Source organism: Ammospiza caudacuta, chromosome 19, assembly GCF_027887145.1.
Source record: "Ammospiza caudacuta isolate bAmmCau1 chromosome 19, bAmmCau1.pri, whole genome shotgun sequence".
Taxonomy (NCBI): Eukaryota; Metazoa; Chordata; class Aves; order Passeriformes; family Passerellidae; genus Ammospiza; species Ammospiza caudacuta.
This window is the reverse complement of record NC_080611.1, coordinates 7,453,317-7,741,674: the sequence shown is the minus strand read 5'-3', so window position 1 is coordinate 7,741,674 and position 288,358 is coordinate 7,453,317. Positions and strand designations below refer to the sequence as shown.

The 288,358-nt window shown below is 40.0% G+C and overlaps 2 protein-coding genes across 2 annotated transcripts; both read left to right on the top strand.

Moving 5' to 3' along the window:
• Nucleotides 1–120,134: 120,134 nt before the first annotated feature.
• CA10 (carbonic anhydrase 10) lies at nt 120,135–273,392 on the top strand. Its single transcript, XM_058817375.1, has 11 exons — nt 120,135–120,175; nt 120,259–120,315; nt 120,968–121,472; nt 154,740–154,814; nt 188,662–188,804; nt 247,821–248,006; nt 262,155–262,250; nt 263,832–263,904; nt 269,268–269,422; nt 271,641–271,815; nt 272,664–273,392. Exons 3-11 carry the CDS (start codon nt 121,412–121,414, stop codon nt 272,684–272,686), a joined length of 987 nt encoding a protein of 328 aa, XP_058673358.1. The 5' UTR covers nt 120,135–120,175; nt 120,259–120,315; nt 120,968–121,411; the 3' UTR covers nt 272,687–273,392.
• Nucleotides 273,393–284,497: 11,105 nt separating this feature from the next.
• LOC131566253 (RING finger protein 222-like) lies at nt 284,498–285,493 on the top strand. Its single transcript, XM_058817479.1, has 2 exons — nt 284,498–284,764; nt 285,113–285,493. The coding sequence occupies exons 1-2, from the start codon at nt 284,498–284,500 to the stop codon at nt 285,491–285,493; spliced, it is 648 nt and encodes a 215-aa protein (XP_058673462.1).
• Nucleotides 285,494–288,358: the final 2,865 nt, after the last annotated feature.

Below are 288,358 nucleotides of genomic sequence, written 5' to 3'. Positions count from 1 at the left end.
ATACCAGCTCTAAATTCCAGCCAGGACATGGGAAACACACAAAAAAATTCCATCTTTTCCAGGATGTCCTTCAGCATTCAAATCCCTATAGCCATAAATAGCATATATTAGCACTGGATAATTTCACAAAGACAAAGGTACATAACTTCCTAAGGGAAAAACACCAATTGGTGACATATAAATATTGCTTTGACCCTGGGGTCAAATTTCTGAGAAACTGCTGAATTACAGAAGAGTTTGACTACCTAACTCCCCTTGGTTTAAGGAAATAGATGCACTTAGGGACTGGAGCTGTAGAAAGTCAGGAAAACTGCCCCAGGCACGTTTTGCCATGGCTTTTACATCACTCCAGAATGGTTGCTGCTGTCAGAGCAAAGCCAGCTACTAAAAGCACTCTCAGCAAACTTTTCCCTGCCTCTGCAGGAATTAAGTACACTTACCTCACCAGTTTCCAAAGCCACATGAAGCAAACCAGATTATTTTGGGATGAGCATTCTTGCATTACAGCCGCTGCTGCTCAATGTAACCGCAACAAACAGGCTTTCTTTCATTCCCTAAAACCATTATCACAGCTGGGCTGCTGATTCATCACAGGCCTGGATGCAACATATTCCCAGCCCAGGTCCCTTGCAAGAAACGGTCTGTGACATGTGATAGGAAATGCTGCATTTACTGCTCATTTTTCTGAGCACTGTAGAGCTCCGCAGAGATGCTGGAGCGTGATGCAAAACCTGAAAGGTATTCTCTAATCAAAATTCCACAGTTCTCAGATGCACAGTACAAGGAGAACACATTAATTTAATTCACAGCAAAATGTAAGATTTATCAAAAGATACCAAGGCTTAAGAGAATCAGCCTGTTGTGCTAACACTAATTCATCTCCCCCACACTCAGTACACCACCAGCCATGCTAGAAATAAGTGATAGTTTTTCAGCAGTACTCTGCTTTCATTTAAAATACAGACTTTTTTATCATTATAACTGTCTAGAACCCAAAAGACACTGTCCATTATATAACTAAATACTCAATATTTATCTATACAAGAGGGATCATGCACTTTTCTTGACACGCTTTAGGACTGTAGTGGATTTTAGGACTTGAGTCCAACAGGCAATTTCAGTGCATCAAATACTTGAGGCTTTTGCCAGAGCAATGAACAGTGATCCATTGGTCTCATTACTGTCAAAAAAATCACGGAGAGCTTTGATGAACGGCTCAGTATAACAGAGAAGGGTTAAGGAATGACCAGCTCTTGAGTTGGGTACATAAAGGATGACAAAAGTTTAAGAAAAGAGAAAATCAATGATTTCTCTAACTGGCTAAGTTAACAGGGACAGATGCAGTGCTCTACCAACAGCAATATTTAGGCTATTGCAGAAACAGAATTTTAGTCCTGTTAAGTTCCCAAGCAAAGATTTATCACAGATCAGCAGAGATGCTGCACTTGGACAGCCCAGGGACTGAGGTAACCCACTTGACAGACCCTCAGCTTGTGAATGACTCTATCAAGTCATATCAGAGAGATGCAACATGTTAATAATTAGTTCTAGCATAAGGTATTAGAAACATTCTGACCTGTATTAATATTTTGCCTGAAGTGATTTGCAGCCTTTCTCTGTCATTCTATTTAATATACCCAAGGTCCAGATCCTGTTCTTGCTGCCAACACATCTCTAATCTGTTTGTGCCCTCCCTTCATCCCTTTACAGAGTTTATTTTAGAGTTTGCTCTGTAAAGGAGGAAACCTCACAGAGTCTCTTCATAATTCTTAATAGTAAATTTTTTATCCACCTTTTCATCCCACCAACTTGTCCCTGTTACTAAGAAAATTTTCCACATATTTAAAAAATGAGTTTGCAAGTTAAGAAATGAAAAAGCATTGTCACCAGGTAACCTAAAGGATGCAACAGAGACCAATTACCTACAAATATGTTAAGATTGTGGTTTAAAGTTTGTTTATTGACAAGAAAACATTGGGATTTGCAGCTGAGAACAGATACACGGATGGAGTGGTCTCACCACTTATAGCTCTCTGAAACTATGAGTGTGTCTCTTTTTCAGTATCAGAGTCAGAAGAACATGTTTGGTGTATATATATCCAGCACAACAGTGTTTCTAGAAGAAAGCAGGGCAATTACAGCCTTGAGCTGTTCTGCAATTTTGTATTTAAACTTATAAAATACACTCTTCCAGTTTAAGAATTCATCTCTAAATTGCCAATCAAATCACTCCAGGAAACAAGACTTTTCATTTCTCAAGCTTACAAGAAGTAATTTACCAAAGCCAAATAGAGTTAAAAGAATAATTTAGGGATGCTTTCTTGGAATTTTATTTCTTTAACTGTGTGCAAAATCCAGCAAAAAAAGGCCCTATTACACCATCATCCATTGAACCTCCTGAAAAAAATACTACAAAGATGTCTCTTGTTTAAACAGCACAATCAAAGCTGCAAAGCCAAGCACTGTAAGGTAAGGAGAAGTCAGAAGTAAGGTAACATAAGGAGCCATAACTCATCCTTCTCATGTGGCTGCTGTACACAGAATTCATTATTGTAGCAAACACCTCAGCACATTCTTATGCTGCATTTATGAGCCACTGTGCAACTCAATTAACCAGTCCTGGGCAGCACCTGAGACCTCTCCGACTGTGGGTCTTCATGTCACACTCAGATTTGGGTTCCATGTCACACTCTGAATTCAAGAACATCCTTTTATTTTTTTGTGATGGGGTCTTAACAGTTTTGGTACACCAGGTTGCAAAGTCACTCATATAGGGAGCGAAGGAAGTTGTTTAAAGCACCTTGTCCACCCTACTGCCAAAACCATGAAAAACATCCACATTTTACAATTCTAAACTAGGTTTACCACTTTCTCCTGCTGTGCTGTCCACATAAATAGCTTCCCTCAGCAGCCAGGCAAAGAAGACCCAACCTCTTCTGCCTCCATCTGTCTGCCCAGACATCTTCAGGTTTCCTATTCAGCTTTTAACCTGCCCTGCAGAGGCCTAGAGAAGAACACAACATGCAAGACACATGTCAATACCTCAGTTCTGCCGAGTTTTCCCAATTTGTGTTTGTCAGAAAGGCTTTGGCTGATGCATTTTTTCATCCTCACCAATGCCTTGTATGCACAAAAAACTTTTACCTAAAACTCATTCCTTTAAAATTCAGTTTCTCAACCTCTTTCTTTTGCCAGTCAGTAAGTGTGTCCTGACAGGTGATGACTAAACAAGTGAAAAGAAAAAGCAATAGAAAAAGCCAGTGTGGCCCATAGAAGCCACTTTCATAGTGGGAATTTACTAAAGAAACTTTTGTATACCCCTCTAAGACAGCTGACCAAGCACAGAGTGTGAAAAACTCTAGATCTTACTGCTTTACCTGGATTGGCATTGTTTGGTTTTGTAAGCCAAGATTTGATTACTTTACTATGCAAAACAGAAAAATATAAAAATAAACTAGTTAATTTAAAATTCTCGGCTAAAAACTATCAATTCCTCACATGAAATGTGATTTCATGAGACAATTTTGCCTACAAGTTTTTTTGTAGTATATTACAGACAGCCAGACCAGATCACTGCACTGGTTATTTAAGTGCTTCTCAAGTGCAAAAATGAAAGATATTTGACCCAGAGAGCTTTGACTCTTCTGTGCCACATTAGGCAGCCATGAGGTCAATATAAGCAGGCTGGAAAGTGAGCAGAGAGAAATAGTAAATTGTTGGTCAGCATGACACGAGGCCACAGTATCACAAAAGGTGACACACAGGTACGGAAGAGGCACCAGATGAACTGATGGGATGCAGGTTGAAGGTGCAAGATCCTCCACAAAAGATAGAGGTAAATGATGGAACCCTTCACCACAAGGCTGCAGATACAGAGAATTCATTTATTCGGATATAGAGCAAAGACCCAAACTGCAGTCTAGATACAGTGTCCAGAAACCATTCACCAACCATGAGGTGTGGGTTCATCACATCAAGTAAAGTCAGCAATTAGCTGGGGTTCACTTGTTATTGATCCTGGGATTCATAATCTCACTATCATTGTCTAATTGCTGTGGCTGCAAATTGCAAGATTAACCTGCCTGGTTGGCTTTGCAAGATTTGCCAATAGTGCTTTTCTAAGCAGAACCATTACTTTTCCTTGGAAACGGTGATATTAGAAAGCACTAAAAAATCAGATATTCATCGAGACACTTGCAAAGATAACTCACAGCATTCCAGAGCTTTCAGTCTCCCTTCCTATGCATCACTGTGTATTTCCAAGTTCAGGTCACAGATATAAGAGAAGTTTGACAAACTCTTGTTGTCACAAAAACCAGCAGCTTGACGGAGCATTCCTGGTAACAGTGATTTCTCCATAGCTGAACAGGCTCAAGAAAAATAGAGGGTCAACACATTATAAAGATTTATTTGTTGGAAACATTAGGTTTTTATTTAAACATCCTGACAGCCTTTCAAATGTTTACAGAGGTACAGTTTATAGGTTATAACACATGACATTACCAATGTATTCTACCCTTTGAAAGAACACTTCCTTATTTTTACAATTTAATATTCACTGCTGAGCTGTCCTTGCTTGTAAAGGCCTGCCAGGTTCAAATGTAGAATTATATGATCCAAGACATCCTGTCTCTGGTGAATAAAAATTTTACATTATTGAATTTGCCAGAAGATAATAATAAAGGTGCCTATTCTGCATTTGCAAGTTATTATCTCTTTTTCCCGATGTTGCACAAATTGCAGGATTTGCACACAGGCTGATTCTTCCTTAACCTGAAGAAAAGCTTGGTAATCTTCCTATTTATTATGCTAAACCGCGTGTGCCACAGCATTAGTTTATCTTTAAATGTTAAGCAGAACTAATCAACACACAGAGCTGGAAAATAAAAAAAGGGCTGCAAAGGGTTATGACTAGTTATAAAACTTCCAGACTGATTCTACTTCAGTGGAGTTACCATGGGCAGCTGAAGGCTCCAAAAATAACAATGGTCTCAATGAAAGCATTGAAGAAAAAAAAAAAAAAAAAAAAAAAAAAAAAAAAAAAAAAAAAAGAAGTGTTACATAATATGGATTGACATAGTGAAATGGAGAATTTCAGTTACATACAACTTCCAGCACTCTGGCAACGTCCTCTGAGAAGATTTTCTGCATATGTAAAAGAAATATTTTGGGTTCAGGAGAACATAACACTTCCTACTTTATCTTGGCATTTTCTGAGAGAACAGAGGCATCAGTCACATTATTTGCTTCCCTGTAAAGCATTTTGGAAACTCTGGCATTACCTAGGAGCAGATGGATGAGACCCAGGCTGTGCTGAGAGAGCCCTGGAACAGCACACTTTTCTGAGTCAGCAGGAACAGCACAACTTCAGCCTAGGGTCTGATATTTAAGTGTGCCAAACACCAGCCTCCTCCCTGTTAACCTTCATTAATCCCCCACCACTGGCTGACCAAAAGTTTGAAAGAAATGATGGGGAGTTTTCTGCAGTGTTTTCCTTTTGGTGATTTTTCCTCACAGCATTTTATAACAGCCCTTTTGTTTGTCTAAGAGAAAAATTAGATACATTTTTTGGTTTTAGTTGCAGCAGTCAACATTGGTGTGAGACAGTACATTTAGGAACTTTATAAAATGATACGAGGGTAAGAGATCTTGAGCTAAAGTACTTGGAAATGTTTTGATTGTGAAATAACTCTTCTAATAACCATAAACAGACTGGTAAAAAAACTTTCAGAACACTTCAAGAGTAAAAGTCATTAAAGACAGCTGAGGTACTCAATAAGATGTAGAAGGTTATTAACACATTGCTGCAGTTCATCTGAAGCCATCCTTAAGCCTTTAAATTCTTACTTATTATAGAGACTAAGTGTGACATAAATAATATATGTTTGGGGAAGTTTTAATTATGGTTGCCAATGGCTTCTCACACAAAAGCCCATTTAAGATGCCCATAAACATCCAGACGGTTTTTGGAACAATTCCAAGCACTCATTTTAGCACAGATAATGCCGTTTTGTTTGTAAAGATCATGGGTATTTTGGGGTTAGTATCATTCCCTATTGTAAAGACTCGGGGGATTTGGGGGTTTGTAGGTTTCCCCACCCAAACCCATGAATTCCCATGTTCTTCCCTATTACAATTGCATAGTTTGTTTTACCTAATCCATACTATTGTTAGCATTTATTGATAGATTTTTCTTGCCTTTGAAGACCCACAGTATCAACACAGAAGAGCTACCATGGAACAATACGGAGCCATGGTATAACAGACAATACACCAGAAAACATCTCATATATGACCAATGTTTTCAAGCAGGGGTTTGTCAGATCTCTACCTCTAAAATTGTGCTGAAATGTTATGAATAGTGAAGGCTGCACCTCCACAGCAGCTGTTTTTCTCCAGACAAGAGCTCAACAAGAGCATCCCGTTATGGAGTGTCATCCAGAGAGACCTGGACAAGCTCAGAAGTGTCAGATGAGAATCTCAGGAGATTTAATAAGACAAAGTGTAAAGCCCAGGCTGGACGGAGCTCTGACAAAATGGTTTAGTGAAAGGTGTCCCTACCTATGCCATAGAACCAGGTGATCTTTAAGGTTCCTTCCAAGCCAAGACACTCCACGTTCACCACTGCCCCCTCTATGGCACAGGTTACTCACCACAGCTCTAAGGATGTCACCCAGATTCTGTTCGAATCAATAGAACAGGGCCAAACATCCCACTTTTGGTTGTACAAACAAGGCAATTAACAAAAGTTAACTCAAAGCCAAAGTCTTTTGGGTCTCTGAAGCAGAGAAGAAAAAAAAAAGTACAGCAGTAAGCACACCAAATAAATAGAGAAGATCAAGAGCCACCTCTTTCTTCTCCTCCAGCAAGCTTAATTAGCATTGTAGTAGTGAAAAGCCACTGACTCCAAAGGAAAGCTCATCTTCAAGCAGCCCTAACTACTAAGTCTAAAAAGAAACACTATTTTCTCCTAAGAACTTCTTTGAAAATAAAAAAAAAATCCCTAAAACAATCTAGACATTATACTATTCAATACATATATGGAAGTATTTTCAGGAAAGAAGTGTAAGGGGCAGCACAACAGATAAATTTTTCCTAGGAATTACTGTAATTAATTCTGCAAATGGTAGATATTGGACTGAGTCAGAAGACTGAGACCCAGTCTTAGAACAGATCTTGGACATAAGTGGAAAACCAAGGATGCTAAAGACCAACGCCATCTGTAGCCATTTTACACCTGAAGAAAATGTTATGTATTAGTCAGCATTAAAGGAGCAAAGAAAATCCATTGCGGCAGTCAAACTTTCTTGCAAGTTTTCCATTCCTTCCTACGCTTGACTGGGAGTAAAAAGGAGCAAAGGACAGTGATACATCAGCCTGGCAACTCTCTCCATCCTCCTGGGGCCTGCCTGGCAGCCAGGGATCAATGCAGGGACAGCTGGATAAGGCTGTCCAAGCGAGAGCGAGGGTGATGGGGGGAATATCCAGGCAAGAATAGTGCCAGGGCCTGGAGCAGTCAGACAGACCAAATCAGAGTAGCTCTGGGGCTCCTCTGACATTCCAAGGAGCAAACACCAGGTGGTGTGAAGCAAAGTGAAAATTTTCCAGGATAGAAATCCATTTTAATTTAGGTGAAATGTACATTTTTGAGTTGAGTCTGTGGTTAGAAATCGTAGTTATTTAGCCAGGATGCAAGGCCTAAGCTCAGTGAAGTTACTTCAGCGAAGGACAAAGATAAAGGGAGGGAGACAGAAGATGATAGAGAGAGACAGGGACTGCTGGAAGGGCAAGTCAACCTGACCTCGGAATTCTTTCTGATAAAAAGGAACTGGTGGTCAAAGTCACATGAAACCCATAAAAATTAATATATATGAACCTATTGTGAAACTGTATGCATATGTATTTGAGAGACGGATAAAAAGAGACCTGAAGTTCTCAGAGGCAGGCATGCCTTTTTTGAGGAGAGCAATCTCCGCATGCGTCCAGCGCTGTAATAAACATATCAAACTTTTACAAAGTTGTGGGGTTTTCTTTTCTTCTCTGCAAAACAGGTGTTAGAATCAGCTGCTTGAAGAGAAGATTTTGTTAACTCCTACTTCAGATATCACACACATTATGAAATTACTTTTCTAACTTGTGACTTATGAAAGGAATTTCATGGTTTTAGGGTTGGGGTTTTTTATAGTTTGTTTTTCCTTTTTTTTATGCTGCCCATGTGTCCCCCAGAAAGATAGACCACATAATAGAATATGAAGACTATCCAGTTTGTCCTTACAACATTCCAACTACTTCTCCACTCTTTATCATTAAGCTTATCTCTGTGGAAGACCTTCTCAGACTTTCTACAGAAATACTTAGAAGAAAATCACCCGGGCTCTTCACAGAAGTAAAACTTCTCATAAATTAGGGAAAAAGAAACAGGCAATCCTCTGTGCTAAAAATAATGAAAACACATGTTGTGGGGGGTTGAGGGGGGAGGTTAGCAGGAGAAACTGCATTCCCATTTTCAGTGTTTACCATTTGAGCCCTTCTCTGTTGTATTGATTTTGTGTTGCAACAATTTAAAACAAATAGCCCAAAAGGCAATGGTTGCAAAATAATGGTCGCTTTGGAACAGGCTCACAGGATGGAACAGAATGCAAAGTTATTGACCAGTTCTCCACTGTGAGGTGATGCAGCTGCACTGACAGGAAAGGGGCCAAGGGCTCTTCAGATATCAACCACTGACTGGAAAACCACAGATCTTAGAAACTAAAAATACTAAGTAATGGAAACCCCATTTGTATATTGTATTCTCCAGGGTGTTCAGACATACATACATGCCTTAGATACATTTTAAAATTAGTTTTGTATCAAACCTACAAAATGTATCAAACAGCAATTCAGTTTGAGGTTTCCAGTTAATTTTTTTTCACACAGTAGAGCTGATGACATGTAAGTGTTGACTGACATACTGTGAGGTTTTGCTCCCATTTCAAGGAAAATAACCGAGATTGTAGGGATGTTGTGTAGGAATGTCCTGTTTCTCCATCAGTAGTCAAAATAATTTCCATTTGTTGTGCTGGTGTGATAAATGCAGGAACACCATGCTTATGGTCAGCCCTGGCAATGCTTGGCATCTCTGGACATGTCAGTGTTAACTCTCCTTCTGAGCTCTTTAAGTACTCAGCACATCTCTTCCTAATGCTGCTAATGTTAATTTCGTTAAGGTAAAAGTAATTATAGTTTTGCATGCTTTACTCTTTACCCTTATTCACAATTCTAACAGCTAATATGAGGTGCCAAACCACTACTAATTGAAAATTGATTTTAGATTCAATTAAATGGCAAGCCCAGAAGGTAAACGTACACGCACAGTCTCATCAGTCCCTGGCAAGCAAGCTGAATTTCACTGAAACAATCAGCACCTCCAACTGCAACAGTGGCACCTACAGATGATGTCTGCAGAACACACGTAACTAAAACTTCAGCTTTTAATTACCAAGGAACAAGAGACACAATTAGGTATGCTCAGGTATCACTTAACATTGTGACAGCAACAATTTGTGCTGGTCAATCACTGCTGGACCTAGGAGAGCAGCCCAAACTCACAGTGCCCTACTGCTGTTTGATTCTGCTTTATCTCCTTAGTCTGCCATAAGACTTAAGAAAGAAATGTCTTGACATTTATCTCAGTAGTTAAGTTTAAGCCTCATTCGCAGTACCAGGGTGTTTACTTTTGTCCCATCTCAACAGAAGACTTGTCTAAAAGTAGATGTCAAGGCAGTAAAATGTCTCTGGACAGTCTAAATTCCACATATGGAATTCAGAAATTAAAATATTTAAAGAGCTTTCCAGGTTGCTGATCATATTAGTGCACTTTACCTGTTTAAAAGTAAACAAACCTGGGGTTTTTTTCTGTTTGTTAGGTAGATTTTTGGGCTTTTCATGGGTTTGGGGTTTATTTGGGGGATTGTTTTTAGGAAAACAGCTTGCCAGTCACAACTTTCTTTTCCATGATGAGCCATTCCATAAAAGCACAATACAAAACTACCAATGAGGTGAAAAGTAAAAAAAAAAAAAAAACAACTGGATTCACTTCTGTAACCATAAAGAAGACTGTGGTAAGACAACTTTAGAAGGGACAAAAGCTAAGGCAAGTTTGAGACCAAAATCAATTGTGGCAAAAAAGATAATGAAAATTATTTAAACATACACAAAACCTTTAGGCACAGTTATTACCTATGTACAAAGGGGCTGCTGAGTTTCCACATCCAGCAACCTAGCCACCTCAATCCTGGGAGACAACAGACTGCCAGAGATGAATAATGTGAAATGGGAAATATTTCAGATGATAGGATTCATTCATCCTGCTCTCATCTGCTAATTGTGGTATTAAACTGGAGATAATCTGATGTTAACAACATTAAGATTTAGATACACCTGTAAAAACTAGCAAAGATGATACCATAAAAGTGAAGACTGGCGAATAGTGTGAGGAGTAAGAAAAAGCTATCGCTGGTATAGCAGAGGATGAAAATTGAAAGGAAGTGGGAGAGGAATGCATTTATTAATTTCGTTTTCTATATTCAGGTATTCAGATGAAAGTCACTGTTAATATCTGCATCTCACTGTTTTACTGCAGAATGAAAGACTGACAAGAGGACTTGGTCAAGACTGAAAAGGCAATTAAACCAATTGCAGAGCACACAGCATCGAGGTGGGGAGAATTCAGCAGAGCAATCAGTCCTACAACTCGAAAAGCAGCTGTGGTGCAGTTACTTTTGTCATCTCAGAAAGGTATGGGCAGAGCACCATCTTCAGAAGTTGACATTTCAAGAGTGCTGAACTCTTTTTCCCAGTTCCACTATGTCACACTTTCTGCAAAAGTAATTATATAAGAACATGCAGATGATTATAATTTCAGTGCACTCTATACAATAAAATAATCAGTTTCACAAGAATCACCACATTTCATTCCAAGTTAAATTACTTTGGATCCATGATTTGCTGTGCACAGAGGAGACTACACAAGGATGCTGATTCTCTTTCTTGCATGAAGCAAAGCCATTCAGATGTCTGCTTCTGAACAGGTCTGACAAGATGCAGTGCAGGATCTCTTCAAAGGCACTTGTCAGCAGGGACACAAGGAGATGTTGAAAACAGCAAAAAGCTGGAAGTAAGGAAAAGAAGCACAGGAGGAGAGGGATCATTGATTGATATAGGCTGGGATTAGGCAAGGCTGGCGGCTGAAGGTGTTAAAGCAGAGTGAAGAAGCCAGCACAGAGAAATCTCTGCACAGTAGCAAAAAAGAAGAGTATGTCAGCTGCAGAAAGCTCTCCACCATTTCCCTTGTCCCTTGTCTTCCCTGTCTGCTCCTCTCTGCAAACTAACAGGGAACTGGTGACAAATCTACTGTTATTGCAGAATTAATGGCCACCAAATAGAGAAAAACAAAAGAAGAAAATGAATTTTTAAAAGTGATCTTTCTGGTAAAGCTGAGCTGTGCAGCACTGCAGGTATGCAGTTCTTTCAGCTGGTCATTCAGGAGTTCCTGGAGACACATTAAACAGTGTGACCCAATTCTTTTCCTTCCTAGATCAGGGAGGAAATTTTAGCTGGGTTCCTTAAGGACACAAGGCTCTTGGGATCTCAGTCTTTGACAAAGCCCTCTGGACCTGGCCAGCCAGAATTGCCACTGCATTCCTAAAGCACAATAAAAAGAGCAGCTGGAGCTGGGTAAGGTGTGCTCTAAAAGCAAGAGGGGGTGTTCACCCACCCAGCAATTATCACTGAATGCCTGGTCCTATCTGGGTTTAGGGTGGTCTGAGTGCAGGAAACAGGGCAGAAGAGTCAAGAGCTCATCAGCTCTGTTCAAGGGTTTTCAGCTCTAGTCCTCAAGCAATGCCTTGGATTTACTGGAAAATTTTGTTAACACACATGCAACATATGCCAGTGCTCATTCCCATTGAAGACATCACTGAGAAGCTGAATGCTAAAATCAGAAGCAGAGGGTAAAATTAAAAGGCCTGTAATCCACATTTCCCACATTATTATTTGAGTTATGTAAAAATAGGCACCTGAAGGCACATCCTCCAGTCTTTCTGTTCTGAGATGGATGTGCAAGATGTAGGACTTTTTTGTGTCTTTTTTGCAATGCATCAGCAGATTCCTACAAGGAATAATCCACTACCAGTAGAAGACAAGCTTTGGTCAACCCGTGCCTATGAGAGGTTGCTTTAGGGGGAACACCACAGCTGCCAAAAAAAGAAATTTAGGGGGAACGCCACAGCTGCCAAAAGCATTCTTCTGTTTCGCATAAAGAGGACTTTGTATTTTTTAATTGGTAATTAGGTCTTTCACTGACCTCCTCTTTTGAATTGACATCCTTGTTCAGCTCCACCTTTGGATAAGTGTCCACATGCTCAGCTTCATAGAAGACTTTAAAGGCAAGCAGTCCCAAAACTGGCCATGAGCATATCAAAATGGAAAACACAGTTAACAGAGAAATGCTTTTAAAGGGGGAGGAGAAACAGGACAATTTAAATAAAGTAAGCAAAAAGAGTAGTACTTAAAATGCCCTTCTATACTAAAACTGTTTATTTTATCTGAAAACAAAGTAACATTTGCCAAATAACTCAAGTGCTTCAATGGATGCCTCTGATAATTGCCCTGTGGTCCCTGTGTGGCAGAGAAAGCTGTGTACACTGCGTAGGATGCCATTTTACAATCAGCTCATTTCTATAAAAATAGAACAAATTCCCAATTCGCAAGAAGGAAATGTACTATCAGAAATGTGGCTTAAAAGGATGGAACAGCTGATGCTATGAAATCTGTGTGAGCTAATGTGCTTATTTCCCAGAGCAGTGCTATTATAACCATGATGCAAAATCTAGTTCTAGACTATAACCTTTTTATGGAAATAATGTATTCAGATGTTACCTCAGCCCAGCTTGGTCCCATCCATTTCTGCCAGTAATTTAGGCATAAAGGGTATGTCAACATGGACTTACCTGCATCACCACTCATACAGAACTCCATTTTCAAATATTCCTAATCTTCCAAGGCAATTTTTCTCTAATGTCTGGGGAGGGTTTAACACTGATGATTTTCCCTGTACACGATTTACTCTTCTGGTATCAGGCAAACTGAGTGAAATGATGAAGAAAGGCAGTTCCACTGGAATGCATTTCTTGGATTCTCTTTTGCTTATGTTTTTCAAACCATCTAACACCTGAAACACTAAGTTAATTATGGTTCTAATACATTCTTTAAGAATTTTCAATTTAAAAATGTTTCAAGTTCAGACATCTAATTGAAATGCAAAAAAAATATAATTTCACTATTGACAGTATTATTTATGACACTCCCCTAGATTTTGGGACAAAGACTTTGCCTCCAGCTTCAGTCAGAGCCTTGCACATTACTTCTACTTTCCCTTTCATTTATACACAGACCCTGCCTGGCTTCTGTGAGGGATGTCCAAGTATGTAGAGCACGACTTCCCAAACATTATCCAAGAAGCTGGGGATGTAACTGGGGTCTCTAAAGTCCTGAGCTGTTGGCATAATAACAGCATTGCCCTTTTACAGGAAGCTACAGGTGCAGCTTCAGTGTCTCTGCACCTTCATTCCTGGGGAAGAGAAACAATAGGCAAAAGAAGGCAGAGACCAGGTAAAGAATGAGTACAAGAGGCAAGAAGCAGGCACAGGTGAGTTTTATGGGCCGTGGAAGTTGATGAGGTGGCTATGGACAGCACTGACATCTTTTATGTTAAATAAATGTGATTTAAACATAAAAATTAGTCCTCAACACTGGAGCACCACTCACCTTCAGTGGCTGAAAGAAATTGCTTTGAGCTGAGACTGCAAATCTTGTAATCCCTTAGCCGGACCGACCTTCCAGAGCAGCCTTTCCCTGCCTCTGCTGCCTCTTACCCTGGGCCATGAATCAAGCCAGGATTGTCAAAGTAAAGAGCTGTCACCCACACAAATCACTATTTCACCTGCCCAGGGTCTCCTGCTCTGGGGGTTAATTGCATTAAATAACGTTGCATAATAATATATAATATAATATAATATAATATAATATAATATAATATAATATAATATAATATAATATAATATAATATATAATAATATAATATATAATAATATAATATATAATAATATATTATTATATATAATAATATATTATTATATATATTGTATAATAACAATTTTTTAAAAAACCCAAATCAACAAAGCTTTCCCAAGGCATTTAAGGCACCTAAGTCTTGGCAATTCCAGTTTAAATTAATGGGAACTGTGCATCTTAATTCCTTTGAGAGCACTTTGAGAGTGTCAGAACAAATCAATGAAATCAAAATGCTCTTTCTGCGAAATGGAAATAATTTTCAAAGACCAAAGAAGGGAGAAGCTATTGATAGTATGTTCTGCATTTCTCATTCTTCATCTGTAGTTAGAACCTACCTTTCCCAGCAGCATGTCCCTTTCTTCAAAGAGGGGAAGTTTGTCACACTCACTAAAATTAGTGGATTGCATGAAACTACATAGAGAGAGCACATCAGTATGTGCATGAAAATAACTGCACAATCATCTAGGGTTCATTAGTGTGTTTTAGATGCTAAACTCCTGAGGGTGAAATACACTGACTCGACTTTGAGTGAATTGCACAGGGCTCTAATCATATCATATCAGCTGTGAGATGGCAAGGGAATCCCAGCAGCCACAACTCCTTTACTGTCCCAGAAATGCAAAATGTTACTCTGTTAAGGAAAGATCAGCCTGAGATGCAGCCTAGATTAATGATGCACATCTAATTAAAGAGTGCATGTACCCTGAATATGAGGCAAAATATATAATGCAGCAAGGAATAAGAAATCTCTACATTTCTAAAGGTAGGTAGTACTGTAAAGTGCCAAATATTAGTGCAGAGTAGCTTAATATAAATTAGACTAAGAGGGGTTTTTTTGCAGACAGTACTATTGAATTTAATTGTTACAGCTGACTTTTGTGGAGGGAAAGAAGCTGACATTAACTAATGAGAAGGCACCGATGTTCCACAAAAATGAGCTGTCTGGGGTAGAAGGGAGCAACTCAGGAAAACCTGTACTTAGGAAAAGGCTTGAGCCATCTCCTCAAGCAACATGCATTGATGTAAATTATTTCATTTTTTATGGCTCTGAAGTAAGAATTTCCCACCCAAATTCAGGGTGGGACCAAAGACCCCCAAATATTCTGCCCCCACCCCCTCCCACAGATGCAAAGGCAGAGGGAAAAACCTCTATGTTGCCAATTGTCCTTTGCACACAAGTAAACAGAACATTTAAAACCAGGAAATTTGCCCCATCAAACATCAGAGCCCTGAACAGTAACCAGGGATGTTACTGTGCTGGGGAAGAATTTATTAATCAAATATTGCATCAACCTTTGTTCTCAACATTACATCAATTCTAATTCAACAGCATCACCATGGTTACACTGTTATTACATTTTAGCCTTACAGGTTTCTTATCAAGATGCACCAAAAAACCTCAGTATTCATTCTATGTACATTCCAGACAAATAATCTGGCTATCATATCTATGCTATTAACATGAGGCCACAATCCCTATTCCTTAATTAACACAGACTCACAATAGCATCTTCTCTGTCAAAAGCAAGTTATTGTACGTCCTCCCTCCCAGAGTCCAATCCCCAATACAAAACAGCAAAGCTCCTAATTAGCCGCCCATCTTGGGGAGCTGCTTCCTTCAATTTGCATTCCTGTATTACTAAGAACACTTTTACCACTATCAGCAGGGCCATTAAAGTTATAAAAACATCCACAACAACACAGAGGAAAGAAAATTTATCAGAGCTTTGTCAAGAGGTAAAGCTGAAGAGCAGCTGTAAAAGTTTTGTAAAAAAAAACTAAAATAACTTTCAAATAACACTAATAAGAGTCTGTAATCCCAATTGAGGCTTCATAACAATACCCTAAATTATGCAATTTACCAAAGATGGAAAAACTCTCTGACAGACAAACCAGATTTTGGTGATTGATTCCATTTAATTGATTTTCTTAAGGTTTTATACAGAAATTCACAAAAATAGAGGGTTTAAAATTGTCAGCGTGACTAATACAGACCTTCGCCTTCAGGATAATTTGGTATCCCACCAGATCCCAGACTTTAACAACCCACTGCCTTCAGGATTCTTGTCTTTGCATTCCTGTTGCTCTTCACTTGATATTTCTCTGCAAGGCTTCATCGCCGTGTGACTGTGAATCAGAATGTTCATTATCTGATGAACATAAACATTGATTCAGCTTCTCTTGCTTCATTAAGCTGGTCTGGTTTGCTCCTGATTTATTCCATGCCTGCCTGAGACTTCACCTGCATCTCCTGGTCCCAGGCTTTTGGAAGTGTTGTGTCCCATGTGTGAGCTTTGCAGCTGGGACGTGTCCTCAACACCTGCTGTAACCTGTATTTAAACAGGACTAGAAACCACACGCCTACAAAGTAATCTGAGCAGAAGCTTAGAATTACAAGTGAAGTTCAAACAACACAGATTATGAGAAAAATGGTTTTTAAATAATTTTTAGAGATGAGGAAGGTTCTGTTTTTCAGCAAGAATGAGCCCTAACTTTGCATTTCTGATCCAGATGCATGTTTGCAATGAAAATTAGGAAAAATAGAAACATTAGAAGCATGACTGGAACAATATTTTTCTCCAGTCTAGGAATTAAAGATAGAGGCATTAGAATGATTACACTGAAGTAACTGGACATTAATATGTCCAAGCATTTACTACAATACAGCAATTTAATTTGCACTTAAGGAGGACTGCATTTTTTCTTCCCAAACAGGTGAGGATATCCCAGGATTATTCCCAGGATACCCCATCCCACGTCTGTGACTCAAATGCCCAATGATTACAACAATTACAATATGATTAAAAACTCATTATCAGAAATACCTGTATAGCAGACTGAAAATAAACAGTTCTAAAATAACTTTTCTCACAGCGTTCACTAGATGATGTTGCTGTTAAATTGGCTGACAGCCAAACAAATTACTTTTAATGAATATTTTCTTTTAGAAATGACAGCATTCTGCCTTTAAATTGCACCTGAATGGAGTATGATTTTCTGCAATATATTTCTTATTCAAAACAGAACTTGTATGTTCTGTCACTTGGGTAATTAAGCAACACTCAGAGTATTATTTCCTGCAGGTCTGCAAAAGGTAATTTTACATTCATTTAAGCAAATGTCCACACTTGAACTAACCTTTAGATTGCATTGGTGAACCAAATGAAGAGACAGGGTCATAGTATTTAGATGGGACTTGAAAGGGGAAAAGTCAGTGTCTTGTAATTTAAAAGAATAACAAAATTTAACTTGTTTTGTTCCCTGCAACTACACAAATGATCTTACCATCTCATACGTAATATGGGTTTTCAAAGTGAAATAATTCCTGCAATAAAAAGATCAGACTGCTTTAATTATTTTTACTTTGTACTGAAGTTAACATGATGGGAATTGTTTGAGCTGGCATACCCAAAGATTTATTAATTGAATAAGGCAGACAGCTCTGAGAGTGGTCAGGAAAGGCTTCCTGAAAATCTGCTGCTTGAATATAAGAATGAAATCAGTAAGAGAGAAGCAATGCTAAGAATGATGTTTATTGACTTATTCATGGTAGGCAGCGCTGATAAAAAGGACAGGACACAACCCTGACATGACAAGAGCAGGGCTCAGATTGGACTGTCTGTCCCCAGGGCTGCTGCTCTGGATTTGATGTGGCATAGCTGATAGCAGAACCAGGGCTTGAAATGGACAATTTTCCAGCAATAAGGAAAAGATTACAAGACAAACTGCTCTATAAAACAGCAGGGGGTAAAAGGCGGGGGGGGGGGGGGATAAAAATTGAAACAAGAGCAATAGAAGCTTTGCTGCTTTACAAATATCAGGGAAGTAAATGTTTCCAATAAAAAAGCTCAAGCTGAGGAGTGTTATTTATCAGGGAACATCTGTTTGGCTGCCCACTATCTGTGCTAGTATGGCCTGACACGCATACTTATGGAGGGGAACACAGCCTGCCTTGGGAGCACAGAGATGTGCTCTGAGGAAAGAGTGAATGTATCCCCATGTGTACTGTTAGAAATCCCGGATTTCTGCTGATATTTCTAATGCCAGGCTTCTTTCACCAATTCATCCCTGAACTTGATCCCAGAAAACTATTTCTAACTTTGTATGCTAGGTACCCTGGCAGCATTTCCTTCCAGGATTTAGTGCAACAGACTCCTCTGCCTTGGCCCTGCAGTCCCATTATCTTCAGTCCTGTGGAATTATTTATGTCAGTTTATAAATAATACTGTGTGCAACAGAATGATAACACTGTTACATCAATGAGGGTACAAAGTACCGGGCAGTACAGATCTATTCCAAGCCATCAGAACTGCTCTGTCTTCTATGGATGATCATTTCTTTTATGTGTCCTGATGGCAGGATCAGACTATTAACTTCTGCCATCTGTGTGCAGCTTGCTCCTCATCACAGAATTTTGACTACATATTGTAAACCTCCAACTCAGCAGGTGATACCTCTGTGGCTCTGCTGGCAAAGAGACTGAATGCTTTCCTCTATGCAGTGGGGTCAAACTGCATTAAAAACCCAAATATTGCCAGATGAATGACTTTCTTTTCTTAATCCAGAGCAAGGCAATATTTATATTTTTTCAGAGACAGTATGTAAAGGTAAATTAGGCTACTCCAGAGAGGAGGTAAAATTATTTTCATTGTCACTAAGTGCAGTTCAGCTGAGAGGGGTCTTTATGCAGCTTTCTGAGACAAATCCTTAGAACCATATATCCTTAGAACCATATATCCAAGCCTCAGGTAAATTCAAAGAATTTTTTTGTTTTGTTTCTTTTTGCAAAAATCCTTGTTAATCTGTCACTCTTTTATGGCGAAATTCCTAAATCTCTGAGGCCTTCTAAACCTGTAATCTCAGATTTACAAGCCTACTGAAGGAGTAACACAACAGTCACTACAACAGATAATATACTAACACCACTTTAAAGGGAGCAGAAAAAGTTCAAGTACAATTTCCAGCAAGTTTCAGGCAGAGCCATTTCTTGCTTCAGGTGCAATCTCTATCCTAATGCTTTTCTGCCTTTTAGCCCAAAATAACACATCCCACCACATGGACCTCTGCAAAGTTTCTTTAATGCTGAATCCTTCAGGGTGATAAATAGAGCCTCAAGTGCTGACTGAATTTAAAATCATCTGAATTGGCCGCTAAAGGACTGGAAGTAATGGGAAATCCCATTCCACAGGTCCCTAGCACAGCTAGGACACAAACTTCACCCCTCAGCTTGGTTTTGGCAGTCTGATCCACACACAGAAAGGTCTCAAGTCATGATCAGCACTCAAGAGGCAGAAGCAGACACGGATCCCAAGGAAAAGCCCTGTGTGATTCTGCCATCCAGAGCCATGCCAAGCAGGGCTGGCTGAACCCCCTGTCATCCTCCACCTCAGAAAGTTCAGAATGCATGAGGCTCAGCCAAAACCTGCTCTTTTGTCTCAGCTCCAATGACTGTACCAGCACAACCGATACTTTTGTTTTTGAAACAGTTTAAAAAATGAGAGTTCATTTCCAAAATTGACTTGCCACGGCGGCATGGCATTTGTAACTAGAGAGTATTTAGTCTCTCTCTTGAAGTCTCCCCTCACTTCCCGAATAGTTTTTATACTTCATATTTAATTATAATCAATGAATGCATTTTTTTAAAATTACCATTTCAAAGGCAAGTAATACTTCAGCAACTTAGATGAGGTGGAACCAATGGGATCATTTACAGACACAAAGGAATTAGAGTTTGGCCCAAAGTTAAAATTAGGCAAGGTTAATAAAACTCAGCTATGGCTTGGCCATCCATTCAGGGAGCTGAGACAATGCTTATGATGATTGAGAGCTCAGCACTGCAGGGCTCTCCCTGTTGAGGTACAGGGAGGTGAAAACATTTAGCACCTCAAACATATGCAGTCTATCAGCACTGAGCCCTGCAGACATCCCCCAGGGGCTAGGAGGGACCTCCTGGTTGTAGTGGTGCCTTAAGATTCTAGCCTTTATATTTTTCAAATCCTGAACTGCTTTAGTGCCCAACTCTAAACTCCATATAAAGTGTTAACTACTGTCGTCGCATTTTGGTCAATTACTTTGGGCCTGGAACTTAAAGACACCCTGCAGGCCCCAAAAAAGCATAAACAAAAGTGTATTGGGAGCGAACTGGGGGAATATGACTTCATCACCTGAAGATGTAATTGGAGAATTAACCCCTGATATGTAAATGGATCTCACTTATTTCTGTCTGAAAAACTTGTGACCACTGTCCATCTTGGGTGTAGCTGCTGGGAGATGTCTGACTGCCCAAAGTGTATCTGCTGAAGGCCTTTAAGAATTCTCCTATTCTCTTGACCTCGTCTAGCCTTCGTTCTAGGTAGCCACTCCAAGGCATTAGCAGGTGTAGCAGATTTCTCTTGGATGAGATTGAAATAATATTCAACCTCTTTTCCTCTCTCTCCCCGGGTCATGTCCCTACCTGAGAAAGATGCATATAAGCAGGGAAATCTACTGTCTGTTTTAACCATGGTCTAGTACAGGAACTCCTCTCACTTTAGCTATTATGCTGTGTTTGGAACAATCCCAGGGGAGTATTCAATTTTGTGAGTATTCAATACTGCTGGAGGAGTAGTCATCACTTCAACAGGTTGCATTCCGCTCTCCTTTGCCCTCTCTTAAGTGAAGTGAGCTTCCCAATCATTTAAATGATAATTAAAACCAGGTAGAGCAAGCAGGTTATTTCCCAAGAATTTCAGCTTAATTGTCAAATTAAGTAGCCTCCTCATTGTTGTGCATATTTATCAGGGTGTTAATGATTCATCTGAAGACAACAGGTTGAAATGGCTTCACTTCATTGCCTGATTCCTGGGGCTCTTGGCCTCAGCACCAGAATCAGCATGTGACATTTCAGTATCTTCCACATTATTCAGAGGTCATCTCTGTGCACTCAGATACCAGAAGATATTTCTAAAATCCCTGTATATTTTTGTAATTCTTTTTCTTCCACCACTTCCTGCTCGTTTGTTCCAGAACTATATGGAATTGCCAGAGTGTTTGTGGTTCAGCATATCTTCAGCCTGATCCTTGTTGACAACAATTCAACATCAGAAAATATTTGTTTCTCCTGACTTCTTCTTTTTCTACCCCCCCCCCCCCCCCCCCCGCTCCCCACTGAAAAATCTAAGGCAATAGGGGGAGAAAATTAAAAGAAAATCCTTCTGGCTTTCAATGCCTCTGAATTTTTGTGAAGCTTACAGCAAGAGCAGTGGCCCACCTGAGAAAATTAGATCAAATTCATCCATTTCCTTGATGAACAGCCAATAACTGGGAAGTCAAAGCCAGAGACTGTGCTGGCACTAAATCAGAACCGAAGGACACTACAGGACTTGGGTCACCCCATAAATCGGGAAAAAATCATTGTTTTCTCCACTTAGATTTCTATTTACATGGGAACCCAGTTTTACAAAGGAGCTGACCTTGTCTTCTATCAAGACAGAATGTCTGCCCTAGATCGAGAAATTCAAAGCAGAGATTAATCTTCTGGATTTTTGGGTATTATGTCAATTCAGCTAGAAGAAGGGTAAAAAGTTATTTCTTATATTCCTTCTTAAAGCAAACACTCTTAAATCATAAAATAAAATCCTAACAATGAATAGCCAGTCAATTTTCAGTCTTATAACTGAACTGATGAAAAAGACAAAGGAAGCTCTGCTTAGGAATCAATCAATAGGGTGAGCACAGCAGAGGAAGGGAGTGGAGCTTTGCTCTGCTTTGGGTTAGAGGACTTGTTATTTGGAGCTCTCTTTCTGATAAAGAGAGCTCCTTCTTACTTAGCAAGCTCAAATCCAAAGGCTGTTTTATTTCTGATCCCTTTAAAACCAGATGATCTAAAGTTTCCAAAATTTTTCATCATTTATAAATGTGTTATTTAAGGCACATTGACCCAGCCTTCAAAACTCCTGGAACAACCACTACAAAAATGATGTCGGTTTAGAAATTTACAAGCACAGGACCTCACCTCTATTTTCCTGAATTCCTGAAAGCTCCAAGCCAGACAACTCCCCATGTGATACAGATAGAATATGTGGTAGAAGGACTTCAGAGTAGTGAACATCCTTCCATTTGTCAGATTAAAGGCATTTCTACTGAGAGGATTTGCTAGATAAATTAATTCTGAACGATCACCTCTGGGGTTGGTTTTTAATGTTTTGTCATTTTCATAAGAATTATTTAGTCAGCAGCTATTTCCAGCCATGTTGAGACCCCGTCAAACTTTCTAAAAATTCACCTGGCTTCTTCATTTTATATAATGCTAGTCTAAAAAACTCTAAAATCCCCAGCATACAGAGGGGTGCACCTGCAGGGGTTTTGTTGTAAATAATGCTGCACCACCTCAATACTAAAATAATCAAATTTTCCAAATTCAGGAAAGCACTGCTCCACCTCCTTTTTCCCTGTTGTCATTTAGAAACAACAAGAGGGCTGAATGACAAATGTTACGAGTCTCTGGCCCAGACCTTGACAGCAGTTTCCAGGTATTTTTATCTTTAACCTCACCTTCTGGCAAAAGGTGAACACATTTGGACATTTATTCCACTGCTCTGATCCTGCTGCACCAACTGCCAAGCCTGCCTTGCATTTTTTGTCTATTCTGCACATCTACATACATCAACATAAAGAATCAGCTCACTGGGTATTTTTAGAAATATTTTTCACTCTCCCCTCAAAATTTCCTAAGATACCATAATATTTGTTCAACCAAACAAGCATCTAACCAGATAGGCTGAAATCTCCATGAATGTATATCAGTATGCAACTCTTCAGGTACATTTGAGATATTTTCATGCCAAGAATCTCCTGACCTACATCTTCCCCTTAAAATTCTGAGTCCCAGTCTAGTCCCCCAGTTGAAAGAAACCTTCAAGTATGACTGGGAAACAGATGCACTCAGCTAACTGGGAGAAGTAAAAAAAAATGACCCTTCTGAGATTCTTCCCCTGCAGAAATGGATATCAGCAAACAAATTACAGCAAACAGTGCTTTCCTGCTCATGGTGCCCATCCCAGTCAAGAATGACATAGAGCTTCCTCCATGGCACAAATACAGTAAGAGCAGACAGAAATTCTGGGGAGCCAGAACTGCTTCAGACACAGAGTTTGCATTTGTCAAGACATGGGGATATTCTATGCCTCATGCAAGTCTGGGATCTGCACCTTAAGTACATCAGAGACGTGACAATAGATTTGTGTTCAGTGCAAAGTCCTAAACCAGAGCATAACACAGGCAGAATTGAATAGTACTTCAGAGCATTGTCATGTAAACCACACTTCTGAAGGCAAAATAACACCAACAACTTCAGCTATAAGGGCCAGGGAAATCATAACCCAGACAATCTTAAGTATACCAGTCACCAAACCTCAAGTATTGAAATTAGACCTTTGGCCAAGAAATGGAATTCAGACACACAACTGGAAAAGCACAAGAGAAAAGGGGCAAAGAGGTGAGCTTGGATTAGATGACAATATGAAGGCCAGTATACAGAAAGAAAATTTTAATCTAAATAGCAAAATGCAATCTGTGTTTATGGCATATCTACACATCCTACAGAATGTGCTGTGCTAATGCTTATTATAAAAGTATACATAAAGACACTGTTGTCTGATAGGTAGACAGAGAAAACAGCCATAATATTCCAGCTTCTAATACAGTTATTCTGGGAGAAATCCTTCAACATGCAATTAACTCTGCTTACAATATACCAGAGACAAACAAAGGTAAATTGTAAAAAATCTAATTAAATTAGAGAACCACAAAGGACACATCCAGTGACCAATAAATAACACATAAAGCGCTGCTGGTGTAGGTTGATGAGTACTGTTATTTATCAAGAATTGAAGGAAATTCCTTGAATAAAGACAGAAGAGATGTAATACTCAGATTCATTGAGGGAGAAAGCAAGGGAGTAAAGGACACCTCATGGTACAGGTGCTGGCTCTGGTGAGGTCCAGAACTCTGAATTCAACAAGTTACCATAAATTAATTTCTCAGATTAATAGTAGGACTAAAAGTGCACTCTTTTCCTGACCATTACACCAGTCTCTAATGGATTCACTGCAGCCACCCCTACTGTGCCCACAGTTATGGAAATTCAAAGAATATATTTTTCTCCTGTTCCCCACATTATTTCTCATGCTGAGGAGGAGGTCCCAACAATTATGACAATGTGCCATGGTTTATCTTTTTTCCTTGACTGTTATGCTTGTAGGAAGTTCTAGAAGAGCTTGATGAGAAGGCACAAGAACAACACAAGTTTTATCACTTCACTACTCAGAGCTCTTACTGAGAATTCTCTGACTGAACCCTCCAGAATGAAAGGAGGCAACAGGAAACTTGTTACACAAGTCAGGGCTCAGCATTCTCAGCCCATAGGTCTTTTCAGTTTCATTTCTCTCAATAGACCAACACTGGTCCAAGCAAGAGAGTCAGTTCTAGGACACTGAGATTCTTTTAGTCACTTTAGTCAGATATATTTTCTTTTTGAACCTTAACAGCAAAAACTCTTATCCACATACTTAGCTGAATCAAGACAAGAAAAAAAATATCTGGTAATTGCAAGCAATTTCAACAGAAGTTTTAAAATTCAGTAAAAGCTCAGTCATTTCCCTCTGTGAATCCTATATGAATCTGAGCCCAGTGGTACATTCAAAGTGGAGGTGCAAAAGTTCTTCAGCTAGCAACTCAACGTGCACCTTGGGGACAAAAAGAGCAGCAAAAATCACCAGAAATGGGTGATTTGGAATAGTTCTACAACAAATACAATCACAGTGTGAGGTCATGTTTTCTGAACCTCTTGGTTAGTAGTGAGTAATTTTCTTACAGAAGAAGCAAATAATTTCCAGAGAGCTTTGTTCAAAACCTGCTTTTCTTTAGCAGCTAACTTGAGCCCAATCAGATAAGCAATTTCAAGTGGGATTTAATGTGACACTGCAGTTACTTCACTCAGTAAAATAAACAAAACTTGTGTACAGAAAACACACTGCATATACAAGGAGAATAAATAAAAGGAAGACCTGATTCAATAAGAATCTTTAGCAAAAAGCCATCAGGTTGGGCTGCTTCACATCTGGAACAGAGACTTGCAATAAAATACTCTGTAAAGAATTGGGATTTTCTAACACCACTTAACACCATCGGAAATGTAAAATACAACTTGTTTTGGGTTGAATATTCATCCACCCAAAACATTCTTCGCACTCAACAATCTGAAATTATGTCATTCATTCTGCCTGTTCTTGAGTTCCTCTTTCCAATCCAGCATTTTATCTTTTGAGTTCTCTGGAGCAGAACATTTTACACACATCTATATTTGTCACATGCTGAGCTCAAGAGGCCACCTGTTTGGTGTGTGGCATCCTCAAAATTACCCAGGAAGAATGTGGCTTGTGAGCCACCACACATATACCATATGGCATTCCCTAAATCATTCTGTCAGATATAGGAGAAATACTGTGTTTTGTAAAGTTATCTTTCTGTGAAATACTGTTTAGGAGTGTAAAATGTAATCAAAATTGCTTGTTTTCTTTTACATGGTTTCTTTTATTGGTATTTTTATTGTCTTCTTTCTACTCGAGGCAGCTTCTTCTTAAAAACCAACAAAAATAATCTATTTCATTTCATCTGCCATGGTGCAAAACACTCTCAATGGACAAAGAAGAACTCAAAAATTTTTGTGGCTTTAATGTGGGGAGTAGAATACTAATTCAAGTCTAAAATGTGATATTCTCTGGTGAAAGAGCACAGTCCAGTCAGCATTCCGTTCTTTTTCTCCATGTTTTAAGCTCAGCTTCCCAACACAAGTCTCCAATGTAGTGATTTAGCAGAGCTGTTCTCAATAAATGCTCTTGCACACCATTTAAATGTTTTAGAAATGTGACAGTCATCCCAACATGCTGGCCTTGAGAAGCCCCTTGCCTCAAGGGCTGTGAGAGCTCTGTGATCTGACTTGTACAAGGTTGGCAGGAATTTAGTAATTTTGAAGCTAACAGCAAATGCCATCATCCTTTCATTTATTTTATTACCCTGGATAATCTCTAGCTTCTATGGCGAAATTCACCTTAAGGGGCATCCATGCCCTGCAGTTTCAGTGGGATTCTGGTTTCTCCTCCACTCCCTCTCCTTTGGCTGCACTGCTACCCTGAGGACCAGCATTGCTGAGAAACTGAAGGACCTTTTCTCTCCTTGCCAGCATACAACCCCTCCAAGCCTTCACTACTGTTTTATTTCTCTCCATGCCAAGTTTTACCCTGTTCTTGCCACTAATCCCCTGCACAGTTCTGCATCACCAATATTGCATTCAGCAGCAGCCAACTCTCTGTTTTCTGCTCATTTTCCCTCTCCTCTCCATCAGCATTTCTCAGAGAGCATCCAGCATGTTTATACTCTTCCTCGGAATCCATTTCTTTTTATTAGCTTTCCCTTTTGACACTTAACTCCACAAGGTCTATTTCTAATCTCTTACTACACCTTAAAAGACATCAGAATTCAGGGAAGTCACTTCAGATTGGGTGCAATTCTCAAAGTCCAGGGGACAAACCCAGCTGGGCGGAAGGGGCTACCAGGAAAAGGCAATAATATTGTTTTGATCCTGAAGTACCATGATGAAACTGGACAGAGAACTTTTATTCTGCTAAATGGGAATTTTGCTGCCCTGTCCTGGCAGGATGCAAAGCAGCCAAAGAAGGAATTCTAGTTCAGCTGTGAAATGAGGTAATCCTGTTATCACAAACTGAAGTCTTCTGCTCTTGTGAGAATAATGAAAATCAGTGTGTCTGCACTATTATGCAAAGAGGGCTGCACAGAGACCATATTATTTCCATTTGTTTTCTTTAATTTCTGCTAGCACCATTTCAGAGAAGTGCTAAAGTCCTTTGAAGTCCATATATTGACTTAAGAGAATCTGTTTTCCTCATGCATTTGTTTTGGATGAGCTTTTTTAATTTGGTTATATCCATTTGTTTTCACATATTCACCTTGTTTTCAGGGACATTAGTAGCAAAATCCCCATGAAAACTGCAGTAAAGCTGAGAAATGCTTCAGGCACCCCTAAACAAAAGGAACCACAGTTCTCTAGTAGTAACAATGATATGAAACTTTAGGTTGAAGGATGTTATTTTCTTACCACCCACTCCCTCCTATCAAACAGTCCTGTTACCACTTTGCACAAAGATATTTACAGGGCACAAAGGGATTTTTTTTTCTGTTGTTTTGCTCTTGCCATCCAAAGGGTAAAGCAGCACCTGAACTTCAGGGAGGGAAAAGGTGCCACATCAGAGCTGGGACATTCCCATCACCGGAGAGGCACACATGGAAAAATTAACAGTGTAGAAAAAGAGTCAGTTCAGCAACAGCAACATGCAGGATTGAAAAACACACACACTTGAGGAATCAAACTGTGAAGTTTCTCACATTCATGACGGCTTTTTGAGTAAAATTTGCCTCTGGTATATTTTGAGTGGTCAAAACCCAGCTGTGCTCCTCACAAGAGGAGCTTCTCTCTCGCTATCATCTTGTCCTACCTTAAACCCTCTGGATGTGGAGGAGCACAAAGCCCTGGCTAAGCCTCATCGCAGCACATGTGAAATACTAATAAAGTACAGAGCTACCACAGCTGGGGAGGAATCAATACCAAGTTATTTTATTCTGAACAACAACTCCCAACTTGTAGTCTGGGAAACCATTTTGTTGCGTGCCCATCATCTTTTCAATTCTATCAGCCAACATTCGCTAATTTTTCAACACCGTTTATTTTTGGGACAAACATGTGATATTAACCAGCAATCTAGTTTCCAAGGAACCTTGGTGAAATTGAAACAAGAATTGCCTTCAAATTTCAGCTTGGAGTGTGCAGCTGATCTGCTGCTTCCCATCATCTCAACAACGGATTTGTGGCAGCTGAAGGTTGACGCACCTTGGCCTCTCACATAAGTCAGACGATTCTGTAATATGGCTCAGCTGTAAATTGCTGTACTAAGACAGAGTTTCTCACTGAGTAGATCAGACCTATCTCTTGTTGCTTCATAAAGAGAAATTAGCACTATCACACAAGAGCCTCTTCTCCAAATCACCTAAGTACAGCACAAGCACAAAGCGCCAACTAAAAACCTTCCTGAAAGTGGCAGATATATATATATATATATATATATATATATATATATATATCTCTCCTATATATATATATATATATATGTATATATATATACCCTATATAAACAAAGCCAGCTCTATTTTATTTTTTGTTATTAGAGATCCACATGCAGACTGTTATTTTCCTCTCTGAAATCTTTTCAACTGTGGTTCAACCTGTCATCTCAGGTGTGCAGCCTTAGTATAAATGGACAACTCTAGAAGGTGTCTTCAGGCATAGCCTTAAGCTATTGAAATAAAAACACCTTGCCTTGTGAGCAGCCCCTGGCACAAGGGTTAACGTGTGCAGAGAGCCCTCTGAAACTCCTCAGTCCCCCAGTTCCTAGTTTTACTTTAATTCCCTTTTTTCTCCCAGAAAATTTATCTGCCCCTATCTTGTGTTTCATGAATCCTCTGCTAGTGAGCAGCTGAAAGAATTGGAAGAGGAAAACTGTAGGGGCCCTGTTTCCTCTCACAATCTTCTCACAAGGTTTTTGTGGCGCACAGAGAGGAGCCCCCCTTGCCTGGGTGTTGTTATTCCGCTCCAGCCCAGTCTTACGCAAGGCACCAATCTCCCACGGCTGCTAGGAACAGGCAGGGGACCCAGGGCCATAACATCTGTTGTTGTTAAGGAATGTTGTTAAGGCCTCCAAGCAGCTCTAGGAAACCACTTAAGAAAAATACTATAAAACATCCCTCTCTGCTTCCCCCCACAAGACACTCTCTAGTTCACTTGTTTGTTACCTGTTTGAACCTAAGGGATTGCAAATATTTTCCTCACCCAGAACACAGCCATATACAATGTTATGGGCTCTGCCTTTCCCAAACTGTGTTTTGCACATTATGTAACAAAACAAAGCCCAAAATTTTGGTTGGAATAGCAAGACTCGTTCGGATCAGCCATTGACAAAACCAACAGATATTGGTGCCCTTGAAATTCCTCAGAAGGAATTTGCAAAACCCTACTGTCCATAATCATAAGCTTCTGGAAGTGCTTCACCCACGTTTTTCTGGGATTATGGTGCAAATCCCAGGCTCCCCTTGGCCTCCCACCAATATCTTGTCCCCTTTTAGGCCCTGTCGCCACTCAGAGCTCCTGCTCTGCTGCCCTCCAGAGCTCCCCTTAGGCAGCCCCAGCAATTGTTCCCTCTGTAATCAGGGCTTTGACTGGAAGCACTTTTGTTTCAAGGTCCCCTGCCTCTGGTCAGATTTCCCACCCCATCACAGACTGATTTCCATTTTGTGAGGAGCTGTCACCTGCCTCTTGAGCCTCTACCCTGCTCCATGGTAAAGGTGGCTCAGAGGCCACAGAGCACTGACCCTCTGGGCACAATCACCCCTGATGGATCTGGTTACGTAGAGGTTAAGGATAAAATGAATAAATTCTGCTGGGGTGCAATGAAGTTTCTGTTCAGGAAATTTCTCATCACAAATATATTGTGCCACACACCGACATGGTTCATCATTGTATCTTATCAGCACAATGGGCCACATAAAGAAGCAGTAGCATCTGCAGGACCATTTCCTCTTATTTCCTTTAAAACCTGCTGACCTCACTGGTTCCTCCATGTCTGGATCATCAGGGAGAACTTTTCACACAAGGTGTTCTGATTGCACATTAGATGAAAATCCATTTAGCACTGCATCCTCAGGCAGGCCAAGACCTGGTTATTGCAGGATGTTGTTGTCATGGTACCTTCCTCCCTGTGCTGGTACTTTTTCATCTTTCACACAGCCTTCTACCATAAATTTAAAAGCTTCCCTACTGATCCTTTCCCCATGTGTTTCCATGACAAAGGTTTATTTATCGACTCGAAGCAAGTTGAAGAAGGTGGAACAGGGAGTAAAGAGAGAATATGGAGGTAAATTATTTGAATTCTCTCTGAGAAAATAATCCCCTCATCCCTTGTCCATCATTAGCTTCCAAACTCATGTTAGCCTCAAACTGAACCTTGAAAATGTTAAAAACTCCTCCAGCAGCCTGTGGTCCGAACAGACACCATCTGGGGGAACTCCAGGAGCAAATGCTCTTCTTTCTATCCCATACAACTCTATCCCTTTGGGTTCATTTTCCAGGAAAAATTATTTCAGCACCTAGTGTTGGTGGTTTCATTCAAATATGAGCCTCAGAATCTGCTGGCAAACCACAGGCATCTGGCCTACCATCTAATTAATACTCCTTCTCTTTTTCCAGGGTGAAGTTTGATGCTAGACTGTCAAATGCTAATGCCTGGATTTCCCAGGAAGAGGATGAGAACAGTAATAGTTAATCCTCTGGAGAATGTGATGATCCTTGCAAAAGCAAGCAAACACAGAAGCCTGGAAATAAAAGCATTGCTGAAAGCTGATATCTGAATATACCCTGACATATGGCTGTGTGTTAAAATTAGGCAACACATTGTATCACCTTGAGAAAATTTTGATTAACCTTCCTCTAAGTGCTTTATATACTTTTCTAAGGGTTTTTTTGTTTTGTTTTGACTTGTTTTTATCAAATATATCAGGAATAAATACTGTTGCTACCAAGCAAGATCTAGATTATTCAAAAAAAGTTAGAAACACAATGCCATTTGTACGTATGTTCATTTCATATGAGCTAGCAGACTGTACAACAGATGCAATAACACAAGAGGATTCACCTAAAACAAGCTCAAGCACAAGGCATTGTCAGAGTCATGTATTTTCTTTCCATTAAAAAGATTAAGAAATAGGAGAGCAATAATTCCTGCAAACTATGTGTGAGTTTTAAGTAGAAAAAACATAAAGTCTTCCCAATCTTTTTCATTCAAATAATTGCAATGGTGAAATTTTGTAATTTTGGAAAAGAAAAAGTCTGTTGAAAATAGCAGTAATTACATCACAGGGCCATCTGCTAAATTTAGTTCTGAACTCATAAAAACAAGGCTTGTTGCATAAGGACAACTTTCTAATGCTCGTTATCTTCTCTTTCAGGAGAACACTTTTTTGTCAACACTTGTTAGGACACAGCCATCAGACACACAGCAAGCCAGTGCTCATTCTAAATGCTCAGTCTGGTATTGAAGACATGGTTGGAGTCCACAATGGCTGTGAAACATTAAAATGTGGTCACTAAAAATTCTACTGGAGTTTGTGGGACAAACCAAGTAATTTAGGACCTTGTGATACACATAAATTTTTGCAATCAATTGTCGTCGTTCATTATTCCTCCAAGAACTGCTCCAGAAATCAAGTGAAACACAGATAAAGCAGATTAATGGGTATTTCACACCTAACCACACTAAAGACATCTGCATGAAGCAGGTTGAAGAGCTTAAGAAAAAGTTCAGGTAAGAATGAGTTGCTTTCTGTATAACATCACATCCAGAACTGGACTTTGCAAGGCCACTTGTCCCCTCTGACAGTTTCCTCACTGCAGAAGTGTTTTTGCAAATACCTTGTATCAAAGCATGACACTTTTCCACTGACGGAATGCACATTTCTTCAACACCTGTCAGATTCCACAGAATTCCTACAAGTTGTGCGTACATGGAGGGGACAGCAACAAACTTTGCAGATGTACTGGAATGGACCAAAATACTCAGGACAAAAAAAACCCCAAATCCCAGATGCGCCATAAAATATTTACAGGTATGGCCACCAACGTGCGATTGTATGAGATGATGGCAAACTCAGTAATAATCAACAAACACAAAACTGAGACAATGGAGTATTTACAACTTGTGTCATCATTTGATGTTGTCTATCTGCTCCTTTGTCTTTTACTCCAGAAGACAATCCACAACTTTTCCATAGGTTCACATGACTGCTCCCACCAAACTGCAAATTGTTCTGATGGCTGATTATGATTATGATTATTATGATTTGATTGATGGGCTGTATTTGGCCCAAGCAGGTACCTCAGTTTGGTGGGAACATTCACCTGGAGCTCCCATCTCATCCTCTGAATGTCAGCCAGGTTTCTTGAGGATTAATTTTTGTCATCAGCTAATGTTTCTCCCCAGAAATGAAGGTCTGCTTTCAAAAAGCATGTGGTTTCTGAGGACATGCCCAGTTTCCAAAGTGTTTTAATGTGTAAAAACTGAATACAGGATCTATATTAATCTCATGGGCTGACACGGGCAGATGCTTGGTGATCCTCTGGCTAGCCCTTGTGAAAAATGCATGTATTTTATGATTGGCTTTTCACAAATATTAAAATGAATATTATATGTGTTGTGTTAGAAAGCAATGCTGTATTAATTTTCTTAAGTACTGTGTTAAATATAGTTTTAGGTTATAAAAATTGTTAAAATAGAAACTATGCTATGTAAGATGCTTTGTTTAAAAGAAAGGACTTGCAGCAAGATAGCAGCCACAGGACACCTAAATCTTTCAGAGAAAAAGAATTTATTGCCTTCTTATCGGAAGAAAAACTTCTTCCCTCCTCGAAGGCGCTATTAGGATTAGAGGGAAGAAGTTGACACTGACCAGACAGAATCCTGTGTTTGAATGAAATTTATGCATCATGTATGAAGTGTATGAATATGCAATGGGCTGTTGTTTTTAAGGGTTAATCCTTTGTTAACGGGTGTCCCTTTTCTGGGCTCGTGATGCCCAGAAAAAGGTACCTGGACATCCGTAACTCCTTGTTTCTATTGTCTCATATTGTCCTAATTCAATTTGTCCAAATTGTTATTACTCTAATTGTGTTACTATTCTTTTTAACTATTTTATTACTATTAAACTTTTAAAAATTTTAAAAACAAGTGATTGGCGTTTTCACAAAAACCATTGAGGAAACCAAACGGGGTACATGGAAGAAACCACTGTAAACTCACAATGAGAAGCACCTTAAGATTTCAACAGAAAAACAATCTACCACAATCAGTGTATTGAAATTAAATGTCAAGAATAACCAAGAAAACAATGTTAATGAAGAGTCTTAGCCCACAGCACCTACTGCCACTCCTATTGAACACAGAAGAACAAAACGATTAGTCTAAATGTTGATATTTAAGCAAAAAAGAACACTTTATGTGCATATTCATGAGCCATTAACATTGGCCTCATTTTTCTGCCCAATGAGTTCTGTGATAAATAGATAAACAACGTGGTTGAATGTGGCTGTAGAAAATAAAGATGTTCTGGGAGCTAGCCAGAACATCAATTGATTTTACATGCTTCATTTTTCGCTTTCATTGTTCAATTCTACCTCGGGTTATGAATTTTCAGAAGGAAGTATGAGTAATTCAGAGTAAATATACAATTGCTACTTGGGCTGGTGTATCATTGCTCTTAGGGTTCTTTTTCTAAAGGTTGATTAAATCAATAGAATTGTACACTTGAAAAACTCCACAATATACTCTTGTATTTTTCTTGGCCATTGAAAATCTTTCCATAATATTTCCTTCTTCTTTATTTTAAAATAAATATGGGGAATCTTTAATGATTATATGACTATGGCTGGATGTATGACACAAAAATTTATTCATAATTACGTTTTATCAATATAAGTGTAAATTAACTGCTTGTATTATTTAATACTACCATGACATGTATGTAAACATTTGTCAATTCAGTTTTCACATGTTAACATTTATAATTTAGCTCAGAAGTATAATAAATAATTTTATTAATTGTACCCATATTTTTAAAGCCATCCAGACATGCAGCAGAATCACGTTATACCAAAGAGCCTAATACACATGAAGAAAACCATTTCTGCTCTAATATTTCTCAACTGTACTTCAACCATGTGGTTCTTCACCAGCTTCTGCTTTTTCTCCTCCTTCCAACTAGGACATGTTATATCTTCTCTATGGAGTCTTTAGAGCAGGGACCCATTAATTACTGTGCTGTGCCTGTATTGAGTGTGCCCTGATGATGCTTGAGGCCAATGGATGCTGCTGAAATGTGCATAAAAATTACCAGGAAATGTTTAAAGCATGAAAAGTAATTGTCTTGTAGTCCACTGGTTCACAATATTTATATGTAATAGTATAATTAATATATCTTTTACCATTTCTCTTAAAATAAATTCTGAATCATCACACTCGTGTTGAGCTTTCCTTCTGTCTTAGAAGTGCTTGTGGATGTGGTTTGGATGTTTTACAGCTCAGACAGCCAAGGTTCCCAGCACCTGGTTGCAATTTGCAGTGGAAATGCTCCATTTTTTTTCCAGACAGTAAAGGGCAAGTAATTAAATCTCTCTGCATTACAGTTTGTCCCCTCTACGATACATTGTCTCTGGCCCTTGGTCTGTTTTGTTATTTAAATTTGTAAGACTGGGGACAATCTCTCGATCTGTGCCCTTTTCAATAACTGTCACAAGAACACCAATTTCAATGCTAGTCCCTGGCACTATCACAGAAAAAGACCCCCACCCCAATTTAAACTGATATAATGTTGCTGTCCCCCTCTTGCTATTTCCATTCCTCCCAAGCTGGTCTATCTTTGGTTTAAAAGTGATTTTGCTCAGTCAATGCCCTCTGAAATATCCCATTAAAGATAAATTGCCTTCTTGTGGTATTTACAGTATTCATCACATGCATCACCAGTAGGGCGTGAGTGAAATGAGTCCCAAGCCTTTCATCAATATTAATACTCAATATTAATCTAATGATGCATTGATGAGGGGAAAAAAAAGACATGAAAGTCTCAGCATAGTGCAAAATGTAAGCTCAAGTATTAAATTATTTGTAGTAATTACTACTGAAATTCACCTCCTAGTGCTGTGGGATACTTGTTGCAGTAGGCAGCTGTTGGAAGGTGGATTATTTTCTCATGTGTGCAGCCCATCCCTGAAACAGCCACAGGGCAGGACTGCAGGTACTGCTTGATCTTGGACTCCATGTTCTTGTCTTTAATGGGGTTTAAGGTAGACATTGCAAATGCAATTGAATGGTACTTGAGGTAGTAAGGTAGTACTGAAAAAAAAACACTTTAAAAGCAAAAAAAAAAAAAAAAAAAGTCTTTAAATAGTCCAATATTTACTGCGTGATGATTCTTTCCATTGGGAGATTGGTTTGGTAAAATTTATAACCAGCAGCAGCTCCTTTCTCAGCCTCCTGGAATCTTCCCTAATCCCTGCTGCCTATTAGGCTCCTGGTAGTCCCTGCTCTCACTCCCATTCTCCATCCATCTCCTTAACCATTCCTTTGGGCTCATTGAGAGCCTCCATGCAAGGGGTGAGGTCTGGGGGGCATCCCACTGGGCAGCTCAAACTGGAGCACGTCCACCTCTAAAATGTGGGCCGATTAGCAACAAATCAAGCAAAATTTCCCAGCTTGAGACTTAAAGCCACTAAACCCAGAGGTCAGAAAATCATTGTGCCCAGGTGATCACTCACTCTGCTGACTGATGTTAAACTGTCTGGTTTTTGCCTTCCCTGCAGTCTGTAAGCCCTTCCAGACAGGTATTTCTCTGTGCTTAGACTGCTGGGTAAATTGCATTGAGATTGAAGTCTGGCACTCCTAGGTGCTATCATAAAGTATTAATGTGCATGCTTCCCATTGACCATAATTTTTTAATGTTATTTAACAAGCGCTGGCTAGGGATGTTTGCCAATTTAAAGCCTGGCAGCAATGCTATTTAATGTTGTTTACTTAAAGTGGTACATGCAGTTTACTTTAAATGGTAGGCAGGTTTTGGCTTCTAAATCTTGTTTGAACATACCAATAACCAAATAGTGGTTGAGAGGATGCATTTCCAGGCAATGCAGGGGTTTTTTTCTGTACAATGTATATGGCAAAGGCTGTGTTCTCAGTGCTACAGGGCAGCCCACCAGCAAAGCTTCTGCCATCAGTTACTGGATCTCCAACACTGAAAGCACTTCCAGTCATGTATTCATGTGGCTTGAGTTTTGTGCTTTTCTCACTCAGTTTTGCACTGTATATTGGTGTGAAATTGAAACAAGGAGGATGAGACAGAAAGAGAATCCCATGCAGGGCAAAAGCAAGAGTGTCAAACTGTCTTTCAATCAAAAATATGATACCAATGAATTAGACAACGAAGAAAGGGATGGTGTCACTGAACAGTGATTTTAAAGAATTAACTGAATGTGTAAATCTGAAATATTGGTTGTCTGTCACCCATGTTACGCATTGTTCTTTCAGCCACTGATTCAAATGAACCTTGTAAATTGAAATGTGCATCCAGAATAGCGTGTTCACAAAAGCCTTTGAGAATTTCACAGTTTGGGCTATAATTACTTTTTTAGTGCAATTCCTGGATGCAGTGACTACCTCTGAAACAAGGACTGATTATCTACTGTTCCTCCTGGTTTTATTACAAGCTCATCGGGGAAGGCCTTATGCTATGCAGTATCAATGGAACCTGGACTAATAAATAAAAATGGGATGATTGATTAAAAGCCCAGAAGAGCCTAAGTACTCCAGATGATTCACTGTGCTGAAAATCTCATGCTTTGTAGACAAAAGAAGCAAAAGAAGAGCAGGAATAAAAAGGCACCTCATGGCAGGGAGGAAAAAGGACCCACACGCCAATGGCTTATTCACTAATCTCATCTTTATGTTAAATAACTTCTTTCTTACTCACTCTATTATTTTAAAATACCTCAGGCCAGAAACTTGCATCACATTTCTTCATCTTATTTGGTTCTAAACCACAATAAAATGCCAATGTATCAAGGTGAAGATGGGCTGGCTGAGTACAATGCTTGTAGAGAGGCGACAGGGTATTAATCTTTAGTAGCTTATCTGTAGCATTATCCAAAGCAGAGATCTGTTCATTTAGGAGTGATTCCCTTCACCTAACTGGAGCATCCTAGTTCCCATTATTCATCCAGTTTCTCTATGGAATTAATGGAGAGCACTGGCATAGGTGTTTTTCTCGGTGAGATTATTCATGCTTTGGAGGTGTGAATAATTCTTGTTTTACTAAAGAGGGAGCTTAAGCACTTTTTAAAGATAATTTATTTTTACATCATTAAAAGTAAAGAAGATTAATTTTACTACTAATGGTTGACTTCAGTGCAGAGCTATATTAGTCAAAAATAGGTTACAAAAACAGAACACAAGAGAAAGGCTTCAGTCAGCTCAGTCTCAATGGCAGGACAATTCCATTATTCTTCATGACAGCAAACCACTGCTTTTGCCCTAACATTGTGGTTCTGCCCTTTAAAAATGTTCAGAAGTCCACTTCTTGGCTGAGATTGTGAGACAGGCTGATCACCAAAAGCTGTCCTACACTGTAGAAAGATTTGTTCATACAATAAAAATGGAAATGTGAAGCTGCTTTATGGCTTTTTGAAACATAAAACTATTGGGAAAAGTGTTATAAACTCTGACCTGCACTCACAATTATAGTCGCCATCACTCCTTGGGAATGAGATCCGAAGTTATAAATGCATCCACTTCCATGAGATATTGGAAATTACTTCAAAGAATTCACTTTCAACTGGAAATTATGCACTAATTAAATAAAAGGTTAAAAATCATAAACAGGTCCCGGAGATAAGTCCACTTTGAGCAGACATTTGGGCATCTCTCTAATACTAATGCACAGAAAGAGTCAGGGGGTAGGGAAGTACCTTCAGCACCAATATATCAAATATTCCTGTACTCAAGTGCTGCTGTCAAGTCTCCTCCTAGTGAACCCAAGAAAAAGTCCAGTTGGCTGAAAAGATGGGAAAAGGAAAGAATCAATGTCAATATGAGCTGTAAAAAATAAAATTAAATAATTTAAAAGTCTAAACATCTCTATTTAATTTCATTACAGTAGACAGACTGCAATGGGATGATGTCCTCAATTAGACTTATTTTCATATAGAAAGAGAATCATTCATGTGCCTTGAATTTTACATGCATTAGGATACAATCTCCAAGTTTCCATGGAGAGTGCAAAGTGCTGTTTTTCAATTTCCCAGCTAATTTCACAAAAGAAACTTTTGAAAGTTGTAAAATATTTGAGCTGTGTTACCCTCACAGGTTTACATAAAATCCTTTAAAGTGCTAAAAAATAATTTTTCCAAGTGAAAGGTTTTATGAGAAAATTTCCTTTTACGATAGTTTTTTAAAAATACATATTAGGAAGGTACCACCTAGACATTCTATTAAATTATTTGATGTTATTTAAAATACACATAATGCTGTTTTCATTTGAATTCCACAGAAATTTTCTGCAAAAGCATAGTTGCAAGACAGGAAGGGAAAAAGAATAAAATTTCTGTCTCCTTACTTCTGGCTAAGGAGTCTCCAGCTGGAACAGGCAGCATTTGCAAATGGATCCGGGCTCATTTAATTTCTCCAAATTTTCACAATGTATTTAAATATTTCATTTTCACTTGTGCAACAAAGAAAAAGAACCCATAAAAAAAGATGATAGGCGAGAATTCTGTGCGAGTCTTTGAAGTAATACTGGCAATATAGTCCTGAGAAACTGAATTCCCATTTGCATAATTACATTGGCCAGAACTATCTCCCTGTCCACCTTGCTGGAGTTCAACTCCTCTGAAATGCTGTCTCCTTACCCAGGAGACACTGGTGGATTGCACAGGTGAGTTGAGAGACGAATTCAAAGTACAGCTGCCTGATTTAAAATTACACCTTAATGGGAAGTCTAATACAAGCTACACACTATGCAGCAGCAATATTTTAATATTTTGGGTAAATAGCACACAACTGCTGAGGGCATATTGAATTGCAACACTGCAAAATTGAGGTTAATAGAGTAAAGGCTTTTTTCCAAATCAAGTGGGCAGTAGTCAGAGGATGTGGTGAGAGAAGCTTGTTAAAAAGCTGACTTGGTTTCCACCTGGGTAAATACAAATCCCCTGTGCAATTGTTGCTCCTATATTTAGGAACTCACAAAACATGCAAAACTTACTCCTGGAAGTATGATTTCCATACAACTGCAGCAATGAGGGGCCTTGTGGCTGATTGCAGAGAGGGAAACTTCGACCAAGTGGGTCACTGTTAACCCATGCACCCCAAAATTTGTATTTAAAAAATGGTGCAATGGAATGACTGCCTGTCCAAACCTGCAGCTACAACTCAGCAACGATGAGGCTTGGAAGGCAAAGATGCCATGGGACAAGCTGCCTTCCCTTCTTGAGACACCAATACATTCATGCCTGCAGAGCAAAGAAAAGCCTTGGCTGTATCAGGATCAGCAGCTGGTGTCTAGCCAGCTAATTTTCAGTTTCCTTCAGTCAGTTATGCATAAAGCTTTCCTAATTGTTAGCCAACACAGAAAATAAAAAATTCCTCCTCCTCCTCCTCAAAAACATGTCTGGAGCTGGCTGAGCCCCTGGGGGATTTCCTGAAGGACCCAGAACACTGAACTTCCCCCAAGGCAGCAATGCTTGCAGCAGTGATCTGGAGCCCTCAGTAATTATGTTAGTGAGGAAATGTCATTACTGTGGAGGGAACATTAGACTTCAATACAAATAAGGGCTCCTGGAGAATGACACTGTGCTTTTAAGTGCAGGAAACAAACATGGAGTTTAATGGTGATAAACTCTGATAAAACAAAGCGAAGACACACCCCTCACAACAAAATATCAAACCCCCACCATGTATTTGCAATGAAATCATAAAGTGGCAGAAATCTATCAACTGTACCCTGCTTGGCCATAATCACAAGGTGACCCATATGTTTCCTGAATATCTTTTTAACAGTGAATGCATTTATCGAAGATAATTTTCTGTGAATAATAAAGGATGATGAACCACCTAAAGAAAAGTCGGACCATCTGTCTGCCTCCTTAGTCATTAACATTCACCTTCAGTGTATGCTTCGCTTGTTTTATAACTACTTGACTGACAGGAGAATTAGTTCATTCCCATGGTTTGGGTTTTTTTTTTCCTGTAGACTTCATTTTTTTTTCTGTCATCTATGCATACATTTGTTAAACAGAAGGTGGGGGTGGAATATGTGAAGTCTAAACTAATTTGAGAAACTCGCTCAGCTCCTGCTTGCAGATGTCATGGTGTTTGCATTTTACATATTCATTGAAATTATTCTCCTTTTCTGGGGTAATGAAAATGCATTTTTAGGCCGCCTTTAAGTCTCAGGTAACCCTGGAAGCTGTAATCATGCTCAGGTATTGCCTAGTGCTGATTCTCCTCCAAATGTCTTTATACACTGATGGATTTGTCAGGTTTCTGTGGTTTTGTATGTGAGGACAGTGGTCCTCGTGTCTGAGCTGACACATCTCACAGCTGGTTTTCATAAACCAAGAATGGACTCCATAGAGCTGTAAGATTGCACCAGGTGCTATCTGAGGTAATAAAATAGAGCAAAATTAAGGGAGTCAAGGATTTTGATCAGAGTTTGCAGGTTGTAATATGGAGACAGGTAAATTACCATGTATAAGGGATTCACTTTAAGAATTTACAATTTAAAAACTCCAAAACACAACAACAACAAAAAACCCCATTTCCACTAAACTTTTGAAATCAATTTTATGCCTCAATCCCTTTAAAACAACAACGTGGAATTTTATGGGACAATAAGGACTGAAAAAGAGGAATGGTAACTAGAAATGAGTTCTGAGTATCTAAGTGCTTTTAACATTTTTTAAAGATGTTCTGAACTAAAATATTTTCTTGATGTTCTAGCTGCTTATCTTTCATGTGTTTGCCCAATTCAAAACAAAGCAGGAAATACCGCAAAAAAGCAACGTAAAATAGATTTTTGATTAAAAGCGTAATGAAACTGGCATATAATTACAGGGTAGTTTGAAGTCTACTGAATTCAAGAGGAAATCTGAGAATTTACTCAACAATGGCACAGACAACATGTTTCTAAACTTCTTTCCAATGCATTCTCTTCTTCCATTTCCTGTAAATTTGGGTATTTTTTATATTTTATATTAAAGTGTTGTTTCTAAGCCCATTTTTAAGATAAAATATTGAAGAATTTTCCTTTTCCTCTACAAACGAGATTATTTATAGCTTAGAGTTAAGATTCAAATAGAAGGATGATTCAACAGGGGGTTCTGCTGTCTCACTGTCCATCCAAAACTTATTAGAAGTGTTTATATGGAAATCTAGAATTCCAATAATTAATTTCTTCTATTAGCTTTATTTATGCAAAATAAAGAATGTACTACTTAGTTAAAAATTCCCAAGAAAGACCAGCTTATATTTACCAACATGTTTTTTGCTTCAACTCATCTAAAGCTGCTGTGGACAAGCTGCTCAAATGGACTGGCATTGGCTCCCAAATTGCTTCCATTTTGTCAGAAAACAAGGGAAAATAGATGAAACTTCAGGCTCAGGCAAATGAGCAGTTCCCACAGCACCAGGAGTTACCAGTCAGCCCAGTCCTTTCAACTTCATACATAAAGCCAACAACTTTTATCTATACCTTCCTGTCTTCAGGAGGGTTCATCTGGTTGGATTTTGGGAGAGGATGGGGGTGGTGTTTGAGTATTTCCCATCAAACTTTATCTGGCTTGGTGACATTCCAATACCAAAAACATGCACAGCAATATGCTAGTGGAAAAAAAACTATTGAGAAAAATCCACATATTATTTTTTAACATGCAGGTGGAGTTCATTTTATCTGCGTCAGGAGGAATAAATCCATCACAGAGAAAACTGGTGACGTGGTATTGTCTTGTAAAAAATAAACTCTCACTGGAGATTCACTTAGAGAGTACAAATAATATAAATGGATGAATGAAAAATCAATAAAATTAAACTCTTTTGCAACTGGTGACAGTAAGAAAAATTACCCTGTCAGTGAGGAAAGAACTGATCTAGACTCTGATGATTTTAGGCCAACTCTATAGTGCTGCTGTTTCCTGTGGCTCAGTTTGCTTTTCCTTACCAAATCATAATAGCAGGCAAATTAAATTAAGCAGGCAAAAATAAATAAAATTTTAAAACTGAGCCATCGTATTATTTTATGGTGATTATTAGTTTTGTGCTATTTATCTGAGTTCAAGTGGGAAATTTGCTACAGAGTAAAAGAAGGCAGCTTGTTCTGCCTTTACAAAAAAGTCTGTTGCTGGTATATTTTACATTTCCTGCATTCAAGGCACTGGACTCAGCTGCCATGAGGAGAATTTCTTTCATAGTTGCAGAAATCTGATTCAAGTAGTAAGCTCTTATTAGAGTTTATCCACAGAGAGCAGAGTGCCAAATTGCAGCCTGTATTGCAAGAATATATTGCCATAGGAGTCAGTCTTGTTCCAGCACATTTATACTGACACTCCTATTTATACTCCCACATTCCTGACAACTGACAACGGTCACACAGGTGTATCATGACTTGTCAATTGAATTAAAAGAATTAAAAAAAAAAAAGTGCAGAGTGCAGATATTACAGTGCTAAATATTGATCAATCAGGGCAATGGTGTTCCCTTACTCTCTTTTAAATTCAGCCTTGCAAGAGAAATCCACGCTAATGATTAGGAAAATCACTCTTGTCTGATTTTCAACACCTTTTTTGTCACCTTCTATACCAAATCTTCCCACACAGGCAGGATTTGGTTATCCCTTAGTATCAGAGCCATCCTGGGTACGGCTGTCTCGATTATGGGGCCACAGAGCTCAGCTGGATTTCTGATAAAATCAAAAAGTTATGGATTTATCCTAAGAAAACCCCAAAACCAAAAATGCAAACAAACAAAAACCCCAAAATCCTACAAAAAACAACCCTCCAAACAAACAAAACCAAAACAAACTAAGAAAAATCCCCAAACAAAGAACCACAAACAACATACCCCCGCATTTTGTTCTCCATCCTTTCATATTTTTTTTTTGCTACATGAAACAATATATTCTTTACTTAAAACCTGTGCAAAAGTGTGGGCAAAGAGGAAATTACTTTTCATTGCACAAAGGCATATTTTTATTATTTTACCTTCTTCCCCTTGTCTTTCTTCCTACAGTTCCCATTTTTTTCTCCCGTGAATGAGGGCAGAAGAATTGGGAAAAGAATGAAATTCCTCAGCATCTGTGTTAGATTCCCCTCAAATCATTACTTGCACCAAGTGTTCACACCTCTCCCTTCAGCCCGAGCCTACCAAGGCATTCCCTTCCCCACCTTCTCAGCTGCCAGTGGTGCTCAAAGGGCAAATGCACAGGGAGGGAAGCTGCTCTCACAGTGATGCCATGCACACTTAGTGCAGGAACTCAAATGGATTTTTTTGTGTGGTCAAGATCAAAAATTTGGTCCTTCTTTGGTTGGAGAGTGTATTCCAGGCTTGGAACCTGTCCTTAGAAATCATCCCTTTTAATGTCTGCAGGAAAATTAGGTATTGTGGCTAGTGGTCTATAAGATGTCTGAATTTTTGAGCTGTACTGATAAAAAATTTTACAGTGCATTTCCCTAACCTGCTCTGCCTGTTTTCTCCCCTCAAGACATTTCTATCTCCAAATCCATCACACAGCACCTGCTATTAGCCTTACCTGTGTACTCTCTACACTCACCGGGAAATATACAGAAGAAATAAAAGCCCTTGACAATAGTGTACTTGGTTATCTGCAAATCCCTGTGGATGTATAGCACACAGTAAGTCAAAAATAATTAATAGGGTCAGCTCCAAGAGATGTCAGGTTCACTGAAGCGTTGAGTGTTTCTTTGAAAGAGAAACAATGCTGACACATTTTTAAAACTTAGGGTAAACTAAATGTTGTCTCTAGAGGTTGGCACTTCAACAGCACTTCTGTAACTTCTCCCCATCACTGCCTGTGTTTACTCTCAGTTATACTCCTGGAATGCTTGCTTCTTTCAAGGATGTGGTAATTTAAGGGTAGAATTGAGAGAAAAATCTGGTATGCATCATATCACACTGTTTTGCTATTAATCCAGACATACAAAAGTGATGGTCAAGCTCATCCATTGCTCATTTCTCCACTGCAAAAGGAGCTTATTTCCACCAGGAAGACGCATTCACAATTCAAACCAAACTAATGAACCAGATTTGAAGCTCATATCAAAATCTGGAGAAGTGCTTGGTGTTTTTCTACCTGAACTCATCAAAATCAAATACCAATCAGTCTCAAAAAAGGAAAGTCAATGCTTTTAGCAAATCTCTTTATGCAGGAAGCCATAACAAGCACTTGTATTTGTCACCCAATTCCACCTACATTTAGCAACTCTGATTTTAAACTAAATTCATCAACATTTGCTTTTCTAGACACAAACAGCACCAATATTTGCAAGCTGAAATTTCAGTCACTGAGAAATAAATGCATTCATCCTATGCAAATACAACCTAACAGCTTGCCCTGCTCAAGAAGGCAACTCCGCTCCTTCCCAACATGGAAAATGTTTCCCTTAGAATATAAACTTATCCCAGCATCACCCATAATAATTTTTTTTTGTTAATCTGGAATTTAAAATAAACCCTATTGTGATGCTGAATTCTTTTCTGCAGTCACAGTGAGTGCTGCAAACTGAAGTCCTTCGAGGGTTTGGGGGTTTTTTTTTGGTTGTTGTTGTTGTTTTTTTGGTGTATTTTGGGGGTCGTTTTTTTTTTGTTTTTTGGGGGGTTTTTTTGCAAGGCTCAGTTTATTGGTGAACACTGATTTTAGCAAGCAGAAAGGAGCTTCAGTTGATTGTTTTGAGAGTCAGATGCAGAGCTCTGCGTTCCCAGGGACACATTGGAGGCTCGGCAAGAAGGCAGGAATCATTAGGAGGGGGACTGGTGGCTCCAGTGGCAGCTCTCTGGTGGCAGTAACAAGTGACATCTGCCAAGGCAGGGTCATTGCCTTGAGAGAGGCCATGCAGCAAGAAGGGAAGGGATGGAGCAAAAGAGAGCAACAGCATAATGCAGTGTAATTTAAAAGCTGACCCTGTACATTTAGGCTAATGAAACTAAACAACTGTAATCCTGCAAAGAAAATGGACACTGTTGAGAGTGGAGCTGCAGTACTTGGAACCCGATTAACTGTTATATCTCCCCAGAGATTTGGATCACATTCTTCTTCCTTTCATTAACTGAAATTTGTTTTTTTTTTTTTCTTTGATTAAAGTTTATATTAAAAACCCCAAACAGACAGAGCAATAATCAAAGGTATGTATCATCTTATGCCCACTCTGCATTATTAAAATCTCTCATTTCGATAATTTGCATGATATTTCAACAGCAGTAGACTCACTTAGAAATAATCTATCTGCCAATTAGCAAAATTCTGCTCAAACCCAGAGCTTTTATAGTGCCATGCTAGGGGTATTTCTGACTTATGCTGTAGTTTGACACATTTGATGACCTTCCAAGAATATCCAAATTCAAAGCAGGTGAATCTCAAATCTGAAACTTTTTGTTGGTGATACAATTAATTAATCTTTTAATTTGATCATGATACATTCTAGGTAAATTCTCAGTAGTGAAATAAAAATAACAACCTTAAGAGCTTTCTGTCTACCTTATTTATTAAAAAAGAAAAAAAATTCTATCACTTAGCTTCTGGGTTTGATTTTGATGTTTTATTCAGTTGAAGAAAGCCAGAATTAGACCCCTGGATATTTCAAAAAGGAGAAGTGCCAACATATTCAGTGGGCATAAAAGAAATGAGGTATACAGAGGAGTATCTCAGAACACAGCCAAGGACAGACATTTTCTCCAGGCTCCCTTGATGCACTCAGCAAAAGCACCAAATCTCAAGTAAACCCTGGTGGATTCTGGAGATGTGAATTTGTATTTTACACCAGTTCTCCAGATGAAAGAATAAAGGCATTAAAGAAAGTGGAACCAATATTTCTCACCCTACATTCATTCTCCTCCTCAAAGCTGAGCCTGCTCTGCTTTCTCTGCAGTCATCCTATCACTTTCCAGGCTGCAGAAGAAGGGAAAGCCTCAGTCTGAAATAGGACAGGCAAGATTCTCACTCCCTGAAAGGCGCAGAGTTGCACTGTTGACATGAAAACTGTAATAATTTTGAAGGTGGGCAGCAAACAGGGAGTGGGGACACAATTAGCACATGCTTGACTCGGAGTGTGAGGATATGGGAGGATGGAAAGTCCCTTTCCACAGAGCTCCCTGAACTTCAGTCAGGCTTTTTGGACTTACCTCACTCATCTTTAACTTCAGCATCACACACCCAAATTAGGTGAATCGGCTGAGATTGCTACTATAAAACTAGAACCAAATGTTGCTTCTATGCACTATATTTACATGGGGAAGTCAAAGCTATCGACAAAAGCATGTTCAATGTCCAGAACTTGTACTGAGGTAAAATTCGAGTCAAAAACATCAACCTGAAGCACTCTCATTTTAATAAAGGTGCGTAGGTGTAGAAGAAGGGATTACAAGAGACTTCACCCCTGATAAGTCACAGCTGTACTAATTACCAAAGAAGAAGAGCCTCGACTAATAAAACTGCATCTAATAAAGACAAGTGTGATAAAAGGAGTGGGTCGGACGGTTGGAGGGTGCTTTAAGAGGACCTAGAGGGAGAAGACCTTGAGGAAGTAGAGGAGCCCTGAGGAAGAAGGAACAATCCAGAGGGACATATAAAGAAGAATGAGACAAGGTAGAGCGTTGCTGCTGCAGAAGATCCACTGTGAGGTCAGGCTGGGCCTGACGGAGTTCGAGCCTGCTGTTGGGAAAAGCCTGCAGTCAGAGGCAGCAAGGAAATACCTGCAGTCAGAGGCAGCAAGGAAATACCTGCAGTCATGCTCCAGCAGGAATAGCCAGCAGTCAGTCTGTCAGAGAAGCCAACAGCAGGAGCTTGCTGTAGTCAGAGTCAGGAGGGTGAAGCTGTAAAGAACAAACCGGGACCCTTTTCGTGTTGTTAAATGAGAGTCTGTGTCTTGGTTCATTTCTACCCCTAATGAGAGGTCTGCTGCCACAATGATAAGCTGGTTGATTTGCAAAAGAAAGCAAGTGAAATTATTTTAGTAATTGCTTACCCGACCTTCTATCAGCAAAGTAACCAAAAGGACATGATTTCTCTTATTTTCAACAAGAAACAACAAAAGTACTTTAATTAGACCTACTTATGTGTTGTTTTGTTTCATAAAATAAAGACCTATAATAATTCAAAAATCTAATAGATTTTTTTCAACATTTTCTAGAGATTACTTCTTTATTGGTATTTTCAGTAGGCAAAGAGCTGGGTCTGTGCCCACCCTGGACACACCTCAATAATCAATCATGTTTTAAAATTATGTCAGTCTTGGTCCTTTAAGTAAAACAAGCTGAACTGTCCAAGTGCTGAGCACCAGGAGGTCAGAAATGTATCTGTGTTGATCCAAAGCCAGAATTTATTATATCCTTTCCTGACAGCAAATTTAGCATGGGACATCTAAGGATCAGCTGTGAAATCTTGGTGATTCAACTCCATATCAAAATGATAGAGTACAAGTATATTTGCAGCCCAAGAGTGCAAGAGAAATCTGGAAGCTAATTTTGTGTAAGATCACAACCTCCAAATTAAATAATAGATGTAGCCTGCCTGCTGCATCATCAAATTTTCATCAGGTTCTTTGCAGCTGTATGTCTTTGATCTCAGCTAAATAAATCATAGATGCGTTGTGGTTTTTTGGTTGGATTATGTGTCATGCTAAACTCATTTATGAAACAGAATGATGTGTTTGGGTCTGCATTGTTAAAAGGAGGGAAGAACGTTATTCCACCTGAAACTTCACTTAGAGCACTAAACTGCTTTAACATCTACCTTTATCCCCATACCTGCAGGCAAAATTAGGTAAAATATTTTTTTCCGTGTTCTCCCTTCTTTTTCAAACAGCAGTACCACGTTTCAGCAGCTGCTCTGCTGTAACTTGTGGAGAGAAGAGAGAAGCTGAATCTCAAGAGCTACAAGGACCCCTCATGAGCCAAGGTTTGAAAACTCTTTGCTGTTTGATGTAGCTGAAATGCCTTTGTGCTTTTTCATGCTCCTCCAGTGTCAGTTCCTAGGCTCATTTATACAAATTGAATCAAGAGCATGGAAATGTAACAGATACTGAAATTCCCAGCTCCTGTAGCAAAGTGCTGCTCGCAATCAGGGCAGTTTGGTTCTCCTTCAAAGATCAAATGTCAGGTCAAGTCCTGCATGGCAGGGCACGGAGACCACATATATTACCTGAGGAGGAAATAAATTTATTTATTTATTAATGACTGGCAGCAGGATTTGCATTTTGAGCATCACAAGATTTCTAAGAACTCTGACTGCACATCCACACCCTTAACCTAGATCTGACTGAGATCAAAAGGAATCCTTCTGGGAGCTGTTGCTGGAGACGGGAGCTTCACTGCTTCATGTTCCCAATAGCTGTTTATTTCTAGGCTCTGTTTTGCTTCTGATTAAAATCAAATTAAAAAGCAACTTTCTATGAAGTGCATATAAATGATAGCACTAGCTAGTTGTCATCTGCTGCTGGACTGCACTTCATGGCTTAGCAGAGTGAAGTAAAATAAATCATTCTATGGTCAGATTCTTTCTGCAAAAGTTGCTTGTTTTAACTAGAGCGTACAAATTACTCTGTAAAACAACTGGAATCAGTTATGTTTCACCAAAATTCATTAACAGCATTGAAATCAGTAAGGCTTATAAATTAAAATTGTTAGCTACTTTCCCACTCTAAATGAAGCAGTTATTTTAATGTTTGCATGTGCAATTGCTTTTTAAAAAATGTGGACAAAAAGCCACCCTGAAGAAGCTTGCATCTTCCATAATGTAAAAAATAACTCCTAGGAGAGCATGTCAAAAGGATTACACATAGAAAAACATAATAACTAACAAAACTGCAGCGACACGGCAGGAGCTGCTGAGGTCACTGTTACGTGGCTTTGCAAGGGTTCCTCAGGGGTGAAGAGATAGAGGAGAATCTTGGCTTCATGATCAGAAGGCTGGATTTATTAATTTATGATATATACTACATTAAGACTATGCCAATAGGAATAGAAAGAAAATTTCAGAAACTGCTAAGCTAAGAATAGAACTAGGAAATCAGTAACAAAGTTCTGTGTCGAGCCAGAAAGCAAGGACAACTCTCCTGTGAGTGGTCAGCAAATCCAAACGCTCTCAGAAGACCAATCCCAGCTGCACCTGTTGCATTCCACAGCAGCAGAGAACAATTGTTTACATTCTTCTTCTGGGGCCTCAGCTTCCCAGAAGGGGAAAAATCCCAAAGAAAGGATTTTTATGAAAAGATGTCGGTGACAGGTCACTGCCTTCCCCAGAGCGTCTCCCTTAGGGAAAGGCAGATTTCAGCACAAACACCAGACGCTCGTGCCGCCAGGTGAGAAATGCAGGCTGGCGTAATGGAGAGGCAAAAGGGGTTCTTCATATGGTGTTCCAGTGGCTGTTTATTAACTGGCACACCCAAGGGGCTCAGGGGCAGAAGAACCAAGAACAAAGAAGGGTCGAGGGGTTTTATATGGAATGAGGGAGGTGGAGCATCAGGTCCGAGGGTCAATGGGTTGAGGGATTAGGGGTGGTGCAAAGGGGGGGTCAGAGGGAAAGAGCCAGCAGGGATACAGGGGAGGAGTTGCAAGGAATGGGAAGCAGTAGGGGAAGCGGGAACAGGGAACATTCTAGAGCTGGGGAGGAGAACAGGGGTGATGTAACTGGGACCATTAACATAAAGAAGAAGAAGAGTATCGCCAGCCAGGGGCTACGTACAAATCACAGTTTTCTTAGCTGTGGGAAAGTGTCCCACTGTGTCACTCTATCTCAAAAGTGAGTGTCCTCCCAGGGCATTCCAGTCTCCACATCCCCTTCACCGACCTGGGATGCAAGATAAAACTATTAACTAATAAAATAATTATACATTTGTACCCTGAAGAGAGCCTGTCATTTAAAACTAATGCCAAATCTATACCAAAAACTGTTAAAGAATGTGTTCCCCATGTCATTTCCCACAGAGAGAAAGTTTCAGGGAACACTTTGTAACTCAGATAACAGTAAATTTCTTTCTTTCTTTCTTGAATAGAATGGACATCTGCTGCATTTTATTTCACTATTACTCTAAACTCCTTGCAACAAGCTCTCTCTCCCACAATGTAATGAAAGATGTTTTCTAAAAACAACTTTTCAAACTGTGAACAAAGTGCATTGATGAGAAAGTCAAGCTTCCATGGATCTCAATTTCCTATCATTTGGTGAAATGAGTTTCTTGCTACAGAAAATAGAATTTTTCTACTTATTGAAGGATGGCATCAGCTCAAGCTGTATTTGAGTTGTCACAGAGCACTTCTGCTTTGCTGCTTTAACCTTGGTGTCCTCCCTAAGCCACCATGCCCAGGGGTTGGAAAGAGCAGGTCCTGTCTATGCACATCACACAAGGACAGGCTGGACTTTTACCAATACTCTCTGATATTTATCTGGTTCTTTAGAACATCCTCCTCACTAAGCTGTGTAGATTTGATATCAAGTGTTTAGACATAGAGCATTTGTACAATTTAACCAAAAGTATTTATGCAACTATAAAGGGAATAGGGTGTATTTTTTATGTCACAGAATAGTTCATAAAAGGAATAAAAAATGCAAAGAGTGGATAGACAAGCTTTCAGAAAAACTGTATACCCTGCTCTTATGTTGCTGCATAATGGTGTGTAAAATGTACTCCAATTATTTGGTCACAGGACACAGAGTGTAGCATGAAAGCAAGAATATTAATGACATAAATTCTGCATATCACTAGCCTTGAAACCTTCATGTGCCGAGCACAAGTTTAATGTTCTCCCTAAACTGACTTTCTTGTTCTTTTCCTCTTTAAAACAAAGCATTTTGCATAGCAGAATATTTTGATTACCTATTCCTGTGACAAAAAGCATGTCTTGAGGCATGTTAAGTTACCCTAGTGCTCTGGATTCATTATTGGCTCAACATTTTACTCATCATCTCTTTCTTCCTGACTTGTTACTTTTAAAACTACTAAAGCACAGGGCACAGTCTAAAAATACATAACCCAATATATTAGTTTCTCTGCCACATCAAGGACATCTTCTCTAAAGTAAATAAATAAGCATGACTGGATAAGGAACTATACTATGTATTGTAAAACACTTTGTGTTTTATTTTGTCTTTTTGAAATTACCAAATTATTGCAAACCCATGGAGCTTGGTAAAGCTCCATGGAGAATTGAACAGTAGGAACTGCTGAGCCATGATAAGACAGCAAAATAAGTTCCTGTCTCTCTGACCCCCACCCCAAAGCTTATCTTTGTAACCCTACAGGCTATTTTACCTAACCTTTACTATTGGTCAAGTCTGGATCCCCCTAAACCCTGGACAGTCACCTGAAAATGTTTGAAATTATACAGGGGTCCAACTTAAGCCATTTTAGAAGATTCCGATTTACAGAGAATTTGGTTGTTTCTGAGAGGTCCTTCAAGATGTCAAGTTAGCCCTGTAAAAGGACCAGTCAGCCCTAAAGTTGTAGGTCATTAGGAATTGCATGCATGACAAATTTTAATAGGAGCTCAGAATAATACCAATATTTAATTTACCTACCATGGGCTCCCTGCTTAATTCTCCATGCAGGTGCTCCAGCTGAGATGAACCCCAGTGAGATGAACAACAGAACTGCCACCGCATGAAGAAGGTTTTTATTGAAGCAGAGGGACCGAGACCTTTTTCCAGCTGGAGAAAGACACCCTGCACAGAAGTGCTGCATGAGCACAGTGAGCAGGAGAGCCAGGGAGCAGCTGAACCAGCACAGCCTGGCAGTGTGACTTGGGACGAGAGACAGCACATGCAGGGCCACTGGAGAGCTTGAGGAGCATCCCCAGCTCTGCTGCAGGAGCCTGGCAGGCCAGCACACCCCGCTCCTCACGGGCAGGGCCGGGTCACTGCGCTCACAGAGCTCCAGCGAGCGCCACTCCAGAGCCCAGCGCTGCTCGGGGCACCTCTGGGCGCGTGGAAGAGGGGGAAAACCCATCACAAACCCATTGGTGCATATCCAGGGGACAGTCTGGAGATAAACACGCTGAGATGCTCTCAGGGACATCTTGAATTTCCCCGCTGCAGCCTCTGACTAACAGGCAGCACACACACACAATCACACACACACACAGAGATAGAAGGAGAAACAACTTGCTGCTACTCCTTTTCCAGAGGGAAAGCAGGGATATGAGAGGAGACAGTGACTTCATTCAGTACAGCCTTTTTCAGGGGCTGACTTACAAACACAGCAACAACGTTTGCTAAAAACTGGATTGTGAGCTACTCATTAATCCCTGAATAGGACTGGACAGCTACTGTCTGCCCAGCTATTATTAAACACACACAGTCAGAAATGAAAGCAGTTCACACAGAAAAGTCAAAGTATGAAATTAATAAAGAAATTCAAAGCTCGTTTCAATTGCAACTTCTTTGAATGAAAGAGTTGGTTTCTAATCAGGTCTCAGTGAAATATTCATTTCCTGGAATCCTAGCATTTAGGAGACAAAAATCTCTTTTCATTGTGTATATTACATGCAGTGACATATTTTCTGAGCACCTTAGATGTTCTTCAAGGCAGTCTGAGTCAACCAATTAAGTCAACACTTTTTAAAAAAGCTACTCACAGTTCAGGTCTCAGTCCTACCCTGAAAACCAGATAATGTCCATGATACCGGGAGTGCCTAATTGGGAATGGGATGAAATAATGGCTTATTAATTGAGGAAGGAGAGGACAGATATGGACAAGGAGAAAAAAAAAAGGATATTCAAAACAGAGATATAAGAATAATTTACTTGTTGTTTTAGTCTTTTGCGCTCTTGAACAAAAAAATCTTTTATAACACTGATGGAGTTAATCAAACAAAGAGGTAAGCATACAGAAAGTGCATTTTTTCTGATAAAGTATAAGATTAGCTGATGCTTGCATTCTGTACCAGCTGAAAAGCAAAAGCATGCTCCTGCAGCTGATAGCAGCCAATTTGCTCATTAAATCTAAGAGAATAATATTATTTCATGTTCTAACTCCTTAAGACCCCCAGTAATTCTTGAGTCATATGTTTTCAAAGTAGGGCATGAAAATGACATGGCTCAAACCACTTAGAGAAAAGCTTCTGAGGAAGCCTAAAATAGGCACTTCTGTAGTAAAAGTGAAAGGACAGGTATTAAATAAACAATGCACAGAAGGCAGGAGCTCATGGGCTGTGTTCAGGATGACACAAGGAGGCCAGAAGGGAAACAATGGCACAGAAGTTTTGAGAAGACACTGTGCATTGAAGAATTAACCACAGTATTTCCATCTCTGTTTTCACCTCTGTGTGTTTCACAAATGCGAGGACTTTGAGGCATAAACAGAATTACTGATTATGGGAGGTGTATTGTTTTACTCTAGCAATTGAATTATGAATCTGTCACACTTTACAACTGAGAGGAACATGTACCTGTAGATGTAAAGAGTCTAGGAATTACACTTTGTGCCTTCCTCCCCAGATGAAGCCCAAAACAAAAATTTCTCATTTTGGAGAAGGCTGGATTAGAGATTTTGAGGGAAGATTGCAGCAATTCCAGGAGAATGGAACACAGCAAATTCCCCTGTCACAGGACAGCAGAGTAACTCCAAGAGGCCTCTGGCAGCAGTGGCAGACATTTGGTACCTCACAGAGATGGATGGCTTTTACAGAACAGGCAGAGCTTTATGATGGTCTTGTTTTCAGCAATGTGACAGATAATGCCCGCGAGGGCCATATTTCAGTTTCCTTGTAATCAAGCTGAACAACAGCACTTAAGTTAATTCATGCAACTGCCATGCCCAGAGAGGAGATGTCACAACAATATGGAAATGAAAAGTGTGATTTCTGAAAAGAACAGTTAACAGTTAACAGTAACTTTCTAAAAATAATATAACGTTTTTAAATCGTACTCTCAGCTAGGAAAAACTAACAGAGATGCAATAATTTAGTCTCCAATATCCTCCCTCCTCTAGGACTCCTATGAATTATCTGTCTCATTCTGGAAAGGGCTGATTCTCCTGTTGGGACCTCACACTACAGGGATGGTGAATCCTGGCAGATGATGTGGATCACCCTCAGGAGCATCCAAACTTCACCAGGAAAATAATTTTCGTACATTACACCTCTTGCACCTTTGCTGTCACAGAATAGGATTGGGTTTATTTTCACAAGTCCTCTATAAAAGAGAGGCTAGAGGATAAGAAGATAAAGGAGAAGATAGGAAAGTTCACCTTCCTATAGATAAGGAAGGTTCACCCTTACAAAAAGATGGATTTTGGGGCACAGAATTTGAGAGAGTTCCCACAGGCCATCCAAAAAAAGCGGAAGAGACATGAGCAGAGGTTGCTGGAATCCAGCACAATCACTGAAAATTCCCATTAGTAGGAATTAAGGTGTTGATAGTTCCGATAGTCACTGATTTTCATAATGGACCTCTTGCTTTGGAATTCGTAATTTCTGTACAGATTACATGCGAGTAAAGCCAGATCACACAGAAATGAAAGGCAGCATTTCAACACATGCAAGTGTTCACATGGAAGGCATCAGACACCAAACATTATCAGTAAAATGTGATTGGGATAATCTCACTCAGCCCAGCAGCATGCCAAAATATCCCTCTGACAAAATATGAGTCCCAAGAAACAAACTAATTTACCACCAGGGACCAAAAAGATTAATTGCTTGAAGACAGAGGAAGAAACAGGAAGGCAGACTTCATACAGCCATCATAAAATATGCCACATAGTCTACAATATAATGAAATATGACACACAGTATATAATATAATAATGCCACAAAAGAGAAAAATACTGGGCTTTTTTTCAGGAATTCTGTTCCCTGGGAAAAGAAGTCCCTATTACACTGCATGTAAGAGAAAATAGATTGGTTTTAAAAGGTTCCCCACTACCACCAATTCTGACAGCAGCAGACATACTAATTTACCTGGCTGGCTTCTGGTGATTACTGTAAGCTGATTTTCCCTCTCCCTGGGCACTAAGCTCTGGGTTCTTTGTGTGGATACAAGGGCTTTCAATCCTGCAGCCACTCAAGAGCGGTTTGGGTAGGTAACTATTCATGTTGAAAAAAAACATTGTGGGGCACATGACAGCCTTTAATAAACTCAGAATAGAGATTCCCAAAACCTCTCCCAGGGACTGCATGACCTCAATAAAATCCCCATTTATTTTTTTCCGAAAGGTCAGTCAATAAATGTGTATTGAAACCACAGGTTCTGCTGTACTCCTCTCCATCCTGCCTGGTCTCTGCTGCTGAGTTCTGAGAGAGAGCTGGGACACTTTGTCTCACATTTTGGGAGAAATTCTTATTCTCCTTCCATTCTTTCATTTTCCATCCCCAAATTTAGCCAAACTTTGCTGATTCCCCTCTGGCCAGGGCCTTGGGTCTGATGTGGGGTCTGACAGAGTGAAGAAGGGAGGACACATCAGAATCAGCCCTTGGCTCCATGACAAACCCAGTTGAAAAATGGAAATGTTTTAGCAGCATTGCTCCCAACTCTGTTACCATTCCCATCAACATTTTCTGAGAAAATAATCAGTTTTTCTGCAATAAATGACACTCAGTGACAAACAATTGGAATCAGAGAGAAAATTGACAGCAAACTTTGAAAAGTATGTTGGTAGAGTACAAAACAAGCTACATATGATTAAATCAGCAATGTAATAGCTTTTGTACTTATCCTGGATTGTGCAGGAATGAGCTCATGTACATCTTTGAGTCACTGTTGTCCACAAAACTCATGAATGCAAAGGACTTTTGTCAAATATAATTTAATTGCACAACATCTTAGCCCCACTGTCATCCTGATCATGCCTTAAATACATTTCACAGGATTAACATACTTATAATGAATTATTTATTGCCTTAAACAGCTCAGAACAAAATGCACCTCAGTAAAAAGAAGCCTGAAAAACGGGAATTTAAATTGATATGCAAATATATGTGAATATAAATATATAAAAATTAAATGAAAGACAGTTTTCCTTTCTATACTGAGCAAAATCTCTACATTAAAGTTTTTAAAACGTAGTTCAGATTGTCACAAAATATTTCAGTTTGACTGTGCAGAAATTAGCACAGGAAGCAATGAAATCCCAGGCTATTTCTCAGGGGTACACAGGAGTTCAGAAGCTGGAGAACAAGTTCCTGTTTCTATCAAAGGACTTGAATTAATCAACTCATTTCCCTGTGCCTAAAATTATTTCTGTGGCACTTGCATCTTTATTATCAGAAGTCCACAGATAAAACACGCGCAGCACAAGGATTCATTTTATTAGCAGAAATGAGGAAATTGCACACAGCTTCCCCCCGCTCCTCCTCCCTGCCGAGCAGAGCTAGGACTGGTTTCCACCTGGTGTTTATCAGAAATCACTCTAGGCAGACACATTTCTCTCAAGCCATAATTCTTAGGCTCCATTCTGTGCACTCAAAACTCCTGTTCAAGGTGCTGGGAGTTTGGAGGCAGCAAGTGTGATGAGCTTTATTATGGCCTGCCAGCATGCCAGGAGCACCAGCCCAGTTCCACTGAAAAAAGAACTCCATTACCTGAGTGGTGGCAGGATCTTATTCCTTTTAGGCTCAACTTCTAGAAAGAGATAAGGCCATTTATTCAGTGCATTTGGAGAATTGTAGCAGAAAGAGGGTTATTTATTCATATTGTTCATGTCATGCCTCAGAGTGCTCATAAAAATAAAGAGGAGCAGCAGCTCCATTTGAGAGACACTGCTCTCTGAGTTTTGGGGGTAGAAATGCATTTCTTTGGATCAGGCCTCTCCTGTAAGTAATTAGTAACTGGAATGGGCAATGCCTGATATTAAGCCTAGAAAATGCTCCACTCTTTGGATGCAATTGCAATATGTAGAAAAAAATCCCTTCCAAGCATCATCTGTGATTAGCCAGAGACTTAATGAATGAGATTTTCTGTAGAGATTATAGGTATATATTAATGATAACCAAATCCTGTCCCCTAAATGAGTTATATTTCCTTGCTTCCGAGTAAAATGTCACAGCTTCAACTGCACTTTTTGCAGATCATAAAACCCCAGATGATTTTTTTCCTAAATACAATTTTAATCTATTTAAAAATTTTCATATGTTGTGCTCTGTGTCATAGGGCAAGTTAGAAGAGGATGAATGATTTTTTTTTGGTCTGAGGCATACTGCATCTAGTTTCAAATTTTGTTTGAACCAGTAGCCTCATATGAAACAGAAGTTAAATACATAGCAATAAATTCCTGTTGATTTCCCCAAGGATATAATCTCAACTTAAAATGTCTATGAACATGGAAATTTCCATCATGCTTAGATTTTGAAAAAGCAGGCAATAATGGGCTCAGGTAAGGAGTTCTGGCAGGGCCATCTCTGTTTAATTTATGAGCTCAGTTATTTGCTTTACTTAGCATGCAGCCACGGGAAGGGAGAAGACCTTGATTATTTGCCTGCTGAGGTGCAGAGCACTACATCGAGCTGCTAATCCTAATATTAGACTGTACCTTTAGACTTCTATTTACTTTAAAAAAATAAAAAGAAAGAGGAGGGGGAATAGGAAGACTTCCCAAAAAATCAGAGAGATAATTCTTAGCGCCTACGTTTCTGCATGGCCTGGCTACCAATAGCATGCAAAAAATTATACAATTTAATTACAATAGTAATACTATTTTACTAAAATTCTCAGATTGTTCTGGAGAGAGCCCTGCATTGCTGGGTAAACATTTGCCACTTCCACAAGGGGATTGCACAGGTTTCTGGGAAGAGCACGGACTCTGGGCAGATATAAAACAAGAGGTGACTAGATGACTAATCACCAACTCCCTCAACACAGGTTAGGGAGGAGCAAAATTGCACAAATATGAATGTACTGAGAGAAACAGAAAAAAGATGTCCTAAATACACAGTCATTAAATACATAGTGAGGCAGTTTCTGCACAAATTCTAAATCAGGCTGCACAAGCGGCATCCAAGCAGCATCCACTGCTTGCAGTGATGGGATCTGTGCCTCAGCCAGGGCCAGACTTGTTGCAGGGTGGATCAGTTTAAAAGTGAAAATTAATTTGCCAGGTGAGAGCCCTCATCTGCAGCAAGTTCATATTCCCCAAGTGCCAAACACAAAGACTTGGCAGCTGTTGAGCCTAATCCCAGTTTAGTGAACAACTCTCACGGCTCTGTCGCGGAGCTCCTGTTTTGCATCTGGAGATGGTGACAGGGCTGCCTAGAACCTGTCCAGGCTGCTGCACACTCAGAGATGATTTTCCTCATATCTGTGCCAGAAACAAATGCACGGCTGCTCAGTCTACTACCTTTGGAAAAAGAGGATTGCTGGGCTCAGACACAGAGATAAAACCCCCCTTCCCAATCTGCCCTGTGAGAGCACCAGGCAGCATAGCTCTGACCCAGCCTCTGGGATCCTGCCTTCACACACAGCTGCAGTTTGTCTGTGCACACCAGCGGCTTCTACTGTGAAACATCTCCTCCTCGGGCTGCTTTCTTTGCTCTGGTTAAATTCAGGGATCCCATAAACCTAATGTGGTTTCCCTGGGGAGATTTCAGAAAAGTCTGAGGAAGCTCTGTGTCCAAATACCACCAGAACTGCTGTTCAGCTGCCCATGCTCCTTTCGAAACTGCAGCCTATTCCCTTTAGAAACTGCAGCCTATTCTTCCCCTTGCTCTGGAGACATGGTTGTATTTCTCAAGTGACTTCCATAAATGCTCAGGAATTTAAAATAAACACAACCTTCAGGTGTCTCAGGAGCTCCATGCTCCCTGGTCCATTCTCTTCTGTTCACTTGTGCTTAACAAATAAAGGCTTCAGTAGCTGATTAGTTCACTACTACTAAGTCATGTGCAGCTCATACTGCAAATTATTTGATCCTATCAGTTCCCAGCTGCTGCAGTTTCAGCTTTTATATTCTCTTTCCATGTCTGTTTGAACTGAAAACCTTGCGACCACCTATGCCTTAACTCTTATTATTTTTAATCAATGCTCTGGATGCATTTCTTATTGCTTCCTGCTTAATTTCCCTTGCATTTTCCTAATGCTGAGACCTTGTGTCCTGCCACAGTCTAATCCTAGGCAAAATGGCCTCAGCTTGTCTTCTCTAACTAACAAGAAAAGCAAGTTCTCTGAGCCAAACTTCCTCCTAATTTACCCAGAGATGCTGGTTCCCCAATGGCACCATCAACAGAAATGGAGCTGCCAAAGGGGGACACAGCAAACCCCAGCTGCTGGCATTCGCCCTTTACAATATAGCAGATAATAGATTGTGACACTTCTCTATGAAAAATTCAAACAAAAAATATCGTTTGGTATACATACAGTTGAATTTGATGTGACTATCTTTTGGATAACTTCATCATCCACTTTACTGTACTGCTCTATTTACTGATGTTGCCAATGCTAGGAGCCTGGATTTCTTGTTTATTAGAGCCAGCATAATGAAAGTTTGGGACATGATTAATTTTAATAGTTTAGCAGGGAACCTGAGGATTATGCATATTGGCTGTCAGGCTACAGATAAATTTTGTCCATTTGGTTGTAAAGATTTCTAAATAAAACCTGGTTTTTTGCTATTTTAGAGCAAGAGTTGGGTGAAATAGTGTTTTCTAAGGAAGCCACTGTCTTAGATGCCCTGACTGTGCAGCTGGGCTCAGGAGTACCAGACAAACAGGCTGATACAACATCCCAGTTCTGATATCCCTCACACTGAGTGCTGGTGTAAGAGATTTGAGAAGGCTTTGTGGACGCAGCAGCAGTTTAGAGTCAATTTGCCTGGCAGAATTCCAGAAGAGCCCAGGACAAGGAGTCGAGAGATTTGGACCTTACTCCTAGCTCTTTTAACAGCCACTTTTCCCTCCTGTGCCTCAGCTTCCCCAGCTGGAGTGCACATCACGTCGCTGATTTCCCCTGTGCAAGTGCTCATTACCGTCAGCTTTGGCAGCAGAGTGCTCCAGGAGGATCTGAGAGGGCTTGTGGAGTCCATCTGCAGGTGGAAGTGGTGCCTAATTGGCTCTGGACTTCACTGCTGAACACCCAAATACTCTACCAGTCTGCAGGGCAACACTTTGATTTTACCCTCAGACCTTCTGGAAGCCGCAAACATCCCAAGGGAAAGGCTCTACGTGTGTGTTTCTTCCAAAATGGAGAGAAAAAGGGGAGATGAGAGAGAAGAAACTTTCTTTTGCCTGCATTATCCTAAGCTCTTGTGCTTCAGAAACATTATAATGTTTCTTTAATATATAAAAAATTCCTTAATATGTAAATTTGTATCTGGAGGCTATTCCTGCTTCTATTGTGACTTCCCTGCTTAGGAGCTGGGCTGGAGAAAGGAGGTGAGGGGTGCATTTGTGGGATGGACAGGTCAGGCTCTGGCAACAGGAATTAAAAAGACCCTTGTTCTCAGCTCTTTCTCAAGCTACTTCATTTGGAATATAAATTATTTACACTGAAATGATTAATCAATGCACTCATTATACTTGCATGGTTACAAGGAAGTAAACAAGAGCCTGCAGAATAGCATGAAAGATGAACAATCTTATACCTCAAACCTACAAATTAATATATTAAGTGAACATCAAAATTGCTGAACAGAGACAATATTAACTCAACCCACACAAAGCAGCAGGCAGTATCAAGGCAATAGTGCATCTGTTCTAATATTCCACAGTGCAGATCTTCACTTATTTGCCAAAAAACATCTATTCAAATTTAAAGGGAGTTGCAGAATTTGGTGTTAACATAATGAAAAAGAATAGTTAACTCTATTTAAGAAGCATAGTTAAGTATATGTAAGAAGCACATCTATTTAACACAATTCTTATCAGTTTTTGCATTGATGGGTTGCTTGTTTGTATTAAATTTAAAGGATGTTTTTTAAACTATCACATGAAACTTTAAAGAAACTTAACAAAATTCTTCTGCCAAAAGCATCAAAAATATTCTTTCATGCTGACTTTTTTCCTATATATATTTGTTTAGTCCAAATTCCTACAAACATTCACTTATAAAGTAATAGTTAATAATTTCAGTATAAATTTATCTTTTCTCTCTCTTCCTCATATCTATCTCTTTTACACTTTGAGTTACTGAATTCCAGCAATAAACATAGTAAAATAAGTAATTTGGATGAGACAGATAATGAGAAAATATGAGTTTGAATCATAAATTGGCACTAATTTAATAATTAATCCACTTACCTAAACCAGAGTAGAAAAGTTTAATGGAAGGATGAACTTAACAGTTTTATCAGTCTACAGACAAATGTTGGTGCATGAGAAAAAGACACCAAGTGCATATCTCAATATACAAATCTTAGCAGCTGAGCAGGAAAAACAAACACTTACTTCTCATCATATCAACTTATTCCCTGGAAATGTCAAGGGAACTAGTCAGACCCAGGGGATGGTAAAGCACAGAGCAACACAGCAAACCTCAGGTTAGAGAGAAAATGAGCAATAATTCATCAAAAGGCCATTCACTTGAAGAAAAAACACTGAAATAAGTAAACATCTTAAAGCAAAAGCAGAATTTTAACAAATTAGTATTTTCAGCTGTAGAGGAATTCCTCTTTGATCAGGGCTGCCCCTAGAGGGATTGGACAACCCAGCATTAACCTAACAAGGGACTGATGTCCTTGGCATCACCTTGAAGGCCCAGAAAGAGGAAATGTTGCTTGGTTGGTTTGAGAGGTTTTCTTTGTATTTTCTTTAGTTGTTGTGGCTTTCTCCTTTCAGGGCTCCGGTTTTTAATTTACAGCTGGGCTTTGGCCACATTTTCAAGACTGGTCTTCTGGTGGAGACTGGGGAAACCGGAAAGATTTGGGGGAAGTACAGGGAGAAAGGAAGCATGATTTGAAATGTAAGAACTGAAAGCAGGAGTACCCTTTAGCCCTCAGTAAAACACTCAAAAATCCTAAATTTCAGAAAAATCCCTTATAACTGTACAGGAAAGCTGTGACAAAATGCATTTTGAAGAAGTAAGAAAAGTCCAAAACGCTACATTGAAGAGATTCTCTTAGACCAGCTTCCCAAGGGATCAGCCCTCCTGTAATGAAAGGCTCATCAGGCTTTCTTGGACTGTTTTGGTCATCATACCTTACGAAGACACCAATTTCAGAGCACCAGCCTGTCCTCACTGTTTAGAGTATAATCCTACCTACTTTATCACACCTGCTTTCTGTCTGCTCCAAATGTTGGTGCAGAAATAACTCTGACAGAGTTTACAACAGACAAATAAAATAAAACAATGCTTCCCTCACACCATTACAGTCCCCAAAAGGGCCATAGCCAAGCAAAAAAAATGGAATGGAAGTTTTCTGTGCACATGAAGAACTGCAACAGGATCTCTTTGGGGTTTATCTATTTTTAGGGGACAAAAGATTCTGAGTACACAGAATTTGTTGGGACACTTTGGATGGGTTTCAGAGGAGCCAACTTTACCCTGGCCATACCCCTGGGCTCTCCCTGAGGCAGTGAAAAAGCAGCTTCTCCTGAAAGTGACTTGGAACAGGAATCCTTGGTCCCCAAATCCTGTAAGGTTCAGGATACTCAAGTTAAACCATATGCTGTTGTTCACCTGTAACACCCACCTACCCCAACTGCATAGAAATGCTCAGCTTTCTTGGAAATGATCCCTCACTCTTTGCAACCAGCAAATCCACCGCTGGATGCCTTTACCCAGAAACCTGGATCCCTGGAGCTTGGGACATGACAAATGGTACAGAGCATGTGCCACTGCCTCGTTTGCCCCAACAGCACAGCTGCTCTCTGTCTCGCAAGAAAAATAAATATTTTCTCCTTTTATTTGTCCCAGTAGGACTGGTAATGTGAAATATTTGCTGTAAAATTTATGATGGTGGCACAATTTTCTCTCTATCAAAAGGGAAAGGCTGATGCATGAATAATCCATAGCCACTACAAACCGAACTCCTGATTAGAACTATTCGATCCAAAATCAAGTATCTTACATAATTAAAGGAGGGGGGGAGTGGTTCTTGGTGGTTCATAGAGTATAAGATGTCAAATCACTACTCAAAATAAACCTTATTCTCCTGGAAATTATCCAATTAAACATCTGACAGACACTGACAAATGTTGCATCCCCTTCCACAGCAGCTGAATCTTATGAAGAAACCGTGTACTGCAGGTTTGTATTTTTTAAATGGCCTAGCAGAGACCTGAAATTCATCCTCACCACGTTTCTTTCCACTCACAAGCCTATAACCGAAGGCCACAAATAAAGCTATAAAACAAAACAGCTTCTGGTCTTTTTTTTTTTTTTTTGCAAGTGTTGCATCTCATCCTCAAAATTGTACCAATTCCCAGAGATGAAGACAAGACAGTACCAGTCCTGTACTCCACACCAGGAGTCTTTACCCACATCATTCCTACCTAAGCAATTCTAACCTAATTTTGGGCACAGCAAGGAGCAGAGGGCAGGGCATGTGTGCAGATCCTCCATCCACACCGGGTGTGTCCGTCTGTCCTTTTCCCAGCGCGGGATCCAGCCATGAAAGCAGATTAAGGAAAAAGCTCCATCCCCGCTCCACATACTGAGCTATGATTCATGTGCTGCTGCTGCTTGAAGTATTCCCTTGTCCCGTGGTATTTGTCATAATTAATATTCCTTTTCTGAAGACTGACCATCAGTGACCATCGCTGTCCTGCTGCCATGGCGCTGGCTACAGGGCACACTAAGATCCTAATAAAAATTTTTAATAGATAACTGTGGGATCTCAGCACCTCAGGATGGAGGTGCAGAGTGGCCGAGAACACCCTCGGGGGGCTCGGGAGTCCTGGAATGTTGCCAGAAGTGTCTGGTGGCTGGACTTTGATCCGACACAGGAGACGACACCTGTATGAGGACTGGGAAGGTTTCACTGGGTGAATGGTGAAGGGATAAGTTAGTTAGAGTGTAAAACACAGGGTTTAGGATTTTGGTACAGGGGGGGTCTAAAGAAGTAAGATGGAGGAATTGGGGCGTGTCCTGTTCTTCTTCTTCTTCTTCTTCTTCTTGGCCTCCATCTTCTGTGGTGATGGTGGCACTTTGGGATTGGTTGTTACTAGAAGTGCACCGGTTAATAAGGGTAGAAGGTATTGGGGAAAAATTATAAATATTGTACACGTAACTTCGGGTATAAAGATAAGTGACCGCCCCGGGGGCTCGCAGTGTGCCCATGGCTGGCTTGCTGTGCAGACCTCTGTCGGGCTGAAAGAAAATCTTTTAGATAAACAATTAATAAACACCGAGACCGAGACAAGATCAGAAGTCTCTTCTCGTCCTTTGAAGTGTCGGCTCTTCAAGGCCATCCCTGGGCCTTTCCAGGCCACCTAAACAGCCTAAACAGCCAAGAAAGCGACAGATAACTTTTGTACTAAGCAAAATCTCAGCGCAAATTAAAAAGATATACCCTACGAGGCATTTCATTTCATTCATCAAACCCATGTTGTTTCTAAATGTACCCATAAAACTCAGAAAGCTTATTGCACTGAAAATGTGACAAACCCCCCCTAAGTTCTGAAGCTGTAAAGAGCACACAGTTTTTCATCAAGATCTTCCATGATCATCCCACTGAAGGCCAGACCCCACAGTGAACTCCTTCTGTGGGCTGTGGCTCCTGAAGTAATATTTCATTTTGAACAGTGCAGATAAGAAGGAAGTGGGAACTCTTGCAAGCAGCAGGTGTTAATTATTCTACTTGTATAAAATAGCAATAAATTAATCAAATCTCTGGGTACTTCAGCAAAGTTGTGGCCAGCTCTCACAAGACTTTACGTGCCCTGAAAGCTCTCAATGCATAATGACAACCTGACTTTGAAACTGCCAGTTCAAAAAGCAGACAGATTAAAAAAGCAGCTCCCTGCCATTTTCCAGTTTCATTAAAATCTTTGTCTTTGGAATGAGACATTAGAAATGAACTGCTTTATATATTCATGAAATACAACCCAGCTGTTTGCCATGGTGACCTTTTCAGCATTCTGTGTTTCATATTTTGATAAGCCATGTACTGGTAAGAAATCTCTCCCACAGCTTTTGTCAGCAGCCCTGACTCTGAGCCCTGCATGCTCCCATATAAAGAAAAATAATGCAAGAATGTCAACAAGCAGCTATTTCAAAGCAATAAGATCTCACAGGATCTCACATTTCCTTAAACTCTGCAGAAGGCTGGTGTGCAGGTTTCAGAGTACACAGGGAGTCTTGCCTCCTGCAGCCTTTATTAAAAACTACTCCACCAAAGGCAATATCAAAAACCAGATCAAAAATAAATTTATTGGGAAAACTAAAGATACAATGCACCATGTTTTTTATGCTCTTACAAGGGATTTTGAACTTGGGAATGTTTGTACCCACTGAAGCCTCCTTTACATGCACAGGCAGAAAAGCAAGTTGATTAGGTAAAATTTAAGCACTGATACAAAAGCAGGAAGTGTACCTTCAAAAAAATCAACAGATTCTGACTAAAAATTGTTCCAGAAGCTTTTGGGCTTTGGTGTAGATGACTGTGATTTTTGAGAACAGATAATTGCCTTAAGCTCAAATAATGGCATCATGTCTCAAAGAATTGCTAAATCATTTGCAGATGATTATGGGAAATGGAGGTGTAATCTGGACTGTGGCTATTCAGTTTCTCTGTCCATTCTATTTTTCAGTTAAATTCTTATTTTTTAAAAAACAAACAAACAAATAAAAACCAAACAACAACAAAATCCTAGGGAAAAAAAATTGGTATCTTTAAGATATTTATGTCAAATGCAAAATTTAATCACTGAAATAACCAGAAACATTGAAAATAATATAACAGCTGTTTCATAAAGTGACAGAAGACATTGAAATCACATTCAAAACCAGCTTTGTTACTGATGGTGACTTTAAAAGGCTCTGCCAGTTCAAAAAATTGCTGTTCTAAAGGTGTTGAAGAATAAAATATTACACACTCAGACCTTAAAGTTAGATATTTGACAATATTGCTCCTTTTTTACAATCCAAGAATCCAAGCCCAGAGTTGCACCTGAAGGGCTGAGTCTTTTCTTGGCCCAGCAAGAGGCACCCGGACCAAGGTTACCCCCAAGAGGAGCTGGGGTTAACAGGAGGTCAAGAAAGGAGAATTTTTAGGTAGGTGCAAGAAATGGACAACTGAAGTAACCTGAAAATGAGTAGCCCTGCTTAGTTAGAAGACAGATTTTTAAATCCTAAATTTCAAGATCCATGACTTCTACTGATGCCCATTCTTAAAATTCTGTTTTCAATATCACTTTATGGGGACATGCTCAAAAGACTATTCTGTATTGCATTAAATGTGTGCATTTCTATTCATAAATTTGCATTTCCTCAATATGAGCACCATCAGCCTAATACAGAAATTATCATTGGGAAGTTGGGTTGTCCTACTCACCACCATGTAGGATACATGCAGTTTTGGTTGGGGGTTTTTGGTGTCTTTATCCTTTCTTTTTAAAATAAATCTCCATTTCTAAACCTGTGTTCATTTAAATCCATGCCCTCATTACTTGCATCAGCAAAAGTGTTCCACATTTAATTATATGGTACAGGCTGTCAAACATACAGATCCTTTTGTAGTGTCACTACTTAAACATATGGATGGAAACCAAACTAAAATATCACTGGAAGAAATTCTAATATTGAATAAAAGACCTTCTTATCTTACACAAGAGTACATTACAAAGCCACAATTTTATTATTTAGTTTATTGTTTTAAATTAAATAGAACAAAGTGGCTACTTCATCTTGCTGATTTAATAACTTAATAAAGTCTTCTGGCAAACTTATATTTGATGTATTGTGGAACACAAAAGCTCCTTCTCATGTTGAGGAAAGCATTAAAAAAAATCTTCCAGGGAGATGCTGCACCCTGCACTGTACTTTATGAAGCCAATATTCACCAACAAGAGGGACTTAAGTGATTCTCTGACACCGCCTTTTCCCAAGCTTTATTTGTGCTTTCCCTGTAACATGGTAAATTCTCTGCATTCTTACGAATATCTTCCTGCCTATCACATTTTCAGCTGGGGTAGGGATTATTTTTTAAACATTCCATTTGATCAGCAGTCAGGAAAAAACTGCAAGAGCAGATGCAGAAGAGCATGCCATGAAGAATGAGAGAAGTCTCCTACTCTCAGGTGGCAGAGGGATCAAAATGCCCAGTTCAGGTCTCTGCCAGCTCCTGGTTTTTTCATCAAAACATGCAGTAATTAAGAATGTCTATCAGGCTATTAACACAGCCAAAAAACAGGATAAAATTTTGGAGAGAGTCTGTTAAGTGGCACTGGGTGATCAAATTCTTGTCAGTGTGGACCTGATGAAGTTTTAATATAACTAAACTATGTCTTGGTATTCTTGCAGTTAACTAAACACCTTCATGCATGCACTCCTCCTCACCAGGGAGCTGAACTTCTCTGGTATTATAGCTGAAACTGGTAAAAACATCTAGAATTATATATATATATATAATTCAGAAATGACATCAAATTAAAAATGGTCTGTCAGAAAGATTGCTCAAAAATGAGAGGCTGTCTGTCCCCAATGTACATGGTGCCTGTGAAATATGAAAACTGGAAAATAACCTTGAGCCGCCTCTGTAGCAGCTGGTGTTCGGGGGAATACTGAGAATTTCTCAAAAAAGCAAAGACCACCTTGACTAGGACTTTTCCATATGTAGTCCTTGGGGTCTTCATTATGCACAGCCCTTAGTATGTGATGGAAACTAATCAAAGTGAGACAATATTAGGCCAGAAAGGCAAAGCTAGGCAAAAGGAAAGAAAAATAGAAACAGACAGCATTATATGTCCACATGAGGAAATTAAGACGTGACTGGAAAGGAGCAAAAGTCAATTAGAGGGGAGATAATCAGAAAGAGAATTTGAAACAAGGGCTTTCATTTTCTCTGACATTGATTCTAAAATCTTGAAAAAATGAGCACAGTTCTAATGAATGTTATTTAAAAATAATTAATGTATCACAACCAAGCGTGTCAGAGAAAGATGAACATTACAGCCTTAGAGGTATTTTTTCACTCCCTGCAGAGAAGTGCCTCATATGAAGGGAGCCAGAGCTGGAGGAAACTATAAATATATTTGTGAGATAAATAATAAAACTAGACTATAAACTCCTAAGCTTAGGTTAGATAAGGCAAACATTTGCCCTTACAGATCAATGACAATAATAGAATTATATCTGCTCAGTCATCTCAGGAAGAAATGCAATGTAATTAGGCAATTTTTTTTGCATAATTAATTGCGAATTAATTTCTTTAACTTCATGACTTCAAAGGAAGGCCAAAATTAAGACATTTTCTATGTACTACTCAGCCCATTGACAAAAAAAACTCACCTGGTTTGGTTCTTTAAGTCGTAGGACTGGATGAAGGTTGAATGAAAACAAACCCCAAAACACCCTGGAATGAAAGAAAGGAGAGAGGGCTGAGGCAGATATTGCCCACTAAATTCACTTTGAAAATCTTGTGTCTGCTTTTCAGCTGCCACCAGACACCAAAGCAAGAAGCACCCTGGGAAGTCACTGAGCTCATGGGAAATTTGTCACAAACCACAAGAGATCCAAGAGTTCAGCCCCTATGAAAGGATAAATTAATTGGAAGGGGGCAAGGAGTGTAGGAACGGGCATTTCAGAGAGCTGAGAATGACTATTTAAATATTAAAGCCCAGGAAAATGTCTTACAAATAAAAAACCTCAAACAAGTCCAATAACCACACTGTGAGAGGGTCAGGAGATCAGAGCTACACATAAATAAGTTGAGTGCTGTGAAGACCACAGCTAATAAGAGTACATTGGAAAGCACACACTCTTATCACACACAAATTGAAATCATGATTTATGGAAAGAGCCTAAAACCATGCAGAACTAAGATTTTTGTGTGGGTTTCCATAGGCAAGGGTCAGGCCCCCATTTTGGGAAGGCACAGGTGTGGCAGGGGGGTGGTGGGGAGGGAGTGTGTGAAATTTAAATTTAATTTAACTTAATTTTGCTTTATTTTATTTAACTCCTAACTTTTTTTTTTTTTTTTTTCATTTCCATCATGGCTGCCTTATTTAGTTCCATATAAATAATTATGGAAATGGGCTGAGGAGGTGACATCTGAGATTTCAGAATTAACCTAAAATATGCACCAAGCCTTCCACTTCTCAGAGCAGACAGAATGGGAAGCTCCCCACAGAGTACCTGTGAGGCATGAAGATACCAGAAGATGAATAAAAAATACATTTGTAGCAGCTATTGCAGCCCCTTTCCATGTCAGAGGAAAAATTCATCCCTGGGCATCTTGGCTATCCATCTCAGCTTTTGAGCATGGTGCTCATGGGGCTTCTCCAGAGGCAACAGCCCCAAGGGCTGGCTCACAGCTCACATTTGCTTCACAGAAGCCAGACTAATTCCTTGCTCTCCTTCTCTTCTTCAAATCAGGTTGTAATTTTTTTGCTGGAAAACTACAGAATTACCAAGCAGTGTAGACAGAATTACACAAGGCAGAGCCACCAGCTGCAATCAGGAGCAATGTCTCTGTACTTAGGCACACACAAAGTTTCCCACACCCTGTGTGGCACAGAGAAACCTGAAATGTGGAACCACCAGCAGATCACAAGCGACATTAAAATAAAACTTGTCAGTATTCATTTGTGGACATATGGGATGCATTGCTGTCCGTATCTCCTTTTGCAAGGAGAACAACTCTCCCAACCTGCACAGTGGGTCCAACATCAGGGATGGACTAAAATCACCCCCCCTGCAGCTGGAGACAGCCCTGCCCAGTGACACATCCAGGATTTGCCAATAATTGTGGAAAATGCACCCAAGAAAAACATCAAGGCCTCACATTTCCTCTCCACACACTGCCATCCACAGAGTTTAGTCAAGGCATCAAAACTCCCTCAGCCTTAACAAAGGCATCACTGGGCTCAGCATCTTCTCATCACTAGAACATATGTTTTGCTGGATTGGAATTGTGAAATTTAGGTCGTGAGTTCTTGAAACACTATGGCTAAAAGGAACCAGAGATCCAGAAATGGCTGAAACCCACGTTTTGAACTTGTGTTGGTGGCATCCAACCCCACATTCACTCTCACTTACAACAGGTGAGAGCTGACCAGAGCAGCTCGGGTTCCTCAGACACTGCAGGAACATCAGGGTCACCCAGGCCTTCCCACAGCTGTATTTCCTCAGGAGGGATTAGGAATGAGTCACAACACAGCCTGTGCACATTACCCACAGACATTTTTAGCAAGGTGGCCAAATTCAGTTTGTTATGACTTGAAGGGAGATTGAGCTGCTCGCTCAAAATTTTGTCCACCAAGTGAACCCACCAGAAAGGGTGTTACAAACAACTGAGATCTTGAATCTAATACTTAAATATTCTGCTCAGTTCAAGAAGAATTTGGGACAGTTTGCGCCTGAAGTTTTTCCTTTGCTCACACAAACTGAAGATTGTGAAAACCATTTGTCAGTTCAGAGCAACCAAATATTTCTGCAAGCTTTGGGGGTTTTCCTCCTTTTTTGTGGCTGATTTTATTGGGGTTTTTTAAATAATCACAGTTCACTAATGAGTAATAGTTAACTTACACTGTTAAACATTTAATTCTCAAATACACTCTGGTTTGTGTTTTGTTTGGTTTTTTTTCCCACCAGGGAAAGTTTGGTTTTCACAAAGATTATTGCTACATATTTAAATTTGAGACAGGTTCTGCAGCCAGCAGGTGCTCTTCTGTCAGGTAAATTGTAATAATGAATACCTGCCTTCTAAGGTAAAGCTGGGCAAGGCATTTTGTTTCCTAAGTGACAAAAGGGTAAATCTATCTGCTGGACCAAACAGCCTTCACTAGAAGCACACAGTACCTCCAAAAAAATAGCAGTGAGCAGATCTGAGCTTATTAGATACTTGTCAATACTGGGGAGCTGCACCTGATGCAGGAGACAGCAGGTAAAAAGGATGACTTTATTACTGCTGCCATGCCAGCAGAGATCCAGTTAGGCAGGGAGCAGAGATTTTGGAATGAGCGGCACTGCTGCACACTCAGCTGGCCCTCAGCTCCCCAGTTCTCCTACAGAGTGCAGAGTTTTTCATATTTTGGCCACGTAATTATCATGTGAGACAGGGGAACTACCCCTCCAACCCACACAAATGTGGTTTTTGTGCATCAAGTTCCTTTAGTCTAATAAGATCCCCTGAAAAGAAACTGTACTAATTTTTGTGTTGTCAGAATAAACAATTAAAAATATAGATGAAAGAAGATATTTTAAGGCCATCATTATTGTGGAGTCCTTTGGCAGTTACTTTTCCCAATAATTTTATCCTGTGTCTTGAACTACTGGAGTTTTGCTAGTCTTGTCTCTATAAAGACCCAAACCACACTTTTTTCCAGTAATTTGGGACAGAATTTCCTCCTCTATCATCATGCAGCCCCAGTCTCTCCAGTACCTTTTTAACTATTCCAACAGTTTTTGTGCTGTTCCATTAGTTTAACAGGGTTTACAAAAACCCACAACACATCAGCCACTAGAGAACACTAATTTGTGAGGAAAATTCACATAGAATTGTTGAAGAGAAAAACAAAATACTCAGAAGCAGCAGATTTCCTGGTTTTAATTTAATAATTTAAAAATACAGATATTTATAAATTTTATAACTGTTGATAAATATTAGTGATAGGCTGTTAGATTATAAAGAGCACATTACTAATAAAAAGAAATATTTGAGTCTTTATTTCCAAAAGCACAAAACATGGGACAACCAGACTGGTGTTGCTGAGTTACTCAGCACATTGGTCTGGTATTTACTGGAGCTAAAGACAATGCAACCACCCAGAAAACAGGGTAATAAACAAGCTAGAAAAATAGATTTTATATTTAATTCTATCCATCTAATTTAAATTTTCAAAGGCATTTTCAGCTTAAACAACTTGAATGATTCATCTTTCATCTCTCAGCAATGATGTTACTTACTTTTGTTATTTTTTTCATTTAATAGGAAGATTTTACTATAAAGGAACATGAGCTTTTATGAATGAGTTACACAGGAATGGCATTTAGAGTTGATGCTTAGAAAAGGAAAAACGATGACAAATATTTCATTAAACTTCATTACATTTCTGCCTTTCATGTAAGTGAACTGCCTTTCTTTCTCATTGTCAGAAATCTACATTTGGAATTGTACAGCGACTGCTTTCTTAATTATGATCTCGCTCAAACTCAATTGAGTTTCTCTCTGTCTCTATTTCTTCCTTTTCCTCCTGCTGCTGCTAATTAAGATAAATATATCAGAAGTGCTATTGCTGAAGGGGAAACTGGAGTAAGTGTCATTTGTCCCTGTGATATTTCCCATTTTGCCATGAGCTGTCAGTAATGATTTAGGACCAAGTGCCAAGGATCATATTAATCTTGATAAAATTAGCAAATGCTCTGTGATGTTGACATCCTTTGGTGCTAAATGACATTTCCCTGGCTGGACCATTACCACTGAGGAAAAAATACTCTTTTTTTCCTCTGGGGATAGCAAATGAGGGCATAAGGTGAACATGGATTTTTTTCCCCAGAAAGGCTGAAGGACAAATTCAAGTGTTACTTGCTCTAAATATTTAGCCTTTGTTTCAGCATCACTGGTGAAAATCTGTGACAGACTCTTAAATGATATAAAAAAGCTCTTCTGAGGCCAAGGGATGAAGGAGGAAAGAATTCTGTTGTATTTCTGCTTGATGAAGGAAAACTGTTACACAAGGAAATACTGTGAGAGGAAGATTATCTTTGTAAACAATGTACAAGAAATAAAACCTTTTTTCTATAAAAGTGCAACCCTTCCTGCAAACAGATGTATGCCACATGTCCACCTCATGTACATCTTCCTGGACACAGGATTTTCCTAAGACTTTCCAAAAAATCTGTACAGCAGCCACAGGCAAAAATCACCTCCAGAAGAAATGACTGTGTCAGGCTGAGCAGGGCTGTCCCATTCCTTCCTTTCTGTGTCCACATCACTCAAGGCATCTGTACATCTTTTTTCAGTCTGAGGGCGAGAGAACTTTTAGTTCTCTGAGTACAACCTCCCCCAGTCCAGGAGACACAGTGAACAAACCAGAGCTTTGTTGTTCTTGGGTTAAAAGCTTCATTAACCAGCTATTAAAATCGGTTCTCTTTGCACCCCTGGGCAGGCAAGAGGTCAGCTTGTGAGATTTGCTCATCTATGTGATCATCCACACTCATTTTAGGCTCATCATGGACATTTCCACTCCTCACAAGGGTTTTTTTTCACCTTACACATGACCAGAACCACTTCTTATAGGACCAGAGACACCAATAATGGCACACAGCGCTAAAAACTTATCACACACTTCCAAAATTGACCTCAAACCTTTCAACGGGGCTCATATCTGACCTGACAGCTGAATTAAGCTCCAGTGAGCAGCAGATCTTTACTTTCTTTGAATAAATATGCTGGTATTTTGGGAGGGGTAATGCTCAGGCTCTGTCTTCACAAGAACCTGGTCCCTGCCCCAGAGCTCCAACCTGAGTGTGCCCATTTGCAGCATCAGGGCTTGCCATAGCTGTGCTAACGCATCTTAATACTGAAGTGACCCTCAGTAAATTCTAGAGTTTATAGATTTGCTGCCACTGCAATTTAAAAGTAGACAGTTCTCAGCAAAGTTGAATTAACATGTGTCAGCACAGATTTACACAAGCTTAGCTGATAACTTCCTGGTGGAAAAGGAGGAAAAAGTTATTTTCAAATGGAAGCCCTGAAGTTGTAAGGCAAATGCAGAATGAAGGGAGAGGTGCAGACACCTTCTCAAAAGGAACCCAGCTACAAGTGTCATTTTTACACTTCTGATTTTCATCTGGAAGGATTTTTGTTGGAGCTTTAAAATTTTAAACACACATAAAATAATTACTATATGAATGCTACAGAATGTGATAATGAAAACATTAAAGGAGATCCATTATGTTTGGTAAAAAGTGTCAGACATGATTCCATACTCTCACTGAAACTGTTGAATTAGACTGCATATGGTGTATGAAATCGTTCGAAAGTTAAAAGCCCCATGATTTCGCCTATAAAGTTTATGTAGTCTACTGACTGGCTGTTCCTTAGTTTAATTTTCTCTTTAAAAATAGGGAATGTGAGATAGGATATCTCTCACCCTATTTAAGGCTGGCTGCTATGACTGATTAAGGATACTATGTTTGCTTCCTGAGTACTTTAAAGCCAGGGATGATAATTCTTGCAATACTAATTTTTCAAAGCTTTGCATTAACATAGAAGAGAAATCTGTTAAAAAACCCAAACCAAGAAGTGTTCAGGGACATTCACATACAGACGAAAATGTGAGCATCAGTATTTAAATTTGAAGTAAACTTACGGATGGCTTAATACATATGCAGGAGTGTTTAAAAATATAATTATCCTATTGTCACAGTTCTTATTTCCAGTGGAAAGATGTGTGCATACAGCTTTCATAATCCCTGGTGAAATAGGAATGAATGGATCATCTAAGATTCAGATTCTGAGAGCAAGATGCTGTTGGAATAAAATATCTGCCAAAGAAAAATATTCTCCACAAAAGTCAAATATAATCTAAAAAGATCTTATCAGTGGGCAGGGGATGTAGGAGCTGGCTGTTCATACAGAATATCTCCACCAAATCCCATAAGATGATGATTCATCATAGACTCTCCTATGATTTCCATCCATTGGATAAGGCCACACTGTACAAAATAAGATTCAGAAGAAAAATTGTCTCCAGTATTATGGTGGCACATTTAAAGACTGTAACCCATGGCCAGGGTTACAGTCTTTGAATGTTGACGATTGAGAAACTCTTCTGTAGAGCCAAATACACTCCAGAACATCCCCCTAAGTTTTCTCGGCAGAGAACTTTGGGCATTGCAGCTCTAATCCTCAGCCACTTTGGAAAAAAAAAAAACTGCTATAAATTCTTCAAACTATTGCTGTCTTTTCTTCAAACTATTGCTGTTATTTATTTACTTCAATCCAGGACTATTCCTGCTCCAGTGCAGAGATTATAAGAGATACTCATGGAACAAGTGACTTTTTTTTCCCCATTTTTTAAAAGCATAATAATTATTTCCTTGTTCTTGCATAGGACTTAGAGGCAGCTACAGTTTTCTTACCAGGAAATTGTTTCAATCACCCAGCAGAATCTTTGCAATAAATAGCACATTTTTATGGAAATGACAATGGATTCTGAAGCAGGATGAGAGAACACTAAAGGAAAAAATTTCAGAATAGGAAGCTGTCCTAATATCTACAAGTGACACAGCATGTCAGCTCTTACTCAAGAGGATTTTAAAGACATTTAAAATGTGCTCAACTCTTTCTTGCAACATAACAAGAGATAAATGCTTTTAAATTCTAAGGTATTTCTTCTGAACTGCAATTCCTGGTGTCAGTCCAGTTCTCAACAAGACATTCTATCAATCATTCTACTAGAAGGAAACCCTGCGTTTGAAGACACTACTGAAATAAGTCTCATGTTTCATTCATAACATTAATATTTATACTAAAGCTGTCCTTGTAACCATGACAAGCAATTAAAGAAACTAAAAGCTATTAGGAAATCCAGTTTATAAGAGAACTTCTATTATCTGTGCAAGACTGCAACAGTCATGGAGCAATTCAGCTCTCACTGCTGAGGTACAAAAGTTTAAGACCTCCCAGTCCCATCCTGGAGTCTGCAAGTCAGAAATAGGATGATTCCTGCTGGGACAGGAATGTGCATCACCTTTTCTCACCCATTACATGCTGTAATGCAGGCACTACCTTCAAATAAACAAATAAAAAATTTTAATGATGCTGGAACAGCGATGAACTGCTCACTGCTATCAAGGGCAGCTTGAATTTCTTGTAAATTAAGAACAGCAAAATCACCTCCCGTGTCTGCCTAGTCTGTATCCTTTCATGCCAGGAGAATGCAAAATCTTCCACATAGGTTTGGGATCATCCAGCTGCCAACAAGAACATAGAAATATTTAAACATTATCAACCACAGTCCAGACACAAACTTTGTAAAGCCGAGTGGTCTTGAACATGGAATCTGGACTGTTCTGCTGTAAGGAGAAATAGCAGGAAAAAAGTATCACTGAGAGCAGAAGCAAAATTCAAGGTCTTCAATTTGAGTCAAATAGACTGTTTCACCAAAGAGCAAAATGAAATATTGAACTATTTTGATTAATAAGGTTAGACTTTGTCATAAAATCAAACCTGTGTTCCACAGGTATTCCAGTCATTTCAAAATTCAAATCAGTATGAAAAGCCTGAACTGGAATTAAGAAGTCATCTGAACAGTTCCTTGGTTTATCTTAATAACTGGAACAAGAAAGAAATTCTGAAGGTAGTATTTTAACTTCACCCTGCTAAAAAAATCAACCCAGACTTTCTGAAAACATTTTGTATTTGATGAAATTGCCATTTGTGATCAAAAACAGTTGTTGAAATTTCCATCCAGCTCCAACAAAGATGTTTTCAAATATGTTCTCTATATTAAGCTCATTACTTTGATTTTATAAAATGTCAGACAGTAAAATTTAGCACAGATAATAATGTAAATGAGAAAGCCTGTAAAACCTAAATTGACATGCTATCTTAGAGTTGGAAGAGTACTTTCAGCTTATTCTTTTGAATACTATCAATTTTTCCATTCAGTTTAATGCAACTATCAAGCAATTAACAAACCAATCAGAAGATTCTAAATTTCAATTCATTTTACCAAATCTCCACTGAAATGTTCAATTCATTTAGTTTCCAGATTACTATGGGCTTAGAAGCCCACTGTGATCCCCCCGCTTCTGCTTAGCCAGGAGGAGCTGGCTAATAAAGAGGAATTACTATTTGCAGCCAGTGTAATGGGTTTCATAAAATCATTGATTTCTACTAGTTTAATAATAATTGAATTTCATCTATAAGGCATCACACATGGCCAGTGGGTCGTTTAGTTCTTTTTCAACTGCGAGTTCTTAGCAAAATTCCCGTCTTTTTTCTTCCATTCATGTAATTGTCCAGTTTATGCAGCTTGAATGACTGAAAGAAACACCAAATTCTCTCCTAAAACATCTCCTCATGTGGCAGCAGCTCTCTGGCCACAGAAAGGAACATAATTTTCCCAGGCATCATTCTGGGAAGGGCTGTGAGAAGATCAGAGAAAAGAATGAGAACCAATTATTAGCCTGCTGCACCCAGTATTGTGAATATATGGAAAGTGTTATGGAGATTTGTTAACCAAAGGGTGGTTTCTTAATTAGCCAATAGTGATGGTGTTTTGATTGGAGGACCAGTTAGGTCAAGCTGTATCATAACTGTCTATAAAAGTGTGGGCTTCTCAAGAAAGATTATTATTCAGCCCTCTGTAAATGCATGGAGTCCATGTAATGAGTTGCCCGATCCTGTCCCATTATGCTGACATCCATCAGTTTAGAACAAATGTAAGTGCCCAAAGTATGTAATTATGGGTTAATGAGAGGGATTTATGCACACAGACACCAAACCCCCAGTCAATATTAAAGACAGGAATTCTTGGAGGAGATAAGGAGCTGGAACACACAGATTAGCCTCACAGATAAACCAGGAGATAGCTGAAACACTCATTGATTTGAGCTTCTCGCCCTGCCCTATTTAAAATGGGATACAAAGATGACCTGCAGAGAATGATCACGGGAGAGAGGCACTGCTGCCATCCCACAGCTTCCAGCAGAGGATTCCTGATGGGAATTTCAGAGGTAACAACACTCAGAGGGTGAATGTTGCCCACCAATCAATATTTCCTTGTGAACAGATCTGCTTCCCCTACGTGTGCATAGAGGAAAGACTTTTCACTGCAAAAATGTAATTGTCAATGCACACATAACATCTCTGGGGAAAGTAACTTTTTCCCCTCTAAATAAGGAGCACTTAAACAAATATTTAAACAAGTTGCTTCATGTGGAAGTGAGGGGAGAACGACCATCCTATAATGCATCGAACTCAAGTTTATTGATTGATCAGCCAGTTTAAATAATAGTGTTAATGAACTTCATGCATATTCCAAAATCCAGGTATATGATAGGCTAACAGAGAAAACTCTAACCACTCCTTTTGTTTTACAATACCGTTGATTGTTTACACAAAATAAAACCAGTGTTCCCACTGTGATATGAAGGGTTCCCAAAACTTCCACATCTGTTCCCAGGGTGCCATCTTTTCCCAGAGAGGGTGTTTCACTTGTTATGGGAAGACTGCCTGAGAACCTTATTGTTTATACAATGATGCCTGAGAGAGACTAATTGTTTATAGAAGTCAGGCTGGGAACTGCTTTGGAACTGCTTCACATCTACCTATTACTTTTCTCTCAATTGCATGGCTTCATGGCCTTTTTCCTCAAGCCATGCCTGAACTAAACTCTCCACAGCTTCACAGGGAATTTGAGAGACATCAGAAAAATGTGTGTGGACCGGATGAAAAATCAAAACATTTATTTCTGTGAGGTCAGTGGGATCTGGAAAAAGAAAAGAACTGTCCATTTCCCATTTCCTACATGAGGTAGTTAGAATGCTTTCTTATTCACAATTAAAACACATGAGCCTAAAAATGCATTTTTACTCTATTTCTATTAGGATAGAAAAGAGTGAGAGAATTGCCTGTAGGAATACTGACTGGAGAAGAAGTACAAGATTTTAAAATCTTGAAGGTGGTGTTAAATCAAAACCAGTTTTTAAAAATGCAAATAATCCTTTTTTCTTTTTTGACTTGCAAATTTCTTCACAAAAATCCAAGCATATTGTTACACTACCAGGTTATGATACAGTGGGGTTTTACTTTTGAGACCCAGATTGTCGTTGCTCTAGGAAAAGAACAAAGAATCTAATTTTCAGAAGGAGTGAACACACAGAATTTTTGCTGGAGTCAAGAATAGCTGTAGGCATTTGAGATCTCTTGAAACAAAATGTATCGTGCTCAGCCATTGCTCGGAGTCTTGTGCCTGTTTATGTATAAACAAAAAAGAAAGAGGGTTATTCCCATAGGTTGGACTAGATTTCCTTTTAATTACTTGATGCCAAGCATAGATATTTTGCCAAATTCCAAAGAAAAGTCAAAATTCTCTTGAGCACAGGTTCTGAGGTACCTTTCCAGCATCATGTATTATTTCAAAATGTCTTTAACAAAACAGGTCCGGGCATGTGTTTGGATGAGGACAGAATGTGCCATGCTTGTACCCTCACGAGGGCTGGTGGGAGCTCTGTGCACTCGGAGCGCTCTGAGGGGTGTGAAGCATTTCCCCCGTGCTAATCCTGGAAATCTTTGCCTCCCAATCCATCCCCTACAATCATTAGCTTGTGTTATGTGTGTGTACAACTCCCAGTTGAAAGAGCAGCTTACAGGAACTTTGAAAACACGAACATGAGGATTTCAATCCGACCAAGTGAGCTCTGTGTTCTGATAGACTCTCGCCGGGGGCAGCTCTGATTTTCAGTGATTAACAAACAATTGCAGTGATTTCTATAGTTCAGCATTTGCTAAGAAATGAGGGAGCTAACACTTGTCTCTGTACCATGCATAGGGAAAGGGAGATCTTGCAACTCCAGCATCCATCTCCCTTATGCCTTGAATTATATCCTCCTCAGAAGGCATAAATGCTTTCAAGCAATGGTGCAGATAGGAGATAATACAAAACATTAGCAAAGGTGTAATTTCATCTTGCCCTTCTCAGCGAGGACTTGCAGAATTTCATTTCCAAAGGGACTGAGACAGTAATCAACTCGTGTCCATTTACACTGCCCAGTTATGAACACTTCTACTGTGCCTCATTGAGACAGAGGATAATTTAGCAGACTCCAGGTCACTGCTTCAGAGGACTCTTATTTAATGCTGGTACTCAAAAATACATTTGTGTTGAACATCTCTGTTGGATTGAAGAGTCTAAGAGTGTGCTTCTACTGGCAAGATCCTTCCAGGACTTAAACTGATTTTTCAGATAGATCTGCCTGCTCAGCTAATTTATACTTTTCTGCTTGGTTTGCTTAAGGGCTTTATTCCAGTGACTGTGCAGTGTGGTCCAGAAGTACTATTTGAGCCTCTTCGACTGCATCATGTTGAGGAGATAATTTTCTCTCCAGCTCCCTGCTCTGTTGGGAACTGTTTTACACTGTTAGTACCAGGAGCTCTCCCCACTTTGCTCCAGGGCTCTTCAGTACATTAAGCCCACCTGCTAGTTAGGGCAGAAGGCCCAAGGAGTCACAGGGATTAATTGGATAAGCCATATGAAGTTAAGAATTGCTTAGACAACTGCCAGCTCCTGCCCTCAGACACATTCCCCCTCTCCTGTCCTGTTTTACCCTAAAGCCCTAAGCATCCTGATGGTAAATTGTGATCATCACTCCAGCTGTTTGCTGCTGGGGAGCTGTGTTAACTCTGGCTCTCTGATCCAGCCGAAAGAGCCAAGCCAACCTCCCAGTCTGGTGCAGGGTGATTCCCACACATGGATGATTTGATTTTTGGAGCTTGAGGTCCTCAAAACTGGACAGCATTTTCTTTGCAAGCTCAGCTGTTAGGCCAGATCTGGATTGTCAGCTTCACAAAGCACAGCCCCACGTTGTACCCACAGTTGCTGGCCTCAGTGTTTACCAATCCAAAAAAAACCAAACCAAACAATTGTGCTGTTCAAAGCTGTTTCAAAAGCCCTGTTTCACTCCTGCACTGATCAGCTGATTGGGTGCTGCTTTCAAGCTATGATACACATTTCGTTTTTTGATGATGCAATGGAGAAGTTGATGTAAATAAATAAAAGAGGATGTCTTTAGAAACCAAACTTTTGAGGCAGGAAGATAAGATCACTTTATAGCAAGCTGGAAAGTGTCTAAACTATATCACAGCACACCCATAATGGAATCTAAGCTATACTTAGAGTGTCACAGATTTAGATTTCAAAGGGGAAAAAAAGCTATTGAATTTTTAAAATGTTTTAAAGAGATTATGCAACAATGTTGCAATGCTTTTGCTCTCATCAAGGTGTCATTAAGACATACAAAACTCTTCCTTAGTCCAGTCATCAGCACTGATACCTCCAGAATGGCTGGAGCCTTGGAAGGGATGACAGAGCAGCTCTGAGATACTGGAAAATCTCAAAGACACACAACAAAACCAACAAACTACCAAAACCCAAATACCAAACAACAGCTACCATCACAAAAATAAAACAAGTCTGGGTTTAAGAAATGCAACTCATGAAATGCTGGTGAGCAGGGACACACTTTCTGCTCTAACATCCAGCTTTCAATATGGGTGAAAATTCACTAGTTTAATCTCTTTAAGAAACTAAATTATCACAGCTTTCTCTCATAATCAACGTGGCAGATGGCTTGGTTTTCCTAGATAGATGACAGCATTAGAAACATTTTGAGAGTCATATATTCACACTTAAAACTAGCACATATATTCACACATGTAGCATTCTTTATCTAAAGAAGTTTACATTTCCTCTACAAGCTGCTAATAGCTTCTCATAAAATTAAAGACATTAATTATTAGCAACTGATCTCTAAAGGTAAATTACCTAAAGTAATTCCACTTTGATCCACATTAAATCCTCCATATGCTATTGATTTCTCTTAGGCTCCACTTACAGAATTTATGTTTAAAAAATAAGGAAGGAATGATTGGTAATGGGTTGGCATTACACTGAAATGGCTTAAATTCTCATCGCCACTCACAAAGTTTTTCCACAGATTTTAAATATAGTGATTACAAGAGATTCTAAGAGTCACTAATACACATTGCAGACCTCCCTCCATCCCTTCAGGGAATTACAGCTCTGACACACAAAGGTTTGGAGGAAAGGATTTGGGGTGGGATGGGAAAAAAGGGTTAACTAGCACCCTGTCAGCTCAACAAAGAGTTAAAAATTGCCTTTCACCTCCTCAAGTTACAGAGTCTCAGAGTTAGTACAAGGGATTTGCATAGACACAATTATCTGAGAGTTTAATTTTCAGCTTTTGCTAGAAAATTTGCTAATTCACTATAGTTTCTTCTCATGGGTATTTGCTTTATAGTTCAATAATGTCAGGGCACAGGTCAGTCACTAATGCTCTCCAGAACATTTGCTATGAGACTACTAATTAAATTAAACAATTTACGTAATCTCACTTTCCAGTCCTCAACCTGAGCACAAAGGCAAGGCAAAGAGGAAAAAGTGCCTCATAAATAAACTTTAATTTTCATGAACATGAAGAAAGTTAATGGCACCCACTATCCCAAAGTAAGAAGTCAGCCTGCTCCCTTCGTGCACCCTTGCACATCAACCTTTAAATTTCAATGCAGCAGTAGCAGTTCTCGTATGCAAGGTCTCTAATCCTCCCTCCAAAATCACCTGCTCCAACATGACACTGTCTACCACCACTCAGTAAGGTTTGTGCACCTTTTGCACTCGGGGAAAAGAGGGAAGTAAAAAATTAAAATTTAATAAGGCTCCGTTAAGTTGAGCAGAGATACAACACACCATTATTCTCAAGCGTTAATTTAAATTAAGAGGCAGTCTGCATCAACCACAGTGATTTGCATTTCTTGCTTCCTGCACACAATTTTGTAAGTAGCAATTAGGTAACTTATAGGAAAGTTACTGAATGACAGGAACAGGAAAGCACCTCTGCAAACCACAATAGCAGTAAAATTCAGCAGGGTCCCTCAGCCTTGGACATCAACTCCTGCCTGTGGAAATGTCTGCTGCCAGAGCAAGATATTCTCACTGTCTACACACAGCCCTCAAAGCACTGTTCAACTCCCTACAGCAGGTAAAAGTCTGGAGTATCACCTGCTTAATCAACCAGCTCATGAAAAGATGAAAACAGAGTAAATACACCAGATGCAGTTTTCTAGAAGGGCGGTTCTGCTAATATGCTCACCCACTGTAACTTTCCAAATCAATAAAAGCAGCCAGACAGAAAGCTTTTTGCTGCAGATAGAGACTTTCCTTGCAGGTCAGAGCCACGAGCACGGCACAGGAGTGAAATACCAAACAGCACAGGAGAAGCAGACCTGTGCAGAAACATTTATCTTGTTGAATACCAAGATGTTACACTCCAACAGTGGAACTCTGTCAAAGTTACTGGCTCTGTCAAGCCCGTTTGCCCAAGCAGGAAAAATCAGATCAATTAAGCCACAACTTTTACTGCCCTCAGTTTACAAACCTGTAAACGCGGACTAGAGATCCCCAGAGTTTTGAAATCCTCAGAGCATTCCTTTATTGACACATAATTGGGAAAATGAAATGTAAAACCAGTTATAAAATTCTAGTGCTTTTTTTTGTGTGTGTGGGATTAGAAGATGAACTGAGAACTCCCTTAGTTTTGTACAACAGGTCTCAGAACTCTCTCACTGCTGGGTACCTTGACATTAGGCTGCCATGAGACTCAGCAAGGATTAAAGCAGTAGGAGAGCATTTTTAGCAGCTTGATTATTATTTTTGATTATAAAAGATTAGAAGTACTGCCCTACTTCACTAAGGAAAAAATAATTTCAAGCCAAAACAGCAGAACAAGTACACCAGGAAAAGCTGTAACAAAGGTCAAAATAATTCCAGCATTAAACATTTTGAGATTTTTATGCAAGAATGTAAAAACAAGTAATTCCATAAAGCCTAAATAATTCCATAATTTATTTAAATAATTCCATAATTATTTAAATAAAATAAAACATAATTCCATAAAACGCACTTATTTCAGTGAGTCATATATTTGATTTTTTTTTCTTTCCAATTAATTCCATTAGCACAGTTTGAAAATATGGTTAATAATGTGTTGCACCCCTTGAGGATGCCCAGTTATTATTAGGAAATTATGATGTAATGTTCTCTGCTGTAGACTCCTGCAGCAGAGCAGCAGTCCTTAGCCTTTTTTGTTGTACTTATTATTGCATAACTACAGCTCCCATAGAATTCTGCATGAGTCCTTGTTAAAAAATAGTAGCAATAAATTCTCCTCCAAAATGCAGGTAGGAATCCAGAGTCAGCTGTTTTAAAATTTATGAAAAGAAGCAGTAATTTAAACATGAGATGGGAGCAATTTTATTTCCATTTCAACTAATGCTAATGTTCAGATTTCAGTTATTAAAATTAATTTGCTTCAATTATATTAAAATCAGTGGAATTGCATGCCACTGTATTGAAGAATAATACTAATAAGCACTAAGTATGATGTTTGAAACCTCTACTGTCAGCAGGAAGCATAAATGCAGCCACAAAGGCAATAGAAAATGGAAAACTCATCCCTTTCATAAGACAAAAGCAGAAAACTACACACAAAAAAACTTGCTATCCAAACCCCAATGTTCTGCCTGCATTTTAGGTGAATTGTACTTTGATACTGATCCCATATTTATGCACTTACTGAAACCTGGACAGCTCTCAAAATTCATCTCCTTCAAAGTGCTCCTGTGTTCACCTTATGACACAGAGTTCATCAAATTCTCCTCCGCACTTCCTTTACATCAGGTAAAGCCAAAGACTCTGGTTTTCCCCCCACTGCCATTGCCAAAACCAGAGATTTTAATTCCCAGCAAAATGTATGGATAAGGCTGCAGAGCAATGCTTGGAAAAAATATCTTCATCATCTTGGTAATCTTTAAAGTAGCTTTGATTGATCTTATTTACAAAAGGTTCACATGGATCTAGTTTTACTTAAGATTAGAGTGCGTGTAATAGGAGACCATAAGGCTAATGGAAGTAAAATTCTTCAATATTGAGCTCAATTACCAGCTACCTTACATTTATCACATGTGACTGTTTTTCTTTGAGCTGATTCTAAGCCCTTTATCTTCTAGATTTCCCTTCTTCCTTTTATTTTTTTTTTATAAGCTTCTTGCATGTTTAGAAAACCTTCAATAGAACACAGAAAAGAAATGAGTTGGTAAAGTATTTGTGCATTCAGGCACAAATCCAACTGAAAACCAAACCCTCTCCACATGGATGCATTGATCCTTCTCAGTTCCAACATGGAACAGAACAGAATATTTAGGAAAGACCTGCCACAGACATAATACCCCTAAGAAGACTATTAATTCAGTGACAGATGAAATTCATCAGGAACAGCCTCTTTGAGGAGGATGATATTATGGGACAAGCACTCGTGTCATCTGCAGCATTCCATCTTGCTCTTGTTTGAGCAGCAGCGTTCACAGAGACCCACAGTGCTGGGAGGAAGGAGCAGACCCTTCCAGATTTCACTGGGATAATGATCCCAAAACCTTACTAAAATACTGCTAAAATTTTGCTGCTGAACAGGTTTTTTGTGACTTTTATTTACACAACTCGGAAGATCTCAGCTCTGTGGTCCCCACGGCGCTGCCCCAGAGGCACACCCATGGTTTTGTGCATCCTCACAGTCCATCATCCAGCCAGACAAGCAGAAATTTCTCGGCCTTCCAATGCTCAGCAGTTCACTGAGCAGCTCCTCGTTGTTGATTTTGCATAAAGAGAAGATCAAGGCCCAAGGCTGCTGGATTCACAGGCAGGAATTATTGCTGTCTGCAGCTCAAGAGACTCTGGAATTGTAGAGACAGAACCAAATGGTGACAGCTCAGTTACCCAATTACTTACACAGCCTTGAAAGAGGATGTGGTACTTAAAATACACAGGGATGCCACCAGTTGGAAAATCTTGATTGAGAGACAGTAAAATAGAAATAAAGGTTGTCTGAATGATTGAGAACTTGCTCTTGTGTGTTTTCATATACTTCTAACAAAGACAGCCTTTAGACAAGACAGTAGTGAAGAAATTAGAGTCTCAGAGTTTGGAATTCATTAACTGGATTATGGCATTTTTGTTTAAAACAGTGTTTAAATATGCAGGTTGTTCCTAAGCAACATTACTCCCTTAGTCCCTAAAGCTGAGTAAAGATCTGCTGGATTGTAAACGTCCCCTTTGAACGGATCATTCATTGCACCAGGGTTTTCAGGCATGATAAATTATTCTAGCCCAAAAGTTTGCATTTGCCTCTGGTTTTTGTTGCCCTTTACTTCCCCATGGCAGCATTAGAAGAGTTCTCTTTAGGGCTCAGGTATTATATTGCAAACTAATGTGGACCTTTGCTAACATTTTGATTTATTTGTAGTGTGAGTTACAGATCCCTTCAAAGATATTGAATGGCCAAATGATGTGAGATCAAACAGAGTTTGCCAAAAGCTAATGCATCTCATACTGGACTGCATGTGAAACTTGTCTGTTATCATTCTCCCACCATAGTATCATTGTTACTGTTGTTGTTGTTGTTGTTATATTTTTCTTCCACCTTTGGAGAGGACAAGACAGTCAATATGGGGATTCATCACACAATAGGCAGGACTTTTCCAAGCAAGGAGCTTACTAATGAAAGTATTGCAGAATGATCTGTACATTTTAATGGACCTTGAACAAAGATTTGAGCTTTTCTTTTTCATTTTTTTTTAAACACCACATGAATTTTTATTAGTATATTACTCCAGACTTGTTTTGAATAGTTAAGGGTCACCTTCCTTGTTGGAGCCTGCATAATGGCAGAGAGGGCAAAGAGGAGTGGAATGAATAAATAAAGAAAGATTACACTGTACCTTTCAAGGACAGGAACTACAAACAAAGTTTGGGGGAGTGTTTCTTTTGTCTTTTCCCCCTTCTCAGTTTTTGCCTTTTCTTTTTTTTTTCTCTTTAAACTTGCTAACACCTCATGCATTGTTAGGAATGACAAACATCGGTCATACTTTGGTCTGGTAATTAATTTTTTAAAAAATAATCAAGATCTACTAGCTTTGCCATAAAGTTTGTTGTCTGTTTTCTCTTACTTCAGGGATTGAGCCAATGCATTCCTAAATTTTGGGTGGCAAGGAAATTGAGACCATTAGAAGCACATCTATTGTGGCAAGCAGAGCTCAGGCATATCTATACCAGCACGCAGCCCCAGGTCAGAATAAATCCATCAGCAATGGGCCAGTCTTTGCTTTGCTCTGGCCATGAGTTAGCTATTGGATACCAGCTCTGCAACTGAACATTTTCTCCTTGAGGAGAGAAAAGTAGTCTATTTTTATCCTTTAAACTGTCAAAAGGAACGAGGATCAAGTTCCTGATTTGCCAGATTTTTATTTTAGCAATCTGCTGAGCATCTCTCCACTTTGTTTTCGTGGAATAGAGTCAGAATTTTTCTGACCCGTGGACATAGTCAGGATTCATAGCTATCCATCTTCACTTGGTCTTGACACTGATAGGAATTGCCTGATTTCACTCCTCTCAAGTCAACATTTTTGCAGTCATTTAAAAATCATGCAGGGACCTATCCTCAGGTGCAGTAACAGACTGCACCTGCAGTGTAAACCAGACTCAAATAAGAGTCCCTTATTCCACATCACAATTTAGGAATTCATCAGTCCAAAAAGCCATTATCAGAAACCCCACAGAACATGCTGTGGGCTGTGGTACGTGTCAGTGCTGAGGTAATTCTACCATGATTATTTTATTAAGTGCTTATTAGCAACAGCCAAATTTCCCTCACAGTCAATTCTTTGGGCAAAAGGCAAGAATACAGCGAAAATGAAAACATGCAATAGGCATCTTGCCAACCTTAACAAACTTTCATTAGCAAAACTGCCTTTTCTTGCTTCAGAGGTGTCACAATTTATGCTCTATCCAGACACATTACTTGAAAAACAATGCCACTGCCACATGGCAGCCTCTAATTTCATACCAGTAAAACCTCCTTTAGCCTATGGTGGGGGATGATCAGCTGTGAGGATCTGTGCTGCTCCTGCATTTCTTGGCAACTTCACGGGAAGTTTATCTGTATTAAAAGATTTTAGAAATCAAGCCCACTTTATTGTCTAAATTCATTAGCCTGAAAAAAAAAATCTATTAGAAATAATTGAAGATGTCTCATATATTTATATAAATAGTTATTTAAGGTTTTATTTCTCTTCCGATTATAGTTTGATAGAATATGACATATGAACAATGCTAATTTTCATCAAATACCACCTTAATTATGTCACACATCACATAGAACCTACCCTAGGAGTACAAGCACCCCAAAACTGCACAGAGATGTCCACTCAGAGCTGCCAAAAAAGGGCACACTTCTCTTAGGCTGCAACAACACTGTCAGCTCAGAGCTGCTTTATATTTCACCATCATTTTTCTGGCAGCTTTGCATATTAATTTCTGCTATTGATTGTGCAGAGCACTAGGGTGTGTAAGGGTCTGCTTTGAAAGTGAAATCTACTCAAAATATTTAAGCAATACCCGTCCCTTTTTATCTTCTATTTTACTGTCCAAACTTTAGCATTTCCCACCACTTTTCAAGCTTCTATTTTACTGTCCAGAGTTCTTGCTTATAATATTGATCATTCTGTGAGTTTCTGCCATGACTTACCCTTACAGGTCTCTCAGATCTATGAAAAGGGACTGTATTTTATTCACATCCCACACAGCAGCTTTATAATGCCTGCCTTCACGTCTTGCTCATCAGGAATTACGGACCTCAGGTAAAAACTCCTGTAAAATGTCATCCCCAATTATTTATTTGTTTTCAAGTGACTTTTAATTAAACATTGATGCGTGAAAAATGTCAAAACCACCTTTTCACAGATCCCTGGATGCAGTTGTGATTAAATTTTAAATAAATAAATAGTTGTAATTTTAATCAACAGCACAAACTCCCAAGAGCTGAGGCAGGAAACAGTGCAGGAGCACATTCAGAACAAAATACAGGTTGTGTTACAGGTGTCCCAAGGATACTGCTGTTCAGGAATAAATAGATCAAGCATGATGAGAACTAGAAGTAAGCAGTCTAAGAAATCATCTAAGTTGCTGGTAGCTGGTTTCCCAGAAACTGTAATTCAGTAAAAATTTCATGGAATATCTAGCATCTGCATATTCTTGTCAAAATCTAAACTGATTACAACTTGAGTCTGCCAGCAGCCTGAAACAACAGATATATATATTTATGATGGATGTGTGAATGTATATAATTTTAAAGCTGTCGAGAGGACACAGAGTTAAAGAACTGCATTATTTGGTTTTAAGCGGATAAAGCAAAAAAGAAATATCTAAACAGGAGACTCGTGTTCTGTCACGGGTGGGTGGAGCTTGACAATGTTCATCAAACCCTGACAGCTAATTATCAGAGAGCTGAGTTCAAGCACCAGTATCTCCATCTCTAAGTGTTAGACCACCCATGCCCTGACAAATATGGGTATGACAACCCTGAGTCATTGCCTCTCAGCCTACTTGGCTGAACCAGCTCATTATCACAGTTTATTTGAGCACCTAATAAAATCACAGCATTTGTAAAAGGTACCCTGTGTCTGCATTTCCCACAGAAGGACATTTTTTAGTCTAAGAAAAGGCTATTTTACAAAACCTAATGATAACCTGAATATAAAGAAATCCTTTACAATTTAAACAGGACTGGGGGAAAAAAAAAAAGTGTGGGTAATTTTATCAGCTTATTTTTTTTTTATTTTTTCAAGACTCTTGATGAGAGAAAGAAGTTGAGGAGATATTTTGAATGTGTTGGCCAATTGAGTGGGTTCGCAAAATAAAGCCAGATGGCAATGGTTTACCCAAATGTTTCACTGTGGGAAGTAATTTGCTGTGCCTCCAGCAGGATTGTTTCTCAGATCCCACCGTGCCCAACGCTCCCACAGCTCACACAGCACCTGCTGCCCTGCTGTGGGGTTTATGGCATGAGGAGCAGTCGGTCAGTGGCCAGTTGCAGGGGCCACTGTGTCACCGACATCTTTCCATAAAAATGCTTTCTTTAGGATTTTTCCCCCTTCTGAGAAGCTGTGGCCTCAGCAACAAAGTGTAAATAATGGTTATCTGCTGCTGTGGAATGCAACAGGTGCGTCGGTGCTTGGTCTTGGGTGGATGTTTGGATTTACTGATCACTCACGGCAGAGCTGCTCTCGCTTTCTGCCTGGACACGGAACTTTTTTATTCTTTCCTTTTCTATTCTTAGTGTAGCTAGCTTCTGAGAACTTCTCTCTCTATTCCTATTAGCATAGTAATAACGTAATATATAGCATAAAATAATAAATCAAGCCTTCTGAACATGAGGTCAACATTCTCGCCTCTCTCTTCACCCTGAAAAACCCTTGCAAGCCCTGCAACACCACTGCTCCATCAGCTGTGGGCACAGCAGAGAATGGAGTGGAGACTCCACCACACACAGCAGAGGATGGATGGAATCCACCACACACAGCTTTCAGTGCAAGGTGTGAGTACCAGTGGCCCGGTCCTGCCTGCTTTGAAGTCACCAGAAGCTGGCATGACAGTGAAAGCACCAATCTGAAGAAACTGGTGCCCTGGGTAATTTATAATTTTTTTTTTGCAAGTGCATGAAGAATCAGGTAAACTCAGAACTGCCTAGTAGCCCTGATTCTTCACTCACAAAGTGATGCCAAGTGGATAGAGATTAACCACAGGTAAGCACAAAACTATGGCCTGTGCCTGGCTAAGACACAAAGGAGTGCAAATCACTGCAGTAACAAATTTTTCAGGATGATTATCACTCAAAAATGCACCTACCTGGACAAAGAAGCTCCCAGGCAATGACATTCTGGGAAACCAATTTTTTGTTGCTCCTCATAAGCAGCCATTTTAAAAAAAAGTATTTTCAAAAATGATCCATATTGGAATATCAGTTCATTTATCTGGTTCTCTTCCACTAAAGCACCAAAAAGGCTCATTTCCAGAGCTGACTGCTGGTGTAATTCAGATACAACTCCAACTCTGGAGTGGACTGTTCTCCCCATCAGTCTTTCCTTTAAGTAGACAGACCTAAAGACAGTAAAAGTTCACAGTCTCTAAAGCCACATTTTATTACAAAATACAGCAATAATAAAGTAGAAGATAAGTCCTTAAATATAAAGAATTCCCAGGTTTGCTGAGGGAGACAAAGTAAATAAAAGGCTCAGAAACAACCCACTTCAACAACTGCAAGAAGGATGACTCGAGTCCTTTGTGCACCAAATTTGTGCATAGCTTGTATGAACATTTCTTCCTCTAACATGGCTCTTACCATGTTCAGGCAATGCTTTTATTTTTTGAATGCAATTAATCCACCCTCTGCTTTACACAGCCATTGCAGGTCACACTCAGGCACCTTAAATTTCTCCCCCCTAACAGCGAATCATTCACTTACCTGCTTGAAAGCATTGTGGCTATATGGGACATTGATCCTCATGTCCCTGTCCTTTGCCACCACCAAACTCCAGCAACCAGCTCCTGGTGACCATGGGATGTTCAGAGCAGGTGGTATCTCTGCCCTGCAAGACAGGGCTCTGTAAAACACCCCCAGTCATCCCACAGAGCTTCCTGGGAAAATAGCATTAGTACCTCTTGGTACAGATAAGCTGAGGCAGCTTTTATCTTTTTCACAGTACTGGTATTTCATGCTGTCTGTGCAGCCTCAGCTTCAGATAAAATCCACACAGGCTGTAGCCCAATCTCTTCTTTTCTTCCTTATATTCACACATAATAATGAGGGGGGAAAGGGGCTGTCAAATGCTATAGGAAATCTGGAAAAATAGCTTCACATTTCAATTACTTTTACATATCATTAGGACTGCTTTGCAAATGTCTCCTTTGCAATTTTAGGAAACCATTTTAATTTAGACATTCCTACAGCCAGGTAGCCCTAGAGTGACTATATTTGCATTAAACCACTGAAACTCCAAGAGGAATTTAGAGCTGCTAAGTTATAAATCTCTTGTTGCATTAAAGGGTTTCCTGTTAAAAAAAGAAGAAGCTTGTTTCTCTCTTGTGACATGACTGAGCACTGGGATATTTTAGTTTAGGTCATTAACACACCAGTATAAATCTATTTGTTACCATTCAGTTTCACTCATGATCCCTGTGACAAAATACGAAGATCAGGGATTTTCAGATTAAAACTGTCAGTCAATTCAAACAAACTCATGAAGAATTACAGAATAATAATAATGCATAAAATGTTGGATTATAAATTTTTTTTTCAAAGGAGTCCTGAAAGTGAAAACATTATTAAAAACAACAAATGTGCAGCTGTTTTATACAATATATGAAACAATTTGCCTTTGACAAGATTAATGCAAGGGCTGAGACTTTGACACAAGCAGGACGAAAAGGCCTCACCGTAAAAATGTCTCCACTTCAACAGCAATCAAGTATCTGAAATGCTCTGTGTTTTGGGGAAGAACAGAACTAAATTGAAGATGCTGAATTAACCATTGCCAGTTTTAAACGAGATGGAGGGGAATGCAACACCTTTCCCACAGCACTTCAAACTTCTCTGCCTTTTGCTCTTGTGTCACAAAGGCAAACAAGCCTCATTCAATGCATTTGATCTTTACCAATGCTATCAGAGGCCACATTACTATATTCTTACCCATTTGCATTAATCAGATTAAATGAAGAGGATCATTGGGTTAATTAGGTGAACAAGGCACACTAATGGTAATAAGCAAGAGAATGCATAGAGCAGGCTTCAGTGGATAACATGTAATGGCAGCTACTGGCATGAAGTAGCAACAATTATTGAAACCAGTTTCTGTTGAAGACAAAGTGAAGTCTGGTCTAGCAGAGCACAAAACCCATAGCCAGCCATCCTGGTCTCAGTACTGACATGACAAAGTCAGGTCTGAGAAGAATTCTTGGAAAAAAGAGCAGAAATTGCAACCTTGTTTTGAGATTCTCTTCCTAACTTGGAGACACTTGCATTAAATTTCACAGGCAAAACTTATAGACTGGATTTATGTCAAGAAGAAAGTAAAAGTTGCCTAATTTACCATGTGCAGCTCAGCTTTGACTCAGATTCTATTCTTGAGCATTACATTATGCAAACTACTTCATAAAGCTCCATAATCCCCTTAATGCTGCCCACACTGGTTTAAAAATTTAAAATCACTATTGTTTCCATTATCCATTTAATTGGATGATGGCATGACTAATATACAATATAAAAGTAAACTATTTAATCACACATAATCATCCTGTTTTACATTTTATTCATGCCAGCTATTTCTAAATTCAGATGTTATAATGTCAATCAATATAAAATTTATAGCCTTCAAGCCTTTCAGACCCACATTACCTCTGAGTCAGTAAAATATTGAAGCATGACTGAAATGCATAGTAGGAATGCAGTGTAAAAATCAATAATTGCACAGCAGAGAGTGGATGTTCTAAACATTTCATGTCAGGTTGTTGTGATTCCTCTGTGCGTGTGAGAGAGCACAAGGAGCATTAGCCCTAATGACAAGGCTTGTTGCATTGGCATCAGCTGCAACACTCCTGGGAAACACAAAATTTCCACTCTGCTTCTCTGCTGGAGAATGAAAGAATAAAAAAATGAGGGGGGCACATAAGCCCCTGCCTTACTCAGCGATATGATGAGGTGATTCCTATGCTAAATTGAGCACCATGCAGGAAAAAAAGCATCAGAAACTCCTCTGGCCATGCTCACTTTTCAAGAGAAATTTCTTCTGGCTGAAACAATGCCCCATACAGTGTTACATTGATACTGCAAAGATATTATCTGGTATTTTACAGCATTTAAGTGGCTGACTACCTAAATTATTTGGTTAGAAGAAGGACTGCACATGGACTGCAGCAGGCAATATCAAAATAGAACAAATATGTCCAGGATTAAGGGACACAAGCAGCTCTTTCTGACTGCCAACAGAGAGGCCAGACAGTACATTCCTAGTTAATGTTCAGTGGTCTTGTCTGAGTTATTTTCTAAAATATCTCCACTAGAGCTGCTCATTATTCTAAAGTACATCTTAATAAATACTGATTTGCTAATCATTTTTGGGGAAATGGGCCTTTTTTAAAATTTATTTTCTAGTCATGCAGATGAACATATACTTTTGGCAGAAAAAAAAAGGCAAATAGAAAAGTATTAACTTGCTGAAAAGTCATGTTTTGACATTTTATAACCAATTTCTTCACATAGACTTCAGAAGTACAGAATGTTTTGATGTTTTTAGGTTTTGCTCTAAATGTAGGACAATAACTCAATGAAGTGCCTTGATTAACTTAGTTCATATTTTTTTTATATTCAGTTCACAAACCATTACAAGGCTTGAACTTTACACTCCTGCCTCAGAAATATTTTTCTGAAAGATCAGATGTTCATTAGACAGAAAAGATTTTATTATTCATTCCAGTTCCAGCCTGCATTCCCTCTTTAAAGACAGGCGCATCTGTTTTCCTCATGGTGAAATATTAATGGATCATAATTTATACAAAGGAATTAAAGAGAATGCTTCTAAGTTGCTATAAAATATGGTACCCATTTCAATGGTGGAGAGCACACTGGATCTACAGGGGATGTTTTTTGGGGAGGTCAGTGTATAAAAAATCTAAAACACTCCAGTACTTAATAAGAGAAAGTTGAGATTTATGCATTAGAATACAGTTCAGAGTAGAGTAAAGAAGGTAGTATTTTTCATAATAAGGTAAGCATAAGTTACATGCAATTTAAGTTGCAGAGCCATTACAGAAAGCAGGAGTTCTTAATGCCTATATAACAGTGTTATTACGAAAAATAATTTAAAAAGAACCAAAGCAGTTTGCTGTTATTAGAAATAAATAGTAACTGGCTGAGCTGTTCAATTCCAAAGCTGTCAGATGAAGTCACTCTCTTCCTGAATTAAATAGCTGCCACCTACAAAGCAGATACAAAATCACTTCAGATGTGTAGAATCAGTGTAATCTGAAACAAAGCAAAGAACACTAAAAACACACTAGTCAGAAAGTAGGACTACTGATAACTAGAAATGCCAAGATTCTGCAATATTTGCAAAACATTTTCTAGAGTTGTCCATCACAAAGAGGAATCAACAAAGCTTAGGCATTACCAGAATTAAAAGAGTCAACATATATGGAGCAATAATAAATTATTTGATTGGATTTGGAAGTTTCTGGGGGGTTGGGTCGGTTCTTCTAGCAAGAATTGCACATGTAGTTTGTTTTTGAAAGGTTTTTGAGAACTGCCTTGCAAATAAGAGATCCGTCCTTCATCTATAAGGTATTTCAGCTGGCAGTAGGTCTTGCAGAAACTATGGAAGTTAGAATATATAGACTGATTCCAAAAATTCCTACAATAAATTTATGGCTTGTGTTAGGCAGGAGGTCAGGCAAGATGATCACAGGGGTCTCCTTGGTCCGTAAAACCCAGGAGCAGGTGGGAATGGGAATGAGCATGGAGTGTCAGTGGCTCAGCTTTTCCCCTGTCTCACACATGGAACAGAGCTCGTGTACAGCTCCGTCCAACAGGACAGGCACAGCATAGCACCCCACTGAGGCAAATGGAAACAGGGCTCAGTTTAGGGGAATATTTTCCCCTGTGACACCAGCACTGTTTACGAATCAGACCCAAAATCCAGGATTCTCCTTCCCTTTTTGATTCCAGTACCGAAGTTCTCAAATTTACGTGGCGTAAGAGAGCCCAGGCCCTGGTTCCAGGACTGTGTCAGTGTGGCTGGTCAGAACCTCCCACAACAGAAAGATTACAAACAAGCAGATTTCCAACCCCCTTCTGCTCTGCCCTCGACATGAAGGAAGAAAAGGAAATTTTCTGATGCTTCTATCTACACATTTTTTTCCTCCTCAGCCTGGTGCACTCCCTTCTCCCCATGTTTCCCATGCACTGCTTTGATCATCTCTGTGAAGGGAGGTAGAATAATTGAACTTTTGATTGACTTAGGGGATACACCACGGGGATAACCAATGGGTGGAGGCCCACCCCTGAGCCAATCACTCGACACTCTAGTTAGAAGTGTTTTGTTTGCCCAATTATCCCATCATTAAAAAAAAGCCAAACAATATTGGGATGAAGTCAATGATAGAAATAAATACTGTTAAAAAAGCTTATTAGAATTACATTTAGGTGGCACTGCGTTGTACATATGGGGTAGAGAGGTATTTCTGCCCTGAAAATATCTGGCAAGGAAGGAAAAATACAATACATGAACTGATTCAAACAAACATCAGATCTTTTTCTCAGGTATGGGAGGAGTTAGTAATGATTAAGTAAAGGAATGCAAAAAAAACCCAAAAAAACCAACCAAAATAAAAAACAAGAAAAGACTAAGTGAAACTTAGAACTGAAGAAAGAGCAGGTGGTATGAAGTGAAAAATATTAAGGAAATAGTCAAGCAAATTGATAGGAACATGGTAAAGTCCTGCCTGGTTGTTGCTTCTGCTACTGCTCTTGCCAGCAGGTGTCTGGCTGGCTTTCCTATGAGGAAAAACAAAGCATTGAAAGGAGCCCACACAGCCTCCTATCCAGGAAGGATATTTCCCAAATCAGCCTCAGGAAATCACACAGCATTTACATGATGAAAATGCCACATATGGTCCTCTTGTTTATAAACGATCTTTACTAGTAAGAGACTCTGAGTAGCATGAGCAGATTAAAAAAAAAAGGCTTGGCTGGCTTCCCTACAGAACTGCAGTTGCATAAATATTCCTTCACAGAAAAAGAACAATTCAGAAAAAAGTAATAAAAATATAAAGATAATAATCAAAATGATCCTCCTCCCTCAGTGGATCCCTAAAGTAGCTGTACCCTGAGTGCAAACCTCTTTCTCCATTCCAAAGACGATGTGTTTGCAGGCAGGTGAAGGCTCAGCAACTTGCTAATGTAGTAAATTGTACAGTGGGGGAAAGTGAGGGTGACAGCATCCAGCTGTAACACCAGGCACAGAAAATATAGGTAAACAGTTTAATTGTCAGCTCTATGGAGAATGTAGTGAAAGATTAAATTTCCTTTTTTATCCCCTTACATTTCCCCCATGTGAACATTCCCCTCCCAGAAGTACAAACCATCTGTTCAGTTAAATAAACACAAACACAGCCTGACCATTCCTTCTCAGCTTCACTTCAAATCAACCTTGTACCATCCCTAATCCTTCTCCTTGTCTTCTGGATGAGCAAATGTGCTTGTGGTAAATCAAACTTCCCTTTTCTTGGTATACAGTTGAGTCAAGGGGAAATCATTCTCTGTGGAAGATTTTTGCACCTTTTAAATGGGAATTTATGGCTTTAAATAATCACATATCCTACAGAACGTCAAAGTGGCACATGACCTATGGCGGCCACAGGCTCCAAGCTGGGTTTGGTTATGGTGGTAACAGCAAGGCTGCCAGAAACTTCATCTGAAACGTGGCTGATCCACTGCCCTTGTCCCTCCAAAGCCACTGCCACCTCCAAGAGCTCCGTCCCTTTTTCACAGCTCCCAGCAAACAGCACCAGGCTGGGCACTGTGAGCGAGCAGAGAAAATCGTTCAGAGCAAACCAGGCTGGTGGCAAAGCATCTCCAAAGCCGAAGGAGCAGACTTTACCATGCAAATGGCAATTGCAGCAATCTTTGCAGAGAAGCTGTTGACAAGCTTTAGGTAATGTAAAAACAGAGAGAAGAAAGCAATTAATTTATTATTTTCAGTAAAGAATGGTGTGTCGGTAATGGCCCATTGTAAGCATGAATAATACTGAAGCTGGGAGCAACATGGTATAATTTTAACATTCTACAGCCTTTTTCAATCAATCTTATTGATGTTCATCACATCCATAAAGCTGAAAAGAATGGGTTTACTAAACTTAAGGAAAGTATAAGATCTCATTTTGCACCTTTCAGTTTCTTCGTTATGTTGCCATAATGTCATCTGTGTAATATATTTCACCCTTTTGCCTCTGTTTTAGCATTCATTTTTTGATTCTGCTGTGATCATGTCTCGTTCTTTGAAGCAATGAAACAAATTATTATATATTGCTTTTACTCCACTACCACATCCAGGAAAGGAGCAGCATGTGCTGAGAGGAAAAAAATGCTGCCTGCTTTAGGACTGGGAAGTCAATAATAAAAGCCAGAATATCTCATCACCCTCCATACTGTGAGAGCTACACATGGAGCCAGCAGAGCGACCTCCTTCTTTGCAGGAAGACTTTAGCCAAAGATTGGCCAGTTTAGGAACAAAATCACAGAATTGTCGAGGTTGGAAGAGACCTCCAAGATCATCTAATCCAGCCATCAACCCAGCAGCACCCAGGGACACTGTGCTGTGGTATAAAATGAGGTGTCTGTGGTACAAAATGAGATCCAGAGAACTGTATTATTCCCAGGGAAGGGAGGTGTGTTACACCTTCCAACCCCAGATCTTGGGGCAGAGCTGTGGAACAGCCACATGGTCATTGCTGTCACAGTGTCCAGAGCCCTGTGACTACCCCTGGACAAAGCTTGCAAGATAAGGTTTATTTAAGCCAGTTTTCCCACAGAAAATATGCACTGTCCTAGTCTAACATGGTAGATCAGCAACCTGTAATGGGCAAGATCAACACTGTGCATCCCTCTGAGCCAGCAACTTGCTCTGTGCTTTATGGTTTTAATTAGATAATCCAAGATGAAACAGCTCAGCTGGAGGCACAGAGGTATTTTGGTTATGAATGGCTCATTAAAATTCCAAATCAGGCAAAAAAGGCATTTAAACTGAGATCCATCAGCTACTGTGGCAAAAGGCACTCTTGCCAAAGTCTTCCAGAGTTTGTTGGGACAAAAAACCACTTATTTTGCTAGGGCTCATGTCATGTTCTTGGGTTTTCTTTCCAAAGGCCACCATCCTCTCACAAAACCAAGAGAGATCACTGCACAAGAGCTGAGATTTAATTAAGAAAATAAACTAAGTTTGAGAACTTAAATACATTGAATTTTTTTTTTAATTTTATGCCTGAATGAAATATCAGGATAATTTTAGACATTCATTGGAAGAGACAAAATAAAAACTGTAAAGAAACAAAACAAAATGAAGATGCACACACAGGGAATTGTTATCTGAAGGATTTTGCTTTACTCAAAAAGTTTGTTTTACCTGGAAAGTTTTCAAAGTCATTACTGAGCATCTTAAATGAAATTATTCAGAAGTTGTTTGTAACCACATGCTTGCCCTCAATCGGCCTCATCTTAGTTTGTAATTCCTTGGGGAGAATGACACTTTTTTTAAAAACAAAAAAGCCGAAAACAATGTATTGGAACCTTGCCACTTATTAAAATGAGCATCTCCACTCAACTAGTTGTGTGCAGACAAAAAAAAAATAATCTCTGAATACATAATTTGCAACACAACAGCATGTAAATACATTCAACAATTCATTTTGCTTAAGAAGCCTGAGGAAAAGGGACACAAAACAAAAATGTGTGTGAAGCATTCCAAGTGCTCCCTGCTATGTTTGTAGTGATCCCTTAAAAACAAAAAGGGCAAAGAATGGGAATCAGATCACCCATTTCATGATGACTCTGTAAAATGGTGATCCAAAGAGAATGAGGCCACAGTGAGATGTTCACCATCAGTCTGATTGCAACAGCTGGAGCAGCAGCTGTCCTGTTCCGAGACCTCTAAATTAAATTCTCCAAGACGCCCTAAATTAAATCACACCGCCCCTCGAAAGGAGGGATGAACACCTCAGAGGCTCATTCAGCCTGACAAAAAAGTTCACATGTAACCATAGGCTAACAAACTACAGAAGAAATATTAAGCCCTTACACACACACAATTCACAATTGAATAATTTAAGCCATCCAGATCTTTAAATTAATTTACCTCCATCTATGTTTCAATTAATATGATTCACTGGTAGATTTTTAACATTGCTTAATGAGTTTTAAAGAAACATCATGAAGTTCTGAAGTTTTATTTTGTTTGCTCAATCAGATATTTTGCCTACTTTTCAGCTGATAATATAGTGAAATATGTAGAATTAGAAGCTTTCAGGTAAGGCAATTAGCAATTTTACAGATTAGCCTGCTCTGTACTGGAAGCACAGTACTCAAACAAACACAGACCAGTGTCTGAAGTGTAACACACATATCTAGACAAAACCCCAAAAAATTTCACATTATTAGGTGCCCAAAGCAGTGCCTATCAAAGCTCAATTAAAAATCCAGCTTTGGACATAATCTTAATCCAAATTCATATCCTGTTCAAGCTTTTACTTGCTCTCAGGAATACAATTAGTGCATAATATTTATATACCTGTTTCCTTTAGTAAATAACCAGGTAAGTCCTCAGGGACCTGGGCAACAATGGTCAAATGTGCACGGCATTCACAATCTTATAAGTGGGAAGGAAATCCCAGAGTGACCAAAGTCAGGGAACTCCCATCGCATTCCCCTGTCACTTACATTTCATATCCTGTGATAACATTTCCTACGACAATGAAATGCTCCCCAAACTTTTATTATTTTGTCAAAATGCATCACAGTGCCCAAGACTTAAGCACTCAACATATGCTTGCAAGAAATCTCTCCCACTTAAGGCAGATGTTTGCAAGAAGGTTTTTCATTTGGATAAAGATCACCGACTACAGCTGGACAGGTCGCTCTGTGCCACACGGCAAATTGTTTCTTTGACTCAACATGGGGTTTAATATCCTGTGAATCAAAGCAGAACGTGCTTTTTGTTTGCTTACAAAGAGGTTTATTGCCACACACCAGTAAATACTGGCAGGACAGAGTGTAACAACAGAGACGCACAAACCTCTCTGTCCTAAAAGCTCCGAGCTCTGAGCAGCAATCATTAAATGGTCACAGCACAGGGAAGAAATGGGATGACTTTGACCCATTTCCCATGACCATATCCTCTACAGTCAGTAATATGTTAACCAATATTAATAATATTAAACATAATACTTCACCATTCCCTGGCTCTAAACAGAAACTCATTCACAATTTCAGTGGAATTGAGATAAATCTGACACAGGTGAGATAATCAGGCACGAGATGCTTCTGGGTTGCTTCAAGAACTTGATGTATGGGTTTAGTCAGCCCTGACAGCATGGAAGCATATCAAGTTAGTCCATAAAATGTAAAAGGATTTCTTGTATGCTTGGATATTTTCCAGTCTGAATTTAGGGTAAAAGATATATTTAATACTTCGGAAAAAACTCTCTACTCTGGATTTTACTGTTGGGATTGAAGTAGAAGAGCTGCTGTGAACAAAGGAAAGTTTGTGCTGCTTTTCTACAATGTCTCAACACCATAATCTCTTTTCATGGATTTATCTCACTTTTTCTTATCTTTATTGAATGGTTACATGGAGGGTAAGATATTTCTCTCTCATATCCTCTATCTGAACGGCATTAAATGAATGAGTAGAACCCATGACAGTGACATTTGTAGTGTCAGAGAAAGCTCAGGAGGTGAGAACTTGATGTAATAATAGGGGCTGATTAAATGCTTGACCTCTCAATTATTTCTGCAATCGATAGAAAATTAACACAAGAACCTTGCAGAAGCAGAAGACTGAACTCATCCCCAGGTATTCTAGATCCAGTAAAAGCTTCCATGATCTTTTACTACCATTCTTTTTGTCATGCTTCAGTCTTCCACACCCACCAACAACCCCTTGTGAAAATTTCAGGGAAAGCACACCACCAGAAGAGGCTGAGTCTTTCCATACAGAAAAGCCCCAACCCTAGGTATCTATTTTGAGCCTTTCAATGCATTAACATTTGGTTTAGATATTAGAAAGGACAAAAATATAACTGCAACAGAAGCTTCCTAAAAACAGGCAATTAAATGCAGTAGGTCCTGCCTGTCAGCAGCTGCAAATCCCACACGTGTGGCTGCTTCTCCCACCACCAAAACTGCGAACACCAAGTGCCTGCTGTGATGCTGAAGGCACAGAAGTCTCCATGAGCAGAAAGCTGAGAGACCCTTTTGACTACTGCCAAGTGCCCCAGGGTGGAAAACCACGGCAGCATTCAGACAAGGAGATGGTTTAGAGCAGGAGAGTCTTAGGGGATAATTAGCCATAAATCACAGAAAACACCCAGAGAACAAAGAGACTTATTTTGCAACAGTTTCTCAAAAGATTATAATGATAATCCTATTATTCAACCAAATACAATGACCTTGTATTTGGTTTCAAGGTCTTACATTCACAAAGTATCTTTACACTCAGTCTTCTGACATTTCATCTCAGGCATTTTACAAGCAATCACTGATCTAAATTCCCCTTGAGTTATTCTTTACAGCATACTTAAAAGGCATCAAAGTACTAAACATAGTACAACAAACACTGGTGTTTAATTCTATTATATAAAATATTTTCATCACCATCCAAAAAGATAATGCAGATAGCAATTATGATAATAGTGCAGATTATAGACTACAGCACTCATAATTTACCTGCTGCAATTTTACTAAGGCAAGCATTCTGTACATCTCCATACTGCATCTCTATTTGCAAATTCACTGTTCAACCTGCTCTGGCTGATGTTATACGTATTCATACATATTCAAATGAAAACTGAGAAAAGTAAGTATATGACTGTGAGGGCTTATTAGAATGCACATCTCCCAGCAGATATATTAGCAAGTAACTTTGGGTTATTAGCATTGCCAGGGCAGGACTGAAAAAAGGAACATTGTCAGCTGTGCTGCTCTGGACAGGTTCCAGGGCTGATAATTGCTTTCTGCATGCTGGAATCATCCCTGCATTTAGAGTCAAGACCTCCAGTTCCCAAATTCTATAAGCTGAAGAAGACTTTGCACCAGCTGGCTGGAGGGACTATCATGTGTTAAATGACTACAATATCACAACAGAAAGCAGTGTCACAAGCCACTGTAGTGTACACTGCAGGGATCAGAAGCCTCTAAGTGTATTTTAAAGGTGGCAGTCTAAAAGGAAAAAAAGAAAAAGAAGGAAAAAAAGTAAGGAGACAAAAAAATCCCTTCATGTCTCACAAAGAACTTCCTTAAAATCTGTACTAATAAACTAGAAGTAAACTACAGAGAAAAGGGAAAACAAATTCTTTCTATTCCTTCTGATTGGTGGACACTTACCATATTGGTCTTGCTGGCTCATGTTCTTGATCAGCTTATCCTCAACATGGTGGAGGAAAACTAACAAACCAGAGAAAAGAAAGATTTCACACTTCTCTTCCAAGATCTCTTGTTAACCTCAGGGTTTTGTGTTGGGTGTTTTGGGGATTTTTTGCCTCAGATGAAAAGAAACCAAGAACAAAGAAAATGTCCTTACTCTACATCATCGTGTAGGCAAGAGATGCTGTCAAAGTGATGTGCCTTTAGGATTTGTTACAGAAGCTGACACTTCAACAGGTTTTAAAATAAATTTTAAATTAAATGGGCTGGAATAGGAAGAAAGAGATTGCAGGGAATGGTCCTCAGACAGATGAATGAGAGCAGCAACGCTGAAGATTCCAGAAGAACTAAATTTCATTCAAGCTAAAGATCTCACACATTACTTCTTTAAGGTAAGTGAAATTTACTGCTCAAAGGAAAAACTTTGTAAGACTATTTACAGCAGCCCATCCGAGCCATTTGCTTGTCACTGCACATGGCTCAATCCGGTACATCTTTTCCAGGCTAAACCTAGAAGGCAGGACGCCTCTTAAAAAGGAAAAGCAGCACAACAACTGAATATACCATATACGATTATTAAGCCCCGCTTGGATTCCTGTCTATTTTAAAGTACTCCTTTTCCTCTTTGGTATTTGCCATGGTATTTTTATTATTTTTTTCCATCTCTTTGCAAGGTTTTGGAATCTTTAAGTTCAGTTGTGTTGACCCACTGGGTTGACACATCAAATATCTCCTGCAGGTACCACAGCATCAGTTCAGCAGAAAACCCTCATTTTGACGGTGTTCACAGGGGCTTTCAGGATGAGGGAAGAGACGTAGATCTGACTCCATGTTTCAGAAGGCTGATTTATTATTTTATGCTATACATTACATTAAAACCATACTAAAAAGAATAGAAGGAAAAGGTTCATCTCAGAAGGCTGGCTAAGCTAAGGAAAGAATGGAAAGAATGATAACAAAGGCAGCTGGCTCGGACAGAGAGAGAGAGCCAGCTCTGTGGTGACTGGTCACTAAATCCAAACAGCCACATGAGACCAATCCCAGATGCACCTGTTGCATTCCACAGCAGCAGATAATCATTGTTTACATTTTGTTCCTGGAGCCTCTCAGCTTCTCAGGAGGAAAAAATCCTAAGAAAGGATTTTCATAAAAAGATGCCTGCGACACCTTGTGACCTCCCTGTTTATCCTCCTGAGTCAGCCCCAGGAGGAGCAAATTAAAAACCCTGAAGGAACTCAGTTCACTTGGCTGTGAAAAGGAACAACAGTGAAGGTGGGCATTTTCTGGTATTTTTTTTTTCCTTCAGAAAGATCCTCTCTGGCTCTTTTCCAAAGAATCTTGACTATTTGCCAGGCAAGGAAAGAACTGCAAATAGAAAACCATAAATCTAACAAAATGAAAAAGGAAAAAGAAAAAGAAAAAAAAAAGGGGAAAAAAAAAGAAAAAAAAAAGAAAAAAAAAAAGTAAAAAAGGAAGGCTCTCCTAGGGTGATGTTATGATGTTTGTATCCCCAGCTGTCTATTCTGTTTATTCTGTATATTATGTTCTGTGCCTTCAAGACTGGCTCTGAAAAGCCAAGTTATGTTTTGTTTTGTTATCAGCTGCTCCCCCACAGCTGGTGGGGCAGTACATGGTGCGGCTTTTGCTTTTTGCTTGGCTTTTCAGTTTGCTCTTGCTCTTGCTTCTGCTTTGCTCCTGCTGTTTGCTTCTGCTCTTTAGTTAGTTTAGCTAAGCAGTTCAAATTTTCCCTGGACTGTTTCTCCTTTCCCTTTTTTGGACCCACTCGAGCCTGCTCTGGACTGGGCCCTGGGAACACCGAGAGTTTGCACCTTGGGGCTGCAGCAGCTGCCCCAGCACAGGAGGGACTGAGGACAGAGCGACCGCCCCCGAGAGAGACTTTCTGAATTTGTCATCTTTCTCAGAGCGGTGAAAAGATGACAGATCATCAGTATTGTTCAAGCAAGAATAAGGAACACGTGTATTTCTTATGGTCTTCCAGTCACATTCTTTGTTACCTGCACTGTCGCCTGTTACCCAAATAGTGCTGCATTGAAATTGAGTGCACAGTTCAAATGGGATTAAAGCATTTTGTTGCACAAAGGTAAAGCAGTGGGATTTTATCTGCTTCCCAGCTACGAAGAGTTTTTGAGACACAGATTTATCCTCCTTTGGCAGTTCCATAATATCTCTCCTTAGATCATTAAAAAGTAACAAGACTAATTAAGCATTACTTTGAAAATTCATCATCTGCTAGGGGGAGAAATGTTTCCAAATACCATGGAATTACTCAGTTTTCCATATTAGAAACATGACAGTGCCTGACAGAGAGATGAGTTTTCAGCTCTTTTGACTGCTATAGCTGTAACCACACTGTAGCTGTTGGCATTATTTACCATTGTTTACCACTAGCTAACACTTCATTCACAAGAGTAGTTCTTCATAAATACAGCAGAGACACCAAAACATTAGATTTAAGGCCCTATTGCCTGTAAATGAGCTTTTTATGAATAAGGATTACTTGCAAGAGCAGAAAGTGGCCAAAGGAGATCACTAAATAAAAACACAGACCCAACCCCAAAAAGGAATGTATTGTAATGAGAACAGGAGAAAAGTAAACAGGGCAAACATTTGGAGCTGGAGGAGAGTGGTAACAGAGACTAAACTGCACCTCCCACACCCTCAGTATTGTAGAAAGAATCAGTTTCGCCTGTTGCTGGTGGCAAAGTGGGAATATTGCTCCATTAGCACTATCCCATTGCCTCATGCCTTGTCCCCCACAGAATTCCTCCAGATTTAATCCCTCTCCTCACCTTTTTAGAAACAGGGGAAACGATGGCTGCCAACAGCTACTTTCAGCAGCTTTCTGACGGCACAGATTTTCTCCTAATCAGGAGGATTCCCCTGAACACTTCTCAGATTACTTTAAACAGACCTGGCACTGTGTGATTCCACTTGCATCACATAAATTTGTCTAGTAAATTTAAGAATTTGGTGCTGTATTATGAAAATATGTGAAGCATCTAAATGAAATCCTGAAATGACTTACACGTATAGAAGACAATAAAAATTCACCTTGTCAAGTTCACAAATGCTACATTAGTCTATGTAACATAGCAAAATAAACAGAAAATAAGTTGCAGATGTTGAAAATGGGATCTCTTAAGAGGATATTCTTTGACAAGCAGTAAGGGAATTAGAATAACAAATATGAGGTTAAGGTAGTTGCGTTTCAAGCCTTCATAGTTTTGGTGAAAGGAAAAATCTACAAACTGACCTTGGGGCTGGATCACTGGGACAGGTAATGGATCTGAGGTATAATGACCACAAAATGTTTTTTTACTGATTTTTACCCATTACCAAGACCCCTGGAATCAAGCATCCATGTTAAGAAACTACAGGAAATAGAAATGTGGGAGAGGACAACGTGGAAAAAGTGGGATGATGCTGGATTATCATCCTGGCTGATAATGTGTCATAGCCATTCTCTAGTCAATACATCTTAATGACAAAAGAGGCACACTTCACAGAGCAAACAGTCTTCCCACACCCAAACTGGAAAACTGGGCTAAGTCCCAGCTCTTGCTCTATTTGTGTGTTTTGGTTTGCCCCTTAAAACAGGTTCACGGAATGGAAACCGAGTAGGAGAGTGGAGAAGTGTGGCTGGACCTTTATATTATGAGTTATTCCTAGATCCTTCAGGTGTAGCTTTTGATAATGCATCACAGGTCACCAGCACTAAAAAATGCATGTATGCCTTATGTCTGATAAAATATTTAATATGACTGCACTAGAAACCCTAATTATGTGTGGAGAGTTAAAGAGAGCCATCCAGATTGGACAGTGACAATTAACCAGCTGTGATGGGGAACAAAGGGAAAATAGCCTGGACTAAGGAGGAAAGAGCAAAGGCATTTACATAATTTACATGCATCCTGACCATTTGTAAATCAGGACTGGGAAATACCAAGGCTATTAGCCCCACACAGGGTCACCAGGCATTTGTGTTTCTATCCAACACTTGATTCTGAAGCAATAAACACAGGTGTGGGTAGGAATGAAAGTCATCCAGAACTCAAGGAACTCTAGATGTCATAAAAATAAAAGAAAGCAACCTTATATTTACGAGATTAAAAGCTCCCCTTCAAATTGTAACCACTCAGACACAGTATATAATTTATTTTGGTTATATCTGAAAGGACTGTATATTGATACTGAACATTTCCTGAGAAGGTTTTTTAAAAAATTGTCTCTTAGCTGCCTGATTACTTCTCATTGAGACAATTCAAAAAACATAGTTATTAATGGCACACCAAACTTCGTCTGAAAGAGTAATCAGAGTGGAACCATTTACCCACTCCTTAATAAAGAATATTTCTTACCTCTCATTGACTGTCCAACGTTTGATTTAAAGCAGGACTTTTCCCCCAATTTGATTGGCAATTGACAAGATCAAGAAAGACATTTTTATTCTTTTTTACTCCTATGGAAAATTTCTTTCTTTGTATTACCTTCAAATACAGGCTCATATTCCTTTCATCAATTCATAATTCAAATAGTGCACCTTTTCCTCTCTATAGGCTTACACTGCAACAATGCACATTAGTTAGAGATGTCAATGTATGCTTTATTACAAAAGTCAAACTAAGCTTTATCCACAATTTTCTAAATCTCATTAAAGGGTTTTTCATATTGCAGATAGGATAAAGTAGCACTTCATGACTGGTGCAGGGAATCTACTGTCATCTTCTGTTCCAGCAGATGACAAAGGAATGCCTTGGGGGTGAGCCTGCTCACATGCAGATAAGGTGCCCTGCAATGAATCACTGTCCTCTGCAAGGGACTGCCTTGTTAATAAAAGGTCAGGGATCACAGCATCACTATTTTTCCAGCAGAAGGAGAAACAGGGACTGCATTTTCTTTATCCTTTTTTTTTTTTTTTTTGTCCCCCTTTCCTCCTCACTGAAGTTCTCTCCAGCATCCCTTCGTGCTCGCGCTGTCTCTGGTTTGCAGAGGAGCCTTTTGAGACAGCACCATTGTGCGATGCATCTCTAACTAGCCAGGGCTGGAGACTGCACACGTCTCAGACTGCTTTGCAGGATGTGATTCAGCTCTACTTTCCTTGTTAAAAACCACACATTTCTCAGTAACACAAAGCCTCCATTTTTAAAATTAGGCTTATAACAAAAGCTATGCCTTGGAGGACATTTCTAATCAAGGGTAATCTTCTAGGACTGTCTGTTACGGCACTATTATTATTCTTGACTAATTCCATAACATTATTTTTTTGAATGAAAACATAATAATAAAGGTTTCTCTACGTAAATTACCAATTTATATATGGCAGTCAAGGTGAAGTTTCAATTTGAAAATTCTTTAGCCACAGGCTATAATTCAGCAAAGAATATCATGATCAAGTGCTTTGCAGCATCAGCTTTTTGGTGGGTGCATCTTGGCTCCACAGTCATTTCACAACCTAAAATTCCATAAACACCAATCACAGCGAGTTAATTCTTCTCATTTAAGTTTGCATTTTACCAGAAGTCTGCCCAAACACCCTGATATGTTGTTATCACAATAATTTATGTAGTGAAATTTGCTGTGAAAAACTCCAGAGCAGTCATTCACATATTTAGACTGAAAAGATAGTGCTGATATAAGAGCTTCAGGAAATATTTCCCAACAACATCATATACAGTTGGTAATCCTGTTTAAAATTATCAAACACACTCTAGGGAGCTTGCTTGCAGAATGAAGCAATCCAAAACACGTAGACAATCAGGTTCCAGATATAATCCTTTTTATTGCATTTTGCAGCAATTCTTTTTCAGAGTGATCCAAAAGCAGCAGGGCTGCAAAAGCCAACAGGATAAAGAGGAAATCTTCCCTGAGAAACTTTCCTGGCTGACAGATAGGAGCAAAGGGGAGCTGGGATTCCAAAGGAAGCATCTGGTCACTGCTAAATGGATTTTATCAAGAGTGGAGGATTAGATTTCATTAACCTATAGAGATACACTGGGTACAATCCACCTGAGCAGAGCAGTACATTTTGCATTGTAGCAGACTTGCAAGACTGTTGAAGTGTTGTGTGGGTCTTGTACTGATATGAAATTCCAGGAAGAAAGGGAAATAATAAAAGAAATCTTGAAAGGCAGTTTCCCTCACCTGCTTTTCAATTTTCTTGTTAGAAACTTACATTACAGCCCCAGCTTATCTGACCTCATCCTCCCCCTAGAGAAATCTCACCATTTTAAAAGGATGTTTCTCGGCTGGCTATTTATTATGTAAGTAGAGAACACACTCCACATGGTATTTCATGCCTTCTGATACCTAAGAACTACCCCAGTATGCCAGCCCTGCAGTCTAGAGAGGAATGGCAGAGGGAATCTCTCATTAAACCTCCTTTGGTCTCAGCACAATTGTTGGATTAACCACTTGGAATGGCAGCTGTAGAGCCTATGCCAGACAAGAAGGCTTAACACGTTTTTGGGGTCTCAGTTGGTCCTTTCTTTGCTCAGCTCCCTCCAGCATCTTGGGGACAATTCCCCTGAATTGTTCTGCACCAGGTAGGACAGCACAGTCTGACTCTCACTCGCAGTCATAGCTGAAGAAAAAGCGGTGCAACATTTTAACAGAACAACTTGGCAGCATTTCCAACACTCTCCTGTGGATGGTCAAATCTGTGGGAAGGGGAAAGGTATACAATGAAGTCCTGTGAAATTCCCCTATACATAAAATGTTGACTCTGAAATACATCTGTTTCCCACAGAGGGAGGGAGATATCCCTGCTACTTTCCCTACTTTTAATTTGAGAATGTATTGGAAATTCAGAGGAACATGCAATCCACACCACACTGAACTCAATTCCCATTTATACAATGCTCCATTTAATGCACCAATCTATCAGCTCAGAGGACCTCTGCAGCAGGAGTAATTACAGATATGCACACTTCATGGCCCTATAATTCCAACAAAGTGGATAAAGAACCTCTGATACAGAAGTTAATCAGGCCTACTTATTTTTTTATGCAGTGACTTTAATATGGTTGTGTTTTATCTTCAATTCTGTCTATATATTTCAGTCCTCTCTTGTGCTTTTGCATGGTATTGCTTGATACTATAGTGAGTATTCCTGAAGTACTGCATGTTAAATAAAATATCAGAAGGCTACAGGTGAAGAGTAAGCTTTTAGTTCAAGTCACATCCTGAGTGACAGGGGAATGAAAGCCCATGTGTTTTCAACTTGGGCTGTTTTCATTTTTTCAGATATATTTACAGTTCTGCTCTGACTCCAGGTCTGCAATCAGCATTTCACTCATCAACAGCAGCTCCACATTCACAGCATGGTGGAGATTTCTTAATTCAGCTCCTGTGACATCTCAAACTTTTGAGCCGATTTGATTCTTCTTTCTGGCAATATTCTTTGGTCTTTTTTTATCTCCAGGTCTAGTTGCTAGTAAAAGAAAGGAAAAAAGTTATTTTCTCCCTTTTAATAATCTTTCTACCATAACCAATTACAGGGATCATCACTGTACTTAATAGGAAAATTTCTGGACTTCTTTTGGCATTTTTTCCACCATATTGCATTTTGGAAAGTTCCCTAAAACTGCAAGATAAAATACAGATATGCTGGGACAGGGTGTAGCTAATCATACCAAGGGACTAAGATACCAAGGGACACATTCTAGGCAACCATCTCGGTAAAGCTCAAACTGTCCTTGGGGTTTTAGGAGGCAAAGTGGTGAGGAGCTACTAAACAAAAAGAAGAATAATTAAAAAAAAAAAAAATCCAGATTTATCTCTGTTAAAGCAAACATAAGTTCTATACACAGTACATATATTTTATAAGTATATCTTAGGCAGACAATAAAAAATACACTCTTCCATGCACATTTCATGTTCCCACATCTAGACATTCTCAGTGCAGAAAAATCGGGACCAATGGCCTTGAGTGAAGACATTTCAACAGCTTTGAGCTCTCAGTCATTCCTTCTTCAACTGATAAGAACTGATAGGAATTTGCAAGGAATGATCATGTTAATTCCAGAATGTCCTTTTGCTCCTAGGAAGTATCTCATCCTGAACATGTTCCTAGTCCAGGCGCTCTCCTGTGCTGTACTACTGCGGCCATGATCAGCCAGCACAAGACAGGACTCAGATCAAAAGATCTGGTACATGTTTGAACTCTTTATAACTAATTTAGCAACAAAAATATGTTATCAATTGCCTTGCAGAAGGCTGTCTAATAGGATGACTTCACTGTTTGCTGGACCGTGCATGACACATTTAATAGAGACGAAAAGAAGACAGGAGTGTTGAACAAGAACCAGAGGATTTGGATGCATGAATCACACCGAAAATGGTTGCTCTTATGGTTACTAAATCCTCTACTGCTTTTTTTTTTGTCTCCAAACAGACTAAATATAGAATTGTTTCACTTACTGGAGCACTATTAATACATATGGCTGGAATAACAAGACCTGCCTCCTTGCCCTGTTCTTCCAGTTGTCCCCTTTACCAATTCCTGTAACTAGAGCTCAATTAAATTGTTACAGAGCCTTCCTCACAATACGGTAATTTCAAAGTAATTCCCAACTACATCTATAAATTGTGAAGCCCTCCACTTGCTCCTGGATCTCTGGGGGAAAGTAACCAGTGAGTTTATGTAAGAATGCCTTGCACAGGGGAAAACAACTGAAACAAATGGGTGTAACTTAAAGTTGTTGGTCAATTCCTGTTTGTTTTATGTGTCTGAACTGTTCAGCTCAGACAGGACAGCAGCTGCAGGCAGAATTTTCAAGGAGAATACTCTGCCTGACATCTTAAAGATATCCTTCCTAATCTCGACTTTTACTTTTGCATTGACATTGATATTGATGAATTGACTTGTCCACAGGTGGAGGTTCTAAAATGGATGATTTCTGTGTAACATGCCAGAAATACAGAATATATCCTTTTTGGTGTTTCACAGAGCAATATTGCCACAGAAATACATATTACGAAGCTGTTTTCTTCATGGTGGCAAGTAGTGTTTTAGGAGGAGAGGAAGAAATCCACACAATGGCAAGACCATAATACCAAGGAATTATTAATGAGGAACAAGGGAGAAGCAGATGATAAAGACTGGGAAATAAATGCAAAGATGGATTTAATGCAGTGTTAACAGATTGAATGAAATGTGGTGGAAAATACAACAAATTGGGAAAGAAATATTGAACTTCCAGATGCTCACATAGAAATGACTAATGTTTATAAATGGGGAATGTATATAATTTTAGTCAGCTGGCAGAAGACAAAATCCTGGAAAATACAAGGCCTTTAGTAACCTTTTGACCAGTTAGCAGGCCACTTATACCTGAGCTCTTTTGACTTGATCTGCTAACTCACAGACTGATGTGACTTAGAATTTCACTTTATTTTACTTTTTCCTAGTGGCATTTTACATTTTTTTGTACAAAAGAGGCAAAAGATTTAAACGCGCTTTCACTATATGAATCTAGAAATTTTAATAAACTCATTTATAAATGATTGTGTGTAATGCTACTGTACAGTGCATAAAGAAATCTAATTAACCATAGTGAGTCTAGTAGCACTTACACTGTCAGTCAACAGAGCTGTAATACATGATGAAGTTATTATGCATCCTATTTGCTCTATACACAAATTAACATTTTGGATGGTTGCTATCATGATCCTTTTACAGGCTGAACTTCACATAAAGTAAAACACATACCAAATGGAATTAAATCTAATTGAATAATGTAATCCTAGCTTCAGTCCAATTCTCCCCAATCAAAGGCATAATAGCATTTGTAATACTAATTATTAATGACTTACAACTTGACAAACAATTTTTTAATAGCTGAGTTAGGATACCCACCAGCCTGCAATTTTAAAATTGTCTTTTATTTACTAGGATTACAGATTTTAATAAGTGATGAATATCTAATTCACTTAGTAATATTTGGCAAAAGATGGTTCCTGTATTCTGCACCTGCAGCTCAACTGAAAAATTATTATTATGATTCTATTTAATAGCAGGGCACTGAAATAGTACAAACATCTCTAACCCCAAATAAAAGTCCAACAGCTTTGCAGAAAAACCTACGCAAATTTATGTGAGCAAACCATACAAGAAGAACAGATTGGTGGCTCCTGGTTTTGGTAAAGGTGAGTGTATAAGTGATGATTGACATGAAGAAGTAATAACAAAGTTCATAGACAGTGTGGATAGATCATTTTAAGAAATTCCAAAATACTGCCTCTCTCCTCTCCAGCCCATGGGATTTGGCTCCTGTACATAGAAGCAGGCAGCACGTTCTCCCTGTCGCACAGTGAGGGATTAGCCATGTGTGGCAGGGATTGGCAGTGCCAGAAGAGAGAAACCCTCAGGCATCCCAACCTTGGCACCTCCAGCTCTCCAGAAATGGCCTGGCTGCAATCATGACCATCCTGTCTCCGCCAGTGACCCCACTAAGGGGTCAAAATCTGTCTTGACATATCTGCTGTTCTCAGTCGTGTAATTTTCATCTCTTTTCCTCTCAGCGGGGTGTTCTAAACTGATCCAAGACACAATCAAATACTTAATCCTAATCATCTGCTAAAGTATTTCACAGAATCACAGAATCACAGAAGTTCAAGACTGGAAGAGACCTATAAGATCATCAAGTCCAGTCAATGTTCTAACTGTTCAACTAGATCATGGCAGCAAGTGCCACATCCAGTCTTTTTTTGAATTCTTCAAGGGATGATGACTCCACCACCTCACTGGGTAAATGATTCCAGTATCTGACCACTTCATTTCACTGAATGAAGACTTCTACTGGGGCCAAATTAGTCCATGTATCTCCAACATTTAGTTTAATTTACCACTTCTATTATTTTAATGAAGAGGAAAAAGAAAATCATATTATTGCTAATAAATTGATTTACAATATTATGCATGTTAGTTCCAAACATTTTCCAAGTATTTTTTTTTTCCTTGATGCAGATTATAACTGAAATTCTACGCTGTATATCCAGCTAACTCATGTTGCATGAGGTTTTTTGTTTCAGTGATTAACAGTACAAGGACAGAAAGCAAATTGTGGGGCACGAAATAACTTGTTCGTGAAGGAGTTAAAAGTCTTTATCAAAAGAAGCACTTTGAAAACACAGGAAATTCTGATTCATCACTTAGCTGTGGGCTTATGTGACATTTACAACAAGCATGTATATTTTGAGATAGTTGACAATGACATCTTTATGTTTTTGTTATCAAAGCTTCCATCTTACAATCCCCTTTGGTCCTGAGTATTGTTAAAAATGTGCCAGGGTTATGGCTGTTCATACCTTTCCACTTCTAAGTGGTACAATGATCAGAGAAGAGCAAAGTTTTATGATCCCTTCAAGGTATTTGAAAATGACATTAAATGATGTTTATAAAGATTTCTAAAAGTCAGAAGAGTCTTCTTTTCTTTTTGTGGGCTTGTTCTTATCCTTTTGAATTGTGATAAATGTCAATTCCTCCAGTCTCCTTCTAGAAAAATACAAAGCATAAGTTTCACATGTCCCATAAATCCACTAGCAGCACCTGCAGAGTAGTCATCATGGACTTCCTTCAAATAACAGCTTTTCTTAGGACTCACATGGTATTTATCACCAGAGCTTACTGCGAGCATTATCTGCTGGGTTTTTTACATCTTTGTGAGGAGTAGCAGCATTTCACAGAGGAAAAGTGAGGGAGATGAAGCCGATTTAGAAGCAGGCATCAGCACAAGCAATTCATCCCAGAACCTGGAAAATTTAGAGGAAGGAGTTAGGAGGGAAATGTTTTCTTCTGCAAATGAACACAAAAGTTCAGTTCACACAGGAGCTGTGGAAGTGCCAGCTGCAGCTATTCCAGGTATTGACTATAAACTGCAGTTGTGCTGTATGAGACATTGCACCACTCCAGGACTGAAAAAAAAAAACCAACCCAAAACCTGAGTGCATGGTCTCTTTTAAGCACAGTAATAATTCCATTTGATCAATTATTTTTGTGATGAAAATTATCCAGCCGAATTGAGACTTAATTTCAATGGAGATGTGCCAAAAATCAAAGGGTGAGTCTCCCACTCACTTTAATGGGGAGGAGCTCAGGCCCATATTTGCTGCTTTACAGACATTTGCAACACGTGAGAAGTTGCATGGAACAATATTTAATGTCGAGCATGTTAATCTCTGGTTTTGCAGTACTCAACTGATTTTGCTTAAAAAAATTATACTGGAGATGTAAGGTATTTTCTTACTGAATAAAAATCTGTTTAAAGACAACCTTGACTACAAAATGTTAAAAAATCTAGAGAGACAAGAAGGATGCTAACTACTAAGCATGCTTCTCTTCCTTCTTAATTGCTATTCATGACTGCAGAAAAAGACAATGTATTTGCCAGAAAAAACAAAATGCATTAATACAGAAAAATAGCAACAAGAAACAGGCAACAATTTCAACAAGATTGTGTCTCATTTTCCACACAGGCACAAACCAAACCCTCCACACAGAGAGAAGCCAAGGAATGTGACTTTTTTTTTCCTAAATGTTCCTCCTTTAGGTTCTAGAATAAAGCTCAGGAGAGAGCAACTTCTAATGAGTTCATGCACCTCGCCCTGGGCAGTCACACAGGAATCAATGTGTGCTCAGTTTACCTTTATCCTGACAAACGTCCTGATGGCAAATCTTAGCACAATGGGAAAAGTGGCAAAACACCTCTTATCTCATGTTCTAGTGGAACATAAGTATTCAACTCAGTCCACCTCAAAAGCAACATCTACTTAAAATTTCCAGCATAGGTACCTTGACTCACACATCCAGAATATTACTATTATTTTGCAATCACCATTTCTAAGAAATATTAAACAGGCACCAGGTGACAATTGGCTGTCAAAGTCTGTAATGTGGAACCAGTGAGATCCATTTCAGAAGATGTGTGTGTTCTTTACTTTTATAGTGAGACGACAAAGAATTCTCAATATCAGAAAATACATATTGCTTTTGATCTTTTAATTAATTCAAGCTTGCAAGAGATAAGGAGGAAGGCAGAGAAACAGAAAGGAAGAAGTTCTCTTTTCTGCTTTGTAGCTGGTGCAGGTGGTTGTAGAAATAGTCTCCCTCACACCAACAGAATTTGCCTGAATGTGGCAGAAATGGTCGTGCGCAGGTTCGGGGGCAAGGTGCAGTTACAAGCAGTGTGGTAAACCTGTGACTGTTGATAAAAGAAAGGATCATAGAAGAGGCACCAATAGAGGCCAAATAGCCCTGTTTGCCTTAATGACCCTGCTGAAACACTGGGAGTTTGGCAAAACTTCCATCTGCCCATAATCTCTGATGTGAGTCAGCCAAAATCTGGATGGCAAGAATGTCCCTTCTCATCATCCATCTCTCTTGGAGTATACTGCAGTCAGTTAGCACAAAAAACAACTCCATCCCCAAACTCTATTTTTTCATCTTTTTAATTATTTTTAACAGGCAATTTTCCTAATCTACTCCCCAGCTGTGAGAAATATGAAATATGGTATGAAATATGAATACTACAATGACTGTAACCACTGTACCACCTGAAGTCAATTTCATCTGGTGACTTTGACACGAGCAAAAAAAAAAAATTAGTTTTCCCACTATATGTGCCTGCTCAGAAAACCCCAAATCTGTGGGTGCTACACGTAAAAGAATCCTAAGAAACCTACTGGGGTTTGTTGAGGAACTGCAGGATCATATGACATTTTAAACACTTTTGTGATTGACTTCTCACAGAAAAACTAAATCACAGCATTTTACATATGGCTTTTTGAATTTGAAGAATGTTATTTCACAAATACTTGATGTCTTAGCACTGTTTGCTGGAGTTCAGACATGAAAAAGGGGAGTTAGACTGAAAATGAGTCTTTATGATAATGAATAGACTGACTCAAAGGAAAAACACATTGATTGACCTCATAGTTAAGTGTCAGTCATCTACCTTCCTCCTTTGTTGGGGGTGCTTTTAATTTAAAATAAATTGCATCATTATCTCTACCAGCAAAATGGAAATTCCATCTCAGTTTTGATAAGGACTATCAATACGAGAAAATAATTACTTTAATGCTTACTGAACAAATGGGTTCTTAGGGGGCTGTATTTTTATAATGATATGTTAAATTTTTTATCAGTTTTCCTAGTGAGATCAGCATTATTTATAAGCACTGAAGACATCAGCAAATACAATCATGGCAGTAACAAAATGTGGAACAGGAACGCTAGAAATGATGTGGCAACATTACCACTGAGTACAGCCACATTCTCAGCAATTCACCAGTGCCTTTTCAATGGTGACTTCCTTAACCTCTGAACTAAGAAACTGTTTACCGAGCTAAAAAGGTGTTTCTATGTAAATCTGGCCTGAAGAAACTTGGGTGTCCAGCTTGTAACTAATATATGGAATGCTTCTAAGCTGCCAGAAGTCCCAGCTGAAAATCTGAGGTAGAAAAATCCTCACAACTGACCTACATAAACATGCTTCAGAGACCTGCCTGAATCCACTTTGCAGTCTTTTTAACTTCCATACATGAGTAGTCAGTCCAATGACTCCAGTACAGCTTAAAAGTTGCCAAGATTAAGTTTAAGAAGTTTAGTCAACTGTATAAATAGGAATGGAATTCAAATAAGGGCGGTAAATATGAAACCCCTTCATTTTAGTGAGCTACAGGAGCTTTGAATGGAAACACCTACAATAAAAAAATGGGTGGTGCAGCCAGAATTTTCGTCTGTTTTGAATGACCCAACAATGTAAACAGCAGAGTGATGTTCTGCTTCTGTCTCAAACACACCCTACTATATTAAACCATTCCCCTTGGGATCAAACAGACTATGCCAAATTCTGCAGTGAAAGCCTGATCCAAACATCATCTCAGTCTGCAGAAATATTCTAATTGATTTCAGTGGGCTTTGGAACAGGCTCATATTGGCATCTATTCAACTTTATTGAACTAAGTTTTCCTGGGGAGCTGCAGGAGCCAATATGGGCATAATGACTTCAAAACCAAGCATGAAGGCCACTGCCAGTCAAACCACATCACAGAGAGGAAACGACAGCAGAATTAATTCATTATTATTTATCTAGATTTAAAAAACCATCCAGTTTCCAAATTCACTACTGTGTTTTTCAGGTGAAGGAAACTTCCAAGTTACCTTTGATCTTTCACAGATTTTTCAGTCTGAGTCATGAACTACTTATTTATCACAGGTGACTGAAATAATTACAAGGTTTGCATGAGGATGATAAGCTTACTAAGAACATGCACAAAATTTAATGTATTTGGGAATTTTGGCTATCTGCTAGCAGCCAACATCAACTACCTATTTTTCTGCCATTAAACTCATATTAAACTCATATTAAACTCTGATTGATCGTCAGCAGGAATTAAACATGAGCTTGCCCTTAGGATTTGGCATTCTCTCATCACCAATTCAGTTCTTTGCTGACCTAGTGGTCAACACACCCTTTTACAACAGGTCATCTCACTTGCTTGTGACATTTATTTCCCCACAGGTGATGCCATAATTTCAAGGAAACTAGTTTGGGAACAAGGGTGACTGTAAAAGACAAGGTCTCTCTGGGGGTTTATTATGTTCTAGATTGAGATGTTATTGTAACAAATTATTTGAGAAAATCCAAAAGAGAATTCACAGGCAAATCCATGGAAAACATGAATCTGTTTGAGTAAAGGAGTTTAGTAAACATCAGTGGAAATCTTTACTGAGCATTTCCTAGGTGTGCTTACATACATCTAGACTAGAGATAGATAGTGCTACTCATACCTTCTATAATCCCAGAAGAGGAGATATTAATCTCATTTTTAATAAGGCCTAAAGAAGAGAATTGCATAGAATACTTAAGTATTAAAATGAAACTCAGCATTCTGCAAACCTGTCAGGGAAAGGATTTCCTCCTGCTGTACAGCCCCATCAATATATATGAGAATTCTTGTCCATAAACCTTGAATGACAATGCCTCATGTCCAGCCTCACTGTTCTCAGCGGGCAGATAATAGCAATTAATTTGACAGAATCCTGAATCTCTTTGCAAGCCATAAGAAGAGATGGAGTAAACATCAGCAGACACTGCTGCAGTGCAAAGAGCACTTGCACTACCCTGGAAACCAGCAAAATAAACACAAGCATCACACTGACTATTGAGTGCCTGCAGTCTAATTCTTCCTTTCAAAACAGTGATGATTTTGACTCATCCATCTGCTCTGAAGCACTCAAGGATTTCTTGATCTGCCACAATTAAATACCATCAGGTATATTTGAAACCTGGGAGTTCCACACATTTCTCAGAGACTATGGGAATAACGTAGCGCTGTGGTTTCTTCTCTTCAAGATGGTTTCCTTCCCCATTCAGAGATCCAGGCATCCTCCTTTTGCTAGAATCCACACAAAGGTGCATTTTACAAGTATGCTCTTGTTTGCCCCAAGTATGGCCAGGTTTGAGAACTGTTTACAAACCAATCTGTTCCCAACCTATTCTGCATGCATCCCCCCCTGGAGGGTGTGTAATATGACCTCCGCACACCTTCCAGGAGCCGGGAGATCAGTTTGCTACCCAAAGCATCTTTCTCCCTCCCACTTTCCTCTGATCATCGAAGGCATCCGCAGTGGAAGCGGTCGCACCTGCTCACACCTGCCCCGAGCCCCTGTTCCCTCCCTTGTTCCACGGCAGCCCGAGCCATCCCGGCGGGCGGCGCGGCCCGGGACAGCCCACGGCCCCTGCCTGTGCCGGCGCTGCCTGGCTGTGCCCGTTTCCCCATCCGCAGCCAGGAAACCAGGCTTTCCCCGCGCTAGGTGCGCCTCTTTTTAATATTTTTATTTTTTTTTTTTCCCAGCAGAGCAAAATCAAATCGGCCGCACATTTAAACACAAGTGAGCAACATCCTCTGGAATGCAGCAGACAGCCCGGCGAGCCCGCGGCAGGTCGGTCGGTCGGTCGGGCGTGCCCCTCCGAGCGGCCCCGCTCCGGCCGGCCCGCTCCCGGCGCAGAGCGGCCCCGCCGCCGCCGCCGCCCGCGCAAGCGCCGCCCCCGCGGCGGAGCGCGCCCCCAGCCCGCGCCCGTGCGCGCCGCCGCCCCAGCCCCGCCGTGCCCGCCGCTGCCGCCCGCGGCCCCCGCAGCGCCGGCTGCAGCCCGGGGACATGGCGGAGTAGCTGTGCTCCGCGGAGCAGGGGGAGCTCCGAGCAGCTATGGTACCTCCCGACAGCTGAGGTGGAGGTAGGCGGTGGCAGCCGGCGACTCGCGGCTTGACCTCGATTTGTTTTTGGAACTGCAGGCTGGAGCGGCACGTCCGGTGAGCTGGGAGAGATAATAACCGGGAGGATATCTGGGGGTAAGTAAGTGAACGACTGCCCCCAAACCGGAGCTGCTCTTCTTTTTTTTTTTTTTTTTTTCTTTTTTTTTTTTGTGGCCGGGGGAGGGAGGGGAAGCTATGCAGAACTGATGTACCCGGGGAATGCTATCAGATATGCACTGCAGCGCAGGCACTTCGCTAACTCTCGCTTAGAGCCTCCCGGCGCCCTTCCGCCACCAACCTGACAGAAGTTTGGGTCTGAATGTCTTTTCCTTCTTGTTTAAATAAGTTTTAAAATACTGGCGTCCTCAGCCAAGCCGGGCGATGCGCACAAGCCGCGCTTGATGCGGACTCCGCGCTTGGTGCCGTTCGCATTGGGACACACGCGCACACACACACACACACACACACGCACACACACACACGCACACACACACACACACACACACACACACACACACCCCTCCTCCGCTGCCATCCAGCCCCGTTCTCACTCGCGGGGGTCTGCGGGGGTGCATCCCGGGGCAGGGCGCTCGGTGCGCGGGGCAAGCCCGACCCCTGCAGTCGCTCGGCGGAGCCGCCGCGGCGCGCCGGGATTGCGGCGGGGCCGGAGCCGGGGCTGCGCGCTCCGAGCGCGGCGGGGATGGCGGGGCTTGCCGCCGGTATTAATCTCTTTCCGCTCATTCTGTAGCAGCAGCAGCAGCAACAGGAGGGGAATCCCCCCCTCCCTCCGCCGCTTCCTTGCCCGGCATGCCGGCACTGCTCCGCTGAGACCTGCAGAGTTTTGGGGTTAATTTGCGCCTGGCCGCCCCTGGAATAGAGAGACTCTCCGGATATCGGATCGGTCGGGGTTTGTTGTCTATGTCGTGTTGGGAAATCTGGTGGAATTTTTTCTCGCTCGAGGAGGAAGAGCCCGGTGTTGGCAGTTGGCTTCGTGATCTTTTTTGGAGGGCGAAGAAAGGGAAGGGATCTCGCTTGAGCCGTGCGGAGAGAGAGCTCGGACATGTGTTGTCAGCACATCTGGGGAATACAGTCTGCAAGTCCGAAAGGAAATTTGCTGGGATCGTTCAAACTGCGATATTGATCTTTGTTATTTTTTTTCGCCGAGGGATGCACTTGGCATGAGAATCGGAGGATGGAAATTGTTTGGGAGGTGCTTTTTCTTCTGCAAGCGAATTTCATCGTCTGCATTTCAGGTATGCGGCAAGCACAGAAAGGGCAAGGGAGCAGGGGGGAGATGCCGTACAGGGTTCCCAAGTGTCCCCTTATTAAGGGGCAAGAGGAACAGTTAAACCCAGGTTAAAACTGTAGTTGAAAAATCCATGGATGATGTACTGTGAGTGGGTTGTGACAGAAATCGACTCTCATCACTTCCCTCTCCCACATCATTCCAATACGTGTGTCTTAATTATCATTCATTGGTTGCAGTAGACAATACGGTGTACTGATAAAGAAGATGCTTATAATTCCAGTGTACCTGATCGTGGTAATTATTTGCAGCATTGCCGTAATCCCAGAATTTCATATCTCTTGAAGTTCTGAAGCTTGGCTGATGTGCAGATCCTGAAGGGCTTGTGGTTTGTTGATGGAGTTGTCAAGTTCTGGTGCCACGATTCAGGGTCTGCAAAGGGTAACAGTAAGGTGTCTCTGCTTTTAAAATGAGCTTTAGTGTGTCTGTGCTGTGAATTTTTTTTTTCTTAAAAAAAAAAGTCCCATTCAGGGAGCCTCTGTGCTGGCTGGGATTTACAGCTTTATTTTAAGCTTGCAAAGATTGCTCTCCCTTCAATATGTAGAAGGTAAGGTCATTTCAGTTGTCACCAGAGGTTGTCCAATTAATGAATAGGCATGGCTAGTTGTCTAGCATAAAGGATTTGAACAATTTATTCTCGGGGAAAACACTCTCTTTGACTGCAAAAGCCCTTGTTAATTTGTCATGTCGGTCATGCTGGAATAATTACATTGCGGGAGGCAGGCGTGGTGAGGTGGCCAGTTTTCTAGTTCGGGACACTTCGGGGAGCCCCCCCCGGGTGTGCAGGCTGCCTGCATCTCCCACTGCCCCACTTCCCACAGGCTGCCTCTGCCCTCTAGCCATTGCGTAAGTCCAGAAATGGGAACACAAGCAGCACAAGCAAGACGCTGCCGGAGGGAGATCCGGGGTGCTGGTGGCCATCTCAGTGTTCAGCCTGGATGTCCCTAAGGAGAGGCAGCTCCAAAGCTCTCCTGGGACCATGCAGAGATCGGCCTGGGCTGTGTCCCTGCCGCAGCCCCCTGGCAGCACCTGCCAGTTTATCCACCCCTCGAGCCCCCGGGCTGGGCACACATCAACGCTGGGGGCTCAGCATCCCTGTTAATTTGTCCAGCCTGCACCTGCCCCAAAGCTCCTTTATTCCTGAGCAAATAACATCGCTGTCAGCCCACAGTGTGCGTCAGCCTTCCTTTTATCCCTGCAGACTGGCACCATCTGCCACTAGGCACGCGGGTGACACTGCCAGCACCCCAGGCTGACCTTCCACGGGTGCCCATTGGTGCCATCGGAAAAATTCTCTCTCTCGCTTGTTAGAACAGCAAAACCTGCTGCCTCTTGTCGCTGAAATCTCACACTTATCTATTTAGTTCAGTGGGATGTGCCACCTGTCCAGTGCTCCTCAGATCGGGTACTTTTTAAAGTGCCACGGTGCGAATAGCAAACTGCAGCTCAGTGCTCTCTTGGCCATTGTGACAGTAATATCCCGAGACAGAAAGAAGCTGTCCCGGTCTGTGCAGCTGCTTGTGCCATGCAGTTAGCTGTCAGCGTTCCCTGAGCTCCCGCCCTCCTTCCCTGTTCAGGCAGGGGAGCCCGGGCTTCTGAACCAGTGGCATCAGTCCTGCAGGGGCTCCCATCGCTCTCCATCTCCCTCTAGCACTAATACCTGATACTGTACACACTCACACCGTGTTTGCTTGCTTTTCCTCTTTTTTTGTTCCTTTTTCTCTTTTTTCTTCCTTTTTTTTTTTGTTTTGGAGGGAGTAAAGGGAATGAGTGAGTGGTGGGATGCTTCTGCCACGTCGTTAAAGGCTGTGGTTTCAGATAATTTTGACCACACAGAGGATGTATACATGCTTCAGTCTTGTTTTCTTTCTTTCTTTTTCCTGGGGATTTTGGTTTTTTTTTTCAGGATTCCTCGCTATCTGTCGTCTTAGTAAAAAGGATTAAGATCTGTAGATATCTGAGTGGCACTAATGCTCTGTATGTTGCTTCTGCCATCCTTTTTACAGTGGGTTTTGTAGCAAATTATCTAGCTGGAATGTCTGGATAACAGTGCAAGTAGGAGATGTCATGAAGCCTGTTAAGGGATTGCCTCAGCACAGGATTGCCGATTGTATTTTGGCACTTCAGCACTGGTCATTCATTCAACGTGTTACTTTAAAAACCTACTAGTTGAGCACTAGTGCTGCAAATTACTGAATTACTGGAATGTGAATTAAGGAGTGTGGCAGTATTTTCTTTTTTTTTTTTTTTCCTTTCTTATTCATTCAATTGTTTCAGCAGTGAATACTCAAGACAGGTCTGCTGTGCGTGGATCTTTCCTGAGCATTAGCAAGTGCTTGATTCAGTGTCTGTTTAAACCTGTGATCTTCCTCCTGCTAATTCCAGTGGTTATTTGGATTAGGGCCTATTAGGGGCTGCTCTTCAAGGGGATAATGTCATTCACTGAATTGAACACTGTTAAGTTCTTTAATCATTATTAATAAAACTTATTAAACACAGCTTCAGTGTTATCTCTTTTGCTGTGTATTTATATAACATTTAAGTATAAATTATGCTGAATGTAGCACTTGTGCTGTGTTTCTTATTTAAAATAGGTAATGATGAAGGTATACAGTTGACTCTTTGGTGTCTTACATTCATAAATTATTGGAGACTTAGTATATGGAAAGTAATGTAATCTATTAAAAAGAGGTATATATATTTTCAAAATATTTTATACTTAATTTTTTTAATGAGTCAGTTACTTGTGCATATGAGAGATTGATTGTTTTGGAAGAAATTATGCTGAGATTTAGAAATTTTATTTTTTTATTATTTTATTACTGGCTCTTCCATGTGTTTGGGAAATAATTTATCTGTGAACTTTGGGAACAATATTTTTATTTTCTTGGCATACTGAATTAAGGCTTTTGCTACTTGGAATTGCTTGTTTGAAAAGAGAATCTAGTTTCCTTGTGCAGATGCAAATGCGAAATACCAACAGGCTGGAGGACCACAAAAACCATTTCTGTCCTTTAGACAGAAATGAAAGCCCTTGCTTTCCTTCAAAGTCATATTTAGTCCTTTCAATTGTAGTTTCTGGGAAAAATAGTCATTATTTGTATTATTTTTTTTTAACTTTTGAGGTTTTGTCCTTTTAATGATATTGTTCAGCATAGAAGGAGCCCAGAGCAAAGGTAGTGAAGATGTCCTGTGGACAGAACGCTGGAGTAAGCCCTCGCTAGATGTTGTTCCTTTGAAGATGCAGATACTGCTGGCACAAATTACACTGTTTACATACAAAGAAGATAGGAGTTGTATGATGTCCAGAATTTCCTTCCTGAGTAATAATACCACCAAGTATGAACTAGCATCAGTGTTCTCAGGTGGCTGTCACCTTTGCTCACACAATAATTTGTATGAGCCATAAGGAAGGTTTTTTGTGAATTTAAATGCTAGTAATCAATTTCAAGAAAAAAAGGCTAGGAAGTTGTTTTCAAAACTTTGCAGGATTCTTGGTTAAATAAGAAAATGAAGTTGTGTGAAGTTATTAAGAAGATTTCCATGTGCATTTTCTGTTAATATATCAACAAAATTATTTCTAAAACCTACGTGGTCAACATATTTGTGCCTTCCTATGAATTGATATACTACCTCTTCTTGGTTTGGCTTCTGGGAACTAATATGGATGAAAGCTGTCTTGTTATTTGGAGGTATTTTCATCCTTTGCCATGCTGTCAAGGCACATGGGGCCAAATCCCTTCTGTGATGCACCTTCTGTGGCCTGTTGGGCAGCGTACAAGAGCCATAAATCATGCATGTATGGTAAACAACTGAGATGGTGTAAAAAAACCTTCATCTATCCAGGAATTCCAGTATGTATTGAGCATCTGAAATGGCATCTCCTGGCACTGAGGACTGGAGGTGGATTTGGAGCACGTTCGCACTTCATTTTCTGTCTTGGAGCTTCTGCAGTCTCTGAGCTCTTATTTGGCATAACAGAGATGCCCTGTATGAACTCTAAATTATGCCAGGGCTGGAATTACCTGTGGAATCATGGTCTGTAAAGTCTGATAACTTGCCTTCACAACCTGAGATAATTCAGACAGAAGTATTCTTGCAGACCAGAAGAATATCAAAGCTCTAATGTCCAACATTAGAACAGTGAATGGTTCATTACGTTAGGACAAAAATGTTGAAACAATGTTAGTTATCCTCAACTAGTGTCACAGAAATAGCTTCTTCTATCACTTTTTAAAGAAAGATATGTAATATCCTAGGGGAGGGAATATAGCACATACATATAAATATACACACTCACATATAAAAGTGGGAACTAGGCATAAAGGAAGGTGTAACATGTAGAGGGTTTCTGGTAACTAAGAACTTTACCCATTACAGTATTTTTTTCCTGCTTTAATACCATCTCCAGAGCCTCATGTCTGTGGGCAAACCTTCATGTCTGCCTGGAGTTTGTTGATGTTACTGAAAATCCACATGGATTCAGTCTGCTCACGTTCACAGAATGGAGGGACCATAGGTTGGATCCAGACACTCTCAGTTCCTCAGCTCTGGAATGCATTCTCACTTTGGTGATTTTCTTTTCCACTTTCTCAAAAGGTGTGAAGACGTTTCTGCTTGAAAATTCTATGAAAATAGCCTTTGTAGTCTTCTGTAAATGTCTGCTTTTACCTTTTTTTTGTGCGTATCTTGTATTTTTTTTTTTTTTAATTTTATTGTTAGTTTTACAACTAGAGCATGACCAGATAGGCACTAAAGTGCTGGAACAACACACATAATTTTAGCTTATGTTAAGGTAGTAGAAGGGAATGTTTATGAATAGTTTTTGTGCATATTAGGCTGAGCTATTTTCCATCCAATAAACTGGTGGAAAGAAACTGGTTATTGCTGCTATTCTTTTCCAAATCTCAGTGGTGTAGATACCCAGTTTTCAAACCTCTTCACTTTGTCGAATTGCCTCATTGCAATCCAATTGAACTAGATATCAAGCCTCCAAGATAAAATTATTAAAATAAGGAATCAAACCCCACTCAAATGAAGTGCTCTCAGTTTAAGGGTGCTCTTTAAAATGCAGCTGAGGCTATCAAGAAGTTTTGCCCTGGACATTTTTGGAAAGTTTTATGTTTTTAGTTCTACAACAGCTAGATTTTAAATATAGCCAGGATTGAAATGGGTTTCCATTTGCATTTTGAATATTCCTTGCATAAGAGCGAACAAGGAATTCCTGCTCTTTCTAGAAGATTGGTTTTTTTCTCTGTTGTTAGTGGTCAAAGTATCACTTTCTTACTTGGTTGAAAGGTGGTAATTCAGCTGAGGAGAGAGTTGCTGTTTTCATCATTGCTGATTGTTTGTGACTAAACTTAACATGGCAAAGACTGAAGAGGATGATTGGCTCATCTGGGCTGTTAACAGAGAACTGTATAAAACTCTTCCATCACTATCTCATTACCAGCTCAAGCAGCAGACAAAACTAGATGACAGTCAGTTATGGACAATACTGAAATACTGGCATAAGTGTTATTTTTCTCCTGTCTTATTTTTATCTTTTCTGCACACCATGTTGGGAGGAATAGGAAATAGGGATCAAATTGTAATTGACTGGTTTAGAGGCAACACTGTACAATGGGACTGCATTTCCATTGTAATGCAATTAGGAGGTACAGTTAGCAAAAAAAAATTGCACTATGGTAAATGAATTGAAACATTATTTGTAAATAAATAGGAAACAATTTTTTTCAAAGGATAATAATCTGGCATTTGAGAGAGGGGAGGCTTTACAGCCAAACTTATTTACTGTTGAATTCAAAGTTCTAGAGTATTTTATTGTTGGTTTTAACCATTGATAGTTTAAAAGCTGCCAAGGGTCTTTTACTGGAATTTCTTGGAGGTAACATAGCAAGCTATTATTGTCATGAAAATAGAGGGCTGAAACATGGTAGTGCCTTTTTGGTGATGTAGTGCCACATTCATGCACATGGATGTTGTTAAGTGCAAACTTCCAATTTGCCAATATGGCAGAATTTGTCATGTAGTGCTTAGCAGGTGACAGTTGAGGTAAAGGTAACCTATATTTACATCCACCCTAATAGTCCTTGCAACTCCCAAAAATGTTATAAAGGGCTTTAGTGCTACTGAGATTTGGGCCTTAAAAATTGCAAAAATTGAACTGTGAACAGTGAGAAAAGCTTTAGATGGCAGGTGTCTGTCCTCCTGTAGACTCCTAGGTAAAGCCTTTCAGATCACAGCCCTAAAATATTAATTTACTTTTACTCATCTTGGAAAATGGAAGTTGATCAGTTTCCACATACACTGCATTCTGAAATCAGCGGTCAGAACTAAAGAAATACTTTCCTTGTCAGATGTATGTTTCCCGATGGAAGCATTTCTGTTTTGAATTCATGAATCTGTAACATTTGTATTTCTGTAGTAAAAACAGCATTACATTTAAATGCCCCACAGTTTTTAACTTTTCTGATATTGTTGCCAGAAAAATACCACAGCAGCTGTAAGTCACAAATAATTAGGATGTGCTTTTTAGAAAAATACTAAAATAAGCATACAGTCTTTTTCCCTCCCTTTATCATTAGTCCTTAACTTGGTCAAGCTTTAAGTATGGAATGGAAAGAATCGTGCACTGAGTCAACCAAAGCAGCTTCTAAGCACATGCATGGAGGAGGCAGCTAAGCAACGTTATCCTTTTTTTTTTCCTCCCTCTAAATGTGTTGACATCTCTATGTTTTGGAAATAGCATTTGAGTAGATGAATTTAGAGGGAAACGTGGTTTCTGAAAAATCATCCTCTTGTCATTTTTGTGGGTTGTTTCCAATTTGAGTTCCTTCCTGCTGTTAACTACTATACAGCCCTGTTCTGCTTCAGGAATAATCCTAAGAGGATTTTTTGCTTTGCCAGCAGGACTCCTATGGATTATTAATGCTAAAAGAAAAAGATGATGAGTGCCAGTGAAGGGTCTTTTGTACGTGTGACCATGGAAAACAAGTGTTTGGAGTGATGTTGAAGTGGCTACGTCCTCCAGCAAACCCTACCATTCCCAGTAGGATGGTGTTTGGGTACTTCAGAGAGCAGGTCAGGAAGGGTTCCTGCTGCCACAGCTGAAGTTTGTTTGGCAATTTGACATTCTTGGGCTGCTAGAAAAAGCATTGACTTTCATTTGGCATCGTGGCAGAGAAAGGAAACCTCGGGGAAAAAAGTGGTGGTGAAAATTTATACTTGCTGCTAAAAGAGGATCACAGTACTTCAGTAGTGTTCCTGGGAGTGAAATTTTATGCAGAACGAGCTCTTCGTTTCTACATCAGTGGAATGCCACATGCCTTGGAGTTGAGGCTCCTGTTTCCCACGTGGGAAGTGGCAGTTATGGAAAGGAAAGGTGTTTGAGTGACCTTATGATTGTCCCCACTGCTGGAAAGAAAAGGAGTTTAACTGACCTTATGCTGGTGTTAATGCTACTTCTGGGTTGTGTGTAAACACTTACTGACAGGAGAGTTCTCTGAATGGGACTGCTTTTCTTGGTTTTTCTAAGAATGAAAGGTGTGAATGAAAGAGGTTTGCATTACATTTCAGTTTAAAACAATTTTAAAAGAGTTTTGGTGTCAGAACTTGGAGCAGTTTGCAGGGAATACACAGTTCAGGGTCACATAAGGGCCCTAGTGTGTCCCCTCAGGGGCTGGATCCTCCTTCTGTCTTTGCCTTTCTACTACAAGGTGGTTTTTATCCTCATCATGCATGCAGTGAAGTTATTGTGAGATACAATTATGGCATACACAAGAATTAAATAAATTAGAATAAAATTGCTTTCCAGGAGTTAGCATGATATTAAGGAAAAATTCAGATCCAGACAAGGTTCCTTCATAAATGTGTGTTATTTAAATTCTGTTTAAATTACTGAGATTCACTCCGTTGGTCTTTTCTGGCTCTGTTTGGGCTGTGAGTAACGAGTGGGTTCCTCCAAGTGCAGCACTTTGCTGCCTCGTGTTTCACATCCCCTCAGTGTGGGTGTAGGTGACAACACACAGTAAAGGGCACCAGAGATTGTGGTCCTAAATTTTCTCTCTGAAATTAGGTCTCAGCAGCCCAACAGGTTCCTTTCTGTACTGCTGGAATCCTTGGATACGTGAATTTGTTTTGAGGGTGAAACCTCACCCCAGGGCATTTTGCCTATCGTGTCTAACTCCTCCCATTTTTTATTTTGCATTATAATCACCTGGATATGTGGTGTTTTGGGATATTTTTTTTTCACATTCATATTTATAAGCATTATCTTATTGTCATACTGTTTTTTGTACCTGCTAGAAAACAAAGTAATCTATAAGGACTCCACAGTCTCCTTTTGCTTGCCCAGACAATCCTGAGGGTACTGTGTGGCAGTAATTCCAACTGGAATTTCAAGTTATCTGCAGATGCATAATTTTTTATCTTCAGTAGCCCTTCCTAGCACTCTCTTCAAATTGTTAACAATCCATCTTTGCCAGTCTGTAATTGTGCCTTTGCTCTAGAGTCATAGGTATTTAGCACACTGTGAAACAGGATGAAAAATACAGTAATAAATAATATGATTTATTTTATTAGGTAGCATAAGTATAAAAAGCTAAAAAATGAATCATCCTCTTTACATTTTATTCGGATACATAACAGCCAGATTCGGCAAAATGAAAAACTTAAAAGATATGCTTAAGTGTTCTGCTGAATCTGAGTCTTAACATGTAACTGTGTAAGACAACTTAGATTAAGGATGTGCTGAAGTGCTTTGCTGAAGCAAGGAGTAGCAGTGGTGTCATACATGAATAATACAAAATCTTAGGAAAAGCCTAGCTAAGATGAGCAAAAATTTTCATAATCTCTCTTTAAATTATACAGTTGTATAGAAAATAGGCTTTTATCTGGGTAAAATAATCTCAGTTCTTTATGTGGTAAAGCAAAGATGCAGGCTTTTCTAGGGTGATGGACACAGCAAGTGAAACTGTACAATCAGAATTCATATAAACTGGATTGTATTTTGTTAATTCTTAGCGTATGGATGTCCTGAAAGAAAGAGACACCATTTTCCACAATAGTAAACACAAACCAGAAGACTAAAAAGTGAAATTACAAGAGGTGAATTGTAATATGCAGTGCTTAAGTAAGAAAGTTCCACTTTCTTCCCAGCACAGATTTTAATTTTCTCTTGATTTGATCTCAAGTCCTAATATAAGAGGACATTCAATGGAATGGGAACTCACTTGTGGACCAGGGGTACCTACAGGAATGTTTGGGACACCTCATGCTGGTTCTGTGCAAGCAGCTGGCAGAGTTTAGATTAGATAAGCAGAGTTTAGTCAGACTGAGCGAAAACTGTTTGGGGGGAAAATTGTAAAATCCTTGAGGATCCGTTCCTCTGTCTGGGACCAAGCAAGGCAAACCTGTCCTCTCCACTGCTGGTGGCATGTTCCGCCTGTGTCAGCAGAAAAGTTCCTCATGTTTTAAATGAGAAAGGGCTCATTTAGAGTATTATGAATCAATTTCTACCATACACAAAAAAGTTTTGTACTGTTTATAAAAACAGCTGGACGTCTCTGCAATACATTTACGTCATATTTATGTATTTGGATTATATCTACCAAAGGGGACGGAGCTTGCAGACTTTCTCCTTTCTCTCCTCCAGCCTTTGTCCTACTTTGGTGCTACTTAATGCTTCACAAACAGCAGCATAACTCTCAGAACTCTCCCATTTTAGTTCCCTGCTCTGTGTAACTGGGACCTTCTGTGTCTGCTGTGTTTTTATGTTTTTAAATATTTATTCACTTTGCAGTAATAAAAGAGTGTTTCCGACTACAAGGTAGTCAGCATCTTTCTTTTAATGCTCCTGAAAACGAACCTGTGGCTTAGATTTCAGGCCACAGGTAGCAACAGCTGAATTTAAACCCTTTTTGCAAGATGTCTCTTTCAATGGCTTCTTTACTGATATCCTGATAACTGTTGTGGAGGACTAAATGGTGAAACGTGTCTGTATTGCTTAATATTGTCACATTACTGATCATTCAATAATTGATTCTAGTCTTTGAATACTCCAGAATTTAACATTTTTGGAATAAAGCATTATTATATTTAAAACCAGAGTATATGATGTAATACTAGTGCATTATTTTTAAAACACAAGTTTTTTTGGATGTAACTTTAGCTGATATTATATAAACTGTACAGAAATAATCTGCTGGCATTTGCCTAGGATGACAGTCATCAATTCCTACATATTTATTTAAACTCTTACGTGGAAAAAGAGTATTTGTTTTTGACAATTTTGTGTTGTATATTTTTCCAGGAAAGAAAGAAAACTTTTCTAATGTAGGCTGAAATGAAATGCAAAATAAAATCTTAGAAATCAGCTGTTAATTCAGGGAGGTGGTGTGCAGAGGAATTACTCTGCCATAAATGTTGGCCTAGAGTTTAGTTAAACATGAAGCAGAGGTCCCTTGGTAAATAGTCCCATTAGAAAGGTGCCGTGACCTCTGCAGTGGGGATGAAGGTGTGGGAGAGGACCATGCTCAGGAGCTTTACTAGTCACGTGCCAGAATGATTTTCAATCACTTTGGTTATTGCTGGATTAAAATTGAGGCTGCAGAGATTAATGGTCTGTTGTTACTAATCCACTAAGCCTCTGTTCCTAGATCTTTTAAATTGACTGAACCTATAGATTGTTAAGTAACTGAGAGATATGGATTTGTAACAGTTTTAACTGTCTTTCTTCATGTTTGGTGTTAGCAGTATCTTATTATTTATTGCTCTTTGAGACTGATGTTGGCTATTCTTGAATGGAAGTGAACTTTATGCTTTTTTATTTCCCCTATTCTATAGCATAGTAAGAGTGTTTCTCTTACTAATTTACATTTCTAATAAATGTGGACGAAATGTTACATTGTTTGGATATGAGCTGGCATTAGTAGAAACTAAAATAAGAGGTACAGAAATTAAATGTTGGATTTACTTTGTGGTACAACTCTCCCTAGCTGTTAAAACAGCCCCTATGTCCCTTCAGTCTGTCTGCCATTAACAGGGGTGGTTGTCACCACCACCATATTGTACTTCACCAGTAGGGGTTTTTTTGCCTTTGTTTTCTCTGCAGAAGTTATGAAACACTATAGTTTTGTGTTTTAACTGTACTTGGAATAATCTGTCTGGAAAATGGAAGTAATGTCTCTTTGTAGCTTGCATAAATTAATAACCCATTAAAATCACTGAAAAATAATGCATTTGTGATTCAAATGGTCAGTATTTAGTAAAATTTTATTATTATTAAATTACTACGAGTGTATTCTACATCTTTATACTAGCATACAGCAAGGTAATATGCCTTTAACATTATAATTGACTTAAACTCTGCCAGGGAATTCCTAGGATTAAAATAAACCCTTTATCTCCTGCAACCATCTCTGTTTCTGAACCCTGGTGACTTGGCTTATTCTTTTGCCTTCTGGCTATCTCAGTTAATAGTATGTCTTGATTAAGGACTGCAAGGCGCTTTTACATCTGTTCTTGTCACAAAGCTTTGTGATAAAGTAGGCCAAAGATACCTCACCATGCAAGCTATGGACCTCCTGTTGTGTATGTTTTTCCCTACAGATTTAATAGTGTGTTCAAATAAACCTGGGACTGTGGAAGTAAACCCAAAGCACTTAAACGAATTTCTGGCAAGCTTTCTTGAGGAAGAAGAAATAAATAATATAAGACTGAAATGTATATGACTGGATGAAGAAAATGAAGGTTTTGTCCTATCAGCTAAAAGAAAATACTGTCTTACTTTTTTGTATAGGCAATACTTTATGTAAATCAGCATAACTCAAAAAAGCTGTTCTAGTTCATTAACAAAGTAGTGAGCCCAGAGTTTGGATCCTGCAGGTTCAGGTCCTGGGATGTGGCATTTTTCCAGGCATTTTGGTGAGCCTGATATGCTCACTAGCTCTGTTAACCTGAATGTTTATTGCCTGGTTAAATCCAGGTTCAAGACTGACTTAAATATTGTAACTCTTGCAAAATAAATATGTAGTCTGCTCATTTCTGGGAATTTGTTTCTATAGCAGTCCTACATAGAAAACCCCAATTATTGATGGTCCATTTTTCTTAAGCTTCTGCCATCTTGTGCACTTTTAGTATTCCTGTTTTTTTTCTCAGTTGCTCTTAGAGGCAATATTAACAGATGGCAGGCATTGCTCATTAAATCTGCATCTACACCTCTCCAAGGACTGCAAAAGATGTTGGGAAACAGACTATGTTACTGTAGTGATAGCTTAGAAGCCTGGAACTTACTGTGCTGTTCCTACGCAGTTTTCACTATCAGTGGATTTTGAGCTGTTGCTATAGACTATAAATACATTGGTGAAATGATTCTAACTTAGCCAGGTATGTGTATCCATCTCCCTCATTTTTTCCTTCTGCATCTGAAATGAATTTCTATTTTCCTGGTGGCCACTAGTAGTAAATCTGCTCTCAAATCAGCCCTTTCTGAAATAGCCTTTTGTAGTGCTTTTTTCATTGGGATATTAACATGTTATTTTAAACACCTTGTCTAATTGTCTTCAACAATGCAGAAATGTTGAGCCCCTAAATGTGATATGAGATCCATACTGCCACTTAGAACTAAACAATTCTGTGAAAGGGATCATTAAACTCATCATAGACATCTTTTAAAAAAACTCTGTTTTGAGACTGGTAAAAGAACAAAAGCGAGTTCTCACAGATTGAGTAAAATGTCTGTGTTTCTTCCATACTTGCTGTATTTGTGCTTTGGCAGTGTCATAGTCAACAGCTCTTTCCTTTAACCTAAATGACTTCTTGCTGGACATAAAACCTATGTATCTGTAGCCTTTAGTGGCCCACTGCCATTTCCCTGTCACCTGAGCTGCTTTTCCTTTGCCTTGAGGTCACTTTCTTCTTGCTGTTCTGTCCCCAGTTGTGACACTTTGGGAGGTGAAATAGAGAGATGTTCCATTGTCTCACCCTGGATGCATCCTTGCCAAAGAGGCTCACTCTGCTGAGTCCAAAGGGCTTCATGCCAGTGTGGAATTCACCTTCCATACGTTTCTAAATTGATGGGGAGAGATGCAGAAACCCAGCTAGCAGATAAGAATTCTCATTTTGTCTTCTTGATTGCTCTGGTTTGGAACTAATGGGGTCTGACTGGCAATGCCAAACACATCAATATAACCAGAAACTTAGTGCTCCCTTCTTGTTCCTCTGAAGCTTTTATTTTCTTTAGTCAAGTGCTGGATCAGAAAGGTTAAGTTATTGTTGATTCCATGATTCATGGAGAGTTAGGATTTAGTTCACATTCATTTCATAGTTGACCCATGTTAGGGATAAGGAAGCTGAAATGCATTAAGTGGAAATGAAATCTACCCCTACCATTTTTACAGAAAGAAAACAACCCTTCTTTTTTTGACCTAGGCACAGCAAGGAGTAAAAATCAAGTAATCTCTCATAGAATTCTGCATTTGTTGTTTATGATTTTTTGTTTTCTTATGTTCTGAAAACAAAGGCTGAATAAAAAGGTATTTTAATTTAAATACCAGCTTCAATGAAGGCCTACAAAATACTGTTTATGCAGTCCTAGGATGAAGTTAGCCTGGTTTGTATTAATTTAGTTTGTTTGTTTGGAAGATGCTGAAGTGAATCCAATTAAACCAATCTAAATCTCTCCAGTACAATTTCCAGTCATAGAAAAGAGGATTGTCTACCTTATATGCACATTTTTTCCTGGCAATTCACAATTCACTCAGGGAGATTTGCAATATGAAGGAGCCATCTAAAGTAGCAACAAGAAAATAAAGAGATCTTTTTAAGTCTCCAGCATCAATAAAATGAAGAGTGGGATAGTGAAGAGTGGAATAAAGTGTTCCTTCATATACAGTTAATAGAAATTGTGTCCCTAAGCAGGATTAATACAGAATTAATTGATATTAATTGTTAATTATTGAAAAGCCAGTGATAGGGTTTTTGTCAGGAGCGCAGCAGGATTGATCCTGTTTCCTAAAGGTGCAATATAAGAAATGTATCAGTGCTCCATAATTTCAAGTAATAAACATGAGAATTGAAGGTGCTCCACTGAGTAACTGGAATACTTTAGCTGTGCTTAGTTCTTCCAGGAGTGTTGCTTCTGATCCCAGTAAAACCAGACAACTGAAGTTGTCACCACTAACTTTCGCCCTACCAAAATTGGACTGTGGGGCAGCAAGTGACTTTCACCTAAGGTATTTCAAAACTTAGGCAGTGTGAAGTGATTGACTTTCATTCCTGAGCATGATTTTCTCCTCACCATTGTCTGTCATTGCTTGCACCCCAACCCTGTATTCTGCATTAAGAGAGAAGGAGGGCATGGGAAGATCAGTGAGGGATCCCCCTTACTGAGGAACTAAGAGTATTTGGTTGTGGAGGCTGAAGTAGAAGAGTGGAGAAACAGATAAAAGAATGAGATACAGATTAATAGGGAGAATGCACGTAATGGAAGATAGCACTGAGATTGGGTTTCCATATTGTACTTCACCAGAAACAAATGAGAAAGAGCATTGATGACAGTCCACTTTCCTAACTGCTTTTGGTTCTGCTCCTAAATAGTTAGGAATTGGATTGTTAGCTCCCATAGGAACAAGACAATCTCTTTGTCTGAAGAATCACAGAGATAGAGGTGTAGAGACCCTGACTGTTCAGTCATCAAATCTTGATCATTTCTTAAAAACCTTTTACTTAGAGCGCAGAAGCTGCCAGAATACTTGAAGACAGAATTGTTAATAACTTAAATGCTGAAGTTCTTCACTGTGTTGCTGTTGACCTTTGAAGAGTCTGACTGCTTACTGAGATTATTTCATTAGTATTTGCACATTGACTTCCTGCCAAAAAGTCAGTCTGCTTTTCCTTTCCATGGTTTTGTTGTTTTGAAGGTCTTTAGCTGCGGAGTAAAATCTGCTATGTAACAAAGAGCTGACAGAATCAGATGCTTGCCAGTGAAAGCCTTCCCAGGTACAGCTCTGGTGAGGCTGAAATATTGCAAGTGTTTTATGTGGCCTCCTTTCCTTGTGCCTTACCTAACATCCCTATTCCTGAAGAAAGGCAACAGTTGATTTTAGTTCCCACTGTCCCCAAGAGAATCTTGTGCTTGCTGTCTACAGGGTAGAATTTATTTGAACTTGGGATCTTGACTTTGCTTTTGTTCTTTCATCAGCCTCAAAACAGTTTTGCTTTTTTTTTTAAAGATGTCAATGATGAACTTAATGATCCCTCTCATAGAGTTGTTTAGTTATAAGTGACATTATGGACCTCGTCATATTTAGGTGTTCAGAATTTGTGCATTGTTAAAGACAATTAGATAAGGAGTTTAAAATGACATGTAATATCCCAGTGAATAAAACACTAGAAAAGGCTGTTTCAGAAAGGACTGTTTTCAATTCATGTCATAGGCAGAACAAAAAATGAGGAAGATGGATGTATGTCATCTTTTCTTTTTATTCTCTTTCCATGGTTTCCTCCCCAAAAGGAGAGGAAGGTCAGAATGTCACCTGAAAGATCTGGATGAAGCTATCAACTTCCCATAGGCAGTTCAAGATGTCTGAAACATGAATGTCCTGTTTATTGAGCCTACAGGGCTGAGGTCAGTTTTATTTATGATAGAAAGAAATTGATGATCCTGTCAAGTATTTGGAGCCTAGAGGACGAAGGTATGTTTTATAATTTACCATTAGGCCCTGGGTTCCATCCTTTAGTCTACTGGCAAGGCCTGCATTCCACAAGGGATGCACTAAAGTAATTCTCATGTTCCAGTCCAGTGAAGTAAACAAACAGCTGCAATCTGCAAATGTTGCAGAATCAGGATGAATTTCAAGGAGAGCCCAATTAGAAGCATATGAAGGCAGCCTGGCCAGTCTCTCTGGAATAGGGCATGCTTGACTGTGGGTATTCGTCTGGTGCCTGACAGGATGGAACTCTCCCCCTAATTGGAGCTTTTGGATGCTACTACAGCCTAAATGATATTCTGCACAGTAAGTCAGCATAGCTCCACTGATCTTTCTAAATATACACCTGAGTTGTCCTAGCTAGAGACTGTCTCTTCCTAGAGGTGAGAGCAGTAAGCATTACTGTTCTGTTATTCCTAGGTTAATGCAGCGGAAGCTGTGGCTTGGGAGATTCCTAAACCTCTACCTGTTATGGCAGGAAGGTTTCAAATGAAGGATCTCTCTTTGCTGCCTGTTTCTGTGGGTTTTTTCCCAACGTTTTGCTGCTTACTGGTGCAGTTCCCAAACTTGTTTCCACCTGAATCCAGGGCGTGGGACAAATGGAGGTGGAGCAGCTTTGAAGAATAAAAGCTGAAAAAGCCAGTGCTCAGCTCCATACCCGTGTCCCCTGGTTCTGTCCGTGCTCCTCAAATGTCCTTTCATTGCTGTAGCTGCCAGTCTAGGGAATCACCTCCCCAGGCATGTCCTCTCTGCTACTCCCAGGAGCTCTTCAGTAACCCACTCTTACAGGAAGCACTCGTGTCTCATCTGGGTTTTTCGCAGGTTGCTTGATCTCATCTGCTGTTGTTCTTTCATATAAATCAGATTCACATTTATTATGGTTGCAAATATTATGCCCACAGATGCGCACCACATCACACGCATGCATAGATTTGCATATATGAGTGTGATAAAAATGGAGTCAGCATCTGAGGGAAACAGATTTCCTTGGTAAGCTCAAAATAAGTTCCAAAGCCTACGTCTTATCAAATGAAGGGCTTTAGGCTAGATTTTGGGATCTGCTATAACTAGGAATGGCTGGGTGAAGACAGTTGTGCTGGGGTGGGCAGATGAGCAGACACCTGCTGTGGAGGAGATTGTGCCCAAATGAGAAGCTATAGAACGGTGGAGCAGAAAAAGGGGAGAAAATTAGTTTGAGAAAGTAGTTGAGGTGAGGGACAAAGACTGGAAAGACCTAATTTTGTAATCACTTTGGTAGGTACTAAATCAGGCTATTTGGTAAAGGGTTTTCTTTCAAGTTTTCTTTAAAAATGAGAGAAGAAGCAAGTGAGGAATTTGTACATCTTCACAACTAAAGTTATCTTAACACTTTAGAAATTCCATTGCAAAGGTTGTGTGGGAAAAGACATTGATTGAGCACATTATTGTTTTAATGCAGAGGTTATGGGATGCAGTGAATAAAGCAAGGGATTGCAGGAAGAGGAAAAGACAGTCACAAAGGAATTTAAGGTTTATCTAGAGAATAGAATTTTTTCACTGTCTCTTGCAGAATTTGTGTTGCATGGCAACATACTTTAACCAAATTTTTTGACAGTGTTCACTAATTATGTGTTCCTTGTTTCCTCCAAGGCCTGATTTGGAGAAATGATGAGAATTTACACCTGAAACAGGTCAATGGGAGAAATATTCTATACGTATCAAATGACCTGCATGTCTAAATCCTGTAAAAATGTTCATTGGGGCTATCAATTGTCTACTAAAAGGTAGAGAATCTTTCTCTGACTCTGGCTTTCATTTGCACATGTGAATAAAAGGGACACCACCTCTTCAGAAACATTCAGGGAGTGAAACTGAAACATATTGGGAGTTTGTATTGTGTGCTAAAAATCCATTATACTTGTACCTTGGTATGCCAGGAAGTCTGGCTGACGTGGCCTTTCATGGCACTGCTGGTTGGCTTCGGTTAATGAGCCTTTGAGGGTTTTCTTCAGCACTGAGGGTCTCAGCAGTAGCCCTTTCTCTGTAAGCTCAGTCGTAAGTGACAGGGTGAGGGAAAAAATATCAAACAGCCATCTTAAGGAAAGCATAAAACAAAGCCAGTCCCCTCCTTTTACCCAGCACTTCTACTTCCAGCTATGAGCCTCAGCTGAAGTTCTAACAGATCATCTGACCTAGGAACCATAAGGTTCTTCCTAATTGTTGGGTGCAGATCTGGGTTCAGATCATGTTCTGTTGAAGTCATTGTGGATTTGACCAGATGCAGTAGAGGAGAAAGAAGATCAAACCCTTAACAAGACAGCTTTTGTGTCTGCTCAGCAGAGATATCACAGCCTTGTAAGGAGAGCGGTCTTCTTGTTCACTGTGGTTTAGAATAAGGGTTGGGAACCTTTTCTGTCATGAAGTCCAGACAGGTCTTTTTGATACCTTTTTTAGAGGAAAGAGCAAACACTAAAATTCATCTCATTTTTGTCATGTTACTGTAGGATACTGTTAATGTGACTGCAGACCTTATGTAACTTAGGGGCTTCATCTAGCCCCTAAAGTGCTGATTAATTTGTGTACTGAGGATCACAGACCATCCAGCTCTACTAATGCATGGAAAAGTATTTACAAATTTCTATATTAGCCTTTTATAAAAGGATACCAGCCTGTGTAGGAGGTAAGTAAAACATGTCTGTTCTCATCCATTAGGAATGACTGTGGTTCTTACTTCAAAGCCTGAAGTATAAGCTGTTAAAGCACTACTTTCTACTTTTACAATACCTTTCAGTCTAATATCTCAAAATATTTTCTACTATTCGTTATATAGAAATAAAGAGATGCTGCTCAGTGTGTACAAATCTCTTGGTAGGTCAGAGACAGCTGACTCACAGTTCACTGCCAAATCAGAATGGTCATGCACTGCATTTCACAGAGATAATTGCCTAGACAAAATATGAAGTAATGAAAAAATCTGCCTTGAGGGTCTGGAGGCTCACAGGTCCAAATCTTGTGTTATTCTTAATGCAGATTTATGTAAGGCAGGGCAGCTTGGAGCTAGCTGATACTCAAAATAGGGTAAATTATGCCAGTTTTTATTACACTAGTTAAACTCAATACAGATGTCTCTGTTGAAATTTTAAGTGGATTCTGACCTCATTTATGCTGATTTGTGGTTGAAATTGTGTTTGGAGTAGTGACACTAACCCTGCTAGTACTGTACCAGTTTCTGTTGACTGACTTCACATGAATTGATTGAGCCCTTCTGGGTGTCCCCACAAGACTCTGACTTCATTGAGAAACAGTGCTAGGGAGAGGGATGATGATGAATATATGATGAATGATACAAAATGCCTGTTTAGGTTGATAATTAATCAAAGGAAATAGGCCATTTTATGTCCCTCATGTCATTTATTACTGTCAACCACATTTCAACGTAGCACCAGTGCAGATGATGCCACACTAAATTCAAGAATGTTGCCAAATGAAAATTGTTCTATTGTTTAGGCAGGCTTTTGGAGTCTAGGGTTAATTTCTTTTTCTTAGTCTGTCTTTAGCATTTCTTGTCACTTTTTTTACAGCTGAGGTGACTGAAAAGTTGTTCGGTGGAGAGCAGAAAGACTGGCACTTGACACTGGCAGTGGTAGGATTTTAAAATTGTTGTGCTTTTTGAGACAGTTAAAATTTGCTGACCTTCCAGGACACCTTGACATTTACTCAAATTACAGCAGTTATCTGTGGATTCCCACTCTGTTTAATAACAACAGGATGGGGAATGCCTAACATTTTAATGTGTGCTTAGCCTCTGATCTGTGACATGTCTATGACTGTGTATTGAAAATTCTTTAAAAATGTCTGACGAAAAGTGGTTAGTGACCACTTTTTGATTATCAATTTAATTTCCAAAATGGAATGTCTAATCTTTGGGGGTTTGTTTTATACTCAGTAATGTAGCTTGATGGCCCACAAAACCTTACTTTTTTTTTTCTTTTACTCTTTGATGTAAAATAGCTACTTAAGGAATTAAATATTGACATGCTTATGTAGTAAAGGTAGAGTTTGCTAAATGCCAGTCAGGTCAGTGTCATTTTTCTTATGCCAAATATACCAAAAAGTTGAGCAATTGAATAAAATACCACCCAAAAGAGAAAAATTATTCTTTTACTGTGAGTTGTTTCTGAGATAGGGGAGAGGGAAGAGTGTAGATCTCCTTTCCACTCAAATCCAATCTACTGTTATCCCTACAAAGACTGTTAGACTAAATATTGCCTTACAACTGCTGGGATAAATATTGAGCATTACTAGATTGCCATTGAGGAAAAGCATCTTTTAAGAAAGCCTGAACTCAAAGTTTATTATTTTGGGGTAGTCTCCTGGTTCTCTGAGAGTAAACAGATACTACTTATTTCATTACTATCTGAGTTTGCTCTTTGCACTGTCCTGACGTCTCCCACTCACTCAGGCTTGCTTTCTTAGGGCAGAAAATTATGAGCTAGAATAAATATCATCACCATTATGTGAATGTGCTCCTGGCATAGACCTGAATCCAACCAGCAGAGCTGGGAAGCAGCAGCACAAATCCAGTGCCACATTCTTCAGCTCTTCTTCAACTCAGCTGAGGGTTGAGAAAATCACAGTTAGAGAAATTCCTCCTCAGAAAGAAAGATTCTGATGCAGATGGCTCACAAAAAACCTTGTGTTTGTTCTGTACTGGTATTTGGTGCATATTTGAAATCATCAGGAGAATTCCTATCAGTCTGAGTGCTTTGGAATGCCCTGGGTGTAAGCTGCTGTGAGAGCAACATTTATCAAAGTGTCGTGTTCGGCAGAGTGCTGCGTCAGTCTTGTTAAATCTGATTAATCATCACTTGGACAAGGAAACTCTTAGAGTTACACTGGTTGCTGGCATTACTGAGAGGAGAGTTACAGACTCAAGTTCCTTATGCTGTGCCAATAAGAAGACCATAAAAACGCATGAATTGGAGAGCCAGGGAAAGAGAATGTGATCTAACTTTGGGAGCTGGAGGCACGCACAGAAGGGATTTGGCCAAAAGTCTGACAGAATAGTTTGAAGCAGCTGCAACTTGGTTAAACTATTTGTTCTTCAGTGCAATAATGGGGTCTTCCAAGTGACCTGTATTTTACACTGGCTCTACCATATGACCACAACAACTTCCTTGGGGCTAAAAAAAACCCCAAAAAAACCCAAAGCAAAACAAAACCACAAACAAAAACAGTCTTATCAACATATTGCTGCACAAAGTTGTGTTGAGGAAAAAACAAACAGATGGCACAGGCACAGTACCATAAGGGTTTAAGAAAACACATGATTCCTTTTAGGTACACGACTGGATTAACTCCAATCGTGTGGAAGGGTGAGGATGACTGAGTAGCATAAAGGCAGTTGGCATCTTCTGGTACTGTGCTGAGTTTCCTGTGTAGCTGAGGGAAAACCTGGCTTTGCCTCATGCCAGTTGCTGTGAAACTGGCCTGGGATGAAGTTGAAAACATGACCTTAGTGTGAGATCCTTGCCATTCTGTCATTCAGTTTTGTCTAACAGGTCTGAAAATGAAATTTACAGAATCAATAGTATTGTTTGTTGCATAATTGTATGGTCACCCAGCCAGAGATGGTGGACTTTGTTTGTGTGCAGGATTCATGAGCCCTCACTGGGTTTCCCTGATGGTCACTGTAGAGTTTCATGAATAGCTCAGCAGGAATTTATGCCAAGGGCAGAACCAAGATGAATTAGTTCAATGTCTCCTGACAATTTTAATATCTCTGAGGCTAATATCAAACTTCCTTATTTTGTGTTGACAGAATCAATATTTTGTTTATTATAGATTTATTTCAGTATTCCAGATATTTATTTAGAAACTGCTAATCTCCTGAGTAGTTTGCATAGCATTCAGGAAGTTATTTCAAGTGGGCTTGAAGATTTCTGAGGCTGGCTGAGATACTATGCATAAAATTCAGTATATTCTACTTCAAAGATCAATACACTGGAAGTAACTGGAGTCAGACTTCTCCCGTCAGCATCATTACTGACTTTTGTGTGCCTTTCCACCCTTTCTTTGGCTTTTTCATTTGTACCTCAGAACTTTTCTTTGTCTGTAAATCCAAGGCTTGAGTGGAAAAGGCTGAAAAATGGCGAAGGAGGTGAGTACAGGAGACACTGTGTTTAGGAATTAGATCTGTAGCTACACATATCTCATTGTTTTGTGTTCTCATCCACAGTGCTCAGCATATGAGGGAGACTCAGCAGGCATTTTTTAATGGATAATCAGGTATGGGCTGGCTGTGTCTCCAGGGTTTGTAGTATGTTGTGCAGGCAGCTGCACAGCAATGAATTTGCCAGGATTATTATTCTGCTTTGTTTATTGAAGCATTCTCTGATCAGAAGTGAGTACAGTAAGAATCTTAACTGAAAGAAATAAAGCCACTCGGAATTGGCATTGGCCTCAATTCAAGGACATTTCCTGCTATTCTGGTATTTTGAAAGCTGGTGTACTGGCCCTCTAGGAGTTACTGCTGTTAGAGTATATTGTTTTGTGCAGTTGCATTGTGGTTGTGGTTTTTAAGGTTAAAATCTATTTCTGTTAATAGATGGACAACGGTGTAGTATTTTTATAAATTAAATGAGGTAGCCAGGGAGGATTATTGATGGGCAGGCATCAGAAACTTGAACAAGAGGTGTAAAGCTCTCTGGTCTTCAAAGGACACTGAAAACTCCTAATTATCTCTGCTTTAGATACCCCAGGCTTGAAAGAAAGGAAACACATGCATTTAAAATCTGTGACTTGTATTTCCAGTTCCTTGCAAGAAAAAAATTCTTTCCTCTTGCTACTGGAAGAATAAATGATTGCCTGAAACTTTAGTGGATTTTGACTTTGAAGAAAAAGGACCACACAGATGAAAAGAGGGAAAGCTTGGAAACCCCTGATGAAATCTCTGCAGTAGCATAATTCTCTGTACATTTCTTTTGAAATAGATACATTTTCAAAATTCCTACATTTGGTGGCTTCTAAATTTTTTTCCTTTATCTGTATCCAAAGTCTCATATGTCAAAGGCTGGTGGGCAATGCCATGACCAACAGGCACTTAAATGAAGGCAGGTTTTTTTTTTCTTCCAGGGATTTCTGCATCAGTAATTTAGAAAGCAATTAAAATTCCAGACCAGAAAAATTAAGCAGGCAGGTTCATCACAGCCAGCATGAAACATCTTCCATCTTAACTTCAGAACTAAAATGGAGAGAGAAAAGAAGCAAATCCAAATTACTACTTTTGACTCATGGCTTAAGTGGTTGGGAAGGATGAATAGGGGATACCCTTGCAAGGACCAGGAAGCCAAGAAATGCAGTTGGGCTCAAAAGGAACTCAAGATGCACTATTTCTAGTCAGGAATATTGTTAGTTGGGATAGGATAACAGAATAGCTGCATCCAAGTGCCAGAGTAACACTGCTGCCTCAGGAATCAGCCCAGTGAGTGGGAAGGAAATGATTTCTTCCAAGATTAGTGGATAAACACAACTAGATGGATGGTAGAAATACTCTCTGGGCAATAGACCACAGAAGTGCAGGGAACCAGAAATCATTGGTGGGGAGGTATAGAGAGTGATTTTGCTCTTGGCAGAAAAAAATCTGCAGAGAGGAGGGAAAAAGAGAGACTGAGAGAGAAACAGAAGACAGGGACGGCATTACTGCAAGAACCCTGGCGCTCTGTTAGCGTCAGCTCGGCAGACGGGAGCGTGCGTGCCGGAAGCTGCGGTGAGTCTGCGTGGCTCCCGTGGCGGGCTGGGTGCGATTTCCGAACAGCAGCAGGCTGTGTGTCCCTTCCATCGGTGGAGAACAGGCTGCCCTGGCCACAGGCGCACTCCTGGAGTAGCTGCAGGCCCCAGGGTCACGGGGGCAGCGCCACAGCCGGGTGCAGGCAGCGGCTGCTCAGTGAGGGAACAACGGAGCACCAGGCTGTGGCTGGCACTGGGGCCATGGCTGCTCTGTCAGGGAACAGCGGAGCACCAGGCGCTGGCTGGCACTGGGGCCATGGCTGCTCTGTCAGGGAACAGCGGAGCACCAGGCCCTGGCTGGCGCTGGGGCCGTGGCTGCTCTGTCAGGGAACAGCGGAGCACCAGGCCCTGGCCGGCACTGGAGCCATGGCTGCTCTGTCAGGGAACAGCGGAGCACCAGGCCCTGGCTGGCACTGGAGCCATGGCTGCTCAGTGAGGGAACAGTGGAGCACCAGGCTCTGGCTGGCACTGGAGCCATGGCTGCTCAGTGAGGGAACACTGGAGCACGAGGCCCTGGCTGGCACTGGGGCCGTGGCTGCTCTGGCAGGGAGCAGCGGAGCACGAGGCTCTGGCTGGCACTGGGGCCATGGCTGATCTGTCAGGGGAACAGCCGAGCACGAGGCCCTGGCTGGCACTGGGGCCATGGCTGCTCTGGCAGGGAGCAGCGGAGCACCAGGCTCTGGCTGGCGCTGGGGGTTGTGCATGCTGTGGACAATGCAGGAAGCAGCGGCCATGGCCGGGTGCAGGCCGTGTCCGCTCCATTGCAGAAGTAGCAGAGCACAGGGTGTCTGCGGCAAGTGCTGCGTCGTGGAAGTGCTGAAACAGGGCAGGACATGTGTGGACAGGGAAGACAGCCAGGGAAGAAGCAGGACCACAGAGAAAAAGGCGAGGGCAGGAAGAGGGCCAAGCTAACCATCCAGGCAAGCCCCCACTCCCTCCATGGAACACAAAGAAACTGGCTCCCTGCTTGTGTTGCAGTTAACTGGTTTTATTTGCCAAGTCTCCTCCCAAAGCCCTTTTTTTCCCAGGCATTTGGGCAATTTTTGCCCCACCAGCCAGTGGGGGGGTCACTCACAGCCCCATCATGGAAATCTCCTCGCCCTGGGCTGGCTGCCAGAACTTTCCCCAGCGACAGGGCTAACAGCACATGTACAGCCCTTTACAGGAATTCTTCACCCCATGAGTAGCATATGTTGAGGCACAAATAAAAATCATATTGGTCCCTCTCATATGGCCAGAAAAACATTTTTTTTTTTACTTGGTGATCTCAGAAAACTCCGGGACATCAAGTTTAAGTGCTGAGGATTTAGGTTGTCCAGTGAGCTGTGAGATGATCTGGATTAGAGCCCTGTCAGCCCCAGGATAACTGAAAATCTGGGACTCTGAATCCAGGTCAGTATAATCAAAATAATTTTGCCTCCCCTTTGCCATTAGCTTTTGAAGGATGGTGTTGTTTGTCACATTGCTTTTGCTTGGGTGTCAGCCAGGAGAAAAGGACTCTGCCTGTCTCAGGCATGGGCATCAGTTTGTGTTGACCCAAGTTGAGTAAAGTTCGCACAAGACCCACAAGCTGCCACTCCTAGTTCTGCTGAGTTCTCAAGGGACATTGAAGGCACCCCTTCCCTTTTTTCAGTTATGTCCCTTGTCAAAACCATGGGAAATGGTCATAATAATATTCCTTAAGCGTTTTGAATTCTCTGTATAATATTAATCTCTTTGGAATGTTTCCATATCACGTTATGGACTGCAAGTTTCCACATGCTGCAGAATTCCATGGGATTTGAGGCTATGTGTATTTTCTAGGATTGAATACCTGATACTGATACCATACCTTTATTTTTGAGGTTAATTGGAAGACCTTGATTTTTTATCCCTTGAGTCTGCCTAAGCAGTAATGAATACCTATATTCTGGTATATAGTCTTCCATGGGAAGACTGATGAAGAAGCCATTTCTCTTTCCTGAAGTGAGAGATTTGGAAAAACAACAAAAAAATGTGCCTGTGGTAGCTAACAGGACAGTCCCCAATTGTTTGTGCTACTCCTGATGAGTAACTTTGTATTTAGAGAGTGGAGAGAGCAGCTGCGGGCAGAAACCCAATGAGACATCGATACTTGAATGTGCTGCTCAGGAAGGAACTTAATGGTTTCCTTTTAGAGGAAACCCTATTAATTTAGCATTAATAATGCATTGAACTTTAAAGCCTCAAGGATATTGAGGCCATTTCTTTGAAGTTGCTGAGTGTCCCCAAACCATGCTGAAATTGATAATTGGTGGGAGTGGAGGGTGTGCAGTGTGATGGAAAATATGAGCTGCTGTGAAGTTGGTATCATAAGATACCTTGCTGCTTGTTATTGCATTATTTTGTAGAGGTTTTCAGACATTATATCTAGACATAATTAAACAACTCAAGGGTGAGGAATTAACACAACATGGAATGGGCTGATGGATGTGCTGATGCTCCCATCAGAGATTTGGGGAAACACCAAGACAGCCAAATTGTATTAATGTGGTTTGGGTCCCCTGAAGCCCTGAGTGTGCCATCAGTAACTGAGGTGAAAGTGCTGAATTCCCCACTCCTTGCAATCAATATTATGTTCCAGTTGCTGCTATACAGCTGTATTTTTTCCCCCAACATTTCTAACAGTACTTCAGATCTGGAGAAGTTCTGACTCTTGTGCCAGAGAAGGAGGAGAGCAGTACCTCCTTCAAAAGTAATATGAACCCCATAGATATGAATAGGATCTGAGGAAGCACAGACTTGCATCCCTAGTTGGTAGTAATTTCTAGGTAAAACCTTTGGTATTCTTTCACTCAGAGCTGCTCAACTTCCTCAGACAGCAGTGCAGAAGTTCCCTGTCTCTCAGTTGTTCCAGAAGTGAAATTTTGCCAAAGAAGAAAACACAAAACATGTATTATTTTAAAAATTGAAGCAAATAACGTTGTGTAATGCTTCCTTCCCCCAGAAAGTTCTTGGGGAGGGCAAACACTGTCTTTTACATTATGTGGTCAAACTCCTGAATGTGTGTTTTAGTCACATTAAAACGGAAAGCAGCTTTTTAGGGGTGTTAGATATTCTCCAAATTGAGTTAGCGGTGAAGAGTTTAATGTCCAGTTGGGTGTTCTTCATGAACATTATTGGGAATCATTCCTGCTTACAGATAAGCTTATTTCAACACATTTGATGATATTCAGAGGTCAGAAGAAGTTGTTGAATAATTTTATTTCTACCCTCCTCAAAAGCCAGCTACAGGGGACCGGTAGGTGCGACAGTTTGGTTTGTTACAGTGTGACACCACATTGTCACTGCTCCCTGCATCCCTATGAGCCTGCCCGTGTGAAATCCAACCTTTTGGCCAAGGTTTATAATTGGAATCTTATCAGAAAACAAAATCATAATAAACAGAAAATAGACAGAATAGTCAAGTCTCTGTGCCAGAGCAGAGTTGCAATTGTAGTGCCTTACTTTTGCCCTCAGATGTGATAAAATCAGGTCTGCTTTTCTTGTGTTGAATACTGCTTGGAATTCACAGCTGCGGTGAGAGCTTTTACACATGGGAATGGAGGAAGAAGGATTTATGGAATTGGAAAGTATTAACTTAATGAAAGAGCATTTGCATGTTTTCTGAGCAAAATGTTATCCAGAAAAAAAAGGAAAAAAAGAAAATAAATGGCCTAGATGATGAAAGCATTTTATTTATTGGTGCCTTTATAATCCCTTGTTTTGTTTTTCCTCTCTCAGCTTATGCTGATGCCCACAGTGTAGGCTGTGAGATTCATAAGCAGGCCAACCTTTCTTGTCCTGTAGCTACTCATCTATAAATGATGCTTTATTTAGTGCCTGAAATGTCTGTTTTTAGGGTCTTTTAATATAAAAGGCTGCATAAAAACATCTTAAATACAGCTGCAATTATGTACAGACTTGTTTTATACAAACTAAATATTAATTATAGAGGGTCATATCTTCAGCTTATTGCATCTGCTTAGTTCCCCTACTGCCAGGTCCACTTTGTACATGTGTATCATATTTGCTTTAAGAGGCATTTGTTGGTGTGAGCCAAAAACTGGTACTTGTTATGACTGAAGGTGTTGAAAGTTATATTTTAGATTGAGTAAGTCTATCTTCCCTCGAAATTTTAGGTAACCTACCCTTCGGTCTAACAGTCCGCAAAATGTCCATGTAAAATTCAGTAATCAGAACTACTTAAAATTATTACAAAGCAGGTGTTGCATAAGATTGTGGAAATGGAGTTCAGCAAAACCAATCAAAATTTTTCTTACAGCTTTTATTTTTATTTTGGTTTAAACTGCCCTGTCCTTCCTGTTATCTACAGGACTACATTTCTGTTAGGATTCATTATCTTCTGAAACACTACAGGGAAATTCCTCTAATTTTAATCTCTGCCATTAGGCACAGCTGTCTTAGATTACTTGTCAGTGACTGAGTACGACACCTTGAGTGTGAGGAAGCTGCTCATAATGAACTGTGGAAATCTGATGGAAAATCGAGTAGCATTAAATAGCTAAATTGGCTTATGCTGGCTGGGAGGGAACCAGGATAAGGTTTCTAAGTGAAGATTACACCAGCATCTAACACCATGTAAATATAGCTTCCACTTGCAGTGTTCACCATTGTAATCACAGATTTGAGGATTTCTTTTTCTTGTAGCAGACCCTCTGCCATTTTTCTATGACTTTCCTATCAAAGCATTAGCAATGACTTAATGTTACACTAAGATTATTATGAAAGTAATGGCTCATAGTTGCAGCTGGTTTTATTTTTAATAAACTCATAACTATGCAGAGGGATAACAGTGATAAAAATGTTGTCATATACTTACTGCCAGGCCAATACTGTCAGGTTATAAGCAAGGCTTCTATGGTGTAAGATGAGATAAACCTGCAGAATAATTGATAGAGCAATCAGAAGAGCTCAGATCAATAAAATCCAGGTGAAGAAAGATCTTTTCCTAACTGCTGCAAGCCTGATTCTTCCCAGCCTAGCATTTTTCATCTGTGTGAAATGGCAGTAAAGTGAATGGAGAATTCTGATCTGGCAGGGTTCTACTCTTGGCTCAGGCTCATATCTGAGTGACATAAATGGTGCCATCAGATAAAAGCCTTTCTATGATTCATGAAAGTATAGAACGTAAATAAGTAATTGTAGAATGGTGTGCGCCGGCAGTTTATAGACAGCGTTCTGTATTCGCTGCAGCTTTTTATATAATGTCAGCATCAGCATTCCAGCAAGATGAAGACTTCTTAGCACTGCAAATGCTGTGCAGGTATTCCAGCATCTGCATTGTGATACCTGGTATCCAATACAATGCTATCTGATCATTTTAAAATACATTTACTCACCTAGTAAGAGCTTTTCGTTTTTGAAACATGAGGCTACTCACTTTAGCCTCTAAGCTCGAGAGAGTTAACTGCTGACTTTATGGGTCATTGGCACCTTTGCTGTTTGCATTTACTATTCATTTTTATGATCCTATACAATGCTGGTTTTTTGTGCATGGAAGCCACTAGGAAATAAGAATGCACAACAACTTGCAGAATTTAGCCTGTAATTGTATGCTCCACAATGAGACATACCTACAGTAATCTGACAGAATGAAAGCAACACATGTCATATGAGCTTCAAATAAATATTCTGTTTCCTCTGCAGCAGCTTTACTGAAAGAGATCTGACATAATGGTGTTGTATCAGCAAAGCTACTAATCTCAGATACCAGAGATTTCAGTGCTAGAGGAGGGAACACTGCACAAATGGAGGTCATTCAGTATCCTCAAGCACTTGGACAACTTTGTCATTTTGGACAGTTCCTGCTAATGGCAGAATGCAGTGCTGCTGCTAAAAATGGTTGCAGAGCTCCTTGTGCAGGTAACCCTCGGTGTCTGTTCAGAGGGGCTTGTTTATTTTCATGTCTTGCAAAACCAACAGTGTTTCTAGGAAGCAAAAGCCATACTCTGGGTTTTAGTGGTAAAAGCAGGAGCCTTGGAGGTATCACAGTGTGGGGTTTTATTGTTTTTTAAGATATTTAACCCTCTTCAGGAATACAGGATTGCTTTCTAGACCTTTTATCAGCCCCCTGCCAACAAGGAGCTGCTGCCATGGAGGAGCTGCAGTGTTCTGGTGTCAGAGGCCACACAGAGAGACCACGTGTCCCTTTATATTGTCCTTGGGTGGAAGAATTGGAGGAAGAGGTACAGTAGTTTAACTGAAATCAGAAGGATGCTGAGAGAATTTTGCTATTTTCATGTGTCACGAGATGGCACATAGGAAGAATCCATTTCCTTGGCAAGAATCCTTGAGCCATAAGGTTGAACCTGTTTACTCAGGCACAGAGCCATTCTGTCAGATGGGTATTAATACTCCAATTGCAGAGAGCCTATGTTGTATGTGCATCAGGTGTGTGTGTCCCAGATAGGATTCCCAGCAAGGATTGTCCATATGGCTGTTCATTCTAATTTTATATTCCCTTGTACCATTACTAATCCAGGTATGGGTCTGATTATGTGTCAGAAATAGGGAACAGCTTTTTCCCCCTTCAGTAAGTCCTCTTGCCCACTTGCATAAGACAGATTGGTGTGATGGTTTTGGAGAAGTTTCTGGAAGACAGACTTTTCTCCCTGGCCTTACCAGACTTCTTCCTTCTGCATTCAGAGAAATTAGAGCTTTATAAATTTTTTCCCTTTTTAAGTAAAGTCCCTGTGGGCTCCATGCAAGTAAATCTTTGGCACCAAGCTGGATTTCACATGCACTGCAGAGTGGAAATCTGTGTTCAGTCACTCTGCATTACTTTGCAGGATGTTTTGCCTGGACTGCTGTAAAATGTTGAGATTTCAGAGTTCAGGAAAGAGCACAGCACTGGAGATTGTCACGCTAACTGCCCCCTCACAACCCCACCTGCCTTGCCTCTTGGTTTCCTCAGCGGATTCAGTTCTCTGTACATCAGCAGAGCTGCTAGCACTGCTCTTGCTCTACCTTAGATATAGCTAGGGCACAACATCTTAGTTTGGTATTGTATTTCCTGTGTTTCATTTTCGTGTGAATTGAAGACATAAGGATCTAATATATGAGGAATGTGTGGAGTGATGCCAGGTCATGCTCTTCTCTGATAGCTGAAGCAACTGCACTGGCATCCAAGTATTTAGTACAGAGCTTTGATAATCTAGTTTCTTGCTCATTTCATGCAGCCTATTCCATACTAATGAAGTAGATATGAAAAAATGTCATAAAAATATTTTTTCCTGCTATTCCTTTTGGAATTAGCTATTGTAAGTATTGGGGTAACCCACTGAAGCAGAACTGCAGAGCCAGCATATTTTGATTTTGGTTTAATATAAACTCCAAATAATTGATTATACTTCTCTACTGGACCTGGCATGTATCATTCAGATTGCCCCAGAGTGGGAACAAGCAATATATTTTTCAGTTGTATACATTTTGGTGAATGATGATATTAGGCAGCTGCATTTGAAAATACCCATCCTACCCAAATTCTTAGCTTGCTTTTACCTCTCTCTCTCTACATATATATTATCTTTTCAGCTACTTCTAAAATACATATGCCTCTTCCTGGCTGAAATGATTTGAGCTGTGTATATGACTACAAGGTGCACTTTAATGCAATGTAATTTCCTGGGAAATTTTAAGTAGAAGAATTATGGCTCTCTCTACTTTGTTGGGACTCTTTAGTATCCTCTCCTACTGCCATTTTGCAATCTTAAGAACTTCTTCTTCTGAAGACATGAGAGCAAGTGTTGAGATAAAAAACAATTGTGGTTCAGACTGGATAGAAACAATTTTCTGCTCATATATTTTGATTGTGGGTTGGGATTTGCCATTTTGCAAATGTTTGTACAGTGCGGTCTAGCACAACTAAGCCATGCACAGTTGGAGTTCTCCAGGCAATGTTATAAAAACTAAAATATGAGGAAAATTTCATCTGCAGACTATAAAGGGTGCACAGTGGAACAGTCCTTTCAGTGTAACCCATCACTACTCAGTTAATGGAACAACATCTGTTCTGCAAGGAGAAATCTGCATCCACATGTACCCCATCCCACCAGCATGGCTGGATTTTGGTAAGGCAGCATATTGGTCCTTCTGTCAGTAAATTTCATTAAAGTACATTTAACTGACAAGTTTTACTTTTGTTTCTGCAATATGCAGTCAGTTAAATCATAAATACTGTTTTGTAACTTGATAGAACAGTATTTAATGGTCTTTATCTTGTATCCCTTTTAGCCTGAATTTCACATCCTCTTCATAATTTTTAATGACAGCAACAATTTTTATTACACTGCTGGAACTTTTCCCAGGGTAGCTGTGTTTTTCCTAAATAATATGTGATTTAGAATTGAAACTGCAGCAAAAAGCTGTTAAATCCAGTATCTTCTGTGACTGCAAATGTATGTGAAAAAAAAATTTGGCCCTAGTGAAAGAGATTGAAAGTGTCTCAAAAAAAAAGACAACTCCAAAACCTAAGTCAAATGGTGCACAAGGTGACTGAGCTTTCTGTTGCTCTACGTAGGAACGTACCAAGCAAACCACAGGTGAAGGCAGAACATATTGGTGTATCAGCTCTTCGCTCTTATGGAGATCAGCTAAACATTTGTCTTGATGTGTGTCTGTGTACCCTTTGAAAATGCTTCCAATTAATAGTGACTTTACATTTTGACCACAAAATTTGCTCTAATTGCAATTTAAAGACAAAGAGAAGTGATGACGAAGAGCAGCAAACATGCGCAATCAAGACCTTTCTGCTCTTGGCTTTTCAGGACTTTGGAGAAATCATTTAGGCAACAAGTCTTAGCAGGGGCAAACCTCATACAAAGCTTAGGCTTTTTGTTGCTACAACCTTCAGAATATTGATCGGAGAAACCTTTTCTTGTGTTCCTCCATTGTACTCCCAGATGCTCCCCCACTGAAAAAGCTGCATGTCAGAGACACCAGTCACAAGCGAGTTTTTGGCAAGTTACCTGGGTGGCTGAAGAGGGGGAACAGGTGTGGGTGCTCCAGAATTTGTCAGCTGAAATACATGAGAAAATCTTTTTCCAAAAAGTAGCTCACAAAATGTATAGAGCAAAATTGAGTGTTACGCTGGTGCTGGCTAGCTTTGCTAACTTCTTGCAGTGCACATTTGCCTGTGGAACAACCAAAACCAAATGTTTAGGTGACCTTAGCCAAGGCAGCAGGTTTGGACACCATTGCCTGTCCAGTTCAAACTCAGAAAAGCCTTTTTCAGCCTGTCTGTTTGGTGTGCCAGTATAGATTGGCCAATATCTATATATTATGATCTCTTGACCAAAAAGCAACTTAATATTAAATCAGGTGTATGTGTACTTTTAGTGATTGCCTAGAACAATTGTCTGTAAGCTTTAGCAATATGCTGTTGGATAGAAAGTTTTTAAATACTCTGCAACAAGTAAATCTTTGGCTGCTGCTGGCAAGGTGTGAGCTATTGCCCTCTTTCTATTGTCTCAACTGTGTAATAAATCTGATGCTGCAATTCTTCCAAAGCAGAGTATATTTTACTATGTGATGAACAGGGACAAAGTTCTCCAAGATACATATGCATAGTAGGATTCTGTAGATTGAATAAAGATCACCTAGGAATTTGAGTGACTCTTCTGTAGAGGATAGTACCCTGTTTCGAGTTCCTAAAATTTAGCTAATTAAGTCCTATGTTTTGCCCTAATTTTATAGTTTCTTTGATTATTTCTTTCTAGCTCAACAAAATTCACCAAAAATCCATGAAGGCTGGTGGGCTTATAAGGAGGTGGTCCAAGGAAGCTTTGTTCCTGGTAAGTGGAATTTTAAAATTTCAGATTTACTTAATTTTTTTTTCACTGGAATTAATATGGTTGGGTTTGCAGAAGATATTTTGGGTGGATTTGTTTTCATTGCAAAAATTTTTAGTTGACAAGTACTTAACATCATATTATTGTGAAGTGCAGAAAGGTTTCTGTTAACCCATCATCCAAAGACTGTGGCTGTTTTTAAGGGAAGAAATCACTTTGATGACATTCCTGGTTTCTCTCAGTAAAACCAACGTGATGCTGCTTTGTGAGTGTATGTGTTCTGAATGTAGAAAAGGGAAAGGAACTGAAAAGTATTACTGTTAACTGAAATAATTTATCTGTTGCAGCACTTCTAGGTAATAGCATTTCTACAATTTTAGATTAGATTTTAGAGTAGATTAGGACAAGAACCCACTACATGCAATTGTCACTGATTTGTGTTTAGTGAACAAACTATGAGTCAAAAAAATTAAATAACTTGGCTTCATTGAGATTTAGTAAATGATAAATAATCAAGTGTCAGCTGAAAGGATTCTGTGCAGCATCTTTTCAGTGTGATTAACATGCATTAATTTATGTGTATTAGCTATATCTTACAAGGCAAAGTAGTGCTTCAAATTTTATCATTACTGCATTGAGAAAATTGCTACATGATCCTTATTTTCTCATAATAGTAGAAAATATTGTTTGGCTGTTGTGTGAGTGTTGCAATATGACATGAAATGAACAACACACACACACTGAGATGTCTAAGGTAAAAAAAGGGCTATTTATTTCTGAACTCTGATATTTATAGAATTTTTTAAGTGACCATGGATTGGAGGATGAAATTGCTACTTCTTTAACCACACTGGTTAAACTAACAGTCCATCAATTTTCTCCTCTTCTAGAAAGGAATGCAAAACAATCATTATTTACATGAAAAGTGCATGAGAAACTCCCTTACAAAAATGAAAACATTGGAAGGTTAGAAGAACTTAGAAGAACAGGGCAACATGTGAGCTATTCCTGAGGATCTGTAGATTTGACCTATCATCAGGTTCTTTCACTGTTGAGAGAACTGTTACAACCTGACAGTCATCTGAAATTCCCAAAATACTGATTGCCTTGTTCAGAATTCTAGTGCAAATGAGATTAAATATTTCAGCCCACACATTTCTGGCACTGAAATGGTTGTGAAAATCCACAGGCCTGGAGCTTAATTGCATATTAACGCAGCAGAGAGTAGCTTTTCAGCTGTACTTGAGATTGGTTTGGGCTGTCAGACACACTCCAGTGTATTGTGCATGTTTAGTTCCTCATAGTGACAGTAGGGGAAGAAACCTGGAGAATATAATCACCTGATTTCAAGACATTTCAGCCTTCCTGAGTTGCATAATTCAGGTAGATGCCCAGCAGAAAATGAATGAAAAAAATATTTGCTAAACAGGCCTAAACTTAAAGTTCCTGAGAAAAATAATCTAATTGTCAGAATGTGTAAGAGCTGTAGCGAGGGATGCAGGACTCCAGACGGCTTATTGCATCCAAGATGTCACAGCAGTCCAGGGTCGTGATGACAGAGCTGTGCCTACAGCTGTCAGCTCTAGCTGCAAACAAGCCTGGAGACTCTTTAATTTTGGTTTCAATGCATTATATACTTTTCTTTGCTCAGCATCTTAATACAGAAGAACCATTCTATACCTTGACTTTTATCTATAGCCTGTCATAACTACTATAATTACCATATTCATGTTAGTATTCTCCAATCACTAAAAGTTAGTATGTTACAGTTTAGGCTAGAAGTTGTTTTTCAGTTTTCTTGCAGTGGAAAATTCTGAGACCTTTTTTCTACTTGCAACATTGGCAGTCTTGTTTGCCTGTGGTATCTTCTTGGTAAAAACATCTTGTTTTAGGTGGGTTTATCCTTTGCTCTAAGCCATAAAACCCCTTCTAACTAACACACCCTTTGCCTTCTTAGTTATCCAGTAAAACTGTATCAGCAATTCTTTTCTTCTCTATCAAAACCTGCTTTCATTTCTATTCCTTCTTCAGATTCTACATTCAAAAATCTTTCTTCCAGTCATACATATCTATGAGTCTTTCTTGTCAAACTTTCATCCTTCCCAACAACAATGTAAAGAAACGTGTGATCAGTTCATGCTTGTGGTGTTCTAGTCTTAATACTGTGAGACATTTAGGCTTAGGTACATCCTTGAAATAAGAATGAGGAAACAGTGATGACTCAGAAACTTCTGGGAAGGAAGACCTTTTAGATGGTGTGGAAGAACACCTCCTTTCTGAGGGAAACCTGAATTACCAATGTCTTGAATATCTGACTAACCCAGCACACATTCTCAAGAACTGGTCCAGAAAGTCAGTAATGAACAGCTTACTGAAGCAACCTTGAAGAAAGCAAGAGGAATTTGGGAGTACCTTTCTTTCAAATTCAACTCTGCAACATGTCAGCCTCGGCAGAAGAGAAAAATCCCATGAGACTTTACAAACAACTAATTTTTTATCCTAGATTTGGGAGCCTTTGAAAACCATATTTAAAGTATTTCACAGCGTTTGTGGCTGTGTTCTCAGACTAACACATCACAAAGGATCTGCTGATGCATATTAAGTTTGTCCATGTTGGTTGCAGTCCCATATCAGATCTCACGCTAGATGCTAGTTAGCACCTGAGATGTGAGGGCTGCCAGGCAGACTGAGGAGCTGTTGCTGGCGTTGCTGATGTGCACTGAAGCAAACAGCTACAGCCATCTTGCCAGGGTGTTTTCTTCCCACAGCTGTTTGTCCTGACCCAGGGCTGGAAGTGAACAGCCCCAAAGATGTTAGAAAGGAGTGTTTGTACAACAGCCTGTCACTGCCGTTCAAAACTGGCGTCTCAGTTAATGTAACTGACATGAATCCAGCTCTGTAACTGCTTGGGGGAGCAGCTTCAAATGCAGAGATGATTAATTAGGGGCAATATAATTGTAAAACACTCCAGGAGGAGTTGCTGGAGTTTGTCTACCACAGCTTTAGCTGGGTAAATACTTTTTATCTGCTTCAAAGCAAAGTCACTGTCTCTCTTTGAACTCTCACTTCTTCCATGGAGAACTGTGTAAGAATGCAGTTAGGAGTGTATCACAATGTGCCTGGGTTAGAATGTGCTAGTCATAGGTTTTTCTGCTTAGTCTGTTTTGAAAGCATTTAAGCCACATGCTAAAAACGCATTGGATCCTGTGCAGATTTGCCATTGAGCAGTTAATGAAATCAGGCCATATTTCATTACATTCCCCAGAACCAGACTACCCATATTCTGGGATAGATTTTAGAAAAAAATAATTTAAATCCCTTTCTAATGTTCATCTGAACACAAGTTATTTCCTGCTATAAGCCACTAGCTGCAGTCAGTGATGTGTATCTCACAGAAGGAAAAGATGTAGACAGAAATGAGGTTACAAGACTCCTCACAATGTCTTTCCCAAATTTGCTTCTTTCAGTGCTCCGAGAGAAGGCAGCATTGAGAGCTTGCAGGTTCTCTCAGCACAAGAACAGTGGCTCAGGTCTGTCTTGGTGCCCAGCCTTGAAAGAGAGATGCAGAGTTCTCAAATGCAGGAGAGAAAGTCCATCAAGGCTGGGTTTGTGTATCTGCTACTGGAGCAGAAACCACTCTCCATCTCTCACCTGTTCTACAAGCAAAGAATTGCTCTTAAAATTTAAATCTTGTAGGCAAACAAAGTAGAAAGTAAGTAGAACTTCAAAATGTTAATTGAATGCAAATTAGGTTTCAAATTAAACTTTGGGGAATGTTCAAGGATGAAGAAGGAATACTTTCCTTTATGCATGGTGATTTGCATAATAATAAAATAATTTATATTATTAAAAACATTTACTACATAGACTTTTTCCGGTGTGGAATATCAAAGTAGTTTTTAATGGGTTAAAACACCTTTAAATAACCTTTTTTATGTCTTTTCTTTGGCTGTGACTGTGAATATGTGGTGTCACTGAAGTGATGCAAGCAATTTCTAGGTGATCAAGATACTCATATTCCAAATTCATTGATAACCTTGTTGTTTCTTCAAATAGATGGGCATAACCTTTGATAATCTTTGTGATTGTATTGATCCTTTTCATACTGGTCCTGTTTTTTTATACCATTATGAAAGTAGGCTTTGGTAAGCATAAGATATAAAGGTTGTTAAATCTAATTTGTGATCACAGAGTGCACTTGGCAAACCTCCATCCTGTTGTGGAAACTCTGGACTATGTGATAGTACAAGCATGTAAATGTTTTGTTCCCAGGGAAGATACTGTCTTTGGGCCCCCCTGCTGAATTATACCAAATCTAAAGTTACTTTACAGGGTGCTAGTGCCACCCTCAGCTAACAGGAGGAAATCCATCAAATGAGTGAACCTTGCTGAGGGAGCAAATGATGTTCTCCTTCCATGTAATAAAAGCTGTAAATGAACTCTAATTCCAGATGAAGATCTCCATCCACTAGGATTCATGACTGGCCACAGATCACCAGTCAAAGCTCACCTTTTTTCCTGAGGTTCTCAGATGAGAAATTCCCTGTTCATGGTTCCTTCACAACTTCTTTTACACTAAAAAGGAAAAGACTGCTGGAGTTTTGTGATGCTGTTCCTACCTTTTGCAAGGATCCTGCTGGTGGGATTATGCCCTAACCTTGACCAGCTGGCACTGAGAAACTGCCTCCAAATGCATTTCATAACAATATGCAAGGGAGAAGAAGTCTGAAACAATTGACAAGCTTCATCATGAGTGCCAAAACCTCATTTTAAACTTCTTGCTATCCCCTTGTGCTTTTGTTATGGCCCACAGAGGCAGTTCTAGTGTCCCTAGTTTCTCCTGTCTGGGCTTAAAATTTCTTTTATTACAGCTTTGAGCTTTTTTTTTTTTAATTAGAAATGTCTTTATGTACATGTTCAGAAATAACCTTTGATGTGCAGGTTACTGTAAGGACCATAAACTGTTTGTCCGTGGCTTGAAACTGAGAAGATGAAGAACTTCAAACCCACACACTTGTTAAACTTTCAGCTCTCAGTTTGTGCCACCCTGCAGTCACAGGGGGGTCCGTATCATACACTGAGATGGTGATCACTTAAATGTGGCTGCCTGAACACCAAAAACCAAACCTGCTGATTCCTACTCCAGCACTGCTCACTTTTCTAACTATAACATCTCTCCTGGTCTTATTTTGGAACTTCAGGAGGCTGCAGCGTCACTCACCATCTGGTGCGTTTTGCTTATCAGTGAAAACAGTGGTGCTGTCTGAGCTACAGCAGTACTTTAAACAGTCTGCACACACCCTTCAAAGTCATGCAGTCTGCTGATGCCTCTGAGGAGTTAACCACCCATATATAATTATTTATTGGAACGATAATAGCAGTTTTTCTTTCAGAAAGGAATATTTTGGAACAGTTCATTTCTTCAGGGTGATAGAACATAGATACTGGAAATCATTCACCTACTGATTTGAATTTAGGTTAGTATATGTAATATGTTAGCTTTGGTTGTCAGTTAAAGAGAGCTTGAAGGAAATATATTTCATAACATTTATTTTCCTGGTTTCTCACTTCCTTTGGTGATTCTGCAAAAATTGTCTCTTTAAAATCATGTAGCTAGAAAGGAGACTAGATTTAAAAAAAAAAAATGTGATGGTTAGAGATAATACAACATGGACTTTTACCAGTTACAATACCTGGTAAATACAATACCGTGATTTGGTTCCCCCAGCCCCTCTTCTCACTTGACCGAGGAGCTTGGGACTGAGGATCACCCTTTACAGGTGATTTTGTTACCGCCATGAAACTCAGAAATTGGCTGTCTTCAGGTCCTTCCCATGCCTTTGAACACACATTTATGCTGTCCTTTTCAATAAAGTCACTGTTTTACATACAGCCTGTAACTGCAGCCATTTTGCAAACAGATCTCTAAATGCTGTTTTTTCCCTCTAATTCAATCCTTCCATGAAAGGAAAAAAAATGTTTTAGGGGGCCAGCAAAGTGAACTAATCGCAGTAAAGCACTCTGAAGACCTAAAATTTTAAACCGTCACAAACTTGTGACTGAAACACAGTTCTTTGCTAATGTGTCTCAGATCCCTTTTCTTTTAACACCCTGATTATCTTTCTTAGCTGTGGCTTTTCCTCCTCAGTTACAATTGGTATCCATGACAGGAAAATTGCATGCAGCACATGTACCCTGGCCTTTTTTTTGTTATCCTGACGTGACCAAATGATTAAAATTGTCTTCCTGCCTGTTCCTAGTCCCACCAGGCACTGCAAAGGTCAAGCCTTCCCTTGTTATAACCAACACATGAAGTGCCAGGTTGGACCTTGCTGTGCCACCAGCTGTCCAGGGCCTGTCCTGCTGTACCCACAGGTTTCCCTGCCAGGACATGAGCAGTGTCCCTCTTCTGCTTCGGGAAAGTGCAAATAAGGAAAACCCTTTTTATTGTCCCTCACACTTTCTGCTAGGTTAGATAATGTTTTTGATATGGGAGTACTCCAGATATTTACTGATGAAGTTGAAAATCTTCTTTCCCACTATCCTGAAGTAGATGCTCCTTATCTTGCAGTGACACTAAATATGGGTTATAAGCACAAAGAACAATTAAGTACTAGGAATGTTTTGTACAAGTGTAGCTACTAAAACCTGCATGAATGATGGCTTCTAGCTGGGAAGAAGTTCAGGGGGTTAATACCATTTGGGCAGTCATATACTCAGAAAGCAGTATCCAAAATGTGCTGTCCTACAACACTGTGTGTTTACAATCTCTACAAAACCTTGAAGTGAAAAGCCAGAAAGCCACCTGTGTGATCTTACAAGGGTTCATCTTTACATGATGAGCACATCCTCTTAAGCTTTTGCTTGAGAAAAGAAGGATCATTCCTGTGCACTACCTTAGCTGGACCATCAAAAATTGGGGTTTGGGATAAAAAGGTTAAGACTAGTATTAGTAATCTTTCTTTTCTTAGGTTCTTCACTGTGACCTAAAAGCAAGGGAAGGACTCCCAAGGATAAACACTGGTGTATACAGAACTGGATGATCTTTAAGGTCATTTCCAACCTAAAGCATTCTGTGATATTCTTGACAAGCTGAGTATAAAAGCAGTTGGAACAATGGTCTGTGACTAAGTCATTAATAACTGAAAGCTCATAGCTACTTACTTGGAAGGATTATTCAGGAAAGTTCTAAGGGCCAGAAGCAAGGCTCCTGTACAGTGCTGGATGTATGTATTGATATATTCGAAAAGTTTTATTTTACCTTACTCCTTGACAGGCTAATCTTCACAGGGTATCTAAGGAGTTCTTGACACCCTTTGGCACTGGACATTTTAGTGGTAACCACGACTTAGAGGAGTAGAATTGAAGCACAAAGAAATCTGATAGAAGAATTAGTTGCTGCTCAGAGAATCAAGGACCTTTTTAAGCTAATAATTCACTCTGAAAATGAGTAGACATCTGCCACAGTTCCTTATGTAAAGAGGGGATTTGGAGCTGTGGCTATTAATTACCTTGTAGTAGTAGTTTTCTTGTGGGTGTGCATGTGTTTTTGTACAAAACAGTAGCAATCATCACTTCCTACATAAAAACCCTCTTTATATATTTTTCATGGTATAGTGTAAAAGAAGTTAGTGTCCTTTGGAGAAAGAAGTCACTGAGAATAAAAAGGAATAGTATTTTTCTGTGCTAATAATGTTCTTCCCCAGTGGAATGTAATTGGACTTAATGAGAGAAGGGTGACAGTGCTCCAGCTTATGTTTGCTTGGGTACTTCTGCCATAAATCTGTGTGGGATGAGATAGAAATGGAAGGGATTGCAATATAACATGGAAAGAGGGATAATCAGAGGCACTAAAATGTTGCCCCACTGCTACTCCTGTCATTATCCCACTTAGAAAAATTAGTCTTGTAAAATACCTCGAAAGAATTTCAAGAGTACTACAATTACAGTTGCGATTTTCAGGTAGGAATTCAGCTTCTCTTTCACTGAGACTGTTCACGTCAGCATATTATAGTGACTTCAGGAAGATTATTCCGATTACACTGGTGATGGACACAGCACCAGTAAGGACTTTATATAAACACAGTATGCAGCTTTTAATTTGCAAATCTCATTAGTGCAATTTAGTGTAGAATTTGCCACATCATAGAAAGAAAAATATGGTCGCTACAGCTACACCCTCATCTGTGGTTAAAATTAACTCTTGTGAAGTAAAATCACACCACTGCTGTGTGCATGGTTCCACAGAATAACTCTGCCTGTTGGTTATTGTCACTGAAGCTTCACTGGTACTAACAAAAAACCTCTCTGTCAAATCCTGTCCTGCCTAATTAAGAAATCAAAAAGAGAAGGAAATGAGACTGTTACCTAAAGGTGGATACATCCTATGGTACGCAAGTACTTTCCCAATAGACAGCTATGATTTTACTTGTGAATATACAGATTCACAACGTTATTTGATCATAGCACTTCTTCACTAACCTGCTAAGTTGATGCTATTTCTGAAAGTCCGTATTTGTGTAGGATTCCTCAGACTCCTCAAATAGAGAATTGCTGGAGACTCGACAGTCTGAAACCACTCATTTCTACTTAGTGAAAATTTCCTCCTGTCATAACACCTCTCTAAAAAAGGTCACTTTTGAATTCACTGAACCATGAATGTATTGAACATACTCAGGAGCAAAATCCATGCTTGCCATTTAAATCTGCCTGCCTAGGAGGATGTGGAATTATTATTTGGATAAGTTTTACAAGCTGTTACTTACACAGATTAAAATACAGATATTCTATACCATCACCCCCGTTATGGCATATCTGGGCACATACTGTTTGTGTGAAAGATTTATCCTCTCAGAACTCACCACAAAATACAGTCATCTACTTAATGCATTTCTGGGTACCTGCTCCCCCTGCGAGCTGTAAATCACATTATTATGGTTAATGAATCTGCCCAAAAAAGGAACCTTCCTGAATCTTATTGATTTTTTTTCCTAGCACTGAAAATATTACTTAAAATTGTCACCTTTTACCTTTCTGTATAGCAACTGATTTTATATTAGGGCACTTGTTCATTTTATATTTATAAAATGTACAAAAAAAATACATTAGTGTTTCCAGACCAAGCAGTCACCAGCTTTATAGCCAGGACATAAACCCTGAAAATAACAACATAACATCATAATGGGAAACCTGACAGGTCGTTAACTACAGCAGTGCAAATGTGTCTGTAATTCACAAGTGCTTGTAGATAACACCCTGGCCTGCAGTCTTTCAGAGCCTGCAGCCTTTCAGAGTCTGTATGAGCGATAAAAATAGTCAAGGATGGAGCACAAAATAACCAGGTCACACTGGAAGTTGTTCACTTGACACCAGAGCACGGAGCAGACAGATGTTCTACCCCAACACAGAGGTGGTTCTTTAGATTACCTTTTATGACCTCCTCTAATTTTTTCTTCCTGTGTCTTTAATATCTATGAGTTCGTCATGATGGTTTTGGTGAGGAATGAAGGTCTTTATTCAGAGAGATCATTTTCCAAATATGAAATGAGATGAAGAATAAATAGAAAAATGGATAAGCTGAGTTCAAGACAGCAGTTGGAGGCTGGGAGAGAATCAGGCAGCCAGTTCAGATATGCCTGTGCCATCAAGCTGGTCTGCCTGGCATCCCTGTGCTGTTGATTAAAGAAGAAAAAAATGTTCCTGCAGATCCTTTGAATCAGCCCTGTGCTTTGGCTAAGTGACATGAAGCAGTGCAGCTGCCCCAGCAGAGAAGGAACAGGATGGGCACCGAGGGCCTGGCACCTCTTGCACAGGCATTGTCAGAGCTGCCACTGCTTTAATAGAGCTGAGGAATGTTACAAATTATTATCTGCAGTGACATTTTGGCACTGTCTCATACTATAACTTCAGAGGCAAGGCAGGAAGGAGGGTGGATATATTCAGGCCAAGGAACAGCCCCATTCCACAGCCACTTGTTGCAATTCAAAATGAAACCCAAAGGCTGAATACATTTGCAGTAAAAGAATGACATTTCAATTGATACATGAAGAGATGAGATTTTTCCTCCTTGCTTATAAAATTGGTCAAGTAGGGTTTAGTTGAGTCTCTGAAATCCAGGCATCATGTGGTTTCTACACTAGAATAATTATGATACAAGTCTGGCTGAAGTAGTTGCTACAAAAGGAAGAGCTGCTGCCAGTTTAGAAAATCCTAGGTTATTACTTCTGTCTGAAAATAGGTCACACTGAAAACAGTGGGATTTGCTTGTTGAGACAAATGCTACAGCCCTTGAATAAAGGCCATCAGAAGCTGATTCTTAAAAAAATTAGAAATCAATATTTACAAGATTGTGTTCCCTTTATAATGGTTTTATTTCAAACCATCTCTTCCAAGTTTTTTAACTGCAGTGAAATTATTTATTTCCACAGCTGTGCAGTGAGCCACCATCTCTTTTGTCCTAGAGTGTTCACACTGCAATTCCACTAATAATGTGCTTTTTGAGGAAATCACGTTTGAATACTTTGCTTCTCATGGAGGAGAGGGGCTGAATGGGAGGATTAGACCTATGCACTGGCATCATGCTGGTGTTACCACAGCAGCAACAGGTACAGGATGAACAGGATGCTCAGCTGTGAGAAGAGCTGCTCCTCCAAATCTCAGTCAGGTGCAGTTAAAGCCATATCAGGATGCAGCTGGGAGTGATAGGTAATTCCCAGCTTTAGTCCCAATTTAGAACTGCAGGATTTAGCTGTTCTGTATGACTCAGAATACAGCGTATGACACAGGAGAGAACATCTCAGATTATGGAGTCAACTGTTCTACATAGGTCATGGCTACAGAATTCCCCTTTCACCAGTGCATGTCAGGGCATTTCCCTGGAGGGAGTTCAGATTCCATTTTGCTTTTCCTGTCCTGCAGCTGGGCATCTTCAAATGGCTTTTCTTCCTTTAGATTAGGCTTTCCTAAAATAAAGAACAAATGACTAAAGTCTAATAGGCTATGGCTGAAACACTTATATTGCATGACCTTGGCAGGCTCTATTATCCACACACTGACATCTTCAGAATTACTTAATATTTTAATGTGCGTTTAAAATTGGTTAACTGGAGTATAAATTAAACTAATAGCGAAACTTGTCTCTCAAGGTTTTATTGCTCATTGTAATTTTATGTTAATGGGCTCACTGCTTTGTGGCAGGACTTGTGTTGGTTTAGTTTTAGAGAGTGCAGTAGGGAGAAGGTGGTGCTGTACCCAGAGCCTGGTGAAACCGATGGAACTCCTGCCATTTAACTGTCTCAGGGCAATGGTCACATCATTCTCACTGCCAAAGACTTGGATTTACTTTCCCAGTCAAAAACATTGTCCAGAGAAAATTAATATTTAGATAGAATTTTAAATACTTTTCCCCAACTTATTTTACATGATTCTTCATGCAACTCCTGTGCCTCATTTAGTAAAAAAAGAGTAACGAAGATGAGAAAAAAGATGAAAATTACATATTTGTTGAGCTGTGACATAAGAGTTGTGTGTTGAAGCAGCTGCTCCTCTTGACCTTAACAAGCACCCTTTTCCCATGCGAAAGTATTGGAATATGATCCCAATATTACTGGGCTTGTCTGGCTCTTGCTGCTTGACCAGAGGTGGCAGCTGAGGTGGTTTCACCTCAGAAACACCTTCGGCTAGCTGGATGTTGCAGCTGGCACTTGGGACAAGTCTGGGCAAGCAGGAACTCAGGTTTACCTCTGGTGGAAAGGCTTTAGGCGAGGCTGAAGAAAAAAGGAGATGGGTCCTGCTGGAGGGTTTTCATGCAGAGCTTTATTCCTAGCACACAGACCTCTGAATGTTGCAACAGCTCCAACTGAACAGCAACCGCGTGGTCCCCGTGTCTTTTAAGCCCGGGGAGAGGGGCAGGGAAGGGGTAGGGAGCCACCAACCAGGTAGGAGGGAGGAAGTCTCAGGAGACAAGTGGCACCTGGACAGCCCAGTGTCCCCAGGGCAGAGGGGCATCTTTTGAACTCTGCCAATCAGACGATGCCCTTGCTGGCCTACCAAGACTGACAGACAGCTCTCAGCAGAAGGCAAGGGGAGGGGAAGGGAGAAAATATTGGCACATCTGGGAAAGGAACTGGGATAACTGAAACAGGGTATTACATCACACTGCAACAAAAAAGTGCGTAGCAAAGATCATCTGCAGCCATAAAAACCTATGTGAAAATGCTTCAGTTAAGTAGCCCAGAGTACTGGACTGCGGAGGCTGTGTGGAATGTGTGACAGTGTCCAAGATAAAAGAGCAAGAAACATCTGTTCTGCCATTTCTTTGCGTGATTGGTTAGTCTCCTAATCGTTATGGCTGCATAGTTTGATCCTAAACTTGTACACTGAAAAAACATATAAATACTGGTGTGTGCTTAATAAAGTGACTCTGTTGACTTAAAACAGGGTCTGTGTTTTTTCCAGTCACTACACTTTGTGTAGAGATATGACTCAATTCCTACACCTCTCAGGGAAACCCAAATGGAATTCTGGAAAGGCCAGAGAAAAAGTACTGATTAAAGTGACAAAAATTTCATTGAATAAAAGACATGAAGCACTTCTCCTATTCGCAGGTTTGTCTGCCTTACCATTATTTGTCCTTTGTTGCTGATTCTGTAACTCCTCTTTTCACAGCCTTCTCTCAATTAATACATTAATAAATTACATCTGGGCAGGCTCAGATATTTGCTTAAGGAAGTAATCACTGTAGAAGATGATTCAGAAACTCTTCCAGCTTGTTACATCAAGTCATGAGTATTTATGGTTATTGGTATCTGTTTCTCATAATAAACATTTTGCATTTGCATAGTTTTTGCATTAAAACTGTGTCTGAAATACCATTAGATTGTAAACATAAAGACATGAAGGAGCTCCAGAATGTGAATATTATGAAATACAGAGAAAAAGAAACTTTCTTGGTTTCACAGACATTTTAATTTAAAAAGTGCAGATTGAAACACAGGATTTTTTTTCCCCAACAGTTAACACTTTCAGAACTGGCTTAGTGTGGCAGTGTGAGTAGATGGTGAATTGCTGCTACCTTCCCAAAAGCGTCTCCACTGGAAGGCGTTTGGGCAAAGGGCAAGAACCAATAAGGATTGTCTGGGTGGATAATGGGGATACAAGGACCAATGGGGAAACAGGGAACAGAGAACTTTCTAGAACTGGGGTACAGACATGGTAAAAGGGTTAGGTAAAGTCAACTGGCCAATGGGGAAGGCAGAACTGGGATCAATCAACATGGCACCACAGAGCACCAGGGCGGAAGCCTTTTTCCTCAGCTTAACTTGTGGGGAATACCTGGAGCCTGTGGTCTACCCTGTTGGGATTTTAGCTGACTAAAGACTGGAAAAGTACTGGACTCAGCCTAATTTGAGCTGTTGCACCTGCAAGATAGCGTGTCCTTGGGCCTAGCTGGGTATGATAACAAGTAGACAGAGAGACGTGGGAAAAGGGAATGTAGGCCCAAAAGAATGAGGAAGAGTTGATGGTATAGTTTAACCAATAGATCGCTTGGCTTGCAGAATATTCATGAGCTTATTTCTTGTGTGTATAAAAGTTTGAATCTCTTGCTAAATAAACGGAGCTTGCTGAACACTCATTTTGAGGGTCTCAAGTTTTCCCTTCACCCAACAAATGGTTCATGTCCGACAAATGGCTCATTCTGCAACACTGCCCTTCCAGGGCATGGCCATAGATCCTTCCCTGGCAGGCTCATGGGCCTCCACAGTTTAGCAATCTAAGTTCCAGTTTGTGGGCTTGTTAAGATTGATGGGCAGATCTGCAAACTTTATTCAAGTGCTTTAAAATGCAAATAACTGGCCAAGGAAAAGAAGGTAAATATCTGAGATACACAGCTTCTTCCAAAAGTCTCTGAGAGTTTGGCATCTAAGTGGCTTAGGGAAGATGATCCCAGGAGGCACCTACTGTATCATTTAGTGCCTGAAGACCCTCATCATTCTTTCTGTAAAGTTCCAAAGAACTTAAATACTCTTTAGGTAAGAACTTCAGTGCCTGGAAGAGTATCCTCTGTTCTCTTAGGGGTTGAAAGTGGAGTAAAAAAACTGAAGAATCAGTTAATCCCCCGCCTCCTAAACCCTGCCACAAATGGAAATCCAGAGAAAGTTAAATGACTTTAAAGAACTATAGGCAGCAGAAATGGGTTTGAGTGAAAGATGTTCTTGTTTCTTGCCTGCTTCTGGAAAGATTTCTGGTAAACTGTTTCTAATGTGCCCTTCAGGAAGCTGTTACTAAGATACTGGCATTTAATTTTCAATTTCCTGCTTGACCTTGTCCTGCAATATTTTGCGTTGGTTTTCATGCATAATGTACATTAAGACATGTTCAGCTACTCAGTACCTAATAGTGTTGCTGGGCCATATATTTACATTGAGGATTTTGTGGAGCATGCTGATCCTAATTGGAGGAGAGGGGATTCTGAGGTTGCAGGCTTTTGAATACAAAGCTCTTGGAATGATGTTAGCTGGCTTTAGTAAGAAAATGTTTTCACGAGTGTTTTAAACATGTGGTTTTGCTTACCAATCACACACCTACATTTTTTCTGAGCTGCATTAAACTGCAGTAACATCTGCCTCTGAGAAGAACAGGGTACTAAATCCTGTACCATCACCTGTCTGTAGACATCACCTCTGTGGGACTGGGCAGAGGGGTGCACTGGCTTCTTCCTTGAATTCCATACACTTTTATACACTAAAGAGTTGTCAGCAACTCTGCCTTTTAACATACCTGGGCAGAGAGAGGCAGTGAATGTTTCTGTCTTGTGTCGGTAAAGCAAAGCTTCACTTTCCCTCCAAATGTTCCGCTCTGTGGCTTGGCATATCTGCTTTTATAGACAAAATCTGCAGTCAAAAACAGTGCACTGGGCACTCCAGCCCAGAACATGCTCTTCTATGATTATGCCAAAGCTCCTACTGATGTAACTTCTAAAACTGTCTTGAACTTCACAGGAGTCCTCCATACTGTAGTGTTAAATATGCAGGAAATTGGTATTTTAGGAAAGTGCTTTTCCTTTACAGCAGGAGTTTAACAAATAGAACGAGATTCAAGTGTCCTTATTCAGAGACTCTAAATTTGGTGTGTGTTTTCACTCCTTAACTTGCCTCTTCACTTTGTGACATATTTTAAGAGAAGTCAAGATGATACAGTGCCTCACCTCCGTATAGCTGCGGGTAATCTTGTCACAGAGCAACCTGATTTTCCATTCTGTCCCTACCATACTTCACAAGAAAGTAACTTAAATACAGAGAGAATTTCATACTATGAATGGACAGAATTGCAGATGCATAGAGAATTTCACATTATGGATGGACATAATCCCAACTACATTTACATCTCCTCACTGGCTGACTGAGCTAATGCCCAGATTTGTTCATTGTCAGAGTCTGAATTCACTAGAAGCTTAACAGAAATGATGAAACTTTAGCATTTTTATGAGCTCAGTTGGATATTTCATCCCTTAAACCCCAATGCTTCAGCAGAGACATTCAGCCACCAGCAGAGCTCCATAAAACCACCTGCTCCAAAGAACAAGCAGAAATTCCTGGATCTTTAGGCATTGCACCAATAAATGATCAAATTCTGCTTCCTATATTGGCAACCAAAACTTCCAAACAGACCTAGCCATTGTGTAGTGCAATCCAAAACACCAACAGCCAAAGAAGATCACAGTATTACATTTCACCAGCCTCTAATGTCATTGTTCTCTTCATGCTAATACTGGGGTTTTGGGTTTTGTCAAGCATCTTTTTTAAAACCATCTTCCTTCCCATATGGCTCTACAGTTGAGCTTCATACAGACACATTTATATTTGTATATATACCTACACCTATAGGGATTTTTCACATTTAAGATTCAAATGTTTGATATACAAAACATTTATCTACAGCATGCCTTCTATAAAACTAGGAAACAATATATGTGTGGTAAAAATTCATCTAGTGGTTGAAGAACAGCAAATATTAAATATTTTACAAGCGAGAACTTAATTAGTAGAATTTTATGATGTGTGAAGATGGATAAAGTGCTCCTGGAATGCCAAGGTCTTTGCATCTTTGCATGAAGATGCACAAATAATTTCAGGTTGGATTTTAATTTTTTTTTTAATTGCTTTTAAGAATTGAAACAACTATTGGGATGCAAAACCTTTTTTTCCCATCATTGTCTTTTCAGGAGTCTGTCCCCTTATTTTTGCATTTTTTAATGGTTTTAACATTGAATATTTTTTGTGAACATGTCACTGATAGGATTTGGGCTTTTAAAAATCAATTTTTTAGAAAAAAAACCACAGGAAGTCAGGATATATCTAATTCCAAATTAATATCAGCCAACGAATATTGGGAAAAGCCTATTGTCTTATTTGTAGATGCAGAAGGTGGATCATCTTGGTAGTTTCCAATGTCTCTCTGACCTTTTTACCCCATTTCTTATTGTTCTTCAAGACTTTTTACTCTGCTCTTTTTTTTTTTGTAATTTCACCACTCCACATACTATACTGTACACAATGCTCAGCTCTAGTTTCTTCATACACCTTCAGAATACTCTTGTGATTATTTTAAATAGCTTGTACCCTATCATTTGCAAATAATGTGGAGTATTTTATCCAAACCAATGTTTTCGGTGATAGCTGAATTGGGGATCTGAGCTTATTTAAAATTTCAAATACAGCATTAATCATTGAACCCTCAGACCAGCCTGATTCTACTTTCACCTACAAAAAATACATCCCAGTTTTACACATGAGAAATTTTGTGCACATTTCTGGCATGGAGCCTACTGCAGGTAATAAATTTGATAAAAGATCACAAGAGTGTGAGTATTTCATTCCCTCATTTATGGCCTGGTGAGTGTGCAGTGTTCTGTGCAGACACAGCAAGCTACTGGGGCCAGTCAGCAGAGGAAGAGGATGTTTGGGATAGAGAAACAACAATTTCCATATTGTGCAAAGGATAGCGGCAGAAGCGTTACCACTTTCAATCTGATTTTGCAATGCCAATTAGCAAGTGTTCAATCCAGCATCCTTTTCAGCTGCAGTAATCTAAAGTTAGGAATGTACTTTGAGGAGTAACAGCAACCCACAATCAAGCATAAGAATGTCAACAGCAGACTTAGCTCTCATTGCAAGGTCCATGAGCAATGGTTTTATCCAGATTTGGTTTTTGCTTTGACCAAAATAAATGCAAAATTTTATTTAGTAAAAACAGTGAGACCAGAATTCTTCAACAAAACTGGCAGCTGAACCCAAGAACATATGTCCAATTTACTGTGTGGGCAAGATATTTCTACATAACTCTAAAAATAAGTTGTTGTGTTTGTTTTCTGAAGGTGGGAGTGACCTTCTGGAGATACTTGAGCTTTTAGGAATCATCTTCAACAGGAAATGAATCACCTACTGAGTTCACCGTGTTCTGTAGGTATTTCTCATTCTAAATTTAGTGTCTCCAGGACTGAGCCTCTTCTCACCATTTTTACCTCAGATTTGCCCCAGTATAAAGGGTGTGTGGAATTGCTTCTGAATTCTACCACAACCAAAATTGTAGTAATGAGGTAAAAAATTAAAATTTGATCAGGAAGAACTACAAAATGTGTTTGTAGGTACACATTGTATGTAATTATGTAAGACTGGTGTGTAGCTCATGTTCTGATCTCCATTTTTAAACTGATTATAATTAACTGAATAAAATGAAGTAAGATGTCCTTGTTATAAAGCATCCCAAAGCATGTCAGTCTTAAAGCAATAACCAACAAACATCCTGTGTGTTTGAGGTTTTAATTCCTCAGCTCTGCACTGCATTGCCATTCAGAGTGTTAAATGTGAGTGTAAACAAGAGGGAGCCTCACGGTTAGTTCTTGCTTCAAGAAGGAAGAGGATTCCATTTCTCTTTACTAGAGAGAAAGTCCTGTTTTACTGAGAGAACAAAAAGGTAACGTGAGAAACCATCACATGTTCTCAAGGAAGAGAAGTGATTCGAGAATATGGAAAATTATGTAAATTGGGTATTTTTCAGCTATGGTCTCTTGAATAGGTCATGGGAAGTGTTCATGTGGGCAGCCAAAAAAAATAAAGGCAAAAGTCCTAAGCAAACACTTCCAGTTCTGCTGTCAGCGACTCTCCTGAGAGCCACACAGCCATGCCCCCACCACAAGCAGTCAGGTGAAGCGCTGGAAGTCTGAGCTTTTGAAAGAAAATCTGCTGCTCATCAGCTTTCATAGTGAAGAAATACCAAGCAATTCTTGTTTGGAATATGTGCTGTGATTCCATGGGCAGGCTTCCCAGAGACTGTTTGGTGGCACAGAAAAGCCTGGTGGCAGCAGGCCAGCTGGCACCCTCAGCAGCACGCCATGATCTCTGGAACCCCTGAGAAACAAGCAGAGCTTCCTCCACAGATGGCTGTCAGCCTCCTCCTCATCCGTTCCACAGCCTGTGACTCCCAAATCAATATTTTCATAGGCAGTTCAAAATTCCAGCTGTGTTGGAATGCCAGGCTTTTTCTTGCTCCAAGGTCAGGGTGAATAAAACTCAGGAGATGTTGTTTTTGAAGTCTCACTCTGAAGTTTATTATCCTTATCTATTACAGACTCACGAGGTGTGAGCTCTCTCTAACAAGTCAGGAAAGTGACCTAAAATGGTGTCTGTTCAAGGCTATTTAAGTTCCAGTTATCCAATAACAGTGATCATCACACTGTGTGCATCTATTCATAGGCTGAGTTCTCCTACCACCTTCAGGAATGTCGGAATTTGAATAGACATAGACATCTGCCTCTCAGGCTGCTTGTGGTCAGAGACTCGTTTGGATTTCACGATCTTTATAAAATACATTCTTTTATAGCATGAATTATTTCCCAACATATATTACAGTACCAAATTTCCCTGTATTTTGCCAACTCTTCACACATCTCTCAGCTAAGGATGAAAGAGCGCTGACCTGGCTTTGTGAAAACGTGGTCCAGCAGCAACCGTTGTGTCTGCAGAATGTCGAGGCTTTTGTTGTACTTGTTGCCAAACCATTGCCACTGTCCTGATAAGCTTTTGCCATGTTTGTCTTTGAACAGCTAAATAACTGAGGTTTCAGTTGTATTGTCTTTGAGATTAATTGTAAATATCTGCCAGCTGGTGAGGACAGTAATTCTTGCAGTTGTTCAGCAGAGTTCCGAAAGGACACTGGTTTATTTATTTTGTCAAGCTCTGCTTTACAATTTCAGTGTAACTTAAGATTATGTGTCTGGATTTTTCCTTTCTCTTCCTCATTTTACCAAAAGTTTTATGTACAATTATTTAAAATGTTGTAAAAACTGGAAGTAGAAATCACCATCAAAGCAAAATGAAAATTGCCCATTAATGCTGCCATCTGGAGATGGCATCATTCAAAAGTCTGTGTCTGTGTAATCTGTGGAATCCTATTCTATTGTCAATGAGAAAAATTAATTTAAAACTTTCACTGAAACCTGTTCTGTAAGGAAATAAAACTTTTACACTATCACACAACCATTTGTGAGAAGAAAAATGTTTCTTTCAAAGGCCAGTACAAGCAGGAATAGGGAATAGATGTGTACGATAAGCAACCTGAGCAGATGGCTAGAAAAATGAAAGTAAATGGCTGAGAAGAGGTCCCTCTGACATTCACTATTAGAGACAACTGTGGCTGTTAATAAAGCAGAGTTAATTCTATAGCAAGGAGCGAAATATTTAATCAGCACTACTTCATACATAATTTAATTAACTGCCTTCACTCATCAGTATTAACAAGAGCTGGAGCTTGGATTTATGTGCTTGAGCTTCATCACAGCACTCCCAGTCTGCTTAAATGCTGCCAAAACTTTAATAAAGTGCTGCCAGTCAAATTATAGTATCTGAGCCTAGTGCATCAATGTGCTGCTATTACAAATCATCCTCTACTCACATTATTGTTTGCTAATTCCTTATTTATGCTGATCTCTGCACTAAACAGTTTAATTAGTGCACAGTGGTAGAACAAGTTTAATTTCTTTTCCCTTCCTTGATGACATCTTTAGTATCATCCAAGTTACTGAGCAATAGCTATAAATGGTGTATCCATGTGTTTTCAACCCCCTCAATTTTTTAAATAATTGCTTTAATCAGATACATGGATTGCCACAGCAGAATTTCTACTAGTCTGAAAAGGATAAATGCTAAATTAATTTCTGTCTTGGTTTTTAAAAACATTCCTGTTGGGGTCTGTATTTTTCCATGTGTAACACAGATCTCATACTCAGTTCCTATGAATAGCCCTGATTGTGCCACTTGCTGTGGCTTGTATTCCTTGTTCTTTCTGTGCCTCCAGGAAGAGATAAAGGACAATGAAGGTTTCCAAAGTATTTTTCTTTCTGCCATTGGGACTTGATTTTCAGAAGCTGATAAACCTTCCTCAGTAGAAGGTGAGAGAATGATGCTTTGTCATTATATCCCCTCCTGTCCTACCTGTGGCCAGTCTCACCCAGGAGGCTTTGGAAGAGCTAAGCCCAATCTTAAGAACTGCTGAAGGGGAAGGGAAGCAGCCTGACACTGCTTATTCCACCTTTAACTCTTCTGAAATAAATCTCTGCTGCTCCACAAAGCCCTTGGCTACTTTTCAGCTGGGTGAATTGAGGCCAGACCCTGGCATCCAAAAGGAGATTTGAAAAGTGCTTTGAAAGTCAAGTTCTGGAAGCATTACAAGCTGTCATAAGAATCACAGCAAGATAAATGGCATTACAGAGAAAAGGCAGAAGAGCATGCTGTTTTATATATATATATATTTTTTTTTTTCATCTTACCAGAAGAAGAGAAATGAAGATGTCAATTGCAGCTTTTGGTTACTGCCAAGCGTCTGAGTTCAGGAGTCCACAACATCAGTTTGAGGGAAATTTTGTTGGAAAGTAATTTAGAATTGTAGACCATTCAGAAACCTGTTTTGGAGGGACGGAAAGGCATGTGCAAGTCACACTTGACTGTATTCCACCTGAATAGATTGTCTCTATTACCTTGGCCTTTTGATACTATTCCTGTCACCTGGAGTATGCAAAATCCAAGGAAATCGAAGGTTTTATAACCATCCGATCCCTCAATCCATGAAGTGAAACTAGTGGAGGCTGAATTGGAAGTGGTGTCATTATTTTGGGACCTGTAGCCCTGTACTTTGCATCAAGTCTCTTGAGGACAAGTGAGGACTAGAAAATGCAGCACAATACATGAAAGGAAGAGACAGCAGCCAGAATTTCTCAGAAGAACAGAGAAACTGGGTCAGTCAAGAACTACATAAGGAGGAGTGCTATTTATGCTATGTGTTCAGCAAGTAGGGCCATCTGAGAATTTAGCAACTCATCCAAAAAATATTAGAGGTTAAGGCTAAGTTGGTTATATTTTTAAAACAGAAAACAGTGGAGAATCAAACCCTCAACTTTTAATAAAAGTCAGCATAACTCCATTAATTTAACCAGTACTCTTACCAGTTCAGAACCTGTTCCTTGCAGTTAATATTTGTTCTTTACCGTGTTTTGATAGGAGTGTTAGCAGCAGCAAAGGAAATGCTAAGTCCCCAAGTATTTCCTAACCTTGTGTCCTTATCAGAACCTGTATAACAGTCACAGATTTTCAGGGGTTCAGCACTATGCAAATGCCTTGCAGGTGGTGAAAGTTTCTCTCTTAAAGGTGCATAAAATGAGCTATGTTCACACTAGAGAAATAGTTTGAATCTGCTGATAAATTTGAAATCCTACTTTATCCTTTGGAGTTCTGTTTAAAATAGAAGACATAAGTTAATCTAAAGGGAGATGAACAGTGTCTACCCAAAATCTGATTTAGACTACTAAAGAGGCACTTACGCTTTCAGCCTTTTAACAGAAGGAGGAGAACCACTTTGTAAATCAGTTTCTGAGTTTCAGGCACTTTTGGTGAGATTGAAAATAAAAAAAAAATTGATTCAGAAAATCAGCAGACATTTCATGATGTGAAAGTGCTGGCGCAAGGATTGTTGCAAAATGGAAACTTTAGAGATGGTTATGAATGGGCTGCACCAGGATTTTTCTGTGCAGTGGCTGCATTTGTCAATGAGATAAAAACCTGGCAGAAAATATAGCACTATTGACTTACGAATGATTTGGACAGACTCAGTTCAAAAACAACAGAATAAGGAGCTCATGCAATTCACTGTAGCAGAAGAAAATGTGATGCTTGCAGTGAGGGGATATTAGAAAACTGTCTTGTTCCTCCATGTGTGGTCCTGCTAGTAATTGTCAAGGAAAAAAAAAGACATTTTAATGGTAAAAAAAGGAAAAAAAATTAATAGATGTTCCTAACAACCTTTTCTGCTTGTGAGCGTTCTGCCCTGCACACAAGGTGTCACACAGGCTTCATGCTGAATGTCACTGTTGGCCAGAGCTCCAAAGGCAGCTGTAAATTCACATCTTTCACATCAAGAAGATGGTGCCAGATAATGGGTATGGATTTTCTGTACATCATGATTGTGTCATCCAGCTACCACCTGTACTGAACCTAATGATTGTCTGAATAAAGCAGTACTCCATAAACTTTACTGCTGAGCAAACAGCATGCTGTTGGCAGCATCATACTCTGCTCTCCCTTTTAGCCCTTCAAAAGATGACTCAATTACCATTTAAAATTTTATACTGCCTATGAAGTTAAGGACTGGAGAATTAGTAGTCAGCTTGAAGGTATTTTGAAAAGAGCAAATATATCTTAATGCAAAGAAGTAACAGGTTTGAATGTTAGTGTTAAAAGGACAAGTCAGTGTTGATGTTAATTTTTTTAGGATGTGCACAGTGAAGAATGGGCAGATGAAAATTATGGATTCTGTCAGCATCTAAGAGGGGATGATCAGAGATGCCCAGATTCAGGGAAGAACTGGAAGAACTAGAAATTGAAATTTATTTCCTTCTGGAAAAGTCAAGGCAAATGGTAAAATGGTTAATTAGAAATAGGCCTGTGAAGCTTGGCGTATTTTCCTTTCTTAAAAGCTGGGGTAGGTGTTTGTCTCTAACATGCTTTTAGCTCATAGCAGAATTTCAGGGAAGCTGCCTTAACCTTACATCTTATCAATTTAAGGTTGAGTCTAAGTTCAAAATATGTGTAACATCTTTCAAAATATGTGTAACATCTTATTTAAAACTGGAAAGAAACTTACTTAATTTTATTGTGTTCATTGCCTCATGGTCTTGTATAGTCAGTGATCAGAACAAGCATTGCCAGTTTCAGGAATTCATTTTCTAATGCAACATTTTATAAAATTTTTATACAATTTAGAAATGCTAATGTACAAGGGATAACAAGAACTAGAAAAAATAAGGAAGAATTAGAAAACTCTTGATAAACTCAGGAGTTTCCATGCATTTAATTAAACCTCATTCGTGACAAAATATGAGTATGTATGAGTGCAGATTAAGAAGCTAAATGTATTTGTGAGTTTTCACACTGCTATATTGTAAGGGATTTTTAATGTATGAGTTATTAAATGTGAACCATGGAGCTTCCTGTCAGCTACTGCTTCACACAGCTGAGTTAGGAAAGAGATGAGTATGGAAATATGAGACCAGATAGAATGAGACAAGCTATTTGCACTCATCTGACATCAAGGTAATGCACCAAAACTCATCTAATAGATAGTTTGCTGCAATAAAATTTTCTTGCGTCTTAGACTACGAAACAAAGTTAAATACAGAATATGCAATTTAAAAACAAATAATAATATGTTGCATATCTCAAATTAAGGGGGTTTGGTATTCATGCTAGCAAGTTGCAGTGATCATCCTAAACCTTAACTGTTACCTGTAAGCACTTTGTGACAGGGGTCTGGTGGGCCATGGCAATTATCTGCTCCTAAGTCTGGGTGTCCTCATCAGGTGATTTTCTTATTGATTGGATGTCCACAGGATTTTCAGGGATCCCAAGGTCTAGGATTTACCATCCAGGTGATTCTACCTGGGGGTGAAAAAAACTTCCAGCAAAAGATTTGAGGAGAAGCCCCTTCTCCTGCTTGGAGAGGGACCAACCATATTTTTACCAGAAAGTGCAACTCCTGAGCAGGTAAGTAGAAGTGGATCAGTCACACACAAGTTGCCTATAATGTCCACATCAGGAATAATTCCCAGAAGACTGAGTCCATCAAAATTTGCAGGGTTTTTAATACTGTTAATGCCTGCTTTGATTGTGAACCCAGGGCAGCCTCAGCCTGAGGAGAGCAGCAGTTGCCTTGGAAGTTGATCTGTTTGTTTTGAGTGCAGAAAATGAGGCTCATCTGCTTAATGAGCTACAGAGTGTTTTCAGACTTTTAAGGAGTTATAAGTGTTACTGCAGGGAAACAGAGGCCTTTAAAGAAACCTCACTAGGCTGCAAAAACTGTGCTTCCTACTTTTTCAATGAAATTTCTAGAACTGGAGGCTTCCTAATAACTGGCATGTGTGGAGATGCCCAGGCAGGTCTGTGATGAGTGCTGGGGACTGGAGCATTAGTCAGTCCATCTGAACTGCTCTATCCAGACAACATTTCATAAGAGCTTTTGATTTAAAATGCATTGCAAAAATCCTTCCACCAGCAGAAGCAGCTTCACGTGGCGTCAGAGAAGAAATTTCCCAGAGGTTATAGTTTATGAGGTTTTATTTCTCGCAGATTGGGAGTGCATTTTTTGAAGGAAGAGAAAGCGAAAACAGACTAAGTCAATTGTGTGAACAAAACCAGAAATTTTTCCTCAAACCCCTGAAATTATCCCCTCTGTTTAAAAGGTTGTGCCCATTTTGATTTTATTATACGATACACTGCAAAAACAGAACATGCATGAAACACATGGAAGTTAAAGAGGGAATTTCAGAGATTTTAAGAGATATCAGGCATAAATTTGAAATTAGATGTGGATAGCTTATTTAGTATCTTTTATCAAGTGCTGTGTATTCAGAATCTATCTGTGGTTGAGGGAAGCACTTAACTGTAAGCACTAAAATTGCATTGTTCCCTTCTAAAGCTGTTAAACTTATGATGTGGTGATGCTGAAGGTTTCAAAGGAGTGATTATTACTAAAAAGCACAGTCATAGCAAATCAATGGTGTAACAAGAACACAGGCCTTGCAAAGTTTCTGAATAACTTGCACGCAAATACAGCAAAAGGTATTATTTCACATCATAAGACTGACAAGCAAATCACTGGGCCAAATCCCAAGAAATTATGTATAAAGACCTTTTTTTTTTTTATTACATTGGCCACAGTTAATGCTACAGACACTAAATTGATACTCCTCTTGTAGCAGGCTGCTTGTAAGTGGTGCAGGAATTGTCATTCTATTGCTCTGCTGGTTTCCTTTGGCAGCATAATAGATATATCTGTTACTTCAGCTGACAACTGGAAATAGTGCAGAACAAAGAAAAGGCATCACTATTGATGGAGGTAAAGCCTCCAATGACAATTGCCTGTCTGAGAGACACAGACTGCCCTGTTCCTCTTGCACAAAAGTTAAACAGTCAAGGAAAGTTTGGGTAGTACAGTGCAGATTTTAGGAAAATAATGCAGCTAATACCAGCCGTGAGAGTATTTGTTTTGCTAATGTTTTGTGATTCATATTCAACTTTCTACTATTCTGAAATACGCACATTTCATTTTCCTCATAACATGTTCATTCTTTTCTGTTAGAGAAGAAAAGCAGAGTGGAGCAAGTTTAGTCACTACGTGTAGTTTGTAGTTGCTAAACTCTTGCTGCTCTTCTGCTAAGATGACTTCAGGCCAAGAGGGATTCTATTTCCACGTGTACCACTCCAGTTCAGCAATAGTTCTACAGCTGTTTGAAAAGCAGGGTAGGAACTTCTTAAAATACCTTTCGTAAACCTCAGATCAAAAAGGTTTTTTATGTATTGTCACAGATCAAGATGAAGAGCTTTTTTTAAAGGAAAAGTTATCTTTGTCCCTGGAATCTCAGAAATTCATTAAATTTCCTCTCTGCCTGAGGCAGTGCTGAAACTTGGCTAAATAAACCAGAAAAATACAATTTGATTTGCAAGACTGATGCTCACTTTTCTTTGGACAGGCCATACTGTAAAAACCTCTTAATAGTAGGCACCTGTAATGAATTTATATATGGCAATTTTAGTGGGTTTTATGATAACTGACTTTGGCAGCTTTGTGTTAGAAGTTTAAACAGAAGAAAGAATGCTAAATAGAGCTAATCTGTACTTCCAAGCCTTCTGGATATTACTTCTACTAGAAATGTATAAATAATAAAAATAAATCATATTACCAGATACCTGAAACACACAAAGCTCTTACAGAAAAATAAACATTGTGGCCATGAATAAGAGTCTGTGTTCTCTTTTTCCCTGAGAGCACAAACTGAAATCATGTCAACTAACACGAAATGTATTCAGGTCAGTTAATACAATTTGTATTCAAAATTTGCGCTTTATTTTTTGCTTGTGTTAAAACCAGACTGGTTCACTAATGGAAGGTACTGGTCAGTTTATGGGACCAGTTTATTCTAAACAGCCCTTTGGCAGGAAACTGTAGGTTTATTCAGCTAATTCAAATTAAACCTAAAATATCAAGTGGAAACATAAGTCAGAATATTTTATTTCCTAATAAAATATTATGTAGGAACAGTTAAGAGTTGGTAGTTCCAAAGTCTAAGGAATTGCCATGAACTAGCTCAGTTAGTTCTGTTTCCAGGATTATTCTGTGCATTCATTTCTAAAAGTATTAGCCTGTGACACAGAGGTTAATATTTTCAGTGGTTATGAAGCTACAGATTTTTCTTCTGGGCAATTTTTTTATTACCTTGTGTATTTGATATTCATAATAAATTTCAGAGTTGATTTAGAAGCTTGGGTCCATAAGGTGATTCTTGAAACCTTTGCAGTCTTTCCAATGTGCATAGTTATAAATTTTCTAATCAATCTTGATGCAACCATTTAACACTTTTCTTTCTAAAACCTGCCTTTTCATAAGGCAGGTGTGATTTTATTCCTCTACTGCTAGAAAGACCATCAAATTGTGTATCCACAACTTAAGATGTATTTCTGGGTGAAGGTCACAAGTAATTAAGCCTCCAAGGCACTATCTTATATTGAATCTTGGCAGCCAAAAAGGCAACATTCATTATCTTTTACACATCTCCCTTGGAAGCAATTGATGCTCATTCCATCTGAGTTGTTGCAGTCTCTGGCAGGAATGGGCTGTCAGGAGTGTTCCAGAGCCATGGCCCTTCTGTGACACACTGGAGAGCAGTTTCTGCTTTTTGGATTCTGCATCCTGGCACTGCCACTCTGACCAGCGTCCCCTTGCACTGCTGGAGGATGTTTAGTGCTACTGAGATGTTCTTCGAGGTGGAGCAGTTACCTTGCAACTCAAAAGGTGCTCATGCACTGCTGCATTTCTCATATAAACAGTGTGCTGTGTACTGGCACTTTTCACAAGCTTAGGTAAGTCCTTACAAGCCACAGAAAGAAAATTTCACATGGTTATTGCTTTTCAAACTCAGCAGCACTGGTCAGATAAGCAGCATTTTTTGTGATGCCATGTGATTGACACTGAGCCATGCAGACACCCACCAGTTAGAGAAACAGTTGGATGAGGAGCGCTCTGAAAAGATCCCTGCTGTGCTAAACAGCTTTTCAGTCAGAGTTTGTGGAGTTGCTAGTTGAAAATAACAAAGGGTCCTGCTTGCAGTGCTGTTTGAGCTAACCTTGAGCACACCTGACTTTCACAGCTCAGTTACTCCTGTGTCACAGTGTTTTTGTGCACTGTGGGCAACAGAGCAGCACAGTCCCAAACTCTGTCTTACACCCAAGAGGTAGCATCCACTCCTTTCCCATTCCCTGCATCCATTCCCGCTGCTGCACTCAGAGCAGAGTTGATCTTGTCCCTGGGTTGCTGCTGTGAGTTGTGGTGTTCTGCCCTTTGGCTCACACCTCCTTGAGCTGTGTTCAAGGCATCCCCTGAGCAGCCTGTCCTGGGAGTCTGCTCTCTGCCTTGGAGCTCAGCCCTGCTTTAGGACACAGCCCCCACCATGGTCCAGCTCTGGCTCCTTGGTGTCACCCCTGGCCTGTTCTCTCCTGTCACAGACATCTTTTGTGAAAAATCCTTTCTTTAGGATTTTTCCCCCTTCTGAGAAGTTGTGGCCTCAGCAAAAAAATGTAAACAATGGTTATCTGCTGCAGCCGGTGGATCCGTGATTGGTCTCCTGTAGATGTTTGGATTTACTGACCACTCACGGCAGAGCTGGGTCTCACTCTCTGCTGGGACACAGAACTTTGTTATTCATTCTTTTCTATTCTTAGCTTAGCTAGCCTGCTGAGAACTTTCTCTCTATTCTTTTTAGTATAGTCATGATGTAATATATATCATAAAATAATGAACCAAGCCTTCTGAACATGAAGTCAACATTCTCGTCTCTCTCTTCAGCCTGAAAGCCCTTGCAAGTCCTGTGACACTCCCCCATCCACCCTCTGAGCCATATCCAAGGAGACTGCAGACCCTGCACTCATGGGAAGCACAAAGCAGATCCTGCCCATTTCAGCTCCTCAGCACAACACACAAATCATTTAAGAGCACATGGTCTGCCCTCTCTTGGCTAATTTTTGGTGGAACAGTTAAGGCAATACCTTGGAATGGTTTAACTCAGCACTTGAACTGAGTTTTCCTAGATAAGGATTTCACTGTCTGCTGGGGCTGGGTGCCACATGCTGTGTGTACAATAGGTGGTCAGGGAAACAGGGACTAGATTCTGTCCCAAAAGAAATATCAGACTTTGAGAGTCTTCACCACAAAAAGGAAAATGGATCATTCAGTGAAGGATCAATCACTGCCCAGCAATTACCTGAATAATTTGATGTAGTCTCTGAGGGGAAGCCAAGGTTTCTTTCCATTCCAAAGTATTTTGTAGTTCTGACTCTGTTTAGAATTGTGGCTTGGCAGGACCAGGTCGGACTTCTAAGAGATCAGGATTGCCCAGACAACATTTTTTCCAGCCTGTGAGTAATTTTATCAAGTCAGCTCTGCTCACTTCTGGCCTTTCCAAGAATAATCAGAGTTACAGTGTTTTGTAATCTCACTGCAGAAGCAGCATTCCCAGGCAGAACCAGAGCCCTATGGGATAGGGTCAGAGAAATCTGATTTCTCCAGAAAACAGCAGAGCAGGGAACATCACTGTTCCTGTCTTGAATAGTCATTACAGATACAAACTGCAGCACTCAGTGCTGAACTCTGTGCTGGCTCCCCACTTGTCTTTGCAAGTCAGCAGAGGCTGGACATTTCTGCCTCCCGGCTGTCACTAACTGCAGGAGCCTTGTGGGAAACCAAAATAGTGCAGAGCTACAAGTAATTCTTGAGGGGATGCTATTACACACAAAAATGCCTTTGAGAATGGGACTTGTTATCCTCTTCTGAGTGCTCCTTACACCTGCCTTCTCCAAACTGAATCCCCTAATGCCCAGCAGTTCCAGAGTGAGATGCTCAGTAAACCCATTCTAATAAAGGATGCACCAGCAGGCATGCACTGGATTTGGCAATAAATAGTTAAATTCCAACTTAATACCTGAAAGTTATGTTTATTTTAGTAACAGTATACTGTAAGGCATAGGGGTATGTAGAAAAAGCATTTTCGATAGAATAAATATGCTGTCTTTTGTTTTTTGTTTTTTTTTTTGTTCCTACTTTAACTTATATTTTTCAGCAGAAGGATCGATAGTAACCCAAAGACATTAAAATAAAGCTGAATCTACAGAATAGAGCTCAAGGTATCTGCTGGATAAGCAGTCTTTTCCCTTAAAACAATAAGTTTCGAATTACTTTTCTCTGAACAACTTTTTCTATTCAATTTCATCTATTTGAGGCTTTCTTCACCTTTCTTCTGGATCTTCTTTAAAGTCTTACATCTCACTCATCCTGTCTCAGAACAGTTACTCATTTTAACAGCACAGCCTTGGTCCCCAGTTCTACAGCATGAGCCACAAAAAAAACCAAAGATGAAGAACATGAAGAGAAAAGATTAGAGATCACAGGATAGCTCAAAATCTGGGTTTCCTGCATTTTAATGCAAAGTCCCATTTCAGGTCCAGAATGACCATGACAGCTTTTTTTTTACCTTTCAACTTTTTCCCTTTCAGTCTACGCTTCAACTCCAGGCTGAACTGCCCCTGTTTTCCACCCCCCAAATTACAGTGAGTGCCAGGCCAATGCTCTCAGCTGTGTCTGTGCCTGGTTTGAGGGAAATCTGTTGAACCCTGTCAGTGATTGATGGCTGACCAGGCTTGGTTAGAAATGACCAGCTGAGTGGCAGTAATTCATGGCAGCTCATTGGGCATAGCCACAGCCTGGGCACTGGAAGTGGGCCCAATGTCCCACTCAAAGGCAGGCAGGGCACAGATCCAGCCCGTACGGACTGGGCATGGAAAAGAGGGAGAGGATGCTGCTGTCCTCCCCTTTCTCATTTTTACTTCATTTGCCAAGAAGGATTTCCCTTACCCAAGACTGACACTTTAATGAACAATCTGTGCCAGCTCCACTAAACATCCCAGTTGCTTTTTAACCTTTAAACCAAACTGTTCCTTAATCTGTTTTCATTTCCAATTATTTTTGCCGTAGTTGTGCTAAATCTTTCACCAACAGGACCTTCACTCATATTACATGGAAAAACCCATTTCCTCCAAAACTATAGTATCTTTATGACTAGAGTGAGAGAGAAACACGTTATCTTCTCAGAAATTTAGTGACCCTGACCCTAGAAGGGTTACCTGCTTAGTTTTGGACCTGGATATACCTCTCCCTCTAGGTGCTCCTTTCTACTTCTGCCACATGAATAATGAAAAGAGAAAAGTCAATATGAGAACCATCTGTAAATACCTCTACAAGCAGCTGACCTATATTTTTCAGAAGCATTAGTGTTTGATTGTATAGTTTTAGTATGTGTGAACTCACCAGAGGGTGGCAGAGAAAAATGTAATTACATACTGTTGTATACCTACTCTTTACCCCTAGCTGACATAATTTATAGAAGTGAATTAGTCTGGTTTAATCACTGTAGTGAAAGGAGTGGTGCTGTGTTCTACACTTTTAGCCTAAATTTGTAGATAAAAATAAGCAAAAGCTTTGCAGGGCCAGGGGTCACTAATTTTGATTGGTAAATACTTTTTCCCAGGTAATGTAACTCTTAATTTAAGAAAATGTTTAATCAGGCATAAATAAGCAGCTATAATTTAAAAGGTAAATTTGAGAGGGTATTGCATGATGTCTTTATTAAAGGCATAGCAGAAAATAGCCATTTTTTAAAAGACAATATCATGCCAGAATCTCAAAATCTCATTTTCCCCTTCCTGTTTTCTGTTATCTCTCATTTAACAAGTGCAGTGGTTGAACGTTTTGTGTCATTGAGAATCCCTCATACAGAGGGAAGATGACATTTGAATGGACCAGTTTGGAATTAGCAGTATAGAATATGATGCTGCTGGAGTTCTTTAAAATTTTAATTTTTTATATGTTTCAAGATTTATTGCCAAAATTTTTAAGTTTTTTTACTATCTCTTGAATAATGGTAATGCTGTCTTACTCTGGAGGATGTATTTCAGCTGTCAACACTTTGCTGCTAAAAAGAAAACAGAACACTTTCAGTTCTCAAATTTGAAGCCATTGTGATAGTGTCTAATATTACTGCAGTGTGGAGATTTCTGTGACCAATTACTGAGATGAATGTCATTGTATACTCTGTCATTTCTTTGGTGTCCCTGATTTATCTCTCAAAGCCTTTATGACTTTACCTTTGGCTTTTATGTAGAGGCAGAGCAGGTCATGTGGTTATCCAGAGGAATTGGTATGATAATTTTTTTCAAGCTGAGTAGGTGGAAATAATTAATGAACTGCTTTATTGATGTACACAGATTACTGATTTTCTCTGTGGTTCCAATTTCCAGCCTCAATAAAGTAGCTTGAGATTTTATCTGAGGTACCAGTAATTACACAGGGCAAGAATAGTCACTGCACAAATAGAATCTTTTATGGTGTTTTATGCCATTGCCGGGCCAGTGCTAAGGCTTAAAAATATAAACAAAGATGTGCTGATGGATAAGTTGACACTTTTCATTTAAATTCCTGAACTCTGGAGAAACTTAAATTCAGAGAATCTGTGCTCTTGGAAGTTGAGCAAACTTCAAAGAGAAATTTACAGGCTTGGTGCAGTAAAACAGAAATAACCTGACTGTCCTGCCTAGACTTCAGCTCGTGTCATTGACAGGGATCATAGCAGATACCTTGGTAAAAACATGCACCTATAAAAATAAACACCATAAAAATTGGATCACATTTGCCGCTTTTTGTCTCTCCAAGACTGGTGCAGATTTTAAGCAAGGATTTTGGCAGTTCACATCACTGTGGTATTCATCCTACAGTTCTGTCTGACCTGAATGAATTTGTTAATTTTATCTGTTTATACTAAAAGTCACTTTTCTGATGCTTGATTCTGAGACAGTTGCTCAGATTCATTCCTCATAAAAGAGCTCCCGTGTGGGAACATCCCTTGACACCATTTTGTGAGCAGTAAGGAAAAGAATTCATACAGTTTTACTGACACATAATGCTTCCTGTGCTGCTCTTACAACCTGATCACCAGCTGGTCCAACACACTCAGCCTGTGTCCTTGCTTCTCATACTCTTAAAAAAGTCATTAGCGGCTTTTAAGACCCTTGGAAATTGTTCTTTGATATCTTCTTCTGGCATGTCTTATTTTAGTTTCTTATTTAACTGGTCAGAGTTTATCACCTTTTCCTTTTTTCTTATTTGGACAGCATTTTTTGAAAATGCTCCCTTACTTCCAGCCACCCTATTTTATTTGAAATTTTCTGGCTTCTGTCCCCTGTTTAAACAAAGGCTCAAAACAACCCAGAACACCTTAATTCTGGTGGCAGTTTAAATAAGATTCTTCATTTCTATTTGGTTCTTCACTGGCTTACAGAAAAATCAGCTACACAAGGTTTTTCATTCCTAAAGAGATGTGAACTCATTGTAGTGGGATATCTGTTACACAGTCATCAAATCACTAAGGTTGGGAAAGACCTCTGAGATAATAGAACCCTTAACCCAACACCCCAGACCCACAACTAAACCATGACCAAACACCAAACCAAGCACCAAACCTACAAATTTTTTGGATGCTGAAAGTGTTGCTTCTATAGTTGCTCCTAAAGCAGAGTCCTCGCCTCTAGTTGTTTCTTACTGGATACTTGTCCACAGCCCTTCCAGGACCCAGATCTTTTGAGTCCAGCATGATTTTTTATTGCAGACAGGCAATTCAGATGTCATAAACAGTACACACCTTTCCCAGTTCCTATCCTGGGAAAACTGTTGGCTGCTCTCAGCACAAATGCAGACTGTTCCCTGCAGGCTATACCATTCTGCCTATCTGCCAGCTTGCTGTCCCTGTGGAAGGACATCCTTCTGGGACACCTTTCTCTCATTGCTTTCCTCTAGAGAGGGGAGGCTCATGTCTATTTCAGCAAATCCTTGGTACTCATCACCAGAATAGCTCTCAATTCTTCCATTATTTTTCTAGCTGCTTTCTAGCTGTTTTGCATGGGATTATATCAAAGAGGAAAAGAACTAATCCACCTTCTTTCCTGATACAAAATTATGTGAAATCATATGTTTTGGTCTTGTTGTATGAAGTTTTACATTTCAGATGCAAGATGAATTTGCCTGTTTTCAGTTTCAAAGTGTGTGTACAGACAATCGGGCAAGATTAATTTCCTGGCCATCTGCCTGGCATGCACTGCCACAATCTTTCCAGACTTCCATTAAACTTACACTTTCTTATATTTTGCAGTACCCTCCTTTTGGGGTTTGGTGAACTCAGCTTGGAATCTTTGCTCTGTTGGGAAAAGACAGTCACCTGTCAATATTGAAACCAGCCATATGATTTTTGATCCCTTCTTAACTCCTCTTCGCCTAAACACAGGGGGAAGAAAGGTAGGTGGTCTCTGTTCTGGTCTATAAAATAAATGGAGTTAGTAGATTTAAAAAAACCAAATTGCTACATTTTTATTTTCTAAAGCATTTACTTTTATCTGTCAGCTCTGAGGCAGAATAACAATGTAGCATGTTTTAAAGATTGTCCTCAAATCACTGAACTAATCAATTCTGTTTATCCAGCTGAATGATTGATATTTGAATTCTGAAATTATTTTATACATAAAACATCTTGAACCTTTTAGCAGTCTTGGCAATACTCATTAGTTTATAATGGTTTTGTGTTGCTTTTCTTATGTTGGGGTGCCTAAAAGGGTATTTTAAAGTATTTATTGCTTGTTCCATGCAGGCAGTTGTCTCTTACCCAACCTGTGTGTTATAAATGATCAAATCATTTATCTGGATGGTCAAAAGACATAGTTTGGATCTTACAACATTTTATACATTAATAGCATGAATTATCTCTACCATATACTACATGTGTTACAGACCAGTGTAACACAGGTTGGGTAAGACCATGCAGGTGAAAAGGCACTGTGAATTACAGTATTGGAGCAAGTGGAGACTCCAACAAAAGGTTTTTGAAAATTATTTATCTTCTGTTGTTGTCATGACAAATGAGATATGAGATGTCCACTGGAAACAGTGTGACATTCTAGGAATTGCTCTGTACTTCCCATGGAAGTCCTGGTGGCACATGTGCAAATACATCAGAATTTATCTGGGCTTTATCACAGAAATGCTGAAATGGTGATGTTGTTACTACTGGAAGACAGTAATGCTTCCAACTGTGGCTCAAATTTCAGGATAATATCTACATTTTGCCTTTTAAATGGAAATGTGTAGAGGTTTTTTGTTTTGATTTAAAAAAATCCCAAAAACTAAAAAACCAAAACTTAGAGTTTTGATGACTCTGCTATGTACACAAAGGCTTACACATTTCATATAATTTATAAATTACAGAATGACAAAACATGAAATTCAAGGACATGGAAGCTGTCAGTGACTCAAATGCAGGAGGTTCAGAATATTCAATGCCTTCAGCAGTTCTAAGAAGTCAGCTGGGTTTTCGTACCAGCTCACAGTGAAGCAAATGTCTGATTATTGATAAAACTTGGAGGCACTGAGAGAGTGGGAGATGCTGTATCAGTGATGAGGTTTTTACTGATAGAAACGAGAGCAGGCTCCTGGTACTGAAGTAAGTGATTTCATCATTTATTACAATAAAAAGAAAAGCCCACAGCAAGGGGGCCCAGGCCAAGCAGGAGCGTTCCCGTCGAGGATGCTGCAGCGCCGGCGCTGGGGCTGCTCAGCAGCGATGGCCCCGATGTCCCAGATGGAGTGGCAAGGATTCAGTGGGTCAGAAGCCCCTTTTTATCCTGTTTTTTGTCCCTTTGGATTGGTTTCTTTTTGGATCTTTCATTTGCATGAAGGTTTAAGGTGCTTGATTGGCCCATTACAGTTCTGTCCAGGCTGGCTCGTTTCGCTGTGGGCTGATGCACTTTGCTAAGGTGTGTTATGGTAAGTTGAGTACCATATTTCCTATAACTATCCTTTTAACCCCTTTACAATATAATAACTGAACTAACAGTACATGCTTAATGATCTGTCAACTATTTTACAACAATTTCTAACCTATTTTTAACACCTACCTTGCTCACAAATACTGCCGCCGATGACCTTTTATCATGCTACAAGAACAGGATTTGTTCTTGTTGTGATTTGTCTTGAGAGACTTTCAAAATGGTTAAAGCAAAATTCTCCTCTGAGAAAAAAGATTGCAATTTTGATACCTTATGAAAAATTCTTTGTTCATTCTTTGCTTCACAGAGGATTTGATTTGGCAGGTAGTGTATTTGTGTTCACTTCCTCAGTAATGTTTTTTGTATGTTAAAAATAGAGGTGTGTTTCATACGGGCTGAAACACTTCAGCTCTCAGCACTCAGAACCAATTGCTGTGGCAGCCAGGGAATTTCTTGGAGAAGATTTGACTGTGATTATGCTGTATATGAAAGGGTTTTATGGAACTGATCCTAAGAAAAATAATGAATAAATAAAAAAGGGATTTGATGTGGTTTCAAATCAAAGTTATAATAAGCTAGCTTACATGCACAGTGAACAAGAAAGACAGCTACTTGCACATAGTCACAATAATAAACCTCTTTTGGAGAAGGGGCTGGGAGGAGACTCAAGCTGTAAGAGAGAGCAAGATGGAAGGAAATACTCAGTTCAGTTGTTCTTGGAACAGTAATTTCAAATTCCTAACAATTTCTTTTTGCTATTAATTTAGAAGTTCAGTTTTATCAGGTTTAAAAAATATTTATTTAATTTTGAACGCAACATATCTACTTCGTGTGCTTCACTTTGGAAATTAGCTTCATCCACAGGAACAGAATCCAAGACCAATATATAATCACTGACTTAATATCTCCTCTTACTCCTTTCACACCTTGCCACTGCTTTCCCCATGGCTTTATTTTTAGTGGGGAGCATTGGTTAATTTCTGTAAACCAGTTACCTGTTTAGTTCTCCCTTCTCACCTTGGCAGACCAAAAGTGTTCTATTCCACTACAGAATTTGTGTCTAAAATTTCCATTTAATCACATCCCTTTCTAGTTCCTTTAAATTATTTTATTTCAGTGTTTGTAGTGAAAGCCTTCTAGTAAACCAGATTGAGACTACTATTTTTGGACTGCTTGGAAATAAAGGAATATTTTTCTTTCTCCTTAAGAGAAGAAATTATCTGATAGGAAGGGTATAAAGGACATCATCACTGTTTTCCTACAAGGGGAGAAAAGCCCAATCTGTGCGGCCATCACACAGCAGGCAACTTAATAGTTATTTCTTGTCTGAGGCTGAGAAAATTCTTCCCATTCCATTCAGGAGCGTTATGAATGATCAGTCAAAAAGCCAAATTATAAAAAATGCGAAAAGTTTTTATTTATCATTTTCCGCGTCCAAAATACGGTCCTCAGAACCACCACAGCCAAAGCGACAGCGTCGAGCCCGGGATCGGCGCCGGGTGAACCTGGGTCTGACCTCCATCGCATGGCATCCCCCTCTGTTCACAAATGCTGTTTCCAGCTTTTATACAGTTTTTTATGCCTGAGGCCGAGGTGCCCGGCTTTCCTTTGTAACCCCGCATTTTCATGAGAATTTCTTTCACTGTGCTGGGCAGGACAGTTGCTGTTTCCTGAGTAGTGGCAGGCGCTGTTCATGTCAGGCGAAGTGGTGTGTTCAGATATATCTTTCTGGCAACTTCTGTTATTTCAGTGGTGTCACAGGCATCTTTTGTGGAAAATCCTTTCTTTAGGATTTTTACCTCTTCTAAGAAACTGAAGCCCCAGAGAAAGAATGCAAACAGTGGTTATCTGCTGCTGTGGAATGCAACAGGTGCACCTGGGATTAGCCCATGTTGCATGTTTACACTTAAGGGCAATCAAAGACCAAGCTCTCTCTGAGACAGAATCAGAGAGAGCTCCGTTGTTAATTCATTCCTGTTCTATTCTCAGCTTAGCAGCTTCTGAATCTCTCTCTCTATTCCTTTTAGTATGGTCTTAATGTAATATATATCATAAAATTATAAATCCAGCCTTCTGATCATAGAATCAAGATTCTCGTCTCTCTCTTCACCCCTGAAAAACCCTTGCAAGCCCTGTAACACAGTGGTATCAGTCGAGGGGTGATGATTACTCCTGATTACCCCGGAGGAAAACGATCATCATCGCCCTGGGCACGTCTATTCATAGGCAAACGGGGTATTGTTCTCTTGCTGCCTTCAGGAATTTCAACATTCCAAAGTAGACATCTGTCTATGGGCTGCTCGTGGTCAGAGACTTGTTTGGATTTCACAATCTTTATAAAATACATTCTTTTATAGCATGAATTATTTCTAACATACATCACAGGAGTAAAAGGGATGGCAGGGCTATTTGCCAAATATTTATACCTCTTTGATCCACTCTTTTGTAATAAGGTTGCAGTGACCCGTGATGTATTACTTTTTGTGCTGTCCAATGATTTTAGGGCAGTATCAGGTCACACATTTACAATTCAAGCACCATCAGATGTTATTCTGAGTTGTGCTCCTATTCTGTATGTGTGATTCTCCATTTCCTGAGAAAGTGGCTTAGCAGGTCCTGAAGCCTTGAGTGTCATTGACACAGATAATTGGATTTCAAGATCCAGAACCTCAGCACAAGATATTTAGTGAGTTTACATGCAGAAGAAGAAATGCTGCTTTTGAGGAAACTCCCCAGGTTCCAGTTCCCTCTCAGACCCAGCTTTGTCTCTTAGTTATCCATTTTAATGAATTTACCAAGCAGTCAATTTCAGATAAACAGCCCTTTCTGATAAACAATGCCAATCCTTATTAATTTGCAAATCACACTCCTCCATGTCACAAAGAATGGCATCCTTTTACTTTCTCTGCTCTTTTTGCCTTGTATTCACTTGAGCACCAAAGCAATCAGCACAGCAGAATATCTTATATTCAGGCAGGAAGCACCTTGGGTTTCAATCTCCAAAGCAGGGATTTCCAGCCTGTCATGGGTGATTGTGCAGGATGAAAAAACCACTCCACTTCCCACTGACCTGGTCCTTTGCTGGGCCTCCTTCCTCAGTTTGCCTCTGCAGCAAGAGCTCTGCCTTTGGTCCCCCAATTTCTGTCCCTTGCCTTCCTGTAGCCCATCTGACTTTGGTCTCCTGGTTCTCTGTGGACCTGATTTCAAAAGCCCCATGTCTAGAATTCTTTAAGACTCAGTACAGTTCTTGGCCATACATTTTTTTTTTATTTTTTCTCGTAAAAACATGTTGAGCAGCAGCATTTGCTTTAGACAGCAAGTGCATCCCTGCCAAGTAATTAAACCTTGCCACATCAGTGCCCTTATGTCTTATGAGTCATTTTAGGTCACACTCAAGGACTGAAATTGTTGCCTAAAGCAGGTAAAGTTCTGTTTAAAACCACTTTATTTTTAAGGCAAGCCAGGACATTATACGTGATGTTGATCCCTGGGGAAATAAAAGGAATTGATGTCTGCTGGCCAAGGACTATTATTCTGTAGCTCAGTGTGCATAAATGAAAGTTAATCAGCAAGATCCACACATCTGCCTGCTCATATGGGGCATTAATGAATATAATCATGTATTTAAATTAATATTCATATAAATAATTGGTTCATTCTATACATTACAAGATAATGGCTACATTCAGCAGCTTCTAAACTAAAACAGGGTAGGAGAAAAGAGATTTATGGATTGAAATCAGTTAAATGGTTTCTCTGCCAGTTAGTTCTGATTCCATGCTGTTCAATCAATTCAGAGTATTACTAGCATTTTTCTCAAGAGTGCAATATATGACAACTGCCAGGGTTTGCTTTGGTGATTACTAAAAGGACAGATACTGGTATGAACCATATTTCAGCACTGCAGGAATATAAAAAATTAAATGTTATAAATGGTCCAGGAGGAATGGATAGCAATAAGACATCAATGTCATCTGTAAACTGACTTGTGATATACTTTTAGAGGTCTTAGTAATCATTTTTGATGTAGAGTAGCTTTGGGAAGTCAAAAGTCTGAGGCAAACATAAAAAACTTTAAAAACTTTAATGAATAAAAAACGAAGCATAGTATTGCTGCTTAAAGAGTTGTTTACCATTTCTAATTCTTCTACAGTTCTGCATGCTCTGCGTGTTAGTGAGTGAACTTGCAGTGGAATCAGCAGGTTAAAGTAACTTGTTTTTTCACCCTCAATATGGAATTTAAAACAGGAAAAAAATGCTGGGTTTTTTCAGATGTAGACTGCAGACGTTGATGTTAGTAGATCATGCACAGGGGAAAACAAGTTCAGGATCTGCACCTTACTTTATATCAGGACCTTTCTTTCCTTACTGCTTCAGTGTCCATGAGATTGCATCAGTTTGGGATATGTGAAGTCTCAGATGGGCATCTGTGTGTGTTCTCAGTTTCTGGTTGTCTCTGACACAGATCACCCACGGAATGAGTCCTGGACAGGCACAAGAATGTACTTCTGCAGCTTCTTCATTGATCTGCTTGACATTTAATCTTGTCTGGTGCCATAAAACAAGCTCACTTACCTGCCAGGGGAAGTTTCCTGGGAGATCTCAGACCTGGAGAACGATTCACTCCATGAACAGCGTTGTGCTCTGATGTTGGGATTTGATCTCAGTTTGGCAGGAGGGCATTTCAGATCATGTTACTGTCTCTCAGGTGTAGTTATGCAGCGATTCAAAGCAGACCATGGTGTCTTTGCAAAGGTGTACCCTTTTTTATTTGGAAATGCACTCTCTGGATGTCATCAGAAACATCAACAGGATCTGCTTTTCTGGACATTGGGCAGCAGATCCATTAGAAGGTTAAAGATGTTATTGAAGCTGGGCTAACAGATCCCAACCAAAGGCCTTGCCCATCCTTTCTCCTTCCTTATGTTTATTTAAATAAGTTGCTTTCCAGTTTTCAGTTCCTAATGATGAGACTTAGAAAAAAAAAAGACTGGAGCAGCAGCTGGCCCACAGCTACAGTTTGATATATTCAAAAGAATTTTCAAATTTGCCCACTTTGTTCTTAATGCCCCTTTCCTATTTTCTAGTAGACCCTATGGGCTGCATTGATAGTATCTTATTTGGGTTTATTTCATCCTGCACTTAGGTCTATTTATAAACCTAGATATTTATTTCAAGCCTTGCAGAAGTGGAGTAACATATATCTTGTCTGTGTACATGATTCTCTACTTGGGGTTATAGTCATCGGTATGAAAAGGGCTGAAGATTTTTTTCTCTCACACTGATCCTGCTGTTATACTAAAAGTGTGCAGGTCTCCTCACACCATATGCTTTAAATGAAATATAATTTTGTATTTTAGCACTGTTAAATCACATTTCCTGGACTCAAAAATTATGATTCTTTGCTTTTTTTTCTTGTTACAAACATTAATAAATGTATGACGTATTGAAATGCAATAATAGATATATATATATGTGTATATATATATATATATATATGTTATTTAAAGTGTGTATTTTTGACACAACATCAGTGAAATATTGTTAACTGAGAGCCCACTCTAATGGATGGGGATGTTCAATGTCATTTTGTACAGAGAATTTGAATCATATTACCAAGGTCAGGATATCTGGGAAAGGCGCAGTCATATTCAAGGTTCAGTTGCCACCAGTTCATGAGGCAAAAGCCTTGCCATGCTAAATAGAATTAATAAGAATCCACATCACTCTCCTCCTGGAAAATCCTGACCTCAACATTTACAAGTCTTTGTTTGCAGTTTAATGGCAAACTGCATTTTCTGCAATTTCTGTATATCAAAGATTACTTTTTCTTCTCAGAAAGCAAATGTTAGTTACCTGTTATGGTCAGTCCATCCTTTAGGATGGTGATGTTCAACATTTAAGCAGCTCTATTGCTACGGTGGCTACTAGTGGCTGCCATCCCCTGTGGCTGAAATGGCTCTGGAATTCTGAAAGTGTGAATTAGGGTGTGAGTGGGAACTTGGTAATGTGTGTAAGGTGCCTGCTGCCCCTCTGGGAAGGTGCCACGCTTTGGCTGAGGGTGTTTGTGGCAGCAAGGTGCTGATCTGGCTTTCCAAAGAGCTCTGCTGGTGCCAGCTGTGAAGTGGGAGCTGTCAAGGCCTCACAAATTGAACCTACCCATTGAGGAAGTGAGAGGAAAGGTTTTTTTTTTTTTTTTTTTGTTTTTTTTTTTTTCCTCACTTTCATCCAAAATGGTTAAATCAAGAAATCACCAGATATTCAGCAGATATTTCTGCCTTGCAGCTGGAGTGGGTACTGTGTTAAAGACATGCATCAGTTGTGCTGTGAGATAAATGACACTGGTGCCATTCCCAGTTCTGAGTAGCATTTGATGCTGGAGAGAAGTGCAAGTTCAGTGTTTCTCATCCCAGAAGTGTTAATCTGTGATGGCTGAAAACTGAAGCAGGCATAGTTTGCTTATAGATGGAAGAATGAAACAACGTATTTTAGGATTAGAGGCTAGAAAGGAGCTTAAGGGGAAAAACTGAAAAATTGTCATCAACTCTGTGTAATAATCAAAAAGAAATCTGTGGATCGGCATGGGATCTAGAGGGTGAAGGAGTGGGAGCATTTAAGCTGTGTGTCATCCAGCAGGCTGAGGGAAAGCATCAGTAGATGGTTCTGCAGTAGAGGAGGAAAATGTACATAAATTTGGGGTATAAAACTGCTCTTACTATAAAGGACAGTGGGCTTATAGGAGTTTATAGGCCTTATAAGAAAACTGGAAAGATTAAATAATCCTTTTGCATGTACCCTTTTTTATTTGGTAAGTGTTGTTCCTGTACAGAAAGTGACAGAGTGTGGTAGCCGTGTCACTTAGTAAGTGTTTGAATCAGTAATTCTTTGTCTGTGTTATGTAATTTCCAACAGAATCAATTAGAACTGAGCACTTCTACCTCCAGCAAGGTATTTTTTATCAAGTCCTTGCTTGTATCCTGAACAACAACCAGACCCAAACTACCAGGGTAGGTCTGACAATGGACATTTTAGCTTTTAAGCTGGGAAAATAAGAAAATAAAGTTTAACTTGACTGCCAAAAATCATTGAGCAGTTTGGACTGGAGAATGTGAAGAAGATGATGAAAATAAGCATTTTCTAGAAGAAGAGAGTGTGCTGCATTCTTATTCATTGTAAGAACTCAGTGTCACCTGTGTCAGGCAGGCTGTTCAGCAGGAGAGGATGTTTCACAGAGCACAGTAATATGTCATGCTGACACAGAGATGCATGTGGGATATACCCTGGGATGAGGAGGAAGGGGAAGGAAAACAGTGGGCAAGGGCTAATAGGAACTAATTGTGTCTCTTTTCTGCCTGAAGATGTATAAAAAGAAATTATTAAAAAGAAAAAAGGAACAGCTTTAGCCTTTACTCCTTTATCCTTTCTTCTGTGTCCCAGCCAGCAGCTGGAGGCAACATACCAACACAGTAATTGGCTACTGATGATATTAAACCTGTGCACTCACATTTCTGTAGTCCCCCTTTTCCTGCCACTCTGCGAAGAGTACGGAGAAACCCATCTCATATATGACTTTAAATCACAGTGTCTTCAGGGCTATGCCAATGGCAGCACAGCTGTGCTGAGGTGGCACTTAGAAGGTCCTTTGAAGTTCCTTTGCCTTCACTAAATGTTTAGCTTTATCTGTGTATTTCCTCTAGTCCTGTATCACATAGGACTAATTAAGACCTCTATAAAAAACAGTGTTCAAACGTGCTGAGCAAAGAAACCTTTGAAGGGAAAAAAAAAAAGATTAAAATGTGAATTATTTTAAATCATACAAATGTACTTAAAATATTGTCACGGCCCTTCCAAATAACTCTATTTGTGTGTTTACTTTGGTTAAGCATATTATTTATGTGATGGACATTAATAGCTACTTTTGAGTGACTGAAATGATGCAGATATACATTTGTGATCTCTTCCTTCAGTATGGTACTAAAAAACCACAGAGCTGCTGTGGTTTTTGTAGCACGAAGATGGATTGGAATGTAAATCACTATTGGACAGATATTGGGCTATTTACTCAGTATTGCTCAATTAGAAGCACAGAAACACTGTTAAAGAGCCCTCCTGGTTTGATGTTGCCCAGTGACATGTTGAATGCTGGAGACAGAAATTCTGCCCTCAGAACCTCCCTGCCGAGATAGATTTGGCATGGACAGAAGGCAGTGATATCGGAGATCCTTGGATTCATCAGCCACAACAGGAAATCCATGCCCCTAAATCTCAGCTCCAGGCTTAAAAACTTTGTCTTGTCTTATTAGAAACCTTCTCACTAAAAGCAAACCACAGGCTACCCACGACCAGATGGATGTTTCATCCTGATTTTTCACAGCTTACACCTCATTTCCTTTATAGATACATATTTACAGAAGAATGTTGTTTGGAAGCACAGGGATGCATGCCAGTTTTTGACAGAATATTCCTCTTATCATGCAAAGTTTTGTGCCATCTACTTACCCATTTGTCTCAACCTAATCTCCCAAGCCTTTGAACTAGCATCATGTGATTCATGTGATTTTTTTTTTATCTTGTTTGATTTTTTGAGAGGCCTTTTTGTGACGAGTCGTCTGTTAACACAAAGTGTTCCATAAGCAGAAGAAATAATGTAGCATGGTGTTCTACAGAATCTCACTTTAGCTTCTTTCATTTTAGTCTCTGTCTCTCATTATCACTTCTCCACTACTCCACAGATCCCTTCATTAAAAGACAAAGGCAGAAGATGCTGTGGCTATTTCCAAGTGCTTTGTGCCAGTGGATGCTCCTGCTGACTGCCCAGTTGACTGCTGCTGACAGGAGCTCTATACTAATCTGTATTATGGAGTTTTACCTGCCTGGTCCTCAGCACAAAGTTGGTTTGCTCTTTTCTTCCAGCCAATTTTCACAAAATACTGAGATTTTTTCTTTGTCAAAGCTGGATAAAACTGGCCAGGAGATAAAGGAGTTAGTGTGGGGAAAATAGGAAACTTCTCAAAACAGTTGCTATTATAGTGAATTTGCTTTTATAGTGAATTATTTGCAGTATATTTAATCAGAGGCACTTACTAAAAGCAGTGTCTGTGAAGACAGGAGCTAAGGAGCTAAATGATAAACAGGGAATTTCACAGGTAGATGTATATTAAAGGAAGAAATTGCATATGCTGCAGATTGCCACCTATCACATCACCACAACAGTGTTTGGCTGCTGTTTTCTCAAGCAGAAATGCAAAATTTTCAATACCTTTCAGGGAGCACTGAGGACTCATCCTCATAAGCAAAATTAAGTTATTAAATTAGTAAAAATGTGACATTGCTTGGATAGAAATCTCTCAGAGTCTCTCACCCTAAGGAGTTTTCCTTCTTGCTTTAGAAGATCCTGCAATATTTGCTTGTTGGTCTGTGGCCATCTCTGCACTGGTGCCCATGGCTTGGGGCAAACCTCTGCCCAAACAGTAGGATATTTGTATGGACTGGTATTTTTCCAATGCCATGTTCTTTAAGTGCTGTGTGAAGTTGAAGGTTTGCTCAGTTCCCCTTAGAATATCACTGCAAATATTGCCAAGATGTTTATATGTGTCCAGCTGCTTCATCTCCTCCTTTTCCTGCAGTCCCAAAACAGTGCAAGGAAAGAGGAGAGATTATTTAGTAGGGAGAAGTCTGAAACCATTTTCATGATGAATGCTCACCTCTGCAAGTGAAGGGATAATATCATCATGAAAGGACCAATCCCTCATTCTCAATGACTGTCATGGTGTGTGTATGGCTGCCTGGACTGCAGATGGTTACCCTGCATACCCTACAAAACAAGCCAAAAATATAATATCAGAAACACATATAGGAATATCTTCCTCACAAACTCCAAAATATGATTGCTTATTGAAGGCTGTGCTAATGAAAACCTCTACAAGGTTGTCTTGGTTTGAAAGATAGGTGTCTGCTAAGGAAGGCAGAAACCTCTCTTGGAATGAAAAATGTGACCCTCTTCCCTCTAAATTGTTATAACTCCAAAATTATGGTGCTTTCAGGCGAAGATATGGGAAAAGAAGTAAAAATTATATGTATATGTATATGTATATGTATATGTATATGTATATGTATATGTATATGTATATGTATAACAAGGCAAACAAACAACAGCAACAGCAGCAACACCCAAGAGAACCATGTATAAAAAAAGAGCATAATGTAATGAAGCTGTAATTATTTTAATATAATTTTAATTGTGATGTCTATGTTTCTGCAGTAGAACATGGTGAGTTTTGTCTTGAGAAATCACTGGAAGTTAAAGAATGATTACTGAGTTAAATACCACGATTTAATGAATTAGCCCGATGGAAAAGTAAAATAGTCACTAGAATCTCCTAGGAATGGAAAAGCCACTTAACAGACAAAGTTCTAAATAAAAGGAAGATATTAAAAAAAAAGAAAACAAACCCCACAGAGGAGCAGTAAATTCATAATTTCTTCTGAATGAGAATTGTCAAACTTCATGTTAATAGCTGTAAAACGCCTTATATGCAGAAATATTTTGGGACGTTAAAGACCAAGCAGGGTATTTGGACCTATGCCTTTGCATTTAAGACATTATTTATGTCAGCTTTATTTTTCTATTTTCCAGTAAACCTTTCTTCTCTTTCTTCTCTGGGCTACAGGGTTACACATAAGTCAGGAATTCTAGTGAGACTGGAGTTTTTGTGCAGTAGTGAGATGTGTCTGTCCCTGCTTTATTTGATGTTATGCTGGAGTCCACTTTGAGTCTTTGTTCTTGAACCCAGTTCCTGCATACCTTGATACAGTGATGTATTGACCCAAGTAAAAATACTTGCAAAATAACTTTAAAGATTTGCATTGAATGCACCATCTTTCTATCTCTGCCTGTTGCAGGAAGTAAAACTTCTCATTTATCCTATAAAGCCTTCTTTATCTTCTCCAGGTCTTGGTATCTGTTTAGAAAAGGTTCCTTGCAAGTGCAGGTAGTGCTTCTCTGTTGCCAAAGAAAGAGCTCTCTGTAATATCACATTTTCTCATTTAAATACTTTCTCAGTGTTCCTCTCTTTTATGTTTGCAGCTGTTTTAAAGCACCTTAGCTAAAGCCTTTTGAAGTAAAATACACACAATGCCCTTTATGAGCCTTTCTGGCTTTGTCTCTCATGATCCCTAATAATTTTCTTGGAATGCATATATCTTTCTTTGGCAGTTGCAGATGGGGTTGTAGAGTGGCTTTCAGTTAACAAGGATACATTTTAAACAATCAGCAGAGTGCCTGTGAAATCACTGAAATGCACTGCCTTATTATGGCTTATCTTTCTACTTCCATGGTCTGTGGTCCTCACATGGATTTATTTCATCTGTGCTTGCACACAGCGTCGATGGTGCCTTGTACCCTGCCCTGCTTAGGCACACCATAAAGCCTCATACTTAAAGGATAGTGGTCATGATGAGGGAAGTATACAAGGCAATAAACAGCTTTTGCAGGTGTTAAACACACTGAAGCAAAGCTGAGGCATTGGAAAACCCCAAAAGCTGTTTATTGTAAGCACAGCAACACGTCAGCTGTGTTCCAACAAGCCTCAACGTTAAATAAAAGTTTCTGCTTGTCTTGCAAGCGCTGAGAGGTTTTGTCCACCAAATAGATCTTTGCTTCTCATTTTCGATGCTTTAGGTGGCTTACTTTGTCTCATATATGGTTTAACAGGAGATGGGTCCTGAGTAATTGCTTGGGATAAAAGCAGCAAAATGTCTTTTTTGAAATCACTTTGGAGGTTCTTGATGACAGTCCTTTTTTCCTCTCCAACCCCACAAGAATCCCCCTTCATTCCCAGCTTATTTTTCCCCTCTTGCTACTACTTACATTGTCTGTTTCATCATTTAATTTACTCATTTGGTTTTTATTTTGTTTTGGTTAGGTTTTTTTCTTTTCAATGGTGTCATCACCTCCACTTTCCCCAGCACTTGGCGGAGTTTTCCTAACACGAATGCCTGAGGCTGGAGCATTCAGCCACTTCAAGGAAAAGGTTGGAGGACAAGTATTATGAGTCACAAAATTTGTAGCGCCAGGGAATCTCTGTTCCACAAATAGCACCGCTTGGGTAATGATGAGCTATCTAAAACCAAACAGCCTTTTTTAGCAATTATAATTTACTAAACTTTGTGATCTTCAAGAGTATTTTCTTTAAAACACACTTTTTATTCCAATGGAGCGACGTTTGATAAATTTGTGCAGATTCTTGTGGGTCTTCCTATCAAATGCAGTGAATACAGCTGCATTTATTATTTTCCAGCCCCAATTTACTGGCAGTTATAATAGTAGATCCTATCATGGCTATTTGTGTCAGTCAGACTTCAGTTACCTGCTGACACAAACTGCACGGCAGATAAATATGTCGTGGGCCAATAACCCTCACAAAAGACTAATTTTCTATTAATGTCTGACAGTGATTGATAGAGACGAGGACTCCTTGGTTTGCATGCATGAAGCCAATTTATTGATTACAAAGCTCAGTATATATACCTTTTCAGCTGTAACTAAAAATAGCACTAACCACAACATTTATGTCTACTAGTAACATTGCTTTAATCATAGCTTTGCACAGACTTGCACAGGCGCTTACGGTCCTGCACGATTTCTCAAAAATAAAACATAACAAGAGATAACACTGTTATAACACTGTTATCTCTTGTTTCCTCCTTCAGGGTTCTGCCTTGACTTGCAAGGGCCTGCAGCCTACAGGGCTTAGCACATCTGCTTCAGTCACAAGCAGTGCACTCAGTCTTGCTCTCCAGCTGTATTTCGATAGATGTCAATGGAAGGAAACTTACTGTCTAATGAAAGAATGTTTAATATTTTGCAATTCACATAGACAACATTTTTGCTGTTTATTGCTGAGAATTGTAGTACAGTCTTTCTCATTTATAAATGAGACCTTGAGGCAGTGTCTTCTATGAAAGCAAAATATAAAAGGAATAATCTAAGTTTGGTAACCAGCTGAGACTGAAGCTGTATGCTGTGAAACAGAATTAATAGATAAAGTGATCAGAAAAAATTCTGGTTGGTAATTCCAGTTGGGAATTGGCTGAGGTGTTTCTTTTCTTTCATCTTGTCCTTAAATAATTTCTACAAGAGCAATGTTTTCAGGAAACTGGTATTTACTCATTTATACATGGAAGAGCATCACCTCAGCCTTATAAAAACCCTGTGTACATTACATTCTTGTCGCAGATAAACACAAATCCAGCATAATTCTGGATTTGCACTAGTATTACTGAAATGCAAATGTGCACTCCTAAGGTTATCTAGGGCAAATCCTGAACCACTAAAATCATGGCTCAGCGGGGAGTGGGGGATTCCTGACCCTCATGGAGAAGCAACCAGGGCATTCCTGGCACAGCAGCGCCGTGGGAAAATGCAAGAACTGCCTGTAGATATGGGCAGGGCTTGTGCTGAGTCCTTGGGAAGGCAAACCAGAGCAGGCAGGGGTGTGATAAGGAAAAACACACCCAGGACAAATATGGAAAAACACACCCAGGACAAATGTGCTGCATCTGCAGTTGCTGGGATACATCCAGGGTAACTGCTCTGCTCATGGTGGATTGTGCTGTGCCTTCCCAGGGGAGATGTCACGTCCTGAAAGAGGAAGAGTACGACTGACTGCTTCCTGGGGAGGCTGAAAATCCTCAGGTATCGCTTGAAAACATGCCAAGGATTTCAGGTGTCACATTCAGAATCGGAGTTAAAGCTAATGATAGAAAACATATTTTGGGAACCTCATTTTTCTCTAAAAGGGATATAAGCTGTTCCCATTTCAGGTTGGGAAAGAAGCTCTCAGAAAGTGATTTGGATTGTTTCTCACAAAGGTTAATCGTCAAACTTTTCTCTCCATTTACCCTTCTCTTTTTTGAATCTGCAATGAATACGAAGTAAACATCATTAGGTAGCTTTTGATATTTATTTGTACCTTCACATATAGTCAGAATAATACAGAGAACAGATTTGTAGAAATAAGATAAGATGCTTATTCTTCTAAGTTTTCAATAATTTTGAGTTAAGCAAGACTGATTTTTTAAATAGATTTTTTTTGTCAGATATGTTTCATTTTTCATTCATGAATTTCACCTGTAGATTATATATAACTAAAAGAATGTTTTCCTGATGAGCATCCAGTAAAGCCAGATGCTTCTAGTAGGAGTTCTTGGGTTGAAATAGATTTGGTGGGGTTTTCCCCCCTTATTCTACTTTCCAGCAAAATGTTTGTTGCTCATTACAATTAAAAACATAAATTCTGGGGTTTTTTTCTGCACTATAGAGATAAATGTCACAGTAATGACTAATTAAAGACAAACAAAGCTATTCCTCTTTTTCTTTTTTTGGGGGGGTTGTATTTGTTGTTGGTTTGTTTTTTTTTTTTTTTTTCTGAAACATAAAGCCATTCCCGTTACAGAATTTTCAGAGGAAACTTTGCAAGACTCCTGGGACCATATTTTCAACATAGTTCCATACCTAATGAAGATTTACAAATGTTCTGAATCCCATTTCCATCAACAGAACTTAGTGCCAGAATATATCTTTGCCTTTCAAAAATCACTTCAAGTGTTTATTTGCATCTCAAGGACTGAATTAGTTTTTAAACTCTGACTATTAAACTTTTGTGAAGTAAATGATCACTTAGGGCAGTGTTGTCCTCCACTAGATTAAATAGACTTCTAATATTGTATCTTCATCTGAATGGATTTTCTTTTCATCCAGAGTTATTATGAAATATACTGCATTTTGTATTTGCTGCATGAAAGGAAGATTGATTTATTTCAGGTACTTTATAGGCTATTTTATTATTCACATCAAGATCTCATCTATTCCCTCTGCATTCATATTTTATAGTACTTTAACCGATTGAGTTGGTTTGAGTCAGCGCTTTGATGGCACCTTTGCCATGGAGGCTGCACACACATAACACAAATCATTTATTCTTTTCAAAACTATTTACCTTGCCCTTGGGTTATTTTATGAACTTCTGGCCTTTTGGTTCTGACCAGATTAACCAGTAGACAAAGGCAGGTAAAACACAAGTCCTCAGTGCCCAGGAGTAAAATTCTTACTTACTCATTTATATCATCATATTTGCAGTGCTTTAAAATACAACACAGCAAAGACTTCAGAATTTAGCCCTGAATTTGTCTAATTTCCAAAGCACCTCCTGGTTCTTTTCTTTTTCTATCTGGATTGCCAGGTTTCATCCCCACTGAAGTCACATGAACGATACTGACTCTCGCCCCTGTCTGAATTTGCTCATTTTGTGACACAGGAAGGCAAGATAAGTTTTGTTCCCAAAACCTTGGTTTTCCTGCAATATCTGAGGTAACTGTGATGGTGAGGCAGAAGTAGAGCCTGAAACTCTGCTCCCACAAACAGGCATTCTGTATTATCCTTCCTCAATTTAGAACTCTATTGTACTGATTATGAAGAAGCCCATAATAAACTAATTGGAAATGTGGTCTAGATATCAATTATTAATTTTAAAAAAAAAGTGTTTAAAGTATTTTTAGAGAAAATAACAAATAGCAAAGTAATTTTGGGTATATTTTAAGATTTCTTTCCCTTTATCTGTTTTGTTTTCTGGTTTTCTGTTCTCCATGTTCCTGCATCACAATGCAGGAAAAGCCAATGAAGAGAGTTTTGTGTAACCTGGCGATTATCACAGGATTTGGTCCCTCTGGTAGTAAACTCCCTACTGCTTTCACAGTTGTGAATGTGTTTCTGATTGGGATTATGGCTCATTCAGAACCTTCATTTAATTTACACTAAATTTACGTTTGTGACTGCTCCCATACATGCACTTAAGGATTCCAATACAAACGCAAAACTGTGTCTTAAATATATTCCTATAGTAGGTCATAGTCCTGCAACCCCTGAAGCAAAACTTTTTTAATGGCAGAGTTGCAGAGAAAAAAACTTCAGAAAGGCAAATCCATAACCTGTCATTAGGAAGAGAAGCACCTGTCCTGCACATGTGTGTAAAGTCCTGCTCAGCGAATATGATTAATTCTAATGTCCTATAAAAGAAGTACTGGAGGAATTCTCTAATAGAAATTATGCTATTCTCAAAGGTATCATCAGCTAATAAAGAAATCACATTAACCAGAATTTCAAGGTAAAATTTATTTATCTCTAGTTTTATGATTTTTAAACTGTTAATTCACATACTCTGTAGGTTGACTTAGTATTGGCAAGGAACTCTGTTCCAAATTGTTACTTTATAATTCTCCTAGTTCAGGTTTCCTTTTTTTTTGGCTTGTTCCTATGTTTTGTTGTGATTTTTTTAATCCAAAAACCTAAGTGCTGGCATACATTCTTCAGCCAAAATCTTTACATCACAAGGATGAAAACCTGGTGGTGACTGTGGGGCTTTTAAGTGTCACCTTTCTTTATAAATCCTATTTTCTGTTTCATCCTCCTGCTTCACTTCAGTTTACAAACATGACAAGACTGTTTTAAATCTCAGAGAAAGGTAAAATAAAGTGTCCAAATAACAGGTTATAAGTGGATAACCTATTTCTCTTCGGCTGGAAAGCTTTCAATGTCTGGCTTTGGCAAACAAAGGCCATTTTGAAATGGTGTTTGGGCAGTGACTGAACCCACATGGAGGTTGTATTTACAGCACAGAGGTTGTCAAATAACAGTCAAAGTAATTTGGGCATCACACAAAATAATAGGAGTGATTCTAGTGCTTTCTGTGAAAACCTTTTAACTCCCATTTCATTAAAAATTCCACTCTGCAGCTGGTAGCAGAGATTTACTGGGTTTCACCATCTGTGCAGATTAATGTTTCCTAAAGGAGAATGAATGCAACAGATGAGATGGTTGGCTTTTCAGATCAAACAAAGCCCCAAAGTACAATCTCTTCCCTGACTCTTACATCTTACACCTGTTTCCTTTTAATCACATGACTGAATCATTTAGGAGAAACAATTCCAGCTTTCCCTAAAGCTGATGGATTTGGAGATTGCAGATCACCAAGATTCTTGTGAGCTGGTAGCTGTGGAGACTTTATTGAGTAGATTTTCTTACAGATTGGTTGAACACCTTTTTTAGATGTTGTTGTGTTCATATCCAAGAAAAATGTCCCACACCCCTGTTTTCACCCCTTTCTTTTTGACCGGCCATTACTAACCTTTCCAGGTGATTGGGCATGTGATTCATTTAAATTTTGGTTATCAATCAATCCTATGTCACTACATATCTTACAATGTTACACTTTTAAATTACATCAGCTTCACCACACATCCAACACCAAAATTAGTTCTTGGCAGTGATCGCTGTATTAGGATTCATCAGTAAAATTAATAGAATTTCTGGGTTTGTCAGGAAATGGGATCATTAATTTGACTATTTTTTGAGGGCAAGAAAGGAAAGCACAGTAACTGCTTACCAAAGCAGGTCTCAATCCCTGCCTGGGTTTCCTGATAAATATTCCTGGTTATTTCCCTGAAATACAGGATGTTTTACTCTATTCTGATGGCTAATATCAGACACTGGTGCTAGGGAAGGCAGATCCATGGTATGGTGGGCTTAGCAGCCTTCTGGAGACGAGAAGGCAACAAGGGTTGGGACAAAGAGAGGGGCAGCTGCCCCATCCAGGACTGCCAGAGCGTCCTGTTCCTAAAAAAGACACCCAGCCCTCCATAAGGAGCAGCAACAGCACAGGGTGTTAACATCCCCATGGATTTAACCCTAAAAAATCCCAGCACCCCAGAAACCGCTTGCTAATACCAACATGAAAGTGGGTAATTAAACTCACTGGTGGTATTGGTCCTTGCTCTCACTTGCATTTTTCTTTTATTGAAACCCAGCTGTTCTCTGACTGTTGCCAGGGGTAACCAGCAGTAACATTCAAGGTCATCAATGAAAAGCAAGCCTTTGTCCCTTGGATATTTCCCACTCTCTTGAAAACTTGCATCCTAGAATAAATTCCTTAAAAACAATGAATTTTAGTCAGTGTAGCACCTGGGTTTGTTTGTTTTTTAATTTCCATTAACTGTGCTTCTTTGGTCAGTCCATTACTGCTCCTCCGTGTTAACAGTGAGGCACAATATCCCAAAGAGCTCTTGGTTCAAGGAATGTCTCAGAAATGTGTCACAGTGTCACCAAGGCTGCTCTGTGTCCTCCTTTGGGACAGACTGGTGAGACCAGACTGCACATGCACACCACCAGAGTGCTGTGGAACCAGCAGCTCTCCTCTCTGTGTGTATTCTACCTGAGCAGCTGCAAGTCTGTTCATTCTGGTATTTTGAAGATCGTCTTTTCCCCGTTTTGTAGCATTGGTGATTCATTCACAGAGGTTTCTGCCAAGGAAATAGTTTATAGAATTCATTAAAGCACTTTCAGAGGTAAAAAGTCAGAGTGCTGTGGGAAGATAGGGAAAAAGTCCATTCTTCTAAATGGGAATTTTTGTGGTGATTCATCATGCAGTTCTACTTTATATGATTTTCAAGTGGTTAGCAATTTTCTGTATGATTCAAATTGATTTATTCTGGTTTGACTTTTTTTGTTTCGTTTAACCTGCATTTGTCCATTGCTTGGTTTACACTTTTTATGTAAATAAGCTGCTTGATTGCGAACTAGAGAGAAATTAGTATTTTCAAATATATTGGGTGTTGTCTGTGAGCTCCCCTTGCATTTTTATTATTTTGTCAGCTTTGCAAACCAATATTTTTCTCTAGAAAGATGCTAGTTAAGAAATAAGTATCTGGGAACAGAGGAACCAAATTACAGCTTTGCTTAGGTGAGCATAACTGCTTTTAAAGCAAGTGGGAGTTTCTCTTGTTTATCTGGTGTGTAATTTGGAAAAGTGCATTTTACATCTAATTTGACCCAAGTTTTCCTACACCATATTTGCAAGATAGAGGGAACAAGCATGGCAGATATCAAAGTGTATATTTGGTACCTACCCCAGCCTGGGATTGTAAACTTTGAAGTGTTTTGCAGCCAGAGACCTGGAGGTGAAGTGAGCTGTCAGCTCAGCCTCAGAGGGAATTTTCTGTCCCAGGCTCATTTCAGCTTTTCCAGAGGTGCCCAGTTGGTATCTAAAGACACTGAAGTGTTTTAGGCCGAATTATGGAAGGTGCAAATGACATTATTTACCTATTTTACAAGAAGATTATGATGATGAAGAAGTATTCATTACTTACAGTGTAGCGGGTCGATTTTAAAATTTACCAAGATGGCTTTGCAGCTTCTCCATGGAAGTCTCCTCGATGGATAAATGTCAGCTCCATCTCAGAAGAACAGTTGTCACTCTCAAAGTATTCCAAGTTCTGGTGTGACAGGTGACAGGTGAGGCAGCTGGACTGGGGCTGGGGCTGGTGCTGGGATACAGCTGTAGGATCATACCTGGTGGAATGGGTGAGGAAGGATGGAGCCTGCACACAGGTGGAGCAGGAGCTAAGAAGGATACACAAAACCAGGCATCTCACAGCAAGAGAACAAGATGGATGGGGTTATCATCCTTTGTAGGATAAACAATGTCATTTTATTTGTGCTGCGTGCATATTCATGACAGCCTCTCAGTGCTGAGGATGGGAATGTGCCTGTGTGGCTCCCAGTCTGTCACAAGCATTCCTGTGAAGCACAGAGCAGCTTCATGGACTGCTGCAGAAATTCAGAGTGTGGACCTTAATTGGAACAGTGTTTTTGCTTCACTGCTGGAGTCAAGACTGCTCCTCTCTTTTGTTTCATCTCCCCTCCTTTCTTCCTTTCACAGCCCAAACACTTGCGGAGGATTTCAAGTTAATTTACATCCTGCAGAGAGTAAATGGCAGAAACTGTTTCTTACAGTTCTGCATTAGGATTGACTTCTGTATGTTCTGCAAGGAAATTATTATTCCATCAGGAGAGATGTATTCCTTTGGAATGGAGTTACCCTTATTTACGTGTGAGGCAGCATTTCTCTGATGGGCCTCATCTTCCACTCCCACCTGGGTGAGGTGGATGTTCGTGCCTGTCAAAATGCACTTGGTTCATGCTGTGAAAAATAATTAGTTGGACAATGGAGCTGCTTTGAATTTACATGTGTGACTCATCCCACAACCCTTCCTGTGTTTGTGGGATGGGGCCTTGGATTTGGGAAATGATTGATAAATATTCTTCTAAACACCTATGATTTCAGAACAATGAATGTTGCTGAAATGTCAACACTTGTAAAAATGGCAATTTGTTTACTAGGAAATTAAAAGAATGAGCAGCTTTTGATGGTCAGGGCAGCAATGTCTGTGTGCTCTTGAAATTTCTGAAAAATATGTTCATATTCTGTTCTTCTTTGCCTGTGGTTCCTACACACATGTGGCACCACTGGTAATATCTCTTTGGAGAACTAGTCCTCTGGGTAGATTTTGAAAGGCTGGGTCCAGCATTAATATAAACTCCATTAACTCTAGCATATTTTGATTTTCAGAAGTAATAATGGTGACAATGGTGTATATGGGGACAAAACCAACTATTTTTCTCCCTGATAGAGATTGTTACATTTATTTAAATGCATTTTTCAAATGAGTAATGAAACACCAGGACACAACCCAGAAATATCTTATTGTTATCTATGAGTAAAGTGCTGAGCTTTAGCATTACAGATGAGTAGAACTGAAATGTTCCTTTAGTGTGTCCACACATAATTTGACACCAACTAAATATCTTTGGTGACTTGTGAAACACTACATTTCTGCAGATTGTGCCTTTTGTGCCACTAGCCTCCTGTTAACAGGATTAAGTTGTGCTGTCAGGAGAATGTAAATGTTTCCAAAGACGTTGTAAGATATTTCTGCCCAGTACTCCATTAAGAAATGAGGAGTGTGCTGTCTGTACTGCATGTTCATAGTGAGTTATAACCATTTCACATCCCTGAAATTCAGATGAGAACTGTTAAAATACAGGTTGTACACGACTAATTCGGAAAAAATTAAACCAACTCACAATATGAGCCTATTTGAAATCTCTTAAATATAAATATGTACTGATGTAAATCCATGGATATATAGCTACAGTTTTACTCTGACACCACAAGTTTACATGGTTCATTGAATTAATACAGTGCTAAAAAATCCCCCGTGCAAATCCGTGTAGAAGTGTTTGGGTTAAACATGTCACATTACTGAGCTGACAGACTTCAGCTTTGTTGAACATTCACAAACCAAACCTATTTTCTCACAGCTGTCTGGAATGCCAAAAATCTGTGTTTTTAAAGTATTTCCATAAGATCCTGTTCCACTTCTCTGTTCATCCTATCACTGAATGCATTGTTTTATTCTCAGTTTCTCTTTGGTAGACGACTGACTAATTTGCTGATCAGAGAGGCACTTGAAAACCTGTCTTGGAAATACAGGCATTACTAGAGCAGCGCATTCTGCCCATTTTATAATTTTTCCTAATATTCTGATCTAAAATTAGTGAACCTGATGCACATCGCCACCATCCCACTTTTAACCCATTTAAAAATAGGCACACTCGTGTTATCATCCTGCTTTTGTCTGTATTTCCTTGTAATCCAACATACTCTGCACCATCAAGATGGGATTCAAACAATAAGCAAGGAATAAATGAAAGCAACTACCATGGCACCTTTATTGTTTCTGTGATTTCATCAGTTGACACTGGATGGGTGGGACAAGCTAAAGAAAAATTGCCTGAAAGTTCTGAGGGAGAATTTAAAACTTTCTGAGCACCTGAGTTTGTTTCAGGTGCCGACTCAAGTTTAGGTCAAATGAAATGTTATGTGTCTGCTCTGAGCCATCCCAATAGCTCCAGGTACTGCTGCTAAGTGTTTTTGTTCCTAACATGCTCAGCTAAGGGGAACCAGAGTCGGATTTAGCCCTAGATGTATATTATTAAAAAAAAAAAAAAAAAAAAAAAATAATCATGCTGCTCATGGGCAGGGTTATAGAGGAGGATAGCAAATCTGTGCCTGGCACTACATCCTACTCAGAGAAGTAATGTATCACAGGTTCTCTTTCCTCAGGTAACATGCTAAGGCATGGAAATTCCTCCTCTTCTTCAGTTGGTCACTTGAGTATCTCCTTAGTGAGTTTTGCAGGCTGTAAATTATAAGAGGGCAGTAAAATAGTAAAAGGCAAGACTAAGACTTTGATCCTGAATTACACTGCTGGGCCATAAGAACCATATACCTAGAATTATGTGAAGAAATAAACAGAAAATTGAGGCTGAATACTAGGAAAAACTTTCCAACAGTGAGAGCTAGTAGGTTATGAAGGAATCTCCCACGTGAAACAGTTGATCCTCTTAGTACTTGAGAGTCTCAGAACTGAGCAGGGCAAAGCGTTCTGTGAGGAACACGCTGAAGAACTTTTGCAAAATGATCCTTTTCTCTTCGTGCACACCAGGCACTATGGGTTTGAGGGGAAGCCTCCATTCCTCTGCTTTCCTTGTCAGTGATGCTCCTCAAGTTTGTTATTACATGAGGTTAAAAATACTCAGCTGAGATATTTAGTTGCTCTCTCGCTATATGAAGTCTTCATCAATTGGTACCTGTCATCTGATACACACAACAAAGGGCATTTATTTTTCAGTCAGGAATTTCTCTCAGCTCCTCTTTATTTATTCTTCCTAGAAACACAGGGCTTGTAACATCCATCTTAAATGTTTTAACCTCAAATGTGTAAGTGGGCTCTGTAGCCTTTTCTAGAGCAGTTTATAACCATCTTGATTCATTTCTTTGCAGTTTGATTTTGCAGGTTGAGCCTTCATAGCACAGGGTGTGACAGTTTTTATCAGGTTTTATTTTTATTACTGAGTAGAAATGTAGAATTTATCTATAATGTTAATGCTGCCCTACAGCTCTGGTAGTTTTTTATGCTCTGTCTTTTTAATTATTATGTGTAGTTTTTCTTCCAAACGCCTCTTCTGCTGTTTAGTGGAGTTGTGAAGTATTTACCAACTTCATGAAATGTGACCGATGAATAAGGAGGAAAAGGAATTTGATTATTTAAATTGCACGGAAAAATATGCATACTGTCAAAACAAAGAGTGTAGGATTGTATTTTCTCTTACACTCTACAAATCAGGACTAACTGCACTGGAAATAGTGGAGTAATATATCTGCAAACCCAATTTAAATACCAGTAAAATCAGATCTCCCAATCTGATAAACAAGAATACTGAGGTTTAAAGATTACTTTAATTTGAAAACTGTTTACCTTTTACTTGCTGTTAGCAAGGCTAAAAGTAATTAAAATTGGCATAAAATATTTTCCAAATCCTGGTTATTTTCTTTCCTTTCATTACACTTCCTATAATCAGTTTTTCTCATTTTATGTGGATTTTTTTGCAGTAATGATAGCATTTTGCCATTATTGCATTTATTATTCATTATTTTGGATATGATACTGCACCAGTTGGCAAGGATCTCAGGGAATGTTTTCATATCAAATCTGGTTTTAACGTTTCCTTACTAAGCTGGGTATTTGGAGTTGATTGAAGCATGCTGAGGTTGGGATTGGCTTGGGTGAATCAGCATAATATGAGTAATGCAACTCAGACTACTCCAGATTTATCCCAATGAAGCTGAGTTAATGATCTGATTCCTAAAGTGGGATTCAGCTCCTGTGATTGGAATTGTTGAGTTTCACTGAGGCTGCATTCATGCAGAGAGATGGGCATTTCCAGAGGCAATTTGATCAAAAAAGATGGGTGAGCAAATTGTACACTGTAGGCACCCTTTGCTCTCCCCTAAGCGTGATGGCTCAGAAGACTGTTAGTTTAAAGCAAGATAATTAGGTATTAAACAGCAAAAATAAGATTACTCAGAAAAACGTAGATGATACAAACCATCTCAGAAAAAAATCTTTTAGCCTGCATTTGGGGGCTATTTATGCCACTGCATAAATATTTATGCTGTAGATGAGGTAAGGTGGAACTGATTATCTTCAATTCCTGTCCAGGTGCATTGAGTGCAGTGCAGGACATGGTCATTGCAGCCCCAATGAGTCCTGCACACGTATGCTGGGAGGTGCTGCCTTAAATCCTGACCTAGAAATGTCTCTGAAATATTATTTAACTGAAAAAAAAGGCTGTAGGCTCATTCAGTTTGTTTTTTCAAAGGATCCAGATTTTGTTTGTTAATAATTTTATATCATTGCTGATGTACAGAGCAGCTTATAAGCAGACAAAGTATGCTCTCTTGCAGTTATCTCAAGAAAAGAAAAGATAGCATTGAGGGTCATCTGATTATATTATACTTCTGTAGTTTAGAAGATTTTCCAAATGTATCTATTGATAAAATTACTTGAAGCTGAGGATTAAAGAGAAAGGTTTAAAGCAGAAAAGCTGATTTAAGACTGAAGATCTTTCTTAGCAGCATCCATTTAAAGTTAATCTTTGATCATCTGTGAAGCTGATTACCTAATATATAAAACCTATCAAAATTATCCTCTTTTATTACACAATAGAAATATTGTATTCTTTCAAATTCAGTTGATCATGAGTAACATTCAGAAAATCTCTTAAGAAAACATTAGTCAGAAATGTAACAGAGAGCTTTAAACACACCACAAGCATGGAAGGAGGGAAAGGACAGAGGAAAGCTTTGTCATTGTCACTGTCAGAAGTGAAATGGAGTCCCAGGATCACAGAGAGGGCTTGTAAGGCAGAGAGTTCCTACTCTAAAGATAGTGAAGGGTTTAATTTTTAAACATACAAGAGGATCATGATATATTCTTACAGTCTATTGATTACACATCATTTTCAGCCCAGATATGAAATTCCCAGATACTCCTTGATGCATCATTGTGAAAGCAAAAACAAAAACTGTGTTCAGCTTGCCAAAGTTTCTCACTGGGCCTCCTCAATATTAGCTTCTTGCAATCCCTTCAGAAACTGTGTGATTTCAGCTAACTCTGTGTCTCAGGTCCTGTTACCCACAACAGCACCGACATCTGCCTGAGGCCAAGAGCATCCCTGCAATCTCTTCATGGCAGAGCTCCAAAAATTACACTGCTGCAGGGTCTCTTCTGAGCATTGCTGCCTGTCAGGAGGTTTGCAAAGAAAGTAGGAGAAGTTTCCTGAAGTTTTCACATCCTCAGACTTTCTCTAAATGGAGGGGTTTAAAAAATAGAATCTTTTTACTGACTCCCCAAAACCAAAGAGGGTGGAGGAAACAAGATGGGCAACAAAGGCAACACTACTGATTAGCAGAATCCAGGCCAAGACTCAACACCTGAAGAGTCATTTCTCAGTTTATAAATCACTTTGTCTCCATTCTTTCACTTTGTTTTACAGGTTTGTTTTGAATGATATAAGCGCTTTAAGTCCTCTCTGCTCCCATCCTGTCAGTTTTCCAAAGGTTCAGTTAACAGTGCACTGTGCCAAATAAATTTAAGTCCAGAACGGTCTTGAGCAGTTAAGAAAGCTGCTGGGACATCTCATTTTCTATACCTTCATGTAAGGTTTTCGGCTGTTTAGGCTTGTAAGGTTTTCTGTGAGCTGTTTAGGTGGCCTGGAAAGGCCCAGGGTGGCCTTGAAGAGCCCGGCGCTTCAAAGGACGAGGAGAGACTTCTGATCTTGTCTCGGTCTCGGTGTTTATTAATTGTTTATCTAAAAGATTTTCTTTCAGCCCGACAGAGGTCTGCACAGCAAGCCAGCCATGGGCACACTGCGAGCCCCCGGGGCGGTCACTTATCTTTATACCCGAAGTTACGTGTACAATATTTATCATTTCTCCCCAATACCTTCTACCCTTATTAACCGGTGCACTTTTAGTAATAACCAATCCCAAAGTGCCACCACCACCACAGAAGATGGAGGCTAAGAAGAAGAAGAAGAAGAACAGGACATGCCCCAATTCCTCCATCTTACTTCTTTAGACCCCCCTGTACAGAAATCCTAAACCCTGTGTTTTACACTCTAACTAACTTATCCCTTCACCATTCACCCAGTGAAACCTTCCCAGTCCTCATACAGGTGTCGTCTCCTGTGTCGGATCAAAGTGCAGCCACCAGACACTTCTGGCAACATTCCAGGATTCCCGAGCCCCCCAAGGGTGTTCTCGGCCACTCTGCACCTCCATCCTGAGGTGCTGAGATCCCACACCTTCAGTGTTATCTGTTATTTCCATTTATAAAACAAAACAGAGGGCATAAAACTGAGACTTAGGGTTACTTTAGCTGAAAAACAAAGTCTTGCTTGCCAAAGATCAAGATTTCCCATTATGAAACCTTTTCATCTGATTTCTGTATGAAGCTGTGACAAGGTGTTTGTCATATCTTCTGTCACACAAACCCATCCCATATTTGTTTTTCGTGTCCATTATGTGGCCCTTATCTTGAAATTCAGGGGCAGGCTTTATTAGTCTTACATTTAGGCAAGCTTTGATAAGCATTTTGAGGGGGAAAAAAATCTCTTTTCAACATCTAATTTGGACAAAATTATTTAAGTGTAGGATATCTCTGGGTAAAATGTGCCACTAGCAGATCAGCAGTGCCTTTTGCAAAGTGTTTTCATGTTGTCAGAAGTTGCAGCTGTTGAGATGATTCCAGATAAAACCATTTTGCTCATTAAATGTGGCTTGGCTGACGCAAAAAAATTGTTCTGGGAACTGCCTTTTCTGAACTCAGTTTTGATTAAAAGAGTGTAGGGGTGCAGAGATCCAGTCAAGGGAATCTTAAGTGTTGGACATGAGGATAATGCACTGCTTACAGGCTTTAATTCCATGCAAAGATAGAACAGAAATTCTATCTGTTCTGGCTCCCAGGCAGGAATTACTGGTTTATGTACTGAATTTTCCGTATGAGTAGGTTACATCTGCTTTTTTTGTTGTTTTGTTTTCATGCTTAATCTTAGGGGTTTTTTGACTTTAGGAGGCTTGGTATCAATGAGCATTAAATTCAATTTCATGGCATTTGTGAGACGTATTTTCACAGAAAAATGCTTCTCAAGGCACAAAGTTACTGTCACATCAGAACAAAGATGAAAATGCTTATCTGTTTTCTAAATGACTTTGAGTGTTTAAAGAGCTCCTGTTTTAAATAGCCCAAATAATTCCCTTTGCTTGCTTAGAAAAATAAAATCTAATTTATAGTAATTAAAGCACTAACCTGATTAAAAATTATCTCCATCATCCTCTGTTTAATACCCACCAGCTTTGCTGCTGAGGCAGTATTGGGTTATGCTGAGAAGGGATTGCTCTGTTGAATAGGCAAGTTCAGCAGCAGATAAAAGAGGGGAAACAGGAGCAGCTGAAACTGAAAAAGAAGTTGGTAATATTAGAAGTAGTTTTTTAATTCCCTGTGAGTTTATTTGACCAGCAATAACAGTTTCATGGGGAAAAGGGAGACTGTACTTCAGAAATAGCTCAAAATGCTGAAGGGTTTTTCATCATGCATGACATGGAACTAGAGCAAACTCCTGGAGGCTCAGAAAGCTGCATCCTGTCCTGGTACAGCTCTTTTACAGTGACATCTGGGGAGGATGCTTTTGGCTCCAACTTCCATGTCTGCACTTACAACCAATGAAACAAAAACAAAAAAAAAAAAAAATGAACTGGAGTAGTGCCAAGATTTTCCAAGAGTGTTGACTCCAAAAGGAAAGGAAACATGTCAAAATTTGCTGCTGCTGTTTTAGCACATCATATTTTTGTAATTGGAACAAACAAGTAGAAATTGTGGAATAGAGCCCTACAATTACAGTTTTTAGAAAAGGGATCCTTCTGGAATGAAAGTGTTAAAAACTTTGTCTTAATTATGAGACATAAGTAATGATTTTAGATTTCCATTCTAACTGTCTGTATTCCTTTTGAAATTTAGATTTAGGCTTTTTTTCTCTTGTACACAGTAGAAATTGTTGGAGCAGAATCACTACTACACGGCACTGTAATGTTGTATGCAAGTTCTTACTATTCTTTCCAGAGGGTCAGACTCTATGAATAAGATTTTATGAATTACAGCCTTGCAGTAACCTTACCAAATCAGAAGCATTTCAAATATTGGAGTGGAATTCAACCTACCATCTCATTAAGTTGTTAAAAAACTCTTCTTGGAGAAAAGACAGCAAATAGGTTGAATATATTTTTACCATCTACAGTTATCTAACTGTAACTCATGTTTCATGTTTCAAAGGAATGTAAATGATGCTTTTTTTAAAGTGAATTGGGAGTTCATTAGCTAGAAACAATATCTCATTTCCCAGAGTCACAGATCTTACATAATAGAGAGAGTAAAAGGAGATACATAACCTCAGCAATACCTATTTTATTCTAGATTTCAGTTTCCAGTGAGTAAAAAAAGCAAGTGCAGGGTATCATATTACATTATAAACTGGAAATATATTAAAAATAAATCATTCTCATGCATCATATCATGCTTTTTAAAGAAAAAATATGCATTAAAAAGATTTGTTCAATCATAGGTCTGCCTTCTAGCATTAGAGATCAATGTGCAGTCTGATGAAGTTGTGCTCTATAGATTTCTGTAGTCAAGTTCATCAAAGAACACATTTCTCTTCCTCTAATGATGGTCAAACCCAAAGTTCTTCTCTGAAATACCTTTATTTTCATTTGGTCATTGCAAGAAGACAGTAACATAATGAACTGCAAATGGGAGACAAAAGTAACATAAATCATCTTTGCATCCTTCTTTGTGATCTTAGCATAACCCTTCTTTCATCATTTTAATGCCTCCAGTGTTTTCTGTACATATGATGATTAAAAATAAATTATAGTGCATTTTTTGTAATCCAGCATACCAATAAAAATATCAAATCATTAGAATAATCAAGATAAATTAATGCCAGCAAACTGTAATATTATTTTACATTGTGCTACAGTAAGTGTAAAGAGTGAGTTTCCTGCTGAGATAAAAAACATTTACCATTTATCATAAATAATCAGTGAAAATTTGTATACTGTTCTTCTGTGAAGATCTGCTCCAAAACACTTATTTGAAAAATATAACCCACTTGTGTCTTGCCTTGCTGTTTCTGAAGGTAATATTCAGGAGTCTAAAATGAGATAGCAATTTCAGATTTTTTTTTCTGGCCACCTGTTTCTGCCTTTTCCCTGTGCATAAATTTGTATAACCTCAAAAATCATGTTGCCATTGTATTTTTCTAAAATAGCAACTAAGTTAATCCTGCCAAAGAATACCTGAAAGTGTTAAAAAAAAAAAAAAAAGCATGAATCACATCCAAAGGTAGTAAAAAGCAGGGTGAAAGGATAGAAATAATTGCTGATGTCATTTTTTGGGGTTCAGTGTGCTGGTCTGGAATCTGTAATTGCACTGTACACGAGTTGGGAGCCAGCAGAAAATGAGGATTTTCTGATGTGTTTTGGGGTCAACACAGGAGCAATAAAACCTGGCCACGTTTGGAACATGGTGCAGCCCCAGCAGCAAAACTCCTGGGATTTTTGAGTAAAAAATCCCACCTTTGTTTCAGAGCCATTAAAGCATTTCTGCAAATTTCCCGCTTCAGTTCTGTGCAAAAATCTGTACTAATAGCAATAAATAAAAGGCAATGTCACATGGTAGGAGGGCAAATATTGCTTAAAAATAATGATATGAAAATAAAATAATGAGTGTGAAGCATCTCTTCTTTATTCCAAGGGAGTTCTGCCTGGTCTCTCTGGTAGTTCCAGAGAGAGGAGCCACTTCTGCTGCCACTCTTCCCTCATTCACCCTCCTCATCCCCTCTGTGCTCTGAAACCAAAGGTGGATTTTTCTCTGACAGTCTTTTTTTTTAATGCTGCACTAATTTTGCATCCCTTTTTTCCTTCCTACAATCTGCCCATTAATGAAAAGTTCTCAATATATTAAATTAGGATATGTTCTCAGTAGCACTGGAGTACCTTTTTTAACTCCTGGCTGTTGCTCAAAGGGGATGAGGTCCTTGCATGTGCCATATTCTGGAAAGGCTCTGACATACATGTAGAAATAAAATTAGTATTTCTGATCACTAGAGCCTCTTAACCTTTTTTTTTTTTTAATGGAATTAAAAGATGGATTTAATTGCAAATGAATGATTGAAAATTGTCATTTACACTTTTGCAGTGTAATGGTTTGAAAACAGTAAATATATTTAGCAGAAGTGCTCAGTGAAAACTGAAAGCAGTGGCTAAAAAAGGAATTTATGTTACTTTTGGAAAATAAGGGTTTTCTGAATTTGGCACTGCTATGCTTCACCCTATCTGAACAGCATCCTTATAAAACCAGAATGAGAAGAAAATCACTGCAGTAGCTCTGCAAATGGGCCTCCCAGTGGCTTTAGGAATTTGCTATTAAACACAAAATAACATTTAGGGTACTGAGCATCCTCAAAATGAAGGAATAAATCCTTAACAGGCAATCACATATACAGCTAATTCTCCAACAATAATAAACTGTTTAGCTTTATATATTTTAATCTCTTTTATGCATTTCTTTCTTCCTTTATTTTAGAAAATTATCTTATTTCAGTAGTAGCTCCAATGGGAGCTATTGCACAATATTAGGCAACAGAAGCAGCTTAGTCCTGGTAAAGCACCTTTAAACATTGTGTAGTATTTTTGAACAAACATAAAGCTACTTGAGATTTCAGTTCAGCTTCATGAAACTCTCTACAAACATGGCATAAAGCTGCTCTTTATTAGATTTCTCAGGTGCAAAGAGACAAATGCTGTTACTCCTGCTCCCACCTGGGATTTGCTCTAATAACCATCAGAGGAGGAGATCTTTCACCTTTCAATTATATACAAATCACTGATATTATCCAGCTGTATTTAGGACTGGATCTAATCCTAAAACATAAATTCTATAATTTAAAAATAGCCATTATTTTTTGTGTATTTTTTGCAAGTGAAGACTTTCCTTCAGCATTAAGATTTCATTTTCAGAAATACATGCAGTAGCAACTGCAGTGGTCACTGTTAACCAAAAGTTAAGAAATTGCAGTTCTCTGTGTCTATTGTCATTATCATAGAATTATAGAATGGCTTGGGTTGGAAGAGACCAGCAGAATTTCACCTCTGAAATGCAAGTTAAGTGGTGACGATTTAGTCCAGATTTAACCCTGTTTTACTGATTCTGTAATTTAATTACATCAATGATTTAATTTTCCTGACCAGCCCTTATGGAGAGCTGGCTAGGCCTGTGGATGTCAAAGCACCACCTCAACCCCACATTCTGACAACGAATAAATGCTGCTGTGATTCCACCTGATTCCTCTCACACATTACAATGACAAGGACTAATATTTTCTGGTAGTAATTCAAAGTGTAATCTATGGAAAATACACTTGCTCATGTGGAATTGCAGACAGAGCTTGTCTGACCATACCTGTAGAGTTTGCAGTCACATGAAAGTGGAAGAATTCATAGAATCATAATAGATTCAGGTATTGTCCTGGATCCCAGACAATATTCTTGGCTGGTTCTTATTAAAATACTGTTTTGCTGACAAACTGAGCTGACAGCAGTGAAATGGGAGATGGCAGAGTCCCAAAATATCCAATGCACTTAACAGTGCTGTGTTATCTGTGTTGTAAAAAAAATTAAAACTGAAACAAATTAAGTGATGGCATGTCTTCTGTCATATTTAATGCTGCGGAACATGGCCTTGGTTTGAAACCCTTTCAGGTCATGCTGAGGAGAAACAAAAGACATGCCTAAAAATTACCAGCTAGGATAGAAGGAGGAGAAAAGACCTCTCCTTATTCTTTTATATCCCTCTTGCACCCTCATCAGGCAAGTTAACAGAATTTTTTGAGCAAATACCTCTCCCTTATTTATTGTTCATCCTCCCTGAGAAAAAAATCCCAACCTCTTCTTGCTGGGGAATAGAGTTTGCATTAATTACTGTTTCAAACAGCATATACTTAAACATGGAAATTCAGTCTGAGATGAATTGGAAATCTTGCCCCCAAAAAGGCAACAACTTATCTCATAAGGATTCTACTGCAAAAGAAAAGAGACAGAGAAAATATGCTATGGGGCGCAGAAAGAATTGATTCCAAACAAAATGTGTTTCAGTGATTTCCCACAAGGCATCAGCAACTTCTTAATGCAGCTCATTCCCAAATTCCTCCAGGGACCCAGTGAATAAAGGCAGCTCATTCTGCATCTCCACAGGTCCATGGGAATGGGAATATTAAAATGCACTTGAGGATGCAGAGAGGTGCCCAGAGCTGCCGCAGCAGCCCAGGCACAGCTGACCCTTCATTGCCTTTGGGCCTGACAGTTTAGGCTCGAGCAAGGGTCAGAGTCCCTGGTGGTGCTGGGGAACCATTCCCCAATTGAAATTTGATGGCAGCTGAGCAGCTCCTTGCCCTGGATGCCCAGGACTGGAGTCGGGGATGGCTAAATGAGCACAAAGAATTCTCCTGACGCGGCACTGTTCAGTCACCTCTCACTCCCATGTCTGAATTTATCCCAACCCTTCAAATTCAGCAGCAGGGCAGAAATCCTGATGCATTGCGAGGACTCTGCAGGTGAAACCAGGCTGTGATAATAACTTCACATTTGGAAAAGGTACTTTTCTATTTTCATTGTGTTTATTCATTCAGTTTTGAACAGCTGTAAGGAGAACCTGGAAGCAAAGAGTAAATAAGAAGGGAAAGGCTGAGTGCAGGGATGAATCCAACTACATTGAATGTTAAATTCTTTCTACAATAAATGGATTTTTGCAAGTTCTGGAGCAGAAAATCTGATTTGTCAAGATCAGCCACAAGAACTCATCAAACAAACTGGAACATAAAGAAAAAATTATTTTTAATAAACTTCCTTACATGAAAACATGAGATCTTTCCAACTCCTGTTTTCTGACTGCTAAAAAAATAAATATACAAACCCTGTCCTAAATTTAAAGACTTTACACTGTGAAAAAACTTCTGTACTTGAAAGGTAGCAACAAAAATTCCATACAAATTCAAAATATGCAGTCATTCCAGACTCCTGCAGTAGTAGCTGGATTACCCCACACACATTTCCTTAAATCTCTTCTATGGGTTAGAGCTGAAGATGATTGAAAATATTTTTATTCCTCATATCACATAGCAATCACAAAGCAAACATGTATCCCTGTATGTATGAATATTCTAAATGTATTTTTTTGCTGCAGAACAATGGACAATATTTTTAATGTCAAGAAAGATGGCAAGGGAAGGAAAACTAATGAACATCTGTAAGTGACTAGTGTTAGTGACTGCACAAAAGTCAGAATGGGGTTTTTCTCAGTTGAAGAAGGATGATATATCAGTATGAAAGAAAGGTTTGTTAGTTAGATGTGAAGTCCAAAAGGAGAAAATACTGCAGAAGAAATAATTATGTTGGAAATATTCTCTATGGTTTAGAGAACATTCACTGATGTGATCAAGTCATTCCTGATGCTTCATATATTGATAACTCAAGGGTCTTATAAAATTATATTTTTAGGATAAAAGAGATGCCTGTATTTCTTATGACTTCTGTGAAGGTAGATTTAGGTAGATCTTTTAAAATTGGGCATCAAATCCCTTCTGAAGTTCAATAATTTCCTAATTATTCTAATTTCCTCAGGCTTCCCTGAAAAACTCAGTTTGGTACCCATACAGCTAGTTAGAAGTTAAGACCATGAAGAACTGAAAGCATCAAAAGACTTGTTGACTTTCTTGGCCTAACACTGACCAGTTCTCTTGCTGAAAAATGAATGAAAATTCACTGATTGATTATAGAATTAGTCAACATGAAGCCTGCTAGAATCTCCTTTACCATGAGGACATTCTTTTACGCCGTAGTCATTAAGCAGAGCAGTGAGCAGTTGTGTTCACCTTTACTGCCAGTTAAATACCAGAACATGGTATTTCCTTGAAAATCCCACAGATGGGGTGATCATCAGCACACTGACTGCCATAACTGCAGATAGGAATTGCACGTAAACCCGAAAAATCCCTTTCCTGCTCAGGAAATGTCCGTGCACTGGCAGCCTGTCAGGATCCGTCCTAGTGGACAGATGACCTGATGGTTCGTAGGAATGATCTCAGAGTGCAAAAACCAACACGGTACAAGGGGGGTTTGCAGTGATAATCAAAGCAAATGCAGTTTTATTGAAATAACCACAGCAAAAATGCGATAGAGGGATTAAGAGAAGGAAAAAGAGAGAGAAAGAAAGAGGAGAGAGAGAGGGAAGGAGAGGGGATATAGCTACCAACGCAGAGACGAAGTCCTTTAGTCCAGTCCAGCCGAGGGTCCGCCTGCTACGCTGGGGAGATCTCAAAGGCTCTAGCTAACTCAGAGGCTTTTATTACTGAAAATTGTGAGGGGGGGAAACAGATACAATAGAGAACAGATGTAACAGGTAGTCTATGCTCTCAGCAGTAAATGAGAGCCATTGTTTTCTTGCTCCAGCGGTCACAACCTGCAGGCAAACATCTTGCTTTGGTCAGCTTGCCTCCCCCACACACCTGCCCCGGGCTGGGGGCTTCAGTCCCAGTCCTTGGAAGGAGCAGAGTGGCCTTTTCACATGGGGGTTTCGTGTCTCAGTCCTTGGAAGGAGCAGAGGGGCCTTTTAGGAGTTCCATGTCTCAGTCCTTGATGGAGAATCTTCTTATATTTCAGTCTGTCTGTCATGGTGTTTGTAAAACATGTGAGGGTCTTCTGTGGGAGACCACCTGAGACTCAGGAGAAGCCCAGCCAGGCCGAGAGGTGGGACAGCTTCCAGAGCTGCTGTTGTTGCAAACGGGGCACGGTGCCCCCTTCTTAGCATACAGCAAACACTCCTGTGAAAACAACAGCTCAACACTGAGCTTTCAGCTCTCAGGGCCCGTGGTGTGTGACTTTTCTCCTTCAGAGCCAGAGATTCTAGACAGGGGGGGTTTTCTCTTCAGTGGTCTCCCAAGGACGATCGTGAGGCAGATGAGGGAAAATTCTGACAGACTCTCGCACAGCCTGCAGCTGCTGCTGCCTCACACCAGCTCTGGCTGAAGAAAGGCAGCAGGCAGGCATGTGGAATCCAGAATTCCAGCAGCATCCGGCTGCCAGAACCCATTCCGTGTTGCTTTGGAACCTGGGCATCCAGCTGTGAGAAAGGGATTCAATTGACCTGGAAAGAAAATTAGGCTGCGCTGGAATCCATGGTAGAAGTCTCTTTTTCTTCAGCAGAACCAGGATGCCACTCCTGGCAATTGCCAAGCTGCTGTTTGTATGGAATTGTTTTCCTTCTGAAGAGTGTTGATTTGGAGTGGGAAGAGGCTGTTTCTCCTGGAATTGATTATAAAACCAAGTCCAGACCTGGAGAATTCATCTCAAGCAAACCCCTTCCACCTTTATTTCCAAAGAAAATTTGAAAACGTTCCTTCCTAATGTCAAGGAAATGAGGCTTCTTTTCCAGCAAAAAACCCTCAACTTGGATACAATTTGCAAGCCAAACCAAGCTGTTAGAAAGGGGGAGATTTGATGAAGTTGTGCCCCAAGCTGTCAACAGGCCCTGAGGAAAGGGTTTGGATCCAAATCTGTGAGAAGTCAGTGGTCAGCTCATGCTCCTGTTAACCCAAATACTGCTAACTGACAGAGCCATGGATGCAGCATTAAAACTGGAGAGCTCCTGGTGTGCAGCTTTACATACTGATCATTAAACAGCCTGGCTGGAGTTGGAGGCTCCTGGCTCGAGCTCAGCTGCTGTGGATTCACACGAGTGTCCTGGTGGCACCAGCAAAATCCTGATTGTCCCCATCCCTCCTGCAGTCCATGTGTGACACAAAGATAAGCAGCCCTCAGATACAAGGAGGGAAGCAGTTTTATATCTGCAGCCACACAGGAAACTGCTAAATATTAAGAAGAAAATCCAATTTTCTGTGCTAGTGAGAAAGTAGAGGAGTCTTTTACCCCCACCCCTACACACACACAGGTGCCATGGCAGGTCCATCCAGATTATGGCAGAAATATTCCAAAGCCACAAGGAGGACTTATATTCCTAAGGACCCATTTGGCAGTGAAAACCCATCTTCTCTACTGGAAAAGCCACTTGCCAAAATTCAGCTGGCATGTTTGGTGACAAAGATCTGTTTTTGTGCCACCACAGTGAAACTACCACAGCCATAATCTTCTTTCCTGTCCATTGCACAATGTGTCAAGGGGTTTTCTGTCATGATGAATAAATGTTGTGCAAGTTTAGAATCGGAGAGGTTTTTTCAAATTTAATTTTTTAATTGTTTCAGTTGGGGAAAACTAATCCCTATGCTGTTGGAAGGGGCTAAAAGGATAATAAATGTTCTAATACCTGGATTTGAGTTTTAATTTTGTAGGCAATCACTTTACTATTAATAGGCTACTTTTCCCTATTTGGGTTTTTAATTCTGAAAACATTATTAACATAGGCAGGAATTTTCCTTCCTTAGGACCTTGTTTGTCTTTCACATGCGATTTCATGTATGTGTGTAACAATTCACAGGTACACTGATATGAATACTTATTATTCCAATAGGCTATTTCTGGATAGAATTACCCAAACCTAGTAGACAGTGCATCAGACCAAATCACTGGGGTTGACTTGAGTTTTATTAGAGTGTTAAGCTCTGAGCTTTCTGGATGCTGTGTCATCCTTTCTGACTAGGAAGCAGCAGAGATTCAGCCTTTATTTAGCTGCACCCACAGTGTATTTTACAATAAATGTATTTGCTACTAAATGCAATAAAAAAATCTATTGAAGAACTTAAGCCACCTACCACTTCTCAGAAGAAAGAAACTATCTATGGAAAAAGAAAGCACAAGTTCAGAATGTTGGAGCAAACTAGTTGATTGCTGCTGTAATACTTCAGTTGTCATTGGAATAACAATTATAACAGAACTTTAGGGGTACTTGGAAATGGCTTGAGAAGACTTTAAAAATCTTTAAAAATCTTTAAAAATCAGCACACCCTGCCAGAGAGTGTTATGGTGATACTGGCATAACGTGCAAGCAGAAAATGGCAACTTTCACTAGGCTTTGCTCTTATTCCCCTTAGTCATGTAGGTGTTTGCATAAGGGTTGGAGGCTTTCTGCAGTGCTGCTCATTTGGGACTGAAATTTATCGTTCCCTTAGCTCTTAAAAAACAATCCCATTTTTCAAACCAAGAGAAAATAGTGTGAATTACTCACTTTGCTTCGTTATTGCGAGATACTTTATGGTGACACCAAAGAAGTCATTATTTATAAGGTATGTGATTATCTTTTATCAAATCTTTTCACTTCTTGTAAATGTCTTGAAGCAATGAAGTAAATTTTGAATCATCCAGTCAAAAGTGGCCAGCAAGGATAAATAGTTGCATTATTTGTACAGGATTGCAACTGCAGTGTTTCTCTCAAAATTGTGTATTGGCTTTTACTTCTGAAAAACAAGACTTCTGATAAGAATTTTTCCTTAAGTGCTTCACTTTGTCATAACACTGAATATCTACCCTGCAGTTTAGAGGCAAATGGAACAAAAATTAGGACTAGGGACACTGTAAGCTTCTGCTTTTGAGAGAGGGAACCAAAATTAAAACACAGATTTAAATGTAAAGGAAAACCTATTATTTGCCAGAAATAAGCTGGAGTAGTGTGAGGGGGGGAGAGAGAGAGAGTGAGAGACTCTGTGTTTGTGTGTGTGTGATCAGTTGTGGGAGTGAGTTCAACTGCAGCTGTCCAATTTCGGCAGATTAATGCAGTGGAGAGAAGGTGACTTTTAAAACACCAAACCCAGATTTTTCTTCTGGAGTAAGAGCTAGAGCACAGCCAAGGTTACTGTGACACTGAGCTGGAAAGCTCATTTTGCTCAAAGATTAAGTGCTCATCTGGTATGTTACAAAATGTGGCCAACTCAAAGGACATACAGCTAAAACCTGGTGAAATCTTACTATTTAATTGTTGTTTTAACATGATTCAGGTAAGATCAGAAGTAATTTTCCTATTTTCTGCAAAATATATTTTTAATTAAATACCTGCCTCATTACATGGTATTTCAGAAACAGTGCATTCCTCACAACATTAAAGGCTTTGTCTGAAAACCAGCCTGGTAGTTGAGTCAAGTAATTTCTCACTTCTTGCTAGTTCAGGTCCCATTTAGTCATTGTCTTCACAAAGACATCAAAATTACAACGTTTTTCTTGTTCAAGTCTTTAAAAAGATGCACCAGGCAAAATGAAGCCATTTTTTATGTTATGCTTTACCATCCCATCTTCTTTGCAGCTGTAAAATGCCTGAAGAACATCAATATGGATTTTGTATTTGTTTGGAGGCTGGGATTCCATTCTTTGAGCTTCCAGCCTTTGTGCATGTCCTCAGACATGGAGAAGGCCAGAACATCACAGTTTAAATTAATGCTGCTGCTCTATTACTCTGAGAGCAGAACCAGGTACATCAACAACAATGAGCCTGAAATGTTCTGAAAGCACAACCAACAGGAGCAGGAGTTAGTTAATACCAGACAAAATACTACTGCTGCAGTAAATGATGAGGGGATGTCTTGCTGATTTATGTCTTTAAGGAGCTCCAGAATGGTGATGTCACGTGCTGTATTGACAGCTTTGTGTAAAATTCAGCGCAGCCTGTTAAAACTCAACAGCACAGACCAGCCCATCTTTACTGTTATTAACAATCTGCTTACTGCTGAAATATGTGAATAGAGTGAGCAGCAAAACAAGGCATTAAAATGTTGTTTAGATTCTTCTCACTGAGCACCAATAAGGCTTTACTTATAAACTATTTTTTAAGATGTACTAAAAATACCTGTCTCTTTCAGTTACATTCCAGAAATCAATAGGAAGGAAAATCTGCATGTTAATTAACTCATTGCAAATACGCATATCTGCAAAATTGTATTTCCCAATAATCCCCAAATCTCCTGTACTGCTAGAAAATATTTCATTTTAAAAATCCAAGGAATTTTGAATCATAAAGAAGAAAAATATTTAGACATCATGAAATACTTTATTTCAACTCAAAATTCATGCATGTGGACTAAATTGCCATGGGACCACCATAGTTTTTTAGGCAAATGCATTTGCTGAAATTCATAGTTCCAGTGTACCTGTGCTAACAAGGGGTGAGTGGCCACTTGACTTGTACTAGTAAATATACCCTCAATTTTTCAGCCATGTTATTTAGGGCAAGTTGAAAATTTACCCTAAATCTGATTAATACCTCATAAGCCTGATTTATATGTGCTCTGCTATAAATGGTCATCAACTGAGTATTTAAAGAAGAAAACCAAGTGATCTATACATAAAGAATGACCAATAATCTTCACAAGGGGCCTTTCCCTGTGCATTCTGAATGCTTTAGCTGATACAAATCCTCAGCTCTAAACTCCAGATTTGATACTCCTCAGTGTAAATCAGAAGTAGTAACTCTGCTGTAGCCAGTAAATTTATACTGCAGTAAAGCCACCACAAGAAGAGAATCAGTCAATTCCCCATTGGTATCAATAAAAAAAGCACCAGGCTCCATACAAACAAATGGCAAGAGGCTTCCTTGAGTCCATTCCACTTGACAGAAGTTATTTAATATATAAGACTTCACTCTAATGAAATCTGTTTAGGCTGTGTTACATTTCACCGGATGTTTATATGGTAATGCTTAGAAACTGGTTTACTGTATGAAATGTAACATACTTTGATGCAGTCATCTATATGTATATGTGAGGAGGTTGGATGTATAACATATGGAGAAAATTTACAATTACATTCCCAAATGGCACCTTTACATGATTGTTAGAATACTTGGAGGAGCTGAATAGCTGTAGTGGTCAAAAAGAGAAAGACTCATAGAGCTAATGATAAATAAATATTTGTACACACATGCCACATAATGGTTACTAATTTAACGTTAGAAGAGAGGAACAGCTGCTAGCTGTATTTCTCATAGTAATAAAAAAAATTATATGAACTTAAATACGGCACATACTGGAATCCTGTATTTTGCAGATATTGTTAAATATTGCCTGAAGTTATATGTCCTACTATATTCTTTGGCTGTAAGCAAAAGTTTTTCTCTTTAGAAATCTGTAGATCCTGTGAAGTGACAGGTTTTGCTGTAAATAGGATTTTGCTTTGGAACAATGAAGAGGTAATTCCCTAATTATCAATGCACCATATTGCAGGCATTGCAGAAACTTCAGACATAGGGGCTCTTGGCAAAAATAACATCCTTTGACAGCAGTTTGGAAGCAGCTCCCTTGCATGTCAGAGACAGTGTGAACCCACAGCTGCACAGGTTTCAGCAAAGACAATTTTAAAACAACTTTCTAGATTTAGCTTTCCAGCTAAACAGATTCAACCAATTACCTACCAGTGGGACCATGTTGTTTGTGACTCCAGGGCTGTCTCTGCCATCAGCAACTCCAGGTTTTCTGGCTGGAAACATCAGGCAGCAGGGACAGGATCACTGTTGATCTCATTTTGTTTCCCTGGAATGTGTTTAAGTGGGAGCAGAGCTGGTTTGGTACCAACACCCCATGGAAACACCGAGGTTGAGATGGAGATGTCCTGCACGTCTTGGTGACGGGAAGCCAAGCACAGGTAAAAGGGGACAGAGGCCTTTGGGCCCCTGAGGCCACATCCGAGGGATGTGTCAGTGCTGATGCAAAAAAGTGTCCTCCTTTATCCCCCAAAACACTGCACCACGAAAGTTAAAATAGAAAAAAAAAATTCAACTCTGCAATATGGTAATGTGGGAACCTGAAAATGGAAATTTAAACAACCCCTGAGATGTGTGCAAGAAAGGAGAGGCTCCACCTGTGAATTTATCCTGGAAAAGAGAATGCAGTAAATTTCACAGAGCTGAGAACGACAGGCCTGTGGAATTACTCATGTAATAACATTTTGTACAAAGGAGTCAATGCTTTGATTTTTGTCTCAATTCATGTTGAATCATGCTGCATCTTATGGTAATAACACTAGTTTCCAGATACCATTAATATTTTTTGAAGGAAATGTTTAATATTCAGAGCTTCTTTTTTTGTCTGATTTATCACTATCATGAGTTTAGGAGGGTTTCAGGAGTAATTTTTGTTTGCGCTGGAATTCATACAATCAGGAAACATCTTTTATCTTGACAAGCCAGTTCCTCCCTGCTCACTTCTTTGAAACCAAACTGTTTAATCTTTGGCTAAAAATTGTTTACTGCTCTTTTATTGTCACTTGCTTTAATAAAGGCTGTCAGTGCACGATACCCTCTCTACTTCAGAACCTGCTTATAGCTGTTTGTTCATAAAAGTGATAAAATACATTTGATTTACACTGAAACAAGCTTGAGGGCCCTGTTTATAGAATATCTCCTACAGTCACGTTAATTCCATATTATGGAAATTAATTTGGGAATTCCAAACAAAATAATAATAATAATTTTGTCCAACTGGGGTTTAATCTTGAGGCTGTGATCAGGTTCCAGAAAATGGAAATATGTCGTGTCAAAAGTAAGAAACTACCTGCATAATAAGTACTATAATTAAAAATTGATTAATATTACTAGAATTAATTAATATCAATCAGAATTAATTCTTGCCTGATGCATACTCTTAACCTGTAAGTCAAGTACATGTAGTTTAAAACTTTCAGTGAGCCCACTGCAAAGTTTGAATTGAAATTCATAAGATGTAGCTTTTCTTTTCAGTGTCTAACTTGTTTTTGTAGTTGTGTGTTTATACCATCATCTGCAAAACCAGCCCACAGCCATCCTCCTCACCAAACTGAGCCCAGGATTATTTTGCTTAACTTTGGAGAACAGAGGAGATGGATCAGAGAGGAGCTCAGACCTCCCCATTGTTTTGTTTCCTTGGCTGGGGCTGTGTCAGGGCTCTGCTGCTCCTCTGGAAGGGGCAGAGAGCCTGTTGTGAGATACAGTGATATATCAGCTCCCTGTTGTAGCCCTGGAGTAAGATATCAGCTCCTGTTGTAGCCCTGCAGTGAGATATCAGCTCCCTGTTGTACCTTGCAGTGAGATATCATCTCCCTGTTGTAGCCCTGCAGTGAGATATCAGCTCCCTGTTGTAGCCCTGGAGTAAGATATCAGCTCCCTGTTGTAGCCCTGCAGTGAGATATCAGCTCCCTGTTGTAGCCCTGCAGTGAGATATCATCTCCCTGTTGTAGCCCTGCAGTGAGATATCATCTCCTGTTGTAGCCCTACAGTGAGATATCAGCTCCTGTTATAGCCCTGCAGTGAGATATCATCTCCTGTTGTAGCCCTGCAGTGAGATATCATCTCCTGTTGTAGCCCTACAGTGAGATATCAGCTCCTGTTATAGCCCTGCAGTGAGATATCATCTCCTGTTGTAGCCCTGCAGTGAGATATCATCTCCTGTTGTAGCCCTACAGTGAGATATCAGCTCCCTGTTGTAGCCCTGCAGTGAGATATCATCTCCTGTTGTAGCCCTACAGTGAGATATCATCTCCCTGTTGTAGCCCTGCAGTGAGATATCAGCTCCCTGTTGTAGCCCTGCAGTGAGATATCAGCTCCTGTTGTAGCCCTGCAGTGAGATATCAGGTGAGGTGATATCACCCCACCTCTGCCACCCCCAAAGAGCTGCTGCTCCTCGTAGTGTGAGCCTGGAGAGTTGAACTTCCAGCCTGCAGCTCTCCCCCTGTCCCTGCAACAGATCTGCAAGTGTGGAAGGGGAAAATAAACCCCAAACCACTGAGCTGCAGCTCTTCCTAAAGCTCAATAATAATCCTTTGTAGTGTTTGTGATTAGAACTGTAACAACTGCATCAGTAGCAGAGACCCTGAAGATAGGCTGGTCACAGATCAGAAGGATATCAGGAAACATGAAGAAGCTCCTTAATTAATTTCTAATCCTTTTTCAGCCCTAATCTTCTATTTTATAGTATGATCTGGCATTACACATTTTCTGCACACATGCTTTTCTAGATGATGTAGATTAAGTTTTAGGTCTCTGACTTGCTGGAAGCAGCATGTTGGTAGATTAGCTCTTACTGCAGCCTCGTCCTGGCATGCCCAGGATTATTCTCTGTGGGCTGATATATTCAGCTAAAATATTCATTAAAAGTATGTGAAGTCATTCAGGATTTTAATCCGTGCTCTGTTCTGTGTTTCACGAGGGTTTGTTCATCTCTTTGCCATAGCTGGGGCTGTTTTATTTTTGTATTTATTCTGGAATTAGACTTACAAATAGCAGTGCTGGGATAGTGGGCAGGAGGGTACCAAGTGAATATCTTGCTTCTAGGAATAAGAATAAATTATTCTGCAGATATTTTGAGTACGTATTGTATAATCAAGAGGTGGGGCTTTTTTTTTTTTTTTCTTACTAGACATTGGTAAAATGTCTTCTAATTTATTTTGTGAATACATAAAATAACTGGAGAGGCCTCTTCTATGATCCTAACAAATAGAGATGTAAGAAAGGTAGCCACCAAGCATCCTCCTTCACCCTTACCCTGGAGCAGAATCTGAAGTCTGCTGGTTTGGAACATTTGAAACATATGTTAGAGAATTCTGTCCCTATCAAATTTTGTAGCAAAATATTTTCAGGATCCTAAAGAAGGACCATAATTGTCCTTTTTCCCATGCTTTCTGGAGAAGCTTCTAAACTTCCCTGTGGTCAAGCATGAATCTTCCATGGAGATAAAGGTTTTTTTAATAAAGAGTTACTCAAATTTAACAATTATCTGGACAACTACCACCTTATCTTGCTTCTGACACTTCCAATAGGAGAGTTCCAGGCTTCAACCACAGTAAAGAACAGAATGCTCATGCCTTCAGATTCAGGAATGAAGGTAGGTCAGTGCTGACAATGTGTTTTAAATTGTTCCTACCTCAGATGCTCTTGCAGCACTACCAGATCCATATTTAAATAAAAATTTATAATCTGTCCCACTACCTTGGTGGGGAGAAAAATGTGTTCAGGTAGCTGGGAACTAGGTAACACTGTGATGTGGAAGTGAAAAGCTGCATGTTCACTGAGCATTTCCTTTTGGGTAGAACACTCAGATCACACAGATCCCTGTGCTGCACACTTTCGTCAGGATTTAGGTGAGCTTCAGACTTGCAGAAAATATTTAATTCTTCTCCAAACACCAAGAACAGAGACGCACAACAGACAATGAGTTTACCCAGAAAAGCAGGAGACACTTGAGACCTCACTGTGTGTGTTTAACTTCCTGAGTAACACAGGGACAGGTATTACATGAAAAAGAGATTCAAAATTATGACTATCCCCTATGTATAGGATAGTAAAAAAAGAGATCAAACTAACCAATTCACTGAAAGGTGGAGGAAAAATCCCTTTGCACAATTACAGATAAAAACATTAGGATTCACATTTTTCTAATGTGAAAGCCTAAGGGAGGTATTTAGGAGCTTCTGAGGATTATTAGAAACCTAGAATGTTATGACTTACAGAATTCTGTTTACTTAGCACTTCAGAGAAGGAGTTTATGTCAGTTGAGGTGCCTGGATAGGGAAAAAGCCTAGATCAGGATTTCTCTGACTTGGAGCACATGTGGAGCAGTCTTGGTCTCCACGTGCTTTCAGCACAGGGCTTCAACATCTGGCAGCTGCTGGAAACAGTTGTGGGTCAGGGGGAATTAAATCACTGATATCTGCCACCTTGTGCCTCATTTCAGGGTGGTGGCCCACACTTTGAGGAACACTCACCTTGAGTGTAGATATTTTATTTTCGAGGTTGTTGGTTTGACTTTTCTTTGCTGTTGTAAGACAGAACGTACAATGAAATGCAGGGATTTAGGAGTATCAACCTTTTTTTAAAATATATAAATGAAAAAGACAACAAGCAACAGTATTTAAACCAATCTGAAATCCCTTAAAGGTGATTTGGCCATAATATTTCTATTCAGGTTTTTACTCAGTACTTATTACTAAGTTGTCAATTATCATCTTGTCAGTATCACATAATATTCAGTAATCCCTCAGTGCTTCTGTTATGCTCTAGGCTCTATAAATTTATGTTTCAAGCTGGGGTTTTTATGCTGTGAGAGCATAAGCTGGTATGGAAAACAGGAAAAAAAAAAAACCAGAAAAAAAACAGAGGAAAAAAACACCCAAAACCAAAACTAAAACCAAATCAAAACCAACAAAAACAACAAAACCAAACGGAACAAACAAAACCAAAAACCAAGAAATCAAAAAACCCCAAACTTTTAAAAAAGAGCTGGAATTACACCCTGAATACGTATCTCTGACCTGACATGCCAATAGCCACATATGTACCTGGATAATTACACAGATGCTTTGAGTCCCCGCGTGGATCCATATATACACAAACCCGCAGTTTTACTACACAAGCTGCACTCAGTCTTGAGGTGGAACTTTGACATGAAAAAGTCTTTTTGATATTCTAACTGGTACATTTTAGGATGTTTGCCCCTACATGAATTTTGTTGTAGTCTGAGGTCTACAAGAATTTTCTGTTGCTCCGGTTTATTTGTTTGGTTTTTAACAGCTGTGCCATCATCACATGAACCTTCTGCCCAGCCACTCAGCTGGGTAAGGCAGACTGATTGAAGACACTCTGAAACTCCTGAACGTGTGCAGAGGTTTCATATACTCAGAGAAAAGTAAATTCCAACAGTGATGAAAAATATTCCTGCAATTAGAGGCAGCTTTTTTAATGTTCCCATGTGGCCCAGCCCTGAGGTTCCCTCCTCTGTGAGCCAGAATGTTTTCTCAAAGTATTGGGCACTTTGGCCCAGTGTTCTCATTGCAACTGAATGTCAGCAATGGAGGGATAATGGATTAGATCTCCAGCAAAATCTTCTCTTTATAAATTCAGTCCTTTGCCAAGTCTGTTGATGCCCTACTTTCAAGACTGTCATAGCAAGCAATTCTGGGCACTCTCTGTTTCTTAAAAACAGGGTGCTAAAATCAATATAGCAATATCTTGTTGAAGAAAATGAAATTAATCAGCAGGTTTGTCATTTTAAAGATGATCAAAGGATTTGTTTATTAGGCATCATCTAGGCTTTAGTAATAGTTGGTATGAAAATAATAAGACATAAGCCATATTAGACATACAAATCTTTAAATTACATCAGGGAGTGGACATTTTTCTCTAAGTGAAGGGTTGGGAGCAGTTCCTATCTCTGCTTTAGCCTATATTAGTCACCAATTACATACCAAAATCTGGTAATGCTCACCCATTCCAGTAGCTCAGGGGCAGCAGAATCTGTGAATTTAAAACCATTAAAAATACCAAGTGTGCTGAAATTTTTACTGGACTCTTGTAAGCAATATTTATTCTGATCTGCAAGAGTTAATTTCTGAAAGCTCCAGTTTGGCCTAAGCACTGTCTAATTGGTATGAACATAAGCACATTTAAAGTATTTTCCTCCTCTGCAGGCAAGAACAGCAAACCTGAGTGTGAGAAGAAGCTCTAAAACTTATCTTGGTTAGGGATAAAGAGAGGGAGGCTGTCTTTACACTGTCACTAAGATGTTCAGCACCTCACAATTCCTCAGCTTTAATTTATCCCAAATAGAACTGTGAGCACAGAAATACTTGTGCCAACACCCAGAGCTGGGGAAGATCCTCCTACACAAGCATTTGAGAGCATCTAGCCCCAGCTGGCCACAAAGGAAAAAAGGTAAAAAAAAAAAAAAAACCAAAAATAAAAGAGGAGGAAAAGCAATTGCTGATAAATAGATTGTAGATCCATAGCTGAAAACGGACTGTTCAGTCTTCCTGGGAAGATAATAAAGATGAACTTGTCAACAGGTTTCAACAGATGAAACATTCCTGAAACTTTTAGAATGTAGGTGATAAAATACTTCTTAAAAATTAACTTTTATATTTGGAAATATAAATTATAAAATTTTAACTTTTATATTTGGAAAGCTGAGATTCTCTACAGTTTAAATGGTATCTGTATTGGAAAAGCATTTTCATATGCTGATTCCTAGCTAACTTTATCCCATAACTCCTTCCTCTTTTTCTTAGGGATTCTTTTGCAGAGCCAGATAAATTTGTGCTTTGTAAGCAAAGCAACCAAGAAAACAGAGGGGAATTGGTGGCAAATTGTCACAGTAGTAAAATTGGTTTTTTAATAGCCTTTTTCAGAATAGTTTCTCACAATTTCTTTAGGATTTGAGCTAATGGAAAAATGTCTTTCACTCTAGGTGGAATAAGACATATGTGGGAATGATCTAAGAGGGCAAAGGTTCTTCTTGGTATCCAAAGCCTTAATTTTGGTTACTTGTAAAAATACTGATTTATGTAACTGCTGTGTACATGGAGCTTTACAGATCAGTGTGTGGAACAAAGGACTGGCTCTTCCCCCGTGGGCATGGAATCCATAAACATGGCAGGGAATGGGAAAAAAACCTGACCAACTAAACAAAAAACCCCAAACCAACCAAAAATTAACAAAAGAGAAAAGAATTGACACAAAATTTCTTGACCAAGTTAAGCAGAGGAGTGCTCCGAAGTGAATCTGGAGCTCAAATTTATGTTGTAACCCAAATTTCCTGCTCTTCTGTCCACCTTGCATTATGCATTGTCAGGAGAAAAAGTGAAGAGTTTTGGCAGAGTGGGAAGTGACAAGAAAAGCAAAGATAGGTTCAGGACAGGGATTGGTTGTTTGTTTTTCTTTTATTTCTGCCTCTTCTGCGGTTCTGCCGTTTTCTCAACGTAAAAAGTACACAGATGCTTTTGAGGCAGACAAAATGAGAACAGTAAAGCAATTCTCTGTTAAACTTGAACAGTAATAATTTGAACTGGAAAGGCTAATTTATTCACCTTCTTTAAAGAAATAGAAAAAGCAGGCCAGGACAAAACAGCTCTCTCCTGCTCTAAAAGAAAAAGAAGAAAACTCCCAGTAAAATATGCTACTAGGCAGAATAGCCCACAATTTTTGCATGCCACAAAGGATTTGCCTTGACACATAATGAGTTTTATTGAGGTCAAATTTCAAGTTATCTAAATACTAGTTTACCTCCAGAGATACAGGGCTTGGGAAATTATATTGCAATAATTATGATTTTTTTTTTTCTTGGCACTGATTTGAGAAGCAGTGAATATTATAAGTAACACTATTCTCAAAAACTTTCAAAAAAACCTCATAAAACTTTTTTCCCTTTCATGGCTAAAAAGCTGAGTTTATAAACTTTACATTTCCACTCATTTATAATTTAATTAAAGCATCACCATGCTTCTTTGGCTACACCACAGCTCAGTCCCTGCAGTTTTCCTTATGATCAGTTCATGGATCATGGCTGGAGTAGGCAGAGGATCACAAAAGACAGCAGCAGTCCCTTCCTTATTTTATAGAGTTTATGAAAACTTAATAGGCCTAGAAATTTGAACATCCTGGCAGCAAAGGACTAGAGAAATAAATAAGTGGTGTTTTCTAGCTCTTGGAAAATTGAATCATTAACCTTAATAATGGTGTGTTTTGGCTGTAGAGTGAAACAGATGAGCTTTGAGGGTACATCCTTTACCTTGGGCAGGAAACTCTGTGATTCTCAGGCACTCGGATCTGCTGTTCTGCATGCAAAACAACAACAAAGAACAAAGGTTTTTTATTAATCTAGGCCTGTGTGAGAGGACATTTTTCTCCTCCTTACTATTAATAAAGTTAGTAAAAAATAAAATATTTCACTTCTATAGATGTCTATATAGAGATACATATACATACATGTATAAAGATATACAGATCCAGGTAAATAAAGCAGTGAGTACCTTAATAACCTACACAACATTACACTGTTAATTACTTAACCTGAAAGATACTTCTCAAATTAATTTAGCACAGCCTTTTTGCTAATACTATGCACAAACAGTAAAGTGGAAGATGCACCAAGAGTTTAAATGAGAATTTCAATCAACTGGCTATATCTCATCCTCTCAGCAGGGAAGGATGTGTTGGGAATGAAAGTACTGAAGAAAATGTAGAAGCAAAATCAAGATCTTAGAAAGCTGGAACATATTTATTAAGACACCGTTGGTCAAATGAGATTTAAGCATCAAATGTCTGTCTTGCTAGATGGTAAACATAAGGAAATTAAAACACACTAATTTCAATATACATCGTATAAATTTCTGTCTGATCTGGATTCCTTTGGAAAACCTCTAGCTTTTCAAGCCAAGACCTCTCTGAAAGAAGAGCTCTGAAAGCAGGCAGCTCCAAAGGTCAGTGTATCAGTGTAACTCATTAAAAAGGAACTCAGGCCCTCTGTTTTTTAACATGCTCAATTTTACCTTTTGAAGCCACATAAAAATGGAAAGAGCAATTTTTCATTGATCTGTATTTCTCATAAATTTGTTGGCTTCTCTGCCATTTACAACCTTTTAAATATTTATCTAATCCTTCAGATTTTGAAAAGGCAGCTCTTTTGACATCCCTTTATCAGAGACAAAAATTATCCTTAATACAACTTTTAATGCAGATTCTACAAACAAAACCAAACTAAAATCTCTTTATATACTGCAAGACTACATTAGGAAAAGGAGTTCTCCGAAACCCTTAAAATTCCTTTAATTACTTTTTGACTTAGCCTATTTATAAACTAAGGTTAATAAACTAAGAGGAGCATGCAAATGTATTTTTCTCTCCTTCATGTAATGCTTGTGACTGTCACAGCACAGGATGCGGGTTGCTATCAGTGGTAAAAAAGTGGCAGTGGACACGCAGGATTTTTAACAGCTGAGTTCTGCAGTCTGGCTTAGATTGCCCCAAAATATCTTTTTTACTCACAATGGAATGCTTTATATTAAGGAGAGAATGATATCACGGCAAAGCTGGTGTCAACATGCCCAGCAATTATTAGTGCAAGACACCATAAATTTGGCTGCATTTGCTTTAGGCTCCGTAGTTACTAACAAGCAGAAATCATTGTATTAATGGAGTAGTGGAAACAGAACTTATGCCTCAGGTTTTGGCTTTTATATTTTTCAGACTCTGTGCTGCTTTAGTGTGTGGGTCTAGGCTTCATATAAAGGGATGGTGAGCTCTGTGCACAGAGTAGGGAGACAAAACAATTCCTGCTCCAGCTGGGCACCAAGGACAAATGATCCAGATCTCAGGCCCAAGAGCACAAACAACATGGGCTGAAGAGAGAAAAACAAGAAGGATGTGTTGCAAGGCTGGCAAGGGTTCCTCAGGGGTGTAGAGATAGACGAGAATCTTGACTCCATGATCAGAAGGCTGGATTTATTATTTTATTATATATAATACATTATGACTATACTAAAAGGAATAGAGCGAAAAGTTCAGAAGCTGCTAAGCTAAGAATAGAATAGAAATGAATAAACAAGGGAGCTCTCTGTGAATCTGTCCCAGAGAGCTTGGCCCCTGATTGGCCCTTAATTGTAAACATGGAACATGGGCCAATCCCAGGTGCACCTGTTGCATTCCACAGCAGCAGATAACCACTGTTTGCATTCTTTCTCTGGGGCCTCACCTTCCCAGAAGAAGGAAACATCCTAAAGAAAGGATTTTCCGTAAAAAAGATGCCTGTGACAAGGATGGGACTGCATGGGCTGGAGCTGTAATTGGACAATTAGCTCCAACACACTAATGGACCAGAACTTATAAAAGTGTGAGACCTCACGACAGGCTGTTCATTTTTGTGACCACTTTGGGTTCACCTGGGGCGTAGCCCTGGCTGGGCTCTTGTGCTGCCCAAGGTGGATCTGTTGAGGCCTCCTAATAAACCCCTACTTTATTCTTTAGCTTCATCTAGTCTCTGTTCTAGGTCAGCCTTCACAAGGCATGTCAATGAAGCACTTTATTATCCCTAAAAGGCAGCATGTGGCCCATGCACTCTGTGGCGTGTTACCAATGTCCTTGGAGCAATTTCATTCCTGCACATCCTGTGGCATATAATTATCTCAAGAATAACCACGACCCCGTGGTCCTCTATTAAAATTATATTGTGTTATAGAATGGAGTATACATTATTGAAGCATGTTATTTTGATTACTGAAATTTGACATACTGTTCTCATTAGCCAGTAAGGCTGAATATTTAATTTATGATGTTAAGTCCATGTTTTTATGGACTAGTCACTTATGGGAAGTAAATCGGCGGAAATTCAGAGGAGCGAATGGGAAAAGTTCCTCCTGAAAATGGGGATTTAAAAGCAGAAAAAACGTGTATCATGCCATATACTGGTAGATGACACATTACGTTAGGCTGGTAAATGGATTAATTAGGCTCATTAACATCATTTCCTTTTATAAAGTTTTCAACTGAGAAGATGAAAAGATTATGTTAATCTTTACACTTCTCTCTTACATTTTACATTTTTCACATGGGCCTTTTTTAATCAAATATTGATGATGGTGCCTGTTGTTCTTCAAAGCCCAGCAATTAGATTGCAGCTCCCTCCCAGTAAGTGGTGTTTTCTTATCTTTATTTCCCTTCTCTCCACATTTTTTTTTTCATAAACACAACATAAGGTCCGTTGAATTCTTGCCAGAAAAGCCACTCTGGATGTTTTATCGGGTGACCAAGAAACCTGCAGAGCCTGAATCCCCCAAACTCTTCTTGAGCTGTGGGACAGATCCCACAGTTCTGTCCCACAGCTGGATCCACCACTCCTGGATTAAAGCCGCAGACTACAGCAGTGCCACATAAACCAGATGAATTTTCCTTTTCTTCCTGGCTGTCCCTGTGGGATACGGGTAAAGGCTGTGTGAAGTGGGTGGACACTGCTCTCTGCTGGCAGCAAGGAAAGCATGCAGGAAACGGAATTTTCCCCTAAAATTACTTTCAAAAATAAAGCATTTCCACAATTTCTTCACATAATGTTGCATACAGTGATAAAGCATAAAGGCAGGGGGAAGGCATTAAGATAAAATAACTCTTCAAATTTATAAATATTAGTTGAAAGCACCTAAATAAAACTGCATCTTCTGTAGAAAATAACTGCTTAAATACAATTTTGAAAGTTCTTTTGTACATGTATCTCCATACACACAGAAAATTCCTCAGGACCAGAATAAAGATCTCAAAAGTTTGGAAAATCAATAGAAAAGCTGTCTCCTATTTGAATATGGCAATCTCCTCTTTAAGAGAAGACTTCAAAACACTTCTTCTTTAAAGGATTGTTTAACAGCAACTCTATAAAACCATTTTATATTCCAGCTTGGGCTCCCTCTAGTAGCAGCTCGAGGAATCAACACCATAAAACTACTGAAAATAACCAGATACCGTAAGAACAATATTAAGAGAACAAATGTCCTCACGTAGTAGCCACTGCTACTGCACGAAATAAAGGAATATAATTCTGCTGCAGAGAGCAAAGCAGGTTGCTCTGGCAGGTTACCTCTGAAATTCTGGTTTGGTGCAGTGCTTCCACACTGCCCCTATAGTGGGATTTCAGATCACACACCTGAAGCAGCCTCTGCTTTGCACAAGGGAGGTAAGGGTACTTGCTATAGTCCAGTCAATTTAAATCAGGGAGGAAAAAACTTTATATCACCGGACATGGTCAAGATACTGTGAACAACCACCAAAATAACCCCATTAAATGAAAGCAATTTGCTTGAGGGGCTCAGAAGAATGATTCAGTTTATTACTGCACATAGAAACTCAAGTTCAGATAACATTAGTTAGAGGGTGAAATTTTCCATGGGACAATTCTTCCTAACTCTCAGGAGGAAAATTAATCACTCTGGCAAAGATGTTGACATATCCCACTGAAACAAACAAAAAAAAAGCAGCATACTTATTTTTTGCATTTTTTCACCTTAAGATGCATAGATGGGGGATTCTATGACATATTTAATATTACTGATAATGCTTTAATATTTCATGGAGCACCCATCCCTCCATGGAGCTGCTCAGGGAGAGGAGCTGAGCAGAAATCCACGTCACAGGTTCCTTGGGATCCCTACGGCCCTGCTGCCATTGCTGAGGAGCAGAAACCAAAGGTGATGGTAGATTGGTTCAGGTGCTGCTCACAGAGGAGGAAAGTCCACAATTCCCACCCCTCCCAGAGTCTGCACAGCTGCTTTCCTGTTCTGCTGGAACATGGCGCTCCAGGAGGAAAATATGGAAAAGCCAGGCCGCAGATGATCAAAAACTGGTTATTGCAGCACGTAAAACCAGGGCACTATAATTCCTCCAAAAGACAACTCAAACCTTGGTGATTTGTTTCCCTCCAAAGCCATAAGCCTTCTTTGGACTGTATGTATTTTTATCCTAAAGAAAGGAACACCCAATATTGCAGATAAGATCCAAGGACACCAGGGAAGGCAGCCATACACAATTGATTTTCCTGCTCCCTTACATTCAGTGCTGCTCCAATGGCAGATTCTGATACAAGTTTAAAAATGTTCTTGGAACTAATCTTCAGCTCACTTTTAACTTAAATAAATCCAAAAGGTAATAGTTCACTATCTGTAAAGGCCCCAGGAAGCAGAGGGTCTGTGCCACCCATTGAAGGTGACAATGAACTGCAGATGTAGCATGGAATTGAAAGGCAAAGCATCCATCCCCTTTCCTCTTGCATTCCCTGCTCACATTTCTAGCACGGCTTCACCCTGAAACAGGCTTCCTTTTCTCCTGCTCAGCATTTTGAAGGCTCTTTTCACAGAGGCTGTAATATAAAGATGTAGGCCACAAAGGAAGTTCTGACAAGCATTTTGTTCAGTACTATCTGTGGAAGAAAAGACGAAGGGAACAAGATGCAGAGTTAGCTGGGACAAAACAAAAATGTTTCCACAGATGCTGGGTTAAAAACCACCATTGGGGGGCAGGGGGAGAGGAATGTTTTTGGACTGGTTTTTATGTGGATTTTGTTTTGGTTTAGGGATTTTGCTGTTTTTTTTTTTATTATTGTGGGGTTTTTCCTAATGGTCATAAAGTCTGTAGCATTTCAAGATAAATGTGCAGCAAAGAGATTGTGTTTTTTGGGTGTGCATTTTTACTGACTTTGCTTATGTTCCACCTTTCAAGGAGCAGAATTGTGCCTTTTTTTGTGGTCACAGGGCCAAGTTATATAGAGCTACCACAAGATATCCAGATCTTATTGAGAAATGAAGTATTGAATATATCAGCAGCCTATGCCCGTATGGATGTTTTGCATCAAGATAAAGAGAGAGAAAAATGCTGCTGGAGAATGATGTGCACAAAGCTCTGTGAAGCAAGAATTAAAAGCAATGAGATTTAAAAGAAAATAACGACATCAGGAATATGTTAATATATTAATTAAAGCCTACCAAAGTTGAAGTGTTCCATAATTAATATTGAAGCCCATGAGAGTGCTCTCTTCTAACTAGAGATTTTGCCACGGATAATATTACCTGTTTGGAAATGTTTCTAAATCTGTGAGGAAAATGAGGTCAACTGAGATTGTGGCCTAATCATTAACTTGTAGGATTTTGGACTTTTCTGTTTTCTCAGACCAGCTTTATGGATGATTTATTATGTTTTCTCTATTGCAGTCTCATTTCTAGCACATCAGATAAATGTGAATATTAATCATTTTTAAAAAGAGGAGATCAAGATTTAGTGCTTATTTCTTCTCCAGGTTTGTTTGCTGAGTTTTCATCTTTGTGTATCTTGCAAGTCAAGCATGCAGAGAACAAAGTAGAGCAAGAAGCAGCACAAAAGCCACCATGCTGAAACACCTGAGATCCATCTGACTAATTAAGGAAATCGTTATATAGATCTTAACAGGTCTTTTTTATGAGCCTTTTAAACTACCCTATAACATTTTATCCAGTCCACATATAAAAATTAAATACTGTGCTTTTTGGAGTAGCAGAGACTGTTCACTGAGACAGGAAAAGGGAACAACTTTCCCATAAGGTGCCTACTCTCCATACCATTTACTTTGTAGGGTAATGTTCAAATTGCAGAAAATACTTCCTTGTCAACTTCTACACCTGCCACGTTTTGTAAGGCCACATGCAAGTTTGCTTTCCCCAAAACCAACTTAATTTGCTGTTCTGAAATGAGTCGCCATCACTTTAAAGGCTCAGTACTATAAATATGAAGAATCCTTCTCTTAGCAGTAGTGAACAAGATCAGAAACTCATTTTCCTGCAGTAGCAGTTAACACTGTACATAAGGAAAAGAAAACATATTTGCTCTGCAAAAGGCATTTGTGGGTGTTGAGCTTGCTAACGGAGGGTGAACACATTCAAGTGTTTCTGTGTCCTGACTGTAAATGATTGTACTTGAAACGTACACCTGTAAAGGTGGCAAGATTTTGGGGTTGTGTATAAACCAGGCAATATCCTGAACTTCAAGAAAGAAATTCACATATGATGGTCCTTCCCATAATCAAGCACAACCGACTATAGAGCCTGGGCAAGTCACAATGTCTCCTCACAAAAAAAAAGTTCCTCAATATTTCAGCCTTTTCATTCAGCTTTAATCTCAATACATGGAAAATATAAGACCCTACTTCATGAATGGGCATGTCCTGAAGGTGCAGTTTGGTGCTGAATCTCAAGTGCTCTCTGCAGCTCCTTCTTCTCTGGGCACACACAACAACAAAACCAGCGCTGCCTCTAAACCTAAGAAGGCACATCAAAGGGCCGGGCCTTGTATTTTCATATTGAAGATCTTGGACTTTGTTCTGCCTGGTGCGCAGTCTATGCCCATGCAGGAGAATTTAACAGTCTCACTTCTAGTGTTCTCACTTCCCATCAGGTCAGATCAGATGGCACCTCAGACGCTTCACTGCTTTACTGGCATTCCCCATCTGCAGCTATGCAGGAAAATTCTGGTTTCAAGAAGCCAGTACCGTGTCATCATGAGCACTGCATTTTTATGAAGCGGGAAATAAGAAAGACAAATGCTACTCCTGTTCATGCATCCGCCTCTTATCATTTCCCCTCTCTACTCTGTGGACAGTGATTTGATTCACACTGGGGGTTATTTGGGTCAGTTTTACTTGGAGAGAGGAAATAATGGTAACCTCATTTGAGATTTATGCCAGTTTAAGTAAGAAAATGGTTTCTGAATATTTTTGCATAGCTGCTGAATTTAACTGAGGGTTCAGTGAAGCATGAGCTTCCAAGTGTCAATAAGAGGATTTATCCATTTCCCCCTGTTTGTTTTCAAACTCCATTTGTTATTTATGATTAGCAATTTTGTGTCATTTATATGCAGTGTACTGAAACTGAGTTCAATAAACTAACCTTCTTTGACTTATTAAGCTAAACTTGGTATTTAATTATTATGCATGCAAAGTCAAGTAGAAAAACTAAGAAGCATTTATAAATAAAATAATTGTGATTTATTTGCAATGAACAGGAATATCTGTCTTTATGCCTTTTCATAAGAAATTTATTACTGCTTACTTTAAATTGGAATAAGCATAAAAAAAAAGTAGAACATCTGTATCAAAGTTTAAAGAACCACAACAATCAAAATTTGTTTAATCTCCTACATTTAGCTCAAGTGCACAGTCTGTTCTGTGTAACTTTTTACAACGTACTGTGAAAGAAAACACGTCATTTAAACTCAGTAATTAATATTATAGATAAAATGACACTGTAGCATATTACCATAATATGAATTACAGTAATATTTACCATTAATTACCATAATACTGATGTAGTATAGGATAGAATACATAATAGTCATTGTCTTTAACTTTACATTGAAGTGCAAGAAGCATATTGTTGCTACACTTCTGCTTCTTAAATTAAACGAATGTTATTCAAGTGTACATTTGTATCCATGCAGAATGTTTTTAAATAAATAATAACTCTAATTCAAACTGGTATATTTGACTTTCTAATGGCATAAATTAAAGAATTTATGGGTCTAGAAACTTTTTATAAGATGGTGGAAATCATGACAGAATTATATTCCATATGAAAAGTTTTTGCAATCATTTTACATTACAGTAGCTGTAAATCAGTTTGCAAATTTGCAAATGAAGCACAACATTGAGCCTTTTAAAAAATCAAGATGAATCTTAAGGGGCTATTTGATGTGTAGCATGAACTAGACATATATAATCAAATTTGAATTAGTTCTGTACTTCTCTGGTTAAAAGACCTGGCAATTGTAGACATAAAATATTTATAACAAAACAAAAAGACCTGCATAGGAAGACAGTGAAGGTTTTTATCTACAGCTCCAGGAGACATAGAGTTCCGTATTAATGAAAAATTGCATCTCAGCTTTTTGAACCACCTTTACTTTTGGGTAACTTTGTTATAAATATTAAAAGAAGGGGGAAAAATTAAATTTCAGATTTGTTCGAGTGTACTTTAATAATTTATGTCAGCTGAAATGTTCCCATTTCCTGTGCGGAAATTTTCAAATGAAGCCATTATTCAGACCTGGCAAGAAAAGTACTCTAAAAACCTACTTAATTAGGAGTGCAACAGTCCTATCCACCATGTCAGCCCAAGGCTAAAATGTGTACATAGGGTTTTAACAAAATATTTGAATACACAATGTAAGGTTCAAAGCAGAAATTGAAGTGTGACCTGAGGTTGGTTGTTTCATCTCACAACCACAAGATGCGTCGCTGTACTTGAGTGAAGGCGCGTAAAGAGCAAAACCCCAATCAGTTTGTAAGTTTTGGAGATTATTGTGAAAAGAAAAACCTTTTTTTTTTCCTCCTCTCCACTTTGTTTAGGTCAGCGGGACGATGTACAACACAGGGAGACACGTGTCCCTGCGGTTAGACAAGGAGCACCTGGTGAACATCTCCGGGGGCCCCATGACCTACAGCCACCGCCTGGAGGAAATCCGGTTACACTTTGGCAGCGAGGACAGCCAGGGCTCAGAGCACCTCCTCAATGGCCAGGCCTTTTCTGGAGAGGTATGTCACCCTGGGGAGGTGGTACCACCAGGAATTACCCGCCTCTTATTTCTGCCCGAAGGTATTTGCAAGTTAATCTGTAAAAACTGTTTTCCTGCAGCCGTTCTGAAAATCGGGGAATTGTTTAATCGGGTCTCTTTGGATGGGGCCTTTATGTCTCTTGTAAAGGGAAGCATGAGATTAACTACAAAGTAATCCTGGAAGTGCTTCAAATTCCCACAGAAGTGCTATTTTGCTTCTCAATGGTCTGTAAAACTTCACGTTGAGTACCATCCTGCCTTTGGTTCATGAAGAAACAAGGCGATACTTGATTCTGGAGATGACTCCTCAGAATTCTGCTCCAGAAATAAAGTTAACTGCATACATAGTCCCTGGCAGAATAGTAATGTTTTATCTTAAATACGTGTCTATAACATGTATTTCCTGTCCCAAGAAAGACCATAATTTCTTGATTCTGATACCTATTCTAGAATGGCTCATTATTCTTGCTGGATAAATATTTTAGTGGCTTAGATGGAGCTCTTTTTCAAGATTTACAATAAAGTTTGCAGATTTTCTGGGACAAACAAAATGGGATCCTTCCATTTTCCTTATATAGGAACATTCTCACATAAAAGAGATGCATGAGGTTTGCAGTACCCCATTGTCCTCCAGCTTGGGCCATGGCTGTGAACTACGCAGTGTCCAACTCTACAACTCAAAATAATGGTTCACAATAACTCTATGTTACTTTAGGGATTATTTTTAAAGCCACTCTCTTACCATTCTTTCAGAATATCAAAAAAGAAAAGCTTTCTAATCATAAAGCACTTATTTTCTCAAAGATGAGTAATCAAATTAACATCTGTACTATGCATCACAGACTGGTGATGAGTCACTTAATGTGTGGCATTTTCTTTGGCACTGAGCAACAGCAGTTATTTAAGAGTAAGAAATTAATTGCAGCATTGTTACCTGATGATGTTATAATTGATGGTAATCATTGGCTTTGTTTTATAAGCGACATATAGCCTGTGGCAGCTTTTTTGTGAAATTACTAATGACTTACGCAAGTGATTTTGGTTGCCTTTGTTCAATTCTATAAGTGAACTCATCATGTATTCCTCCTTTAAGTGCTGAAAGGATGTTGTAGTAAACAAGGTCTTTGCTTTGCTGTTCAGACACATGAGAGCAATATTCAACAAAAAAAAAAATTGACTGAACATGAAAGCAAAAATCTGGTTGAAACATACCACAGCACTTGTAATGTGTCACCACCATTTCAGATGCTTCTAAAAGAGTTTTTAATTCATCAGTCCTAGACTGTAACAATGGAAAAATGTAGAGCATTGTCTGGCAATACTTATTGTTATTAGCTATAGGTTCTTCTGGTTTTGAAAGCTAGAGTTCTGAAGTACTATTAATATTTGGTGGTTTTTAACAGAGACCTCAACATTTCTTAATAAGAGCAGAAAACTGAGCTTGGTGTAAACTGCTGTCAGTCAGTCAGGCACAACTGGGTCTGCAGCGTGTGCAGGATTCATCTTGTTGTCTGAATCCTCCTGCACTGAATAGAAAGAGCTCAGCACCTTCAAAGGATTAATCAGTCCTGACAGCCAGAGCTGGGTCTCTTAGGACAGGGCAAATCACTCTGTGGAGATGCATTTTCCTTGACAACAGAGCACAGACAAACAGCAGGCAGAGGAGCTGAGATTCAAGGACTCCCTTTCAGATACTGAGATGAATTCAGTGCTTTGGTTGGGGTTTTTAATGTACCTGCCATGAAAGCACTTTGTCACTGATGATTTGCCATAGGCACAGCTTGCCATATGCAAGTTATTACTCTGAAAGTTTTACCAAAGGCAAAGAGAATTCTGGATTTTAGCTAGAAAAGGCAAGTCCATTACTTTCCATCTCCTTCCATCATCTTGAACTTTATTTACTTTTTCTTATCTAAGTATGAACATGCCACTACTTTACTACTCTGCTAATAACAGAACCAGCTGGCAACACAGCCTTCATCTGCTTAACCTTCGGTATAGGACTGGCCAGAAGCAGCTGTCACATTCTCGCAAATGCAAAATTCTTAGGAATAATGAAAATAGATTTTTTAAAATTTCTTTTCCAAGGCATGTTCAATGTGAACAGTATATATTTGGTGTATTTTGTTACATGAATAAATCTTTGCTCTTCTCCACTTCAGCCATTTATTTCCCATTTCCTCTGACAATCAAAGCACAAAGTGACTGAGCTATCAGTCCCATACAGCACCTTCAGCCCAGCCTGATGCTTTGAAATCCATGTTCAGAGCACAGCATGGTCCCATCACTTCCTATGCTGGCACAAGAATTAATCTGACAGCATCCATGGCTACAGGAGCTCAGCCACCCAGTTCTCATTACCTGCTGCTGTTTTGGCCCCCTGAAGACTGAAGTATCCTGGTGAGGTTGTGCAGACCCAGCTCCTTCTTCCTGCTCCAATCCACCAAACTCTCAGTGCAGCACTTGCACTGCACTAAAATTCGTTAAATAATGCATTAGAGGAGCACGGCTTTCAAATTAGGGTTCTGCTAAGATTCTCCAGAAGAAGCAAACTTCTACCCTCTTTTTTATTTTATTTTCTGGGAGAACAGAAAAGCTTATGGTAATGTGCATAAATGATAAATTAGCATACTTGCCTGAAATAAGGAATTCTGATTCAGAGAAGGATAAAAGACTTCTTAGTACTACTAAGTGTACCACTGTCAAGTGCTTGAGAAGACAGATTAGTGTTCATTGCTTGCTCTCTTCACATTAAGAAAACAGGTAAGGATCAATAAAACATCACAAAAATATGCTACCAATAAAAACATCATGAAAAATACATAAATCATTTGCAGAAAAATTCACCATGGGCAGAACGTGAAGCCTCTTTACCACACACTCCTTTAGCAGGATGTGCGTGTATTTCAAAGACAAAAACTAATAATCAAAGGGCCAGGCAGATTTCTCATCCTAGTAATGAGTATTGTGGTTTTGGAACTCATGGGCTGTTCTGAAGAGTATTGTGGCACTCACCTGTGGAGCCAGTTTTACTCAAATCACAAATTACTACGCTAAGACTGCTTCAGTTGTTTTAAATTTTGGCACATTTTTATTCCATTTCTTCTTTCAGAGCAGTGGAGGCAGTGAGATATTTCCAGTGAGGTGGCTCATGGACAAGCCTGGGAGGGTGGTGCTGCTGTGGTTTCAGCAGAACAACCCAGCCCTGACCCTTCCTGATTTGGGCACAATTACTGCTGTGAAAGAGGCATCAGGCAGGAATATTTCCATCTGCACCCAAGGCTGCAAATCCCAGCCTAACCCCAGGAATTCTAGTGTAAGTCAGAGTACTCCATGGCAGCCTTAAAGCTGTCATGCTTTGGGTAGCCAGGTTGTCCCTTTGGGAGTCTGTCTGTACCCACAAACATGATTTTACTCACACTCAGCCAGCCCTTCTTTGGGGAGGGGCATCACAGGCCAACCAGCCAGTTCCCGAAGGCATCTGATCTGCACGCTTTTAGATGAATCACAAGACAAATGGGCAGGAAATCAGGGAAATTTCTGATAGTTTCTGCTTGTCTTTCATAAAAAAAAAATCTCTTTTTAATCAAGTTCCCTCCACAAGGTACTTTGGTTTTGACACATAAGCATTTTCCAGCAAACCCCCGTTTCAGCAAAAAAACCCCAACTAGTTCTGCTTATGATTAGGGCAAACCCTTATTCTGTGTGAAGCCCAAGGGTGTGTTCAGTTAAGAGGATTTTCACTGTTTGATTTATAGCTTAGAGCCTCCCCATGTACTGTTCCTAAGTCACAGAAGGCACAATAGAGGAACTGTTCTTCCTCCTGACTGGTAGAGCCGTTCCCTGGTGCAGTTAATTAGAAATAAAAAGGAATCACCCTTATTCTTCCAGATTCTAATGAATGTCAGTCTATTCTATTCTCATAGGATTTCCTTTCAGAAATCCAGGAAAATGATGAAAGGAAAAGTGGCAGGGCAGAAAAATCCCCAAAAACAAAAGCAACAACAACAACAAAGAGTTCCGAAAGCCTTTTACCCATGGCCAATTTGAAAATATCTCACTATTTTTTAGATACAGTCAGTATTGAAGATGAGTACTTCAAAGAAAGTTGGAGATCTTTTGTTAGAATTTTGAGCTGTCAGGCAGCATATTCAGGGTTTACTCCCACTAATCTTCATATACATAAAAAATCCCTGGAAATGAGTGAAACCGTGGGGATGATGACAGATGTAATTTGGGATGTACGTTGTAACTGTTACAAGCACATAAACTATGGGGGTCACAATATAAGAAAAAATAGGATGCAATCTCTAGGATTCAAAATACTTAAATTCACCTAAATTTAAAATGCAAACTCCATTGTGAGCTTTTACATGATCTTTGTTTTTTCTTACTTTATGTACACAAGGTATTGCCAAATAATAAAGTATCCAGAAATTGCTAATATTGTAGAAATTACCAAAAGATTAAGGGGAAAAGAGAATTTTAAAGACACAGGCTTATTTCCTAACAAAGAATATCACATCAGTTTTTTGATGCCATCTGTCTTTCAAATGATCTTTTAAACTCATCAATGTTTTGGTTGTGATCACCAAACAATCTTTGGGCAGCTTGAAGTAGATCAGTTTTATCTGTGTACTGCTAGATACTATTCCTTATTTTGTGCTTATTTTTTCCTTATAAGTGGCAACTTATAACTAAAAGTGAATTACTGTTATTAAATTTGAAGATGTACATAGTTTAAAATAATACAATATAAAAAAGGAGAATTCTAGAAAACCAACGGAATTACTGAGCTGTATCATCCTATACCAGCTGAAAATCTGTCCTTTAATGTTTATGAAGAGGAAAATAAAAGTGCAGTGAGGAGCTGGAAGAGACCATCTGTCTCCTTTTAGTTTGTTGTTTTGTTTCAAGCTGGGCCTGAACCAAAATCCTAATTCAGAAATGTGCAGTGCTGGAAGCTGTCATGTCATGGTCCCCTTGGAAATTCTGAACTGCGAATAGCTGCACACAGCAGACACTAATGACAGCCCTTGGAATGCTATTAGCACGTTTCCCCATTAACTACCAGTTACCTCACAGGGTAATTCTTGTGCTGGGCTTGCAAATGATAGAGGGTGAGTCAACTGTGGGCAGGACAACAGGCATGGCAGGGTGAAGCCATGAGAGCTCATGGTGTTTGCAAAGACCCGGAAATTTTGGCCACCTGATTTCTCAAAATTCACTCTGTTTTTATTCTGTTCCATTGATATGGAACAGAATAATAAGGGGCACCTTAAGCAGGCAGAACTTGCACTGTTGCTGCTCAAGTCAAAGTTCATCATCCTCAGACAGTGCACTGTGCAAGCTGCAACACCCAACTCCATCAAAGAACAGTCATGAACCTCCTGTCATATATACAATATATGTATATATACAATATATGTATATATGAACCTCCCGTCATATATACCCAATATTGTGCCACCCAGAAAGCCTTTTGTCATCCATACCTGAACCTGCCTCTCACCAGCTACCTTTCAAATTTCCAAACTTGTAAATATAGAACAAGAGGTTGATAAAACAGATGCCACATAGAGAAGACTGTAGTATAATAAATACACCAGGCTAAGTAGATCCCAAAGTACTTCTGGATTGCAGGGCCATAAGTATTTGACAATATTAAAAATCAGTGAAGCAGTGAAAAATAACTTTCAAGATGTGTCGTTGAAGTTCATGGAACTTCAAAGATGGGGTGAATACCTCTTAAAAAGTCTCTAATGTATAGTAATTTTTCTTTGGATATATAGTCTCAGATTTATTGAACCATTTAATTATTTTGACAGTCTTCATACTTGGATTCTAATCAGAAGACCTGTAACTGAACAGCTGTTTATCAAACTGGCTATTAATGAAGCAAATAAAGCTATCCTTAGCATGCACAGATTTCATCTGTACACCTTTCTTACACCATCTCTCTGTGAAGAAGTAGAGCTGCACCAGTTTCTGATGAGCAAACTGCACTATGATAACACCAGCATGCTTCCCATGTACTTTTAATGCATTTTGGAAATCTTATTTACAGCAGTGACACTGCAAATAAGGGTCAAAAAGAGCTACATATGGCTGGCTGAACACCTCCAGCCACAGACAATAAAACTATTGCAAACAACTTGAGAAAAAAACAGCACAGCCTTTGTAATCTGAAATCTGTGTCCTGCTGTGATGCACTAACCTTCAGGTTTTTGGGCCAAATTTTCTCAAATGATTAGCATAGTGAGAACTGAAAACCTTATGTGTGTGTGCATACATATATAAACGTGAGATAAAACCAGCAACAGGTGAATGCTGAGCTGGTTTGAATGAATAATCCACTACTTAATAGTTGGTTAGGTGAAAATATTTTCTTATATTTATTAAGAAGCTGTCATTGGTGTTTTGTTTAATGAAAAATTTTCCTCCTCCTTCTGATCCTCCTGTTCTGAAGCAATGTGAGCTGCTGCTGCTTTAGATAGGTTGCACTGAATTCTTTTTCCCTTTATTGCTGCTGGCACTTTTACCCTTCTCCCCATTTGTTATTAGCAGTAGAGGAACCAGAAGGAAATGGGATCTGGGGGAATGGCAGAACCCAAGCTGGTGGTTCCCCTGCCTGCAGAGGAGTTTGCCATGGCAGCACCACCTTCATTCCTGCTTTTCTTTGCTCTGGTGTCTTGTCTGGACTGAGATGAGAGCTGCATGGTCAAAAGTATTTTGTTGAGAGACAGTTCCTCCAAGGTACAAGCAGATCCTGCAAAATTCACTGGCAATTGAGCTGTTCCACAGCGTCCCTCACAGAACATTTTCTCATCTAACTACAACAGAGACCTATATCCAGCCTCAGCTGCAGGGACTGGACTGTATGATTTTATCTGGGTCTTTTCAAGTAGTAGCAATTACCTTGTCCAATTAGATCTACTTTTATTATTAAATTGTATATTTACCAGGCCTTTGGTTGGCCAATAATAGTGTAAATATGATAAGGGTATAAAACTGCACAGGTCTGTGAGCAAACTACTCCAATCACCTCAGCCTGTGGAATAATCTGTGCCTGTCCCACCCATGGGATTCCCAATACCAGGATTTGTGACAGTTGCCAGATGCTCATCTCCAAGATGTTCCTCTGCTACTTACTGAATTTTGAGTACTTCACTTGTAAAGTATGGTATAAACATGAAAGGTGCTAAAAAATATGTTCTGTTCCAGTGTTCCTTACTTAAAAATTAGAAGATCCAGCAAATATAATAACAACATGAAATCATTTATCGAGGGTATAAATATAGTACTTTCTGCTCCCTGCTCAGAGTATGAGCAGATTAAGCCTGTGCCTGTTCTCCCAGCTATCTTCTGAGTTAAAGGCAGTTCTTCTGTTGTCTTTTTAATTTTCTTTTTTCCAAAACAATGCATGTATTTTGTGGTGCTTCAAATAACACAGAATAAATTTAGCTAAAAAAATTACAGAATGCACAGGTTTAATGCTCCAGAGTTAAGAAGTGGGAGCAGAAGAGCTAGTTGTGCCTCTCTTAGTTTGCTTGCCCTGACAGTCTTTTTGTGCCTCCCTCTTTGCTGCCTTACCTGATCTGCCACAGAGAGGGGTCAAACAAGGTGAATCAAACAAATTAAAGTAATTCAGAAGGTCGGGGGTTTCTTCAGCCACAACATCAATTCTGCTGAATTGCAGCATCACTGTACATTTAGATTGTACATTAATGCTGCCCTCATTGTGTGATAAAGTAAAATACTTTTGTAACACAGTTAATGCAACATTTGGTATACTTTTTTTTTTGTTTCTGAAATGAGTTGATTCTAATTATGCTACGACAGAGCTAAAATTCAGAATGCAAAGACACAATTTAGCTGTTCAGGGAAAAGGTGAGATACTGCAACCTGCCAGAGCACTTGAATTGATTCTTCTGCTTCCAGAGACACTTGCAATGGCCACCTGTGATTTCCCCAGAGTGATGCAGGTGCTGGAGCAGCATCACTGCCCTTTTCCATCGTGACAAAGCAGAGGCCTGGTCTCAGACTGGCATTCACTGACCCCTGAACCCCACTGAGACAGGAAACCGGGGTGTGTTTAAGGACCATTTTGCCTCTCTAGGAGATGCACACTGGGAGGATGGAACAGCTGGATGGCAGTAATAATGCTGGAAGAGTGACAGATTTTAAGTGACAGAAAGAAATGGATCAGAAAAGGCCAGAGGAGAGGTTTGGTGTTTATAAAAATGGGAATATTTGGGTTTGAACATGCGCTGGGGAAGTGCCACAGCTTGTGTGGCACATGCAGTATCAAAAGAAAGGCTGGAAAAGAGCAAGGCTCAAAAGGAATCCAGCTCTGCTGGGCACAGACAGCCATGGGCAGGGCTTTGATTTCATCTTGTCATCTGCTGCCACTGTCCAGAGCTGACAGGGGTGATGGGAGCAAAATTTCACTGTATTAAATGAAGGTGGGAAGCCTCAGTTCTGTGCAGAAATATAGACTGACTTGATAAAACAGCTGAGTTTAATTGGAATTAGAGGGGGAAAGTAGACAAACTGAAATTTGGACTGGAGCACCAGAGCCAACAGCAACTTTATATTATGTGGTTGAGAGATGCAGTGCCCTGAAGTACTAACAAATGCATTTTTACGTCTCATCTTGATAGACTTAGAGATTTTTTTTCAGGAAATGTCCTAAAAATCTCCACCTTGATTTTCAAACTCACAATTGTTTTCAGCAATCCCATTTCCCTGGTGAGTTGCCCTCTTTTCTTCTGCAGCAAATTTCTTCTACTTGACTCCCAGTTCTGCAAAAAGTGATTTACTAGACAGATTGCATTTTTTTTTTCCCTTCTGGAAAGTGTCAGTTTCTGAGCAAGATCAAATAACCTTCTGCACTTCAGTATTGACTAATTTTAATTATTAAAACATTTCTCCCAGGAAAAACTCTTCGTGCTGTTTGCTGAGAAACCAGCAATTTTTAATAGGATTAAGGGACTTCTTGAGGAGTCTGGGAACTCTGTAGACAGAATTCTGAATTTTTACTGGGCTCACACTTCTACAGCATTTTTTTTAAAGTAGGAAGAACTAGATTTTTTTTCTTTGCCTTCTTTCTATGTGTCTCCCTTTAAACTTGATATAATGGGCTTTGCAAAGCCTAGAGAAAAGGGGCACATAATTTGGTATGCAGTAAAACTAAATTGTATATATTTGAATGGTTTATACAGCTAAACACTTACTTTGCATATATATTAAGCTTACTAAAATCAGAAATATATCTTTTATTATTAATCCTTTTAGTGATACGCCATCCCCCACTGACAGTTTAATATGGAATCCTTTCCTCACAACAGCCTGGCAAATTGATATTGTTAAAGTGGAACGGAAAGAAAATAACAGCTACATTCCTACTTGAATTTATCACGTTTAAGTTCTCATGTTTTCACATCATTGACAAATTATCAGATGTTTTAGCAAGGTAATAGGATAATTACATTGTTTCTACATAACTCAAGAGCTAAAAACAGCACTACCTGCATTTAAAGTAAAACACAGCTTTGCCTACAGACACCACAAACCAGCCTATCTCACCTCAACAACAAACTGCTTACTGCAGGATAATGAAATTAAATACAGGCTTAATGATGTAAGATTGACAAAGTAATAAAGTTATAGAGAGAGCCAACATTATCCTCAATTAGGTGTTTACTTTCGTTGAAGAATTCTTAGCATTACAGTTCAAAGAGCTGGATTTTTATCTCCAGTAATTTTCAGCTCCATTTCATCAGTGCACTAAGAGAAAGGGCTGTTGTTTTTGTTTTTTGGTGGTTTTTTTTGTTTTTGATTTGCTGTGCAAAAGCCATACCGGAGGATATGGTACATAACAAAGACATTAAATAAAGGCAGAGGGGTCAGGTGCAGCACTCTGTCTGTCTGTCTGCCCTTGTCCATCATGCCCAGCCCCTGAACAGAAATGGAACTACAGGTGGTTCTTTAGCAAGGTGGACTCAGAGGTCTGGTGGATTTTGGAGAAGGCTTGAACTGCTAAATCCTCTGTCAGTGACCTCCTCTGGCATCCTTTGTATTCAATGTCTCAGGGCAATGCAGTGAACAACAGAAACAGCATCAATCACCACTTCCCCACATTCTTGACATGCAGGAACCATTTTCTGCTGGTTTCTGGGCTCATTGCTAAAGAAACAGAATTCCAGCAGAAATACAGAGCACCATTATGTAACTGAATCTACCAAATGGAGCATTTATATCGAGTTCATCATCATGGTGGCTGACGATCTGCAGTATTTAAAATGAGAAAACAATTTAAATGCAGTGTTTAGTCAGAAAATCCTGCACAAAGTCAGAAATTATGATAGACTCATCTAATAGTGATTTTTTCCCCTACATTACCCTTATTCTCTCTTAAGATACAACTTTTGCAGATGACGGATTGGCTCAGTGCCAAATTACAGCTTGCAGTGAAATTCTGCATCAGCCAAGACATAATCAACATTAAGCATTTGAGCCTCAAACTTCAATTTGATCCTCACACAAAGCAAATTGCAGAGAAGTGTCATTTATTGATGTTTATCCAGGTCTTGCTCATCTGCTAACGATGAGTGACAAGAGTGGTTGAGTGGCAGGTCAGCCCAAAATACCCATGTTTGGAGCAATTGGGTTCCAAATGACACAGCAATGACTCCCCTGTCAAAAACCCTCCCCAAGGCACTCAGCAGCCAGCAGCCAAGGAACTCCTCTGTCCCTCTGAGGCTCAATTTGGATTTTTCTTTCCTTGAATTTTCTGCTGTGGGGAAGGGAGCACAAATAGTTGTAACACTTGCAACAGTTCCAGCAGCATTTGGATGTCAGGAATCCATCACCACTCACTTGTCACCAACATCTTTTCATAAAAACCCTTTCTTTAGGATTTTTCCCCCTTCTGAGAAGCTGTGGCCTCAGCAACAAAATGTAAACAGTGGTTATCTGCTGCTGTGGAATGCAACAGGTGGATCCATGATTGGTCTCCTGTGGATGTTTGGATTTACTGACCACTCACGGCAGAGCTGTTCTTGCTTTCTGCCTGGACACAGAACTTTGTCATTCATTTCTTTTCCATTCTTAGCTTAGCTAGCTTCTGAGAACTTTTCTCTCTATTCTTTTTAGTATAGTCATAATGTAATAAATATCATAAAATAATAAATCAAGCCTTCTGAACATGAAGTCAACATTCTCGCCTCTCTCTTCATCCTGCAACCCTTACAAGCCCTGTAACACTCACTTTTATTTTTTCAGCCTATTTAGGTAATTTTTTTTTTTGTTTTGTCACAAAGGTGAAAGTCCTGAAAGCAAATTCTGAGATAAGCACGGCCAATATGGTCTCTTCAGACAGCAATTTGTACTTGGTACTGTAGGCCTGGTGATGCTTAAGAAAAAAATTCAAGTTTTAAATATTACCTGAACTAGTCTTGTTTCCTACTTGCAAATAAATAGTACTCAGAGTATATATAAATATTAAGGAGAAAGACTTAATCATCTACATTTCATTTGGGTACTTTTTTAAAAAATATTTTTTAGCTGCAGTGGTTGCATATAAACAAAAAATAAGGCTCTGTTAGAGCCTTATTAGGCTGTAACTTACCAGGTCAGCAGCCCAAACGGCCTCTAGAAATAACTAGAGAAAACTACTTCAACCCTAAAGCAAGTTATGGCAGAGCCTTTTATATATTTATTATAGATTTATTTCTAGGAGCCATAATACATGCTGGAAATAACACCCCATGTTAACATGCTATCAAGGAACACTGGCTGAGGCTCGCTGTTGAACACTCTTTATTGCAAGTGAGTTCTTGTTACCAACTGCTCTAACAAAATGGTTAGACGCCATTTGTAGCTTCAGTGCTAATTCCAAACATGCCATTATTTCTAATAAAGTAGATTTTGCAGCCAAGAGTAGTTAACCCAACTGTATTTCCACTTTACTGCATGATTATTGCATTTCTCTACTCAGCTGTCTGCTTAGAAGCAGAAGAAAAATGAGTTCCTTCCATGCATTCTTAGTCTTACTCTTTAAAGTAAAAAATAATTCTAATATTGTTTATTTATCTAGGATAAAACAGTTGACATATAGCTATAAATGTGGATGACAAGCCTGTCTATTAAACCAGTTATTTATATACATTTCTTTTAAATCAGAAAATAACTGTCAAAATCAGTAAAAAATGCAAAACAAAGCACAAAGCACATTTGTCAGCAAAAGACTAAATAACCTGCATTTTAATAAAGAGAACATCAAAAAGAGTTAAAAATTTATTTCAAGCGACTGGTTTTTTTTGCATTTCTCCTTAGCTTAGTATAGCCAAGTTATTTTTTTTAAACAGATTTTAATCTTAAAACTGCAGTAATTTCCTAAAGTGCAAAGTAAACTGCAGTACAGGTGATCACCTACAATTCATGTTATCAATTTATTAACAAAGCAAGAGCACTGCATTGCTGTATGCGTATACATAAAGAGTAAAAGGTACATTTGTGGATTAATTAATATGTAAAACCACCTTGTCAGACACCAGCATTTCATGGTTGAGTGCCCTGGGCATGAAAAGATGGTTTGGTTCTTCAAAGATAAGAAAATTTTCCTGGATTGGTCCAGGCAAACAAGACAAATCAGGAGCACAGAGCTGGTCCATGCTCTCCCAGCTGGTGCTATGCCTTTCCACAAAGCAGGAGGTACATTTAATTTAATTTAGGACAACTTTAAAAAGGGTTTGTCAGTCACACAAATTGCACTGATCTCATACCTGTTCATACCCACAAAATTAGTGCCATAAATAACTCTTGAGTTTTACAAGACCTGTAAGAGCAATTATATTTTAACAGTGGAATAACTGTTCTTATTAATAGCTTTTAAATCAGTAAAATTGTTTTTCTCTCCAGGCACCCACCGTGCAGAAACTACATTTCTTTTGCTGTTTTTATTAAACTTTGGAGGAACAAAAATGCATAATTATTTTCCTTAATGATATCTTAGCTACTTCTTACAGGAACTCTGAATCTAAACAAACATTTAACCGGTCTTCTTGAACAATTTCATTTGCTTTTGTTCCCTGCTGTGCTGGAAACACACTTTCTGCTTGCTCTCAATGAGGTATCCCAACAGTTTCTCAGATAGTGCAGCATACTATAAATACTGTGGTTACAGATGAGCTGTTTCCTGCTGCCATTTACTTCATGCTTTACTTCTCTCATCATTTACAAATCAAAAATGCTTATAATTTTTCAAGTGAGAAAAAAGGGTACTCTATTATTCCCAAGAGGACTGTGGAAAACTGTGTGTGAACTACTGCAATATTCCAAATTCCCTCAGTTTCCTATTGCTCCATTTTTGCCTGCAGCAGAACATGGGCAGTCCTGAGAGGCTAAAAAGCTCTGTTTCTGATTCTGGTCTTGGTCCAATGCACATTCTTGGGTGGTGGAACAAGGCCACGTTCTGGTTTTTCATCAGAGAGTAATTAATCTTAATCTTTTTCCTGCAAAACAGATCTTCTGTAGCTGGAGGAAAACAAAGAGGTATCACTTGTTCTGTGGCAAATTAATCTTAAAGGGGGAATCTTCCTAAGAAAATCAGTGGATTAAAGCAAGATTCAGTATTGCCTTTGAGCCCTGAAACCCAAACTAAACTCAAAGGGTGCTTTCAGCATTGTAAATCTGCTCTTATTCTGATGTGCTTTTAATACAGTGTCATCATATCCCATGTGTTTCCTCAAATATTTCAACCCCTGATTCTTCTGTGATTGGCCTCAGGCTGCAGAGCACGGCTTGCTTGGTGCCCATGGCAAGTGATGGAACAGGGAGGTGATGCCAGCCCTGCAGTGCAATCTGGAGCTGGATGTGGGTGAATCCAGTGGCTGGCAATTTAGAGGAAAACGTGCTGGTGCTGTACCAGTTGGAGCCAGATGGTGACTGAAGTTGTTAAGATGATTTGTGCTGCAAATGCCTGAAAAATTACCCTGCTGCAAAGTACCCAAAGCAGAGATGGGATCGCGGTACCGACCAAGCAGTGTGTGGGTAGTGTTTGCAAAAACTGTATGGAGTTATTTGGCAATGGTTAATTGTAATCCTTCCCTTCACTCTTTTTTAGGTTCAGCTGATCCACTATAACCATGAGTTGTACACAAATGTCACAGAAGCTGCAAAGAGTCCTAATGGGTTGGTGGTAGTTTCCATATTTATGAAAGTAAGTATTCTGCATTAGAGATTCCTAATATATAGACAGTAAATTTTCCATGAACTGTAAATGCAGGCGTTTGACTCCTAATTATGCTACAGCAATGCCCAGAAGCTCTGATCTGGAATCCAGAGACAGCTTCTTCCTAAACTGAGCATGCCATCTCTTCTCCAAAGCTTTTACAATATAAAGAAAATTAAAAGGGGTAAGGGAGGTGGGGGAAAAAACCCCTTACATCATAAACATCACTCATAAAACTTTCATGGCTATGGCAGAAGTCACTAGCTTTGCAGATTTAGTGTTTCTTCATGAAATGTTATTCATTCAAATCCCTTCTAGTAGGTTGAGGCCCTGGGAGAGAGGGCCTGTCATGCTAATGTTTCAAAGCCAGCAAAATCAGTTTTTTTCTGTGTTATTTAAAACATCTTGAAACCATGCAAACTGAAAGAACATTAAAAGTAGAACTTCTAGTATCTTGCATTTCACAGAACCACAAAGGCATGTGAATATTTTGTCTCCATCCTGTTGCATTCAAGGTACATATTTAAGTCTATCATTTATAGTGATCTAACACTAAACTCTAAACTTCGTGGTTTTCCCAAGCCTCTTTCATTACACTGGAGAAACCTTTTGTCTCATTTTATAGAAAAAAAATTATTTCTCCCCTCCAAATATTGTTTATATTCTGTCATTATGTATCACTGTTTCATCAGTCTAAAAAAGTGTGTATTTCTGAGTAATGCTGAAGTTCACCTCATCACACCTTAGGTATGGGATATCTATTATTTCCCCTCAGTACTCTAATCCCATTTCATAAAGGTCCTAACAAAGCATTAACCTCAGATATAAAGTATGCATTTCACAGAGTATACTGAATAATTAGATATAAAAGGACAATTTTCACATGGGTCTAATATTTAAGAAATATATTTATGTTACTTTTTTTGGTTTTTTTTTTAAATCCAAAAAGTATTTTATTATGACCCAGCAATCTGACCTGTATTCATGAAAAAGGCAAAAATTAAAGAGGAGACAGAGAGAATCTTATCAATATTTAGAAGTACCTGCAGGGAGGTGTCAGAGGATGGACCAGACTCTGCTCAGGGCTGCTGAGCAACTGTGGGGTAGAATCTGACACATGGAAAGTTCCACCTGAACATGAGGTGTTACCTCATATATTACCCAGACATAAACCAGAGGAAGAGAGCTTTAATTTGCAATCAAAAAAGCCTACTGCAAGGAAATTATATTTATCAATAAATAAAATAATGGAATACTAGTGAAAATCCTGCCTAATATATCAACCACCTGCAAATTTCACCAAAGCTGTCGGAGGAGAAACCTGTGTTCATGCTTTTATTCAGGCATTGATTTCTGTTCACCCTGTTCCTTGTGTTTTATTTATTCTACCAACTTTCTATCAAGCTTCATTAGAAAAACAAGTGAGTAATTATTTCCTTCTCCCACAACAATGACAAAAAGGAGAATTCAACTGGAGGACTATGAGAGAGTGTCTGTGTGCACACATGGAAGAGCTGCAAGGAAATGTCTGTGAGAAGATTTTGACATTGTGCATTTTCTCTTCTGTAGGTATCTGAATCATCAAATCCATTTCTAAATCGTATGCTTAACAGAGACACCATAACAAGAATAACATATAAGAGTAAGTTTCTTTTCATTTCCTCTAGAAACAGCTGTGTTCTTTCACTATCAAATAACACATTTAGTGATCCTGAAACAAGAGGCACCTCATTATGGGCAGTAATTCCAGGTTTGCATTGTCAGGAACTCTGCATGATAAACTCAGGAATGTGAAAAAGCTCATTAGGTCATCAATTTTTCAAATGAATTTTGAACTTCAAAGTCTGTTTTACATCTGAAGGTGCAACAACAAATTAATGAAATTATATTTGACACATACATATACTGTATTCACACAGAATGTGCAGGAGAACCTCTCTACTGTTAGCAGTAAAAGGGACATGTGTAGCAGCCTGGATTGTATTGGATCTGGTTATGTCAAGATCCTGCACAATTCACTGGATTTAGTATTCATCAGTGTTTTCTTTTTAAAGTAAAAGTTAAAACATTCCTATTCAACTACTGCTGCATTTAACAGATATAGAAAGAGGTTATTAACACAGCTTTTATATTTGTTATATTCTCATTTGAAAAGCCTTTAACTGATGATCCTCAATAATTCCATGTTCATATATAGACCTTGTGGAAAACCGGAGCTTAATTAAGATATTTTAGAGAAAATAATGAAAAATACATATACATAAATTAAACCTCTTCTCCTGAAAACCTCATTTCCTTTGTCGAATATTCTAAGCTGCTATGAAGTTTGTAAGTTCAACAATAGCAGAATTTAACTTTCAGAAAGTACACAGCAAGGGGATAACACAAATAATTCCTTGTTCTCTCCTGCAACACACACACCTCCATACCACTGAGGCTACTCTGCTTTTACCTGAGAGGTAAAAATCTCGTTACACCTTTAGTCCAAATAAGAGGCTTCTATGATAATGAAACTCAGTTCTCTACAATACCTATGGAAAGGAAGGCAACAGAGGGTTCTCCTCAGAATGTTTTATCCAGATTGTTCTATCAGTATCAAATGTCATCATCTCTGCATGGAAGAAGCAGATCAGTCCCATTTTTAAACTGCTTGTCCTGGTTCCTTGCAAAAATGCAGCAAGGATGTTCTGCAAGAGCTTCCTGCCTACCAGTGCTGCTGCAGCATCTTGGAAACAGGGAATTATTGTTAAAGCTGAGAGCTTTTTCCAGCTTCTTCACCCACAGATTCTATATTCCCAGCTTCTGGGAACCAGCCAGGTGTTCTCCCATGGGGCCCACCCTCCCAAAACTGAATATTTCATTTGTATGCTGCATTTACAGTGAAAAAAACTCCTCTTCTCCGGAGCTGGCAGCATCCCACTACCTCCCACTGCTTGTTTTGTCTCCTTACAAGGGAAACATTACTCCAATCTCACCTAATTTGGGTATTCTAAATGAAATTTCTCATGAAGATGAACACATAAAACACAGGCTGGAAAATCAGTGATTAACAGAATTGCTTTAATTTTTAACCACGGTTTTCGCTAAGTTTATCCGTTAAAATTAAATCACTGGTAGACACAATGCACACAATATTCCACAAGGCATTGGGTTACTTACTGTAGTAACAAGTATTGACTGTGAATTTTTAGTGTAAATTGGGAACATGAAAGTGTTATTGAAAGTAATTTTGCAGCTGTCTTGCATGATGGATTATAGCACCATTGCTGAAAACTAATTTTACCTCTTACACTGCAAGGATTTCTAGTGTGCCTTTAGTAGCTGGAGTTCTGCAGCTTCTACTTTAGGGCTCCACTCTTGAAGTCAATACTCAGCACAGTGCTGACAAAATGCCCAGGCCCCATGTGCTCAAGAGGAGCGTGGAGGGAATGATAAAAAGAATGCTGGTTCAAAGTCAGGACAGTCCATAACATAAATAAAAGGTTTTGTTGTTTTTTTTTTTTTTTTTAAAGAAAAGCAACAAAATTAAGTGCTGTGTCTCCTGCTGTGTGAAATTTCCACATGCCAAGAGCATTAACAGGGAAATTTCTGCTCTTATGGCTACAGTGAAGTAAGTGGACCCCAAGGAATTTTTAAGGAGATTTTAAATGTTTATTTAGATATTAAATGTTTATTTACAGATATTGATGGCTAAAGTGAAGTAAGTGGACTCCAAGGAATTTTTAAGGGGATTTTAAATGTTTCTTTGGTTCTGTTATCGCAGCCCAAAGAATTGACTGTGAGCAAGCTGAAACAAGGGTTTTTTCAAGCAGGTTTTAGTCAGAAGCTGTGTAGGTATCTCAAAAGAAAACTTTTTTATTATTCCTCATTAAGTGTGCCATTTGAGGGGACAAGTTAGCTTTCTTTCAAAACAGTTATGCTACATGAGCTTTCATCCAGTATTTGCTTAACATCAGGGAAAAAATTAACTTTTTAGATTCCCAAAATTCCACATAAAAATTTGGTCTTCTCATTGTCTGGTAAGCAGAGAAAATGAGGATCTCTTCATTTCTTACCCTGTAAATCTAACCTAGATCCTCTTCTGGATTATCATGATATGAACTTTAAAATCAAATGTACCTTCCTCCACTCAATAAACACTATATTCCCTATAAAAAGCATTATTATAAAGAGAGCATACAAAGAAAGCCAATCCCACACATATATTACAAGCCTAGGGATAAAAGGATTTACATTATTTCCTAGGTAAATTGTCAGAGTCAAGGCCTTTATGTGAATGAATGTGAAATTTAATGAAATCTAATTTGTAGAGAGAAAAATTCCTGGGTTTGGAAATCACCGTAAGGCATGAGCAGAACAAGAATAACACATTGTGGACTGCAGATAGGAATGATGCAGAGGGTCCAGGAAGGGCTGGATGGATTTATGAAAGGAAGCTTGTCACTGGCAAGAGATCATAACAGGGTGATTTTGAGCATTTTTGAATGTATTTTCAGTAAATATAAGCAAGAATTTGGAGGGCGGCAGTCTGGTAGTAATACCAACCCACCAGGTCTGCTTCAACTCCAGAACAAGAAACCCTTACCAAGATGTGGGGAAAGGACAGACCTGTTCGTGGGAAAAATGTTGGTAACCAAATTCTTATTGTGTCATCTTCTCTCAAGGAATCATCTGACTTCCCATGGGAATATAACTCACATACAGGCATTAATAAGTCCTGTGTTTTCTTGGACAAACCCTTATTTCATTCACCCCTATCTTTGACTTTTCCTGAAGTGGTATTTTCCTCCATTTTCTCATAGGAATATCTCTCATCTATATTAATCTTCAGTTAGTTTTCCATCTCCTAGTAAACCTTTCAGGGCAAATTCTACCTGGTTGAAATGATTTTAGCCCAGCTGAAGCCAATATGGCTGTGAGAAAGCAGATTTGGTCTTTAGGGATCTCTTCTGCCTGACTCTGTGCCACTTGGTGTTAAAACACACCACTTTCCATGGCTCATAAATAATGAACAGGGTGTTCATGTGGGAAAGGGAAAAGTGTGTGACAACTCATTGAAAACAGGCATTGGCATGAAAAAAATCCATCAGTTCTCTTCCGATGCAATTCTAGCAAAATCACCAGTGCACTGCAAATAATGTTTTCAATGACCAGATGTATTCAGTCATCTCTACTTGTTCAGATATAACTGCATTTTGACTGTGATTTCATGCTTGTGTCTGGAAGGTTTGGGTTTAGGAAGAAGCTGTCATGGGCCATGGGCCACTGAAGCCTGGTCATATTAAAAGAGGGGACAGTAATGGCACTTCCCCTTCTGCTTGAGGATCCAGCCAGCACTGCAATCACCCAGCCCAGGCTGCAAGGGCAGGGCAGAGGACTCTTTTTCTAACAAACACGAGAGGGCCTGCCAGGATTTTTTTTTGTAAAACAACATACTGTTAATATAATAAAATATATTTTAATAATAATATATAATATTATATATAATTAATAATTAATAATAATAATATATAATAAATACTGTTATTTAATATTAAAATATTAAATAACAGTAAGGCCCTGGTCAGTGAGGCGGAAACATTACACTCTCACCTTGACACTTTAACTGGGCTGTAGCTGCCAATATTGTTGCCCCCAAACCCTGTTCCATGTTGACTCTGCTGTGTTAAAATAAAAAAACAGGGTCACATTTTCTCTGCCTGTGTTCTTTGATTTTCTGTTGCCCAAGACAATAATCTGCAGCCCTTCTTATTTTTCCATTAGGTTGTACAAGACAAGTCTTTTGCTCATCTAAGTTATGTCCTTCAGCTACAATATGTTAAATTCAAGTTAAATTGCACCTTTCTTTTTTAGCTCCTATACAATTCCTTGATCATTTGGATTTCTCTACAAATCAAGGTCAGCTTATGTTGAGCATTGAAAGAGGGAACACACCTCAGTGTGCACTTTTCCTTGCCTGCATTTTAACATTTCCTCTGCAAATGAACCAAATTGGAGACACCACACACAGGTGAAAGGGTTCAAAGAGAACTCACAATGTTACAAATCATAACCACCCCAGCTTCCTCTGAGATACACACAAGCAGCAGTGTATCAGTAATAAAATATGTTTATCCCTGAGTGGATGAACTCCTACAGCCTAAGATTTGGCAGGCAAATCTGAGTTTTAGCTTTGACAGCACTGCCAAAAGTACTGTAAGGCCAGCATTACCCAAGAGAAATAGTGCAGATAGTACAGAAAACACTGAGGAACTCTGATGAATTTTGAAAGATATATCTCATTATATTTAGGTACATATCCACAGGATAAATTCTGTTGCAGAGGAATACACTTCATTCATTCCTAGAGAGCCTTACAATAAAGGCAGGACTCCTGGTACTGCTTCCCAGCAAGCCTTCAACCTAGAGTTTAGCTTTCTGAGGGAGCTGGCACTGCACCCACACCACTGTGCACATGAAAGGCTGGGAGGCTTCATGGAGCAGCTTTATTATCATGCACTAACTGCAATTTCCTCTCATGCCAGACGGGCAATTAAGTTTTAATTCTCTTGGCCTTTCTGAGGCTTTGTTGAGCAAAAATTGTTAATGACCCCAAAAGATGGAAAGTCAGCATTCTTCAAAGGCTTCTGCATCTCAATCAATAACTGCAACTTCAAGAAGCTTTTGACTCCAGTCCCTAAATGTGATTTAGAGTTGCCCTGTGAGAGCCTGTGCTCAGTTCCCAGTGTGTGTGAATGGGAATCTCAGTGCAGATCCACCCAGCAGGGTGAGGGATATTACTTGTGTTACTTGTTCTTGTCTAAATTGCTGGAGGATCCAGAAATGTGCATCTGTTAAGCTTCATTCTTTGGTAGAACTGAACATCATGTCATCATGTTCTGGAATTAGGAGACATGAAAAGGGTGATTTTTTTTTATTTGTTTGTTTGTTTTGTTTGGGGGTTTTTGTTGTTTGCTTTGTGATGCTGCTGTTTTACCTGAGTTGTTTTCCTCCTTTGTTCTCCAGATGATGCATACTTACTACAGGGGCTTAATATTGAGGAACTTTATCCAGAGACATCTAGTTTCATTACGTATGATGGGTCAATGACAATTCCACCCTGCTATGAAACAGCAAGCTGGATAATAATGAACAAACCTGTCTACATAACAAGGATGCAGGTAAAGCAATTTACAAATTACTCAGTCTAGGATAGGTACAAAGTAAAATTTTAAACATAATATTTCTAGCTTTACATTAGATTCAGCTCTTGTGCTGTAGGGATCCCTGCATGCTATTTATACAGGTTGCAGAAGCATTGAAGAGGTTTTTTGTCAAAATAAAAATACCAACTGTTTAGAGCTCCATCAGTATCTACACACACAAACTTTAAGGGGGACCCTGTTTTCAGTGAGGGTTTGAACCAAAAGGTTTTCAGCAGTCTCTCCACAACTGCATCATTCTATGATGCTGTGAACAGTTACTTGGAGGCTCTACAACAAGTACATCAGTGTTGTACAAACATAACTGAGGTTATTAAGGATAACAGAGGTCATTCCTAGGTCTGAACAAACAACGTATCAATAGCACATAATGTGACAGAGATGCAGTATATGGAGCCTTCTGGAAATAAAATCAGCCAGTGCTTTCTGGTATAGAATAAAATTACAGGATACACACCACAGATACCTTTGGAAAAATCAGACTGAAGTATTGAAGCCCCTATTAGAGAGAAGCAAGAGAAACTATGCAAGAGAAAACACAACTTCACATCCAAAAGGAAGCTATTGAGGAAACGCACCAGTGGAAAAATCTCAAAAACTAAATTTCTGTACAACTTGCTTACAGTCCAAATCCTGGCGTCAGAAAACAGCAAATTTAACACCAACTGGCCTCTCCTCAGAGTTTCCATCAGTGAGTTGCCTACAGAGCTGTGACCTAACTAAAACCTCCTCTCTTGTATACTTGAACCTCCATCTGCTCGGCCCAAGCAGGCAGCAAAAGAAATGTGGCCTGAGAAATGAAATTAGGAACGAGAAAACAACCCTAAATATCATTTTGGGATTTAAAATCATATTAACATTGTAAATAAGATTACTTTTAAAAGCCTGAGATGTTTTATTTTTGTGATATTCCCTCTGTCCAGTTTAGTCTGGAGGTAGTGAAAGCACTTTGTTTCCTTTCTAAATGGGTGATCTGGGAGATGACACAGCTGAGCAGAGGCAAAAGGCTCACTAGTGTGAACTTTTCAAACACACGACCTGAATATTTTCCTACAAGCAACATTTTTAGGTCCAACATTAATGTGCAAAATAAGGATTCAAATATTTCTAGTCTGTGCTGCTACCTATGGGTTATACCCTCATGATATTTGCTACTTGTCATGCTTTAATGGTTAATCACATCCTCCATTAATGCTTAGTTATATCCTCCATTATTAATGCTGAAAATTGATTTTGTGGAATACTTACTAATTATGTTGTGTACTCATACTGAAAAAGCAATGCCCAGCTGAAGTTTTCCCTAAAAGCTGTTAAAGACTTCCAGTACATAAACCACAGCTACTGGATTTCCCCATTAAATGCCATAAACAAACATCATAAATTGTACACTAATGTGGAAAATAATTTGTTTTTATATCTTTAAACCAAAATATTGAGGATTCCTGGTATGAAATGTGAAACCTTTTTTTTTTCCCTCTCTGATTTTGGTTGACTTGGATCAATCAAGAGTTGCACAGTCACCATAACAGTCATTTCTGCCAACCAGCACTGGATGCACAGGATGATTCACCATTTCCCTCTGTGCTGTGAAACCAGCACAGGTTTCTGCTGTAGGAACACTCACAGTCACAGCACAGACAGAATCATGACAGACCTGTCAGCAAAAACAGGCTCTCACTTTTTAACATCATTAATTTCATGACTTCAGCAGCATCACTGTCAGTTTTCCTTCCCATCCAGCCTGCCCCTACCTGGTTGTTGAATAACACCAACCAAAACTGTGGCTTCTCAACTGAAAGCTACACTGTTCAGGAAATTTGCTCTTGTCATTCATCAAATTCATTTGCTCTGTACCAGCTGCTGCCATCCAGCACTGTTTATTCCATTACTTTCTGGCTCACCCAAAGACACCTCAATACTATTTTCATTCACTCCCCACAAAACTGGTTACTCTCATTTAAAATGGGGCTCAGAAACAGAGGAACACACAAGGAATGGTTTTAAGTTAACTCTGACTACAAACTGGCAGAGTTAACTTAAATTTGGTTTCACTGAAATTCTGTTTCACTGAAATTCTGTTTTACTTCAATTTATTAACTAATCTATTTAATAGTGTTGTATGTTGTTTACTTGCAGCAAAGACCAGTACTAAAACCCCCCTGTTTTGTCTTTATAGATGCATTCTTTGCGACTTCTAAGCCAGAATCAGCCATCACAGATATTTCTGAGCATGAGCGACAATTTCAGACCAGTCCAGCCTCTCAACAATCGATGTATCCGAACCAATATCAACTTTAGTTTACAGGGAAAAGATTGTCCAAACAATAGAGCACAGAAACTACAGTATAGAGGTATGTTCCACCTCCAGAATGACCCTTTCTATGCTTTCACTGAGCTCCTTTCTTTGAGAAATCCAAGGGCATGCAAGGCACACAAATAAAAACCCATAAAACTCCAGATCTTGGGGAATAACTGTGTCAGTGAATTGCCACACATTTGAAATAGATGAGTAAATGCATGACAAAAAAACAGCCTGGGACATCAGATATGTTTTTTAGAAGTAAATAGGACAGGCCCTTGGTTTTCTAGCCTCATTTTAAAGTCTTCTCCCCTTACAAAGTGCATTTTGCTCTGGTTGACTCATCCACAAAGGTGGATGAGCTAGTCTTGTTGACAACTGATCTCAAACAAAATTAGTAATTGATAAGACTTAATTTCACTTTCAAGGTGCACCACCATAACAAACACCTAAATTGCTAAGTAGATAGACAGCTGGAGATATAAACAATGAAGCAGCTCAGTCACCTGCAGCTAGAGTCCTACACTGCCACAGCTGAGCTTTAATGTGTCTCGTGCATCTTTGAGCCCAGGCACACGACTGTGTTGCCTGAAATAATAGTGTTAAAGTGCCCTCACAGCAGTAATGTCATCATTATGAAGGAGAAGCACTAAAGGAATGAAAGGACATTTTCAGCAGCGAGGCAGATGACTCTGTTGCAATACTTCAAAGGAAGAGTCATTCTTCAGACTTAATTCTTTTCTAGAAAAAGGAGGAAACTGAACCTCCTGGCTTTTTTAAGACATTTTGCCTAAGTGCCTAGTGTAGTGTTAAAGCAGTTAAATTTGATTCACAGTGTTAAACCAGTTTCATATTTGGAGTTTATTGAAGCATGATTGTTTTTGTTTGTTTCTCTTCCAGTAAATGAATGGCTCCTCAAATGAGACAGAGCAGGCAAAATCCAAATCCTCAGTGGAATGCTTCTTCTGGGAATCGACATCATCTGCAATGCACCCAACCTCCCTCTCTGGCTCACATGCACTTTGTGCTGTGGGAAAACAGCTGCCATGCTGGAAAACTCCTCAAAATTTATTCATGTGATTGATGGCCATTTAAAAACAAAACAAAACAAAAGACAAAACAAAAGTATTACAGTAAATGTGATTACAATTTTCCTGAACTAATTTGGAGTCACAAAGACTTTTCAGACTTTGTACATAAGAAATTCTTAATCTTCTCCCTCTCTCTCCCTCAACTGAAAAAAAAAAAGAAAAAAAAAAGAAAAAAGGTGGATCAGTACAGCATCAAAGTGGAGTTGTGTTCTGTGTGCCAAGTAATCTTGGAAAGCTCTCATTATTTCACTATCATTAATGGATATTGACAAGACAGAACAAGACTCCTGTAAAGAAATCATTTCTAGGTATGATCTTTCTGTTCATTTAATTTTAAAAGGGACAGACTTTGCTGGATAAGTATTGTAAATATATCACTGCAGAATATAAAGGAAATTTAAATATTTCCCTCTGTCACATATCTGTAGTAGGATTTGGCAAAACCAGAATATATCCATTTTCTGTTTCTTGCTTTACAACAGATCATACTTTGTGTTGGTTACTATTAACAACTCAATAAATGTGTTTAACAAATTAATTTAGTTAAGTTGCTTTGATTTCTTTTTTTCCTTTCTGAAATGACAAGCCTCTTCTACTTGTGGATGCATTATTTGTGGTTTTATTTTTTTTCCTCTTTTTTTTTTTGTTCTTTTTTTTTTTACTTAATTTCTTTTTTTGCAGCCCATTCAAGTGAGTGAAGGACAATTGGGAATGCACTTAAAGGTGGTATAACTTAAACTCCACTGGGCTCAGAAGCAGAAAGCAGATGAAACATATCTCAGTTTAAAACTGTCATTTTCCTTGCTGAAGCCATTACCGGGACAAACATTCAATCCTGTAAATTTGTGGTGAAAGGGATATTTTTTCTTTACAGATAAAGCAGGAGCTGGCCTAGTAAAAGCAAATGCCTTTTTTCTTATTTATAATGGTCATTCACTGTGTTTGGTTACTGTCAAGAACTCAATAAATGTGTTTAACAAGTTCACACAGCACATGTTTGACCTTCTTGAATACTGAGGGATTTTTCAGGTTGATATTTTTTTCAGTCTGAAGAGGGGTCAGGCCTCATGATCTCCCATCCCTAATGCTCACATTGTACCACATTTAAGTTCACAGAAAGCAAGACAAAGCCAAACAATGCTCTGGCACCAACAAATTGTTTACACCAAATGGAAGAACAGGCACTACAAGAAGTGTGAGGGAAGAGCCAGGGAGCTTTAATGTGACAAAAAATTATTTGCAGGTTTATGATAAATTTTCACAAATTAATGCGAAATTTACTTGTTTGGGACACTTAGGAGAAGAACAGGTCCTACACAAATGATATTATGGTTCCTTACATAAAGGATTCTTCAAAGTTACACTGATGAGCAAGAAGGGAACAAATATGAGATAACCTTCAATATTCTCAGACAAACACACAAAAAAGAAACTTCTCCAAACTACTGCCTTAAAAATATTTTTTTTCTTTTAACAGAATTTACCTGTAGTAGATTCACAAAACAGAGCACAGAAATAACATTCTGTGCAAGCAACACCATAAATACTGTGAAATGACTAACAAGAGACACTCAGCAATGCAATCTGGTTATTTTTCCAGTGTAGGATTTGTCACTGTGAATCAAGAGATGTTGTGAAAGGGCAGTAAAGTCTAGTGAGTGATTGTGGCAGGCTGGAGCCTGGCAAGGTAAGCAAAGCCCTTTGTGTCTCAGGGATGGGCATTTTATTATGATGGGTGGAAGAGAGAAAGAAAAAAAAATCAGATGACACTGACTTCAAGTTGTTTCTTTTAATGAACGTTTTCATGTCAACAGTCATTACAATGCTAATGTCAACACTTTTTTGGAAGTAGTACCCATATAAGATTCATTAGGGATGTCATAAGCATCCCACAACATATGGTGTCTCAAATCCAATTACTTTTCTATTCAAACCATGACCTTGAATAGGTTTTAAAGCAAGAAAGAACACCAAGAAAAAGCTCCTATTGCTTATTTGATGGCCCAGTGGCATAGTACTGAAATTCAGAATTATGCCGTTTTTCGGTCTGTTCTGCTTTCCAGTTTTGTATCCAGTCTAAAAAAAGTGACAGAAGCTTAGTTTAGTAAAACAAGTAGTGGCAACATCTACTTCCTGAGACTGTTTGCACGTTGAAAGCACTGTGTACACAGAAAAGGGCATTTTGAAATACTTCAAGCAGCATTTGGCTGGGTTTCAAGTATCTCTGATTCTGAGGACTAACACTGCAGTTCTCTGTATCCTGCATGGCCTGGAGCTGACCTCCCTCTTTCTGCTGTGATAACCTCCCAACCTAGATGTACATCAGCCTCTCACCTCACAGCAGCTACTGCCTTGGGTTGTTACATCCCAGGTCAGTGAGGCAGATGCAGAAACTGGGATGCCTTGGGAGAACACTCACTTTCGATTTAGGGCGACGCACTGACTTTCAATATAGGGCGACACAGTGAGACACTCTACCACAGTTCCTTGCTTATTTATGTTAATGGTCCCAGTTACATCACCCCTGTTCTCCTCCCCAGCTCTAGAATGTTCCCTGTTCCCGCTTCCCCTACTGCTTCCCATTCCTTGCAACTCCTCCCCTGTATCCCTGCTGGCTCTTTCCCTCTGACCCCCCCTTTGCACCACCCCTAATCCCTCAACCCATTGACCCTCGGACCTGATGCTCCACCTCCCTCATTCCATATAAAACCCCTCGACCCTTCTTTGTTCTTGGTTCTTCTGCCCCTGAGCCCCTCGGGTGTGCCAGTTAATAAACAGCCACTGGAACACCATATGAAGAACCCCTTTTGCCTCTCCATTACGCCAGCCTGCATTTCTCACCTGGCGGCACGAGCGTCTGGTGTTTGTGCTGAAATCTGCCTTTCCCTAAGGGAGACGCTCTGGGGAAGGCAGTGACCTCGGCAGCTCCTGCCGTGTCGCTGCATTGGGTCATCTCTGGACATCAGTCTCTCCAGCCCAATCCATGGGGAAAAAAAAACCCCCTCAGAAATCTTAATGTTCCCAAGTGCTCCTTAGTGTTCCTAAGACAATGATTTAGGCCCTTCAGCTGGGTAGTTGAAGAAATAAAAATAAAATTTTTCATCTAAATTTTACCTTTTGAAAGCACCGGTTTTACACAGAGATTATTTGGCAACATTCTTGTTAGATAGAGTTTTTCTTCTGTGACCATCTTCTTCTACGTGATTTTAAGAAAAGCCCCCAAGGATATTTTGTTTATGTGAAGATCTAAAAATGAAATCTATTCTATCTCAAGCATGTTATGTCTCCAGAAAATAAGTTATTTATATTTTTAAATGATATCTTACTGGAACGTCTCTCCTTGCTATAATACTAGGGCTAGCACTCTGCTGCTACATAAATAATACTGGTTATAGAAAACTTACAATTACTTGCCATGTTTTGGCAAGTTCTTCCTAAATCAGCTTATATTGTTACAATATAAACACTCATGCCTTTAATGATACAATTAAATCTAGAGCAATTACTGCATATATTTCCCATACTTCTTCACTGAGCTTTGCTGAAATATTCCAAATCATTCTTGCAGTTTAATGCATTTAAATATGTAATTATGTTTAGCACATTTATTATGCACAGTCACTAGAAATCAAATTCACTTTGAATATATTTTCTAATTGCTACTTAGAGGTACTTGCAGACAAAATAAGTGCTGAGGCTACATTAATGCACAGATAAATGGTCTTGGTTTGAAAAGACAGGTGTCTGCTAAGGAAAATGGAAATGATCCCCTGGGCATTGCCCTGCCACATCCCTTCCCTTACAAACATCCATAGAGCTGGAAAAGGACTCACTCACCTTCTCACTAAACACAAGGGAAACACATAAGTCAGGCAAGATCTTCACTCAAGTTCACTCTTTGAACACTTGAAACTGGAGCCAAAGCCAGCAAAATACTTGTATTCATTTATAAAGTATCACAAATAGGCAGATGATGAAAGAGTTTGCTGAGTTTAGGAATAAAGCATAAAAAGCCTGTCAAACCAGGACTAGCTAGTGTTCCCAGTGACTAGGTTACAGGCAATGCCTCAAACCTGATGGCCCTTTCTTCCCTCAGATTTTCATGGGGTATCTGTGGTCTCATTCATGTACAGGAAAACTGTAGGCCAGGCCTTTCTTTTAGAAGGGATCAAAGAGCAAAGGCATGATAAGCTAATCATCACCATTCATAGAGCACTGCGGACTCCCCAGCAAGAGGGTCCTGATTTGACCCCAGAGCCTCATGAATCCCAATGCCAAAACTGCTGAAAGTAGCAATGTTACATGCAGGGAGCTGAATCTTGATGAATCAGCATGGTATCCTCAGTCTGTATTGTCTGGACACAGGGAAGAATCTTCTCAGCTTTCTGACACTTTGTCATGCAAAGCAGATGAGCAGAAGCTTCAGTCCTAAAGGCAGAAACCAAAAACGAACAGAGGTCAGAGAGAAACACTTTTATTTCTCCACCTTTACTGAGTCAGCCAAAACTTATTTCAAGATGCTTTAGTGGACAGAAAAACTCAAGCACCTGCAAACTTTGCAGAAGCTGTGTGAGGACTCAGAGACTTGGTGAAACAGAAGATTCCCACATCAACCACCACAATATGTCTATACTACGGAACACAAACAACACTCCGCTGTTGAAAAATAACTGAGCCAGACAAGTGTTGTATCCTCACATAAAGACCCCTGGGCCAGCATAGTTGAAGTTTATCTAGGCGCTGTAAGCAGAATTACATTTACTCATTTCTTCAGTAGCAAATTTTCTTCCCCCTGTGTATTCCAATGTGTTTCTTTATTCCATCAAACTAAAGCACCTTTCCAAAATCCTGCCCACTATTCCCCAGTACACGATGAGCAAATTTGTAAAAAGCTCATTATATTATGGCCTTGCACTTAAAGTGCCTATGCAAGTTTAAATTGACTGCAGAATTCTCTTAGCTCTGTGAGAGTTTCTTAAAACTACCTTTGTGCTCATTGTCCAAGAAATAGTGTTAATAAATATATCAGTTCTTCTCTCCCCTGCAGCTCAGAGCATTGTAACACTTATTTACGCATTTTTATACACACATAAAAAGTGTCATATATGTGGCAGTCATTGATTGTTCTGTAATGGTTAGGGGATTCATATATCATAGCTCTGGCATACTGATGTTATCATCTTCATGTTTTCAGGCCCAGGAGGAGTTCCATTTTTTAGGTTGATACCATAATTTCTCTTGTTGTCAGTTCCAAGCATTATTGACAAGACTGTCAAGAAGTCACCTTTCATGCATTTATTTTCTCTCCCTCAGTTAATTTAAAGATTTTCAAATTATAAGAAGGATAATTTAGCCTTTAAGGTAGAAATAAATCCAATGGATGCAATGCATTTAAATTTATTTCTTTTACAGTACAATTAGTCGTTCCTGCCCAACAAAGCATTATTTTTATATGGCCTATTGTCTTTTAACTAATATCCAGCTTTTCAGTCCAGGACCTAGAACTCAACTGATTATTTTATTAAATAAGTTTCTATGCAGTTCCATGACATAGAAAAATCATATTTATGCATTATAAATATTGTATCTTAGCACTAGTACTTTAGAACTCTCCATCATAGATGTCACTATAATGAAAAATACTATGGTTGAATTTCTACAAAAAGAGCAGTAAATAAACAGAAATTTAAATTATATTTCCTCAAACCAACTCTTTTGACTAAGAATGACTGCAAAACGTAACCAGAGTCCAAATATCAAATTTACCAGAGCTGTAAAACCTCCATCAATAGGATATTCAGGTAGAAGAAGGTGTTAGTGTAAGATAATCAAGAGAAGAGTCCTCAAGAATAAAAGCAATATATCAGTAACAAATTAGGTATTTAATTGAAACCAAACTTGTCAAGACACTAAAACACTCACAATTTGTTAATAATCCTGATATCTAATCATGCAAATTGTTTAGCAATATTAAAGGCCTGTAGGATAAGCTTTCGCATGTAATCAAATCTTCCTGTTTCCCTTCCATTTATTTACAAAGGAATGGGTAGAGCTTTTCAGACATGAAGCAATTTCTATGAAATAGCCTCTTCTCAGCTGCAGAATAAGCCCGCTAAAAGAAGTGCTTCTTGAAAATTAATCTTTATTTCCAGTCACCACAAAAAATGCCAACTCTAAAAAACATTTATCACCTCCTAGTGACTTCAACAGTTCCCATCTCTCTCTGTTAAAAAAAGCTGTAATTATTGTGGATCACTGTCTGAGATCAGACAGCTACAGAAGCTGAACTAGGTAGCACCACAGACCTTTTGGCCCTGGTACAGTGAAAGCCAAAGGAGAGATAAACTCAAGGCAAGAACAGAAGTGAAGACATCATCAGTGTCACAACATCAGAAGTGACAGTCTGGTCACTTTGACCCTCTAAGGCTGCTTTGATGAAGGAAGATGCAACAAGGACTTTACTGGCAAAAGAAATAACAAAGTACATTACTAGTGCAAGAAGAATAATCAGAAAATTGTGTTTCTAAAAGGGACCGGGACAAAGGGCTCAGAGTGAAAAATTTTGTATGAACATAGTGACCTATAAATACTGGCAAACTGTGTAATAAACTGGCTTTGCTTTGCTGGTATAAGCTGAGTCTGTGTCTGACAATCCTCACAGACCTTTTCTTACCATGTAACCACCAACCACTGTAGGCTTTTACACATATGTAAAGCAGATTGTACCACAGATGTCTGCATTTGTAATAAACAGCTGCTAATATTTATGAAAAAAGCCTCCTGACCATCATAACCCCATGGTGACAATCATTTGTTGCTTTTTCTGTTTAGAAGCAAGAGCAGTGGACACATCTTTGTGAGTTCCTTCAGGCTAAATGCATTCAATTCAATGGGAATGATTCCATTCACACACTGGCTCCTGCCCAGCACTGAAATATCATTTCTGGAACACTCCTAAAGGCCTGATTTTTCACTGTCAGGATTTCATGCAAGTTTTACCTGAAAAAGCATGTCAGGTTGTGTCTATTACTAACCTAGACAGCTTAAGGTAGACATGTTGTAACAGGAACTAAAATGGCTGAAGCTGCCCCAAAATGCAGCAAGCACACATTTTGATCAGAAGATGCTGAACACATTGCTGAAAACCAAAATTGTTTCCTCTAAACAACAGCAAAAAATCCACCCTAAAGGCCTGAATCTCATGCCAGCTAACACGTCCATGGGAGTATGGGGGCTGCACTGAGCCAAAGCAGCAGCGGTTGATCCCATGCAGGAAGGGAAGAGTATCCAGGCCGGGCAGTTTACTGGGATCAACATCTGCCTGAATCTCTTCTTTTTGGTTAAAAATCCCCCAGGACTAAGCCATCCTCAATATGTCTAAACAGTAAGTTTAAAAGGTTCCTTTAAAGTTACAGGTGCTGATGCCTAAATCTCTCCTTCTTTGATGACATTATGCACATCTATCAGAAGGATTTCCATGTACTCTGTGCAGAGCAAAAAAATGATATTATCATTACAGCTCTTCTCTCTCTTCTCTTCTCTCTTCTCTTCTCTTCTCTTCTCTTCTCTTCTCTTCTCTTCTCTTCTCTTCTCTTCTCTTCTCTTCTCTTCTCTTCTCTTCTCTTCTCTTCTCTTCTCTTCTCTTCTCTTCTCTTCTCTCTTCTCTCTTCTCTCTTCTCTCTTCTCTCTTCTCTCTCTCCTTTAACCCACCCTGTTCTCCCGGTGCCTCCTCTCCGGGCAGCGGGCAGGGATGCCAGCAGTGCCACCACAGCCACCTTTCCCAGCGGGTTGGTGACAAAGGCAGGGCTCTGGGCGCTGTTTTTCCCAGGGGTGCCCGCCTGGTTCAGCGCGGTTTCGGGGGTGTTTGCGGGGGGCTGTTCCCACGCGGCCGCACACCAGGAGCAGTCACTCAGCATCAGCGGCAGCACAATGCGGCTCCTGCTGCCCCCCGACGGACAGACACACGGACTGCAGCAGAACGGGTGGGGAATGGGCGGGGGGGGATTAAATCTGACACCCTCCCCATGGTCCGTGGGGGAAAACATCACCTTTGGGGAGGGGAAACACCTTTGGTGAGAGAACACAACACCTTTGGTGGGCAGTAGCTGGTGAAGGAGCCCCTGGAGCTGCCCTCCCAGGCATGGCAGAGGGGCTGGGTGGCTCTGCACGGACAGGATGGGACAAATCCCCCCCATTTGGTGTCAGAATAAGGCTCGGGGTCATTCCCGAGGGATTTGGTGGCAGCAGCAGCCTCAGGGAAGCAGGATCAAGGCAGGGCTGTGCCATCACCCAGGTCCCTCTGCAGCCGCTGGTGGGGGAGCAGGGACCAGAGCAGCGTTTGGGGTCACAGGATTGGGTCACAGGGTTTGGGGGCACAGGGTTTAGGGTCACAGGATTGGGGTCACAGGGTTTGGGGGCACAGGGTTTGGGGTCACAGGATATGGGATTACAGATTTGGGGTCACAGGTTTGAGGTCACAGGGTTTAGGGGCACAGGGTTTGGGATTACAGGTTTGTGGTTTCACAGGTTTGAGGTCACTGGGTTTGGGGTCACAGGGTTTGGGGTCAGAGATTTGGGGTCAGAGGTTTGGGATCACAGGGTTTGGGGGTTTGGGGTCACAGAGTTTGAGGCCACAGGGTTTAGGGGCACAGGGTTTGGGATTACAGGTTTGGGGTCACAGGTTTGAGGTCACAGGGTTTGCGGTCACAGGTTTGGGGCCACAGGGTTTAGGGGCACAGGGTTTGGGATTACAGGTTTGGGGTCACAGGTTTAGGGGCACAGAGCTTGGGGTCACAGGTTTGGGATCACAGGTTTGGGAGTTTGGGGTAACGGGGTTTGAGGTCACAGGGTTTAGGGGCACAGGGTTTGGGATCACAGGGTCTGGGGCCACAGGTTTGGGGTCACACGTTTGGGGCACAGGGATTGGGGTCACAGGTTTGAGGTCACAGGGTTTGAGGTCACAGGGTTTGGGATTACAGGCTTGGGATCGCAGGGTTTGAGATCACAGATTTGAGGTCACAGGTTTGGGGTCACATCCATCTGCTCCTTATGTGGGACAAGCATCCACCCCATGGCATGGCATGAGCAGAGCAGATCCCGGGGCGAAGGGGCAGCTGCCCGGCTGGTGGGGACTGTCCCCCCTCACCCTGGCACCCCGGCCTGCCCTCGGTGCTGCCGGCCCTCAGTGTGCTCCTGGCGCCAAAGCACATCCGAGAGCACCATCTCCTGGGCACCGCGGGAACCGTCGAGGAGAACCTCCACGAGGATCTGGCCTTGGGCATTTTGGGCTGCCCTGGCTGAAGAGGTCTCCTCGTGGTGGGATTCATCCTGAGGAGCAGAATGGACACCCCAGAAGGAAAAAACGCTGATTTTCCCACTCTAATTCAAGCAAAGAAAGCGTGGGGGAAGATGGACAAGCTTGTGGGGGATGAGGGCAGGGTGAGGGATGGGCAAAGGAGGAAGAGGAGGAGGATGAGGGCAGGGTGAGGGATGGGCAGAGGGGTGAGTGCCCAGCCCCGGTGCAGGATCAGCTGCAGGATGTGCAGCTCACCCCGCGCTGCAGCCCCAGAGGCTCCCGGCACCCCTTCAGCGCCGGATTCCTTGAGCTGACCGACCCCGCAGCATCACACGGGGATGGTAGGACCGTGCCTCCTGTCCTGTCCCTGTCGCTGTCCCTGTCCCTGACCCCGCAGCACCACACGGGGATGGCCGGACCGTGCCTCCTGTCTCTGTCCCGTCCCGGTCCCTGTCCCAGTCGCTGTCCCTGCCCCCGCGCCTGACGCCAGCTCCTCGCCCACTCCCGTGCCAAGCGGGCCAGCGGAGCCCTTTAAAGGCAAACGGGTTCCTCCGCATTCACTTCGCGGGAGCTGTCCCTGCCCGTCCCTGCTCGTCCCTCCCTGTCCCAGCTCGTCCCTGCCCGTCCCTGCCCTGTCCCGCTCCAGCCTTTGCTCCAGCAACGCGCCCTCCTCAGCCGCAGCCGGCACCCGCTGTCCCAGGGGTGTCCCCGCGGTGTCCCGGAGCTGTCCCGGGCCAGCCCCGTGCCTGGGCAGAGCCGTGCATGGAGGGGCCGCTGCCCTGGGGCCCCACAGCAGGTAAGGGGATTTTGGGGCCCAGGGTAAGGGAGGGGAGCAGTAATCCCTGATCCCTCCTGAGCCAGGGCAGGAGCCTGGGTCTGTTCTGTGCCAGGAGGGGAGTCCTGGTGTCCCTGTGGCCGTGGGTGACGGCCCTGCAGGAGAGGGCAGCCCAGCCAGGGATAGCAGAATCCCAGATCAGCTGGAAGGGTGTCCATGGCACAGCTGGGTGTGAGAAAAGGGGAGCAGGCTGGGCAGGGGCTGGAAATGCTGCCAGGTCTGGAAAAACCTGCAGCTTGAGGAAAGTCAGGCTCCTGAGCTGGTCTGAGGGCTGAGCTGAGCGTGTCCCCTCTCCCTTCTCCTCTCTGCCCTCTCCCTTTGTGCCCGGGGAGAGGCAGGGCAGAGCTTCAGCCCCATGGGAGCACCTCACACTGCTCTGGGGCTGGGCTGGGCTGGCTCTGCCTTCCCTCCTCTCTGACTAACCCTGGCACAGGCTGGCTGCACCCAGCTCCAGCCTGAGCGTGCCCACAGCCTGGGGATGCCATGGCCTGGGCACCATGGCCTGGCCACCACCATGGCCTGGGGATGCCATGGCCTGGCCTCCAACAGGGCCTGGGGATGCCATGGCTTGGCCTCCAGCACAGCCTGGAGATGTCATGGCCTGGCCACCATGGCCTGGGGATGCCATGGCCTGGCCTCCAGCACGGCCTAGCCACCACCATGGCCACCACGGCCTGGCCACCAGCCTGGGCCATTCACCAGCAGCCTGGAAGGAGCCCAGTGTGAGTGTCTGCTGCCTGCCCTGGCCATGTCACCTCCCTGGCTGTGTCACCTCCCTGCTCCACCAGCCTGGCTGCTCCAGGCTCCCCCAGGCCCCTCAGAAGTCTCTGGGATGGGAGCAGCTCCCTGTCCCTGGCAGGTTCCAGCCTGGGATGGGAATGCCCAGCAGCTGAGCACAGAGGCACTGGTGACACAGTGTGAGCCTGGGATGGTGTAGTTTGTTTCTGGGATGGCACAGTTTGTGTCTGGGATGGCACAGTTTGTGTCTGGGATGGCACGGTGTGAGACTGGGATGGCACAGTCTGTACCAGGAATGTCATAGTCTGTGCCTGGAATTTCTCTACCAGGCATTCAGCAGTCAGGGCTCTGTGCAGGGGCTCAGCCCCTTGCCCCAGGCTTTGCCAGCCAAGGAGTTTTGCCCTGCAGGGCTTCGGGGCTGAGACCTTCCATCCATCCCTGCCCAGGGGCTGAACTGTGCTGAGAGTGGCCAGGCCATGGTGGGCACCCATCCATCCCACCCTAGAGTGGCCAGGCCATGGTGGGCACCCATCCATCCCACCCTAGAGTGGCCAGGCCATGGTGGGCACCCATCCCACCCCATGAGGAATTGCCAAGGGGTGAGGACAGGACGCAGAATGGCTTCAGACTGACCCAGGGCAGGGCTGGATGGGATATTGGGAATTGTTCCCTGGCAGGGTGGGCAGTGCCTGGAGAGCTGAAGGGATGGACAGAATGATCGCTGCCACCCAAGCGTGATTAACCCCTTGTGCCCCTCCTCGCCAGCGCATCAGCGATGTCCGAGGCCCCCCCCAGCAAGGAGGCTGCCCCGGCCGAGTGCCCCGTGTGCTACGAGCGGTTCCAGCCCCTGGAGGCCACGCAGCGCCGCCTCAGCTGCGGCCACACCTTCTGCCACGACTGCCTGGTGAAGTGCCTGCTGTCGGCCAAGCTGGGCGGGCACGTCCAGAGCAGCATCGTGTGCCCCGTGTGCCGCTTCGTCACCTTCCTCAGCAGGAGGAAGGTTCTGTGGCTGCCCAGGGCCGCCGACCCCCGCGTGCTGCAGGTGCCCCTGGCACAGCTGGCCAGGAGCGAGGCCACCAACACCCTGGAGGTGCCACTGTCCCCATCTTCCCTGGCACACCTGTCTAAGAGTGAGCCCAGCCATACCCTGGAGGTATCCCTGTCCCCATCCTCCCTGTCCCGGCTGTCCAAGAACGAGTCCCCCAGCACACTGGAAGTGTCCCTGTCCCCATCTTCCCTGTCCCAGCGGGCCAGGACTGAGCCTCCCAACACGCTGGAGGTGCCACTGTCCCCATCCTTCCTGTCCCAGCTGGCCAAGAACGAACCCCCCAACACTCTGGTGGTGCCCCTGGCACAGCTGTCCAAGAGCGAGGCCACCAACACCCTGGAGGTGTCCCTGTCCCCATCCTCCCTGTCCCAGCTGGCCAGGAGCGAGCCCCCCAACACTCTGGTGGTCCCCAGTCACTTCGTGCTGCCGGAGCAGAGCGTGGGGCGGGTTTCCCCCGGGGCAGGGCTGGCACGGGAGGCTCACATCTTTGTCATCAGCGAGCACGGCATGCCGCTGCTGGCCGCCCAGCGCTGCGGATCGGGGCTGCCCGGGGGCACCGGCGGGGACACGGCCAGCACAGGGTCGGTGTCGGTGTCTTCCAGTCCCGCGCTGGGGCTGCAGTGCTGCCAGTCCCCCATGGCCCTGGCCGTGATGCTGGTGCTGACCGTGGCCATGCTGGCCGCCGTGCTGCCCTGGCTGCTGCTGGTCAGGAGGGACCTATAGCACGGCTGGGACACCGCGGAGGTGTCGCTGGGGCGGGGACACAGCCGGGATGGAGCCTGAGACCTCCTGGAGAAAGCCCGGGATGGATTCCCTCTCTGAGAGCTCCTGGACAAAGCCTGGGATGGATTCCCTCTCTGAGAGCTCCAGGAGAAAGCCCAGAAGCAGCCCCGGGTGCAGCTCCTTTCTCACCTGCCCAGGGACTGAACAGACTCTCAGACCTTCCTGCACACCTCCAGCTGCTCCCAGTGTCACTGCTGGCCCTTTCTGTCCCTTCTGGTTAAGATATGGCAGCCAAAGCCTGCTGTGGCTCCTGCAGGGTGTCTGTCTGTGCAGAGGAGCCTCCTGCACCCCATGGCAGCACCTGCAGGGTGAGGGGCTGTGCTGCTCCTGCCCAGCTCAGCACCCTGGCACCGGGCACAGCCACAGGCTCTGGGGCCAGGGCTGCCAGGCTGTGGGGCTCTGGGGGTCCCCAGGCTCCAGGGACATCAGGAACATTGTGATGGAGCCAGCCTGGAGCAGGAACTCAGCTTCCAACCCGGGATGGAGGAACCAGAGCCTGCAGCTGCTGGGCATGAGGGCAGGGAAACCAGAGGATGGAGAGAGCAATGCTGGCCCTGCTGAGCTCCCCTTCCCCCTGCCAGCCTCCCTGCAGGGCCCTGGGGTGGGAGGGGAGCACTTGTCCCCAGCCCAGTCTGTACCTTCATCACCTTTGTCCTCCTGACCCAGTCCCTGGCCCCGTGGGTGCTGCTCTCACTCTGTCACCTGGGAATGTGTCACTTCATGGGCACCCCAGGGTGAGCAGGATTCCCTCACTGTCACCTCAATGTGAGCAGGACATCTCTCACTGTCCCCCAGGGTGAGCAGGGCGTCCCTGCCTGTCACTCCAATGTGAGCAGGATTCCCTCACTATCCCCCAAACGGAGCAGGGTGTCCCTCACCATCACCCCAAAGTGAGCAGGATGTCTCTGCCTGTCCCCCACAGGAGGTGGCAGTGGGGCACAGGGCTGGCCCAGAGTTTCCATGCTCCTGAGGGAGTGACAAACACAGCCAGCAGTGCCAGCAGTGCCAGCAGTGCCAGCAGTGCCACCAGGGTGGCTTTAGGACCAGACAGGACTTTCAGGGTAACAAATGAAGACAATGTGGGGCTGGGGAGGGGGAGCAATGCAGGGCAGGGGAGCTGATGGTGTCCCCTGCCATCCATGAGGACACTGCCCTGCTGGCCTGCTGCTCCCTGTGAGGTTCCTGCACTGCCCCAGCCCTGTCCCAGTGTCCCCAGCCAATCCTGGGGTGCCGTGACCCTGACCCCGTGTGAGAAGTGCCTGAGACACCGCACTGGAATGGAAACGCTGTTTCATAAGCAATGGTGACCTGGTGCTGACGTGTGCCTGCCTCATTATTGAACACAAACCCTGTCATTAATTGTGTCTGGGCAATCAGGGCAGGGTGCCAGGGCAGCAGCCCCGTGTGGGAGGTGGCACAGGGCAGCTGCAGCCCTGGAAATGTTTGGGGGGCAGTGGGGATGGGGAGAGCTGCGCTGGGACACTGGGAGGGGCTGGGGGTGTCTGGGGCTGTGCCAGGGTCAGGCACGGGCACAGGGCACACCCAGGGAGGACAGCAGGGTGTTTTCCTCCCACAGGGTGGCACTGCTTGGCCAGGGATGGTGGGCAGGGCTGGCAGGGGCAGCCCAGAGCCCCCAGCCCCTGCCCTGGGTGGGTGAGGGACAGAACTGGGGACATCCTGGGAATTGCTGTGCCAGGCATGCAGGGATGGCACCTCCTGAGCTGCACAGTGCTGCTTTGTGCCCAGGGCCACTGTCCCTGTGTCCTCGATGTCCCTGGGTCCTCACTGTCCCTGCGTCCTCGCTGTTCCCACATCCTCACTGTCCTCATGTCCTCCCTGTCCCCACATCCTCACTGTCCCCATGTTCTCATTGTCCCCGTGTCCTCGCTGTCCCCAGCCCAGGCCTTGTGTCCCAGTGCTCCCCAGGGATGTTCCTGCTGTTTGAGGCTGGAATCCTCCTGGATGAGGGAAAGCTGCTCCCAGATCCTCCTGTGCAGCTGGAAAAGCTGCCCTGCACTGCTGCAGTGCTGCTGGGGCAGAGCCAGGCCCTTGGGACCCAGGGACCCTGAACCCCATCCAGTGCCACCCCTGGGACACATCCCACTGTCCCAGGTGCTCCCAGCCCCAATGTCCAGCCTGGCCTTGGGCACTGCCAGGGATGCAGGGGCAGCCCCAGCTGCTCTGGGCACCTGTGCCAGGGCTGCCCACCCTCACAGGGAAGGGTTTCATCCTCACATCTGCCTGATCCCTGCTCCTGTGCAGCCCAGGCTCCCCACACACAGCTCTGCTGGGCATGGCACCTGGAGCTGCTGCAGGTTCCTGGCCACATCCTGACCACATCCTGGCTGCCCTGGGAGCCCCACCGTGTCCCTGTGCCACTGCTGCTGCACCCCAAATGTCCCCATGGCTCCCAGCCCTCCTTGGGGTTCCCAGCAGAGTCCCCTCGGTGCTGAGCTGGCCCAGCCCTGCTCCCTGCATGTGCCACCCCTGTCTCACAGGTGACACTGTCCCTGCCCAGGGTCCAGGCCTGGTCACAGCAGCAGCCAGGGGTCACACAAGGCCATGAGCAGTGACCCGAAGAGCCCATTAGGGCAATCATTGCCTGTCAATTATCATCGATTATTGCCTAATGGGGGTGTGGGGAGGGAGCCAGGACTGTGCTGCAGCTGGGGGAGGCCAGGGCTGCGCACACAGGGCTGTGCACACAGACCTCAGCTAATGGCACTGCCTGCAGGGCCAGGGACACTCCCTGCAGGCAGAGAGCACAGCCTGCTGCTCCCTGGGCTGGGGCTGGCACATCCCTGG

What these genes read in the sequence shown, in the direction of transcription:
- LOC131566253 (XM_058817479.1), top strand. Translation starts at nt 284,498, where the DNA reads ATGTCCGAGGCCCCCCCCAGCAAGGAGGCTGCCCCGGCCGAGTGCCCC. An exon ending in CCGACCCCCGCGTGCTGCAG is followed by an intron (nt 284,765 to 285,112) that starts GTGCCCCTGGCA and finishes AACACCCTGGAG; the next exon opens with GTGTCCCTGTCCCCATCCTC.
- CA10 (XM_058817375.1), top strand. Translation starts at nt 121,412, where the DNA reads ATGGAAATTGTTTGGGAGGTGCTTTTTCTTCTGCAAGCGAATTTCATC. An exon ending in TAAACACAGGGGGAAGAAAG is followed by an intron (nt 188,805 to 247,820) that starts GTAGGTGGTCTC and finishes CACTTTGTTTAG; the next exon opens with GTCAGCGGGACGATGTACAA. An exon ending in TCTACATAACAAGGATGCAG is followed by an intron (nt 269,423 to 271,640) that starts GTAAAGCAATTT and finishes TTGTCTTTATAG; the next exon opens with ATGCATTCTTTGCGACTTCT.